This window comes from Globicephala melas, chromosome 2 (genome assembly GCF_963455315.2).
Source record: "Globicephala melas chromosome 2, mGloMel1.2, whole genome shotgun sequence".
NCBI classification, from domain to species: domain Eukaryota; kingdom Metazoa; phylum Chordata; class Mammalia; order Artiodactyla; family Delphinidae; genus Globicephala; species Globicephala melas.
In genome coordinates this window covers 64,866,616-65,154,973 of record NC_083315.2, presented here as the reverse complement: position 1 = coordinate 65,154,973, position 288,358 = coordinate 64,866,616, and the positions used below count along the sequence as shown (strand labels likewise).

The window sequence follows — 288,358 nt, the reverse complement described above, 5'->3', positions numbered from 1 at the left end:
CTTCTTCTTCCTCTTTAGGCCTAGCTCTCTGCTCCTCTAACCATCTTGCTCACTGAGCCTCAGTCTGGGAGGGGCAAACTCCCTTCCTTTAGGAGTGGCATTGAGAAAAGTCTCAATGGCTAGAACTGTTGAGGGATAGCATTGCTCAAATGGGTTGCCCTGAAGCAGATAGAGAGGCATGAATTTGTAGCAAGCCATTTATTAAGCTCTTAGGGGACATAGGTAAGGGGATGGGGAAGCAGGACAAAGCCTGGGGCCCCTCAGACAAAGGCCTATGAGGGCAGCTTCTGCCCATCCCGCAGGGAAGTCTGGAGTGGGAAGAACACCTCAGATGTCCCAAGCTGAGCTGGGCTTGCATGCTGTGGCCCACAACCCGCTGGGAGAGGAGAAGGATGCCTACTTCCAGGCACGCCCTGCATTCTTCACTCCAGCAGCCGAGGGCAGCTCCCCCAGAAGAGGTGGGAGTGCTGCTGTGGGAGGTGAACAGGGGCCCAGAAATGATGAAAGGTGCTCTGGATGCAGCACCAACACTGTCCATGACAAGCCAGTGTCTCCTTCAAGTCCCAGCAAGTCCAGGGCTTGGCCGACAGAGGTAATGGAAAGGCAGCCTTGTTTGGAGGAAGGTGAGCCTTGGCGTCCAGAGACCCCAGACTTAATTATCACATGATTCTTTTACTTGGCTGTGTGCTTTCAGCCTGTAGGACAAACCAGGCTTAGTTACACACATCTGACACATTCTTCCACTGCTCACGTCAGAGGTATGCAGAAAGATCAGTTTTCAAAAAGTGCTGCACCTTCGATTTTAGTTTGACTACTCATTTTGTCACACTGCTATTATATTCTGCTGGAGACGTGGGGTATCCGCCTATGGGGCCTGTGGGTTGGGAGGGAGAGCAGGGAGAGTGTGAGGAGTCAGTGCTCAGAGAGTCAGCTGACTGGTTTCACAGGCAGGACCACATGCCACTGCACAGAACAGAACGTGGGGACTGGAAATGTGAAGACTGTTTAGTCCACAGGCCTCATTGTACAGATGGGGAAACTGAGGCCCAGAAAGGAGAGACTCTCCACTCCCTTAGCTTATATTTACCCAGCACCTCTCTGTGCCAGGGCTTGCACCAGAGCCTGGGAACAGAATACCAGGATGCCATCTGATTACATCTGTAATCAGATGTCATGTGTACATACACAAACAAACACCACTAATGGTATCACCTGTGGAAAGTGAGACCAGCAGCTGAGGAGGGAGGGATACTCGTCTCCTTGTCTACTCTCTTGTGCTATTTCAGTTTTCACTGCGTGCGTGACTTGCTTTTATTAAAAGGAAATGGAATCATTTTGGATGCTCCTTAAGCAAGAAGGAACGTATCCTGTATATTTGTATCCTCATATCGCCATATCCTTGCTTTCTCCTCTCCCTTGGGTTTGCAAAAGGCCCTCTAGGGACTTAGCAGTCTAAAAAGGGGGTTGTGCAGCCTCTAGTTGCCATGGTAGCTGTTGCTCCTGGTGACACAAGATGCAGGCCTGGCCCTCCCAGCCCTGTGAGCAGGGGGCTTGGAACCCGCACACCACCCTGGGTACCAGATGTTAAAAAAGACGTCTCTATCAGTGCTAGCATGGGATGAGTCAGCTGTGTGATTTCAGGAAGACACTGCGTTCAGTGGTCTGCACTGCATGGTGTACGCTTTCTAAAGACAAATGTTCTTTACCTAAAAACATCTTAACCTCTACCTCGGAGCACCAAGCCCCATTCTCCTCCCTGCTGGGATAATCTGGTTTAACTGCCTCTACTGGTTTCTAAACACAGAGTCTGGTTTAGCGGTTGTCTTGGGGGCAGCCCATTCTCACACCAGGGTCCCCTCCCAGCCCATTCATCTTCCTCTCTCAGACCCAGAAACAGGGAGAATTGTTTAGTGCTTCTTAAGGGGCTGGAGAACCCTTATTGACCACAAGAGGAAAATCGAGCTACCGTCCAGTGTGTGGGGCTCATGTCAAGACAGCTTTTGTTCTTTTCTGGTGAGTCAACAAGGGCAATAAATGATATAAATTAATTTCTTAATAAACTATTGTGATACATTAAATTCCCAATAGGTTCTTCTGCTTCAACTCAAGTGTGTGTTGATAGAATAAAAGTAAAATGCAGTGAGAACTAGAGGAGAGAACTAAATTAGCTCTCTTGGGGAGGAGTGGGCTGGGGAAGGGAATTTTTGTGGTGGTCCTTGAAGGTTGGGTAGGAGTTCACCAGGTGAAGAAATGAGAAGGCGAGCTATCCTATGCTTGGTGCTAAAACCAGGGACCTGACTCTGACCAGAGATTTTCCGAACTATTACATGCTGCCATGGCCCCGACCCCTCTCTGTCTCCAGGACTGAAGGCATATGTTCAGGTGAACTTAGAGCCTGGAGAGAGGCGATGCTGTCTTGTCAGCTGGCCAGGACATGTTCAGTCCAGATGGAGCCTGTAGTACGCCGATGTGGACCGAATTGCCAGATACTCCACTTCTCTTGTGGAACCAGTGTCCTGGGAACAGGCCGGGACTGCTGCCCTAAAGTAAGGCCTTACCATTCATGCTGTGATTTCTGTGGGTGCAAACTAGACAGGGTTAAAAGACTGGGGAGAAAAGAAAGGCAAGGCACGGTGGAGAAAGCAGGAAAGGCCAGGCAAGTTTGCTTTGGGGAAGGTCTCAGGCCACGACTGACAGTGGGAACATGATTCACAGACATCCTCCGAGGCCTGATTATTCGAGGCTCACGTTTCCTTCCTCTGGGACTCCCAAAGCCTGATGGTTCTTGGCACTTCTCAAAAGCTAAAGGCAAAAATAATATTTTAATTTTCTCCAACAGAAAGTCTGCGTTATAGCTACTAGCCTTATTCCAAGAACCAATTCTTAGGAAATTGGATTAGGACATAAATTTACAGAGTTCCTGGATCGGCCCAGGATTCTTTTTCCACTTACGCCACATGTGCTCCACCCTGCCTTCTTCTTTGCGTCTGAGATGCAGAGCCCAGCCTCGGGTTTTGCAGTCACCACCTCAGGATGGAGGCTGGTGGAAAGAGCCGCATTAGGGGACCAGGGCTCTAGTCCCAACTCCACCAACTCCTGAGATACCACCAGGAGACCACATCCACTCCATGGGCCTCAGTTTCCCCATCTAGAAAGGAAGGTTGCACTAGATGTTTCATAGAAAAAAATCTGCATACCCATTTTTTAGGGAGGGGAGTCAGTTAAAATTTTACCCACATAACTGAAAATTAATTTAAAGTGTTTGGAAGCCACTGGAATAAATCATCTTCAAGGCTGTACCCAGACCTAATTTCTGTAAGTCTCTAGACTTCTCCATGCTCAAAAGTGGAGGCAGAGTGGGGAGGAGGGAGGTGGTTTGGCTTCAGCCAGGTGCCCGCAGCAACCCTCCCACCGTTGCCCTCTTTTAATAAAGGAGTGTGTCTCACACATGTCACCTGTCTCCTGGGCTGAATGGTGGTGGCACTGGCAGCTGGCTCTTGCTGCACATGTTTCTGATGGCTGGAGCAGTGAGAGGGTCTCCTGTGCTAAGGATGCAGAAGCGGGTGGGAGGGAAGTGGGGTGGCTGAGGAGGAGAGGTTCTTGCCCAGGCTCCAAGCCCTGCCCCACACTTTCTGGAGAACAGACCACTCCAGGAAGGAGAAGGCAAGGGGCACAAGATCACGTATCCAGTGCGACCCACTGGAGTGTGTACTTGCGGTATCTCAGTGGAGTCACACAGCCTCATGGGGCTAAGTCTGAGTGTTACTGAGTCCGAGCTCATACTGCTCGCTGCACGACAGGCCAGTCAATTGAGAGGCGAGGTGTTGGGGCAAGGAACAGCGATTTTATTCAGAAAGCCAGCAGATGAGAAGATGGTGGACTCGTGTCCCAAAGAACCATCTGCCCAGGTTTGGACGCTAGTTCCTTTTATAGAACAAAGAGGGGGAGGTGAGGAGGTAAAGTAAAAAGAAGGCGATCGGTTGTTGGAAATATTTCCTGGTTCCGGCCAGACTCCAGAGGGGATGTGATAATTTCTTCCTTCCTGCAGCCATTCACAGGTGGGCCTGGTGTGTGTGTGTTGGGGGGTTCCTGTGAGCTAAACAAAGGTATTTTAACTTAACAGTCAGGCATGGGAGGCAGGGTTCCTGGAGAATGGGCCATTATGTATACTTTAAGCTCTAGGCAATATCCCTTGAGTGATTAACTTGTAGCAGAAGGAATACAATACAAAGGTTAAAGTGAAGCGCCATCCCAACATGGAGTCAGATTTGTTCTTCCCTGTTTCAGGAGCAGTCCCTTTCTACAGGTAAGAAAGGTGGGGAACAGGGAGAGGAAGCACACTGGCCTCAGGCAACAAGTGGTGAGCCCAAGTGCTGATTCTGGGGGCGGTGGGGTGAGCGGGAGTATCGGGACCATGACCCCTGGGTAGGCAGTTGGGGCCACATGAACTCACCTATTTCTGCTTCAAGAAGACTAGTCAGGATTCTTTTTCTGGGACTTGGGAAACAAAGCAGGTGGTTGAGAATAATCAAAACGGCCTTCTGAATGAGTGAAAATGAACTGAGTGTCTCTTCTGGGTCAGGTGCTTCCTTGTGGTGTTTCATTGAATCCTCACAACCATGTGCTTTGGTATTCGGGGAAGACCCCCCTCACCCCCCACAGAGAACTCAGAGAGGGAGAGGGGGCTGCCAGGGAGGGCAGAGCTCCAGCCAAGGCCAGCCCCTCTCACTCACAGGTCTTGTTCCCATCAGGGGGCCCGCTGGCCACACTTGCCAAACAGCTGATTGTCCCACGTGAGTTCCATGAGTACAGTCAGCCCCTCCCTCCTGTCCCTGACCCAGTGCTGGGTACGGAGGAGATGCTCAGAACCAGAGCATGAGTGTCTTCCAGCCTATTTTAAAGTATTTGAAGCCACTGTTGTGAACTGCTCTCCCCCACCCCTCTTTCCACCTGTGTGCTCCTGTGTGCCAGAAAGCCTTCCAACAGCTAAAGGGAAAACAAGTCTTTCCCTTTAGCAGAAAACTATACCTCAGTGGGCTCCTAGGAAAGGAGCGCTGTGCTGGGAGTCTAGTACTGGAGCAAGCACAAGCCCACTGCAAGCTTCAGTTTCCCCATCTATGCCATGAGGGTGCCTTTGGTGAGCCTTAAGCCCTCTTCAGGGCCCATGGCCCCTGACCCTTTATGGGTGGAGCTTCCAATCTCTCCCAGGAGCAGGGCCCAAAAGGAATCCCTTTCTAGGTTTGCCATCCAGAGGCAGCCACACAGAGACCCCACCTCTGTGGTCCTTGCTGCTTTTCTACTTAAAAATAGTCCTCACTCAGCTTTGACTAGATCAAAGGGACACACTGCTGGAACTTCCTGGCCAGAGGCTGTCACTGTTAACTCTTGCCCGCTGGTTACAGGTGGATTATAGCAAGTCCTGTGGGGACATAAGGAAGAAATAAGGCATATAAGTTCTGTGAGGGCAGGAACCGTTGGTCATCTATTTATCTCTTGGATGGCATAGAATATTTCTTGAAGGAATGTTTGAATGAAATAGGGAATGAGCAGAGGTGATTCCTACCTAGAGCTGATAGGCTCATTGCGGAGGGAAGAGATATATACACAAAAAGTTAAATAATGATCCAAGGACCAAGTTACCATGCAAAGCAACGGTATGACATGTTGCAAGACAGCATTTGTGGTGCAGGAACACAGTGCAACTAATTCTGGGCTGAGGAGAGCAGGAAGAGCCTCTAGAAGAAGTTGGACTTTGGGCTGGACCTTGAGGGGTGAGTCCGGTTTGAGGGGTGTGGAGCCCCCAGATGCTTGCTCTGAAGAGGCAGTTCCTGCAAAGTTTCCATTTTGGAAACAAGCAAAACACGCTCAAGCTCTCCAACAGAGGATGTGTCTCTGCTCTGGAGAGAAGGGAGACTGGACATGACTGGCGGGGCTCAGAGTGTTCTGGCCCAGGCTCTGCCCCTCAGTTTGTCTGCCTGACAGATGGAGGTCAGAATGTCTACCCCACTGGGATCTTGTTGGGATTTCCTGGGATGTGTTTGCACAAGCATTTTGCGGTCTGCGAAATGTTTTGCAAATATTCACTGTAATCCCAAGATGAAACCTGTTGCTCAAGGCAGGCACAGTGTTTGTTCTCTCTGTGTTTTCCTCAAGCTGAGGGATGGCGACTCAAGGCCCAGGAAACAAACACTGACCAAATCAGTAACCGTTTATGGAGCTGCTACTGTGGGTGGAGCCCCACAGGGGATACAAGAGGAGGAAGACGGGTCCCAGCCATCCAGGGCTTAAAAAGGAGATAAGAAAAGTGGGTGAAAACTTAATATCCCCTGAGATTTTGTATATCAGCTGAAAATGATAATAGAACTTGCTGGAATGATATTAGGTCAACTTAACTGCCCTGTTTTCCATGAGAAGGTCATTTCAACCCCAAAGGTGTGAGACTGGGGTGGGGTGATAGGCCATATTCCATCTCATTAGCATGAACCCTAGTGACATCAGCAGGAAAATAGAGCCTCTGCTTACTGTTCTTGGCCCCAGGGAACAGTTTCTTGTGAGCCTCTCTCCCAGACACAAGGTGCATAATGTGGGTGAGGTCAACTTTGATGGTTCTAAAAATGTATACCCCTGTGTCTGCTCTTACACTGTGTGCCAAGGCAGGGAGAACAGGAGAAAATCTCCATTGAGCAGAGGAGGGACTGGATCCTGAACAGGGGAGGTGACTTTCCCAGGCCAGACAGTGAGTTAGCCTGGGCATAGAAGCCCCCTCTCCTGATTAATGCCTGGAGCTGTTTCGGTTCCTGCTGACCCTGCTTAGAACTGGAGTTGGGCATCGGGAACGGTTGACTGGAGTGGGGAGATTCCTCTGCGGGTTGCTGATGTGGCTGGTCTACTACAGTCATTCACTAAATATCAATTGAGTAACTATTATAATCCAGGCACTGCTCTAGTGTTGAGATTCATTCGAGAATAAAACAGACTCAAGTCCCCGCCCTTATGGAGCTTACTTTCTAGTGGGGGAGGAGGCAGACAAAAAACAATAAGGAAGCACATTATATAGCACATTAGAAGATGGAACGTGCTGTGGAAAGAAAGGAGTAGAGCAGGATAATGGGGATCAGTAGTTTGGGGTGGATGAGAACCACCTTTAAGACAGGGTGCTCAGGGTAGACTTCATTAAGAAGGTGTGAGATGAGCAAAAGCTTGAAGGAGGGGAGGGAGTTAGCCAGGTAGATCTCTGGAAGAAGAATGTTCCAGGCAGAGGGAATGGTCAGTGCAAAGGCCCTGGGGCAGAAGTGTGCCTGGTATGTTCAAGAAGTACTGAGGAGGCCAGTGTGGCTGGAGCTGAGTGAGCAAGGGGAGAGCCCAAGATGAGGGCACAGAGGTCATGGGGCCATGTCATGGGGGGAATACGGAGGGCTTTGTGGTTATTCTAAGTGGGATGAGAAACCATCTAAAGGTTTTAAGCTGGGGAGTGGCTCATTAATTTACATTTGAAAAGGATCTCCAGGGCCCTGAATAGAGAACAGACTATAAAGGGATGAGGGTGGAACAGAGGGTGAGTTAGGAGGCTGTCCAGGTGAGCAGTGATGGTCCCTCTGGCTAGGGTGGGACCTAAGGAGGGGCAGTCAGATTCTATATCTATTTGTAATGTAGAAGTAGAAGCAGCAAGATTTGCTTGTGGATTGGATGTCAGACATGTGGGAAAGAAAGGAATAGATGAGTACTCCATAGTTCTGAGGTGAATGGGGAAGGGGTCGTTTACTGAGATGGGAACAGTGGATGACTCAGAGTTAGGGATACCGTGAGTCCAGTTTTGGACGTGTTAAGTTTGAGATGCATATTGACATCCAAGTGGAGATGTTAACTGGCCATTGGAATTACTGGACCACAGTTCAGGGCCAAGGTTGGGAATGGAGACATGCACTTGTTGATGAGCTAGTTGACAAGGAATTTAGTTTAGATAGAAAAGATAGGCTGAGCCCAACTTATAAAGGCCAGATAAAAGAACAGGATCTATCCATAAGTCAGGACACTGAGAAGGAGACAGTGAGTTAGAAGGAAACCAGGAAAGGGTGGGATTCTCGAAGTCAAGAGAAGACAGAGGTTCAAGAAGGAAAAAGAATTCACCTTTGTCAAACTGCTAAGGGCTGAGAATGACCCCTTGGCTTGGCCATGAGGACATTGTTGTTCATCTTATTAAGAAAGGTTTCCTTGGGCAATAGAAATCTGATTGGAGTGGGTTCCAAAAATAAAAGGGAAATGACGAAGTGGAGACTGAATATAAGCAACTCTTTCAGGAGGTTTTGCTATTAAGGAGAAACTGGGCAATAGCTAGAGGAAAACGAAGAGGAAAATGATGCAGAAAGCAAGGAGATAATTGCAGGTCACAATCCTCAAGTGGGTGAGAGGATGAGGACTTCAGGGCACAGGGGGCGAGGCAGCTGCAGAGAGGAGCACATGCAGGTGAGCCATCATTTTCCCTATGGCTTGTCCACATCTCAGCTGCCTTTCTGGACTCATCCTGGCAGAGGAAAGCGGCCGTAGCAGTGTTCCCACCCTACAGCAAGCAGAGCAAATCCATGGGCTACAGACTCAGGTCTTAAAATCAGCCCAAAGAATCAACAAATAATATGTTGTAGGGCTGGAGTGAAGATACCATGCTTTTGACAAAAAAAAAATGTACAAGAAAAGTGTTCTAAGCCAAAAAACAACCAGTTGAGAGTATGTCATGTAACGAAGCTCTGTGTCCCCTCTACAGTAAAATATGTCCTACTTTACCCAAGAAATGAGGAAAAGAGGTTTTCACTATTTTTCCTTCCATGATGATGTTTCACTTTGTTACTAATCAGACTAAGGCAAATAAAAATTGAAAATATTGGGCTTCCCTGGTGGCACAGTGGTTGAGAGTCCGCCTGCCGATGCAGGGGACACGGGTTCATGCCCCGGTCCGGGAAGATCCCATGTGGAGCGGAGTGGCTGGGCCCGTGAGCCATGGTCACTGAGCCTGCGCGTCCGGAGCCTGTGCTCTGCAACGGGAGAGACCACAACAGTGAGAGGCCACAACAATGAGACGCCCGTGTACCACAAAAAAAAAAATCGAAAATATCATTTTTTGCCAAATGGACAAATATTTTTTTTGTCTTGTTATCTCATTTTTTTTAACATCTTTATTGGAGTATAATTGCTTTACAATGCTATGTTAGTTTCTGCTTTATAACAAAGTGAATCAGTTATACATATACATATGTTCCCATATCTCTTCCCTCTTGCATCTCGGTGCTTTGTGACCACCTAGAGGGGTGGGATAGGGAGGGTGGGAGGGAGGGAAACGCAAGTGGACAAATATTTTAAGGGATAATTCTTAGTATTCAAAAATGTTCTGTTAAACAGGCATTTCTTAAAACATGGGTGGGAGTGAAAAATTGGTTCAAGATCTTTGAGAAGCAGTTTGGCTATTGGCTGTAACCAAAAGACTTAGGAAATTTCATACTTCTTGGGCGCAGTAATTCCTCTTTTGGGAATCCAGCCTAGAGAAACCATTGGAAACTTGGACAAAGATTTAATAACAAGATTTCTTAAAAACTTGTTTATGGTAATGGAATAAATATAAGAAAGTTAACTGTCCAAACATAGAAGACTAGTTTACAACATTTTTGACACATTCATATTTAATAATATGGAGAAATGTTTAACATATGTTGGTAAGTGAAAAAAAGTTACAAAATTATTCCAAGTGAATTATTCAATTCCATCTTAGGGATTGTACATCCACTCTTCAATTAGGTCTAGACTAAAAATTATGTATTGAATTATTTAAAATTTTAATAACCATATGTGTCTCCATATTTCTAGTTGCATTTTCTTCATACCAGCTGGGCTGGTTTCATTTCTGCCCATTTTTATTTAAGTTCTTATTCTTTTTTTTATGAATGTTTTTCTTTCCTTTCCTTCTTTGAGAATTCTAAATATGCTTAATGTCTATTATTTTCACTTCTTACAAAATGAATTCCCCCTATTATTGGTTTGATTGGCTGTCTTCTTTGCAGTCATTCTTTTGAGGTCTTTTGGAATACCAGCTTGTTGACTCATCTTGAATGGTGTGGTGTGTGTGTGTGTGTGTGTGTGTGTGTGTGTGTGTGTTGTGTTGTGTTGTGTTTGTGTTCAGCCCTTCTCTAGAAGTTCTGCATTGCTTCCACCCAGCTTCCTGGTCCCCTCAGTTCAACATTAGCCTTACCTTGGTGGCCTCGGGCTCCCATCCAGGGAGAGCTGAGGATACCATGGGTCCAGTCACCAAGCAGCAGTTGTTGTGGTCCAGCTCTTGGCTAGGAGGCTAAGTACAAAATATAAATCACAGTCCCAGGCAATGGTCAGACACAGCTTTTTCCAGCCCTCTCCCATAAGCAGGGGCATGGCATGTTTCTGCTTCATCTCTGGTCAACAGAGATGTTTATCTTATTTGAGATCAGTTGGTCTTTTAAACTAAAAAAAAATTTTTTTATCTATCATTGCTTTGTATGTGGTACAGATGAGGGGGCCTCAAAGAGTGAATGTAATACCATCTTAACCAGAAGTCCCAAGTCTCAGCTTCTTACTTTTCTGACTCTGGCTTGTGGCTATGAAGAAGTGTCATTAGCATTTATGCCCACCTTTTGCTAACTGCTTTGCTTACTCCACTCCCAATTTTCCCCAGGTACTTGAGTGTCTCACATGTGCTCACGAGCCAGCCTGCTCAAATCCCACCAATCTCGTGCTCCTGGAGCTGTCTACTACCTGGCAGCCCTCCTACTGGCTGTACTGTCCTAGCACCTCCCAGTAGAGGGGTGATCTCCTGGACTTCCAAACATTCAAGACCCCCGAGTCCAAACAGTACCGGAGTCTCCTGCAGTCCCTGCAAAGAACTCCCTGCCTTCCCTATCTCTTCAGAGAACTCAGACCAGAGTTCAAGGGCAGAGCTGAAGAACAGACCCGTGCTTCCCTCTCCTTCTTCCCAGGTTTCACCCCCAAGCCCTCCACTTACAGTGTTCTCCTCAGTGGCCCCTTTCACACAGGTGACACTGATTTCTAGGAGACAGCAGTGAGCAGTCCTGAGACAGATCTTAGTTCCCCTGTATAGGAATTGAACCTGGGTAGCCTGGATGAAAACCAGGAATCCAAGCCGTTAGTCCACCAGGGGCTAGAGGCTAGAAGCAAAGTGCCTCTAGCTCTTTCCCCCATTGAAAGCAAGAATGTTTCAAGGAGGCAAAAACTGCAAAATAGGTACAAAGTTTATTACTAGAGACACAGCCCAATGTATGGGAGAGCACACAGAGAAAGAGTGTATTTATTTAAGTCAGAAGCAAGGCAGAAATACACACCCAGGGAGAAAGGGTATAGCCATCCTTCCTAATGAGGAGGAGTGCAGGAAAGAGGTGATTTAAATCACTTACATAGGACACTTCTTCCTGGTCTTTGTTTACCTTTGGCCAAATATCTGGTTTCTTTTTCCACACCTGACCTGCCCTAGGACCCTCCCCAACATGCCTGCCAACTTTTTGCTAAGATGGTTCCTACTGCAGAGGCCTGTGGCGGTATGTCCCACACCTATTATGGGATGGCGCCCCCTCCCTTTTTGACCCCCAAGGAGCCTTCCCGCCCATGTGCAGACAGGGAAGTTTTCCTTGACCTCCGGAGCGGTCATCTTATCTCTTTACTTCAGCAGAGCTCATCTTCTGCCACTAGCTTTGTCCTTGGAGCATCTGGGTGAGAGCAAAGCTTCAGTTTTCCTCCACTTGACACATACCAGCTGTCCAGCCCAGGGGCCCATTTATCTCCTACCTCAAAACCAGTTCATGTGAATGAGTCCATCACACACAACCCCCCTCTGAATCCCAGGCTGGGCTACCTTCTGCATGTGACTAGAAATAGATGCTCAACATTAGCAGTGATTTTATTTGGGTAGGTAGATTATAGTGATTTTTTAAAAAATCTTTTTTAAAGTGTGTGTGTGCTTTTAGGTATTTTTCTAATTCTCTACAGTTAATGTTTATAATTTTGTAATCATGCAACAATATTATTGGGGACATTTCGGTTTCTTCCATGTCCTGGCGATTGTAAATAGTGCTGCAATGAATATTGTGGTATGTGTATCTTTTTGAATTATGGTTTTCTCAGGGTATATGCCCGATAGTGGGATTGCTGGGTCATATGGTAGTTCTATTTTTAGTTTTTTAAGGAATCTCCATATTGTTCTCCATAGTGGCTGTATCAATTTACATTCCCACCAACAGTGCAGGAGGGTTCCCTTTTCTCCACATCCTCTCCAGCAAGTATTGTTTGTAGATTTTTTGATGATGGCCACTCTGACCTGTGTGAGGTGATATCTCATTGTAGTTTTGATTTGCACTTCTCTAATAATTAGTGATGTTGAGCAGCTTTTCATGTGCTTCTTGGCCATCTGTATGTCTTCTATGGAGAAATGTCTATTTAGGTCTTCTGCCCATTTTTGGATTGGGTGGTTTGTTTTTTAAATATTGAGCTGCATGAGCTGTTTATATATTTTGGAGATTAATCCTTTGTCCGATTATTCATTTGCAAATATATTCTCCCATTCTGAGGGTTGTCTTTTCCTCTCGTTTAGGGTTTCCTTTGCTGTGCAAAAGCTTTGAAGTTTCATTAGGTCCCATTTGTTTATTTTTATTTCCATTACTCTAGGAGGTGGATCAAAAAAGATCTTGCTGTGAGTTATGTCAAAGAGTGTTCATCCTATGTTTTCCTCTAAGAGTTTTATAGTGTCCAGTCTTACATTTAGGTCTCTAATCCATTTTGAGTTAATTTTTGTGTATGGTGTTAGCAAGTGTTCTAATTTCATTCTTTTACATGTAGCTGTCCAGTTTTTCCAGCACCACTTATTGAAGAGACTGTCTTTTCTCCATTGTATATCTTTGCCTCCTTTGTCATAGATTAGTTGACCATAAGTGCGTGGGTTTATCTCTGGGCCTTCTATCCTGTTCAATTGATCTATATTTCTGTTTTTGTGCCAGTACCATATTGTCTTGATGACTGTAGCTTTGTAGTATAGTCTGAAGTCAGGGAATCTGATTCCTCCAGCTCAGTTTTTTTCCCTCAAGACTGCTTTGGCTATTCGGGGTCTTTTATGTCTCCATACAAATTTTAAGATTTTTTGTTCTAGTTCTGTAAAAAATGCCATTGGTAATTTGATAGGGATTGCATTGAATCTGTAGATTGCTTTGGGTAGTATAGTCACTTTCACAATATTGATTCTTCCAATCCAAGAACATGGTATATCTCTCCATCTGTTGGTATCATCTTTAATTTCTTTCATCAGTGTCTTATAGTTTAATGCATACAGGTCTCTTGTCTCCCTAGGTAGGTTTATTCCTAGGTATTTTTTTTCTTTTTGTTGCGATGATAAATGGGAGTGTTTCCTTAATTTCTCTTTCAGATTTTTCATCATTAGTGTGTAGGAATGCAAGAGATTTCTGTGCATTAATTTTGTATCCTGCAACTTTACCAAATTCATTGATTAGCTCTAGTAGTTTTCTGGTGGCATCTTTAGGATTTTCTATGTATAGTATCATGTCATCTGTGAACAGTAAGAGTTTTACTTCTTCTTTTCCAATTTGTATTTCTTTTCCTTCTCTGATTGCAATGGCTAGGACTTCCAAAACTATGTTGAATAATAGTGACGAGAGTGGACATCCTTGTCTTGTTCCTGATCTTAGAGAAAATGCTGTCAGTTTTTCACCATGGAGAATGATGTTTGCTGTGGGTTTGTCATATGGCCTTTATTATGTTGAAGTAGGTTCCCTCTATGCCCACTTTCTGGAGAGCTTTTATCATAAATGGGTGTTGAATTTTGTCAAAAGCTTTTTCTGCATCTATTGAGATGATCATATGGTTTTTATTCTTCAATTTGTTAATATGGTGTATCACATTGATTGATTTGTGTATATTGATGAATCCTTGCATCTCTGGGATAAATCCCACTTGATCATGGTGTATGATCCTTTTAATATGTTGTTGGATTCTGTTTGCTAGTATTTTGTTGAGGATTTTTGCATCTATATTCACCAGTGATATTGGTCTGTAATTTCCTTTTTTTGTGGTATCTTTGTCTGGTTTTTGTATCAGGGTGATGGTGGCCTCATAGTATGAGTTTGGGAGTTTTCCTTCCTCTGCAATTTTTGGAAGAGTTTGAGAAGGATGGATGTTAGCTCTTCTCTAAATGTTTGATAGAATTCACCTGTGAAGCCATCTAGTCCTGGACTTTTGTTTGTTGGAAGATTTTTAATCACAGTTTCAATTTCATTACTTGTGATTGGTCTGTTCATATTTTCTATTTCTTCCTGGTTCAGTCTTGGAAGCTTATACCTTTCTTAGAATTTGTCCATTTCTTCCAGGTTGTCCATTTTATTGGCATAGAGTGGCTTGTAGTAGTCTCTTAGGATGCTTTGTATTTCTGCGGTGTCTGTTGTAACTTCTTTTTCATTTCGAATTTTATTGATTTGAGTCCTCTCCCTCTTTTTCTTGATGAGTCTGGCTAATGGTTTATCAATTTTGTTTATCTTCTCAAAGAACCATCTTTTAGTTTTATTGATCTTTGCTATTGTTTTCTTTGTTTCTATTTCATTTATTTCTGCTCTGATCTTTAGATTTCTTTCCTTCTGCTAACTTTGGGGTTTGTTTGTTCTTCTCCTTTAGGTGTAACGTTAGATTGTTTATTTGAGATTTTTCTTCTTTCTTGAGGTAGGCTTGTATAGCTATAAACTTCCCTCTTAGAACTGCTTTTGATGCATCCCATAGGTTTTGGATCATCGTGTTTTTCATTGTCATTTATCTCTAGGTATTTTTTATTTCCTCTTTGATTTCTTTAGTGATCTCTTGGTTATTTAATAACGTATTGTTTAGCCTCCATGTGTTTGTTTTTTCCTTTTTTCCCCTGTAATTGATTTCTAATTTCATAGCGTTGTGGTCAGAAAAGATGCTTGGTATGATTTCAATTTTCTTAAATTTACTGAGGCTTGATTTGTGACCCAAGATGTGATCTATCCTGTAGAATGTTCCGTGCACACTTGAGAAGAAAGTGTAATCTGCTGTTTTTGGATGGAATGTCCTATAAATATCAATTAAATCTATCTGGTCTATTGTGTCATTTAAAGCTTGTGTTTCCTTATTAATTTTCTGTCTGGATGATCTATACATTGGTGTAAGTGAGGTGTTAAAGTCCCCCACTATTACTGTGTTACTGTCAATTTCCTCTTTTAGAGCTGTTAGCAGTTGCCTTATATATTGAGGTGCTCCTATGTTGGGTGCATATATATTTATAATTGTTATATCTTCTTCTCAGATTGATCCCTTGATCATTATGTAGTGTCCTTCCTTGTCTCTTGTAACATTCTTTATTTTTTATTTATTTATTTTTTTTGCGGTATGCAGGCCTTTCACTGTTGTGGTCTCTCCAGTTGCAGAGCACAGTCATCCAGACGCGCAGGCTCAGCGGCCATGGCTCAGGGGCCCAGCCATTCCACGGCATGTGGGATCTTCCCAGACCGGGGCACGAACCCGTGTCCCCTGCATCAGCAGGCGGACTCCCAACCACTGCGCCACCAGGGAAGCCCTACTGCTGCTTCTCATGTCCGCCTGCTCCAGCTCCTGTGTCCGCAGGAGCGGCCACTTTGAGGCGCCCCAGCCCTTGCCCCTTTGCCTGTCCCATCCTGGGCTCCCAACTTCATTTCATGCTGCGTTCCCTCTAAATTACTCCAGAGCCCAGGAAGCTCCAGGCGGTCTGCGTACTATGGACGTGTGATTTGGGGTTCTGCCATTGGGCAGTAGTTTTATGTCTGCTGAGTGAAAATGTTCTGCTCTAGAAGATTCTTCTGGCTTTTTTGCTGGCCTATCCCCTTGCTCTAATTGGATTAAACTGAGCACAGGGAGGGGAAGGAACACAGGCTTTCGGGATTCTAATCCCCACCCCACTACTTACGGGTCACTCATTGTCGTCATCTGTAAAACGGAGCTATAATTCTCTACCTTTGGAGTTATTAATATTTTAGGAATTAAACGAGATAATACATGTGAAGCCAATAACTACACACACCTGGCACATGGTCAGTCCAAAAGTATTAGGTCTAGTTTTGCTTTCCTCTCTCTAGCCTCCTCGAGATACAAGAGGTCACAGAGGATTTGGTTGGGAGACAGGAACTGTCCCTTGGACTGATCTGGTCACATCAGAAGTAGACATATATATGTATACATATACACAGCACCTACTTGGGGCCAGCAATGATCCTTTGAAGTCAGAATCAGCATCCTCATTTGACCCATGAGGAATCTGACTCTCAGAAAAGTAACTTACCAGGCCAAGGTCCCACAGCTAGTAGCAGAGCAGGTATTAAAACTCAGGGCTGGCTTCCCTGGTGGCGCAGTGGTTGAGAGTCCACCTGCCGATGCAGGGGACGCGGGTTCGTGCCCCGGTCTGGGAAGATCCCACATGCCGCAGAGCAGCTGGGCCTGTGAGCCATGGCCGCTGAGCCTGTGAGTCCGGAGCCTGTGCTCCGCAACAGGAGAGGCCACAACTGTGAGAGGCTCGCGTACTGCAAAAAAAAAAACAACCAAAAAAAAACCTCAGGGCTTTGCTCTTTCTCCTCCACTCCCAGGACACCATTGCTGTCTTTCCTTCCTTCCTGCTGAGAAAGGGTCAGTGGGCTGAGACACTGATGCTCATGAGCCCATCAGAGGGGGCAGTTCACTCTGCCCAGAGCACCCCCAGGCAGATGTTCCAGATGTTTGCCACTAGCACCAAGAATCTTCCCTTACAGACTTTCTGGACCAAGCCCCCAGAACAGAGAGGCAACGAAGCTTCCCACCCCCAACCTCCTACCCAAGCCTGTTCCCAGGAGAGGGTGTGTGTGGCCAAGGCTCTGGGCACAGTCCTGGCTTTAAGGATGGCCGTGAACCTTGGCTCTGTTCCACCCCCAGGCCCTGACTCTGGCAACTTACTCCCCACTCCAACAGGTGTTCTATTGGACCCACCTGTCCTACCTCCCATGTCTGCACGGGCCCAACTTCTGGAAGTAGCTGCTGGTCCCCGGCATCTTGTTCTTCCTGGAGAAGGCCGTTGGCCTGGCCGCATCCCTCATGGAGGCCCTGTGCATCGTGGAAGTCATCTCCTCCCTTCCAAGGTGCAAAGGGGGCCTGACGAGCCAAGGGGAGTCACAGGTGGTGGGGTGCAGAAGCTGAGTACTCTGTTAGACCCCCACTCCCAAGGAAATGGGGCACCCCATCACAGTGGAGAAGATAAGCAAAGTGCAAGACTCGATCTAGCCCTCCAGGAGTGACACTTCTGGAAGGGGAATAACAGGTAAGCAGGGTACCACTAAAGGCCAGTGTGCACAGAATACCTTCAGTAAGTATATATTAGTGTGTACAAGGTGGCAGGCCCTGCACTAGGTGACAGAGATGCAGAGAAGGCTCAGGCACTGTCCCGCTCTCCATGGGCACCCAGGCTAGTAGGAGAGCAGCCCTGCCGTTACAGTGCAGGGCTGTGTTGTAAGAGAAGAAGAATCCCAGGAGGTGTTAAAACTCTTTGTCTTTGAGAGATCAGAGAAGCTTCAGAATGAGAGGGGAGCTGCCTTTTCAGGGTTTTGAAAGATGAATAGGAGTTTGTTGGATAGACAAGACAGGGAAGGGTTTGCTTGGATAAGGAACAGCATGGGCAAAGGCACAGAGTTATGAAAGGGCATACTGTGCTTGGGGGACTACAGGTAGTTTGGCACAGCTGGAGCCAAGGTGCCAGGGAGAAGCTGGAGGGGTGGGAAGGGCCTAAGGGTGAGTGGCCTCACTCTGCAGGCCACGGGGAACCCTTGAGCAGGGTGAGGGATGGGTGGGCGGTGGTATTGAGGTGCTTTATACTCCAGCTGCATTTCTTTACTCGCTCTATAGAAGATGGCTTGGAGGGGACCACTGGGGAGGCTGTTGCATACATGTAGATGAGAGCTCACGAGAGCCTTGACCTTGAACTGGGTGGGGAGGGGGCATGTCACAGAAAGACTCAAGAGGTAACTGGTTGCATTTGCGGTTGAGGTGGGGAAGGCGTCTAGGCTGTCTTGCAGGTGCCTGAGTAACTGGGGCCATTTTTGGAGAAAGGGAAGGCAGTTCTGGGTGGGTTTGACTCTGGACAGCTTGAGAGTGAGGACACAGAAGTTGACTAAGAGGCTGAGGTTTCTGTCTAGACCCTGGCATCAGACAGAGTGGTTGGATTCAAATCCCGTGGTTTCTTAGCTGGTGGCCTTGAGCAAGTCATTTAACCTCTCTGAGCCTCAGCCTCTCCTGCGTAAAGTGGAGAAAGAATGACATTCATCTCAGAGAGTCGCTCTGAGGACTAGAGATAGCACTAGAAGAGCTCCACACAGCTCTGGCACCCAGTAAGTGCTCAATAAACGGAAGCTACTAGCCGGGAGGCAGTTGTATCCTGGGGAGATGCCCGTTCACGGTTGGAATACCACCCAGGTGCCACAGAAGTTCCAAGAAAGGGGCTGGACCAGTCAGGGGCTTCACAGAGTGGGAGGGCCACTGAGAAGCAGTATTTACACCACAAGAAGTGGGATCACACCATGAGCCCCACTTCAGACACAGCCTGACTTCCCTTCTCTGATCACTGCCCACCCCCTGGTTGGCAGATGTGCTGCAGGGGCGAGACCCCACTCACAGGCACAGAAGAGTCTCATGTCTGGGGCCGGCCTGGCTTATGGTGGAGAAAGACGGCCCAGCCTCCATCCTCTGGCCTTGGGGCCCCTGGCAGCTCTGGGCCTGCACAGATGACCCTGGTCTCTTTCTTCTCTCCCCAGGTCACTCATCTCGTCATCAAGAAGCCCCCTCCTTTCCACTACAGGCCTGGCGACTACTTGTAACTGAACATCCCCACCGTCGCACACCACAAGTGGCACCCCTTCACCATCCGCAGCGCTCCCGAGCAGAAAGGTAGGCCTGCGCCAGCCCCACTGGTCACTCAGCAGGTATTACTGAGTCCTTGCCGTGTGCCAAGCAAGGCTGGGAACCAGGAACACAGAGGTGAACAAGACCAGACACACAAAGTCGACCTCCCAAAGCTCCCTCTGGAACACAGAGGCAGCCGTGCAGATGCTGACCGAATGGGGTGTTTGGCGCTGTACTGGCTGCCGTGAGGGTCACAGGGGAGGGCCTGGCCTGGTGGGGGAAGTGGGCAGGGTGGCATTTCAGCTGAACTTTGAAAGGTTCGTAGGAGTTTCCTAGGTAGGGAAGGACGAGGAGGTGGAGGCGGAGGGAGAAGCATGAAAACATGGAAACGTAGGAGGGTCTGATGTAGTTTGGGCTGAGAGTTGGGTGGAGTAGGGAGGAAGGAAGTAGGGGCAGTGGGGGCGGGAAAGAGGGTCAGAGAAGGGACCAAAGGCAGACAAGAGTGGCTGGCAAAGTCGATGAGAACCAGGGTGGGACTGTGAAAGACTTCGAACGCAGAGTGGAACGCAGGATGGCGCAGGCCATCCTGGGAGCCCGCAGGGGTCTTAAGCGGAGGAACAGCGGCTCAGAGGAGAGGGGACCATGTCGTTTCCAAAGGGGCTGTGACAGGAAGCCAGGCTTCCGCACTCCATGTGGGCATGAGCCCTGTGGGGCGTCAAGGCAGCAGAAGCCCTCGCACCCTTCTCCCCCATCCCTGGACCACCCCTATTCCCTCTGGATACCCAGCGCCCATAGAACCGCTCAGCGGACCCTCCCTTTGCCCAGCTGTCCTCTGACTCGCAGCCATGCGTGGGCCTGCCTTCTGGTCCTGAGCTGTTGGTCGGGCCACAAGCTGGACCTCTGACCTCCTGGCCAGGCATTGGCCCTCCCACCTCAAGCGGTGCTTCTGACAGAGGAGGCCTTGCGTGGCCTGTTACAGCGAGACCCTTGCTCGGCTTCATGAGGAGTAAAGGCTTCTGGTTGCCAGGGTTCTCTGACCCACCCCCATTAAAAGCTGTAGCTTCACTCAGGATGCCTCCCACCCCCTGGCCCAGCTCCCTCAGCTCAGGGCGCAGACCCAAGTCCAGGGTTCCCCACCCGGAGCTGCACAACACCCACCCTGGAATCATGTGAGTGGTGGCCTGGAGGTACAATGGGGTGAGGGTGTGGGTTAGAGAGGGTGGGTTACCTTCTTCCTATTTTTCTTTCCTTTGCTGTTTTGTAAAGAACAGATATGCTTCCAGAAAATTCAGACAGTATAGAAACATGTCCTGAAGAAAATTAAAATCCCTCAAGTAATTCCACCCAAAGAAATCCATTGTCCGAAGCGGGAAAGGGACGATGGGATGAATTGGGAGATTGGGATTGACATATATACACTCTTGATACTATGTATAAAATAGATTCCATAATGAGAACCTACTGTATAGCACAGGGAACTCAATGCTCTGTGGTGACCTAAATGGGAAGGAAATCCAAAAAAGAGGGGATATATGTATACATATAGTGATTCACTTTGCTGTACGGTAGAAGCTAACACAGCATTGTAAAGCAACTATACTCCAATAAAATTTTTAAAAGAAAAAAAAATAAAACCATTGCCTTCCAGATCTCGATACATCTCCATGGATAATCAGAAGCAGAGATAATTCTGCATGCAAGGGATCACTGTTCACACTGTGAAGCCCACTTTTTCTCCATGAATAGTATGTCATGAAAGTCTTTGCATGTCAGTTCTTTTAAAAGAAGAACTTTTCCTTTTTATGGCTGCATACTATTCCAGTGCATCAATACTAATATGATTATAATGACCATGTTTATTTTATGGATGTATTATTTATTTGACCAATTCTTGAAGGGGTTTCTTAGGGTCTCAGCTTGGAATCTGCCCATATCTTGGGCCCGGGTCCCCTGCAGTGAGCTGAGTGAGTCTATATGGGGACTGGTAAATCCTCCAACTTTGTTTGCAGAGGTGGCTTACAGAATCAGGAGTGGAACTCAGGCTCGCAGGTGCGGCTGATTGAATTCAGCTGACATTTAAGAGTCCTTCTCCGTATGAGTCACTGTGTGAGGCAGTTCAGGGTGCATCTGTGCGACAGGGCATAGCCCAGCCCTCCTGCCTCTTTGCACCCTGCAGGGTGAGGAAGCGCCAGGAAGGCGCATGGGAGTAGGGATCCAAGCACGTGACTTTTCAGTCCCCTCCTCACAAAGCTGTGAGAGCATGCCTCACCTCTCTGTAAACACAGGGTCCAACCAGTCCATTCAGGAACTTAGGTGGACAAAAAAGTGTGACATCTTGGTTTCACTAACAGCTAACTAAAATTTAGCATTTTCTTCAGGTATGAATGCAGGTAACAATGCATAGTAGCATTACCAACCCGTGTGCCTTTTTCGAAATGAAAACCATGGGTTCTTCTTCATATCACATTACGGTTGCTGTCCATACTTTCGGATATCATTCATGCTTATTGCTAATTCACGTTTCCAGTGGCCATGTGACTCCTGCTGCATCTCAGTATTTCATGTATTAACAAAAACGCACATGTATTCTTAAATCAAAATTTTAAAAAATATATTTTGATAACTGTCTCATTATAATTGGTTTCATTTCTACATATGTTATTCAATGTATTTAAAAACATTCTGAGAAGGAGTCTATCCATTTCCTTCATACGACTGCTAAAAAGAGTCCGTGGTTTAAAATAAAAGAAAAAGGATGAGAACTCTAGACCAGGAGATCTCTTAGGGGCCTCCTTACTCTCATGTGGGTTCTTTCTGGTACCCCTCAACAGAGGGATAGCCCCCCCCAGGCTTTTCCATCAGTCATCCACTCAACAAGGAACCTTAGTAAGCAACCCCTGCATCCCAGACACTGGGGGCAGTGCAAGCTGTGGTTCCCACCATTGACTGAGCACCTACTGTGTGCAGAGCCGTTGTCAGGCACCCGGTTGAATGTGGGAGGGAGAGGGTCCCCACCTTAGTGAGACCCTGGCTTGATGGAGGAGGCCTGGCCCCCACCCCTAGGGAGCTCCCAGTGTGCTTAGGGGCACTCTGACCCCTGCCTTGGCAAAGGAGACTGAACCCTTAGGCTGACCTCACCGAGCAAGATTGCCAGATCTGCACAGAGAGCTCGGCTCTCCAAGTCCCATGACTGTGGCTGCTAGTTTGGGCCTGAGGAAGGACATTCAAAGGAGGACTTAAGGACATTCAAAGGAGGACTTAAGGACAAAGGAGGACTCCCAATCCCTCCAAGTGAGACGGGCCTGTCCCTGCTGGAGAACAGTGCTGAACCCTTTCCTCCCTCCCTGTCTCTTGCTCAGACACCATCTGGCTACACACCCGGTCCCAGGGCCAGTGGATAAACAGGCTGTATGAGTCCTTCAAGAAATCAGACCCAGTGGGCTATGGTTCCGAGAGGCTCTCAAGGAGTTTGAAGATGAGAAGGAGTCAGAGGAAGCTGCAGGGAAGTGACTGCAGGGAAGTAAGGCTCCACCATGGTGACAAACCCATGGGGACCAAGTTGCCTTCTTAGCTGGCAACCACTGAGCAGCTGTCGTGTACACCGGCTGGACGGTGGCACACAGGGCGAGGCAACTACAGACTGTGGGGTCCAAGAGCCTCCTCGAAGCCTGACCACGCCAGATCCTCCCCGCTCCAGTGTGCTCCATTAGAAAGAAGGGGACAATGCAAAGAGGGGGAAATTGAGTTGAGAAAAACCCACCCCCACCTCTCTGCTCTAACGCTTTCTAACTGTATGGCCTTGGGCACATCTTTTAGCCTTGCTGAGCCTCAAAGTTGTTCATCTACAAACTGGACGTGCTTCCCACCGTTGGCTTTCCTTTTACACATGATTCTTTTAAGGACCAATGGAATGAATGCATGTCAAGTATTGAGTGAACTGAGCAACATGGTCCAGAGGGATCATTCATCATCACCATCACCATCATCACCGCCACCATCACCATCACCATCAGCATTGTTATCTTTTGAGCCCTGATGAACTGCACAAGATTGACAATCTGCCAGTGCCTGGAGTGAATACAGGTTCTGGGAGGTTTGTGAGGAATACAGAGAGATCAGAGCAGCACCTGAGGAAGCAGGGATAGATGTAGGAGGCTGAGGGTGCCTGAACACTTAGTAGGCTGTACCACTGAGCCGGGAGACAGGTTAATATGTGGAAACCTGTTGAAGGTCAAAGGAAGAAAGCCCCCAGGCCTGGCCCAGCCCTGCCTTGCCCCTGTGGAATTTAAAGTCCAGGGGAGAAAACCATGTGGAATCCTGCCTGGTCAGACCAGAGGGACCTTCTAGGACAGTGCCAAGAGCAAAGCTCCGGGAAAGGGAGAGGTAGGTAGAAACAAGCAGAATGTTCTCTCCTGTTAATCAGGGGAAACCTCCCGAAGGAGAAAGCTGATTTTCAAACCCGGGCGAGTCTTGGCACACTGAGATTGGTGGCTAGATACACTAAAAGCAGTGTTTCCTTGGGGTCTTAAGCACCGCTGCCAAAGAATAAACTGGCACAATCTTTCTGGTGGGCAGTCTGGCTATATGTGTCAGCGTTTTAATATCTATACCCAATGGCCCAGCAATGCCATTTTTAGGGATTTAGCCTAACAAGCTGATTGGACACATACACAAGAAGTACATTAACCACCTTGTTCATTCATTCATTTAGCAAATATTTATTGAGCACAGGATCTACTGTTTTCCAGGTACTGTTTTAGATGCTGGAGATATGTCAATAAGCAAAATAGCCATTGGCACTGCTTCCCTTCCGGAGGGGAAGATAGACAGTAAATGCCCAAATAGATATAAAATGTGTCACGTGGTAATAAATGCTATGAAGAAAATCAGTTAGGGTAAAGGGAAAGAGCTAATTTATATAATATACCGTGGTTGTTAACAAGAATGAGAAAATGAGATCAACCAAAATGCCCAACGGTAGGGAAGCAGTTAAAGAAATTACTGATCGCCCGTCTAATAGAATAGTAAGTTGCCTAAAAAAGACTATGTGAATGTATATGCATTAGCACGTAAGCTGGTCAAGATGTAGTAAGTGAAAAAGGCAAATTACAAAACAGTACGTTCCATTTATGTGAAACTGTGTGTGTGTGTGAAAAAGATCTGGAAGGACAGAGAAAATGTTTAGAGAAGTTGTGTCTTCCAATTCAGGGTACTTTTTTACATTATTCTTTAAAGTTCTGTAGTTTCTGAATCTTTTAAAAAAAACTAACACGTACTGATCTTGAGGTTTAAATCATAAAGCACTGGGTTTTTTGAAACCAAACAGGGTTTGCAGCCCCAGCCCATCCACTCTGGAGCCTCGGCACAAGGTGCAATGGACTCCAAAAAGGATGTCTCTGTGGAGGTGATGCCCTACAGACCCAAGGGAACTCCACAGCAGGGGGATGAAGGCCTGGTGTACGTGGGGACAAAGGACGGGGTTCAGGCACAGTGGGAAGCTGCAGCTGAAGACCTGGGCCAGGTAGGGCTGAGGAAGCTGGGGCTGGAGCATGGAGAGCCAATGATTTTTCTTCCCAGGAACGGTGGGTGGGTCCTTGGAACTTGGAAGAGAAGGCCTCAAGGGCAGGCCACATTCAGGAAGGACCACACGCCATGTGGTGTTTCTGTAGCCAGTCACCTGCATGGCACCTTCATAACTTTTGCCGTATTTACTTCCCACAGGTGATATTTCCTACTGAATCTTTCTCCTTACATCCCAACATTACTTTCAACTTAATCGTATTTTAAAAGGACTCTTTAGATTGCCATGTTAAATGAAGAACCAGTTATCACGTGCCGTAAACAGAAGATAACTCTGAAAGCAAAAACGATGTAATTAAATGCTTGCCAGATGTTGCTGCCTGCTAAATGAGGCTCTGAGCCTGAGCTGCATCCACTGCTTGTTCCCTCTCTCTCTCTCTCTCTCTCTGTCATGCTCTCCATCTCTTTCTTTCTCAGATTGTTAAAAGAAAAAAAAAGGAGGAGGGATTAGTAAGTGTTAGAGAGATGTTAAAGATATAATAACCATGGTGTAAGGCTTTCTCCTTGCAATCAGAAGGATTTTAAAACATTGTAAGAGAAGTATCCCTCTCACAGTGTACTTCCTAAAATAATCCTCACAAGTAGTTCACATCCAGCACTGTGGAGGACACAGAATTCGGTTGCCGCCAAAGAAGCAACGTGGTGTGACGTGGTGAGTGCAGGATGGGCAGCTGGAGACCCAGGCTCCACCCCGAGCTCTGTGGGAACTTGGGCGAGTCATTTCCACACTCTCGGGTTTGGCTTCTCTCTGTGAAATAAGGGATTTGCTTGGATGATTATGAAGGTCACTCCTCACCAGAGAGAAACTGTCACAGGCCCCTGCAGCCCTTTGAGTGGGGGGAGGTTCTGTTTCCTTCATCTTCAGGAAGGAAGCACTTTGACCTCAGGGAATCTGGTCTGCCTGTCCTCGGGGCTGGAGGAGTTAGGCAGAGCAGAGGAGGCCTTTTCCCTGCCCTCAGGCAGCTCCCTGTCAGCAAGCCCAGAGCAGGGTCCCAAGGGCAGGGGCGAACTCTGAACCAGGCCCATTCGTGGCTTTTCTGCCTGGAGCAGCTGGGCAAAGCTTCCAGGAGGAGCAGCCACTCCAAGTGAGCTGCACACTGAAGGATGCACAGGAATTTGCCAGCTGGGCAAGAGGAGAGCGTGCTCTAGGCACAGGGAAAGAACGTTCAAGACCGGGGCTGTGTCTAGAAACATGAAAGCTATCGGGGAGTGGCTGAGCCCAAGAGGCGGCTGGGGTGAGTCTTCTCCCATCACACCCTGAAGCTGACTTGTGTTGGACCTCTAGAGCGATTGTTACATTTTCAGGAATTTTGAGAGCCAGTTATTAAGCACAGTCATTGGTGGGAGCCGTGATGGCAGTGTTTACACCGGAAATCTAGACACTAAAAATCAGGAGTTTGTCGTTGCCGGTGGTGGTGCTTTCTTATTCTGAGGAGTCCGTGTACCAGCACACCACTGATGTTCTCCCTCAAAAGTGCCCCATGCTCCCTGGAATGGTTGGGGCAGAAAAGGCAATTCCCTTTCTGTAAGGTTGCTCAGACTGGCAAGGGTGAGGAAGCCTCTGAGAAATGCCTGGCCCGCCCACTCCCAGAGACCCACCTTCTCTGCTCTACTCCCTGCAGGTCTCCGAGGTGTCCTCTGAGAACCACCAGTTCTGTAACATCAAGGTGAGAGGCTCAAGGGGGTGACCCCAAGCAGAGGAATCGAAGCCTCTGCCCATGGGGAGGGCTTGCTGTGGCTCTTGGTACCCGGGTTCCACAGTCCCCACGGTCTGACTCCCAGGTCTCCAGATAACGGAACCAAACCCCTGCCCTCCCAGGGCACACGGGGAGTGCTAGCTGGGCCCTGCTCTCACCAGCTCTGCATGTGAACATTCTAGGGCTCTCCCAGACTCTGGCTCAGACCACAGCGTGTAGAATGTGCTCTGAGTGGGAGCCACTTACTCCTGGGTTCCAGCCCAGGAGATGACTGCCTGTATATAAAGGGAGGTCCTGAAGCGTCGCGGTCCGCTTCTCCCTCACCCACCCATCCTGTCTTTCCTCTAACCCCTCCTGCATGCAGTGCTACATCGATGGCCCTTACAGGACCCCCAACCGCAGGATATTCACCTCCGAGCATGCTGTGCTCATCGGGGCAGGCGTCGGCATCACCCCCTTTGCTTCCATCCTGCAGAGCATCTTGTACAGGTAGGTGGACAGGCTGTGGCCCTGCCTGCATCCCAGGGCAGAGTCCTGAGAGACGGCCTCCCCTCCCCGCCCTGCCTTCTCCCTCCTTTCACCTGGCTCCCTCTCCCCTTTTCTCTCTTTCCTCTCCTGCTCTTTTTCGGGTCTCACCCCTCCCTCTCCTCATGGGGTGGGCCCTGCCACTCCACCTCCCTCCCTGTGCCCTGCACTGTTCTCTGGGGTCCTGAGAAATCTCATACTCACCCCAAACTCAAGAGCCCCTCCTCTCTTCTCCCCTCAGGCACCAGAAGAGAACGCACATCTGCCCCACTGCCAGCACTCCGGGAGGGAGGGTGTGTGTGCAGGATGCTGACGTGAAGCTCCACAAGGTGAGTGAGCACCGCCTCCTGCAGGAAGGACTGGGGAGCTCCCCAGACACCAGAGCTACATGCCCCCTGTGCAGAGGCAGGGGAGGGAGAGATGACCCCTCCCCGGCTTGGATCCATTGGTCTCTGTGTTCAGGGCTCCCCCAGAGAGACATTCTGGGCCCTAAAGGCAGGCATCTCGTTAAAGAACACGGAGCCTGAAAGTCAGGCAGCCGGGATTCAGTTACAGCCACGATGCTTGCTAGCCGTGACCTGACGGTGGTTTTAAAAATGAAAACGTTTGCCGTTTGAAAATTTATTATTCTGTGTAGGCCACTTCAAAGAGTTTCTAAAAAAAAAACAATGAAGTAATGTTTTTCTGGCTGTCCTAAACTTAAGATCTCAGAATACTGCTTGCTGTAAACAATAGATTATTAGAGAAAATCCTGACCTGGTTGTCAGGACCCCGAATTCTGATCCCATGCTGCTCTGTGGCCTGGGCAATGTTCCTCACCTCTGCGAGCCTCGGTCTCCCCCTCCCTTAAATGGGGGCGATACTGTGTGCCCTGCTCACAGCAGGGTGGTTACACCAGGGCCCTGGGGATCACAGATATGAGTGAATGAGGTAGGCCCCCTCTGAACTGGACCCTTCTCCGTAGGTGGACTCCATCTGGATCAACCGAGACTAGCGGTCTTTCGAGTGGTTTGTGAGTCTGACCAGAATGGAGATGGACCAGGCCGAGGAGACTCAGGAGGGTAGGAGAGGGGCGGGGCCTGAGGATGATGGAGGTGGGGCAGCGGGTTTCGGGGTCTTTTTAAGAAAGTGTTTAGATTATTCTATCAAAAATGTGGGGGAGGGGATTCCCTGGTGGCGCAGTGGTTGAGAGTCCGCCTGCCGATGCAGGGGACACGGGTTCGTGCCCCGGTCTGGGAAGATCCCACATGCCGCGGAGCGGCTAGGCCCGTGAGCCATTGGCCGCTGAGCCTGCGCGTCCGGAGCCTGTGCTCCACAACGAGAGAGGCCACAACAGTGAGAGGCCCACGTACCGAAAAAAAAAAAAATGTGGGGGAGAGGGGCCTGCTTTTTTCCCCCAATAAAATGTAATATTTTGTGAAACTTAAAAGAGAGAAGAGAAAAAAAATTCATAATCCCATCTAGGTATCCAGGCATTTTAAAGGATTTCCTTCTGATATTTTTTCTTATTCACATTTTATAAAAATGTATAGCCTCCCCCACCCCATTTCTCTTTTTTATGGCATTTCTTTTTATTCAAAATGAGCACTTATTAAAAAGTTAGATAACCAGGCCTCATTCCAGACCTTCCAAGTCGGATTGTCTGGGAATAGGGCCCGGGAAGGTACATTTTAACACGATTCTCAGACGATTTGTATTCACACTTTTTTTTTTTAAGTTTCCTTGAGGGATAATTTGCATACAATAAAATTCGTCAATTTAAGTGTCCAGTAAAGACAATGGGATTTTGACAAGTGTGTCCAGTTTTATAACCATCACCATAATCAAAACATGGGACATTTCTATTACCCCCGAAAGCTCCCTCATCTCACTTTGCATCAATGCCCTCTCTCCACTTGCAGCTCCTGGCAACCTCTGATCTGCTTTCGATCACTATCGTTTTTCCTTTTCTAGAATTTCATAAAAATGGAATCATATAATATGTATGTAGTCTTTTCTAACATCTTTCACTAAACATAATACCTTTGAGATTTATCCATGCTGTTGCATGTTAAATTAAAGTAAGTAGTTAATTCCTTTTTGTAGCTGAGAAGTGTTCCATTTTCTGGATATACCACAATCTTTTTCCACTCAGTTGCTGATGGATGTTAGAGTTATTTCCACTTTTTAGCCATTTTTGACTATGAAAGTCTCTGTGTGGGCATATGTTTCCTCTTCTCTTGGGTAAATACTTAGAATTGGGATTGCTGGGTAGTATGGTATGTGCTAAGTTTTATAAACTGCCAAATTATTTTTCCCAAATGACTGTACCACTTTGTATTTCCATCAGCAGTGGAGTTCCAGTTGCTCCACAACCTCATCAACATTTTTTTCTTTACATCTTTATTGGAGTATAATTGCTTTACAATGTTGTATTAGTTTCTGCTGTACAACAAAGTGAATCAGCTATACATATACATATATCCCCATATTCCCTCCCTCTTGAGCCTCCCTCCCATCTTCCCTATCCCACCCCTCTAGGTGGTCACAAAGCACCAAGTCATCAACACTTGATGTTGGCAGTCTTTTTAATTTTAACTATTCTAGCGGTGTATAGGGATATCTCAATATGCTCTTAATTTGCAGTTCCCTAATTAATTATGATGCTGAAGATATTTTTATGGTCTTATTTGCTGTTTGTATGCCTTCTTTGTAAAGTGTCTGTTCAAATATTTTGTCTGCTCTTTAAATCCAGATATTTTTCTTCTTTTTATTAAATTGTAAGAGTTCTTCATATATTATGGAAACAGGTCCATTACCAGGTGTACATTTTATAAATATATTCTCCCAGTCTGTGGTTTGTCTTTTCATTTACTTAAACTGTCTTTTGAAGAACAAAATTTTGAAATTTTAATGATGTCCCATTTATCAGATTTCTTTCCCTTATTCTTCATGCTTTTTGTGTCCTAACTAAAACCTTTGCCTCACTCAAAGTCATGAGTATTTACTCTTAGGTTTTCTCCCAGAAGTTTTATAGTTTTAGCTCTTTATTTAGATCAGTCTCATAGTGAGTTCAACAAGGTCCAGGTTATAAGGTGAATATGCAAAAGTCAATTCTATTTCTATTTACAAACAACAAATAATTAGTATTTGAAAATCTTTAAATAGAATTTTAAGAACCATGAAATACTTAAGGATAAATTTAGCAAAATATGGGCAAGATCTGTATACTAAAAACTACAAAACATTTCTGAGAAACAGTTTTTTTATATTTCTTGTACTTGAAGTTCATTGAACTTCTTGGACATCTGGGCTTATAGTTTCCATCAAATTTGGATAAATTTCAGCCATTCTTTCTTTACATGTTTTTTTTCTGTCTCCCCTTCTCCTTACTGTCACTTCAATTACACAGATCTTAGACTGTTTGATATCTCACAGGTTATTGTGAGTATGGTTGTTGTTGTTTTTTCCTCTCAATCTGTGCCTCATATCAGATAGTTTCTATTGCTATGTCTTCAAGTTCACTCATCTTTTCTTCTGCAGCAACTTATCTATCCTTCCCATCCTAATAAATGTCCCAGCAGGTTTTGAAAAATAGATATCAAGAAGCTTATTCTAAAATTTATAGGGAAAAACCAAAGCACCTAGAATAGCTATTAATCCTATCCATTGTATTTTTCATTTCTCTTATTGTGTTGTTCTTCTCTAGAAGTTCCATTTGGGTATCTTTTATGTCTTCCATTCCTCTTCTCATCGTAGCTGCTTTGTTTTGTTTTTACATTCTCAAGGACATTTATAATATTTGCTCTAACATCTTTGTCTAAGTCCATCATCTCTGTCATTTCTGGGTCTGTTTCTAATGACTAATTTTCTCCTAGTTACGAATCATATGTTCCTGTTTCTTTACATGCTTGGTAATTGTTTACTGGATGGCAGGTACTGTGAATTGCATGTTGTGTTCTGGATTTTGTGGTATTTCTTTAAATAGCACTGTACTTTGCTCTGTTGCACAGTGACATTGTTTAGGATGGTTTGGATACTTTCAAGACTTGCTTTTAACTTTTGTTAGGGAGAGTCCAGAGCAGGCCTTATTGTGGGGCTAATTCAGCCTCAGGGCTAAGGTGCTGCACCTCTGAGGACTCATCCTACTGCCTTATATATTAGAAGGTCTCTGCACTCTTGATGGTGGAAGACAAACTATTGCCAGCTCTGTTTGAGCTCCAGGTACTGTGAAGCCTCATGTTTTCTGGTAATTTTCACAAGTGTACAGATTAACACTGAGCCAAAGACTGAGGGGGAACTTTATGCAGATTTCCAGAGCTAGTGAGCCCTCATCCTCCCTTCCTCTTTCTCTTCTTCCTTCGGTCTCTCTTCCTCTTTGCAGTTGCCCTTATTCTAGTTTTGTGCCTGGCACGTTCTAGCTGTCCTGGCTCCCTGATCTCCAATTTCTGTCTCCTCAATTCAGTGAGGCCAACACCAGGTAATTGTAAGGCTCACTTCAGTGTTTCCTCCCTCAGTAATGACAGTCCTACATGACCTGTTGACCAATGTCTGGAAACCACTGTTTTATATATCTTGCTTATTTTTCTAGTTGTTCAAGGTGAGAGAGTAATATGGTTCCTTTTACTCAAGCATAAATTTTTAATAGACGTAATCTGTAAGTAGAATTGAGCATGTGAACAAACATATATATTTATTGGGGGTGTGTGCTCAATGTTTCCTGATGAGGTAGCAATCAAAAAGTTTAGAAAATGGTCTAAGATAAAAATTATACAGCTTGGCATGTACGAATTCTTTTGCTGATTTGTATGAATTCTTTTGGTCCCTTCTTTTATGCGTTCATTAAATTGGAATGTTTAAATGTCCTCTCCCCAGTCCCTGCAGTCTCCCCTCCCCGCCCAGCAAGTGTTGTATCCTACATTTTTTACTAAGCATTGCATGATAACATGTTTCTCTGGGTTATTTAATAGTCCTCATGGGACATCTTTGTGGAATACTGAGGTTTTGTATTATGTTTAAAGTTAATCTGTTAGTCATTATTTTGTTTTGTTATGTTTTACTTACGGAAGATCTTAGATAAGGAGGAATATCTCTAGATATGTTTCTAACTTCAAGAGAATTGGTGAGGTTTTTTTTACAGTGTTGAGTCCACTGGAACTAGATCTTATTTGGCTGGTTAATTATCACAAGGTTGCCATGAATAAATTCAAATTCCTATGCTAAACATAGTTTATAAGTTCAAGTAATCAGACACAGTTTTCTACAAAAAACATTCAAACACATATAGTTTACTGTAAGAAACATCCAAAGCCTTAAAGCACCAGTCAACAGTCTTTGGAAGAGAACAAATAAACCCTAGAATATTGTAGTAAAGCTTCTTGCCCTTTCTTGTAAATAACAATTAAAGCAAATATTTATATAGCATTGACTTTGTTCTAAATGCTTTTAAGTATATTAATTCATAAGAAACTTGCTTTTATGATGACAGCCTAAGGGAGAAGTTTAGATTTAATTAAAATTTTCTAGTTACTGGTGTATAAATATTTGCTGTTTGCTTCTTCCTAATCTGTGTAAGCAAAGGGTAACAGTTAACCCACTGCTTTGCATTCTCAAAGCCACTTGAGTCAACAACTTTGTTACCTCAAATTTCTTCCAAGGTTTCTCATTGCAGCTGAAGCACATGGCCTCTGATTTCAACTTTAATCATATACCGAGGTCTGAGTCAAAGAATTTGTGGTTTATAATTTTTAATTTCTATAGCTTAAGCTTCAATTGTACTGTTTGAGTTGAGTCTTTTACTCTATCCCATAATAGCTATAGAACCTTGGGCACATTGCTTTGCCTCTATCTCCTCATCTGAAAAATATGGATACTACTAAGTACCTACCTCATGGGATTGTAGTGAGGATTGGGTGAGAGATCATCTGTACAGCACTTAGAATAAGGGCTGGAGTTTAATAACTGCTCAGTCAATTTACCATTAGTAGAAGTCCTAATAGTAGTAGAGGTGGTAGTAATGGTAGTAGTAGTAATTGCTCCATAAATTTAGTAGTAATAGTAGTACCAGTACTCGTAGTATTTAATGGCTATGTAATGAAGGATACGGTGGTTTGCCGTACATTATTTAACCATGCCCCTACTACTGGACATTTTATTTATTCCTAATTCTCCGCTATCATAAATAAAGCTGCAATTAATATGCATGAGCACATAGTTTTGTTTTCCCCTTCCTTTGGATGATTTCCTTAAGAGAGTGTCCCAGAAATGGGAGGACTGTCTGGAACACGCTGTCTTGGAGAGAGCGAAAACCTCCACAGCGCCTCCTTCTCCCTCCCGCTCTGATGTCTCATTCTCTCCTTTCTTACCCCTGTGTGGGTGAATGGGGGCGGGCAGTGACTCTGAGGAAGAAGGGCCAGGGCTGTCTCAGGTGGGCATCCCTTACGGTACGTCTTCTTCCCTCCTGCACCACCACACTACTCAAGTTCAGTGATGTGTGAAATGAAATGTGGTGTCCCTCCTAGGGCCATTTGCATTTTAACAATGGCTGAGATCTTGAGCCAAAGGAAAAGTGGGCTAATCGTGGCGTGGCGTATGAAACAATAGAGAACAAGCTGGGCTGGCCTGAATCCTTTAGGGAGAGAGAATCCTTTAAGGATAAAGGATTGTCAGCTCGTGAATCCAACGTGGTAGATCAGGCCCCGCCCTTTCTGGCCTGCATTGTGGCAGGGGTGTGGGGCAGCCCTGGCCAGTCTTCTCCCCATCATGGAACACTGGGAAAATGACAACATGTGTTTGCCACCTCTGGGAGAATGGAGGAAACTGCCTGAGCACAGAGGTGCCCACCTGGATGTACCGATTGCCCTAGAGCTGGCGGGATCAGTATCTCACAAACCTGTCCCATTGCAGACACAGAGCTGTGGACGCTCAGGCCTAATGGGTCTCCTAGATGCCAGTCTCTGCCCTGTCCCTTCAGTCCTCTGACTTCCTTCCCTGAAATGCTCTTTTCATCTCATCATGCCCTGCTCCAGTACCCTCTCCCTGCCCCCATTCCCTAGCTGGGTATTCCAGATTCTTCACATTCTGGCCTCACTGTGTATCCAGTCCTACCCGCTGTTGCACCCATTCAAGGATGCTCTGCTCCAGCCGGGCAGTCACATCATGCCCCACAAACTCCAGCCTCCCACCTTTGTCTCATGCTACTCCCTTCTTAGGGTGCTTCCTTCACCTCCCCTTTGAGTCTCAGCCCTCTTCCAAGACCTCGCCCAGTCCCCACCGTCCCAGAAAGCGGCTGCGTGTGCTTCAGCCTGCCCTGTATGTCAGTAGCATTTGCCATCTGATCCACTCACTCAACCCTTGACTCTCTGGTCTCAGCGGTCTTTCCATGTGTGCATAGCTTGTGTCCCCAGCTAGGCTGAGCAGACACCATGAGGCACAGAAGGGCATGAGTTCAGAGACCAAGGACAGCCACGCTGCCCTGGGATTCATTTACCTTCTGCAAATATAAGGTCCAGCTCCTGGGGTGGTTGTGAGACTTACATTAGACAATGGCTATATGATAACTCATCTGTGCCGTGCACAGGGCCTACCCAGCTCGAGCAGCTCAAGAGAGCCATCTTTCCTCTCTACAGCACTGGTCAAATGGAGGTACTGGGTGAATATGGTTGGCCGACAGTGTGAGTCCTCCTTCAAGCCCCAGGACAAGGTGGCTGGCATCCTGCCCTATCCCCATCATGGGTGCTGGCCCCTCAATCCTGCCCTCTCCTCCCCCACGTAGGCCGTTTCCTGGAGCTGCGCATGTATATGACCTCCGCGCTGGGCAAGAATGACATGAAGGCCATTGGTTTGCAGATGGTCCTCGATCTCCAGGCCAAGAAGGAGAAGAAGGATTCCATCACGGGCCTCCAGACACGCAGCCAGCCTGGGCGGCCAGATTGGAACGAGGTAAAGGCCACCTGGAGCCCTGAAGCCTGCAGGGACTAGTGGGTCTGAGAGTCTGAGGCAGTGACTGGGGAGATTAGGGCCAAGCAAGCAGGGGCAAAGATCGAGGCCAGCATCCGAGTCCAGCCAGGATCTCAGGGCTGGAACGGGAGGCAGGGGACCTACATCCTGGCTCCATCACTAGCACCGTTTGTTCCACCCCTAGCCTCCGTTTCCCCATCTGATCACAGAGGAAGTTAGCCCATATAACCTCCAAGGTCTCTCCCAGCCCTGACCCTCTGCAAACCAGAGTCTGAAGGCCCCAGTGGACAGAGTCCCGGGGAGGCGTCGTCTTATCCCTTCCTGGTACAAAGAGGGAAACTGAGGCCCAGAGCCACAGAATAGTTTGCAGTCTTTCTATTTTATTCCTCAGATTGGTTTTATTATTATTTTTCCTCCCTGAGCACTTACCAGTTGGGGTGCAGAGTTTGCCTGAAGTGACTAGAAGGTATTTCTTTTCAAACTGCTATAGATGATCCATGTTTAGATAGTGAGAGCCTGGGGAGAACGGGATGCCGGCGGGACTTCAGCACCAAGAGAACTTTAGGCAAAGGCAATTCTTAAGCAGAACTTGGGGTGGAAAAGGGTCCTCGCCGGAGGAGAAAGCCTGACTTCAAGAAAGCGGCATTTTGATGGAGGCCCGTGGGCTAGCATGAGGTTGGGGCTTTGGAGGTCAGTGTACCCTCTGGGCTCTGCCATCGGCCTACAGCACTGCAGCTGGTTTAGTGCACGTCTCCCCCATGGATGCAGCTCCTTGAACTGAGCTGGATCTTATTTCTTTCTGGTCCAGCCCCTCCCTGGGGTCGGAGTCAGGTTACTCACTGAGCAAATGGCTCCTAAACTAATGGCTGAAGCCAAGCAGCTGTGCCCTGGGGCTCCTCATGGGGAGGACAGCCATCCTGGCCCATTACGTCTTCGGCTCCACTGGGTGTGTCACTGGGCGGGTCCACGGTCCCCCCTCTTCTCCCTCTGCTCTCCCCCAGCCCTGTGCAGTCCAGGTGTTCCAGAAGTTAGCCACTGAGGAGAAGGGCAAGGTGCAGGTCTTCTTCTGTGGCTTCCCAGCTCTGGCCAAGATGCTCAAGGACCATTGTAAGCAGTTCGGCTTCAAGTTTTTCCAAGGGAACTTCTAGCCCTGCCTCTCCAAGCTCTGCCCAAACCCGCACTGCCCGCCAGCCGGATCGGATTGCTACCAGGGCCCTGCAGAGACCAGCCTCAGACGACTCAGAAAATCCTGCTCACCGTGCAGAACAGGAGGCCCTAGGGGACCGATGGACTTCCTTCAGAGCCCAGGGAGAAGGGCAGGGCCTTGTGCGGTGCTGCTGTGAGTTCCGGGATTGCTGTGGGACTGGTCAGACTGGGGGCGGGGGATGGAGGTGACATGGCTGGGGAGTGCAGGGGGCCTTCTCAGGGCAACAGCTTCTCTAGAAGTCCTCTGAGGATGCCTTCCCTCCTGCTACAGTGGTCCTAGACCTGCCTAATCATCAGGGTCATTCAGGAACTTCCACACACTCAGCATGTTATTATGAAAGTTTTCAAACATACAGAAAGTTAAAACAATTGTGCAGTGGACAGTGTTACCCACTTTCTAGATTCCTCGGTTAACATTTTGCTGTATTTGCTTTACTGGGAATTTTCCATCTATCCCTCCCTCTAGCCGTCCACAAATCTATCCCATTTATCTGATGCATTTCAAAGCACACTTTGCTACTCCGAGGAGCTTTCTTTAAATGTAGATTCCTGGGTCCCACTCCCAGAAATTCTGATTCTGAAGATCAGGGGGTGAGACGCGGAATGTGTATTTTATCCCAAATCCATTCCCATAGGGAGAGAGAAGCAGCTACTTTTCCCTTCTCCTTATGTCATTGTCTTCCCGTCTCCCTATTTATCTGTGTCCCTTTTCTCTTTCTCCCTGTGTCTCCCCACTGTGTGTGTCCCTCCCTTGCTCTGCATGACGGTTTTCCCTCCTCTGCACACACTGAGTCATTAGAGAAGCAGTATGGAGACAGCGTCTCTGTGTGTGTCTCTCCATGGTGGTCACAGAAAGGCCTTGTGCCCAGGAATCTAGCAGGTTGTGACTTGACGCTCAGTGCAGCCATGCCCCAGTGACGTGGCCCTGGCAACCTCTCTGAGCCTGTTTCTTCATCTGGAGTATGGGCCCGGTGCCCCGTCCTCCCTGATCACAGTTGCTGAGGGTGAGATGATATACCACCATTCGTGCCCAGGACGTTCATCCTCCGTCCCTGGGTGGCTCTTTATTGCTCCAGGTATCTGAGTCTCTGCATCTTCTCTCTGCACCCTAGCTCCCTCTGGTCTGTGTTCCAGCCTCTGTCTGCATCTGTCACTGTCCGGGTAGGAGTGGATGGCAAGGACAGAAAATACAAAAGCCCCCCTAGGAGACTCTTGGGGGAGGAGAGGTCCTAGGTGGCAGGCAGGCGCAGGAGGGCTAGCCTCACCTGTCGGATCCGAGCTGGGCATCTTCTCTCTGCCCCACACTGCAAGCCCCTGGTGACCCCACTGTTCCCGGGCATCCTCTGCCTTGCAGCTGCTTTAGGCCTTGCAGCCTAAACTCTCCTCCCCAAAGCTGCCTTCAGCGGGTTGGAATCAGGCACTTTTCAATGGGATTGTAGATTGTACCTTTCTTTTCTGTGGGTAGGAAGTACTTGGCGTAGAACAGGTAAAGAAGCTGGTGACAACCATGATGGTGACACCCGTTATAAAGTGCTGGGCATCAAAGGGGGAGGGCGGCTGGATGCAGCCGGTGAGGGGAGTGCAGAGGACGAGCAGAGAGGACCCTTGGAGTCATCTTGCGGATGACAATGAAACGAAGTCGGTGGGAGAAGTTCTTTTCAAAAAGCAGCAGCAAGAAAAGGGGATGGTGGATGAGGACGTTGATGTGCATCTTGGGGCAGAGGGTGCAACGCAGAGTGAGGACTGAGACAGAGAAAAGACGGGACACAGGACATCATATTCAAGATGTGGGAGGAGCTGGAGGAAGAATACAAGAGGAAGAGTGGGACCCAGCCGTCAGCTCTGTGGTGAAGGAGGCAACCACGTGCCGTATGGAGGGCAGGAAGACGGGGGACTGGGCTCAAGGAGCCTCTCCTGGGGCTGGGAGCCAGCATATCTGGGAGGCCTCGTGTTGGGGCACTTGTGCATGATCGTGTTTAATTTCCAACAAGCCTGGGATAGGCGCCCAACTCACGTGGAGAAACTCAGACCAAGAGAAGTTGTTACCAGCTTAACTGGCAACACTCTTGGAACCCATTTCCTCCTGCTGAGTCTGTGTTTTCCCCTTGTAATCAGACTTGGGAAGGCTTGGAAAAGCAAAAACAAAAACAAGAACAAGAACAAAAAACAACTGTCGGGCTTCCCTGGTGGCGCAGTGGTTGAGAGCCTGCCTGCTGATGTAGGGGACACGGGTTCGTGCCCCAGTCCGGGAAGATCCCACATGCCGCGGAGCGGCTGGGCCCGTGAGCCATGGCCGCTGAGCCTGCGCGTCCGGAGCCTGTGCTCCGCAACGGGAGAGGCCACAACAGTGAGAGGCCCGCGTACCGCAAAAAAAAACAAAAACAAGAAACAACTGTCACTCTACGGAGGGTAGAGAGAGGTAAGCTAGGAGGTCCTGATGCGCTGGGGTATCTAAAGAGGATATAGCAAGTCACGGGGGGAGTTGGCAGGGCAGAGTCTGTTTAGCACAGGACTTCACACACACACACACACACACACACACACACACACACACACACACACACACACACACACACACACACACACACACACACACACACACACACACACACACACACACACACACACACACACACACACACACACGTCACCATTGTTTTACATTTCACCCAGTCTCTGTCCACAATGCCCTAAAACACTGGTGCCCCAGTCCTCAGTCCCTTGCTCTCTCTTTACAGACTTCTACCGGTCTCCCACTCCTCTATACAAACAGCCAACTGTTCATTTAGAACCTTATCTTCCAAAGGGCATGGAAGCAGGTGGAGGAACTTGAACCTCGATTCTAAAATGCCTGAAGGATCCACACGTGTGACTTGTGACCACGTGTGGCGAAGGCGTTCTCTCCAGACATATTCTGCTTGCCCACTGGAGGGCACTGTGGAACCAGCGATCTCGGGAGGTTTTGTTTTGCTGGGAGGGACACTGGTTGCTGAATGGTAGTGAATCAGGAAGAGCCAGGGAAGACCGTGCCCCACCCCAAAGCTCCCGGCCCTGGCCCACACCTGCAGCGCCAGACTCGAGCAGAACCGTGAAGTCCAGAGACTTCATTTTCTAGATCAGAGTTTCTCTAGCTGCCAGCCCCTTACCGCAACACATAAATGCATGCACAACCCTCCCCTCCCAACCCCCTGCCCCCATACACACACACACACACACACACAGACACACACACACACACACACACACACACCCCTCCCATCCCTGTACCAGTGTCCGGGTTCTGGGCTTCCCTCTTTTCTGTCTGCAAGGTCAGAACAGGCTGGAGGGTTGGAGTTCGTTGGTCCAGGCTCTGCCACCTCACATTGTCATAGGTGGCAGGATCAAATATGTGGGTATACAGATTACTCGGGCTGTCCGTCTAGATGTTTCCTAGATGCCCAGATGGGGGCCATCCTGCCATCAACCAGAAACAAATACATCCCGATGGCTGGCTGACTTTTCTCCTTCCACCCAGATGTTGGCAATGCTGTAGGCACATCTGGGGCCAAGATGGCCAAGGTCGACACACACACACACACAACAGAGAGGGAACACAGGCGACCTGCAGATCAGCGGTGGGTGTATCAGGGTGTGTGCTGCCCTCCTCCACCAAGCTGTGAGCTCCTGGGGGGCAGGCCTGTGGCCCCATAGCCTCCTGTAGAGGGAGGGGCAAGAGCCCTAACCGGATACCAGCTCCCACCAGGGCAAGGGATTACTTAAATGGAATCATCCTCGGGAAGGGTCTTCTGCCTGTAACTGTCACTTGTAATCTGGGGAACAAAAGCGCAGGCACAAGCTCACTGAACGAATTGCTTTGCCAGGAGGCTCCACGACGCTATTCTGCCGTGACGACAGCTCTGGCAGAGACAGCAGTGTTAGTGAAACAAACCGTCAGGCCCCCGCCCCGAGCAAGCCGCACAAGTGCATTCCGTTAATACACTGCGAGGCAGCAGTGTTGGGGGAACGGGGCGGGGGGACGTGGGCCGTATGGAGAAGTGTCACCGCCTGGCAGACGAGGTGGAGGTTAGGATTAGCCACACCAGCTGAGACTGGCTCTGGGCAAACTCCCTGGAGATGTGCCGCGGAAAGGCCTTTGCCCTCTGAAGTTGGGGCGCCCGGCTCTGCATTTGCTTCTGCCCCAGTCAGCTGTGTGACCTTGGATCTGCCCTGTGACCTCTCCGAGCTCTCACTTCCTCAGTGAACAGATGGAGGATGTGAGTGTTTAAATGCCTGTACGTGCATAGTCATTTCCAAAAAGATACACAAAAATATATTTTATCTGTTTGCTCTGGGGAGTGGGAATGAAGAGAAAGGAAGGAAAAGATTTTGTTTTTGGGGTTTTAGGGTTCTTTCTTACTTTGCATTTTCTACCCCTCTATCGATTTTGAAGTTTCTGTGATAAACATGTATTCGTTTTATAGCTTTATTTTTAAAAAGAAACCCAAAGTAGAATGTTAATTAAAAAAAAATTCCAGTACCAAGTTTTGATGTTTCTATTCCATCTCACAAAAACCAAACGGTGTATGTGTATCATGCAGGAGACAGATAGAAATGTATGGGAAGACGTTGAGAAAGATGCACACCAAACAGTCCACAGTGGTCAACTGTGCAAAAGGCAAACGCACTTTTGTGGTTTTCTCTGTTCTGTTTCGTGTGTTTATGTGTTACCCATGTAATGTTTCACAGCATAGAATTTTTATACCATGTACTTCATATACTACTCGTTTTTTATCTACATACTTATGTGATGGCCTATGTCATTTTTTCAAGAATGAAACAAAATGGAGAGATTGTCTGAGGTGTCTTCTAAAGATCCCTCATATCGATTAGTTCTCGAATGGAAGGGTTTGGGGCATGGCTGGGACTGAGGGAGCCGTCCCTCCAGCTGGGGGGCCTCTCCCGGCCTCTTCTGCAGAGTGTGGCTGCTACAGTGCCCGTATTCAGAATGCAAAGCTGCCAGCCCTAGATGCTCTAAGTATGCAAATGAAAGGCCCCTTCCAGGCCCAGGGCTGGTCCAGAAAGGCTGCCTCGGGTGCACTGTCTCTGCTAAACAAATATTCATATTAACCAGTCTTCCTGACAGACTGACGCGTCTTTTTATGATCTGTCTTTACAATATGATGACTTTCTCCTTTTAAAAATCAGATTAATTCAGACAAGACATTTATTTTATGGGGAAATCCATCCCAGGGGGAAGGAGACTCCAGCTGAAAGGCAGAGATGGCTAGAGAAAGACTCGACTCTCAAGGAAGCTTCCCGCTCCCAACCTCAGCCACGTGGCAGTGGCCCCCGATGAGCTGCCCTGATCCTACCCCGGGACAAGTGGGGCCACCTGGAATCGTCCCAGCTGTGTGAGTGTCACCTCCTGGAGGAAACAAAATAAAATAGGAAGGGGGTTTCAGTGTGGTGGAGGGGAAAGGGTGCATTATTTTTCTGGTAAAAGGAAAAAGTTCTGAGATTCCCCCAAACTTGGTTGGATGTCTGTGTATACAGATTAAGCTTGTCTTAAAGAAACCGTGAAGTACGTCCAAGGGACATGAATTATTTGTCTCTGTGCCGGGAATAGCGCTACCATCTAATAGGTGCCTGGCAGTTGTTCGTGAATGTTTCTGTGCTATGATCCCTGTTTCAGCTGGTGGCCCATGAGGTACCCTTGACTCTTCTATGTCCCCATCCTCAGCCTTCAGCCAACCACCAAGCATGTCAACACGTTTGTCAAATCCATTCCCTCCTGCATCGGCCTGGCCTTGGTTCAGTCCTTCAATCGCCTCTTGCCTGGACTAATTACATCCACCTCCTGGCTGTCTTCCTTTCTCTAGTCTCTCCGGGTCTGATCCATCCTCCACACTGTTGCAGATCTGATTACACCCCTTCCTGTTGGATAACTGTCCTATCGCAGTCATCGAACTCCTGAGACCAGCACACAGGCCTCCCCACATGAGCACTCGATTAAGATCTGCAGCCGGTATCATTACTGGCCCTTCCTCCTGTGTCTTGCCAACATCAATCTCACCTTCATACTCTAAAAACACCATATAACTCAGAGTTTCCCCGACCACCATGAAATTTCACACCTTCCAGCCTTTGCTTCTGCGGTGCCTAACATTTGGAGCACGCTTCCCCGCCTTCAGATTGAGATCTCAGAACACCTTATCAGCTCATCTATGAAGACTTCCTTGCTGGTCCCTCTCAGCGCAGAAGAACAGCCTCCTTGGTGTGATTGTGTGGGACCTACTTCCACGAGAGCATCTGTCGCAGGCACTGGCTTTACCTATGCATGTCTGTGAACTCCTTGAGAGCAGGAACAGGGTTTATGCATCTTTGTCTCCCCCGTGCCTAGCACATAGTAGGTGATCAAGTGTTGGTGTTGATGAGCTGACATAACTCACTTGAACGAACCCCCGTGTCTCCTTCCTTTCCCTACCTGCTCTGCCTGTGACCCCTCAAGGATGAGCAAACTGCAATATCCCTGCAGGCAGACTGGACCAGCCTTACATGTGGATTGAGTGGGCAGCTGCCTTCAAGGTGCAACTTCAGGGGCCCTAGAAAGATCCCTGCCTCCCCCACCTCCCATCCCTCCCACACTTGCTTCTCTTCTACAAGCGGAGGTCAGGATTAATATAGAAATCCTAACGGCAGAGGTGGGCTCCACCTCCAGCTCCCCCTGTAGAATAAGGAGGTGGGGCTCAGGGTCCCTTGTACCTCTGGGACACGTCCTTCTCCTCTTCCTCATTCTTCTTTCTTCCTCTAACTCAAAAGAGATGAATGACTTAGAGCCAATGAATCAGAAAATAGGGAAAGAAAAAAAAAAGAGAGAGTAATTTTGCCAAGTTATTATTCAAAGGAGCTCTCTGGGACCAGGAACAGAGTAGCCCCATCAATCACCCCGCAGAGCTCTGGGGGCCGGCGGGGGGAGATGGCCGCTCTCTGTGCGGATGGCTCAGTGCGTGAGTGAGTGGCTCAGCCGGGAGCCCGAGGCCCTCTGCCAGGCACCACAGGGAGGGAGGGAGGGAGGGAGGCCAGAGGGACACTGAAAGAGGACAGTCAGCCCAAAGCCTGGGGACAAGTCTTACTGACCTGCTTTTCTCGACAGGCCATAGCCCTGGAGCCTGCACTCTGGGCTGGGTCAGCTCTGGGGAAAGCGCCCCTTGGAGCAGAGCAGAGATAGATGGAGGGGGCAGACCTCAAGCATGGAGCCTGCTCTCCCCAAGCCTTTGCTTCCCTGAGGGAGGCAGCCACGGCCTCACCCACCAGAAGGGGGACCTACATCCCATTCATCCCTGCATCCCAGGGCTTAGCTCAATGCATGCTCCTTGGATGAGTGAATGGATGGATGGATGGCAAACTTGTTACAGCACATGGTTTGCTTCTCTTTGTGTTTTTTATTACTTTACTGGAATTTTTCTGCATAGGTTACTGCTGCTTATTACACTGTAATTATAACCCACTTGGGGGCAGAAGGGAAATCTGATTCCTCTCTGTGCACAAGTTCTACATATAGGAAGCCCTTGAAAAATAAGTATGGAAGGAAAGAGGGCAGGAGGGAGGGGCAGAGCCTCTTGAATGGCATCAGAGCCTCTGTGCATCTCCAAGGTCCCACTACATCATCATCTGGGAGATTGTTGGCCCCCAGGCTCCACATTAGAGCAATTTTGGTGCTGTTCAGTGGATGAGTTTGTTGAATTCCTGCCATTTTGGGTGCTGGAGTTGAACAGTGGACAAAAGAGTCAAAGTCCCTGCTCTCAGTTTCCTCATCTGTAAAATGGGGACAACAAGAATAATGGTACCTATTAGAGAAATGGTAAAATGATTAAATAAATAAATGTGCATGAGGTGCTTAAGACAGTGCTCGGCAGGTAGTAAGTTTTGACAGGTGCTGGTTATTTCTGTCTTAGTCCGTTGGGACTACTATAGCATGATACCATAGAACGGGGGCTCATAATCAACAGGATTCATTTCTCACAGTTCAGGAGGCTGCAGTCTGAGATCAGGGGGCCAGTGTGGTCGGGTTCTGGTGAGGAATCTCTTCCAAGTTGCCCCTCTGCCATCAGAAGGGGTCTGCAGCCTTCTGTCTTCAGGTCCTTTGTGACCAGACATATTTGGGGGCCTGATAAATGCCCTCCCCTCCCAGGAAGGACCACCTGGCTCCCAGGAGTCCCCAGACATCGCCCTCACACGTCCCCGGGGAAGCCCTGGCTAGCTGTGTGGGCATCACTGCGTCCTTTCCCAAACTGGCTAATCCTGGGCTGCAGGAGACACGGGAAGATGGGAAGATCCAATCACAGGCGCTCCAGCTTGTGAGGGCTGCATTGTGAATTCGGGGGATAATGTAGGTTCTTTTCTCCCCTGATTGCTTCTGGAATCTCCTGCCTGTTTCTCAAATCTGAGTGCTTCGTTGCCCTCCGCTCTGGCTCTGTCTGTGTGCCTCTTGTCCAGAAGAGGAAAACAGAGAAGTGCTCCTGGGGAATTTCTGTTCAGTGTTGAGGACAAGAAGGCCAGTTTCAGTGAGGCTGTCCCCACGTCACCAGGGGAGCAGGCAGGTGGGATGGTCTTTAAGGGCAGGAGGCAGGAGGGCCTCAAAAAACAACCTGACTCCCCCGTCCAAGCTAGACCGAGGCTGATCTCCCAGGAAGGAAAGCCCCCTCCTCACACCCAAATCTCCCAACAAAATCCTATCAAGTCAGCTGAGGTTTATTATTAGAGAATCACTCATTCATTCATTCATTCATCCACCCCACAAGCACAGTGCCAGGTGACAAGGACACAAAGCGTGGTGCTAACACAATGAAGTAGATGCCAGCACAGGGCCTCATGAACTGCTGTCATGGCCAAAGGAGAGGGGAACCAAGGTCAGGGTGGGGGTGAGATGTCCCCTGACCTTGATCTTGGAGGAGACTTGGGGAGCAGGGGTGGAGGGTGTATTTGTACGCACAAGTCTGGACATGTGCAAAGGCACAGAGGTGTGACTGTCTACTCTCAGGGTGGCTGGAGGGCAGGTCAGGAACCTAGCCAGGGAGGGAGTGCACGGTGGAGACAGGCCTGGAGGCTGAGCTATGAGGAGCCACAGACCTAAAGCAAGGGCGTGGCAGGGTCATGTTGGAAAGACCACTGTCCACAGTGTGGACAATGAAATGAAGGGGAGAGCAAATGCAGGGGGAGCAGCTGGTGGAAGAGCACCTGGATTAAGGCAGAGGCGGGGGATGGATTGGGGAATGGGTAAGAGGGGGATGCAGGGATGAGGGGTGAGGACAAAGCCTTCCCACACCGTACCATTCAAGCCGAGACACAAAACCTGTTCAAAGCAGCCCTGGTAAAAGGAATGTTGATGGTCAGGATGGAATGGGCAACACCAACTCCAGTTCAGGATGGACCCAAGTCAGGAGTGAGGCTGCCCTTTCCTGTTTTTTTTTTAACTTTTTTTGACGTGAAGCATTTTTTAAAAGTCTTTATTGAATTTGTTACAATATTGCTTCTGTTTTATGTTTTGGTCACGAGGCATGTGGGATCTTAGCCCCCCGACCAGGGATCAAACCCACACCCACTGCATTGGAAGGTGAAGTCTTAACCACTGGACCGCCAGGGAAGTCCCTGCCCTTCCCTTCTTGAGGTCCTTTGTGTTCTCTTGACATGTCCTGCAGGGTGTCAGGACTTCTCACCCTGGGCAGTAGTCTCTGCATCTCTTACTTCAGATTCTCAAGAGGGAACATCTGAGTGACTCAGCTCACGTGTCCCTGCTTCCAGGCAGTGGATTGGCTGCCTTGGGCTCAGGGTCCACGTCTGGTCCCATTAGCCATGGCTGGGATTGGGGAGGGGCCTGGACGTCATAGGACTACACGGTTAGGAGCTGTGACAGGTTCCCCAGAAGGGGTGTGGGCAGGGCAGGCAGTGATCCTGCTTCCTACCATGACGGCATTTACTTGTGCCTCTATTCGATACTGTGCATCCAGACCCAACCAAAGCCTTTTCACTCTCTCGCGGTCCCAGGTTGTTTCGTCTGTGTGGCTGTCATCTTCAGCTAGCCTGAAAGCTCCCTGAGGCTGGATCCTTTCTCTCCCACCCCTCACATTTCCTACAGAGCACTTGGAAAAGAGCTTAGTAAACAGCAGTAAGTAAAGACTTTTTGCCTGATCTTGGATTCCATCCAATGTCATTTTTAATTCTTTTACTATTTACTTAAGATTTGCAATAGGATATTTGTCCCTTTGTCAGGGCCTCGCCCTGTGAACAGCGAGGCCAGTGAACAACCTGACCGCGACATCCTTCCCTCGTCTCTGCAAACTGACCCCTGATGGTGTTCTGGGCAACCCCAGGTGAAAATAATGACCAGATTAATTAGTCCTGAGAATTCATGTAGCCATGTGCCTGTTCTCCCCAGTGATGGTGAGAATCTGCTGGGGGTTTTGGGAGAGTTTTCATTTTCCTGACAAAAGGAACAGGAGAGGCTGGTGCCCCCTCTATCTCCTGCTTCCTGTCTTGGCCGAGATTCCTGGACATCCGAGGGATCCTATGACCAGGAGGCAGAAACCAATACACAGGGTGAATGGAGGGCAAAGGTAGAGAGCCCTGGGCACTCCAGGCAGTGTCAAGCCTCTGCCCTCACCCGGTACCTTCTTGCTCTAGGACAGGAAGTTTGCTTTTCTCTGCTGTGTCCCCAACTCCTAGAACAGTGCTGGGCATGAGGTCACCTCTCAATAGTTCTCTGTGGATTGAGGGAATGCCTTTATTTTTAAGGCCACTGTTAGGGGTTGTGTTACTTACAACTAAACATATTCCTAACTGATTCAGTATCTATAAAAATCTGTGTATGCTAAGATTAATGGAGTAGGCTGGGTGGACCCACAATCTCAGGTGGCACCCTAAAATTTGAAAAAAGATGCTGTGATGAGCCAGCTGGCTCCCTGGCCCTCAACCTTTCTCTGCCTAGAGTGGGGACCACTTACCCCTCTCCCCCCTCCAACCTGCACTTGCACCCCTCCTTTTCTTCAAGGGAAGGGCAGTCACTCATTTTTTTGTGGGTCAGTGTTTTGGTGCTACACATCACCTTCTGGCCTTGTCCTGACCCCCAGAGCCGAGGAGGCAAACAGGACCCAGCCCTTCCCAGGTAGGAGACCCCAAAGCCCCACCAAACGTTAGAAGGGAGGGGAGCAAAGCCGGGGCTGGGGGGAGACTTTAAAGTCATTTCCTGCCCCATGGCTCTAGCCTTGCATTATCCCCCACGTGAGCCATTAACCTGCTAATTACCAACCAATTAGCTCTGGTGAGGTTGCTGCTTCCACAGTCTTTTAAGCCTTGCTCCTCCTCAGTACACAAAGGGCCCTGACAACCTCAATTCCCACCCCCCATAAGCTGTCCTTGGGGGGCACCTAAAAGTGCCCTCGGCGGACAGGTTCTGAACATCCTCCTGCACCCACTCCAATGGGTGCTGAAGAGAACTTCCCCCAGGAGACTCCACAATCACGAGCATTTATAAGTCAGCAGGTAAGCGAGTTGTATTTCTACCAAATGGGTAGGAAAAAGTAAAGATCATGAGATGACCAGCTTTTCTGAGGTCCTCACTGCAGACCTAAAACCTGACTTTGTAATAGCCCCATTATTTTTATACCCAGCTGAAACAGGAGGGAAGGGGGCAGGGCACAACCTTTAAAGGACTGACACAGGCATAGGACACAACAAAAACTGGTTCGAGCCAACTAGGTCGAAGATGGCAGAATATTCGACTTCCAGTAGACCTTGAGCCTCATTATACCCTCATTGTAATACATCAGCATATGCTAAACAACACACCCACCAGCGCCGTGACAGTTCTGAGGCCAACCATAAAAGGTCAAAAGGTGGGCAGTGGCCCAATTCTTGGAAATCCACCCCCCCCCAAAAAAAATAGTTGGAATAATCCTCCCACTCGTTAGCCTAAGAAATTACCCCGCCCATAAATACTAACCACCCCTTATTTCAGGGCATCTTGCCACACTCTGTCGGTGGAGTGTGTTTCTCTCTAAATAAATCCACTTCTTACCTTTTGCTTTGTCTCTCACTGAATTCTTTCTGAGATGAGACATCAGGAAGCTGAGCTTCATTAAGTCCTGAGACCAGGTGTGTGATCTCAATTAAAAGACGGTGGGTTCAAGTCGCAATCTGAGTCATGCAGTTTCACAGCTAATATCAAACTTTAAGCTTCTCTACTTCTCCTCCTGGGGCTCCCAATTTATTTTCTTGCCACGTTGCTATCAATGCCCCGCTCTCCCCCCATTCTCTGTAATGTCATCTAATGTCATCTGCCCTTTCTTGCAAAATCCAGCTCAAATATTTTTCTCTCAGAAATATTACCTTCCTCGGCCTCCCAACCCTATCACCAAATAGTCTGCATCATGTTTCTAAGCACACATTTGAGTGTGGATTAGTAAATGCTTCAAATCTTTATACTCGCCTATGCACCATCTTCTTGCCCAAACGAAGTTCCTGAGGGTGATTTCTCTGTATCTCTCATAGTGAGACACCATGGCGTAGTACATAGTGAAAGTTCAAAAATATCGCTGATTGCTTCAATTATCTATTGCTGTGTAATTCGCCGCTCCAGAAGTTAATGGCTTAGACAACCATTTTATTGTCTCATGAGTTTGTAGGCTGATTGGGATGGCAGGGTAGTTCTGTTGCATATGATATCGGCTGGGACTGCAGCCATCTGGGGGCTGGACTGGGCTGGGGCATCCAAGATGGGTCACTCACGTGGCTGGTGCCTTGGAGGTCAGAAATGGAATATTGCCTGCCGCATCAGTAAAAAAAGGATGTCACAGTCATCAGAGATTGCATGAGCTTGTGAGCCCTGAGGGAACTCAGGAAGGAAACAAAGGATACCTGCCCTCTCGCAGCCATCAAACTGCAGTCACTCCCCATGGGGAGCCTTGAGGAAACTCAGGATATGAAAACACAGGACACTGGCCCCAGAGAGCTGAGGTGCATATCAAAGGAATGATTTCAGTGAGCCCAGACTCTTGCATTTTCCCATGCATAGAAAAGTGCTGAATTTCTTAACTTGAGATATCTGGTTTTCTTTAATTAACAATAATCTTTTGATATTCAGACTACCTGCCTTTTGTTGCAAAACTCCTATATAACTTTGTTCCCCCCTCACCTCAGTTCTCTCAGGGTTACTGCAGATGCTGCCTACGTGGCTCGAAGGCCTAAGGATTTCCTCCAAGTAAAACATAACTCTCAACTTTTAGGTTGTGCCTGTGTTTTAAGTCGACAGAGGGGTGGCTGGAAGGCTGGCCTCAGTTGGGACAGCTGGGCCCCTCTCTCTCTCTCTCTCTCTCTCTCTCTCTCTCTTCCTCTCTTTCTTTCTCTCCTCCCATAGATTCTCAGGGTCTCTCCTTTTCCACCAGCTCTCTATACTCTCTCTGTAATGGAGCAGGACCCTATGGGGCCTTCCCGGGACCGGCCTTCCCGCATATCCTCTGCTTTAGCTCCTCTCCAGGTACTTCTGTACCTAGATAACAGTGTTTAATGTACATTTCCTGAGTGGTTTTACAGATGTGAAAAACGCCCACTAAATGGAAGATGTTAACTACTTGATGGCCCAGACCTCCTGGAACCTAAGGATTGATGATGTTAACCCCTGTGACAGCGCCCTGTTACCTCACCATCAACCAATCAGAGAACTGTGCATGAGCTGATCGCATACCTTGCAACGCCCCTCCCTCACCTGGCCTTTAAAAATGCTTTGCCCCTTAGGGGAGCCTCTTTGGGGAGCTCGGGGGTTTTGGGGGGCCTGAGCTGCCCAGAGCATGAGCCACCCATCTCCTTGCGTGGCCCTACAATAAACCTTTCTCTGCTCCAAACTGCCATATTTCGGTTTGTTTGGCCTAACATCTCTACAGTGCAGAGAGACCAAATTTCTTATACATTGGCTCAAGGCCTCCCCCAGAGCACAAAGGCGGAAGCTCCCAGTGCTTCTTAAGGCTTAGGCCCAGTGTCACTTCCACCATATTTTATTGTTCAAAGCAAGTCACAGACCAGCCCAGACCCAATGTGGAAGGACACCATGCAGGGCGTGACCATGGGGAGGTGTCTTGGACACTCTGCCTGCTGACGGAATGCCCAATGGCATTTCATCGAGGCGGGGGTCTGGTTTTCTAAAGCACCAAGATTGCTACAAAAGACTCAGCTCTCTCTCCCTCAGACTGTCTTTTTATCAAGAATAAGAAACATACGCACACGCACAGAGCTCTGGGAACATTGCCACCCTAACCTGAAAAAATAAAAATCTCGAAGAGGATGAAGTTGTATGTTATGAGGAGAGATTAAACACTATCATTTTTAGCTGCCTATTTATGAGGTGTCTTAAATATTATTTCATTCAATCCTGATCTTCATCCCCATTTTAGAGATGAAGAAACTGAGGCTCAGAAGTGTTAGGTCATCTGCTCACAGTGGTGGAGCTATGTCTGTCTAACCCCAAGACCCTTCCATCATGCCAAACAGGATCATTAGAGAATGATGTAATGTTTCTAGTCTGCAGAAACAAGACCCTGAAAGCTGAAATTGGCCAGGGTCCCTCAACCAGGATCCTAATCCTCCCTTGGAAGAAAACAGATGCAAAAGCAAGCACAGGGCCTGGTACGTAGTAGGTGTCCAGTAAACACAGGGCCTGGCACACGGTAGGTTTTCAGTAACATATGAGCACCACCTCTCCACCCCAAACCTATTTCTTCCACAGCTCGCTGTCATGGGTCTCCAGCAGCAGCCATGATGCTGAGTTGTTGGCATAATTGCAGGCATAACTGATTCACTCTCTGATTAGATGTGAAGTCGGATGGCCAGCTTGGAAGGGCTCTGTCCACTCCACCTCACTCCTTTCCCCACTCGCATTTCACCCAACAGTCCTGTGCTTTTTGAGCAGTCTGTTCCTGGAAAGCAGAGAAAAGTAACAGATTGACTGAGTGTGGCCAAGTGATTTATTTTTAATGTGACTAAACAAGACACACACCTGCCTATGGAAACGCAATCACGCTGAATCATCAGAGACTCAGATGGCCATTTAGGCAAGAAAAAGACAGGAGACAGGGGAGAGAAGGAGAGAGGGGAGCAGAAGAGAGAGGAGGAGAGGAGAGGAGAGAGAGGAGGTCGGGGCCATCTCCTAAAAGTTATGATTTCAACAGCATCAGTGAAGCACCTCCAATTGGGCCAGGTGTCCCCATTTAGCTTGACTGATGCCAAAAATTTCATAATTAGACTTTCATTCCTCTGGTTTAATCAAACACAGGATGTCCCCCACTGAAGTGTAAATGTAACAGGATCCGTGCATCAAACCACACCAACTATTTCTCAGTGAGAAAGATCTTTTACGGAAGCAGGGTTGTTGTGTTTTTTCTTTTTCCTAGGCGGGGATGGGCATTAATGCAAAGTTTACGGGAGTCACCTGTGAGGGAACGAAAGGTCACAGAGAGGAAATTTGGGGGTCCTGGAGACTTCATGGAAGGGTTCTCTCCTTCATGGCTTTAAAAAAAAATTGAAGTATAGTTGATTTACAATGTTGTGTTAGCTTCAGGTGTACAGCAAAGTGATTCAGACATATATCTATCCATATATATGTATAGATATATATCCTTTTGCAGATTCTTTTCCCTTATAGGTTACTACAAAATATTGAGTATAGTTCCCTGTGCTATACAGTAGGTCCTTGCTGGTTATCTATTTTATGTATAATAGTGTGTATATATTAATCCCAAACTCCTAATTTATCCCTCCCCCTGCTTCCCCCTTTGGTAAGCATAAGTTTGTTTTCTATGTCTGTGAGTCTATTTCTGTTTTGTAAATAAGTTCATTTGTATAATTTTTTTAGATTCAACATATAAGTGATATCATGATATTTCACGGCTTTTCTTAATTATAGCAGCTGCCCGTACTGAGCCTTTGCTACGCAGGTGCTGTGGGCACAATCTCACACACGTGTTCTTTCATTCAGTCTTCCCAGCAGCCCTCTCACTCTGCAGGTGAGGGAGCCTTGGCGCAGCCTGGCTTGTCCGTCTCAGCACTCTAAAGGTAAGCTCTGGATACGGCAGTGTTTCTCATGGGACTCCCAGCACCGCCAACAGTGCCTGGGTCTCAGGAGGCACTCAGGGCATCCCTGTCCACAGAGTGAAGGGCCAGGCATGGGACGTGATGCAGGCGCTCTAAATCCAGAGCCCGTGCTCTTCGCCATTTGCCATAACTTTCCCCCAGGTAACCCACTCCCTCCTCCCCTCTTCTGGCCAGAGTAGCATGAGAAATTCGTGAACCACGGCCCGGGGGGGAGGCTAATGTCCTCCATCATAGCTCCCTCCCCGAGGTCCCTGGGTCAGCCCCGATAACTGGACAGCCAGACCCTTCCACTTTGCACAGCTAGTTGTCTCTTTCCAGGTGCTTCCTCTCCCCAGTACGGCTGTAATGCCTTTGAGGGCAGGCACAGCATCTCCGCGGAGACATTTTTGGGTGATGAATGTGTACTTTTAGAGTTGTACGAGGATCATTTTCGAGAGCAACATTGTATCTTTGTGTTTTCTATTAGTCCAGATTGTGGTGGGCTTTCTGATCAGTATCCCTCCTCCTGTTCCTAGTATTTGGTCCAGCAGCAAAGGAGGGAGCTGATAAAGTCGTAAGAAAAGGGGGGAGTCCATCAGATTGGTAAAATTTTAAAGATTGATAATACTGTGTGTGGGCAAGGATGGTGGAATGGATACTCATATACTGTTGGTGAGGCCTTTTTAGAAGGCAAATCATCAGTAAACAACAGTGGCTTAAACAAGACAGAAGTTTTATTTTTCTCTCAAAAAGCTAAGCTGGTAGGAAGTCCTGAGAAGAAGCGTGGCTTGGCTGCATGGGGTTATCCAGACGCCCAGGTTCTTTCTATACATCACCCCACCATCCCCAAAAGTACTGTCTTCATCACCTGGTGGAAGCTCGTTCTCACTGCCACCACATCTGATCTCCAAACAGCCTTCTCCATGGAGAAAGAGGAAGTAGGCCGACAGCGTCTTTTACGAGCATGACCCAGAAATTTCACACAATACTTCCCATTGGCCAGAACTTAGTTACCTGTCCCCATGCAACAAGGGAGCCTGGGAAATCCATTCTCAAGCTGTGCCCAGCTAAAACTCAGGAGATTCGTTGCTAAAGGAAAAAGCGAGAAAATATTTACTGGGGGAAAATAAGCAGTTTTGACACATACAGGAATTACCCAAATTAAAAGTCTACATATCACCTGATCTGGCAATTCTAGTTCAAAAAAATCTATTCTAAGGAAATATTCACACAAGTACATAAAGATTATGTATAAGGATAGTACTGAGGGCTTTCAAATATGTTTGCAAACTCTGATACTCCTCCCTTCAAAGGGGCTGGACTTGGTGACTCACTTCTGATGAACAGAATGTGGCAGAGGTAACAGTGTGTGACTTCTGAGGCTAGGTCATAACGGGCATTTCTGCTTCTGCTTGCTCTCTCTTGAATAACTCACTCTGGGGGAATCCTGCCACCATGTTGTGAGGACACTCAATCAGCCTCATGGAGAGGGCTACATGGGGAACTAGGAACGAGGGCTCTGCACCATCAGCTATCATCCACTTGCCAGCCCTGGAGCAAGTACACCCTCCAGCCTAGTCAAACCTCAGTGATTGTAGCCCTAGCCAACCTTCTGACTGCAACCCAATGAAAAACACTGAGCTGGAAGCCATCTAGCCAAGCAGCTCCCAAATTCCTGTCTGGCAAAAACTGTGAGCCATATTAAATATTTATTATAGTTTTAACCCACAAAGTTTTGGGATAATGTGTTAGGCAGCAGTAAATAACTAATACAATAGACATTGTTTCCTTGCTTGTAATAGCAAAAAAAGTTAGAAATACCAGAAATGTCTATGACGAGAGGTCAGGGAGGGTGCTTGGAGGCCCCACACGCACTCCCTGTGGTACAGAGTTGTGTATATGTATTGTGTACCCAAAGTGCCTTTTGTGGACACTTAGTATATACACAGTTGTATATATGCATTGAGTACCCAAAGTTCCTTTGTGGACACATATTATACACACAGTTGTGTACATAGGTGCTGTCCTCCTTGGGAGGGTGCTTGGACTGATTCAATCAGCCCCTTGGATCATGTGACTCCTATTGTTAAATCAGTCCCCATAAATCAGGTGACTCCCATTGATTCAATCAGCATGCTTGTATCACATGACACCCATATATTAAACCGGCCCCCTAAATCACATGACTCCCCTTGATTAAATCAGCCCTGTTAAATATCCTGACTCCCATTAAATCAACCATCCTTCTTAAATCTCCTGACACCCATTATACCAATCAAACCCCTTACTTTTCCTGACCCCCATTAAATCAATCTGCCTTCTTAACTCTCCAGACACCCATTAAGTCATTCTACCTTCTTTTTTTTTTTGGCTGCATTGGGTCTTTGTTGCTGCACGCAGGCTTTCTTCTGGTTGCAGCTGTGGGGGGGCGGGGGCTACTCTTCCTCGCGGTGCACAGGCTTCTCATTGCAGTGGCTTCTCTTATTGTGGAGCATGGGCTCTAGGCTCGTGGGCTTCAGTAGTTGTGGCATGCGGGCTCAGTAGTTGTGGCTCGTGGGCTTAGTTGCTCTGCGGCATGTGGGATCTTCCCAGACCAGAGCTCCAACCCGTGTCCCCTGCATTGGCAGGGAGATTCTTAACCACTGAGCCACCAGGGAAGTCCCCATTCTGCCTTCTTAATTCTCCTGTACCCCATTAAATCAATGGGCCTTCTTAATCTCCTGACCACCCTTAAAACAATAAGCCCCCTTAAATCACATGATTGCCTTTGATTCAATCAGTCCCCTTAAATCAGCCCAGGAAGGGTGCTGTCCGGGGTGCTTCGGTGGAGTATAGTTGATTAACAATGTCGTGTTAGTTTCAGCTGTACAGCAAAGTGATTCAGTGAGACATATACATGTATCTATTCTTTTTCAAATTCTTTTTCCATTTAGGTTATTACAGAATAGTGAGCAGAGTTCCCTGTGCTGTACAGTAGGTCCTTGTTGGTTATCTGTTTTAAATATTGTAGTGTGTATATGTCAATCCCAAACTCCCAATTTATCTTTCCCTTTGGTTAACCTTTGGTAACCATAAGTTTGTTTTTGGAGTCTGTGGGTCTGAGTCTGTTTCTGTTTTGTAAGTAAGTTCACTTGTATCATTTTTTTTTGATTCCCCATGTAAGCGCTATCATATGATATTTGTCTTTCTCTGTCTGACTTACTTCATTTAGTATGCTAATTTCCAAGTCCATCCATGTTGCTGCAAATGGCATTATTTCATTCTTTTTAATGGCTGAGTAATATTACATTTTATGTATGTACCACATCTTCTTTATCCATTCACCTGTCAATGGACATTTAGGTTGCTTCCATGTCTTGGCTATTGTAAACAGCACTGCAATGAACATTGGGGTGCATGTATCCTATCAAACCATGGTATTCTCTGGATATATGCCCAGGCATGGGATTGCTGCATCCTATGGTAGCTCTATTTTTAGTTTTTTAAGGAACCTCCATACTGTTTTCCATAGTGGCTGTACCAATTAACATTCCCACCAACAGTGTAGGAGGGTTCCCTTTTCTCCACACCCTCTCCAGCATTTATTGTTTGTAGACTGTTTGATGAGGGCTATTCTGACCAGTGCAAAGTTATATCTCATTGTAATTTTGATTTGCATTTCTCTAATAACTAACAATGTTAAGAATCTTTTCATGTGCCTCTTGGCCATTTGTATGCCTTCTTTGGAGACGTATTTATGCCTTCTGCCCATGTTTTTTTTTTTAAATAAATTTATTTTATTTATTTATTTTTGGCTGCACTGGGTCTTCATTGCTGCTCGCAGGCTGTCTCTAGTTGCAGCAAGTGGGGGCCACTCTTTGTTATGGTGCGGGGGCTTCTCTTGTTGCGGAGCACGGGCTCTAGGCACACGGGCTTCCATAGTTGTGGCATGTGGGCTCAGTAGTTGTGGCTCGCAGGCTCCAGAGCGCAGGCTCAGCAGCTGTGGCGCACGGGCCCAGCTTCTCCACGGCATGTGGGATCTTCCCGGACCAGGGCTCGAACCCACGTCCCCTGCATTGGCAGGCGGGCTCTCAATCACTGTGCCACCAGGGAAGCCCCTGCCCATTTTTTGATTGGGTTGTTTTTTGTTGTTGAGTTGTATGAGCTGTTTTTATATTTTGGAAATTAAGCCCTTGTTGGTCACATCATTTGCAAATATTTCCCCCCATTCTGTGGGTTGTCTTTTCATTTTGTTTATGGTTTCCTTTGATGTGCAAAAGCTTTTCAGTTTAATTAGGTCCCATTTGTTTATCTTTATTGTTTTTTCCGTTACTATAGGAGAGTAAAGATATTGCTGCAATTTATGTCAAAGAGTGCTCTGCTTATGTTTTCCTCTAAGAGTTTTATAGTATCAGGTCTTACATGTAGGTCTTTAATCCATTTTGAGTTTGTTTTTGTGAGTGGTGTAAGATAGGAGTCCAATTTCATTCCTCTACATGTGTTTATCCAGTTTTTCCCAACACCATTTATTGAAGAAACTATCTTTTCCACATTGAGTGCTCTTGGCTCTCTTGTTGAATATAAGTTGACAGTATAAGCTGGGGTTAATTCTGGGCTCTTTATTCTGTTCTTGGTCTATGCGTCTATTTTTGTGCCAGTACCGTACTGTTTTTATTACTGTAGGTTTGTAGTACAGTTTGAAATCAGGAAGTGTGTGACACCTCCAGCTTTGTTCTTTTTCCTCAGGATTACTTTGGCTATTTGGGAGTCTTCTGTGATTCCTTATAAACTTTAGGATTTTTTTTTCTATTTCTGTGAAGAATACTATTGATATTTTGATGGTGATCGCATTGAATCTATAGATGGTCTTGAGTATTACAGACATTTTAGCAATATTAATTCTTCTGATCCATGAGCACAGATGTTTTTCCATTTGTTTTGTCTTGTTTGATTTCTTTCAGAAGTCTTATAGTTTTTGTTGTACAGATCTTTCACTTCCTTGGTTAAATTTATTCCTAAGCATTTTATTGTTTTGATGCTGTTGTGAATGGGATATTTATATTTCTTTTTCATATGCTTTATCCTTAGTGTATAGATACGCAACTAATTTCTGTATGTTCATATTGTACTGACATCCCTGATTAGTTTCAACAGTTTTTTGGTAGAGTCTTTGGGGTGTTCTATATACAGGATCATATCACCTGCATTTCTATATACAGGAAGAATAAGTTTTACTTTTCCCCAATTTGGATGCCTTTTATTTCTTTGTCTTGCCTAATTACTCTAACTAGGGCTTCCAATACTATATTGAATACAAATGGTGAGAGTGGAAATCCTTGTCTTATTTCTGATCTTAGAAGAAAAGCTTTCAATCTTTCTCCATTGAGTATAATGTTAGCTGTGCCTTTGTTATACATGATGTTTATCATGTTTAGGTGTGTTCCTTCTATACCCAATCTGCTAAGGGTTTTTATCATGAAAGGATGTTGTATTTTGTCAAATTGTTTTTCTGTATCTATTGAGATGATCATGTGATTTTTATCTTTCATTTTATTAATATGTACTGCATTTATTGATTTGCATATGTTGAACCATCCTTGCATACAAGGTATAAATTCCACTTGGTCGTGGTGTATAATCCTTCTTAAGAGTTCTTGAATTCAGTTTGCTGCTACCTTGTTGAGACTTTTTGTTCCTATATTCACGGGGCTATTGATCTATAGTTTTCATTTCTTGTGGTGTCCTTACGTGGCTTTGGTTTCAGGGTAACGCTGGCCTCCTAGAATGAGTTTGGAAGTATTCCCTTCTCAAATTTTTGTAAGAGTTTGAGGAGGAGTGATGTTGAGACATCAGAGAACTCTCTCTCTTGCACACATTGAGGAAAGGCCATATGAGGACATAGCGACAAGGCAGCCGTCTGCAAGCCAGGAAGAGAATGCTCACTAGAAACCAAACTGGCTGAACCTTGATCTTAGACTTTCAGCTTCCATAACTACAGGAAAACAAATGTCTGTTGTTCAAGTTGCCTAGTCTATGGTATTTTGTTATGGCAGCCCCAGAAGACTAATATAGGTAATACTCCCATTTCTTCTCTGTCACCCTCTCTGCACTGAGAGGTCTCAGAAGGCAGAGAGACTTGGTTTTGCTTATAGTTATGTCCCCAGAACCTAGAGCAGGGCCCGACACACCACTGTGCCCAAATAAATATATAAACATTTGAAATTAGCCATTCATACCTAGCAAAACATACAGCACAAAGTAAAACTGCATAGTTTTTTCTGGCATGTGCAATTAATTCATTTATTGCTTCACATTCTTCAGCTTGTCAGTGTTTACTGAACTCCTCCCATGTGCCAGACAGATAACGGTCAATATATGTTGTTTCCTCATGCCAAAATGGACTTGGTGTCCACCTAACTTTGTTGGGACCCTAAAGGAAACCAATTATCCTGCCCTCTCCCCAGGTGTCTGACTGAACTCAGCGTGTCCATCATAGCCATAGAAATATCACTAGCAGGCAATGCCAGTGGGATTGGATCTGCAAAGTGTTTAAAGTTTAGCAAGAAAGCTTTCCGCAAATGTCAACAGTACCACTCTGTTCCCGGCAAACCAACATCCCAGTCAGCAGGGCTGCCATTTCCGGCTCATTGAGCAATGCTGTAGAAAAGTCCCAACACAATCAAGTTCTCGAGACAAGAAAGCAGAAGGGAGGGAATAGCCATCACAGCGCCTACTACGTGCAATGTGCGGGACGTGTGGCTTCAGTTATGTCGCCTCTGATCCTCACGAAATCACTGACGGATGGAGAGCGGAGGCTCACAGGGGTCACACAGCTCCAGCTGAGGCAGGTGGGGGTCTTCCCTTCAACTTGTTTGAGCAGGAGGGGCTTCAGAGGCCAGTCACAGGAAAAGAGGAGAGCTGTGCTCCTCATGCCCGGGTGTCCTTGGACCCTAATCTTTCCTTCTCCCTCTTCAATTCTCCTGAGTCCACATATAGGGATGTAACGATTTTGGAAATTTTGAGCTGAAGGAGGACAATCTTTGCTTTTAAAGGGGGAGCTGTTAGGGTGTTTGCCTATTGGGATGCTGGGATAGCACCTGGTAACTTGATGGGATTTCAAAATGAAGCTACTAATAGAAATTACACACTGGGAATTACACAGTTTCCAGAGAAATTGCTAATAGAGAGTGGCTTGTGCTGGGAGGTTGGAAATGTTGCTCCAGGCTCTCACAGCTGTGCGCAGAAGGTATTGAGGCCAGGCACGGCGGAAATGGTATAGGAGGGGTCCCCTTGCAGACTTGGCTCTGCACAGGAAGTAGAGCAAGCAGGAGCCAATGTAAAAGTATAAAACCAGATGCAAAAGACACCGTCCCGGGGCTTCCCTGGTGGCGCAGTGGTTGAGAGTCCGCCTGCCGATGCAGGGGACACGGGTTCGTGCCCCGGTCCGGGAAGATCCCACATGCCGCGGAGCGGCTGGGCCCGTGAGCCATGGCTGCTGGGCCTGTGCGTCCGGAGCCTGTGCTCCGCAACGGGAGAGGCCACAGCAGGGAGAGGCCCGCGTACCGCAAAAAAAAAAAAAAAAAAAAAAAGACACCGTCCCCACGCTAGCTATCAGTCTGTCCCTGGGTGGAGATCTGAAGACATTTCATCTTGGACACAGGCAGGCAGCCGTAGGCTAGAGCCCAATTCCTGATTCCTGGGCAGGGGAGGATAGCCTGAGGGCAGCAAGTTCCTAACTTTGATCTCCACACATCCCTCCCTGAGAGAGTGTGGAGGAATGCAGGAGAGACACTACCGCAGAGGGAGCAGCATGTGCGGGGAGGTCAGGAGTATGGCTGGGGTGAGAGCCCATGAGCTGGAAAGTGGGAGGTGAGGCTAGAGCAGGCAGCAAGCACCACGTTGCGATCCGCCGCATAAGTGACCTTAGTCTCGGGTTACATCTGTCTCACCTCCTTTCAACCTCAGAAGTGCCCTGTTGGGCAGTAGGTTCTATTGTCGCCCTACTAATAAGCCATTTTGAGACGCTCTTTATCCTGACAGTGTTGAGAAAGATTGCAGGGTTTTAAATGAGGAGAGCCACACAATCAGGTTTGTGAATGTGTGTGTGTGTGTGTGTGTGTGTGTGTGTGTGTGTGTGTGTGTCGGGGGGTTGTGAGGATTGCTTAATGATAATTTTTTTGAAGAGCTAACATGTTCATACAGGTCAAAATGTTAAAAGACTGAGAATTCTCCCTTCCACCCCTGTCCTCCTCCCATCCACCCACCCACTGGCCCCTATGACCTAATTTCCCTCCCTAAAAGCAAACCATGTTACCAATTTCTTGTGTGTCTTTGCAGAGATATTTAACGCACATACAAACAGATTTTCTTTGTCTTTTGTTTCTATCATTTTCTCTCTAATCCTTTTTTAATTTTCATTTAATTTTCTGACTTCCCTTATTTCTCTTGCTTTCTCCCTCTGAATTTCTATTTCTTCTCCTTCAGATTTTAGACTTCATTTTAAGAATGAAGGTTAAACAGTTCTCTTTTTTTCTTCCACGTCTTCCCTGAGCCCTGCTGGCTCAGGATTCATTTCCTCCTATTATTTCATGACCTCTTCCCTGAGGTCTCTTCACTATGTTTTCTTAATTTTCTGGTTAGAATTTTCATGTGTTCCGTGGCAACATTTTTTTGGTGCGCCTTTGCCTGCTGTTGCTTTTTTTTTTTTCCCTCCTTTTTTCTTGTCAAATCTCTGTATAGATGATTCATCATTGAAGCTGGTGATTTATTTTTTTCCTTGCCCGTGGACCTCCTGTATGAGAGTGGCCGAGGTTGCCTTCCAGGTGGTCTAAATTTTCCTTATGACCCAGGGTTAATATAAGTGCACTTAGCCTTGATTTATCTCCAGCCAACGGTGATGCTTTTTCCAGTGTAAAGCCTCTCCTCCCCTGTTGCCACAGAGACAGACCACTTCCTACAAATATGGCTTGTCTGGGTGATGCCTCATTTAGTCCTGGTCCAGCAGAGCTCATGCCACCAGCATCTGTGCCTGCTTCCTGCTGTTGTAAACAAGGGCTTTCTGTATTGCACCTCCAGGTGTGCCCCTCACCCTGTGGTGAGCGTTTTGCAGGTTGTCCCCGAGACTCTGCAGTGAACTGTCCTCACTCCACCTTCCTCCTGTGAGTGCCTCTGCTGCTTTTTTTTTTTTCTCCCTGCTTTCAGGATCCGAGTTCCCCAACCAGAGATTGAATCCACTGAAAGCATAGAGTCCTAACCGCTGGGATGCCAGGGAATTCCCTGAGTGCCTCTGCTTTGGAGGCAACTCTTCTACCTATTTTGTGTTTTAAGCATCTCCTACTTTCCCTAAAAATGGAGTTTGTAATTACTCAATTCCTTTTCAGTTTTAGATTATTTCCAGTAAAAGAAAAGGGGATTGCTAACTTTACATCATCTTCAAATGAGAAGTTCTCAGCTTAGAAAGACTATGTTGGCTGTGGCAGTGAGAGACTGAGGCAGAAAGATGGCAGGCTGTTAGACCAGAGAGGAGCTTGCTCCTGCATTGGGAGTTGATGTTGGGGAGGAAGAGAAGTGGACCCAAGACAGACTTAGGAGGTGCGTTGATAACTTTGGCTGATTAGATGTTTGAGTGAGGGTAGGGGGTGTGGACCAGAAGGGGGTGGACAATTTTAGGGCAGGCTACTGGAAGCTGCTTGTGATGTGACATGGAGCTGGGCTTCCTCTTCTGCAGCTTCCTGCCAAGTTCCAAGCCAACTCTGTTTAGGCTGGGCCCTCTGGGAAGAGTGTAGGAGAGTCCTAATGGGACAGTGAGCTTCCCACCCGTTCCTTGGGAGGTCCCCTGCAGATATCTGTATGAAACTCTGATGGAGACCTCCGAGAAGACCTGAGGCAATCAGAGTTCCTTGCCATTCCAAAATTTCTGTCCTATTAACCCAGTCTCCCTGATGATGAGACCTGAAAATAGGGTTTGCAAGATTAAAAAAAAAAAACTGGGCATAAAATGCTCTGTAAAATGATTGATATCCCAGTGTTTCCTGCCAAGCTCTGACTAAGGAACATAGATTCCTAACTTCCGGTGGGTGAGGGTGGGAGCCAATTAGAGGTCCTATAGCCCACCCCATCTCCTGCCTCCAGAAATGCTTTCTCGGTTATCGAACCTGGAAAAATGAACAGAGAGCATTGTCTTTCTCTAGGATTCTCCAGAGCAAAAAGATCAGATTTTTTTCTTTAATCAGAATGTGATAAGTCCTGGGAATTTCCTTTGTTTTTTTCCCTTAATGTGGTCAGGGTTGAGAACCAAGGGCTACACAGTCTCAGAGATGGTCAGAGTTCATTCAAAGTTAGGAATTTGCTGGCCTCAGGCCTGTGCACTCCTATCCAGTAACACAGCTGTCTGCCTGCGTCCAAGATGAAATGTCTCCAGTTCTACTCCCTGGGGACAGATTGATGGCTGTTGACACAATCACCCAGGTAATGTGTCTTTTGTATCTGTTTTGGTTTTTGTGTTTTACACTTTTACCTTGGCTGTACCTATGGTATGTTTCTTGACCTGGCTCACGTGTTACAGCAGGGCTGGCATCAACACCTTCTGCACACAGTTCAATAACTTACGGCCTCATTCCCAACCTAAAAAGGCTGTTGCCTGTTAGCAATTTCTTTGGCAAGTCTTCAGCAGTTCCTAAGCTAGTTATTAAGCCTCATAAGGATTTACTTTAGCAAGAATAATCCTGGAACATTGACTTTCTGCCCCTAAAAATCCCAGACTGTGCTCTGCTCTACAATGGAATGTTATACAATCATTTAAAATGGGGCTTATATAAGACACGGTGTTTAGGGAGGGTTTTAAAACTTGAGAGAATGCTTACCATATTGCGAAAAAAGCAGGCTACAAAATTGTATAATTTCAAGTATGTTAAAAACTATGTGTGGGGCTTCCCTGGTGGTGCAGTGGTCGAGAGTCCGCCTGCCGATGCAGGGGACACGGGTTCGTGCCCCGGTCCGGGAAGATCCCACGTGCCGCGGAGCGTCTGGGCCCGTGAGCCATGGCCGCTGAGTCTGCGCGTCCGGAGCCTGTGCTCCGCAAGCAACGGGAGAGGTCACAACAGTGAGAGGCCCACGTACTGCAAAAACAAACAAACAAACAAAACTATGTGTGATAGAGTGAAAAGAGGCTTCTCACCCTGCCCTCCCTGCTACCCCACACCCACCCCTATTTCCCTTCCAAGCAATTAAAGCCATATGCTTTTTTGTCAAGTTAATGGAGGATATCTTGGCATCTAACCTTGGCAGAGAGGAGGTAAATGTTCTTTCCACCAATAAAGTCAGGGTGTTTGCTCACAGGAAATAGAGTTACAAGTACAGTAGTAGGAAGAATATTAATTTCTTATGCAGGTCAAATATTATTTGTATGGTTGTGGGGTTTTTTTTTTCCCCTGGAAGAAATTAATCTTGGGGTAGCAAGGTAGGTTCTGTTTTAGATGCACTGTTGGGTGAAACAGCTGCCATTTACGTGGCAGACACCCCCCATTCTCTGCCTCCCACATTTGTACCCCAGAGCACCATGCTTCCCCTTCCTCCCCTGCACCCTACCTCCCCAGCAAACCTGCTTCTCCTCTGCTGTAGCAGCAGCAGCTGGCGGCATAGGAAAAAGACATGGCCGTTCAAAGCCAGAGGCTGGGAATGCGGGAGGCATAGGAGTCGTTTCAAGAATTCCTCATTTGTTTGAGGGAGAGAGGTCGTTCCCAGAAGGGGATGAGCTGGATTTCTGAGCAGAAAGAGGTGAAGAGTCAGAGGGACAACTGGAAGAGAGGAGAGGGGGCAAGAGATCCCAGTAGGAGACCTTGGGGAGGTTCATGCAGCAACCTACTCCACCTTCCCTCCCATCCCCGCCAAATAGGACCCCAGATCTGTTCTCATTCAGTGCAGAACTGAAATCTTTCTTAAGGTCCCAGGGGCACCTCAGAGAAAGGCTGGGCTTGGACAAAGCCCTGGGCCGAAGCAGCATGGGTCATGCCCAGTATGCGCCCACGGGGGACACGCAGAGGTAGCAAGTTGATCTCTTGACACCCTCTCCCCAGAAGACCCCAGAAAGAAGGCTTTCACAGGAGTCACAATTACACAAATGGAAATAGGCTTAAACGCTAACCATGGTTCCCTCTGAATATCTGGATTATGGCTATCATATCTTCCTGTTTATTTAAGCTTTTCTGAACTTGTCTTTTTTGGGGGGGGGGTAATAAGAGATAAGTGCTATTTTTACAATCAGGAGGGAAAAAATGTCATGGCCACTTGCCCAGGGAGGTCTCAAGGATGGAGGTTTCAGAGTAAGTGGCCTGAGGCAGCTTTGCAGGGATGGGGATGTGGCGGTTATGACCATGTCAGGCTGGAAAGAATATTGAGAAGTCATCCAGTCCATTCCCCTGCCTCTGAGATGAAGTACCTGAACAAGACACAATAGCTGAACCTCTTCCCCATGTCAGAAGCTGCCCCTTGTCCCCTTCATCCTTCCGCTCCAGCAGAACCCACAAAGAGGTTCAACTTCCTGGTAAATGTCTTTATCACGCTCATGTCTCCAGCGTTCTCCTAAATAGAAAATAGGGCATGATCTTCCTGCAGAGTCTTTGCTCCCAGGTGGCTCTAGGACCTGCCTGTGGGCAGTGTCCTCTGCGAAGACCCAGTCACCCGAGGGGCAAGTGGAGTCAAGCTGGGCCCCAGGGCAGGGGGAGCCCAGGTGAGGAGGGAGGGAGCACGGTTTGCCCAGGACTCAGCCAGGAGAGTTGCTTCCCTCGCTTCCTTTTTTCCTTCCTTCCTTTTCTCTGCAATCGCATGAGGTGCCGTGCCAGGCATGTTGTGGACTACAACAACAATGGAAGCCGAGGTCTTGGCCCCTGGCTTCCAGGAGGTTATAACCTGGTGAGGAGGGAAGACCCACGCGGGAGTGTTAATTTCCTAGCACAGGTGCCTGGTTTCCATAAGCTGTTCCTGTGCCCCATGGCGGGGAGGCGAATACGAGACACACACGGCGATGTGACAGGCCTTGAAGAACAAGGATGTTGCCTTTTAGGTGGGGTTGCAAGAAGAGGTCTGTGATGAGGCTTAGGTCACACGAAGCGTAGAGCGTTCCAGAGTTCCAGAGATGGAGGGATGGCTATGCTTTTCCTTTGGAGCCATACTATTGCCCCTCCCTCCCACCCCTTCCTCCGATTCTTCCCTGAATAATGCCCCCCCCCACACACACACACACAGATTCCCTGTCCTAATGCCTGGAATTTGTGAATATGTGATTAAATTAAAGATTTTGAGGTGGAGAGATTATCCTGGGTGATCCGGATAGGCCCAATGCAAGGATAGGGATCCTTATAAGAGGGAATCGGGAGGCTCAGACAGAGAGAAAAGATGTGAGGGTGGAAGCAGAGGCCAGAGAGGGAAGAAGATGCTGCACTGTTGGGTTTGAAGGTGGAGGAAGGGACCATGAGCCAAGGTGATCCCTGGAAGCTGGAAGAGGTGAGGGAATGGATTCTCTGCACCACCCCCAAAGCCTCAGGGAGGAATGCAGCCCCGCCAACCCGCCTTAGACGGCCAACCTCCTGAACTGTAAGATAGTACGTTTGATTTGTTTTAAGCCACTAAGTTTGTGGAAGTTTGTTACTGCAGCAATAGAAAACCAATACAGCCCCTGCAGTCCCTGTGAGGCAATCGTTTGACCTCTAGAAACAAGAAATGCCAACATGTATTTGAAATTAAACAGTAAAAAACAAGGAAAACATATTTGGAACCCATAAAGTTGACCAAGAACTGATGAATATATAAAGAGTTTGATAAGAAAAAGATCCTACGGCAGATTTCTCAATGAGCAAAGAATATGATGAATGCTATGTGTTCAAGGAAAAGAAAGGTAGATGGCTTTGTGCTGAAATGGAAAGATTCTCTCAAATGGGTTATTGGGTGAAAAGGAATAAGCTGCAGGAGTATCACACGATCCCATTTGTGTGAAAAACAAAACTGAGTCATCCATATCGTATTACATATGTTCTTTTTTACTGGAAGGAATCCCAAGAAAATGTTAGAAAGATTGCCTTTAGGAGAGGAATAGAGGGGAGTGGCATTGAATTTTTTAAATTTCCTGCTGTTTGAATTTTCTAAATTTAAATTATTTTCCAGTTTTATTGAGATATAATTGACATGTAACATTGTATTAGTTTTAGGTATATAACATAATGATTTGATACATGTATAGATTATAAAATGATGAAATAAGTATAGTTAATAATTTTTTTAATGTCAACAAAGGCTAATTTGACTAAGGAGGTTATAACTCATGTTTGGTTTGTTTCTTGGTATCTCTTTGCATTAAAAAAAAAAAATAAAACCCAGCATAGGAGAGGGTGTGGAGAAAATGGAACCCTCTTGCACTGTTGGTGGGAATGTAAATTGATACAGCCACTATGGACAACAGTATGGAGGTTCCTTAAAAAACTAAAAATAGAACTACCATACGACCCAGCAATCCCACTAGTGGGCATATACCCTGAGAAAACCATAATTCAAAAAGTGTCATGTACCAAAATGTTCATTGAAGCACTATTTACAATAGCCAGGACATGGAAGCAACCGAAGTGTCCATCGACAGATGAATGGATAAAGAAGACATGGCACATATATACAGTGGAATATTACTCAGCCAGAAAAAGAAATGAAATTGAATTATTTGTAGTGAGGTGGACCTAGAGTCTGTCATACAGAGTGAAGTAAGTCAGAAAGAGAAAAACAAATACCGCATGCTAATACTGCATATATATGGAATCTAAAAAAATAAAATGGTTCTGAAGAACCTAGGGGCAGGATAGGAATAAAGATGCAGACATAGAGAATGGACTTGAGGACATGGGGCAGGGGAGGGTAAACTGGGACAACGTGAGAGAGTGGCATTGACTTATATACACTACCAAATGTAAAATAGATAGCTAGTGGGAAGCAGCCGCATAGCACAGGGAGATCAGCTCGGTGCTTTGTGACCACCTAGAGGGGGGGGATAGGGACGGTGGGAGGGAGACGCAAGAGGGAGGGGATATGGTGATATATGTATAAGTATAGTTGCTTCACTTTGTTATACAGCAGAAACTAACACAACATTGTAAAGCAATTATACCCCAGTAAAGATGTTAAAAAAAAAAAAAAAACCCAACGCAATAAAAGGTGGACCACATAGGGAGAAATCTGACAGAGAATCTAGTATGGTATATACTGGGTTGTCCAAAATGTTTGTTCGAGTTTTTCCATAACAGCTTACAGAAAAACCCGAACGAACTTTTTGGCCAACCCAATATGTATTATTTTCTTGCAAACAGGAAGCACTGGGCTGTTCTATAAGGTTTGCTACTCAGGCTTTTCCTTGGGCAACAGTCAAAAGAAGTGTGATAAATCCCCAGGACATGGGTTACCAAGGCCCTCAGATCTAAACATGATTGTGTTGTCAGCCTGGTGCCTCTAGAGCTGTGGGGAAAACAGATTTGCATTCAGGTCCCAGTGTTGCCATTCCTTAGTCGTTCAACCTCTGGGTAACTCAGAGGACTTCTCTGGACCTTTGTCTCTTCATCTGTAAAATCAGGATGACGAGGATGTTCGTTTTCGGGGTTTCTATGAGGCTTAAATAAGACAATGTTTGGGAGAGCCCAGTGCAGCGACCAGCTCAGGCAGGAACAGAAGAAAACCAAGTTTTCTTCTCCTTCCTTACCTTTCTTTCCAAGCCTGTCGAGGGCTGAAGGATGCCTTGTTTAACAAGAGAGGTAAGAGCAAGTCTCTGCCTATAAAAGTACAGCAACCTCATAGAGAAAACCGTCACGAAGCCACATACCTATTTCCACATTTGTGTGTCTGCCACCAGCTTGCCGTCTTTGCCAAGTCACAGAAGGTTAATAAACTCTGTGAGTTGTTTAGAGCCAAGCAGGCACGTTTTGCCTTCTCCCTGACACAACTTTAATGTTGCTGCAGCAGCTGACATCCTAGGTGTCATTGGCCCACGTGCCCACCACCCGTGACTAGGGTGGGACAGAAACAAGCACACTTGGTTCCCAGGGCCCCTGTAGAGATGGTAGTTTTCTGGTGAATTTGAACAAGAAATGGAGAAATTCAGCTTACAGCTGCTCCAAGAGGTAACTGGGACCAACTGTACTGAGCTGACGGGAGAAGCTGAACTCTTGGAATCCCAGAATCTGGAGATTTGAAGGGTCTTCAGGAATCCTCTGCTTGGGTGGCCACCTCTCACCAGAAGCCTCTCTGCAACACCCTGCCCATGGTGAGCAGCCCTTAGCATGATGAGCATGGGTAAGGGGGTGTCCAAACACTGGAGACTGCACAGGTGGTCGGTCAGAGTCCCCTCCTGTTGTCCAGGCCTACAGGGAGGTTGACTCTTTTTCCTAAGAAGAGTTCCCTCACCTTTTTCTCTATCATTCACCCATTTATTTGTTCTCTCCACACATTTTGGTGGAAATCTTTTAAGTCCTGGGCTCTGGTCAGTGCAGCAGGGACCATGACACAGACCCTGCCCTCACGACAAAGTCACAAGGTGTCAACTGAAAAAAAATGCACAACCTAAGAGTTGCGAGTTATCTTTTATTCAGTAGACAAAACTGAGGACTTAAGCCTGGGACATGGCATCTCAGATAATTCTGAGGGACGGCTCTGAAGAGGCAAGCGGGGAGCCAGGATACATAGGAGGTATTGCAACAGGGACCAAGTAGTCAGAACATCAAAAAATTACTGTTAATTAAGAGAAACCAGACATCTCAAGTTAAGGAATTTAGCGCTTTTCTATGTATGGGAAGATGCAAGAGTCTGGGCTCACTGACGTCATCCCTTTGATATGCATCTCAGCTCTCTGGGGCCAGTGTCCTGTGCTTTCTCATCCTGAGTCTCCTCAGGGTGCACCATCAGGGCAGCTGTAATGTGATGGCCTGATGGCTGCAACATCCTTTGTTTACTGATATGATAGACAATATTTTTCATTCACAAAGAGGACGGAGGGAGCAGTGAGAAGGTCCTGCAGCATGGGGGATGGCACCTTGGCTAAAATAGAGACCAGTGGTCACCCAGGACTTCCTGAGCACCTAGCACGAGCAAGGCGGTAGGGCCGGAAGGAAGGAGATGGAGTCCAGAGAGGTTTATGGCCTGGGGCTTGATTAAATTTGGGGCGTGAGGGAGGGAAGGAGTCAGGGATGATCCAGCTCAGTGGAGATGTTGAGAATGAGGCAGGAGATAGATGGGCCCCAGGCTGAACAGCTGGAGTCTGTCCCCTGTGGGCAGATACTCCAAGACAAAGAGGAGGAAGGGCTAAGCTCTGCCTGGATAAGAGACCGCATATTTTTTATTCTCAAGGTCAAGGAGACCCTCCCGACTACAGAAAGGCTCCTTGGAGGTCAAAAGGGAGGGGGCATCACCGCCTAGTAAGTGATGTCAACCTACCCATAGGCCTCTTCGCTGGAATCCATCTTGGCTAAGATTTGCGTGCGCACACATGGGAGGACCCCGAGATATACCAAATACAGACTCAGAACCAGGCAAAGCAAGATGATTGGCCAAAGGAAACCCAGAAGAAATGCCCCATATACATGATTCAAACTACCATGAGGCCGAGACTCTCTGAGCCTGCCCGTGTTTCTATCCACATGTACTCTTTTTCCTCCTAATGAACACTTCGCTTGTTTCACTACTTTCCATCTTTGTGGGAATTCATTTCTACAGAGCTGACGGGCCAGGGCCTTGTCACTGGCCACTGGTCTAGTGACTAGGACTCAGTGCTCTCATTGCTGCAGCCTGACTTCAATCCCTGGCTGGGAACCGAAATCCTGCTTCAAGCCACTGCAGGCAGAGGCCACCCGAGATGAAGAATACAAACAAGGAATCAGGTTGGGGGCCGCGGGGCTGGGGGAAGTGAGAATGAGTTGGGTTTTAGACATGTGGGGCTCTGGGCCACCTCCAAGTGGACAGGCCCAGAAGCAGCTGGAGCTACGGTTTCATGGCACAGGAGTGACATCTGGACTGGCCATGGGGATTCAGTAGTCATCAATAAATGGTTGGTCAGGGAAGGCGGAAGAGACAGCTTGGAGACAGGATACCTAAGACAGCACTCTGAGGCCCCTATACTTAAAGGATGGGAGCCCCAGAGTCTGAGAGGAGGGGGCGTGGAAAGTAAGGAGGACACACGGAGGAGGTGATATCATGGTGGCCCCATGTCCATACCCCACTTCTTGAGGACAGTTTCCTTTGAGAAGCCACCCTTCCTCCTTTGTCTTTCATGTGGTTTGAGTGATTGGGGAGGGAGGGGCTCGGTCCTTAGGCAACTTTGTATCCCAGCCCCCCCCTCCTTTGATTGGTTTAGGGACGGTGTATAAGCTCTCAGTGCCAACAGCAAGGAGGCATGGGGGAAAGGCAGGCTTTGGGGGAAAGAGGAATTCTTCTACCAGAAGAGAGACTCCTCCTTGGCTTGGAAAGAGTAGGATAAGGATGTGAAGTCAGGCCCCAATGCAGCCATTTAAAATTGTGAGGGGAAAGCCTGGAGCTGCTGGAGGTCCTCTAAGTGAGGCCTGAGTTTGAAGCCTAAATGGTAGGTGGCAGGACAGAGAGAGACCAGGTCTTAGATGACATTGTTTGAGCCACTAGATCAAGCTTCACCTGAAGCTAGCCTACTTCTAGGTTTTCCAGTTATGCAAGTCAGTCACTTCCCTTTACTGTTTAAGTCAGTTTGAGCAGAGTTTTATTTGTTTTGCTGCTTGCAAAAAAGAGTCCTAATTAACACACAGGCTGAGGAATAGACCTCGTCAGGTCAGCGGGTGGAGCGTGGGATGGGAGGGGAGGTGTCAGGATTTCAGAAACTTTGACACTTCTGTGTCCTTGAATCAGTATCACCTACAGAGCCACATCAGTGGAGTTTCTATTTTGCAATCCCTTTACAGTTTTTCTCCCCCTCTCCTGCTGTATCACCTCCCTGACAGTACAACTAACATGATTCTAAAGTTGCTTACTCACTAAAAATGAGGTGTTGTTGGAAAATAGGTTAGACTCCCCTCCTCTTTATGTTGCCTGCCCAGATACTGAAGTACCATCCTCATCAACCAGGGTCAGTGGTGTGCAATGGCACGTCCTTGAGTCTCTCCCCAGTCACATCCATCCTCCACACTGTGGCCAAGTGGGCCCTCTAAAATACACATCCCTGCCTAAAAGACACCAGTACCTCCCACGGCCTGCTGGAATAAATTGCAAACCCCTTAGCATGGTGCATGTGGTCGCGTACGTGGTCTAGACGGTAGGTCCCTTCCGTCTTTGGCTACCTTCACGTGAGTCCAGCACTGCACCCACTGTATGTCATAAAACTGTTTGAACATGCCATGCCTTTCCACGCCTGTGCGCCTGCATGCCCGTTTCCCTCTGCCTGGAGAGATCGTTAATAACAATAGTTCATGTTTTGGGGGCACTTTCTGTGGACCAGGCACAGCACGAAATGCTGCACATGGACTGTCTCATTGAATCCTCACAACCTCCCAACGTGTAGTGCTATTTTCACACCCGCATCGCTCCCAGAGTGTCACCCCTGTCTCCGTGATTCAGACATGGGGGGAAGATGCTGGAAAAGCAGACATGGATTCTGGACTGAGGTCAACCCTGGAGTTAGGGAATGGGTGGAGGATCAATGACGACAAAATATGACTGTCCAGAGGCCAGGTAAGAGTTTGAACATGAAGTGGGGAGAACCAGGTGAGGAGCCGGGGGTGATCTCGGGTGCGAGAAGCTCCATCTCATTGGACACTGGGGCTCCTCCCCGCTCCAGCAAGCGTCTCAAGGGACCTAGAGAATCCACATTGGTCAGGCTAGGTCCTCTGGTCTATGTTCTACCCTGGAAGCCACAGGTAATGGCTGTGTCCAGATTTCCTAGACCCTGAAGACTGGAATCTCTAGGATGTCCCTGCCAAGCATTTGTGTGTGTGTGTGTGTGTGTGTGTGTGTGTGTGTGTGTGTGTGTGTGTAGGGGACTATTTGCATCTTTGCGAAGCTTGGGAGCCTTCGTGACAAGTAGGGTGCCCGAAGGCCACTCCTGTCCAAGGTCTCCCCAGGGCACAGTACCCACCTCCCAAACCTGCGCCCTTTTCTGGTTGGGAGAAGCTCCCCAATTCTCTACTCCAGCTGCTTCCATCTTGCCCCCTCCCAGCCCTCCCTCTCTCAGACAGTGCAGCATAATTCCTCCCAAGAAAATGTGTTTTCACAAAACAAAAGCCAGGAAGGGGAGGGGTGTCTTCTGGGTGCTTGGCAACAGCAGCCTGCAGCTCAGGCTCACCCAGCAACACAAAGGCCTCTGGGAACAGAACTCGCCAACGCTGGGCTTCCTCCTGTGCTGGGGGCAGTGTCTGCCGCAGGGAGAGCAAGCTCGTTTGAATATCTCCACCATCCCTTCTATTCCTGATTACGTAGTCGCTTAATGAATGACTGTCTCCTGTGTTCACCACTTGAGCCTAACCTGCGTGAAGGCAGGATTTTTGTGTCTACTGTGTTCACTTTGGTCCTAGCACAGGGTCTGGCACACAGTAGGTGCTCAGTAAGTGTGGCAGAAAGGAAGGGAGGGAGGGAGGAAAGTGCTGATGTAGAGCCTGAGGGAGGTTATAGGCAGGATAAGAGGAATAGTGCCTGTGACTTCACCTTTATCCCCCGCTTTACTCAGAGGCCCTCTGATTTGGTGTCTGTAATCCCTCACCTGGAAGGGAGAGCGTGGGTTTCCTGCTTGTGGAAGACCTTGGACAGCTGCCCTCTCTGGCTCCCCTAATGAGAAGCTGCCTGGCTTAGGGGGAAAGTGCACTGGGCGGTCAGGCAGGCTGGGTGTGGATTCCAGCTTAGTGACCTTTGGGCAAGTTAAGTAAACTGAAACTACTTAGTGTATTCAATGAGCTGCTAGTATGTAGATGTGCCTGACTCCTGCTAGAGGCTCAAGAAACGGAGCTATTATTATTTACATGGCATTTTGAACTTCATTCATTCAACTCATTCTAATGAGCACCTACAGGCCCTCCTCTCACAGAGCTTACTTTCAGGAAGTTCTACATGTCTCTTACTTTCTGCTGGGCAAATCTGGGGCACTTACTTTGCTAAGGGCCAGGGATGTGGGAATGAAGAAGATGGAGTCCTGTCCACTGAGGGGACATCGTCCCCCAAGACATTCTGGCCCCTGGTTTTTCCTTCTCATATCCTTCTCCAGTGCCCCCCTGGGCGAGGTACACTGTCTCTCTGGAAAGAAAAGGTGCTTCAGTCTCCTACAGTCTCCTGCCAGGTGTCCTGAGCCTGGAAGCTCCTGCTGTCCTCCCACATCTCCTCACTCAGAGGCAGACAGTAGATGCTTACCACTTTTGTTGTTTGTTTTGTTTGTTTGTTTGGCCGTGTGTGGCAAGCGATGCCCCCTGCTGTGCCCCCTGCTGTGGAAGCGCAGAGTCTTAACCACTGGACCTCTAGGGAAGTCCCTTTTTTGTTTGTTTGGTTTTTGTTTTTTGATGCTCACCACGTATTAGTGCCCAGAAGGTGGAGGGTGAGGTCAAACTCTTCCCCGGGGTTCCTCTCCCCTGCTGTGAAAACTCCAGTCTTTGCTCCTGGCTCCTCTCTGTGTACCCTCTTTTGTATTCCAGTTTCTCCCAGCTGAGAGAAGGCTGAGAAGAACAAGGGAAGTGCAGCCTCACTGAGGAGGCCTCTTTCTGGAAGGGCTTCCCAAGCCCAGACAGGAGAAAACAATTTGGTACCACACAGGTATTGGTGATGCTGGGCCCCACCCCTCCTCACCCCCACCTTTCCCCCTCCCCTCCTTTGGGGGTATTTGAATCTCAAAAAAAAAAAAAAAAAAGAAAGAAAAAAAAGGAACAATGGGATCTGACAAAAGACTTGTATACAGAATATATAAAGAGCTCCTACAAATCAATAAGGCAAAAAAACCCAGTAAATATATAGGTAAAAAACTTAGAGTAGCCACTTCACAAAGGAGGATCTCCAAATGGTTAATAAGCATGAAAAGACACTCAGCCTCATTAGCCATCAGGGAAATTCCAATTAGAACTGCACCCAAATGGCAAAAATTAAAAAGAATGACAATGTCAGGTGTTGGTAAGGATGTGGAGCAACTGGAACTCTCCTATGCTGCTGGTGAAAGGGTAAATTAGTACAGCCCCTTTGGAAAACAGTCCAGAAGTGTCCCTAAAGATGGACGTATTCATATGTTACCCAGAAATCCAGAGCCTAGATATGTATCTAACAGAAATTTGTTTATAAAGCACCAAAAGTCATGCACAAGAATGTTTATTGTAGAGCTATTTGTAACAGTCGCAAACTTGAAACTACCCAAACTACCCTTAGCGGTGAATGGATAAATTAAATGTAGTAATGTAGACAGTGGACGTGTATGGAACAATGAGAATGAATGAACTCCTGTTACATGTAACAACGTGTGTGAATGTCACAAACACAAGGTTGAGTGAAAGAAGCCAGACACATAAGAGTATGTACTATATGATTCCATTAATTTAAAGTCCAGAAACAAGCAAGCCTTAAGTTTATGGCGTCAGAAGTCAGGACAGTGGTTCCCTTTGGGAAGGAGTGCAGCACAAAGGGAGTCTGGGGGTGCTGGGAAAATTGTTTCCTGATCTGGGTGACAGTTATAAGCTAGGTGCACTTTGCAAAGATTTGAGCTGTACATACTTCATCAAGTTTTGCACCTTTTGGCAAAAGAGTTTACTCGAAAAAGAGGTGGGAGTGAGGAAGAGTATGGAAGTATGGAAGGAAAACATGCTGCCCAAAGTGGCGAGCAGTGGACTCTGAGATGGAGTTGAGTGGTGTTGGTGAGCAGAGCCTTCCTTGGGGAGGTCCTTGGGATCCACACCAGTGGGAGGGAGTGAAGGAAGGGGACGGGGCAGAGGGAAAGTTTAGGCTGAGGTTCAGCCCATGACGGCCTCGGCCGACCCCTCGGAGAAGCCCTGGAGCTTTGATCCACCCCTCAGCGTTTTCCTAACTTGGACTGCAATGGCCAGATCTTTACACTCTGTCAGTAGCTGGATGTGGGCCATGGGGGAAAAGGAGGAATCTTGGGCAGGGTTTCCCTCTGCAGCTGAGGCTCCCGTGAAGGGGCTGAGCGCTGGGCCTGCTACAACCCTCCCGGCAGGTCCCTCACTGAAGGGGCATCTGGGCAGCCTCCACAGGCAACCTGCCCCCTGGATCGAAAGGATCTTTCGGCCTAGAAAGATTTTCTGGGGCTCTTCAGCTCCAGCACGCCCAGTTTGGTTGAATTCTTCCAGGGCTGTTGCTCACTCACAGGACCTGCCTGGCTCTGCAGCCCGAAGCAGGCTTCCCACACAAGCCCTGAGGCCTGGAGGCACTGCAGGGTCTTTGCAGTTCCCCTCTCACACCTCAGCAAAATCCTCTCCTTGGCCTGGATGCCCTCACCCTGGACTCACTTGGTGAAATTCAGCTGTCCTTTAAGATGCAGGAGTCACCTCTTCCAGGAAGCTCTCTGGGATCCCACCCTTTTTCTAGGAAGAGTGGGCCCTTGCCCTTCTGAGCCCCCTCCAAGCATCCTGCCTTTTGTAAACCTCTGATGTGGAGGAAGGCATTTGAGATGCGGAGATGCCTTATTGACGGCTGAACAGCAATGACAGTAGCTCTGATGGCTGCCATTGGCCAGTTCCTCTGAGGGGCCTGGCACGGCGCTGTGCGCTCACACAGCTGGATTTACTTCATCCAAACAACCCTGTGAGGGAAGAGTAGCTGCCCTGTAAAACAGAGGCCACCATGCCCACAATCCCATAATTGCTAAAAATCAGAGTTGGTACACAGATGGGAGTCAAGCCTTTCAAGCCTTGGAGTCCTCTGGAAATGGCAGTTAGGGAAGGAGAAGGGAAGGGAAGGGTGGAGGAAGGAGAGAGGAGGAGAGAGAGGAAGGGAGGGAGGGAAGGAAGGAAAGGAGGGGGTCCTCTGTCTATGCCCCTGGGCGCAGGCCCACTGGCTGCCTGTTTCCCCGAGCTGTGGAGTCCCCACCGCCTCCCGCAAGCCCTTCCCAGAAGCCCCTCAGCCCCCAGGATCCCGGCCTGGGGAAAATGCAGTCGGCGGAGTTCGCTGGGCCAGGGCTATAGCAGGAGTGGAGTGAGTGCACAGGTTTAATCCTGATGTTTACTTTCTTGCTGTCCATGCCCAGTCGCTCCCTTTGAAGAACTGCCTTGGGGTTCGTGTTGCAGCATCAAACAGGGACGGAAGAGGCAGCTCGCATTAGCAGTTGGGAGCCTCTAAAGCAGCTTAAGTCCCTGGGGGTGCCTGGCACACAGAATCCTGCCCTGAGCCTGGAGCACAACAAGGGAGGGACTCACAGCCGGACTGGGAGCAGCAGACAGACACACAGACCACAGGCACAGACACACAGGCCACAGGCGCAGACACACAGGCCACAGGCGCAGACACACAGGCCATAGGCGCAGACACACAGGCCATAGGTGCAGACACACAGATACGGCCGTGCAGATGTGCCTGAGCGCAAACCACTGCTCATGCACACGGGAGCATACATGGCCCCCAAAGCGCACCCAGACAGCATCCTCACATGCAGGTGCGCATGTATGTGACAGACATGTCGATAGACACACACCTGCACACGCAATCACTACAGAGACACACCCCGAGGTTTCTGGTAAGGGACGTAATTTTGTCCTTAGCCTCCTGCCAACGACAGTCTACTGATTCCATCTCTGAAATGCCTCTCCTAATTGTCCCTCTTTCCCACCCTGCCACAGCCCTAGTCCTTTTAACCCCATCCTGGCTGGATCCCTGCCCCCATTCTGGTCCAGCCTTCAGTCCATCCTACACACAAGGGCAGGGGTGGCCTGGGTATCAGGCAAATCTATCCACATCACTCCCTGCTTAAAACCCTTCAGAGGGCTCCCCTTTCCTACCAGATATAATTCAAATCATTTGGCATCTCCTATAAGGCCCTTTGCGTTCTAGCTTCAGCTCCTGGCTTGGAGTCCCAGGCACTCAGGCTCCAGCCGGGGAACTCCAGCGAGAAGCTGCCCCTGCCGGCTCTCCACGTGAAATCCCCTCCTCCACCTCCACCTCCATCCTTTCCTTTGCTAAACCATCACCAGCCATCCTTCACGAAGGCGCAGCTCAGCCACCATCTCCCCACTTCACCCTGACACTCAAAGCATTGCCGGTTGTCCCATCCCACTGCTTCCCCTGTGCTTTCTCTGGGCCTCACCAGTACCATCGTCACCTGTGTACACACGAGCTGCTTCCACTGGACTCCAAGCATACCCAGTACAGAGCCCAAAACATACTAGTACTCAACTAACTCCTGGGAGTGAGTGAATAAACGAATTGGTCTGTACGATGGTCAGATCGTACCAGGTGAGCTTTCCTGGCTGGGGACTACTCGGGTATGCACTGTAGCTTCTCTGAGCTCAGCCTCCATGGGGGTGAAAGGACCCACAAATGCCTCTGGGCAGAGTCGACAGTATTGGCTACAGAGATGCATGGAGAGAACTTTGCAGAGTGGCTAATACGTGGTGGGTACTCCACAAATGATAACTGCGGCTGCCATTCTTAATTTCTATTTTCACTGACGTCCTTCCACTAGTGTTTTCTGATCTTCCATCCCTCTCACTGCCTACCCGGTTTGGTGCTGGGCTCCCAGAAGCGACTCACTGAAGATTTGTTGTTGGACTGATTGACTACATGGCTTCTGAAGGCTTGTCTCCAGTCTGAGAATTCAGAGCTGAGGGCTGATCTTCCTCCCTGCCAGCCTCTCCTGAGCCCGGAAGCCAAGAGCTATACAAAGTATGTTCCTCTGCCTGTCTTCCCAAGCTGCACAGATGCTCTGTTTGCAGGTCTGTGAATTGAGCTGAGTCGGGACCTGGTGGGAGGGGAAGAGCCGGGCCTTTCTGCTCCAAAAGGCAGAATCATTGCAGCCAACCCCTTAGCATCTGCAGGCACCCCCAGGATACTGTACAAGTAGTGGGGTTCCCATAGCAACCTCTGTGGGGGCCTGCTGTCCCTGCTTCACCACAGGTCCTCCTGGACTTGTGCGAGAGGTTAGGAAGAGGATGGGGGATGAGGGCCAGACTGCCAGGAAGGTGATATCACTTCGACATGCAAACACTTCAAGTCTTTTAATCCTCAAAATAACCCTGAGAGGAACATGCTATTACTGTTCTCATTTTACTGACGTGGAAGTAGAGGTCCAGGTTCACCCACCAACAAACAAGGAGAGAACTGGTCTGCAGTTGTATCAGTTTGTACCGATGCACTCAGCGTGGGTCAGCAGAAGTCAGGATCTCTGGCTGCAAAGCAACAAAAGCTTTTGTAAACAGGAAAGAATGTATGGAGGGACTGTGGTGCAGTGTCAGAAAAAAGGAAAAGTGAGACACGTGATTGGAAAGAACAGGACGCAGGGCAGCTTCAAGGGTCAGGGTGGGAGGAATGAACAGTCATTTCATCAGAATGAATAAACTTCGGTTTTTAAATCTTTTTGTCTCTCCATTTAGGACTCAGGTTCAGAAGGCCCTGGGTCCAGTGCCACCTGTTGGCTGGGAGAGGGCAGGGGCTGAGGACAGGCCTACCAAGCCTATATCCAGTGGGATAGGGAGAGGTCCCCCCAAAAAACTTGGGATGCTGTTTCCAGAAGAAAGGGGAATGAACGCCAGGCAGGCCAAAATGCAAACTCACCTGACTGTACTACACCATGATGGGGCAAACGATGTTATCCGTGCTAAGTGACCTTCCACACCCAATACACACACACACACTCCACACACTCCTATTCTCTTTAGCTTTTAGCCTTGGTTGTTAGAAAGAGCCCTAGTAAACTTCTAACATTCTATATGATTTCCTTATTATGTTTTTATGTTAGTTGTTTATTGCCTGCCTCTCCTGTCCCCTCTACTGTATAAAACCCAGGAGAGCAGCAGTTTTCTCCTATTTGTTCACTGCTGTGTCCTCAGTGCATAAAAGAGTGCCTGGCACATAGTAGGTGCTCAGTAAATGCTGAACGAGTGTGGAAGTACCAAGCATTCCAATAGGCACTCGGGATGCAGTAGTGAACTGAAAGCAGGATCCTGACCTCACAGAGCTTTAGTCTAGTAACACAGAAACAACAATGCAAATATATAGCAAAAGAATAAAACTAAACTTATGAAAAATTGTAATACATGCTTTAGAGTAAACACATAAGTGTTAAAAAAAAAAAGAAGGTGGAAAATTACTTAAGATATGGCAGTCATGGAAGGACAGAAGGCCTCTCTCAAGCGACATTTAAACAGAAGGCTTCCCTGGTGGCACAGTGCTTGAGAATCTTCCTGTCAATACAGGGGACATGGGTTCGAGACCTGGTCCAGGAAGACCCCACATGCCATGGAGCAACTAAGCCCATGTGCCATGTCTACTGAACCTGATCTCCAGAGCCTGCGAGCCACAACTACTGAGCCCACATACCACAACTACTGGAGCCCGTGCACCTGGAGCCCGTGCTTCGCAACAGGAGAAGCCACCGCAATGAGAAGCCCGCACACCACAGGGAAGAGTAGCCGCCGCTCACCGCAACTAGAGAAAGCCCAAATGCAGCAATGAAGAGCCAATGCAACCAAAAAAAACAAACAAAAAACCCATTTAAACAGAGACCTGAAGGGTGAGAAGGGGCTGGTGGTGAAAAGTGTGAAGGCAAATTCTTCCAAGTAATGGAAAGAGCACATGCAAAGACCCTGAGGCTGGAAAGAATTTGGCATGTTTGGGGCACTGGAATGATAAGACCAGTGTGGCTGGAGCTTAGTAAGCAAGGGCTAGGGGGGATACAGTTTGATGCTGGGGTATGTGCCAGGCACCAGGCCCCCTGGGGCCTCGTAGGACATGACAAGGATTACCCATTGCATTCTGGGTAAACAGTGCTTGACCCCCATTTATGATTCAGAGTGATCCCTCTGGCTGCAGGGTGAAGAACACACTAAATCAGGGCACAACGGACCTGTTAATAGGCGATGTGGGGGTCCAGACTGGGGCTGAATACGGGTGGCCAAGAACAGAGGATGGTGGGACAGCTGTAGGCCGCCTCGCAGTTAAATCAGGTGCTACAGTCAGTCTAGATGTCGCCCTCCGGGACCCATGAAGGCACCACCCACCCACAGTTCACTCCCAGTCTGTGGGCGATGGATGGTTCCACTGACATCCGGCTGGGCCCCATGCCTAAGTGAGGGTGACGGATGGGGTTGGAACTGAGTGTTCTGAGCCATGCGGCCAAAGCACTGTGCCGAGGAGGGCTTCGGAGCCAGGAGTTAATTTAAAGAAAGGAGTGGGGGAGCTCAATAACACTTCCTCCACTGCTCAATTAGTGGAGAGGGCTGTAGGGAACTGCAGTTTTCAAGTTCCCCTTAATCATCTTCTGTCTGCCTGGCAGTGTGCAGGAGTGTGGCAGGGATAATTGCACCTACCCATTAACAAATGCAATTAAGGCTCTGGGGACTCTAGCACCCCCTTCTCCAATTAAACAGCGGATGAGGGGTCCATGGGGGTGGCCTTTGAGATGAATCACTTGAAGGTGAAAACTTAGAGGCTGGAAGTCTGGACAGAGAGGTGATTAGAGTCGATAAAATGATGATGGGGAAGGAGAGACCCTTGTCCAGTCCCTGCCTGCTACCGTTTGAAGCCCTCTCTGCAGTTGGATGGAAAGACTTTAGGACAAATTAGAAGTTCTGCCTTACCCATGGGAGAGTCAATATTTGGAACCCACCGACCACCACCTCCAGCCAGCTGCTTCCTCTTTGCCAAAGACATACCCACAGAGTGTTTAGATTCTGGTGAATTCCTGGATAAGTAATTTTGTGGGAAACAAGGCTGTCTGGCGTGTCATTGGCTGTGGAGGCGAGGGGTCGGGGAGGGGGTGGAGAGCGGGGTGCTGGGAGGGTGGGGTGCTGGGAGGGCATGCTGCTATCCTGTGAAGGAGGTGGGGTGGAGGAAAGGGAACTTCCTTTCCCGGCCTCTCCAATATACCAGGCCTTGTGCTCCCTCCCGTCCTATAGGCCATCTCCTTTAATTTAATCCAAATCCCACAGCCTCAGAGGAAGGCCATGTTCTCTCTGTTACAGGAGATGGAACAGAAGCTCGGGGAGTTCAAGTGCTTTGTCTAAGATCACAGAACTCGTAGGTGGTGGAGCTGGGATTTGAACCCTGACCTATCTGACTTCCAAGTCTTTGCTCCCAACATTATGCCGGGCCATTTTGAAACCTCCGCCGCCAAGATCTTGCCCCTGTGTCCCTTCGTGCCCCATGGGATGGACTCAGGGGGACATTTCAGATGTTATTCCCAACTCTCTCCCCCTTCCCCCCACCTCCCCCCCCCCCCCCCCCGCTGAATCCGCTGAGCCTCTGTGGTTTCTGACGGGGCCGAGGTAGGACTTGACAGGTGATGAGTGCTGAGGTGCTGACCACCCAGCTCATTTCAAGCTGAAAAAAAAAAAGAAATCCCCCACCTGAACTGCCTCTCCCACTTCTCTTTATGTGCCTCACCAGTCACAGCTGCTCTGCATCGTTAAGCAAGTGCCGATGGTCATTTTCGTTTAGCATCTCCACTGAAGCTCTGGGGCCGAGGGTGTAATTGGAAAGCTCCGCATCTGAGTTTGCACAGAGGAAGCTCTGCTCCGCTTGCCCATCCTGGTGTAAGGGTCCCCGCTGCGGGGGCCCAGGTGAAAGCCAGGAGGGGACAGCCTGCATCTGCCCAGGGACCCGGCCGCCCCAGGTGAGTGCTGCCATAGCTCTGCTTCTGCCCAACGGAGCTCAGGGGGTGAGTAATGTTTCCTAATCCCCAACTCCCACATCTTATTTCCCTGGGAACTTTCCTTTAGTTTCTGGTTTGCTTTGGATTTTCTCTGCGGCTTCGGTGAGGAGCTGGTTCTAGAGAGCAACCGAAGTCACTGGGTTGAAATCGTGACCAGGCTGTGTCAACAGGGAAGCCACCTGCCAGTCACCCTTCCTTTGAGAACGTCCTGAATAACGCCAAGACACCTGCTGCTTTCTGGGGCCTAGAGTCTTCCTGAGCTTAGGACTCTCCCAGGTCTGCCTCATTCACTCCTGACTCCCTAGAAGACAAGGGCAGGGGCCCCAGCTGCAGCCTGGCCCAGGTGAGACGCCCGCCGCCTTTTTCAGCAGCAACCGGGCATGGGCTGACTGCTCTGCAGAGGGAGGGCTTCTGCAGCCCTCGCCACCCCTAGGACATTGCTGCTGGTTTAGAGCGGCAAGCGATCCTCTCCCCTCCCCTCCCTTTACCTTCCCAAACATCTACCAAATGTCCACCATGAGTCTGGCCGAGTTCCAGGAGCTGAGGACCAAGTGATAAATAAGCCAGTTCTTTGTCCCATTGGAGGGACACGCAGGTAAGCAACATATAATAAGAAGTAGAGTGTAAGCAGAAGCAGGGGGCAAAGGCATCCCTCCGGGAGCGGAGGCGGGGATAATTGATTCCGCTGGGGGAGGCTGGCATTTGCATTTAGTCTTTTTTTTTTTAACATCTTTATTGGAGTATAATTGCTTTACAATGGTGTGTTAGTTTCTGCTTTAGAACAAAGTGAATCAGTTATACATATACATATGTTCCCATATCTCTTCCCTCTTGCATCTCCCTCCCTCCCACCCTGCCTATCCCACCCCTCTAGGTGGTCACAACACACCGAGCTGATCTCCCTGTGCTATGCCGCTGCTTCCCACTAGCTATCTATTTTACATTTGCTAGTGTATATATGTGCATACCACTCTCTCAGTTTGTCACAAGGCTGACTAGGGCAGGGTAGCACAGGTTTTCCAGAAAGAGGGAAAGCCTGCGTCAAGGCAAGAAAGGCACAAAAGATGGCCTGTTGCTGCCATTCTGACTCCTGCCGCCTCCAAGGCCCCGGAATCATCAGGGTTTCACAGAGCCAGCTCCAAAGTGGAGGAATGGCCAGGCCTCTCAGACGGCAGCCCCCGAGCTAGGTGGGCCCGACGTGCCGTGCCCCCATCTCCTCTCCATAAATTGGAGCTGGGTGGGGAGGCCACAGACGCCTGCTCTGGGGCCAGACTCCAGATTCAGGGAGAGCCCTCAGTCCACACACTTTGGGTAGGAATAGTCTGGCCAAGATTTCTCTAAGCCAGAGTGAAACACACACACACACACACACACACACAAACACACACACACACACACACACACACACACACACACACACGGCTGCGTGGGCCTGGCTCCCCGGATCCTCTCACTGCTAACCCTCCTCCCCTTCCATGAGCAGATTCCCCTTCACACCAAGCTGAGCATCACCAATCGCCAAACAGATGGCGGGAAAGAGCGCTTGTTTCCAGGGGGGATGGGCAGCAAGGTCACTGCTGACAGCGAGGGCTGGGCTGCAGGGCAGTGGAAAGATAACGAATGGCTTCCCTGTCATCCTGGTGGCTCAGGGCCCTCCTGCCCTGCCACATATGTTCAAGCTGGGAAGCGGAACCCACACGGTTTAGTCTCCCCACACCCACCTTCACAGTTTCCTTCTCTTTCCTCTTTTCATTTTCTTAAATTTGAACCTTCTGCATGCTTCCTTCTCCCCTCTACTCTGTCTTCTTTTTCCTTTGTGGGTGGTGGAGGAGGATGGGGGATGGGGAGTGGCAAGAAGACACCGGGAGTGAGAAAGAAAAAAGCCGGCAGCCCTGACATTTAGAAGTTGGCCTGATGCTCACAGCTAAGCCGGGTTATACTCCTGTTAGGTTTAAATGATTTCACAGAACACCAACCTCAGACAAGCTTACTCTGAGACCAGGATAAAATGACATGAAGCAAGGCCACTTCACAATTTTGTCTAAGACAAAAACAGTTACCCAGCCACCCACCAAATACCTCCTCTCTTGGCCAAAACGAGTGACTGCTACTTCTTTACCAATTTCAACTTTCTTTATTCTAGTCTCCCCTCCCCATAGATGAGATTTACTGAAATAGTCAGAAGCACCCCACTTTCTGAAGCCATCCAATCTAGAGCAACCTCATTTCCTGAGACCCTCCGCCAAACTACCCCATCAAAGCTCAGTGCTATGATGGGTTCTTTCTAAGACCCTCTAGTCGGCAGAACACCCCCAAGATTCCCCACGGTGACGCTCTCCCTCTCCACAGTGAAGAACGATTTCAGCTGGTTTAACTATAGATGTCTTCCTGGTGGTCTTTGGCTGAAGGGCATCGACAGAACTGGAGGTTCCACCAAGATCCAGTTGAGACCCTCACCACCTTAGACCAGGACCCTCACTCAATGCAGTAACAGTGAATAAATCTTTCGGGGGGGTGGGAGGGCCTCCAGGTCCTGGTAATTTTTAAAGCTCCCCAGGTGATTATAATGTGCGTCCCGGATTTTGAGCAACTGGGTGACAAATCACTTCAGGGGGCCATAGTGGGCTCGGAAAAGCAATGCCTGGAAAGCACTGAGGTCAGGCCTTGCACTTGGTACTCGGTTCCCATGAGCTTCATGTGTTTGCTTCTGTGCCTTATTCATCTTGCTGTCCCTCTCAATAAACGGCTGTCGGGGGAACATGAATGCTGCTGGTGAAAGACTGCGAATCATGTCAAATGTAATACATCTCCAAGCCACCGTTTTTCTCCCCAAACTATCCCTCCCTCCATCTCAGTGTTCTCCCAGTCACCGAGGTTGGAGGCCGGAGTTGGAGGCTCTGACTCATCCCACCGCTCTGCCCACCCCGCTACCCACACCGCAGGATCTTGTGACCCCCGCTTCCTTTCTGACTCTCAGACCCCATGGTGGCTTGGGGCTCTCAGCCTTCCCTCTGGCCTTCCCTATGCAGTTCATAATCTTCAAGACGGCTCTTTCTAGAGCTTGGCCTGACCATGACACACCTCCAGCTCAGACATCCTCCGTGGATCCTCATCACCTCCTAATGAAGTTCAAACCCTTATCTTGACTTTTTTTTTTTTTTTTGGTACGCGGGCCTCTCACTGCTGCGGCCTCTCCCGTTGCGGAGCACAGGCTCCGGAAGCGCAGGCTCAGCGGCCATGGCTCACGGGCCCAGCCGCTCCGCAGCATGTGGGATCTTCCTGGACCGGGGCACGAACCCATGTCCCCTGCATCGGCAGGCGGACTCTCAACCACTGCACCACCAGGGAAGCCCCCTTATCTTGACTTTTAAGGCTTTCCATAATCCAGCCCCACCTCACACACATATACTTAAATGAAGTGTTCTACTCCTTAGCTCCACAGACATCCTTCATGTCTTCAAACCATTGGACTTTGCTAATGCTGATCCAGCTGCCTGGAATGCCCTTCCCACCATTTTTTCCTAAATAAATCCAATTTATCATTCAAATTCCAGATTAAATGCTACTTCCTCCAGCCCTGATCACCTCAACCAAATGGGACCACTGCCCCTTTATCATCTCTTAAAACTCTCCATTATAAACTCACTAGTGACCTTTTATCATACACTGAACTGAACTGTGTATCTTTAATCACCCTCCCTCTATGTGTGACAGGAGGCATTCCAGACCAGGGGCTAAGTAAGAAGACAGGTTTTGCTATCAAGAAACCCTGAAATTACAATTCTACTTCCTCCTCCTACTACTCCAGTGAACTTGGGCAAGTTTTTTAACTTCCCTGAGCCTCAATTTCTTCACGTGCATAATGGGGATAATCTCATAGAGTTATGGTGAGGATGAAATGAGATAGTCACACGTGTAGAATGCCTCACACAGGACCTGGCAGAAACAATAGATATTATCTTTGTAATAACAACTGTTTTTATTACTAGGTTGGAATCTCCCGGAGCAGGCGTCTCAATTTCAGTGTGCACACAGATCACCTGGGCATCTTGTTAAAATCCAGGTATGATTCAGGAGGTCTGGGGTGGGCCTGAGAGCCTGCATTTCTGGCAAGCTCCCAGGTGGTACCGATGCTGCTGGTCCGGGGACCACACTTGGAATAGCAAAGTTCTAGAGGGCAGGGCTTATGTCTTGGATAACAATATCTCTCTCACAAAATCTGGCATGGTTTCCTGCACAGCATAGGGGCCTCATCATTTTTTAAAATGAATGCATCCTCAAGGTGGTGGTAGAAACGATATTGCACATAACAGCCTTCCTTACTCAGAAGATTACACACACACACACACACACACCCCACGCCAGTGAATCTAACCTGGCGTAGGACTGAGATTTCCCAAGGGCCCAACTGCTGTGTTTCAGAAATCAGTGCTCTGAGATGGAACGGTTGTGTGCTAACCTTATAGCCCTGATTAATTCCCTCCCTTTGTTTGCCTCATTATCGTGATTAGGTTCTGCCTGTAGCATAGCAACGGCTAATTGTAGGCTGGTTGCAGAGTGCATAATTCCCCGCTATTAAAATTTTATCGAGGCTTAATTGTGCTCCTTTTTACAGCAGAGAAGCTTCAAAATTTCAGAAAAGAGGGGATGTGGTTAGTGGGAGCTGATGATTTTTTAATCTTAGCAAGCTCTGTGAAGCCCTGCTCTGCAATAGCATTGACCTTGAGATGGTTTCCCGTGGCCAGAAAGAAGCCCATCATTTATTTATTAACCCTCCAGAAGGTCTGCAAACAATCCCCTGTGGCCAGGCAGAAAGCATATTATGGGTCAAATGCCGTTACAGAAAGCCCCAAAGGGTGGGCCGACCGAATGGTTTGGCCACGTGGGCAGTTGGGCTGGAGAGCAGAAGTTTGCATGTGCAAGTGGTACGAAGCGTCGCTCCACAAATGCCGCGCGGCCACCCAGCAGCCTTGCAAAGCCAGCGGCAGAACCGAGAGGCTCTGAAAGCAGTTTTTCCAGGAATTCAAGTGCCAAACTGCCCCAGCCTGTGTGTAGTGGGAGGTGGAAAGAGGTGACCCCATTAGCAGGTACTTTCTACAAAGGTTTTTCAAAACCACGTGGTCACCAGCATCGCCGGGAGCTCCGTGGAGCTGTACTCTTCTGGGCTCCAGCCCAGACTTACTGATTGGGAACGGGGAGGCAGGCTGGAAATCACTCCTCAGGTAGTGCCCATGCTGAGTCACTGTGGGAATCACTTACCTGCAGCTACAAGGCACTTCGGAAAATGTAAAAAAAGGCAGCAGATCAAGCTGCCGCTTGCGTGGGGGGTGGGTCCACTTACTCTACTTAGCTCAGACCGGAGCCATGAAGTCTAACGGTGTGGGATGGCTCTAAGTCAGTGGTTCTGCAACTACCGCATGTATCAGAGCTACCTGGAAGGCTGTTTAAAACACAGATTGCTGGACCCTACATCCTAGAGTGTATGATCAGTTAGGTCAGGGGTGGGACCGAGCCTTTGCGTTTTTAACAAGATTAGTGATGATGCTGCTCTAAGGACTGCACTTTGAGAACCACTAGCCTCAGTGATTCTCCAAATTTGGACCCTATGTGTCTCTGAAAAGGACTCAGTTGTGTTTCTTGGTCCTAATGTTATAGACTGTAGCTTTACATGCTGACTGTGCTTGTGTCTTGGACATCTATCTATAACCCAGAAATAGTGGTATTTGTAGTCAAGCTTTGGCCTGAGGCATTATGAAGGAGGAGTTGAATCCAGGGTTCTGGATTTAAACATAAGGAATCCAGATGAATCCATACTTTTTCTACCATTATTAAGTCAAGCAAGGCTTTTAAAAGGAGGTGAGATTTTTGACGCTGCTTAAACGGGAGGCGAGGAATTATTTGATGAGCTGACTTCAGTCTGGGAAAGGCTTTCCATAGGGTACAAGAATGGAATTGTGGTGAATGAGTGAAAAATAACAATGTGCACGTTTTACCGAGGGGAGATAAATGGGGGGAGGGGCGGCGGTAATGGTAAAAAAGAGTAGGTTTAAAGCAGGGGTTGCGGGACTTCCCTGGTGGTCCAGTGGTAAAGAATCCGCCTTCCAGTGCAGGGGATGCGGGTTCGATCCCTGGTCAGGGAACTAAGATCCCACGTGTCATGGGGCAACTAAGCCCGTGTGCCACAACTACTAAGCTCGTGCGCCTCAACGAGAGAGCCCGCGTGCTGCAATGAAAGATCCCGCATGCCGCAACTAAGACACGATGCAGCCAAAAATAAATAAAATAAATAAATAATAAAGCAGGGGTTGCAACTCAAAAACCTTCAGAGGCCAGACGGATAACAGAAATGAGTGAGGCAGACAAGTCAAATTAGAATCTGTGATTCCGATTTGAATAAGAACATGGAGTGGCAGGGGGACACGGTGAACTGGAAAGACCTGGCCCTTCTAGAAGGGGAGCCCGTTGTTCCCCTTCAACTCTGCTCTTGCTGTTGTTGCCAGGAAAGAATGTAGCCCCAGGAATGGTTTGCTGTTTTGAATTTCAAGAGAAGCTGGGAGTCTGAATTCTAATATGAAATTTCCCAACTTTTAAAAACTGAGCCCCAGTCAAAACACGCCTGTGGGCTATTAATTTATAACACTAGTTTAAAGAGTTCAGCTTCCACTTCCTAGATCCCAATTCATTGGAATGCTTCTGCAGAAACTTGGCACATTTTTTGCTTTTTTAGGGTGAGGGTTAGCTATAAGGAGAGGAAAAGGAAAAGAGTAAGAAGGGGAAGAAAGATGAACATCAGGGAAAACATTGTAAAAAGAAGGAATCTACTATTAGAAGTGACCTGAGGGTTTATATGGTCCTATCCCTACAGAAAGACTATATCACTTCTACAACATCCCTGGTGTGGTAGACTGTTAATTTGGTGGCCCTTGTGGAGTCCCCTCCCGTAGTGACTCTGGGCTTGTCCAGTGGGTCATTAGCGAGCATGATGACAGCAAAGCCTTGATAAGTCCTTGCACAGTGGAATGCTTATTCTTGGGATCCAGCTGCCATGTAAAGGCTAGCCGTATGGAAAGACCATGTAGAGAGAAAAAGAGGTCCCCACCCCTCAGCCGTCCCTGCCAAGGTGCCAGGCATGGGAATGAAGCCATCTTGGACTGTCTGACTGCAACCACATGAGACCCCAAGACAGACCAACAGATGGGCTCAACCATCCGGCTGAGCCCCAGGCAACCCAGAGTCATGAGAAATAATAAAATGGTGGTTGTTCTAAGCCACTAAGTTTTGGAGTAAAGATCTTCCTCGACTCATGATGGATTAATCATCCTGATAAACCCATCATACATTGAGAAGATCATAAATTGAAAATGTGTTTTCAATGTATCTAACCTACAAACATCATCGCTTAACCTAGCCTACCTTAAAATTGCTCAGAACACTCACATTAGCCAACTGTTGGGCAAAATCATCTAACACAAAGCCTATGTATAAGGGTGTTGAATAGCTCATGTAGTTCGTTGACTACTGTTCTGAGAGTGAAAACCAGAATGGTTGTCTGGGTACAGAATGGCTGTAAGTGTACTGGTTGCTTACCCTCGGGATCTCGGGGCTGACTGGGAGCTGTGGCTCACTGCCACTGCCCAGCTTCACCAGAGAATATCCTACCGTATATCACTAGCCCTGAAAATGATCAGAATTCAAAATGCTAATTAGGTTTCTACTGAATGCATATCACTCTCCCACCAAGGTAAAAGTCGAACCATCATACGTCAGGGACCATCTGTACTTTTTTATTCAGTGAAAATTAACGGAGACACCTTGTGAGTAGTTGGCCTATGAATCAGATAATTCTGTGGTAGAATAAAAAATAAATATTTAGTCTCTGTCCCTGGTTCATAGCATAGAACTCCTAAGACCCTTGGAATCTCCTGAATGATAATGTCTTTTGTATGCTAATGAGATGACGGGTGGCTGGGGTCTCAGCATAGCTTCAGGATGGAGGCTGCTCACCAGAAAGACCAAGGCATGATTAGAAGGTTGGAACTTAGAACCCTAACCCACCCAGCCTCCAAGGAAGGGAGAGGGGCTGGAGACGGAGTTCAATCACCAATGGCCAGTGATTTTAGTCAGTTGTGTCTACACACACACCCATACCTAACCCCACGTATCTCTTCCACTCGGCAGTTCCTGAATTCTGTCATTTCTAATAAACCGGTAAACATTAAGTAAAGTATTTTCCTGAGTTCTGTGAGCCGTTCTAGCAACTCATCAAACCTGAGGAGGGGGTCATGAGAACCCCTGATTGGTCAGAAGTACAGGTGGGCCAGGACTCCTGATTGGTATCTAACGTGGGCAGAGTCATGTGGGACTGAGCCCGTAGCTTGTGGGGTCTGACGCTAACTCCAAGTAAGAGTGTCAGACTTGAACTGTTGGACACCCAGTTGAGGATTTGAGAATTGTGCAGATTCTGTTTGGCAGGAAGTAGCAGAACATCTGGGAAACAGTGGCCTAAGCAAGTAAGAGATTTATCATGCTCATGTCAGGAGAAATAAACTTTTAATCATTGGTCAGAATCAGCTGCACCAAGGGGGACTAGGGAAGTGCAATTAGCTAGGCGCATTCACATCCCCAATGAAATGGGGTTTCGACTAGTAAGGAAGAAGGAGGAAGGGGTATATATTTTGCAGTGTTGGCCACAGCCAGCTCCTGCTGGAAAAAGAAATGTGTATTTCACGATTTTCCCCTTCTCTACCAAATGTGGCCATTAGACCAGCCCAGCAGCCTGTACACCCAGCACACAACTATCCCATGCTCCGAGGATGAGGTCTCTGTTAATTTAATGGCTCAGCATTTCATCTTTGTCTGTCTGTGTTTTGTTTGGGGAGTGGCAAATTAAGCTCAGAGACTGGTTCACTGTGGGAATTATAATAATTTCACAAGCCAATAGCATCCAAGATAGTGTCTCTTAATAAGCCAACAAAGAAATAACACATTCCAAACAAATGATAGATTAATCACACTATTGTTCCAGGCAAGGGGAGATGACAGAAAGAAAGTCCAAATTTAGTTCAAGGTGTACCTTTTCTACGAGCTGTGGTTTCTAGGGAGAGCTGGCTTTGTCAGCTGAGAGCTGACATCCAGCTACCAGGGCAAAAATAAAAGTGTCTTGCTGCTAGAGCACGTTACTAGGGAACGGAGGTGCACCAGTGTTGACAGGAAGGCTAGGCCGCTCCAAGGTTTATCACTCCAGGGACTGTGGCAGGGTTTGCGCCACTGCTTAGAAGGAGTACCTCCCTGAGGCAGGAACGGATGTCCCTTCTCTTGCTGAGGCTGCCACACGGTTTAACACCTCTGCCAACCAAGAGCAGCCTCGTCACGCAGGAATGAGTGTCTCAAGATCTTTGCAGAGCTAGGTCAGCAAATGGTGGCTTTGCCCAGACTTAAACTCCCCAATACAACACTTGTTATTTATATGTTAAATGTCCCCTTGCCATAGGGGCTTCTCCACTTGTTCTTACTGATAAGCCCCCAGCAGGGCCCCTCAGCAGCTGAGCTGCTAAGTGCTTTATCTCACTGACAACAGATGAGATGATGACATCCTGATACAGCATACTTCATTCTTACATCAAAACCATTTTACTTCTAAAGCCAACTTTTTTTTTGTCTTTGTCATAAATGGATTAAAACAATTTCACTTAAGTCGTAAACAAGTGGCTTGGAAATGATATCAAACCAATACACAACAGTCTGGTTCCAGGCCCATTTGGTAAGAAGATGATTGATCTTGAACTTGATTCAGTCCATTGATAACATCATTACTGATAAAAGATCTCGGGGCAGTCAACTTTAGATTTGAAGCAATGGCGATGAGCAGACATTTTCAAATGGGCATACCTTCTGCAAACCTTAGCTGACTTTCAGGATGTGTGGCACAAAAGAAGAGGCCATAGAAGGAGCTAAAAATAAAGTCTGTAGTTCACAAAGTTAGCCTGTGGCCATTTCGTGAGTTAGAAGTGGCTTGGTAGGAGTGGGAGAAAAGCAATAAAAGAAAATGAGATTGGAACTCACTCATTTTCTTTCTTTTCAGCAACTTCTTGGAGGGAGGAAATGGAGATGAATAAGACATAAAAATCACAGAACTTGGACTTGGCAATGCTCTTAGAAATAAATGATCTAACCTTTCACCCAATTGCAAATAATAATAGCTAACATTTATTTACTACATGCCACATGTTATACAAAATAATTTACTTGATTTGTATTTATTACTTTAGTTTTACCCTCACCACGTCTCTAAAAGGTGGCATGATTTTAATGTCTGTATTCCAGGCATCGAGTTAAGCAACTTATTCAAGGCCACAGTGAATAAATGGCTGGACCAGAATTCCTGAACATGTACTGCCTTCTCCTCATTTCTTTCTATGCCATCCCCTGACAACTCCAGGCTCTTCTAGCTCTCCACTCCTCCAGAGACTGGTTTGTCTTTGCCGGTACTTCTCCTCATTCCTACTTGGAAAGCTTGGTTTCTCAAACTTTCCTCCACATATTAAGCTGACATCTGCTTTTCTGGAACTTGCGTCATCTGTCTGCCCACCAAAGTAACACATAAGTCAGTCCCTCTGTCCTCTGACAGTCCTTCCAGTATCTGCAGTTCCAGAATCATGCATCCCCTGAGCCTTTTCTTCCCCAGGCTAAATATCTACAGCTACTGTAACCCTGCCCCGTAAGACCTTCCTACATGCTGTGCTTCTTCCTCTATGTATACTGCACTCAGACTGCAAATTCAGACTTCTACAGAGACCAGACTAGTAATGAAAATAAATAGAGCAGGCCAGGTACAGTAAACTCACATGGGCTTCTCCTTCTTTTATTTTCCCACTTTTCATAGAGACACGGATCCTGAAAAGTTTGTCTCTGCAAATTCAACCATCAAAAGCAACTAACCCTCAGTCTCGCTATTTGGGGACGACACGGGGTGGTGAGTACTGTGGCAAACTGCGAAGCGAGTGCGTGACCGAAAGCAAGCGGACAGTGTACACACAGCCGGTGCCACCATAAAGGTGGTGGCAGAGTTTCTGAACTCTTCAAATGCGGCCGGAAACCTGGGTTTCTACTGGAAAACTTTCGATTTTTATCAGATCAATTTTCTCTTTCTTTTTTGTTTTTCCTGCAGCATGATGTAGGTCAAACAAAGTGTGTCTGCAGGCTGGATCCAGCCCCTGGGCTGCTGGTCTACAACTGCCCTTGAGGACAGTGGGACCCTCACTTCGCTTGACCTAAACACCATGCTTCTAGGAATGCAGACTAAATTTGTAGGACCTTTCCTAGCAGCTGTATCACATTATACTTTAAGTTCGCATGGAACTTGTGGCTAAGTGAGTAACTTCAAGTCTTCATGTACAGGGTTGTCCAGGCTGCCTCTCCAGCCATCTTGTGCAGTGATATTTTGAACCTCACTGTCTGACTTTGCGTTCCTCCCTGTTGGTCCCCGTTCTGTCTTGGAGAGTTTTGTCTATTTCTCCCTGCCTTTGTGTGCAGCTCTGACCAATGCTCCTTCCATGAAATCACCAGCTGGACCCAATACCCGGATGAATTCTGACCCATCTTGAGGGCATTACTTAAAATGTCAGCTAGAAATATGGAGCTCCAAGTCACCCCAAATGTCACCAGTGCACTAATAACACCCCTTAGCTTCAGAATGGAAGGAAACTAGCCTGCGTTTGACACCTATTCTGAGCTCAAGCCGGCCAGCTCCCTCATCCTCGCTTCCCACCCACTGTAGAGACCCCTTCTGCAGCTCTGCCCCTGTGGCCAAGGAAGAACCCTCAGGCTTCACCCCATATCACTAAGTCTGAACTCTCAGCTCTGGTCTGCGATTCCCAGATTGGTTCCTGATCGAACTGTGTATTTCGCTCTGGGTCTCAGTCTCAGCTCTGGATGTCAGCCCTCGCCCGGCAGCCCAAGGATCAGTGTGGCCCCTGCTCAGCACCCATCCCAGGCACCCAGCCCTTTGCCCGTGCCTGAGACTGAACTCCTGCTTGGCCAGGGGGACACACACTGAGCCAAGCACTGTCCTTGGCGCAGCAGAATCCATGATCTCACCTAATGGTGAATCCGCACGCTCCCACTGCCATCTGGCCCACAGTTTTCAGTTGGCCCTTTTTGATTATCAGGGAATTTGTATTATTCATGCCCTTCCTGCCTCCTCATTATCGTGAGTAATTGCGAGCAGGGCGCCGAGCTGTTCACCAGCCTCCACAAAGCCAGCAGCACATGCTCCCTCAGATTCCTTCTCTTTTTGTGAAATAGCTCACTCTTCTCATCTACAAAATGGGGGTGTTTTTGAGGGACCTATTAACTGATGTTAAGCATTTATAACAGAGCCAGGCATGTCGTGGGCACTCATGAATGTTAGCTTGAGGTAGCAGCAGTTGGAGAACTCATGCTGGTCACCTCCTGATCTAGCCCGCAGGCGCTAAAGAGGGGGCACCCCCTTCCCTAAGGAAATGTCAGTAATTCCCTTCCGCCACCAAGCTCTGCGGCAGGCGCCCCGAGTTGGTTTTCTGATGAAAGGAAAGGATTGGTTCAAGCCATCCACGTGGCCCAGGGGACGGCCTCTGGAAGGCCCAGGCCTGACTCCTGCCTCTGCCAGTTACTCGTTGGGTAACTCGGGACCAGTTGTTTACTCTCTCGGAGCACAGGTACTCTATCTGTAAAAAGCGGGCACTAATATGTAGCTTACAGCACTATGGTGGGCGATCAAATGAGATTTGTAGTGAATACTAGGCACTTGATATGGTGATGATGACACAAATACTGAGGCAGACATTGTCTTTGGCCCTTCCCAGCAAGAAAGAGCAGCCTTCCTTGTTTCCTGTCAGGTTTGCAAAAGTGAATTACAAACTTATTGCTTGGTTGTGGTAAAAAAAAACAAAACAAAATCAAACTAACAACACGGGCATTTATAAAATAAAAAGTTGGCGTCTTCTGCACTCCAATTCTACTCTCCTGAGAGAGCCACTGTTAACTGTTTAGGGTATGCCCCTGCTGACGTTTCTCTATACACACACACACACACACACACACAATTATTTTTAAAGCAACATCAGGATGATACCATACATACTCTTCTGCAACCTACTTCTTTCTCTAAGCAGAATTTCATGGCCATTTTTCCAAGTCAGAGTATATGGAGCTAGTCCAGTGTTCCAGACTTAATTATGTCTCCCAAAATTCATATATGGAAGCCTTAGCCCTCAGTGCCTCAAGACGTGACTGTATTTGGAGATAAGGCCTTTAAAGATGTAGTTAAGTTAAAATGGGTCATTAGTGTGGGCCCTAATCCAATATGACTAGTGTCCTTTTAGGAAGAGGAGGTTAGGACACAGACAGAGGCATCAGGCACGTGTACACGTAGAGAGAAGGCAGCTATCTGCAAGCCAAGGAGAGAAGCTTCAGAAGAAGCCACCCTGCTGACACCTTAATCTTGGACTGCTAGTCTCCAGAACTTTGAGAAAATAAATTTCTGTGGTTTAGGCCACCCATTCTGTGGCATCTGTTATGGCAGACGCTAGCAAATTTATGCGTCCAGGCTTTCATAAAATACATAGTATTCCATTTTATAGATGGTACAAAAAATGTGTTTGTTGATGGACTGTCAGGGTGTTTACAGTTTTATGGTGTCACTAAGAGTGCTTCAGGTAATATCCTAGCAATACGCTTTGTGCACATACGTGAGAATATTTGTAGGCTCTGTGCCCATATGAGGAATGACCAGGTTGGAGAATATGCACATCTCAAGCAACGTACGAATCAGTGGTACCAACTGAAACTCCAATACGGTAGGCAAATTACTGCCTTCCTTTTTACCCCCAAAGCATAACTTCAAGGACTTACACTCTGTGGCCATAAAACATAACTAAACTGACAGTCAATAAAATAGGACACCTTTGACCTTGGCTTTGCTCGTGCTGACCACTTCCGCCTATGCCAGGACCCTGGCCCCGTCAACCACCTGTAGAAACACACAGTTTTCCTGAATGGACAGGGTTCTCACCAGACTTTATAGTCTCTTCATTGTGAAGTCAAACTCGCTAAGAACAAATACTAAAAACAGAAGCATTGATTTTCATTTTTTAAGAGTATAATTAGATTTGAATCACACATGGTATATTGGATTTAGGGAGAAAATATTTCATGACAAGCTGCCAATGTATTTGTTTCTCATCTTTTACCAAATAGAACTGGGGGTTGAAGGCTGCAGAAATGGACACAGGTTGGCAATGGCATTCCGATAGGCAGTAATTTCTATCTGAGTTGATGTGTCTGACTGGCCTTTTGTTTGGAAAAAAATTTAAAAATGGGAACCATCTTCTGTAGTGAAGATGAACTTGGAGGTGTGACGGTCCTGGTCCTTTTTGGAGAGTGTATTGGAATTTAACCAAACTGCAAGGGGGGGTTGCCTTCCCTCTGTTTGCTCTTACTTTTCCATACAAGCGGATGTGCAAAAGAACTGAGCATTAAAAGAACATTTGTTTTGTGAATGAGTAAATAAATAGCTGTTAGTACACTTTTTCTATTTCTAATTATTATTAGTTTTCTCAATATGTCGTACATACATATCGTTCAAAATTCTGGGCTGGCCATCTCATTGTCCGTGCTCCCTGCTTCTTTTGGTCTTGTTCTGGGCAGGGCTTGTGTTCAGAGCTAAGAGTAACAGCTGCACTTCATTGGATGCTTACTGGGCACTAGGCATTATATCTAGTACCTAATCCCACTTAATCCTCTTTGGGGGAGGGATTAATAGTACATTTACAGTTGAAGAAACTGAGGTCAGAGTGGTTAAGTAATTTACTTGCCCAAGGTTACCCAGTAAGAATCAAAAGCAAGATTCTTTTCCTGGTCTGTTACCAGAATCCGGACTTGTAATCACTGTACACTTAACCTCTCTGTGCCTCAGTTTCCTCAATCATAAGAATAGGGATTATTTCATAAAGTTGTCTTGAGGGTGGGAGAGGAGGCAGTAAGGAGTAGAATGGATCCAAAACAGTTGAGAAAAGAATTGGAGGCGGGTCACGGTGAATGTTTAGGGATGAATAGCGTTTCTCAAAGTGTCATCAGGAGCCGCCCAGAGTAGCATCACCTTAGGTGTTTATTTCACATGCAGATTTTAGGACCCCTTCCTAGATGTCTTCAAGAGTGGAGTCTGGGAATCTACATTTTAAACTAGCATCAAGATGATTCTGATGCTCATTGAGATTTGAGAATTTCAGGCCCTAGGATGTGTGTGTGTGTGTGTGTGTGTGTGTGTGTGTGTGTGTGTGTGTGTGTGTGTGTGTGTGTGTGTTGTTACTTGTAGCTCCATCCAGATAGCACTATCGTGGCTCTATACTAAACCCCTCCTCACCTTTCCTCTGTACTCCCCATGTACAAGTCATGTTTTTCTCATCACCAGCATAGCCAGTAATCCATCCAAAAGAGATTCTGAGATTCCAAACCCAGAAATCTGTGTGTGTTTCTGATTTCTTTTTGCTGGAAAAAAAAAAATAGTGATAGATGGCCTACGAATGATGTGAATCTGTGGTCGGGTGTCTTAAATGTATAGGAAGCCATCTAGCCCTTGGTGTGAAGATCTCTCCAATGCCCTGTGTTCCTACAGTCATTCTGGTCCCCTGAATTTTGGGGCTAGCTCTGATGAGCCGATACCTTCAACAGACTAAGTAGGTGATGAAAATTTAAGTAAACAATACTCATTAACGTTATGATCATGTGTGGCATCTTCTATTACTAAATGATCCCGGTACACAGATATTATTCACTTAAATAATCAATCACTGTCAACAAATTACAAGCTGCAGAGAATGAAATTAGCAAAATGAAATATGGATGTAAAGTTCATTTGAAATTCAATTTAGTGACAACATTAGCTTTCAACAAGTCTGCCCAACTGTTTGAACACCTTCCTTTCGCACAAAGTTTTTTAGAAATAAATGCAATTAACCTTTTTACTGTTCAATTGCTGTTGGACGCAACAATATTATTACATGGCACCTACGGTCTGGGAGTGAAATAATTAAACGATGATGTGGGATGAGGACATCAGGGCAGTCCTAGGGCTTTTTCTGGAGCTTCTACTCATGACTTAGGGGTGGGGCAACAAGAGGGGTCCAGGAGGTGGGGATGGGTGTGCGTTTGCACTGAGCCTTCCCCAGGGAGCATCTGATATTGTTGCATTGTGTCTGGAGTCGAAGAGAAACCTTCTCAAGACCCATCTCACACTCCAGATTCCTCATTCCCTATTCCGCACACAGCCGTGTGCATTCTGCATTTCCAGCCAATTGCCCTGAAAAGCCAGCCCCTCCCCCACTACCTCATCGCCTTTCATGATTCTATGACTCCTTTTATCCAGTCACTCTAGCTGGAGAGTAGGAGTCACCTCAGACTCCTGTCTCCCCCTCCACTCCCACAGGGCAGTGAGTCACGTCACCCCTTCAAGCCTTCTTCCCTTGGAAGCTGCCTCTCTCTCCCGCTGTCTGTGCCTGCGGCTGCCACAAGCAATCTCAGTCCCCATCTCCACTCGGCTCTCACCTCTGCATGGCTACATCCCGGCCCCCACCCCAGAGTCCGCCCTGCATGCCTGTCTCTGCCAAGGTGAACAGACAAGCCCCGACTCAATATCCTGCAACCACTCCCCACTGCTCCCACGATCAAGCCCGAGCCTCCCGTCCATCAGTCCTCGGCCACCCTCACCACCCGCGATGGCCTGGTGGGCACGGCTTCCCCTACCTCCCCTGCGTCTGCTCCCCGGCCCCCGTACCCAGATTGCCCTTCAAATTGCCTCTTCCTCACCTCCAAACATGCTCTGCGCTTTCCTGCCCTCACACCTCGCTCCTACCAGCCACTCCATCCGAAAGAAAACAAAAACCTTTTCCATTTCTCTCTCTCAGTAAAATCCTTCTTTCCCAAGGCCCAGCCCAAACCCCACATCTGCCATTAAGCCTTCCCAACTGCACCCCAGCCTCCAGAGATCAGCCTCCTTCAAACAGCTCAAGTGCTTGTTGTATGGGGCGCTCCTTCAGATCCTTAATAACTTTGTGATATCTCTCCACGCTCTCAGCTGTGTAGTACATTCCCTTGAAAGCAAGGACATGCCTTTTGGTCCTTGCTTCTTGCTTAATGAATGAAGCCATTTCTAAGCCTTCCCTGAAAGAGGATGACACCAGTTTCTTTTGTGTCCTGTTTTCAGGGCTGTCTTGAGGTGAACAATTCAGATGTGCTGAGAGCAGGAAGCCCTGCCTTGGAGCGGCGTGTGGCAGGCGGGCTGATGGGATTTCGGGGATGCAGGCAGAGGACGTGCCCATCGGTGGGCACGGTGCTTGGCCTGGAAAGCTGTCTCTTGTCGACTGTGCCCGAGATATTCTTGGCTCTGAACCACATCCCTGGCTGTTCCAGATCACCTCGTTATTACTACAGAGCTGCCCCGCTGCTGGGGTAGGTGGGGAGTGGGCAGTGGCTCCTCCCTTCACAACGAGCTGCGGGGAACTAAGTCACATTTAGACATTAGGAAACCTCTGTCCTCTAGCAACTGACAGCAAAATTCTTCAGGAATCTATGTGAATCTCCATGGATTCTTGGGATTCTTCTCCAAGAATCCTGAAGGGGGTGGCCCAGATGCTGAGCTTGTCCTTTCTCAGGTCTGAGGGTAGAAAGAAACAGTCTCGCTTATCTCTGAGCTATGGCTTTCCTCCCCTTGCTTCCAAAAGCCAAACCGATTCTCTCTATATTAGCTGGCTGCCACTCATGAAGTTACCATTGATGTGCCCAGTGCTCCACAGTTTACCCCACCTAACACTCAAGGCAAATCGCTGAAGAAAGTTTGTTCCCATTTTAGAGATGGTAAGTCTGAGGCTGGGAGAAGTTAGCCAACACAGCTGGTAAGCAGAGCCAGGTTAGAAACCAAGCTGAGTCCAAATCCCCCTTTCCAAGCACTACCCTGACCTGACTCCCAACCCAGCATTTCTGAAACCCCTTTTCCTCTGGGAAGCTCCCCCTGCCCGCAGCCAAGCTGCCTAAATCATGAGGTTGCCCCAATTATCCCTCACTTGTCTCTTTACAGCCTGTTTGAAATGATGGCACCTGGTGCTCCTCCTGACGTGTATGGCTATGAATTGTGTGGATGTGGTAATCACAGTGCCATGCTCCCTGTGAGCTGGCCCAGCATCTGGGCTGGAGTCAGGTTGTTTACCTCCAAAGGATGAGGCACGAAATGGCATCTAAGTGGGTTTCAGGTCACTTTGGCCACTGAGCTACCTTCTCCCCCAGCCCACAAATTTTGGGGGATACTCTTTGAGATAAAGCCAGCAAGGCAGGTTCCTCCCGGGCCCTTTCTTGGTTTGAAGTTTTGGCTTTAACATGTGCTGGGTGCCTCGTTCAAGGAGTTTAATCTCTTATGCTTGGTTTCCTCCTCTGTAAAATGAAGACATCCTTCCCTACGACATTGTTTGGTGTGTAAATGAAATCAAGTATGTTCAACACTTAGCAAAGTATCTAGGATATTCCAGGGTTTCTGCAAATGTTGATTTCCTTCAGATCCCGAATACATAACCTGGGAGCCTCCGACTTCCCATGTTTAAAATGGGAACACACTTTCTTCAGTGATTTGCTGTGGGAGTTAGTTGAGTTATAACCGTGCTTGGGAGAATATGGTCTGAATAATGACCACATCACAGGCAGCTCTGGCCTGACCTCTGATGAGCAGGATCTCGGCTCTGATCTCAGCTCTTAGCGTCCGTTCCCTACTGCCCCCACCCTGTCTGACCATCGGCACCCCTCATCTGCCCCAGCCTCGACACAGCCCTTCCTGGGAGGCAGAGAGAGAAATGGGAAAAGGAAGACAGGATTAGCCTCCCCACCAGCACCTTAAAGGACACAAAGCCCCCCAGTCCAGAGGATGCCCCCAAACCTCCCTTCCCAGCTCATCTCGCACACGTCTGCTCACACTGATGCAAACAACTTTGTGCTTTGCAGAGAGGCCTTTAGAATGCCTCTGCTTGAAACTCCAGACTCACCAGGGGCCCACTTTAGTTTTCCTCGAACCCTGGCTCATTTGCTGGGCAACAAGAACAAGCAATGGGTGGACGCCTGCAAATGGAGCAGTAATTGGGGAGGCGGGGGCAGTGGGGTCAAGGGAGGGCTTTTTACAAGATGGGAGGTACGATTTTACATTTACTGATGGAAATGGTCAAATAGAGAAAAATTGATGGAGGAGAGTCTTCCACTGAGTCTGGTTTTGCAGTATTATCTGGTTTCCTTTACTCCCCTTAAAATTTAGATTAAAGTTCCCTTTTTCATGTCAGTGACTCCCTTATACTCAGTAGAGATGACATGGTCCAGTGGGAAGAGCTTTGGAATTTGGGTTTGAATCTCACTTCTACCACTTATTGGCTGGGTGGCCTCTCTAGGCCTCCATTTCCTCCTTTCTAAAATGGGAAGAAGAATAATACTTACCTCTCGAATTTGGTGTAAGGATCAAAGGAATAGTGTTTGGCCTGGAGCAGTGTTTATTAAGAACTCAAAAGTGGTCATTGCTGTTGTTACCATTCTCTTACCAAAAAGGTTCTTCCATGTCTTCCTGAGATGCACTGAGTCCCTTGCTATGAGGTAGCCATTTCTTTGGCATCAGTCATGGGTCAAAGTACCAGATCCCGAGATCTGACTGTGTAACTGGAGAGAGAGCTAAAGATAAATCTAGATCTGGAGTTACATTCTCTATGTATTTATCCAGCGGTTCCCTCCTCACAACCACTTTTCTGAAGTTTCAACCTTCAGCTGGAAGAAGTCACAAAAGCATAACTGGTGTACCCAGGCCTTTAGAACGCCTCTGCTTGAAACTCCAGACTCACCAGGGTTCCACTTTAGTTTTCCTCGAACCCTGGCTCATTTGCTGGGCAACAGGAGCAAGCAATGGGTGAACGCCTGCAATGCTCTATCGGATGCCCATGGTCCATCTAGAACAGTGGCTCTCAAACTCTGCTACATACTGGTACCACCTGGGGAATCCCGACCCCAGAATTCTGATTGGCTGGCAGGGCCAGGGCATAGGGACTTTTAGAACCTCTCCTGATGATTCCATTGTGCAACAGAGTTGAGAACCAGTGGACTAGGAAGTTCGCAAGCCTCCCAAATGGGATGGTCTGCTGTCACCTGTGCCACGTCCAGACTAAGCCAGCCCTTCGCTGGGGGTCAGGAGACTGCCTCCTTCATTCATTTATTCAAGTATTACCACCTCTGACGATGCATCCAGGGCCCTGTCCCTGCCCACGTGGGTGAGCTGCCCTCATCTAACACCCCTAATCCTTGCACCCTTGTACTTGCCCTTCATGGCATTTATCCCTCTGTGAATCCCTTGTTTTTCTTCTCCACATCTGTGAATTTCTTGAGTGTAAAGACTAGGTCTTCCTTTCTTACTCCCAGTGCCTAAAACGTTTAAAGGAGGGAATGCATGTATGAATGAATGAACGAGTGAATGAATAAGTGAACTAGATATGGGAATCCAACCTTAGAAGGGAGGCATTATAAGAGAGAGCATGACATCTGGAGAAGATAGATTTCAACTCAGATCCCGGCTCTGCTTAGTAGCTGCGCTGCTTTAGGCAGTTTCCTCAATCTCTCTGAACCCCACTTTCCTTACCAGGAAAATGAGGACAGTAAATTTTGGATGGCGCTGTCGTAAGGAGTAAATTATGTAATCCATCTAATGTGCTTTGCCTGGGACATAGTAGGAGCCCGAAAAATGTGAGCTCCTATTAGAATGGGGGGCGCTATTTGCACCTTCATGGCCTTTATTTTTTTATTTTTATTTATTTTTATTTTTTAATTTTTTTAAACATCTTTATTGGGGTATAATTGCTTTACAATGGTGTGTTAGTCTCTGCTTTATAACAAAGTGAATCAGTTATACATATACATATGTTCCCATATGTCTTCCCTCTTGCGTCTCCCTCCCTCCCACCCTCCCTATCCCACCCCTCCAGGCGGTCACAAAGCACCGAGCTGATCTCCCTGTGCAGTGCGGCTGCTTCCCACTAGCTATCTAGTTTACGTTTGGTAGTGTATATATGTCCATGCCTCTCTCTCGCCCTGTCACAGCTCACCCTTCCCCCTCCCCATATCCTCAAGTCTGTTCTCCAGTAGGTCTGCGTCTTTATTCCTGTCTTACCCCTAGGTTCTTCATGACATTTTTTTTGTTTCTTAAATAGACTCTGCCCTCATTACCTAATTCCTCTTGATCCTGGGTTTCCTACCCCATTAAGGAGAGTGTTTCTGGGACAGCCTGGGTGAGCAGGAAGCTCCTCCCTCCGCCCTCTGTGCGTCAGCTCCCCCAGCCTCGGGTGCAGAGCCCCGAGGGGAGCAGTTGCTCTGCCTTTTAACCTCCTTGCCGCTTTGTGCTGATTACAGGGCAGGTGGAAGCAGCTGCTGTGACTGGGCGGCATCTGCTGTGGGCTGTCAGCCCCCGTCAGACTCACCCTGAGGGCAAATAGGGCTCCAGCTGATGAAAAGCTTAGTTGCAGCCTCCGAAGCAGCCCCGCAGCTGCGGTCCTGGCCTTTCCTCTTGTTTCCCGTGTGCTTCGGCAGTTCCAGCCCTCCGCACGACCAGGGCTAGAGTCCCGGCACTGAGGTGCCCTTCTCCAAAGATCAAGTGCCTGGGCGCACGCTATGACTCCACGTTGAAGCACATCAAAGGCTTGAGCAAAAGCAGGCTGCCCGGGGATGTGGAGGCAGCTGTCTACTTGATATGATTCCAGGGTCGCTGGAAAAATCCCTGGAGCCCCACATATTTTCCTGCTAGAAAGTTGAAACTCCACCGTTAGGTACCCAATCTTAGGATTTAAAACAGCGGTTCTCAAAGTGTGGTTCCCCCTCTACCCCAGCAGCAGCAGCACCTGAGAGGTCATTAGAAATGCAAATTCTGGGACTTCCCTGATAGTCCAGTGGGTAAGACTCTTTACTCCCAGTGCAGGGGGCCCGGGGTTCGATCCCTGTTCAGGGAACTAGATCCCACATGCTGCAACTAAAAGATCCTGCATGCCACAACTAAGACCTGGCATGGCCAAATAAATAAATATTTTAAAAATGCTAATTCTTAGGTTCCACCCCAGACTCCGACATCAGGATCTGGGGGAGGGACTTATCTGTGTTTAGACTCGGGACAGACTCTTAGCACTGCCTTCTAGCTCTGTGGGCAAATTACTTAATCTCTTCAGCTTTCGTCTGCACCATTAAAAAATTCAGATTGTACAGCCAGTTCAAAGGGCCAAAGACGAAATAAGATACATGAAGCACTTGCACATACTAAGTGCTTAATGAGGGCTCATATCCTCTCCCCACCCCACCTCACCTCATGTCTCATAGAGGAGTCTAGGTCAAGTGCCGCGGTAGGGGAGAGGATCACACAGATGGGGATTGGTGAATCGCAGCAGCGTGGACCAGGAGAGAAAGACTATAGAGGCGGATGGGATGCTGAGACAGAGAAGGAGCAGAAGGGAGAATAAGGAGCTCCCCTCAGACTTCACCCTTCTGGTGCCCTCTGTTTTGCAGGGGCTGGCCCTTCGGGGCAGGGTCCACCTCCAGTGGCCCAGTCTCACCACCATCCTTCCCAGATGCTGGGTGGGGCGGATTCTTTGCTCACCTTTTCCCGGTTAAGAAGAGAGCCAGCAGTTGATACAGAGGCCACCCTGGGGACCTGACTCTTGCACAGACACTGCCAGGGTCTCCCAAGGAGCCAAAAGGCAGGCAGCTGAGAGCATCTGAAGAGAGGCAGATGTGGCCCTGGAGAAACAGATGCATGTGTCTCAGAGCAGCCTGCTTCCCTTTCTTTTAAAGTCTTCCCATTGCCTCTTGAGCCTTTGATGGGAGGACAAATTAAGATCTCAGTCTCACTAGGCAGGCTCACGTGACGTGGTTCTGGGGTAACGACACCCCAATTTCCCTAGCTTCCCATTGCCAGGAACTCCAGAGCCAACGTTTCATCATTAATTTAAGGCATCCCTATTAGAACTTGCATCTCCATTAAGCTATGTTCTGGCTTGGGTGAGTCAGCCTCTATCCAAACCCCAGCTCTACCATTTGTTAGTAATTACGTTCTGGGTTAAATATTTAACCCCTTCAAGCCTCACTTTCTGCCTTTGTGAAATGAGAACAGTGATTTTATATATATATATATATATAAGTGTATGCATATACTTATAATAATTTCAAGGGTTAAAAATATGCAGTGCTGTTTGGGTTTCTCATGCATGTATTTCTTTAAAGTTTCAAAAAGAGTGTAGGGAGTAAGGACTGAAGAGAATGGTTGAGATTGGGAATGGCTAGCAGGTCTCACATGGGTGGACTTGCAGGCACCAGAGGAACACTGTTCTATCAGGGCTGTGAAGGATTCCAAGGAGACCCCAGTCTCTGCAGACAGAGTGCGTGACTGAGTGGAAGTATCTACTCCAATCTGGGCAAGGGACCCAGTCACACGTGTAGCCCACATTTGCCGTCTCTGCTCTGGTTGCCCCCTCCCTGAAGGCAAAAAGACAGGCTGTTACCTGCAGTAGACAGTTACCTGCAGACAGTTACCTGCAGTAGAATTATAGAAGCCGTTACCTGGGATCTTCAAAGGCTCACACAGAAAGAGTAACTCAGCCTCTTAATTGAACACCGTCCCGCGGTATCATTCTGGAATGGTGGAGCTGTCCCCAGTCACAGCGCACCTCCTCTTGATCTTTGTGATAAAAGTCCTTGATGTCGACTCGCCAGGAAATAAAGAGGAGTGCTCTCTCTGTAGTGGCGTTAGACAGATGTTTGGTGAAGCTGGTTTTGTCAGGGTGGGATGGGGAGGTGGAGACTAAGAGGTGAGTGAGCATCCCAGGGGAACCCGAACTCCAGCCCCCTGGCTATTTGTCAGATCAACTGCGGCTTTTGTGTGTTTCACAGCTGGTGGTCTGTAAGGTGCACAGGTGTTTTACATTATTAATCAGCTAGATCCTTTTTTTTTTCCTTCCTAATAATCTCATCTCCCTCCAAAGCTGTGGAAGCACTTTGAAAAGTGGGCTGCGGTGTATCAGTGCAGAGTGTTTAAGGCAAGGCAGTGGGGTGGGCCCACGGCCCCTTGGGACAGCAGGCACTGTCCCTGGGGCCCATGGGAATTTGAGGGGCCATAAAACAATTTTGATTTTAAAATCAGAAGAAAAAATGAATATAATAATAATGAATATAGAATAATGAATCCCACCAGGAGTCTATCTTTATACCAATGCAATCATAAAGTACCATTTTTAATATTTTTTATGGGAGAAGAAGTCCACAAAAACTTAAGTGCCTAAGGTCCAGGGGGATCATAAAACGCAGCCCCGAGTGTGGGGTATGGAAGAGATTTGAATGGGGTCTGGAGACAAAGCTGTGGTCCCACCTCAGACCTGCTGACCCCATGACCTTGAGCAAATCATTCACCTGGGGTGGCAGTTTTCTCCTGGTTCAGTGCCTACAAGCGCAGGAGAGGACTGAGGGCCCCTCTCCTCCCCTTCCTTTCAGTCCCAGCTCTAGGAGATAACCGTGAACTCTGTGAACATGTGTAAACAGGCACCGGGTATATAAAAGGTCAGCATTCTCATTACCTAGAAGGAAGGTGGGCATCCCCTGCATGCTCCGGGGATGAACAGCTCCAGAGGACAGCTGAGTGTTTTCACGACACCCTGACATCCTAAAATCCACCAGGCAGTCACCATCTGTCCCGTTCCTGAGAAAAAACAAGTTAGGGAGACGCTGGAGGACTAAGCTGGGTCTTGCAGTGGTCGTGGGGACTCCGGGAGACAGAAGCCTTCAGGGAACCACACAACTCTGGGCGGACTGCTGAGCTGGCTTCTGGAATAACCCGGGGGGGGGGGGAATGGAGAGGGAGGCAGGAGGGTCTCCAGGTGTGAGGGGCTCAGCCAACCTTCAGACCAGGGGTCGTCCTGCTCGTGCTCTGCGGGGTACCTAAGCTGAGATGAAGATCCGAAGCATCTGGAAATCGAAGGGATTTTTCCAGAAATAGACTTTGGGAGAGTTAGGGGAGAGGAAAATGGGAAAGTTTGATTAGGGTCTGCTGTTCTGAGGTGTGACATAACCCGTTGCTTCTCCCCAAGGAATCACCATAAAATCCGAATTGCTCACCCCAGTGCTGGGGGTCGAGTGGTGTGTTTTGACGATATCACTGACTGCCAGACAGACCCCGCCTGGGCTCCCATAATCCGTCTGCCTCATTGCTTTTGCTCTTTTCTCCTTCCTTCCTCTCTCCCCCATATCTTTCTTCGCTTTTTCTCCCCTCCCCCTTTCCCTCCCTCTCTCCCTCCCTCCCCTCTGGCCCGATGCTCCTCCCCCTTCTCCCCTTTCCCTTTGCTTTCTCCTCACACTCCAGAAAGTGGAGAGAAGCATGCCCACTGGAGAGCTCCCAGCTGTGGGAACCCCAAGCAGGAGGGTCAGGAAGCCTCCCTGAGGACAGTGGGATCCATCTTCTTTCTGACGAGTGGAGCTCTAAATGCCTTGGTCTGACTGCAAAGTTAACCTGACTCCTGCTGGTGGCATTACTAATTTAAATACCGTTTCTTTCCTTCTCCTTACCGATGAGTGTTTTTCCTTATCTGTGAGAACAGGCATCTCCCCACTTAACGGTGGAGAGGACAGACAGCTGGACGCTAGCCCGCCAGCCTGCAGGACGGGGTCGGCAGGCTGGGGGGCCTAGCAATGCCAGAGCTTTAATCCGCAGGGGCAAACCAAGCCTGGCCTCAAGAATGAAACCCCTTATTCCTCCTCTGCCCACGCCCTGGGGAGAGAAAAAGAAGGAGATGGCTTAGAAACAGAGGAAGTCCAGGCCTTCCCCAGGGCTGCGTGGGGAGGGATGGTGGGCTGGGCAAAGGAGTGGGCTGGCAGAGCCCTCTCCGTCTCCGAGACCTCCTCACCCAGGGCTGCTCATATACATAGTTTCAAAGCTGCTGTAATTAAGAATCAAAGAGATGAATGTTCAAATCATCAAAGGTCATTTTGAAAACCTATCTGATGGGCAAAATAGTAAAAGCTTTTTGAAGAGTTTGCCTACTACACAGGTGCTCTCAGATCCTTCTGGAAGGAAACGTGCAAGCTTTCTGGAGACACAATTTGGAAATGTGTCTCCCAAAATATAGCCTTTGACCCAGGCATTTCACTTCTAAATATATCCTAAGAAACCCATAAATGTCATCAAGAATTACTCACAAAAATGGCCATTGCAATTTTTATTATAGTAGTGAAAAATTTGAGACTTAGAAGAGCGATTAGCTAATTTGTGGTACATTTATTTATTCAATGAAATTCTGAATATCTATTAAAAATGATTATAGATATGGATTTAATGACATGGAAGATATTCACGATATACTATTTAAATGAAAAAGTTGTTTTCTAAGCAGTATGTATATTATGATCTTATCTTTTAATGAAAAAATATAGCATTTACAAGTGTATTAATTATCTATTGATGCATAGCAAATTACTCCCAGAACTTTGTGCCTTAAAATAATAAGCATGTGTTGCCTCACAGTTTCTGTGAGTCTGGAATTCAGAAGTGGCTTCTGGTTCATAGTCCCTCATGAGGTTATAGTCAAAATGTCAGCTGGGGCTACGGTCACCTGAAGTCTTTATGCAGATAGAGGATGCTTCCAGGATGGCTCATTCACATGGCTGTTGCCAGGAGGCCTCAGTTTCTCACCCCACGGATCTCTCCATAGGACAGCTTGAGTATCCTCATGGCATGGGAGCTGGCTTGCCCCAGAGCAGGGGATCCTAGAGAATAGGACAAAGATCACAATGTCTTTCATACGTACCTCAGTAGTCCCACCTTGTCACTTCTGCAACATTCTATTGATTATCAGATTAGCCCTATGCAGTGTGGGAAGGGACTACACAATAGCATGAATAGTAGGAGGCAGGGATCATTGGGTCATCTTGGAGGGCTGTCTACTGCAATGTTTGTACTCATTCAATAAATAGTTTTTCCAGGACATGGAAGCAACCTAAGTGTCCATCGACAGATGAATGGATAAAGAAGATGTGGCACATATATACAATGGAATATTACTCAGCCATAAAAAGAAAAGAAATTGAGTTATTTTGAGTGAGGTGGATGGACCTAGAGTCTGTCATACAGAGTGAAGTAAGAAAGAGAAAAACAAATACCGTATGCTAACACATATATATGGAATCTTAAAAAAAAGACAAAAAAGGTCATGAAAAATCTAGGGGCAAGATGGGAATAAAGATGCAGACCTACTAGAGAATGGACTTGAGGATACGGGGAGGGGAAAGGGTAAGCTGGGACAAAGTGAGAGAGTGGCATGGACATATATACACTACCAAATGTAAAATAGCAAGTGGGAAGCAGCCGCATAGCACAGGGAGATCAGCTCAGTGTTTTGTGACCACCTAGAAGGGTGGGATAGGGAGGGTGGGAGGGAGGGAGACACAAGAGGGAGGGAATATGGGGATATATGTATATGTATAACTGATTCACTTTGTTGTGAAGCAGAAACGAACACACCATTGTAAAGCAATTATACTCCAATAAAGATGTTAAAAAAATAAAATAAAATAACACCTACCAAAATAAATAAATAGTTTTTGAGTACCTGCTGAACATCAGAACCTACTGTCTCTGCACTGAGGGTGCACACACAAAAAGAGAGACAAGGTGTCTGTTCTCCTGGAGGTCACATTCTAGGGGAGGGGGAGGGAAGAGATCGTAAAGAAGTAAGCAAGGTCATTATAAACAGTGATGAGTGAGCAAAGATGAGTGTGGAGGAGGGGATGTCAGAGAAGCAGGCAGGGGCAGATAAAGAAGAACCTTGTAGGTCATGTACAAATTTAGCTTTCATTCTAAGTGTGATGTAAAGGATGGTTTTAAGTAGAGCAATGACAGGATCTGATTTATATTTAAGAATATCCCTCTGGCTTAGTGCAGAGAATGAATTGAGGGGCAAAAGTGGAAGCAGAGAGACCAGTTAGGAGTCTGTAAGAGTACTCTGGTGATGGTTGCCTGGATGATGACACAAGTAATCTCCATGGTACAGTGGGCTTGTGGAGGGTTGGAGAGTAAGACCGGGAGCTACAGAGATAAAGATAGTGAGATGGGACTGCTTTGGAGAAGTATCATGGGGGAGGGAAATGGAGATGGAGTAGACGCAGGCGGGCCGCAGAGGTTGTGTGGGTTGAACTGAACCCCTCTGGAAGTTATGTTGAAGTCCTAACCCCTAGTACCTGTGACTGTTATTTTGAAATTTATATCCTGAGGTGTAAATTAAGATGAGGTCATGCTGAAATAGGGTGGGCCCTTAATAGAAAACGATTGGTGTCCTTATAAGAGAGGAGAAGAGACTCAGAAACACCCAGGGAGAATGCCACATGAGGACAGAGGTAGAAACTGGAGAGGCAGCTGCAAGTCAAGGAACGTAAAAGATTGCTAGCCACCACCAGGAGCTAGGAAGAGGCAAGGAAGGATTCTCACCTACAGATTTCGGAGGGAACGTGGCCCTGCCAACACCTTGATTCTGGACTTCTAGGCTCCAAAATTATGAGACAATACATTTCTATTGTTTTAAGCCACCCAGTCTCTGGTACTTTGTTACAGCGGCCATAGGAAATGAATACAGTGGTCTGGGAGGAGATATTTATCTATTTATTTATTATTGAAGTAGAGTTGATTTACAATGTTATATTAGTTTCTGGTGTACAGCAAAGTGATTCAGTCTATAGATATACATATATATATATTCTTTTTCAGATTCTTTCTGTTATGGTTTATTACAAGATATTGAATATAGTTACCTGTGCTGTACAGTAGGACCTTGTTTTTTATCTGTTTTATATATAGTAGTTTGTACCTGCTAATCTCAAACTCCTAACTTATCACTTCCCCTTTCCCCTTTGGTAACCATAAGTTTGTTTTCTATGTCTGTGAGTATGTTTCTGTTCTGTAAATGACTTCATTTGTATCATTTTTTAGATTTCACATAGAAGTGGTATCATATGATATTTGTCTTCGTCTGACTTCACTTAGTATGATAATCTCTAGGTCCATCCATGTTGCTGCAAGTGGCATTATTTTGTTCTTTTTTAAGGCTGAGTAGTACTCCATTGTATAATATATATGTACCACATCTTCTTTATCCATTCATCTGTCAATGGACACTTAGATTGCTTCCCTATCCTGGCTATTGTGAATAGTGCTGCTGTGAACATTGGGGCGCATGTATCTTTTTGAATTAGAGTTTTCTCCAGATATATGCCCAAGAGTGGGATTGCTGGATCATATAGTAGTTCTATTTTTAGTTTTTTAAGGAATCTCCATATTGTTTTCCATAGTGGCCATGCCAATTTACATTCCATGAGGGGATTTTTAAACAGGGGAGAGTTTGTATTCTACTGGGAATGATGGAGAGAATGAGACCCTGAGGATGCAGGAGTGCTGGGTAATGGCCAGAGTGGAGTCACCAGGAGGAGAGAGAGGATGGCATCCAGTGCCTCAGTGGCTGGAGGGATTGGTTTTTGACAAGAGCAAGTCCACTTGCACTGAAATAGGAGGGAAGGTGAGGGTGTGTGTACAGATGGAGATGAAGTTCACAGGCCTGGTGGTGAGAGGATAAGAGAGTTTATGTCTGAGGGAGGGCTTCTATTTGCTCAAAGAAACATGAGGTGAGAAATGTGGGAAGGTGAATTTACTAAAGAAATAAGGTAGGATTTCATTTGGATAGAAAAATGTTTGGAAGAATATCTCATTAAAATGAGATTTGGGGCGATTTTTCCTCTTTCTTTATTTCTAATATATAATTCTTAATTTTCTTCCAGTGAGCCTAGATTAAATATCCAGTAAAAATAATTTTTTCAGTTTGCAAAAATCAATGTCCTGGAGCTGAGGTTAAAGCATCAGTCGGCTGCTAATGGGTACATATGCACCTTGGAGGTGGGAGATGGGGTGAAAGGGACAAGCTGTCTCCTCACTGGCTGTGTGACTTGACACCAGTGGAAGGCCTCTCAGCTGACCTCTCACACCTGCTAATGCTACACACGCCAAGTGTTTCCTAAATACTCATGATCGGCCAGTTGGTTTGACTTCTGCCAGCCTTTCCTGCAGCCACGTTGAAATGTTCTGTTCCATGGCTCTCAGCCCGGAAATATCTGGACATTCCATTCTATTCTGTTCCTTGCACACAGGGCTGCCCAGCTGAGCAGCTGGAACGCTGCACTGTCCCTCGCGGGGTGGGAGGCCTCAGCGTCTGGGCACGGCTGCTGAGCTTTCATCATATTTACCATGAGACTCGGGGCTCCCTGGGGAGGAAGAAGTTGCCTTGAGATCCCCCCTTGTAAGCTCTTCGATGAGTAGCTGCTTTTCTCTAAGCTCCTCGGATGAGAACTGTCAGGGGAGATTTCCTAGCTCGAATCTTTTACTCTCTCTGAAGCACAGCGCAGACACTCCCACACCCGCTTAGCAACTCTGACATCCTTTCCTTCCCAGCCAAGCACTTCACTTACTAGCCATCGGCCCTCGGGGAAATCTCCTCACCACTTGAGCCTGGGCATCCTCATCTATGAAACTGGGGTAGCAACATCTGAGTTGCAATTCAGCTGGTACCCACCAGTGGAGGTGTTCTGCTTATTAGAACATTCAGATGCATCTGTAGCAGTTGGTGAAAAACCACTGCCCTAAGCCCCTGGATTTCCCTCGCTCCCAAACACTCCAGCCACCCGCTTCTGAGACCCTCAGATGTCCATAGCATCAGCAGCCTGAAGGCCATGTCCGACACAACAGGAGCTTCGGACCCGGTTCCAGAGCTGTGGGCAGGGTCAGTTCTGAGAGTTTGGTGTCTGCGCCTTGCTGGCTGTTAAATATTTTAGTTATACTCTTGGCTGTGGTGATGCAAGGTAATGTACGGGTAGCACCCAGCACATTGTTTCCTGGGGCACCAGAGAAATGGTTATTTTTATAATCCTCATACTTTGCAACACTGGGCCTCCCAAGTTTGTGTTCTCAGTCAAATCCCAGCCAAAATGTATCCTCTTTCATGCTTTTTCAAGACACCTTTTTGTCTTCTGTTTCTTTCCCCCATTGCCTTAAAAAAAAAAAAAAAAGTATCTGAAAGAGAGAAACTTCCACTCTGTCCTTTTCCACAAATGTCAGCAAACTAGAAATTAAAGATCCAAGGGGAAGGTGACTTAAGTTGTGGGGTTCCTTGGGTCTTCCAGTCATTGGAATTTCCTCTACCTATCCAACTGCAGAAAGTCCTCGACTGACTCTAATCCCAAATAACCCTGCTTTGGGTTCCAGGAAGTTCGTGCCATCTGTCTACCTTAGCCATGGCTCTGTCACTAACTCATTGCATAACCTTGGACTGGTCACCTAACCCCACTCATCCTTACCTTCCCCAATTGTTAAATGGGGAAGTTCATTCTGTGTTTCTTAGCACTGACGATGGAAACTCCAGACATTTGGATAGCAGGCCACAAAGGGGCATCAGTGACCTGCTACCTGGCGACAGCATACCTAGATTACAGATATATTACCCAGGAAGGATGAAATAGGCTGACAAACCCAATCCACAAATACGAGTGAGGAACCCCAATTAAAAGAAAACAGAATTATCAGGAGGGTTTGGTTAGCATTTAATTTGTCCTAATGATTTCAGGAAACCAGGTGAAAAAAAGGCAAGGCTTGGCCAACAAGTTCAAGGGCCATATGCTTAGATAGCTGTGGCCCACTCATCCATCTGTTTATTGTATATCTCATCTTCTTCCAAAAATTATTTGAGGCAGATGTAACAAAACTATAAGCTATTACTCTGTTACCGTAAGATATACAATACCTTTTACTGTGTTGGAGAGAGGGGAGGGCAGAGGAGGGTAAAAAGAAGAGAAAAGAGAAGCTAAAATGACTGACAAGTAGCTAAGAGGAAAAAAAAAAAAAATACCATCCCCATCCAGCAAAGGTCCACTTACTAAGCAAACAACCCTTTCTATTTCTCTTTGGTTCTGTTCTGAAAAGGCCTCTGCTGAGCAGTATCGATTGGGCAACTAGGCCCCAGTCCCCCTGCCAGGCAGAGTCCGTCAAGGCTGCACCAGTACTCACGGGAGCAGAGTACTGCCCTGATAGAACAGGAGCCCAGCAGGATCTTTGCAGGAGCCAGTCTGAGCCTAAGTGTGTCCCCGAGGAGAAGGGAAACCGAAGTAAGATCAAAGGAACTAGGGTGGAGTTGACATTCGCTTCCTTTGGGCGCTGTGGCCCAGGACCAGGCCCCCCTCCCTTGTGAGCTGGCCCCGGGGCTTTGCGCCAGGCTCACTGGAAGGACTGTCAGTCACCTGACCAATAGCTCTGTCTGTGTTGAGCACTTCTCAAGGTGCTCTGGGGGACACAATCCAGCTGAGGTGCTTGATCACTGCCTTGAAGCCTCTGTTAGTGACAAAATGTTGTCACATGTTCTAAAAAGTGAGCCACTCTTGAAAGCTGCCCGGTGACTTTAAATATTAAAGGAAGGAAAGAGGAACAGGGTATGAGTGTCTCCACTGACAGACCTTGTTAGCAGAGCTGACTTAGTGGTAGGAAGTAGAATTCAAGGGTCCTGAAATAAAAATGTTGGAAAGCAAACTCTTCTTCTTCATGAAAAACAGAAGGAAACCAACAGTGCAAGGCCATGCCCCAGAGTGGCCCCTGAGGAAGGCAGAATTGGTATGCTTAAGATTTCTGAGAATGGAAAGCCCTCTCTCAACAGGGGTCAACAGGGGCCACTCACAGGGGAGGTGGGATGGAGAAGACGACGGAGGCTCTGGCACATGCGAGGGCAGAGCCGGAAGTATAAAGCATGCTTGGGGCACAGAGTTGTGGCCCACTCTGACTGGAGCCAAGCCTGCTCCACGTTTTGGGCCTGGGAAGAGTTAAGAGTGGTGGCTGTAGGCATGGAATGCTATTAGCTCACGTTTGTATTGTGCTGAATATGTGTATGTAGTGTATTAACTGGTGAATTCTCACAACAGTCCTATAAGGGAAGTACCATTCTTCTTCCCTTTTTACAGATAGGGAAGCCAAGGTACAGAGAGGCTAACTAGCTAGCCCAAGGTCACCTGGCAAATAAATGGTAGAGCTGACATGTGAACCCAGCATCCTGGGTCCCAGACCCTGAGTTCTTAGCCACTATGTGATCCTGCCTCCATCAGTATGATCGAGAAAGGGAGCCAGTGTATGAGAAGGTTGATGCTTCCAGGTTGGGACCTGTTGCTTTGAGGTGGAAGCATCCACCTGGAAATTGATGATGTCTCTTGGGGCTTCTGAGAGTGAGGGCTACTGCAGAGAGCGGGGCACCTGAGAAGGCGTTCTGGGCTATCTGCTCACCCTCTCCCTATTCTTAGGGAGGGAAGAGTAGACAGTGGAAAGTGACTGTTTTGTTTGATTGGTTGGTTTCTAAGCAGGTCTCCAGGACAAGGTTAAATATATGTATATATGAAAACAAGATGGGAGATAGAGATAGAAGACAGATATGGATGGAGGATGGAGATATATACATACAGTCAGCAGCATATCATCCCTCCTCTCTTGGCTAATACAAAGGCAGAAGTCTTTATGCTGAGCCGATCAATGACCAGTTAGGCCATTCTTTTCATCCACGAAAAAAATCAATTAGTCAGACTGAACCAACAAAGAGGAGTAACAGGACAGCCCAGGTGATGAAATCCAGTTCTGGGAAAGCTTATACTGTGTAGTGAGTCGTTTAACCTTCAAAACAACCCCGTGATGTAGCTACTACTGTCATATCCATTTCGATAGGCTGACACATTTCCCACTGTCAAAAGCCTTTTAGGTAAGAGAAGAGTCAGGACAGCGGGCTTATACATTCCACATTGCTGCTGATGAGCGTGTGATGTCAAGTCTCAGTCTTTTCCCCTGTAAAATGGGAGCAGGGGTTGAAGTGCAGCATTGCTAAAGCTCTTTGTGCGAAGGCTCTGTGATTCCGGTACTGCCCTCAGGGCCTTATCTTTCCACTGGCTTCCTGGGCCCAGGCTGGCTGCACAGCTCCTGCCCTCAGCTGCCCTTCTCTCAGCAGGCACAGGGTTGTGTCTTCTACCCGAGCTGTGCCCTCTCACCCCACACCAGGGCCTTCGGTGTGCATCTGTCATTGCTTTCTGCTTCTTGGGGTGAAGTTGGGAGGGGCTGGCACCCTGCGGTGCCTGGCCAAAAGGCAGGGCTCTTCCCGAGCTGGCTGAGGAGCTGGAAGGAGCATGGCAGATGGCGAGCAGAGCTGCCCCTGCCCCCAGGCCCTGGGTGGCTGTCATCTGCCACCCTCACTCTGGCTGCGGTCTGGGCTGGCAACACCCACCCTGCAGCCTGGCGAGTGGGCCAAGAGCACTGAGACTTGGTTTTCTACTTCGCATCGCTTTTGATTTTTGAGTTGGCATTTTTCATCTTGTTGAATGAGGAAATTCAGATTCTCTTCTGCTTCCGACACTCCCTGGCACTGAATCAGGATCCAAAGAGGCTCACTGGCTCTCTGCCCTGCTCCCAGGTGTTGGAAGGCCTGTGTGGCAGGGCGGAGTCCCCTCCAGGGAGGAGGGGAGACTTGCCACCCGACACGGGTATTGACAGGGCCAGAGGCCTGCCCTTTGGACCTGGGTCAGCCTTTTCCTGCCCCCCTCGGAGATCAGAATGTGAAATGGGGGTGAAACGAAGTAGGTGACCTCAGGAGCTCTTTCCAGGTCTCAAACCTGTTCCTCTACATCCGAGTTGGCATATCACAGCTCATGGGCCAAACCCAACCAGCTGTCTGTTTTTTGCAAATAAAGTTTTATTGGAACAAACCATGCCCATTCGTGGTAGCTGCTTTCATGCTACAGAGTTGAACAGTTACAACAGAGACCATATGTGCCCTACCAGGACTAAAATATTCACTCTCTGGCCCTTGACAGAAAAACGTCTGCCGAGCCTTGCTCTACATAACAACTGTCGCAGTCCTAGGGGTTAGTCGCTGGAAATGCCTGTGCTCTCCCTTTAGACAAGGCTGTATAATAATACAGGTGTAATAATAGAGGTCTCTTGTGGCCAGAGGTGTTTCAGACCTCAGAACTGTTCAGAGTTTGGTATATGAATACATACTCCGTAGTGTATTCTATATCACGCTGTGGGGCCTGAGGCAGCATGCCGTAATCAAACACATGAATGTTTTTCTGTCGTGAAATATATGACTATTCTCACTATGTGGGATAAATAAGATTATCCACAGGTTCCCATCAATTCAGGCCAGGTTCTACCACTCAATACAGCAAGTCAGGTCAGATGTGGCTGCCAAATGAGTTACAAAAATCACTTTGGGTTCTCAGAGCCTTAGGGATATCGGAATCGCTGCTAAGGGATTATGTTGTAATTCTGACACTTTACTGGACACTTGTTGGGGGACAGGGGGTGGCCAGGACCACCGTCCTAGGAGGGAATATGATTATCCTGTTTGGTAGATTAGGAGACTGAGACACAGAGAAGGCATGTGGTCAAGGTTACCCAGATAGTGAGGAACAGAGCCCAGCCCCCCAGCCCAGATTTGTCTCTGAATTCTAATCCTAGCTCTTTTAAGACCCAGATTTAATCCTCCCACACCCTGCCACCTTTCATGAGGCCTCCCCTGACAAGGCAGGTTTACATTTACCTCTGACTTTACAAATCTTTTTTTCTTTTTCTCTTTTTTTTTTGCTGTACGCAGGCCTCTCACTGTTGTGGCCTCTCCCATTGCGGAGCAAAGGCCCTGGACACACAGGCTCAGCGGCCATGGCTCACGGGCCCAGCCACTCTGTGGCATGAGGGATCTTCCCGGACCGGGGTACGAACCCATGTCCCCTGCATCAGCAGGCGGACTCTCAACCACTGCACCATGAGGGAAGCCCCCAAATCTTTTTTTTTTAAATTAATTAATTTATTTTTTGTCTGTGTTGGGTCTTCGTTTCTGTGCTAGGGCTTTCTCTAGTTGCGGCAAGCGGGGGCCACTCTTCATTGCGGTGCGCGGGCCTCTCACTGTTGTGGCCTCTCTCGTTGCGGAGCACAGGCTCCAGACGCGCAGGCTCAGTAGTTGTGGCTCACGAGCCTAGTTGCTCCGTGGCATGTGGGATCTTCCCAGACCAGGGCTAGAACCCGTGTCCCCTGCATCGGTAGGCAGATTCTCAACCACTGCGCCACCAGGGAAACCCTCTTTTTTTTGTTTGTTTGCCTCAAAATCCAGCACGTTATTCTCTGCTGCGTGGTGTGGTTGTGCCTGGTTGTTGCCTCATATCTCGAAGGGCAGAGACTGTGAATTCTGTCTTTTCTTGTGTTCTCCACGGTGACCAGCACTGGGCTGAGTGTTCAGTATATCTGTGATGATCCACTGTTGTTGAAGAAAGTAGCCGACCTGGGCTGTAACTCCACTTCCTGCCCCCAGAGCGGCGTGGAATAGGGGAAGGGGGAATTTGTTGCTGTGTGTCATGGAGCAGGGCAAACTTGAGAGCGTACTCTAATACCTCTCGTGGAACCTTAACACTCCTTAACTGAAGTGGCTGGACTTGGAGATACATAAATGTCGAATCGAAGCATGTGTGTGCTGTGCTGTGTTAAACTGGAAATCTTTGCCACAGGAAAGCTTTAGGCATAAAATACAGCTACTGCACACAGACACCTTCATGGTCAAGAACAGCAGGGAGTCAAAGGTGACTGGCCACAGGGGTCGGAGTCAGCAAGGAGGACAAAGAGAGTCTGCATTTAGGAAAAGCATTTGGGTGAATCTCCTGGCAGACTGCTCCTGTGGGGCTTCGATAATGCTGATGGATACGTGCATTTTGAAATGATCAGGAGTTAGTCTGGTAATCTATCACATATAAAGATGCCTTTGGGGGCAACTAACCCTTTCTCTACTGCTGTGAAGTCCATCCCTTTATGAGGAGGGGGACCTGGTCCATATCCCCACAGTCTTTATCATTACCAGCCATCATCGTTGCCAGGGTAAGTTACTGAAATGCCTGCTGACGTGTGGAGCTTGGATAAAGCTCTGTCTGGGATAAGACCCAAATCCTCATCACTGCCTTCAATGGTCTTGTGGTCCATCCCATTTCAACCTAAGCACTAAGAGACATGGTGGACAAAGCATGGCTTCTGGTGTCGAGTAAACCTGTGCATGGATCCTGCCTATGCCCTTGGTAGCGGTCTGGCTTTAAACAAATCATTTACCTTTTCTGAGTTTTAGATTCTCATCTGTAAAAGGGATTATTAGTAGTATCTCTTTCTCAGGGTTGTTGTGAGATATAATGAGATATTCACTGTGAAAATATTTTGTATAATCAAATCTCAAGTCCCTTCCCTTCCTGTCCACTCATTACCCTCCTAAGGCAAACAGTAACTTAGATCAGGGAGGGCCTACACTTGGCACATGTGATGCCCCTGCCCTTCCAGTGCATGTGGCAGGCATCAATAATCAATCACTGCATTGGGCTCTGTAGGCCTTGATCCTCAACCCACCATTCCAGTCTGCATAACGAGTTAGGACCTAGACCACTTCCTGTACAACTAATATGGTTCATTCCTTGATGGTGGGGCAGTCCCAGTTTTGTAGCTATTGGGAGACCCACTAGGGCTCTATTTACATGAGGAACCAAGGAGTCTCCTGGAAAAGAGTTTATCCTAAGAGAAGAGAGAAGGGAGACACAGAAGTTAGATTTAAGAATAACGGCCCAGGGTGTGGGGAGTGGGGATGTGGATTCTGCCACTCAGAATGACTTATACCCAGGTCCACTGGTCTAATGTCTGAGCCCTTTTCTGTAGGAAGAGCTACCAAAAAATTATAAAAGAACAGCCTTATAATGACAGTCATAGGTGCTAATGATCTCAGATAGCTGCTGCTTTGGGGCCAGCAACTGCTGCTGCAGTGGGAAGAGAAGCAGTGTCTGCAGCCTGGTCACCTATGCTGGGTGTTGGATATAGGCAAGTGTGGAGCATGGGCAGGTTTGGGACATGAGTGGCTTCAATACCAGTACCAGAGAGCAGCAGCAGTAGCAGGGCCCTTGGTGGTGCCCCCGGTGCACCAGGTTTTGACAGGCACCCTCTGTGGCTGCTGCAGAAGGTGACTGAAGGTTTCAGCTCATCAAGGCAGGGCCGATGAGCAGGCTGGTGTCAGGGGCCCTGAGACACCCATAAACACACTGTTTACCCTCAGAACTACATGGGAAGAAATTTGAGGTGCCTGAGAATATGGAGGCAGCCAGACAAACATTTTTAAAATAGTATTCCTGGAGCTTGCCTCCAATCCGGCCCCTGGTGATTCAGGAAACTACAGAGCTGGTGTGTGATCTTGAGGCATCACGCATCTTATATTATTTTCTAGCAGCATTCTTTTTATGAGCCTCTGGTATAGACACTAGAAACAGTAGCTGGATTTTATGCCTCGTGGTGTCTCAGGTAGTCTCAGGAACAAGCTGGAGTGATAGTAGGCTCTTTAAGAAGGCTGCTCAAGGGAATGAATAAAGGAATCATGCAAAGAATTGATGGATGGATAGATGGATGGATGGATGGAGCGCCTGGAAGCCAGTATTGGTGGTCCCCTATTACTGATCTTTATTTGCAATTTTTTCCTCCCCGCCTCTCTCTCCTTTCCTTCTGCCAATATGTTTCTTACTTCCTTAGTTTTCATCTCCTCCATCTTTGTTTCCATTGTGAGCTTCCTTTCTTATAGTTTCACCTTCCTGAGAGCAGAATGAAAGGCCGGGTCAATTTCCCATCAATTAATTAATTAATTAATTGAGTCAATAGCTGTTTATTGACCTCCAGCTGTTCCTTCGTCCATTCATGCAGGCACTTGACAAGATGTTTATTGAGCACCAGTGGTGTGTGTGAAGTGGAGCCAGGAGCTAATCGGTGCGGGAGCAGAAAGATCTAAATAAGATCCCTGCTCTCTGGGGATCAACAAACTAAAGACAAAACCAACAGAAACCGGAAGCCACTGAGCTCTGCTGTCCCATCACTCCCACCCTAACTAGCTCCCCACACTCAGGTTGTGAGGGGCAGTCCGCTGGTCATGCTGCTTTGCTTCTTGCCCACTTGCTAGTTGGTCTAACAGCGCTGCCTGCAGTGGCCATGGGATGAATGAGGCATTTACAGAGAGGCAGCCAGGCCCTCTCTGCTCATTACCCCCCTTCAGCCTGCTCCTCTCATTTTCCCAGTGGTCTTGTCTTCAGTCCCTCCTGCTCCTTCCTTGATTTGAATCCTCAGATCTCAGAATTAAAAGAGATCTTGGATGCATGTGTTTTCCCCTTGCGCCTCCCGAGGCCATTCCCAGGGTGCAGGACGGCACCTCCAGCAGCAGCCTTCTCCCTCTGAGTGATGGGCCTCCTGTCCCAGCTGCTCTGTGGCAGATTCATATGTTGAGTGCAAGCGGACCCACTTTGTCTAGACTGCAGAAGTTAGAGCTCAGGGTAATCCTGATTCACCTTTCGAGCTGCAGCCCATCAGATATTGGAATTATAGCTATTCCGTGCCTTTTCAGGGTTTTCTTCCTGAGAGTAAATATTTCCAGTTTTCTCAACTTTTCCAAATTCAAATATGAGCTCTCACAATCCTGAAGAGCTTTCTCTGGGAAGACTCTAGCTTTCCTATACATCCCTCAAAATGTGCCCTTTCCCCTCAAATTGACTGCTATAAAGAGGTCTGCCCAGCAACTGAGGTCAGCTGGGCTACCGCCTTGTCTTAAGTGACCACTATATTCCTGCTGTCAACTACTATTTGCATCCTACTGGCTCTTATTGAACTTACAGCCAACTAAAACTACCATCTTCTTTTAAAAAAAAAAATTATTTATTTATGTATGGCTGCATTGGGTCTTCGTTGCTGCGCGCAGGTTTTCTCTAGCTGTGGCGAGCGGGGGCTACTCTTCGTTGTGGTGCGTGGGCTTCTCATTGCAGTGGCTTCTCTTGTTGCAGAGCATGGGCTCTAGTCGGGTGGGCTCAGTAGTTGTGGCTCACGGGCTCTAGAGCGCAGGCCCAGTAGTTGCGGTACATGGGCTTAGTTGCTCCACGGCATGTGGGATCTTCCCGGACCAGGGCTCGAACCCATGTCCCCTGCATTGGCAGGCAGATTCTTAACCACTGCGCCACCAGGGAAGCCCTAGCAAGTCTTCTTGACTTGATAAAATGCGAGAGTTATATGTTAAAGTTAATATAAACCATAAGAATTATCTAGTAGTCCAAGCCACTAATTTTATAGGAAAGGAAACTGAGGTCCAGAGAGGTTAAGTGACTCACAGCTTATGTAGAGTGAGGACAGAATAGGGACTCCTACTGGTCAGGTACCCTTTCTCTTACGTGAGGCTGCCTTCTGATCGCTTGACATTTCAAAAAGGAAGTGGAAAGCATCTTCTGCTTTTAAGTCAGTTTTTCTAATTCAATATTTTGTGCCCTTGGGTTTTTGAACTCAGTGCATGACCTCGTGTTTAGTTCTTTTGGATTTCATCCTACTCATTTCATTCGATCTGTCAAGATAATTTCCGGCCTTGATTTCGTGTTGCATTGCTGTGGCAGGTCTTCCCAGCCTGGTGCTGGAACTTGCCGTAGGTCTGGATGCCCTTCGTTCTGTACCTTCTGCCAGCCTGTTCTATTGGAAGCTTGGCAGAAAGATGCCTTGCCTGAAGCCAGACTCACCATGAGCTTCCTTCTCCCCTCACCCATCTGCTTGGCTGTTGCCTTCCACAGTGAGTCTCTCTCCTCCTACTTGCCTGTCATTCTCCTATTAGGAGCCCCACAAACCCATTTCAGATTCTACTTCCAGTATGGAATTTGGGGGGAAAGCCACAAGCAGCATTTGTTGTATTTTGGGAACTAGCCTTTCCTGAGAGTCTATATGCTGTAGTGAGAAAAATCCCTGGGCCAGGCACTTGTTCCAACACGTTACGGGCTCAAATTATTTCTCTCTCCTCAGTTGGCACATCTATATAGTGAGAGGCAAAGGAAACTCACAGCTAGTGAGCATCTGCTCTGTGCCATCAGCTACGCTAGGGATTTTGTTTACAGTTTGCATTTCATTTAATTGTTACCACAAGCCGGCACAGCAGGCAATATCCCCACTTCAAAGAAGAGAAAGCTGAGTTCAGAGAAGTTAATCTGACCAGGCACATCCAGTTAGTCAGCGGCAGAACTTCTTCACCTCTGTTCTGTCTCTGGCTCAGTAATTGTAAAAATCAAATAATTTAGTAATGAATGTAAAGCTGCTTTGAAAAGTATAAAGCAGCCCCCAGGAGCTGTTAAATGTAAATGTTAGGAGTATTGTTAAAATGCTACTTTTCCTCACTTGCTCTCTCTCCTTCCCCTTTTCTGTCACTTCCCTAAAGTATAAGCAGCTGCCTTTGGTCCAGACCTATCAAAGAAATGTCATAAAACCATTTTTCAAAATGTCAAAGGCTTGTGTACTTTAGCCCAAAGTAATTAAGCCTTTTTATTTTCTCCAAGTCACGATGTAGAACCCTGGGAGCTTCTAGAATGTGCCCTTTCTCCTCCATCCTGAGCTGATGGAAATCAGGGCTGAAGGCCGAGCTTGCAGGGGTGTCCATGAGAGCCCTTCAGTGCCACAGAGGCCTGGCCTGACTTTGGCGGGTCTCCAGCCTTGACTACACAATGCTAAATAACAACAAGGTTGAATTATTTATCCAGGGGCCAAAGTGATATTAACCCAGCTCACGCTCCATCTATAAGGATCTTGACCATCACGGCGTCTAGGAATGGCCCTCTCATCTGTACTCCATGAACCTTTGGCCCTTAGCTGTCAAATATATTAGGATGTGAGTTTAGTCCACTGCTAGCAGAGTGCTAGGGGCCCAAGGTCACAGGTGAGTGGATGCCAGAGGCAGGACTGCAATCCTGGTCTCTAGACCACCAGCCCCACCCTCACCCCCACCTCCACCCGTACATACCTCCTAATCAACCCACCTCGCGCACAGCAGGCAAAGCAAGAGCTCAGTGCCCGGAGGGCAAGTAACATGTCAATGACATTACAGGGTGTTTACACTGAGCTAGATATTTGTGCGTACATTTTCCCATTTCATCTCCACAGCAATGCTTATTTTCTCTATTTTTCCTAATAAAGACATTGACGCTCATTCTCCAGGTCACACAGTTGACGAGGGGTAGAGCCAGAATGAGAGCCCAGGTCTGATATTTCTAGGATACCATGTGGACTTCCTCTTAGAATTCCTCTTACCTGACAATTAGCTTTATTTTTTTTTATTTTTTTAATTTTTAATTTTTTGGCTGGGCCAGGCAGCATGCGAGATTTTAGTTCCCCGGCCAGGGATCAAACCCACACCCCCTGCAGTGGAGGCGTGGAGTCCCAATCACTGGACCACCAGGGAAGTCCTGACAATTCGTTTTAAAAGCACAGTCTAAGATGCTCGGGTGGTTGCAAGCACAGTCTTGGAGAGCAATAGATTTTTAGCATGGATTTTAAAGTCCTCCATGACCTAGTCTCATTCTAGCTGCTTCTTATTGTAGACACAGTGCTTTCCATCATCAGAATCACCTGAAAGCTTTAAAGTACAGATTCTTGGATCCCATGTCTGGTTTACTGTTGTCATAATATTTGTTGCTGGGACCCAGGAATCTGTTGTTAAGCCTCCCAATTGATTATGATGATAAGTTGGGAATCATCATCTTACAAAAGACTTCTCTTTCGTCCCTTTCCAAATTACCATCTATACTCCCATTTCTGTGACTTGGCTCATTGCCATGAACCTCACTTAGGCAGGCTATTCTCTATTTCTACCAATCATTCTTTTAACCCAGCTCACGCTCCATCTATAAGGATCTTGACCATCACGGCTTCCAGGAATGGCCCTCTCATCTGTATTCCATGAACACCTTTGGCCCTCAGCTGGCAAATATATTAGGATGTGAGTTTAGAAGCTGTAACAGAGACCCGAAATATCAGTTTTGCCTCATTTAACACCTAGAAATATGCTTGTATTCTGTAACAGTGCAAGAATAATCAGTCCAGTGGTGTCTCCAGGGCACCAGGACCCAGACTTCTGCTATCTTCTTGCTCATCCCTAGGATAGCGCCTTTGTTCACGTGGTCCAAGATGGCTCAGTACCACATCCACATCCCAGTCAGTGGGAAAATGAGATAAGGGAGAGCAGTGACCTAGGAGTTGCACACAACAGTACTGAGAATATTGCCCTGTCCAGAACTTGATCCCATGGCCACACTTAACTGCAACAAAGGTTGAGAGATTCAACTTCATTCTGCCTGAATACATGTTCAGTTAAAACTGGGGATTCTACGAATTGTGTGAGTGAAAGGGGAGAATAGATGCTGGGGAAGAACCTAGCTGGTTGGTAATTTTCTGTTTGTGTCTGTGTTCCCAGCTAGACTATGAACTCCATAAAAACTGGACCCCTGACTTATCCCTGCTTGTGATCCTTCTGGTTGTCTAGCATATGGAAGGCACTAGATGAGTGTCTGTGATTGGCAAGTTAGACTAGAGGGACAGGCAAAGAGCTGGAATTTAAGTCAGATTTTTATTCTAGTCTGTATTCTCCATAATTTAGGGCAAGTTTCTTAACCTTTCTGGGCTTTAGTTTCATAGAATCATAAAATTTAGTTGGAAGGCACTTAAGATATTATCTAGTCCAACTGTCTCATTTTATAGATGAAAAAGCTGAAAACCAGAAATGGTAGTGACTTGTCAAGGACACAAAGATTTGTAAATAGAAGAACCAGAGCTCAGGTCTCCTAGCACTCAACCCAGGCACAGCACTAAGGTATCTCCCCATATTTGGAAAATGGGTGCAAGTGACAAGGAGACCTCTAAGTGTCCTTCCAACTCAGAAACTCTGATGCACGTACGCACTCACATTTCTACTCCTCAATTGAATTAAATACAAAACTAGCCCTGAACCACTGCATCCTGCTGAATCTTGCTATGTGCTCCAGCAGCATATATGGTCATTTAAGAGGCAGAAAAGTTCAGAGCTTTGGGTTCTGAGGTCATCTAAGAAGCAAAACTAACTGAGGAAAGCAAGGGAGAGGGACTTGGATGACCCTACCACTTGGGCAATATTCCCTGTGAACTTCTTCCGAGAGGACACTGCTGTGGGTGCCAGGGAGCAGCTGTACTCAGGGAATTTGGAATCTAGGTTACACACAGTTAAATAGCAGTGGAAGAGGATGTATGTAACATTCCACAGGAGAAATGTCACAAGGCCAACTGGCCATAATAACAATAACAGCTTCCATTTATTGCTCAACTGCAGCATGTGCCCCACTCTGTGATAGGTATTTATTTTATAGGCTTGATCTCATTAAATTCTCATGACAAGTTTCTGGGATTACTGAAGGTCACGCAGCTGTTAAGTGGTGATTATCAGGGGAGTGGTATGAAGACAATAAAAAATGGAGCAGTTCAGGAGAGAAGCCTGTGGATAGAGTGTACTGGGAAGGCTCTGTGAGGGAGGAGAGAGTTAAACTGGACCCTGAAGATGGGTATGATTTGTGGAAGAAGAGAAAAGGGGGAAAGTGAGGGTGCGTGGCAAGGCAACATAAGCACAAAGAACACTGAGTAAACAAGTTCCTAGGGAAGGTGTGGGAATAAGTAAACACAAGGGCAAACAATTGAACCGTGGAACCTTGGGGCTAGGAGCCATGGGGCAGAATGACACACCCAGTGATCATTCTTGGAGAAGGGGTACAAAGTCAGGCTGAAGTCCCATAGCTCACACATGGCCCACTGCATAAGAAAACAGAAAATAAGGTGACTGGAAGAGTGTAAAGGCAATCTGTGTTGAGTGCCTTATAAAACATTTTAGATCTTTTCCTCCACAAATCTCACTTCTAGGATTTAACATAAAGAAAATTTCAGAGACAGTGTGAAAGCTGAAAACAACTAGATGTCTAATAATAGGGGAACTGTTGAATATACTATGGTACACGTATATGACTAAATGTGATATGGCTTCTACAAAACATACTTTTGAAGGATGTGAAATGATCTTACATAATGTCAAATAAAAAAGTAGAATGCAAAGGTGTAATGCAAAACTCTTAATTTTAAATTATATATATATATATACCTATAACATAAAATCGTGTGTGTGTGTGTGTGTATGTGTGTGTACACATACTCACAGAAAAAAAGACTGGACGGAAAGACACCCAGTATGTTTACTGTGATTATCATTGCTGAGTGAGAGTATGGGTGATTTCATTTTTATTTAGACTTTCTATATTTACTGAGTTTTATTCAGTGAACATGCACTTTTATAGTAATAAAAATGCTTGTTTCTAATCTTTTTAAAATTTAAAATCCCAGTACTCTGCCATGAAACATTATAATAAACATCTTGCTTTGTCTTGAAAGATAATACATTATCTCTTCTTTGAGTATGCTGACACTAATATTCCAACCAAATGATTGTTCAGTAATTACTACATCCATAGATTTTTTGAAAGTTCATTGAAACCTGATATTCCCTGGTTCCCATGTAAAGCTTCCAGCTCCATGGCTCCCACTGGATCAGAAACACTAAAGTTTCCCATTAATGTTCTCTGTAGTCATTTAGATAAATAGCCTTCCCCGGAGCCATAAATCCTAAATGAATGACACTCTTATTTCAGGGGACAGGCACAAAAGCCTTTTTCGGACTCAATGATTTATGAATCTGTGGCTTTCAGAATGTCAGGGGTCCTTCATCAATACCTCTAGGGCCTTCCCAGGTAGAGGAACACATCACATCAGATGGAAAGACATTATTGTACTTGGGTCAATAGTTTTCACCTTTATCCTTTCTGCTTGGTTTGGTTTGGGTTTTTTTTTTTTTTCCCTTCTGTTGAAATAGTTGGGATATTTGCTGAGTAAGAGACGCAGTGCATTAAGTATAACTTGATCAGAATCCCAGCCTGCCTTTGCCCTCTCGGCTACTGGGGCAACATAAAGGTTAATAACCGAGAGAGGCTCCCACGCACTTAACCACAGAGCAGCACCTCATCACCAAGTCACAATTAGGAACTCTCCCTGAATGCCAATGACGGGTGATCAGAGCTTCACCCAAACCAGGCAGACCTCTGCATGAGCTCAGATCTCCATTCATCACAGGCTGACAGCCTGCAGAGCTCTGCGTGGAACATGAAGCTTGGTCTTTCTGTTTTACCCAACAGAATGATCTATGCTACCAGGACTGAGTGGGAGAGGAGCATGGAGGGGATGAGGGGGATAAAGTACGCTTGTCTTTGGCATGTTTGGGCAACAGCTCAAAGTGTCTGTTGGAGACTTGTAAAGAAATATCACACAATGATCTTGCTTGTCCCTTCTTGAAACTTTCTGGCTCTCAGACAAGGATGGTCCTACCTGAAATAGTTCTCTTTTTGGAGGCGGCGTGACAAATTGGAGCAAGCACATAGCCAGTGTGTGACTTTGGATGAGTCACTCTAGGCCTGTTTTCTCATCCATAGAATGAATGGGTTGGATGAGAAGGGTGGTTTTCAAACTGGGTTCCTCAAGGTCTTACCGTTCCGTAGTGGTGCCTCTGAACCTACAAGGGCAGGGAGATGGGGAGGTTAGTGAAGCCAGGCACAGCTGCTTCACATCAGGTTATTGAATTTTATTTTATTTTATTTTTAAATTTTATTTATTTTTGGCTGCGTTGGGTCTTCTTTGCTGCACGCGGGCTTTCTCTAGTTGAGCGGGGTCTACTCTTCCTTGTGGTGCGCGGGCTTCTCACTGCGGTGGCTTCTCTTGTTGTGGAGCACGGGCTCTAGGCGCATGGGCTTCAGTAGTTGTGGCACATGGGCTCTAGAGCACAGGCTGAGTAGTTGTGCAGCACGGTCTTAGTTGCTCCGCAGCATGTGGGATCTTCCTGGACCAGGGATCGAACCCACGCCCCCTGCATCCGCAGGCGGGTTCTTAACCACTGCGCCACCAGGGTAGTCCCACTTATTGAATTTTTTTTTTTTTTTTTTTTTTGCGGTACACGGGCTTCTCACTGCTGTGGCCTCTCCCATTGCGCAGCACAGGCTCCGGACGCACAGGCTCAGTGGCCATGGCTCACGGGCCCAGCCGCTCCGCGGCATGTGGGATGTTCCCAAACTGGGACACGAACCCGTGTCCCCTGCATTGGCAGGCAGACTCTCAACCACTGCGCCACCAGGGAAGCCCCCCACTTATTGAATTTTATTGTAGGCTATTTTTAACTGTGCAGAGCATGGTCTTACATACTAACCTCACTTGATCTTCGCAACGTTGTAAGGTAGTCAGGAGAGACATTACCATCTCTTCCAGTTCCTATTGTTGTATAACAAGCCACGCCAAAATTGGATGGCATAAGACAACCATTTTATTATGTTCAGGGATTCTTTGGGTCAGAATTTCAGACAGGCACAGCAGGAAATGCTTACTCAATTCCATGAGGTCCAGGACCTCAGCTGGGAAGACTCAAAGGCTGGAGATGACTGAATGGCCAAGGGCTAGACTCCCCTGGATGTGTCTCCACTCACAGGTCTGTCTGTTGACTGGGACACCTATATATGGCCTTTCTCTGTGGTCTTGTCACATGGTCTAGTTTGTGCTTCCTCATATAATGGCAGCTGAGTTCAAAGAGCTGGTGTTCCACAAGCAAGGCAGAACTGCATGGCTTTTTTATAATCCAGACTCAGAAGTCACACAGTGTTGCTTCTGCTATATTCTATTGGTTGAAGCAGTCCCATGATCAAGGGAAAGAACAAGATGGGACAAGAGTCATTATCACACTGTAAGAAGAGATTGTGGGATGAGAGCTGGTGTTGTGGCCATGATTAGAGAATATAGTCTGTCAAGCCTTTTTCATTTGAGAGATGAAGAGATAGACAAAGAATTGGCACCCTTCTGCTAAGGGCAGAGCTGGGACTAGAACCAAGTCCTTCAGATTTGAGCTCCTTCTACTTTCCCATGCTGCTTTTGGATCTGGGTTTTATCTTTCTGAATTACCAGGTCATTCATTTAGTGAATAGACTGATTCAAACATGAATCCTCATCATGATGGTGCATGACCAGCCAAGGAGAACAATATATTTTAGTGGACGGAATATTTTGGTCTTGTCTCTTCTCAGAAAATTGAAGTGTTATTGTGGTGATCATTCTGCAATATATAGAAATATGGACTCATTATGTTGTACACCTGAGACTAATATAATGTCATCAATTACACCTCAAAAAAAACAGAAAATTGGAATGGAAAATGTATATAAATTCCATTAAAATTGAGGTAAAAGGGGCTTCCCTGGTGGCGCAGCAGTTGAGAGTCCGCCTGCCGATGCAGGGGACACGGGTTCGTGCCCCGGTCCGGGAAGATCCCACATGCTGTGGAGCGGCTGGGCCCGTGAGGCATGGCCACTGAGCCTGTGCGTCTGGAGCCTGTGCTCCGCAACGGGAGAGGCCACAACAGTGAGAGGCCCGCGTACCGCAAAAAAACCACCAAAAAAACAAACCAAAAACAACAACAAAAAAAACTCTTTGATGAGTGTCTAAGTAACAGGCGATTGTCCAGTGCCTGCAGTTAGAGTGATAATTCCACCTCCTACCAGCTGAATGAGATGAGTGCTGATTCTTTGTGTGAGAACATGTGGGTTATAGTGATGTTCGGGAAAAGCCAGACCTTACCAGCGCATTGACACAGTTCGTTCACAGTGCTGCAAGGGAGGAATGAGGATGCTTCCTCGCGGTGACTGGTTTCCTTTCCTTGTTGATTGGTGTCAGGTACAGCCTGACTTCCTGGCTCATCAGTGCCCCTTCTCATCGCCCACCTGTTGCCATCCTTGAAGTCTACTTGACCTGGCATTAGAAGGCAACTGACTGATCATTAAACTCCATGCCTGCTGCTTTTTCTCAGATTACTCTTTTAACCTCGTATTGTCACCACCTCTCAGCTCCTGACGCCATAGATGGTCTCCTGACTCTTGTCTCACTTCCTGAGCTCTGATTTCCTGACTGCCCACTGTGTGATGGGTTTTTCTCCATGCTCTGCTGTCCTCTGTTGTTGCCAAGGCCACTTTGTACCCTCCTATAAGTACAACTCGACCAGATCGCTCCCTGAGTATTATTACCCCAGGAGACTGACATTGAGTCAGCCATGCTGTAGCTGCCACTTTGTTCCTCTGACATGTGCCTGGGCCTGGGAAGCAGTTCTTACCTTGTTCTCCCGCGTTCAAGCCTCTGCGCTGTGCTGCAATCCCAGTCACCAGGTCTGTGTCTTATCCTTTTGCTCAACCCCCTGCCCTGCCTGATTCCTTCCTAAATGCTTCACTTCATTCCTTTGAAATGCAGGCCCTGTCTTACCCTTACTGTGCAAACTGTGCCCTCAAGGGCTGAAGTCCAGTGGGAGCCCCAGTCCTTGGATCCCAAGACTCTCTCTTGTCATGCTCAGCTAATGTCAAGCTATGGCTGCTAATACCACCTTGAAGACCCTGATCTGGACTCTGACCATTTTCCTGTCCATTTCACCTCTGGTCACTGCACTCTGTTTCCCTACACAGAGTTCCTGCTGCCATCTGTTGCTGGTTCTGCCCAGAAACCTGCCATATTTCATCCATTAGGCCAGCTGCTGTGACAACCCCAAATGTCAGTAGCTTAACACATAACAGGTGTATTCCTCACTCACATCAGTTCAAGTGTATGACAGTTTACCACACAGTGATTCAGGACCCTCTCCTTCCATCCAGTGGTCCCTCCATCTTCTAGGACCTTGGAATCCTTCACTGGTTCCTCCGTATCCAGCCAGCCTGTGGATGAGGGCGGAGAGATAGCAAAGGATGTCTCAGGACATTTTAGGGCCCGGCCAAGAAGTAGTGTTCATTGCTTCTGCTCTGATGAGGCAGCAATGATGAATTCATTGCTTCTGCTAGAACTAGTACGTGGCCGTACCTAGAAAATGAAATCTTCCTGTGTGCTGGGAGAAAATAGAATTGTTTGGTGTACAAGTTGCATTGTCTCTGCTATACAGTAGAGGCATCTGTTTTCTAAGAGCCCATCTCTCCCACCCCACCCCCAGTTTATCATTCTGTCCAAAGCCTAGAAAGGACTGGACTCCTGAGAAGGCATCTTGGAAGTGACAGATATGTAGACCAGGGCTTTTGCCTTCTCATCACCTGAGCAGAAGGTGGATCCCAGTGGGAGGCGATGGGGCAGTCTACAGAGAACCTCAGGCCCTACATAATCTCACAAACTGGGCTCTTCTAGACAAGTGTCAGCCTTTCATTGCTTCCAAGAAATATTCTCTTTTCCCTCCTGGGGACTTGTTCAGAGAAGAGATACTCAAGTGATAGGTGCTTTACAAATACCTAGATGGAGAGAAAAAAATGGCATGAAGAATAACTTAGACAAAACAATGTAGATTGCATGGAAACAATCTTTAGAACACACTAGGGAGAAGGAATCATTGTTAACATGGTTCATATTTTACAGAGATACCCAATCACCAAACTCAATTCCAGACCCTTCAATCATGCTACTTTCAAAATGCTGGGGTTGTTATAACCACAGAGCACACGCTGGTTTTCAGGGAGCCCTTTTCCTATTTATCTAATAATCTTTAATGAAGATAATGCTTTACTTAAGGCAACTTACTGTTTCCCTGTTGGTTAATTTAAAAGCAGTGAAAGGTCAAGTTACCAAGTAACACAGTGAGTTTACTGAGCTATTCCAGAAATATTTTTATTCTGACAGCAGAGGCTTATATGGCGAAAATACATATTTAATTGAAATGTGTACAAGGAAAATGGGATGTGTATCTTTTGTATTGCATGGAAAGAAAAAGAGAAACCATCCTTAACTACTCAAAAGCAGTTTTTCTTAGATTTTTCTGTCCCAACTAAAGCCCATAGGTGTGGATGACTCTTGGTCAGTAATAATGATTCAATATGGCTGCTTAAACAAAACCTCTGGGGCTTGCTAATGAACAGTTTGTTCCAGGGGCTACTAAAGAAATGTCAGAAGAAGGGCAGTGGTTTTTGAGAACGAGGCCTCAGAGATGTAGCGTCCCACAGGCCAGATGCTGGGCCTCAACCTTGCAGGCACAGAAATGCAGTGTCTGCCATGGTTTTCTGCCTACTATTCTCACAGGGCTCCATCCCTGTCCATTTCCCAGGCTCCTCACCTTCCTGGGGAAAATTTGGATGTCTTCCTCATTGGAAGACAAACCCATTGTCTTACCCTGTGGTCCCAGGAAGCAACTGAATCACAATTCATGTTCCATGTACCCTGAGGACTTCCGGAGGATGTATTTGTGCTCTCTCCTCTCCTTTCCTTGTCCCTGGTCTTCCTAATACATGACATGTGTGGGATCAGGGAGAAAAGAGCCAATTTGCTTGCCCAAAAGAGATGCCAAGTCTTGATAAAACTATGAGATTTCTTTCTTACTTTCTTCCATTTCTTCCTACAAGTATTTGTTGAGCATGTCCTACGTGCTCCAGTGTTTCTTTCATGTATCCCTTTCCCCTCTCTGTGACTGCTTTCTGTACCAGATTTCCTCCTTTCCTCCACCTCTCAGTGACCTCAAAACCTGTTCTCAGGGTTTGACATTTGATTTTCCATTTGTTGTATCAAATATTCCATGTTCAATGAATTTTAGACATCAGTTTGCAAGCAGGAGAGATAGTTTCAAAGTAGAGGAACTTCTCCAAAACCTTAGGTCCCACCAACTGGTGACCACCCACTTAGAATATGCACGAGGTTGGTGCCTTCATTGGCTCCTTTTTTGTTGTTGTTTTGTTTTGTTTTGCAGTACGCGGGCCTCTCACTGTTGTGGCCTCTCCCGTTGCGGAGCACAGGCTCAGCGGCCATGGCTCACGGGCCCAGCTGCTCCGCGGCATGTGGGATCCTCCCAGACTAGGGCACGAACCCGTGTCCCCTGCATCGGCAGGCAGACTCTTAACCACTGCGCCACCAGGGAAGCCCCATTGGCTCTTTCTTGTGATCACATCAGAGAATGGAATTGACCAATCTCAGAAAAACATGCTAACATTGCTCTTAGGATAAAGCTCCAAATCCTTTTCCTAGCGCATAAGACCTTGCATAATCCAGCCTCCTACTTAACTCTTTAGACTCTTTCTGCACCATTGGAGGAAAGCCAGATTGGAATTTTGTCAGATCTTCGTTAGAAATACCATCTAATCTTAGCATGCTTCTGCTTGGAGTGTACTGCTCATCAACCTCTTTCACCATAATAACTCCTATTCCTGCTTCAGGTCTCATTTTTTCAAAATAAATTTATTTATTATTTTGGGCTGCATTGGGTCTTTGTTGCTGTGCATGAGCTTTCTCTAGTTGCAGTGAGCGGGGGCTACTCTTCGTTGCGGTGCACGGGCTTCTCATTGCAGTGGCTTCTCTTGTTGCGGAGCACGGGCTCTAGACGTGCAGGCTTCCGTAGTTGTGGCATGCGGGCTCAGGAGTTGTGGCTCACAGGCTCTAGGGTGCAGGCTCAGTAGTTGTGGCGCACAGGCTTAGTTGCTCCGCGTCATGTGAGATCTTCTCAGACCAGGGATCGAACCCGTGTCCCCGGCATTGGCAGGCAGATTCTTAACCACTGCGCCACCAGGGAAGTCCCCAGGTCTCATTTTAAATGTTACTTCTTCTGGGGGGCCTTCCCTGACTCCTAGTGAGGCCGGGATTAGGTTCCCTGATACATGATCTCATAGTACCCAATAATTTTCAGAGCATGGTTGTGTTCAGTTATTTGTTTCATGGATGTATACCTCATCAACTGGTCTTCACAGCTGTCGTGTTTATTATTATGTACCAAGCATCTGGCAGAGTGCTGGGCTCATAGTAAATATCTGTAGAACATATCCATGACCAATCATAAGTACTGTATAGGTACTAATCGTAAGTACCTACGTACTTACTAAGTACGTAGGTACTTACTAATCTTAAGTACCATGTCTCTAAGTCAAAACTTCATCAAGAGTTCCCTTACTATTTGGCAATTTAAAAGCTGGTTAGGGACTTCCCTGTTGGTTTAGTGGTAAAGAATCCACCTTCCAATGCAAAGGACGCAGGTTGGATCCCTGGTTGGGAACTAAGATTCCATGTGCTGCAGGGCAACTAGGCCCTTGCGCCACAAATACTGAGCTCGTGGGCCTCAACTAGAGAGAGAAAACCCACACGCCACAACTAGAGAGAAGCCTGGCACCACAACGAAGAGCCCGCGTGCCACAACTAAGACACGACACAGCCAAAAAAAAAATCCCCCAAAACAAAACAAAACAAAAAAACTGATTAGCTCTGCCCTGCTGAGTGGTTACCTACTGTTTAGGTCCTCTTGTCTTGGGCAGACTCTGTACTTGGATTCTGCCCTCATTGTCTCACACTTGAGCTTTCCCCATTTCAGTCCAACCTGTGAGATCCTACTGGATTAATCTTCCCCAAACACTGATTTGACCAGGTGACTCCTCTGCTTAAAAGAGTTGGCTACTGAATAAACTCAGACTTCACCTGACTTTCAAGTCCATCTTTAATCTGATTCTGACCTAAATTTCTGTATTTACTTACTCTCTAAGGTAAATTGTTTGTTCCACCAGACATTTTTATCCACTGACTTTATGCTTTTGTTTTTATTATTTACTCCCCCCAGAAGCGCCACCTTCTCTTCTGTTACCAAACTTCTATCCGACCTAAGAGTACAGCTTATATCCCATTTTCTCTGTATAACAGTCCCTAGCCACCTTTCAGTTGTAAATGATGAGGCCAATCTCAAATTGGTTTAGATAAAAAATAGAATTTATTGGTTCATGTAATTGATAAGTCCAGAGATAGAGTTTAAATAAGACTTTAGGTAAAATATTATCAGTAATCCTTCTCTCTCTTCTGATTCTGCTGATTCTTTTGATTTGCTGATTTCATTCTGAGTTAGTTTTATCAGGGAGTGGGTGACAATATATTTCACGTGGTAGCCCCATACACTCAAGGCTAAAATCCAACCTCAGGAAAAGTGAACTTCTCTTTCTTTAAAGTTCCAGCAAAAAGTCATAGAGAAGGATGGGTCACATGCCCATCCTGAACCCATTGCTATGGTGCTCTGATTAACCAGGTCTGGGTCATATGTCCACTCCTGGAACCTAGGGGTGGAGTAAACCTCTCAAAACTGCTTTAATGGACAGTGGGAGTTGGGTGGCTCCCCAAAGGAAAAGTTAGATTCCTTTACCAGAAGGGGAACTGGATGGACACCAGGCAGGCAAAAACAACATATATCCATTCTACCACTCCAGGTGTAATTGGGCTCTCCTGGCTCTGAATTCCTGTTGCTCTTTTTTGTCTACCCTATTTATTTATCACTTAACATCATGGCCTTATTTCCCCATAGTCACTACACCGTAACCACAGCCTCAAACACCAGTATTCCAAGCAGAAAGAAGAAGGGAGCAGGTGGAGAGAGGACTTTCCTACAAAAAAGGAAAGCTTCCCTAGAGACCATCCAGGAAACTAGGATCACCTGGTAAGGAGGCAAGGAAAACGAGTATCTGGCAAAGGGGAATGGAAGAGCTGAGCCTGGATTAGCTCAAACGAGGTTCATTCCTGGAGCTGAGAGCTTTGCTGAACAAAAGCAGGGCTCTGTTAGAAAAACGGAAGGGGTGGTATTCTTGCTGTTGCCTAGGTAGCCAAGAGTAACTGCCCAGGATGCTTTTTCATCAACTTACCTGCTAGCAATTGAGTACTACATGCAAAGCACAGCATGTTTTAGATTCTCATCTTGTTCATATGATTTTGTTTTTTAATGACAGGAACAGTGGCTTATACTCTGCATCAACACAATGCCTTGCGCTTAGTAGCTATTCAACAAGTATTTGCTGATTTAAAAAATTTGATGGTGAGGGATCGAGAGAAAGGTATAGAATTCAGAGTCTTTCTAGGGCCTTGTTGTTCAAAGACTTAATTTTTGCCCTCACTGCTGCAGGAAATGAAAGATCCCACAACTGTGTTGTGGTCGTTTGAATCATGGACCTGCAAATGAATCTCAAGTATATCTTCTTAGTTCTAAGTTATCTTCTGGTTAACGTGTAAAGTATTTGACTCTTTGTATATATGGCCCATCTAGATGGTTCTTACAGATGTAAGATGAATTTAGACAGGCAATGTATGTAACTCAGTTAACTGGTCTCCTTTTTATGTCTTTTCCTCATTTTTTACTTAATAGGGAAATTGCTCTCCCACTGAATCTTAATTCACAATGTTAAGACTTCAGAAATACAGTTTTATATGCAAGAAAGAATTTCAATATTCTTGCTGTCAAACATACTCTGCTCTCACATGGGCACTAATGGTGTCAGGATGTCAATTTCATTTTGACAGGATCCCTATAGATGGAATCTTCAACTTCTTATTCTTGGTTAATATGGATGGATGAGAGGATGTTTGAGGTTTCTTCCACCTCTGTTTTCATGGAAATATATACTTTCCCATAAACTTGGATGACAGTAGTATGTTTGTGAAGCACTCTAAGCTTTTGAGGGTGAAAAGTTTCCTACTGCTCAAGACCTCCTATTGACTGCCTCCAAATGGCTCCACGATTGTTGCAATCTCCAATTTGCTCTGATGCTCTTAATAGTCTGAAGGCCTTGGAATCTTTGTTCCCACCAAGAAATGATTTCTTCCACATTCTTCTGGTGCAGCATCGCTTGAATTTTAGATGTAGCCATTATAGCTACAAATCTATTGTTCCTTGGTCTTTAGGTAATGTTAGTGCCTGATGTGAGTTTTTAGATATTTGCCCAGGAGTAGGAGTAGACTCAACTACTCTCAACACTTTTGTATTAGCTATCTATTGCTGGATAACAAGTGATGCCGAAAGGAAATGGCTTCAAACAATAGACGAGTAACCTTAAACTAACACAACATTGTATATCAACTATACTTCAATAAAAGGAAAAAAAAAAACCAGACAGGTATTATCTCACACAGTTTCTGTGTGGAACTTGAGAGAGGCTTAGCTGGGTGGTCCCGGCTCATGAGGTTATGTCAAGGTGTTGGCCTGGGGCTGTAGGCATCTGAAGGCTTAACCGGAGCTGGACTGAGGTTTCCAAGATGGCTCACTCACATAGGTGTTAGCTGGAGGCCTAAGTTTCTTGCCATGTGGGCCTCTGCTTGAATGTCCTTATGGCATGGCAGCTGGCTTCGTCCAGAGTAAGTGATCAAAGAGAGAAACTAAGGAGGAAGCAGCAATGTCTCTTACGACCCAGTCTTAGAAGTCATACACTGTCACTTCTGCCATATTCTCTTTGCTAGAAGTGAATCACTCACTAGGTCAATCCCATACTCAAGGGGAAGAGAATTAAGCTCCACCTCTTGAAGGGAGATGTATCAAAAGTTTTGTGGACATATTTGGGCTTCCCTGGTGGCGCAGTGGTTGAGAGTCCGCCTGCTGATGCAGGGGACGCAGGTTCGTGCCCTGGTTCGGGAGGATCCCACATGCCGTGGAGCGGCTGGGCCCGTGAGCCATGGCTGCTGAGCTTGCGCGTCCGGAGCCTGTGCTCCGCAACGGGAGAGGCCACAACAGTGAGAGGCCCGCGTACCGCAAAAAATAAATAAATAAATAAATAAAAAGTTTTGTGGACATATTTATAAACCACTACAACCCTCTTGATTTCCCCCTTTTGTAACTGGGTATCTTCAAAATAAACCAAACTCAGAGGTTTAGCATGTGGTCAGCAAATGGACAGATGAATACTGTTCCCTTAATCTTGGGGTAATTCATGCAGAATTTCAGCCTTCTAACCTAACCAAATAGGTGCTCCTACAAAACTTGAAAAGGGTGGAGTGGAGGTTGGGTCTGAGAGAGCCAGATTTCTTCTTCCAGATTCTCCGACGATACAGTTTTTTATGCCCCTCATGAATACGCAGCGGCCAGGAGGAAGCTTTCCCCAGCACATGCTCAGAGAGGGGAACACCAGTAAGGATGGAAGGGCTAGAAAGGAACAGGGATAGAAGCGTTGGATTGTACTTACCTGGACTAACAGGTTAGACACAGGCAGCAGATGGTAAGACCTGAATAAGAAGTTAGCTGGTTCTGTTCTGCTGCTGATTGGTGAAGACCAGCCACAGATGGTGAGTGAGAGTGTGGCTATGAGTAGATGTCGGTCCTGGGATTAAGGAAGCATCAGAGCCTCCTGCTGAAATCATCTGCAGCACCACTGAGAGATGTACAGGATCCATGAGCAGAATTCTAGGCTTGGATCCTGAAAACAGAAACCTTGGTAGTTCTGGCTCCTTGGCAGCTCTCAACATACAATGTGCTGAAGGGTGTACTTGGTACCAGATGGAGAGGTTGTGAGGACAGAGCATGACTGTCAGGCCACAGAGTGAAGCATCGTGACATAAAGACAGATGGTAAGAGGGGTGCCCCCGTCTGTGGTGGCTTACTGCCTGTTTGGTACTCTTCCTGCCTGTGTACTCTTCACATTGGGCCTCTTCAGGAGCTTCTATTTCCAAAGCATTTTAATTTAGAAGTCAAATGTGAGTGTTCCAAGCTCCAGTCCAGGCTAAGAGTGCTTCATAGCTTTTCTGTTTTCTCACATTTAGAGACACCCAGGTTTCTAATACACTGATTAATAAGGGAGTCATAGAATAGTATAATTTGTGAAACCAGGCATTGGAGAGGAGTTGCCACATAAGGAGAGAGTGGAGTCAAGAATAGAGTTTTCTTTCCAGTACATTCCTGCCATTAAGATACCAGTGCAAGAGGAGAGGAGGTGGGAAACAGAAAATACACAGATTTATATGTCAAGCTATAGATCTACTATATATGTCATTACCCTACTAAAGACATTCAGGGGCTCTGCTGCTACCTGCTACCACCTTAGATGCACGTGAGAGGGGCCTACGTTTAAGGGGCTCTGCTCTGGCCCTTCTCCAGCTGCACTCCTACGTGGGATGGGAATCCATCAAACCAAAGGAATATGCCCACCTGAAGCTGACTTCACCCCTTCAGACCTCGCTCCAGGTATTGGAAGCCAAAATTCTTTACCCCAATGACCCTGAGCCCACTCTCAGGGCCTTTGTGGTCTTCCCCACTAGAGCCTGAAACATAAACTCCCGGACTTGTGGAGTGGCTAAGAAATTATAGTTTTGTAGAGGGAAAAGTGGGAATGGAGCTTGGACATGTGGGCTGGGGTACCCATGGAGTGGGGGGTGAACTGGGTGTGGGAAGAAAAGGGGGGAAGACTGCTCTGTGTGTGGGCCAGCTCTCTCTGTTCCAAGCAGGGAACTCTGAAAAGTCCCAGAACCCTAAGCTCGAACCTGGCCTTCCAAGTTGTTAGGAAAATTTGTCAAAGCAAAAGGATATATTTTTTAACTTCACAGTTTGTTAGCTTGTTTTATAACTTTTACATAATATTTAGACATTTGATATGTGGAACTCCATGTGTAGCCCTTTGTGGGCCCTACAAATGCTAGGGTTGGCTCTGGCTTCCCATTTGATACAGAATCAAGTTGAATCAACTTGGCCTGGTTTTTAAGGCCTTTTACTATTGGTTCTTCCCTAAACTTACCTTTTACTGCTCTTCTGCAGGAATCCTCTGTAGACCAATCTGGTGCACCGATAGCCAGGCTCGGCCTACATCCTTTCCTCTGTGCTCAGGTTCACTCAATTTTTTTTCTCTGAAAAGCCTCTGTGTCTGCTCGGCATTTGTATGGGCCAACTACTGTTTTAAGACCCAGCCTCATAGTCGTGTCTCCTCCCTCTGGATTCTTCCAACAGCTTTTGTCTGAGCTACCTATTGACACTCAAAGTGTGGAACCATGTGTGGAAACCATTTTTCTTATTACGCACAAGGCATGGCTATAAGATAAGGAGATGCCAATATGCAATAGTTTCCGAATGAGGAAAGAGGATTAAAAAAAAAAAAAATCAGAAGAGTAGCTAGAGAATCTGGAGAAAGCAGTTAGGCAGGTACCAAAGGAGGAGATGGCTGGCATTGTCCAAAGGCTGCAATAGGGTCATTGGGAAAGATCTCCCAAAATAGAAAGAGGAAAGAGGTCTTTTGTGATCACTGAGAGATCAGCCCATTGTGTGGGTGTAAGCAGCATTGCAGTGGGGAAAACAAGAGATGAGAAAGTAAAGACAGCAAATACAGTTTCATGTCCCTTAAGCACTGAGTCTGAGAAGAAAGGTGGTAGAGTAGTTTGAAAGGGTGGAGGAGGTTAGTTTTGTTCTGTTCAAAGCATGGAGGAGACTGTGTTTGTGGGAGAAAAGAGCTAGATTAGAGGGGAAAATTGGTAACAAGGAAAGGACAGTTGATTCATCAAAATCTGGGAATGGCTGTGATCCAGTGCACAGGTGCAGGGACTAACCTTGATGAGGAGAAAGGACACTTCTTGCTGTGGGACAGGGAACGAATGAAGGCTATAGGATAGGCATAATAATGAAGAGACTGGGCTTAAGGGTGAAAAAGGTTGGCTGTCATTGTAGAGGAAAGGCTAGGAAAGCCCAAATTTTCTGGAGTGGGTTCAGATTTCATACATAGTTGGCCACCATATCTGTGGATTCAACCAATCATGGTATTCAGGAAAAAAAATTCCAGAAAGTTCTAAAAAGTTGCACCGGCAACTATTTACATAGTATTTACATTGTATTAGGTATTATAAATAATCCAGAGATGATTTAAAGAATATGGGAGGTAGGTTATATGCAAATACTACAGCCATTTTACATGAGGGAATTGAGTATCCACTATTTTAGTATCTGCAGGGGTCCTGGAACCAATACCCCAGGATACTGAGAGAGGACTGTATTTAAATATCACATTCTTCAGTCATTCCTTTTACATTTATTCAGTGTCCTGCGTGTGTCAGACACTGGGGTCCACAGAAATACAACTTTTCATTTAATTTCGGAATTTGTTATAATGGTGACTGAGATTTACTTTTTACTCTTCTAGAAGGCTTTCAGTAGAAATAAACACGAATCAGAAGGGTGTCCTTTGTCAGACCAGACGTCCCTAGTAGGGGTTGGGAAAACACTGGCATCTCAACAATGGCGCCCTGTTCGAGGTGGAGAGGGAGGAGAGGCCCCGATGGGGGGAAAACAGGTTTAGACCTGGGTAACCCGAGGAGGGTGCGCCTTCAACCAGGAAGAGGCGAACCTCTTGAGGACTTCAGGCCGCGCGGTAACCGAGGGTAACAGCGCCCCAGTCCACGGCGGTGTGAAAACCACCTTCTTCCGTAACCAGGTATATCTACGGAGGCTGACTAGGACCAGACACGAGCCAAACCTCTCCATCCAAGATACCGTCCCTCTGCCCGTGACTACTTAAGGTCACTGCTCCTTTTGCCTAGTTTATTGATGAGGGGCGAGGGAGAAGAAAAGCGGTAGGCGAATCACCTTTCCTATTTTACGATTGGTAGTATTAGGCTCCAAGTCCCGCCTCCTGCCCCGCCGCAGACAGGCTCTCGGGGTTGTCACTCGATCCTCTGCAGCCGCCCCTCGCCGGGGCCCCGCCCCTCGCTGTGGCGGGGATCTCGCGGGAAGAGCGGTGGGCACGGCTGTGGCTCCGTCTCCCGGCTGCGCGCGGAGCGGGAGGGCTCTCCTCACACAAGCGCTTCCTCGCGGAGGACTTGGAGCTGCGGCAGACGCAGGCCTGGGCAGCCCCTTCTCTGCCGCCTCTTTCTCTTCCTGAGGGCTCCCCGGTCCTCTTGCCCTCCGACGCTACCCAGGTGAGGAAGCCCGGAGCTCGTCTTCGCTGAGGAGCGGTCGGGGAGCGGGGACACGGAGCAGCCGGGGCAGGGGGGCTCCCGACGGGGGCGGCTCCGTGGGCAGCGCGGCGCTGCCTGGTGGGCGCGAGGCTTGGAGGGGTTCGTGAGTGCGGGGGTCGAGGAGGCAGTGGGGTGGGATCCGGGTGCGGGCGCCAAGGGCGGTGTAGCGGGTGCCAGGGCTCCTCGGGGTGAGGAGGCGGTTTAATGGGGGTCCGGGTTTTTTTCCGGCTTGGGGTGGTGGTGGCTGGCAGCAGATTGGGTCCCGGGTCTTCGGGGTCGAAGGAGATTTATCAGGACCCTTCGGTTCCTTGAGGTGGTATAGCGCGGTTCCGGGACAAGGGGTCCTTTTATCGCGATCTCAGGCTCTTTGGGGGCAGAGGATTCAGTTTAGGAAGGTCCTAGGTCTCTGAAGAGGCAGATCCATGAGGTTTTGGGGGTCCTTTGAGCGAGAGTGGGCGTCTCGTTTCGCATTCCTGGGATAAAGAAGCAGTGTATTGGGGTTCCGTCTGTTTATCGGGGTCTCCGGGCGAGAGGGCGATGTATCTGCGTCCTGCAGGGGCCGGGACCGCCTTGGTGGGCTGCTGGGGACGGAAGGGTTTACAGCGGAGACCAGCGTCTTTATTGGGGTTTCTGCTTTGCCCAGAGGGGGGCGGTAACTTGGCACGGCCTCCAGTCTTTTCGGGGGAGACTGGGCGAGTTAGCGGGTCCCCGGGAGATCTCGAAGGGAGGGCGCGGCTCTGCAGGCGCTGGGTCGGCTCGGGGCGGGAAGGGGACTCTGGTGACATCCCGAGCCAGCCTAGTACACAGTCTGTGGCTGGTCAGCATCCTGGAACAAATCTCTTTCTAGATGAGATTTACTCAGTGCTTAGTTGAAGGATTGATCCGTGTTGTTGCCTAGTTGGAGAAATAGTGGGTTTGTTCTGCAGTTTCCTTCTCTCTGTCCCGGGATCCCTGTGGAGGCGTGCTGGTCTCCCTGCTCTGGGAGCGGGAGAGTGGCAGGCAACACCTTAAAGTGGGCATGTAGACTGTAGATTCTTAAGGGGGCGAGTGTCCTCCGGGTCAGCGTGGAAGCCGCTGAGGATAGGGAAGGCTGTGAAGTTTTGGCTTCCTTTCCTAGGTGGTCTGCTTTGCTGATCCTGCATTATTAGGTCTGTCCTGAAGTCTTGCTCGAGTGTTAGGCAGTCAGGCAGTGCTGGGAAGTGTGTTCTGGCTTCTCCCTGTCCTTTGAAAAGCATTTGTGGAGAGGGGGAACTTCAAGTTCAGCTTCCAAATAACGCATTGGAATTCGAAGTTCCAAAGCTAGAGCTCTGCAGAAGCGTCATTTGAGACTCGTAAGCATGGCTAACAGCTCTTTTAGAGAATCCTGCTTAACAGTTTTATTGTGAAGGTACAGTTAGTCTTGACTCCTATGCAGAGTCCTTGGTAACTAGCCCAGACTTAGGTGGAATTCAAATAAAATGACCTGTATATATGTGTATGTGGGGGTTTTTTTTGTTTTTTTTTTTTTTATGTTTAAGTCAGACAGTCTGTTCCTTTGCTTGACAGTTCTTCTGGTTAGATAGCTCCTTTATCATAGAGGCCCGTAAGTGAAGTCTGTCTGTGGCAGGCAGTGGAAACTGTACTCACAGTAATTCTGTAATTTGGGATAAACAGACAAATTTGAGTACGCCAAAGCAGAGAACTTTGCCTGCCTCACTCTTTTTCTTAGTGACAGTTTTTTTTTTAATGACATTTCTTTTGATCTTAGAACCAGAAACATTAGTGATAATCTACTTAATACTTGACTTCTGTAATCATTTTAAAAAAACAAGGGAATTCTGCATAGCAATGAATAACTCTCTGAAAGTTTTTGTTTTGGTTTTTGTTTTGGTTACAAATTCCTGATCGAACCAAAATGCCTGATTGAATTTTATAAGATAGTTTTGACTATCAAAACTGATCAGTTGAGCAGATGTTTGATTGGAACCACAGCCAAAAAAACTCTAAGCAGATCTTTTTTTCCTCATTATGTTTGAAAGCCAATGAAAAATTAAGCAGATGTCAGTAACTTTTTAAAAAGCAACTTTCATAATTTCTAAGTAAACATACTGATCAGTCAAAAAATATTTGATTGTCTGCTAAGTGTCACAGCATGGAAGAACAATGATTCCAGCTCTCATGAAACCTATATCAAGAGAAAGAAAGACAACAAATAAATAAAATAAATACATAAAATAATTGAGATGCTGATAAGGAAGAAATAAACAGGATAGTTGGGGTTTTGCTCACTTAAAAAAAAATAACCTCTGAATGATAATATAATTGATGTCTGTCATGTTAACCAGAAACCAGGCAAGATAACAATCTACCTTCTGAATTAATAGAGATTAAATTATGATCAGTAGAGTTTGAGTGTTAAATATATTTTGACCCTGAGGATTAGCACCTTCTGTTATATAAGCATAAAAAAAGTCTGTAAGGATAAACATCAGACTTTTAAGTGTTCGGGGGATTCTTCAGGAGAGAGTTGCAAAGGTATGGAAGAGAGTTATTAATATATGCTTTTATACTATTTGAATTTATTTCAGTGAGCAGACATTACTCAAGGGTAAATTAGAGAAGTCTAAAAATTAAAATTTTGGTCACTATGCAAATTTGTGAAACGTACTGTATTTATAAGGCATTTTGTCAGTGTTGCCACTTCTACTATGCGTACTAGTGAAGGAAAAATGTATTTCAGGTATGTAAAATTATAGGAATGGGGTGGGGAGGGGAGCACAACAGAATAAGTAAAAGACTGAGGCTCAAGTTAAATCTTAAAACATGGTAAAGATGTTGGATCTTTAATTATACAAAGATAAATTAATCTTAGGCCTTTCTTATTTCAAATTTGTTTCCCGAGTTTGAAAAAGGAAGTTTTTAGACTCCCTAGAGAAGAATAGGTTGTGTTTTTGTGGCGGGGCAGGAGGTGTTTTTATTGTGGCACAGATTTCAGGATGGGATTTCTTTTTGTCAGACATATGGACACTTAATAGATGTTTTTCTTGTGAGGCATATGAAACAAAAATAGTTTTATAGTTCATTATTACACTGCTGAAAATGACAATACCAGTGTCTTTTGGATTATCATTCAAGATTCTGAAATTATAAATATGACGTACTAAGCCAATTTCTAGAAAGGAAATCATAAGACATGAATTCCAGTCTTAACTGTGCTGCTAACCATCTGACCTTGGATGATTCCTTAGTTTCTCAGGGCCTCAGTTTCCGTATATATAAAATTAAAGAAAGAGAAGTCCCTGTCAGTAATCAATATAAATTCCAATTCCAAGGTTTTTATTACATAGGTTTTTATGTTGCGGATCTACAGTATTATATTTACAAAAAGGGATAGATGCTACAAGAGTAGCTAGTTCTCAGGGTACAACTAGTTCCATGTAATTTTTATATATCATACCTAATTTTAGAGCCTCTTCTATTTTAAGATATATAGGAAATATTTAATTCAAGAATATACATTCATGAAGGTAAATGATTTCCTTTTGGTAATTTAGCTTTATCTGTTAAAGCATTATTATTTTTGCTTCTGACCCCTGGTTCTGTAATAGAGTATCTATATGATAATGTAATGTCCTTATTGAACTCTGTGTGTAGAATGAGGTCTCTAGTGGTTGACCCCGTTTAATCTATCCTTTACACCGCTGCCAATGTGATTTTTCTGAAATGCAAATATGTTCAGTGCTTTTTTCTTAAAACCCATACTTCTCCCTTACTTACAGTATTTAGTTCTATGGTTACAAGGCCCTTCATCATCGGGCTCATCTCCTGCATTTCTCCCACCATACATCTCAAGCTCCAACTGTACTAATAACATCAGTTTACTGAAAGAGCCATACTTTTTCCTGACTCAGAGCCTTCTTATATATTCTCCCTGCTGCTTAGAATGCCTTTCCTTCTCCTGTCTTACTGACAGAGTCTAGTGATTTTTCAAGATACAACTTAAGCGCTGTCTGCTTTTTGAGTCTTCTGTGTGCTCTGGTCCTCACTCTTCCAGCCCCACTAGGTATTCACTCTCTGTATCTTGTTCTTTCATTCTCTTATGTTCATTAGTATGCTGTAATTATGTATGTCTCTCTCTTCCTGGACTCAAAAGCCAATGTATATTTGTCTTATTACTTATTGAGTTATCTATTGCTTAGTTTACACAGTTGGCTCTCATTACAGATTTGAACTCTCAGTGCCAAGATTAATATCTTCATAATGTCTGAGTTAAGCCCAAATCTCAGTCTTGTCCTATTTTTCTAAAACGTTGGGCTTTCTACATTATCTTATTCTCTGCCCCTATGACCGCAAACTGACATTAGATCTGTAGTTCTTATCCTCATGTTTAAGAAAAGAGACTGTCAGCACTGTAGGAGTTAGGGATTACTCTGATAAACTTGCAGAAAAGTCATGCAGAATTTTGAGGCAACCACTAATCCCTGTATCCAAAATTATGAGCTAGTTTGAGTATTTCAGATCTTAGACATCAGTGATTTAGTAGATATTTTACCTTGGCTGCTTTCTGTATGGGAAATGATTGTTGCCAGTGTGTATGGGATTTTATAGTGGCTTAATAGTTGCTTTACATACATTACCTTTAATTCTCAAAACAAATCCTGCAAATTTAGTAACTTTCTCAGGGTTATTATCTACTAAGAAGCAGGCTATGTAGATCCAGGTCTGTCTTACTCCAGATTGTATGCTTTTTCAAAATACTACACTGCTTTCTGAATATGAGTTCTTATTCAGTGTATTTAAAGTTATTAATAGATATTTTATTCATTTTATAAATTGAAGAAGTAGGTTGTGAGGTTTATCTATTCAGCTTTTTCAAAAAAAGCTAAAGTAGAGGATTTGAGATTGATTGGACTTTAGAGACCACTTAATCCAACTCCTACATTTACCATATGAGGGAACTGACATACACAAGAATAGTTAAATGACTTGCTCAAGATCACACAGCTTTGTAGTTGGTTAAGATTTGTTGTTGTTGTTAAGCTAGTTATGACCATTGGTGTTGTAAAACCATTATTTGAAAGGAAACCAGGTGCCTGATGTTCCCCCCAGGAAAAAAGCCTAGAGTGGCTTTTAGAAAAGTGATGTTGAGGATCTCAGAGTCTTAAGGACATGGCTCAGAGAAAATCCAGACTTTGGATCATGACACATGGAGACGCCTCAGTGCCTCTTCACTCACGTAGCTCCCTAGTCTTGGTTTCTTTCCTTCCTCTTTTTTCTTTTTAAAAATCTATTCACAGTTTACTAATCTTCTGCCTACTAAAGTTATTAGCAACATTCTGACCAGTAACCATTTACATGCCAACCATGGGCTAACTAACAGGGATACAAAAAAGCATAAAATGTAGTCACTGCCCTGAAGAGGCTCAGTTTATTGGGAGTGGGAGGCAGTAAGTATTTAATTGCAAGGCAGTATATAAAGATGCCATGAGTGATGCAGCTCCAGGAGCTCAGAAGATAAAGGTAAATGTGGACTGGGCTAGTGGCTGCAGAAGTTTCTATGTAGAAAAGGTTTGATTTAAGTTAGTCTTTAAACGAGGAGTTGGAGGGAAAGACTGGAGAAAAGAATATCTGGCCGTGTGTGTGTGTGTGTGTGTGTGTGTGTGTGTGTGTGTGTATTTTTTTTTAATCTAACCCTTGTTCACTTCCCTTTAGCCACAGTGGCCTCCTTGCTGTTTTGGAAGGCCTGGAACTTGTTCTTCCAGATATCTGTTATGTCTCGCTCCCTTCCTTCTTTCAGGTCTGAATTAAAGTATCACCCCTTCTGAAAGGCCTTTACTGATACCTTGTTTAAAATTACAGCATCCCTCCCATACATACTCTTCCTATCCCTCTTCCCTGCATTCTTTCTTTCTTTGTGCTTTTCTGCAGTCCAACACACTGCTTTTATTATCTTTCTAACCCTACTATAATGTAAGATCCATTAGAGCAGGGATTTTTACCCATTTTGTTCAGTGCTATATCCCCAGCACTCAGGGGATACAAAGTAGGTGCTCACATTTTACCTTTTACAAAGTAGGTGCTCACATTTTTGTTAAATGAATAAGACAATCGAACTTTAAAACAGAAACTTGAAGATTGTTTGATCTAACCTCTCTCCTTCCTTCCTTCCTTGCTGGCTGGCATGGAGGGCGAGGAACTTTCTCTTCTATTTAAAAAAAAAATTTTTTTCTAGGACTTAAATTGTATACAGTGCAGAAATCATAAACAGCTCAATGAATTTCTACATATGTAAGCATGTAATCACCAACCACACCAAGAATAGAACACTTCTAGGACCTCTGCATGCTTCCTTACTCTCTGCTAGTTAGTACTTCCCAAAGGTAACCACTATTCTGACCGCCATCACAGTAGATTAGTTTTGCTTTTTCTTAAACTTCATACATTGGGTTGGCCAAAAGTTTCATTCAATTTTTTTCCATAAGATGGCTCTAGTAGCACTTAGCTGTCTTTAACTTCATTTGAAACAATTTTGTTAGATTTTATGGGACAGCTGTATATCAGCATGCCTTTAAAAAAAGACATCAAGATTGGTGAATTTTTGTGTAGCCATTTTAATATTGAAGATGGAAGAAAAAAAAGCCAACATTTTCGGCCTATTATGCTTTATTATTTCAAGAAGGGTAAAAACACAACTGAAACAAAAGATTTGTGCAGTGTATGGAAAAGGTGCTGTGACTGATCGAACATGTCAGAAGTGGTTTCGTGCTGGAGTTTTCTCACTGGACGATGCTCCACTATCAGGTAGACCAGTTGAAGTTGATAGCAATCAAATCGAGACATTAATTGAGAACAGTCAACGTTATCCCACGCGGGAGATAGCCGACGTACTCAAAATATCCAAATCAGGTGTTGGAAATCACTGCACCAGCTTGGTATGTTCTTCGCTTTGATGTTTGGGTTCCACATAAGTTAAGCAAAGAAAACCTTCTTGACCGTATTTCCACATACGATTCTCTACTTAATGAAAACGTTCCGTTTTTAAAACAAATTGTGACGGGCAATGAAAAGTGGATACTGTACAATAGTGTGGAATGGAAGAGATCGTGGGGCAAGCGAAATGAACCACCACCAACCACACCAAAGGCCGGTTTTCATCCAAAGAAGGTGATGTTGTATATTTGGTGGGATTGGAAGGGCTCTATTATGAGCTCCTTCCGGAAAACCAAACAATTAATTCCAACAAGTACTGCTCCCAGTTAGACCAACTGAAAGCAGCACTCGATGAAAAGCATCCAGAATTAGTCAACAGAAAAGGCATAATCTTCCATCAGGATAATAGAAGACTGCATGTTTCTTTGATGACCAGGCAAAAACTGTTACAGCTTGGCTGGGAAGTTCTCATTTATCCGCCATATTCACCAGACATTGCACCTTCGGATTTCCATTTATTTAGATCTTTACAAAATTCTCTTAATGGAAAAAATTTCAATTCCCTGGAAGACTGTAAAAGGCACCTGGAACAGTTCTTTGCTCAAAAAGCTGAAAAGTTTTGGGAAGATAGAATTATGAAGTTGCCTGAAAAATGGCAGAAGGTAGTGGAACAAAAGGGTGAATAGGTTGTTCTATAAAGTTCTTGGTGAAAATGAAAAATGTGTCTTTTAGTTTTACTTAAAAACTGAAGGCACTTTTTGGCCAACGCAATAAATGGAATCAAATCAATTTTTAAGTTAGCAGAAGTTCATTCTTTTTCATTGCTGTATAGTATTCCATTGTGTGAGTATATATTTTTTATTGTACTATTTATAGACATTTGGGCCATTTCCAGGTTTTAGCTCTTAGGAACAAAGCTGCTAAGAACAATCTTGTACCTGTCTTTTTGTGGGCATAAAGATTCATTTCTTGGCTAAAAAACTAGAAGTTAACCTCATCTTCATATAGATATAGATATATAGATACATACACATAATTCTTAATTCCATGTGGTCCTTAGCACATGATAGATGATCATTAAATGACTGAAGATAAATTATTAACTCATCATGTACTGTGAGATTATCTCAAACTTATTAAAAATATTGGAGAACAGCTTCTGGTCCATGCTTTTGTTCTTATATCTGACTTAAAACATGTAGCACTTAACTTTATCCAGGCTGTACACATTTCTCTTTCCTCTTGATTAGCCTCTTTTTAAAAATCATGTTCTTTATTAGTTGATGCCCCTTCTCCAGAAGATGGGAGAAATATGTCCAGAAAAGAGGAAATTCAAATTAATTAATTTTAAGGTGTGAATTTCAGAACTGGTTGGCTATTTTTCTATATTTTCCTAACTTAAAAAAGTCATTTCTTTTTGACAGTTTGGTTCTACTGTACGTTATATATATTTTTTACTATTCTGTACAGTTTGAAATCATTTATACCAATGCATAAGTTATGTTTTGGGATATGTCAAGCAAAGGCTTTCTTTGATGGTCTTAAGAAATTTTAGAAATGGCTTTAGTTGGTGAAGAATGCAAATGAGAACCCCTACAATAATAGAAGAAATCATGAGAAATATTTTTCTAATTCTGGAAAAGTTTTCAGTTCCCTTTTGAAGTGATTTCTAAGCTAAGACTTGAAAGATGAGTAGGAAACAAGGTGGATGAGATGCCCGGTAGGGAATGGGGTAAAAGCACTGTAGGTAGGGAGCTGTCTTTGCAGAGAGAGAGCAGGGCAGATTTGGGTATCTGCAGGCAATTCAGGAGGCCTAGAGCAGTGGTTTTCAAGCTATAGTGTGAATATGAATCTCCCGGTAGGAGTGGGGCTCATGAGTTTGGAGTTCTAAGATGTTCACAGGTGGTAGAGATGTCGCTGGTTCAAGGATCACACTTTGCAAACCACTGGGCCAGAGCATAGGAAGCAAGTGAGAAGGAAGGAGTGGGGAGTGAAAGCAAGGACCATATCATGGAGGATCTTACAACTAATGTAAAGAATTTGGATTTAAGGCAGCCGTAACCCACTGAAGGGTGCTAAGCAGAATAGTGACCTTGTGAGATTTGTGATTTTCGAGGGGGCAGTAGTGGTGGAAATCATCTTTAGAGGTAAACTCCATCTACATTTGAAACTGTACAGATTAATGTCTGAGCAATGATAGTTTACCCATTCATTAATAATTATTGTTTTTCCCAGTGGCAGATTCAGTTCATTTAAAGGAAAAGTTTGGTTATGTTTATTAATTTAGATGTTATATGTTAGTTTAATCTTTTTTTTCTTCCAGGGACCTTATTACTTATTATATATATAATAAGTATTATTACAATTTAACTCATAATTACATTTTTAACCCTGTTTGATGGGATTTAATTTTTGTCCATGTTGTACCATATGATAGTTCAAAGTCTTCTTTTTTATTGTATTGATTAAAAAATGAGCTAGCTGGTAGTGCTTATTATATGGTAGGAATGATCTTAATGATACATAGTAATTTGAGTTAGTCACCAGCTTTTGTAAATGTTAGTAATTAGAAGGCTTTAATTTATTTCAGCTGTTTAAATGTCAATCAGTCTTCCAAAATTATAAACTTAGGAATGTGTGTGTAGCTTGTTTTTCCCCCTTATTTTATAAGTTCTAGGAACTCATTTTAAATATGTGGAGAAATACTAAAGACAAAGATCTAATGCCTCAGCTCAAATATAAGCATTGCTAACATTATGGTACACATTCTTCCTTCTTCCGTGAATATATTTATTCATTTGTATACTGTTTATTCTCCCACCATGAATTTATATCATAAAAATTTTCGTACTTTGTCAAAATTGTTTCAAAACCGAATTTTTTATTTTTTTAATTTTTGCGGTACGTGGGCCTCTCACTGTTGTGGCCTCTCCCATTGCGGAGCACAGGCTCCGGACGCGCAGGCTCAGCGGCCATGGCTCACGGGCCCAGCTGCTCCGCGGCACATGGGATCCTCCCGGACCGGGGCACGAAGCCGTGTCCCCTGCATCGGCAGGCAGACTCTCAGCCACTGCGCCACCAGGGAAGCCCAAAACCGAATTTTTAATAGCAGCATAATATTCTGTTTAATGGATGTGTAATGATTTAACCATTCCCAATTACTGAATATATTTTTCCTCTGCAGATAACACTTGAAGAAAGTCTTTGTGCATAAATATTTCTCCATACTTGATTATTTTCTTAGGATAGGAATAAAAATGTTGAGTCAAAAGGCAAGAAGATCTTTAAAAAATTAGGTATTGCCACATTACTTTCTAGAAAGTTTATGCCACTTTACATGCCAATATCAGTATTAGTTTTAAAAACCTTTTCTAGGGAATTCCCTGGTTATCCAGTGGTTAAGGCTCCACGCTTCCACTGCAGTGGGTACGGGTTTGATCCTTGGTCGGGGAACTAAGATCCTGCATGCTGTGCAGCACAACCAAAAAAATTAATTAAAAAATTTAAAAAAGATCCCTTTTCTAATTTAATAAGCAAAAATGATCTGACTTTAATTTGTATTTCTTTGATTATAACTGAAGAGCATTGCAAAAATTTTTTTTGAAGTTACATATTAAAAGAATACCACATGCATTATGTTATAAGGTAAAATGTTTTAACTGGAATTAATGTTTTATTATTTTAGTTTTTTCTTTTAATAGATAAATTAATTTCTTGAATAGTTATTAAAAAAAACTTACAAAAAAAAAAAAAAAACTTACAAAATTCAAAGACCCAAACAGTTGCCCTAGAGGCAACTACTGTTACCAGTTTCTTATATGTACTTCCAAAGGTATTGTAAATCATATGTGTGTGTGCCAAAACATAAGACGAATTATGGAGAACATTCATTAAAATACTGTCTAGTTCAGATGTGGTATTGTGTACTAAACTGTGTACTAAAAATTAGAAAGGGTCTAAAAATGATTAGTATCTGGCTACTGGCCCAGAAGGAAGAAAAGCAGGGTCTGGCAGCATTTGGCAGTAATTTTCTATAAGACAAGTGGCCTTAGCTCTTTTTATTATTGGATCGATTCTTTGACAATAGCACTTCTGTTTATAGTACCTATTCTGTAGTTCTATTCCAAAAAGGAAAGCCAAGTTTTTGAAAATTAGTTGATGCCTGAAAGAAACTCTTTAAAGTACAAAAGCTATTTGGAGGTATTTAGGAACAAGATACTTTCTTCTTAGATATTTTAGGATTTCTTTGGCAAGTACAGTTGTATCAGAATTTTCATGACTTTGTTGCTTAACAGTGAAAGTTTGAGCTTGAATAATTATAAATGAAATTCATCATTTCCCTAAACTCTTATTTACCTAATTCAAAAACCAATCAGCCATGATATAAAATATTTTAAAACATATTTTTAAAAGATTTTCATGCTAATAATATAGTAGTAATTTGTCTCATACAATCAAAGGTCTTTTTGAGCTTGACTTGGAGGCCACTGCTAAATAAGTAATTTGAACAATAAGAGAGGTTTTAATTGGATTCTACAGAGCTTTAATGCTTTAGGGAAAAGATATTTGCTTTGGGGATAGATTTTTTTTTTTTTAAGCCCATGTTTCCAAAGATAAAATTTGGGGATGACTATTGTTTACTGAATACTAACTCTGTGTGGGCCAGGATATGTTAGGGGTATTATGAGAGTTCCTATTTGCTGGAATTCATGTCTCCTATTCCAGATTAATTATAGGGCTGTAAAGCCTGCTAAAGAATTTGCACCTAATAGTGGTTGGTAATATATGAGTAGTTTTAAGAAAGGATTTACCAGAGGTGGGAAAAGATCCTCTTGACTTTAAAAAAAAGCATTTAATTTTGAAATAGTTATATGTTTATAGGAGAATTGCAAAGTACAAAGAATTCCCATACGCCTTTCACCCAGCTTCCCCTAATGTTAACATCTTATATAACCATGGCAAATTTATCAAAACTAAGAAATTAATCCTGATTTTTTTAAAGGGGAATTCAGCAAACTTTTTTTTTTTGAACACGTATTATGTGTAACAGTGTTTTAGCTGCTGATACACAATTTGGAAAAGAAGTAAAGGTTGCAGATAATAATAATAAAATGGTGAGCTTGGTGTTATTCCTGAACAAACTGTCAGATTATTGAACACATATATTTTTGGCACCCCAAAAAGAAGACACTAATCACTAGGAGCCAGCATGCGTTCACAGAGGACAAGTCATGCCACACTAGCCTCACTTTTTTTCTTATAGGGTATGTAAACTGGTAGGTACATCAGGAGATGCTCTGGCCATAATATATCTAGAATTATAGCTACATTTATTGGATTTTAAATCTTGTGCTGGGTACTGGGTTAAACACTTTACATAGATTGCCTCATTTAGTCCTGTTTTACAAATGAGGAAAGGGACCCCAAAGGTTATACAGGTAGCATTTGATAGCCTTTTATTACATCTTTTTAGAAAAGATGCAGAAATGTAGTTGATAATTGCATAGGCAGGTGGATTTGTAATTGATTAATGAATGGGCTAATGTTAAAATTAAACTGCAGTTCATTCTTAGTGGTGAGCCTCAAGATGCTATCTTCCTGCATGTCCTGTTAAGATGTTTATCATAAGTTATTCTCAGAATTGTGAGGAAGTGCTAGTATGTTATGTGACAGAATCAGGATCCTCCCCAGCCCACTTTATTTTTAATAATTAGAACGGTGGACTGTATCTAAGAAAATATTTGTTATAATAATTTTATTTATTTATTTATTTTTACACTTAAAAAAATTATTTTATTTATTTATTTATTTTTGGCTGCGTTGGGTCTTCGTTGCTATGCGCGGGCTTTCTCTAGTTGCAGTGAGCGGGGGCTGCTCTTTGTTGCTGTGCGCAGGTTTCTTATTGCAGTGGCTTCTCTTGTTGCCGAGCACGGGCTCTAGGCACACGGGCTTCAGTAGTTGGAGCATGCAGGCTCACTAGTTGTGGTTCGCGGGCTCTAGAGCGCAGGCTCAGTAGTTGTGGTGCACGGGCTTAGTTGCTCCGTGGCATGTGGGATCTTCCCGGACCAGGGCTTGAACCCGTGTCCCCTGCATTGGCAGGTGAATTCTTAACCACTGCACCACCAGGGAAGTCCCTATGATAATTTTATTTTTGGTGTGTTAATATTTGATAGGGACAAACAAAGCCCTATAATTGAATATTTTTTTTAAAAAATCTGCCCAAATACAGGGTTGGAGACTAGGAGGGTTAACAGCAGTAGGTGTAGGTGTGGTTTTTTTTCAAAGCAGGTGTGTGCCTGGGTGTGTCTTCTTATTTGTCTGAAGTTGGTGAGTCCATGGTTTATTATAACTGCCCTAAAGGCTAACACCCGTTTAACAGTGTTATTTTGAGGCATGTTGTCCAAAACACAGTTGATTTTCCTTTTCTACTTTGCATTTAGCTTAGTGCTGTCAGTTCTGTTTGCCACATTTTAAGGAGGACATTGATAGACAGTGTGTTCAGAGGAGAGTAATTGGAATGAAGCAGTGTCTTGAAACAGATGCTTGCACGATAATTGACATATTTGAGGTTTTCAGCCTGGAAGAAAGAAGACTTTAGTGTGGTATATGGTAATGCTTTTCAAATTGGGTAATTGAATGATCTTTAATATTCTTCCTGACTCAAATATGTGATTCTGTGAAACACATGAAGGAATGGCATGTGGAAGAGGGATTAAACGTATCTTTTGCATCCCCAGAGGGTAGAACTACGAACAATGAGTGAAAGTTAGAGGAAGGGAAGTACTGGTTTGTAATGAGGATGTTTTTAACAATTGAACTGAAAATAGTGTGGACATTCTGTCCTTGAGGCATTAAAGCATGTATTGAGTACAGTTTAATCAAGCTATCCTGTAAGGACTTTTCCAACTCCAACCTTTAAAAAAAATTTTATTGGTTATAATTCCCCATAGCAAAACTTTCTGTTGGGTACCTCACTTATTCTCAACACCTTATGGTTTCATATAGTATCAAACGTTAGTATATAATAATAATATTATTATAATGCAAATTTAAACAACAGTAGAGCATGTTTTCACCTTCCAGATTAACAAAGATTAAAATGTTCAATAATGGCAAGGATGCATAGAATCACTGTCTCTCGTACACTGTAGGCAGGAATGTAAATGTGTGCAGTTTCTTTGCAGGGCAAGTTGTCTTTACTTATTAATAAAATGATAAGACATATTACTGGGTGAAAAAAATAAGTGGCAGGACAATGTTTATGGTATGCTGACATTACTGCAAAACAGTTGTGTATGTGTGGGTTTAAATAACATACATATTCACACATTAATAAACACAGTTATGTTTCTGTGTGCATAGACTTTTCTGGAAAAGAGTTAGGATATTGGAAGTCTGAGATCTCAGTAAGACTGGTTTGGTTTAATTGTGTACACTTTTATACCTCTTGATTTTTTTTTTCTTTTTTTTTTGAAGAGTGTATTGTGAAAAGGTGTTTTTATTTCGAAGTAATTATAGATTCGCAGGAACTTCCAAAATTAGTACAGAGAGGTCCCATGTGTCTTTCATCCAGTTCCCCTCAGTAGTAACACTTAATTTTTTTTAATTAATTAATTTTATTCATTTAGTTTTGGCTGTGTTGGGTCTTCGTTGCTGCGCACAGGCCCTCTCTAGTTGCGGCGAGTGGGGGCTACTCTTTGTTGCAGTGCACAGACATCTCATTGCGGTGGACTCTCTTGTTGCAGAGCATGGGCTCTAGGCGTGCAGGCTCTAGAGCGCAGGCTCAATAGTTGTGGCGCATAGGCTTAGTTGCTCCGCGGCATGTGGGGTCTTCCAGGACCAGGGCTTGAACCCGTGTCCCCTGCATTGGCAGGCAGATTCCTAACCACTGCACCACCAGGGAACCCCCAGTGGTAACATTTTAAATAACTATAGTACAGTGTCAAAACCAGGGAATCGACTTTAGTACAATCCACAGATCTTATTACTTTTTCACCAGTTTTACATGTGTTCCTTTGTGTGTGTAATTCTTCGCAGTTTTATCAAGTGTAGATTTGTGTAATCACCATCACAATTGAGATACAGTACTATTCCATCACCAGAAAGATCCCCTAACCTCTGGCAACCACTAATCTGTTCTCCATTACTGTTTTGTCATTTCCAGATATTATGTAAATGGAATCATACAGTATGTAACCTTTGAGACTGGCTTTTTAAAAACTCTGCATAATTCCCTTGAAATCCATCCAAGTTGTTACATGTATCAATAGTTCCTTTTTATTGCTGAACAGTATCCCATGGTATAAATGTATGAGAGTTTGTTTAATCTTCACCCGCTCATGGACAGTTGAGCAGTTTCATTTTTGGCTATTACAAATACAGCTGCTATCAACATTTGTATACAAGTTTTTGTGTGCACATGAGTTTTCATTTCTCTGGAATGAGTGTCTAGGAGTGTAAATTCCAGGGTAGTATGGTAAATATATTTAAGAAAGTGTTAAGTGTATTTTAAGAAACTACCAAACCATATTCCAGAGTGGTGTACCAATTTATGTTCCCGTCAGCATTGTATTAGAGCTCTAGTTTTTCTATCTTTGTTATTAGCATTTGGTATTGTCACTGTTTTTTATTTTAGGTGTTCTAATAGATATGTAGTGGTATCTCATTATGTTTTTAATTTTCATTTCCTGATGACTAATGATGTTGAACTTATTATATTTGCCATCTGTATATCCATTCTGGTGAAATGTCTCTTCATGTTTTCTGCTCATTTTTACTTGAATCTTTGGTGTTTTACTCTTGAATTTTGAGAGTTATTTATATATTCTAGATATGAGTTCTTTGTCATATAAGTGGTTTGCAAATATTTGTCTATTTTATCTAAGTTGTCAAATTTATTGGCATGAAGTTGTTTATCATGGTTTGTTATCCTTTTAGTATCTGTAGAATCTGTAATGGTGTCTCTTCTTTCATTCCTGATATTGGTTATTTGTGTATTTCTCTTTTTCCTGATCATTCTGGTTAGAGGCTTACTAATTTTATTACTCTTCTCAAGAACCAGCTTTCGAGTTCATTGATTTTCTCTATTATTTCTATTTTCTGTTTTGTTGATTTCAGCTCTGATCTTTATTATTTCCTTTCTTCTGTTTACTTTGGGTTTACTTTGCTATTCTTTTTCTAGTTTCTAAAAGGTAGAAGCAAGCATTCATTGCTGTCAATTTCTCCTTAAATACCTCTTTAGCACAATCCCACAAATTCTGATGTGTTTTGCTTTTCTTTTCATTCACTTAATAATTCCTTTTAGTTTACCCCCCTTTTTTAATCCATGAATTATTTAGAAGGGTATTCTTTAATTTCCAGATATTTGAGGATTTGCCTATAATCTTCTTGCTATTGATTTCTAATTGATTACATTGTGGTCAGAGAACATACTTTGCACGACTTGAATCATTTTTAATTTATTTAGACTTGTTTTATTTCTTAGAATATGGTCTCTCTTCATAAAGTCTCTGTGTACTCTTGAGAAATATGTGTATTCTTCTGCTATTGGGTAGTAGTGTGTTTTAGAAATGTCAGTCAGATAAAGTTCATTGATAGTGTTGTCAAATCTACTATATCCATGCTTTCATTTCTAGTTTTTGTCTTTTTGCCTATTTGTTACATAAGTTTGTTTGTTTTGTTTTTGTTTTTGTTTTTGTTTTGCGGTACGTGGGCCTCTCACTGTTGTGGCCTCTCCCGTTGCGGAACACAGGCTCCGGACGCACAGGCTCAGCGGCCATGGCTCACGGGCCCAGCCGCTCCGCGGCATGTGGGATCTTCCCAGACCAGGGCACGAACCCGTGTCCCCTGCATCGGCAGGCGGACTCTCAACCACTGTGCCACCGGGGAAGCCCTGTTACATACGTTTTTGAGAGAGAAGTATTGGATAATTGTGGATTTGTCTATTTTCTTATGCAGTTCTGTCAGTTTTTGCTTCATGTATTTTGAAGCTCTGTTATTAGGGGCATAAACATTTAGGATTATTATGTTTTTATGATGAAATTACGCACCTATCATTATGAAATGACTGTCTTTATTCCTGGTTGTAGTCCTTAAGAATTTGTCTTACATTAATATAGCCATTATAGCTTTTTTTTTTTTTTCCTGGTATATCTTTTCCCATCCTTTTATTTTTAACCTACTTGTGTCTTTATATTTAAAGAATTTCTTGTAGGCACCTTCTAGTTGGGTCATGCTTTTAATCCAGTCTGATAATATCTATATTTTAAATGGAGTGTATAGACCATTTACATTTAATATGATCATTGATGTGATTATATTTGAGTCTGTCATCTTGCTATTTGTTTTTTATTTGTCCTATTTGTTCTTTGTTCCTTCATTCCTCTTTTTCCTGTTCTCTTTTGTATTAGTTGAGTATTTTCTATGATTCTTCTTGATCACATCAGTTACCTTATTAGCTATAACTACTTATTTGGTTATTTTAGTGTTTGCTTAGGGTTTATAGTACATAAATGTTCATAGTATACATCTTTATCTGCTTTCAAAGAATATTATACCACTTCATACATAGTATTGAACCTTAGAAAAGTATACTTCCATTTCTCTTGTTAGTCTTTATGCTATTGTTATGATAAATTTTACTTTTAAATATGTTATAAACCCTCAGTACATTGTTATTTAAGCAGTCAGTTATTTTTAAATAGACTTAAATATTAATATATATTTATCTTTGAAATCACCATATCTAGTGTTCTTCATTCCTTTATGTAGATCCATATTTGTATCAAGATTTTTCTTCTGTCTGAAGGATTTCATTTAACATTTTTGGTAATGTGGGTCTGCTTGTGATGAATTCTTTTCACTTTTGAATGTCTGAAAATATCTTTATTTTGCCTTCATTTTTGTTTGTTTTTCTCTGTTTTAAAAATTATTATTGGTGTATGGTTGCTTTACTTTTGCCTTCATTTTTGAAAGATAATTTTTCTGGGTATAGAATTCTATGTTGATTTTTTTTTTCTTTTAGTACTTTAAAGATGTTGCTCCAGTGTCTTCTCACTTACGTTGTTTCTGTGAATCTGGTGCTGTCCTTATTCTTATGCCTCTGTACATAACATGTCTTCTTTCCTCTAGCTACTTTTAAGATTTTCTCTTTATCAGTAGTTTTGGGCAATTTGATTATGATGTATGTTGATGCAGTTTTGTGTGTGTGTGTGTGTGTGTGTGTGTGTGTGGTAGGGTTTTGTTGAGCTAGTTTATAAGGCCCTGCTTGGCCTTTATGCTATTTTTATCATCAATTTTACTTTTATATATGCTATAAAACCCTAGCTAGCTTTATAATTTTCATTAAGTTTGAGAAGTTTTGCCATTATTTCTGCAAATTTAAAATATATTTTCCTCCTCCCTTTTGGGGACTCCAGTTACCCATATATTTGGCCACTTGAAGTTCAGTGGTTTACCTATGTTTTTTTTTTTAATTCCTTTTTTCTCTTTCTTTCTCTTAGGTAGTTTCTGTTCCTGTGCCTTCAGGTTCACTAATCTTTTCTTCTGTATTGTCTATTCTGTGCTAATCTCATCTAGTGTATTATCATCTTAATCACTGTACTTTTCATTTCTAAAATTTCTATCTAAAAAATATCTTCCATGTCTCTGCTAAACTTTTTGTATACGTGGAATGTGGTTATAACGACGATTTTAATGTCCTTCTATCTTTTTTTTTTTTTTTGTCCTTCGATCTTAATTCTAATATCTGTGGCAGTTCTGGGTCATTCAAAACATCATTGTGGTAAAATACACATAACGTAAAATTTACAATTTTAATAATTTTAAACGTGCAAATCAGTGAAAGTTAATACACTAACAGTGCTGTGCAGCCATCACCCTTATCTAGTCACAGTCATTTTATAACTTCAAAAAGAAGCTTTGTACCCTTTAAACAATCATTCCCCATTCCCCCTATCCCCTCAGCCCCTGACAACCATTAATCTACTTTCTGTCTCCATGGATTTGCCAATTCTGGATATTTCATATAATAGAATAATGCAACATGTGTCCTTTTATGTCTTCTTTCGCTTATCACATTGTTTTCGAGTTTTATCCATTTTATACCATGTATCACCATGTCATTCCTTTATATGGCTGAACAATACTTCCATGTATGGATATAACACATTTTGTTTATCTGTTTGTTCATTGATGGATATTTTAGTTATTTCCACCTTTTGGGAATGGTGTATACTGCTGCTATAAACTTTTTGTAAATTTTTTTGTTTAAACACCTATTTTCAATTTTTGGATGTATTTAGTTAGGAATGAAACTGCTGTGTAATATGAAATTATGATTACCTTATTGAGGAATTACTATATCATTTTCCATAGCAACTATGACATTTTATTTTCTCACCAGTAATGTGTGAAGGTTTCACTTTCTCTACATCCTAGCTGTGCTTTTTGGTTTTGAAATTATAGCCATCCTAGTGGGTATAAAGTGCTGGCTTACTGGTGGGCGGAAGCAGGGTCCTGAAGACTCCGGAGCTGTTGCCAACCCACTGGCAGGTGAAGCCAGGTCCTGGGGTTAGTGCTGGAGTCTGGCTGCAGAGCCCAGGGATCCCAGAGTTCATTTCAGATTGTTGGGGCAGGGGTCCTGACACAGTTGAATTTGGGGTCTGCGGTGTCCCGAAGCTTGAGTTGGCCTGCAAGTGGACAGGGCCCAACTCGTTCCAGGGTAGAGTCTGGGCTGCTGTGGGTGGGCTGGGTCCACAGGCTGTGGGATCTTAGTTTTCTTGCATCTGTTGTCTGCCCCTGGTAGGTGAGGTGGGTCTAGAGGTTGGTGCAGGCTTCCTGGAGGGAAGGGACAGTGTCTGCCCACTGATGGGTAGAGCTGGGTCTTGGTCCTCTGGTGGGCAGGGCTGTGTCTAGGGGCATTTCTAGAGGTGGCTGTGAGCTCAGGAAGTCTTTAGGCAGCCTGTCTGCTGATGGGTGGGGCTGTGTCCCTGCCCAGTTACTTGTTTGGCCTGAAGCATCCCAGCACTGGCACCTATAGTCTGTTGGGTGGGGCGAGGTCTTAGCAGTAATGAGCCAGGATGGCAGCGTTCATGTGGTAGAATGTTCCAAAATATGACTGCCACCAGTGTCTGTGTCCCCAGGGTGAGCCACAACCATCTCCCACTTCTCCAGGAGATTCGCCAAGACCAGGAGGTAGGTCTGGCTCAGGCTCCTGTTAAATAACTGCTTTTGCCCTGCATCCTGGTGCATATGAGATTTTGTGTAGGCCCTTTAAAAGTGAAGTCTCTTATTTCCCCTAGTCCTGTGGGGCTCCTGAAATTAAAGCCCTGCTGGCCTTCAAAGCCAAATATTCTGGGGGCTTGTCTTCCCATTGCAGGACCCCTGGGCTGGGGAGCCTGTTGTGGGGCTCAGAACTCTCCTGTGGGAGAACCTCTGCAATAACATTATCCTCCAGTTTGTGTGTTGCCCACCTGGGGGTATGGGAATTGATTATATTGTGAGTTCACCCCTCCTACCCACCTGTCTTATTGTGGTTCCTTCTTTATGTCTGAAGTTGTAGAAGACCTTTTCTGGTAGGTTCCATTCTTTTTCATCAATGGTTGTTTTGCAGATGGTTGTAATTTTGGTGTGCTTGTGAGAGGAGGTGAACTCAGGGTCTTTCTACTCAGCCATCTTTGCCACTCTCCCGTTGGGAGGTCTTTGATTACTGATTCAATCTCTTGTTATAGTTCTGTTCAGATTTTCTATTTCTTTTTGAGTAAATTTTGGTAGATCATGTCTTTCTAGGAATCCATCCATTTCATCTAGGTTGTCTGATTTGTTCACAATCAGTTGTTCACAGTATTCTCTTATAATACTGTTTATTTCTTTAAGGTCAGTAGTAATGCTGCATAATAATTTCTAATTTTCATAGTTTGAGTCTTCTCTCTTATTTTCTTAGTTAGTCTAGCTAAATGTTTGTCGATTTTGTTGATCTTTTCAGAAACCAGCTTTTGGTTTTGTTGGTTCTCTCTATTGTGTTTCTGTCCTGGAAAATGTTCCACATGGATTTGAGAAGAGTACTCCAGAATGCACTATTCTGCTGTTGTTGAGTTGAGTGTTCTGTATGTGTCTGTTAGGTCTAGTTGGTTTATTGTGTTGTTCAACAAGTCTTCTTTTTTTTTTTTTTTTTGGCAGTATGTGGGCCTCTCACTGCAGTATGTGGGATCTTCCCAGACCAGGGCACGAACCCGTGTCCCCTGCATTGGCAGGCGGACTCTCAACCACTGCGCCACCAGGGAAGCCCAAGTCCTCTATTTTGTTATTGGTTATCTGCCTGGTTTTTCTTTATGAAAGTGAGATATTTTTGAAAGTTTCCAGCTATTATTACAGAACATTTCTCTCATCTATTTTGTCAATTTTTGCTTCATATATTTTGGAGATATATTGTTAGGTTCATATGTTTACGTTTGACATATTTTCATGTTGGATTTACCCATTTATCAATGTATGATGTCCTTATTTGTCTCATAACTATTTTTGACTTAAAGTTTATTTTGTCAGATATGAGTGTAGCTACCCCAGCTCTCTTCTGGTTACTGTTTGCATGGAATGTGTTTTTCCATCTTTTCACTATCAACCTATTTGTGTCTTTAGATCCAGAGTGAGTCCCTTGTAGACAATATATAATTGGATCACTTTTTAAAATCTATTCTACCAATCTCTGCTTTTTGATTGAAGAATTAAACCATTTACATTTAAAATAACTATTCATAGGTAAGGTTTTCTTTTTCATAAAAAAAATCATATCTTTTTTGTTCTTCATTTCCTCCATTACTGCCCTCTTCTGTGTTTAGTTTATTTTTTCTAGTGTCCTATTTTGATCCCCTCTCGTTTTATTTTTTGTATATTTTTTAGTTCTTTTCCTTAACCCTGAAGATTAAGGCTATATTGATCTCAAACTTATAAGAAACTAGTTTGGATTCATAACAACATAGCTTCAGTAGTATTCAAAAACTATTCCTATATAGCTGCAACCTCCCTCTTATTGCTATTGTCAAAAATTACTTATTTATACATTGTGTGTCCATTGACCTAGAGTTATAATTTATTTTTTTTACATCTTTATTGGCGTATAATTGCTTCACAATGGTGTGTCAGTTTCTGCCCTTCAACAAAGTGAACCAGTTATACATATACATATGTTCCCATATCTCTTCCCTCTTGCGTCTCCCTCCCTCCCACCCTCCCTATCCCACCCCTCTAGGTGGTCACAAAGCACCGAGCTGATCTCTCTGTGCTATGCGGCTGCTTCCCACTAGCTATCTACCTTACGTTTGGTAGTGTATATATGTCCATGCCACTCTTTCGCTTTGTCACAGCTTACCCTTCCCCCTCCCCATATCCTCAAGTCCATTCTCTAGTAGGTCTGTGTCTTTATTCCTGTCTTACCCCTAGGTTCTTCATGACATTTTATTTTTCTTAAATTCCATATATATGTGTTAGCATACATTATTTGTCTTTCTCTTTCTGACTTACTTCACTCTGTATGACAGACTCTAGGTCCATCCACCTCATTACAAATAGTTCAATTTCATTTCTTTTTATGGCTGAGTAATATTCCATTGTATATATATGCCACATCTTCTTTATCCATTCATCCGATGATGGACACTTAGGTTGTTTCCATCTCCTGGCTATTGTAAATAGAGCTGCAATGAACATTTTGGTACATGACTCTTTTGGAATTATGGTTTTCTCAGAGTATATGCTCAGTAGTGGGATTGCTGGGTCATATGGTAGTTCTATTTTTAATTTTTTAAGGAACCTCCATACTCTTCTCCATAGTGGCTGTACCAATTCACATTCCCACCAGCAGTGCAAGAGTGTTGCCTTTTCTCCACACCCTCTCCAGCATTTATTGTTTCTAGATTTTTTGATGATGGCCATTCTGACTGGTGTGAGATGATATCTCATTGTAGTTTTGATTTGCATTTCTCTAATGATTAATGATGTTGAGCATTCTTTCATGTGTTTGTTGGCAGTCTATATATCTTCTTTGGAGAAATGTCTGTTTAGGTCTTCTGCCCATTTTTGGATTGGGTTGTTTGTTTTTTTGTTATTGAGCTGCATGAGCTGCTTATAAATTTTGGAGATTAATCCTTTGTCAGTTGCTTCATTTGCAAATATTTTCTCCCATTCTGAGGGTTGTCTTTTCGTCTTGTTTATGGTTTCCTTTGCTGTGCAAAAGCTTTGAAGTTTCATTCGGTCCCATTTGTTTATTTTTGTTTTTATTTCCATTTCTCTAGGAGGTGGGTCAAAAAGGATCTTGCTGTGATTTATGTCATAGAGTGTTCTGCCTATGTTTTCCTCTAAGAGTTTGATAGTTTCTGGCCTTACATTTAGGTCTTTAAAACATTTTGAGCTTATTTTTGTGTATGGTGTTAGGGAGTGATCTAATCTCATACTTCTACATGTGCCTGTCCAGTTTTCCCAGCACCACTTATTAAAGAGGCTGTCCTTTCTCCACTGTACATTCCTGCCTCCTTTATCAAAGATAAGGTGACCATATGTGCGTGGGTTTATCTCTGGGCTTTCTATCCTGTTCCATTGATCTATCTTTCTGTTTTTGTGCCAGTACCATACTGTCTTGATTACTGTAGCTTTGTAGTATAGTCTGAAGTCAGGGAGCCTGATTCCTCCAGCTCCTTTTTTTCGTTCTCAAGATTGCTTTGGCTATTCAGGGTCTTTTGTGTTTCCATACAATTTGTGAAATTTTTTGTTCTAGTTCTGTGAAAAATGCCAGTGGTAGTTTGATAGGGATTGCATTGAATCTGTAGATTGCTTTGGGTAGTAGAGTCATTTTCACAATGATGATTCTTCCAATCCAAGAACATGGTATATCTCTCCATCTATTTGTATCATCTTTAATTTCTTTCATCAGTGTCTTATAATTTTCTGCATACAGGTCTTTTGTCTCATTAGGTAGGTTTATTCCTAGATATTTTATTCTTTTTGTTGCAGTGGTAAATGGGAGTGTTTTCTTGATTTCACTTTCAGATTTGTCATCATTAGTATATAGGAATGCCAGAGATTTCTGTGCATTAATTTTGTATCCTGCTACTTTACCAAATTCACTGATTAGCTCTAGTAGTTTTCTGGTAGCATCTTTAGGATTCTCTATGTATAGTATCACGTCATCTGCAGACAGTGGCAGCTTTACTTCTTCTTTTCCGATTTGGATTCCTTTTATTTCCTTTTCTTCTCTGATTGCTGTGGCTAAAACTTCCAAAACTATGTTGCATAAGAGTGGTGAGAGTGGGCAACCTTATCTCGTTCCTGATCTTAGTGGAAATGGTTTCAGTTTTTCACCATTGAGGACGATGTTGGCTGTGGGTTTGTCATATATGGCCTTTATTATGTTGAGGAACGTTCCCTCTATTCCTACTTTCTGCAGGGTTTTTATCATAAATGGGTGTTGAATTTTGTCGAAAGCTTTCTCTGCATCTATTGAGATGATCATATGGTTTTTCTCCTTCAATTTGTTAATATGGTGTATCACGTTGATTGATGTGCGTATATTGAAGAATTCTTGCATTCCTGGAATAAACCCCACTTAATCATGGTGTATGATCCTTTTAATGTGCTGTTGGATTCTGTTTGCTAGTATTTTGTTGAGGATTTTTGCATCTATGTTCATCAGTGATATTGGCCTGTAGTTTTCTTTCTTTGTGACATCCTTGTCTGGTTTTGGTATCAAGGTGATGGTGGCCTCATAGAATGAGTTTGGGAGTGTTCCTCCCTGTGCTGTATTTTGGAAGAGTTTGAGAAGGATAGGTGTTAGCTTTTCTCTAAATGTTTGATAGAATTCGCCTGTGAAGCCATCTGGTCCTGGGCTTTTGCTTGTTGGAAGATTTTTAATCACAGTTTCAATTTCATTGCTTGTGATTGGTCAGTTCATATTTTCTTTTTCTTCCTGATTCAGACTTGGCAGGTTGTGCCTTTCTAAGAATTTGTCCATTTCTTTCAGGTTGTCCATTTTATTGGCATAGAGTTGCTTGTAGTAATCTCTCATGATCTTTTGTGTTTCTGCAGTGTCAATTGTTACTTCTCCTTTTTCATTTCTAATTCTATTGATTTGAGTCTTCTCCCTTTTTTTCTTCATGAGTCTGGCTAATGGTTTATCAATTTTGTTTATCTTCTCAAAGAACCAGCTTTTACTTTTATTGATCTTTGCTATCGTTTCCTTCATTTCCTTTTCATTTATTTCTGATCTGATTTTTATGATTTCTTTCCTTCTGCTAACTTTGGGGTTTTTTGGTTCTTCTTTCTCTAATTGCTTTAGGTGCAAGGTTAGGTTGTTTATTCGAGATGTTTTCTGTTTCTTAAGGTAGGATTGTCTTGCTATAAACTTCCCTCTTAGAACTGCTTTTGCCGCATCCCATAGGTTTTGGGTCATTGTATCTCCATTATCATTTGTTTCTAGGTATTTTTTAATTTCCTCTTTGATCTCTTCAGTGATCACTTCGTTATTAAGTAGTGTATTGTTTAGCCTCCATGTGTTTGTATTTTTTACAGGTCTTTTCCTGTAATTGATATCTAGTCTCATAGCGTTGTGGTTGGAAAAGATATTTGATACAATTTCAGTTTTCTTAAATTTACCAAGGCTTGATTTGTGACCCAAGATATGATCTATCCTGGAGAATGTTCCATGAGCACTAGAGAAAAATGTGTATTCTGTTGTTTTTGGATGGAATGTCCTATAAATATCAATTAAGTCCATCTTGTTTAATGTATCATTTAAAGCTTGTGTTTCCTTATTTATTTTCATTTTGGATGATCTGTCCATGGGTGAAAGTGGGGTGTTAAAGTCCCCTACTATGAATGTGTAACTGTCTATTTCCCCTTTTATGGCAGTTAGTATTTGCCTTATGTATTGAGATGCTCCTATGTTGGGTGCATAAATATTTACAATTGTTGTATCTTCTTGGATCGATCCCTTGATCATTATGTAGTGTCCTTCTTTGTCTCTTCTAATAGTCTTTATTTTAAAGTCTATTTTGTCTGATATGAGAATTGCTACTCAGCTTTCTTTTGGTTTCCATTTGCATGGAATATCTTTTTCCATCCCCTTACTTTCAGTCTATATGTGTCTCTAGGTCTGAAATGTGTCTCTTGTAGACAGCATATATATGGGTCTTGTTTTTGTATCCATTCAGGCAATCTGTGTCTTTTGGTGGGAGCATTTAGTCCATTTACATTTAAGGTAATTATCAATATATATGTTCCTATTCCCATTTTGTTAATTGTTTTGGGTTCGTTATTGTAGGTCTTTTCCTTCTCTTGTGTTTCTTGCCTAGAGAAGTTCCTTTAGCATTTGTTGTAAAGCTGGTTTGTTAGTGCTGAACTCTCTCAGCTTTTACTTGTCTGTAAAGGTTTTAATTTCTCCATCAAATCTGAATGAGATCCTTGCTGGGTAGAGTAATCTTGGTTGCAGGTTTTTCTCCTTCATCACTTTAAATACGTCCTGCCACTCCCTTCTGGCTTGCAGAGTTTCTGCTGAAAGATCAGCTGTTAACCTTATGGGGATTCCCTTGTGTGTTATTTGTTGTTTTTCCCTTGCTGCTTTTAATATGTTTTCTTTGTATTTAATTTTTGACAGTTTGATTAATATGTGTCTTGGCGTATTTCTCCTTGGATTTATCCTGTATGGGACTCTCTGTGCTTCCTGGACTTGATTAACTATTTCCTTTCCCATATTAGGGAAGTTTTCAACTATAATCTCTTCAAATATTTTCTCAGTCCCTTTGTTTTTCTCTTCTTCTTCTGGAACCCCTATAATTCAAAAGTTAGTGCATTTGGGCTTCCCTGGTTGCGCAGTGGTTGAGAGTCCGCCTGCCGATGCAGGGGACAGGGGTTCGTGCCCCGGTTCGCGAAGATCCCACATGCCGCAGAGCGGCTGGGCCCGTGAGCCATGACCGCTGAGCCTGCGCGTCCGGAGCCTGTGCTCCGCGACGGGAGAGGCCACAACAGTGAGAGGCCTGTGTACCACAAAAAAAAAAAAAAAAAAGTTGGTGCATTTAATGTTGTCCCAGAGGTCTCTGAGACTGGGACAACATTCTGGGACAACAACTGGGACAACATTCAACATTTCATTCTCTTTTCTTTATTCTGCTCTGCAGTAGTTATTTCCACTATTTTATCTTCCAGGTCACTTATCCGTTTTCTGCCTCAGTTATTCTGCTATTGATCCCATCTAGAGTATTTTTCATTTCATTTATTGTGTTGTTCATCATTGCTTGTTTCATCTTTAGTTCTTCTAGGTCCTTGTTAATGTTTCTTGCATTTTGCCTATACTATTTCCAAGATTTTGGATCACCTTTACTATCATTATTCTGAATTCTTGTTCAGGTAGACTGCCTATTTCCTCTTCATTTGTTAGGTCTGGTGGGTTTTTATCCTGCTCCTTCATCTGCTGTGTATTTTTCTGTCTTCTCATTTTGCTTATCTTACTGTGTTTGGGGTCTCCTTTTTGCAGGGTGCAGGTTTGTAGTTCCCGTTGTTTTTGGTGTCTGTCCCCAGTGGCTAAAGTTGGTTCAGTGGGTTGTGTAGGCTTCCTGGTGGAGGGGACTAGTGCCTGTGTTCTGGTGGATGAGGCTGGATCTTGTCTTTTTGGTGGGCAGGTCCACGTCTGGTGGTGTGTTTTGGGGTGTCTGTGGACTTACTATGATTTTAGGCAGCCTCTCTGTTAATGGGTGGGGTCGTGTTCCTGTCTTGCAAGTTGTTTGGCATAGGATGTCCAGCACTGTAGCTTGCTGGTCATTGAGTGAAGCTGGGTGCTGGTGTTGAGATGGAGATCTCTGGGAGATTTTTGCCGTTTGATATTATGTGGAGCTGGGAGGTCTCTTGTGGACCAGTGTCCTGAAGTTGGCTCTCCCACCTCAGAGGCACAGCACTGACTCCTGGCTGCAGCACCAAGAGCCTTTCATCCACATGGCACAGAATAAAAGGGAGAAAAAGTAGAAAGAACGAATTAGTAGAAGAAAGAGAGAGAGAGAAAGAGAAAGAGAGAAAGAAAGAAAGAAAGGAGGGAAGGAGGGAGGGAGGAAGGAAGGAGGGAAGGAAAGAAAAATAAAGAAGATAAAGTAAAATAAAATAAAGTATGATAAAATATAATAAAGTTATTAAAATAAAAAATTAATTATTAAGAAAAAAAAAACGGACGGATAGAACCCTAGGGCAAATGGTGGAAGCAAAGCTATACAGACAAAATCTCACACAGAAGCATACACATACACACTCACAAAAAGAGGAAAAGGGGAAAAAATCATAAATCTTGCTCTCAAAGTCCACCTCCTCAATTTGGGATGATTCGTTGTCTATTCATGTATTCCACAGATGCAGGGTACATCAAGTTGATTGTGAAGCTTTAATCCGCTGCTTCTGAGGCTGCTGGGAGGGATTTCCCTTTCTCTTCTTTGTTCTCACAGCTCCTGGGGTTCAGCTTTGGATTTGGCCCCGCCTCTGCGTGTAGGTCGCCAGAGGGCGTCTACTCAGGCTGGACGGGGTTAAAGGAGCAGCTGCTTTGGGGACTCTGGCTCACTCAGGCCAGGGGGAGGGAGGGGTACGGAGTGCGGGGCAAGCCTGCGGCGGCAGAGCCCGTTGTGACGTTGCACCAGCCTGAGGCGCACGGTGCGTTCTCCCGGGGAAGTTGTCCCTGGATCCTGGGACCCTGGCAGTGGCGGGCTGCACAGGCTCCCCGGAAGGGGGGTGTGGATAGTGACCTGTGCTCGCACACAGGCTTCTTGGTGGCGGCAGCAGCAGCCTTAGCATCTCACGCCCGTCTCTAGGGTCCGTGCTTTAGCCGCGGCTTGCGCCTGTCTCTGGAGCTCCTTTAAGCAGCGCTCTTAATCCCCTCTCCTCGAGAGGGAAGAAAAAGTCTCTTGCCTCTTCGGCAGGTCCAGACTTTTCCTGGGACTCCCTCCCGGCTAGCCGTGGTGCACTAACCCCCTGCAGGCTGTATTCATGCCGCCAACCCCAGTCCTCTCCCTGCGCTCCGACCCTCAGCTCCCAGCCCTGCCCGCCCCGGCGGGTGAGCAGACAAGCCTCTGGGGCTGGTGAGTGCCGGTCGGCACCGATCCTCTGTGCAGGAAACTCTCCGCTTTCCCCTCCGTACCCCTGTTGCTGTGCTGTCCTCCGCGGCGCCGAAGCTTTCCCGCTCCGCCACCCACGGTCTCCACCCGCGAAGGGGCTTCCTAGTGTGTGGAAACCTTCCTCCTTCACAGCTCCTTCCCACTGGTGCAGGTCCCGTCCCTATCCTTTTGTTTCTGTTTATTCTTTTTTCTTTTGCCCTACCCAGGTACGTGGGGACTTTCTTGCCTTTTGGGAGGTCTGAGGTCTTCTGCCAGCGTTGAGTAGGTGTTCTGTAGGAGTTGTTCCACGTGTAGATGTATTTCTGGTGTATCTGTGGGGAGGAAGGTGATCTCTGCGTCTTACTCTTCCGCCATCTTCCCCTCGTCCTGTAATTATTTTATACATTTGTCTTTTAAATTATATAGGGAAAAAAGGAGTTAAAAATCACAGATACAACAATGCTGGCTTTTTTATTTATCTATGTAGTTATTTTTACTAGAGTTTTTTTTTGTATAGCTTTGAGTTACTGTCTAGTGTCCTTATATTTCAGCCCGAAGGACTCTGTTTAACATTTCTCGTAAGGCAGGTCTAATGGTGATGCTTTTTACCTGAGTATGTGTTAGTTTCTTCTTCTTTTTTTTTTTTTTTGGGCTGCACCACGTGGCTTGTGGAATTTAAGTTCCCCAACCAGGGATCGAACCTGGGCCCCAGCAGTGAAAGTGCTGAGTCGTAACCACTGGACTGCCAGGGAGTTCCCAGTTCCTTCATTTTTTGAAGGAGAACTTTGCTGAATATAAAATTTTTCATTTATAGAGTTTTTTGAAAAGCACTTTATAAGTATATCATCCCACTGTGGGTTCTGATGAGAAATTAACTGTTATATTATTGAGGATCCCTTGTATGTGACATGTTGCATCTCTCTTACTGCTTTCAAGATTGTCTCTTTGTCTTTATCTTTGGACAGATTATATTGGGTTGGCAGTATGAGGATCTCTTTGAGTTTATCCTGCTTGGAGTTCTTTAAGCTTCTTGAATATGTAGATTTACAGCTTTTATAAAATTTGGTAAGTTTTTGGCTAGTATTTTTTCCTGTATTCTTTCTGACCCTTTCTCTTTTTTTTCCCCCCCAGAACTCCCTTTATGTATACATTAGTATGTAAGATGATATCCCACTGGTTCTGTTCATTTTTCTTCAAAGTTATTGTACTTTTCAGCTCCAGAATTTTTATTTGGTTCTTTTTTATAATTTATATCTTGTTATTAGTGTTCTCTAGTTGATGAGATCTCATTCTCTTGGTTTCCTTTAGTTCCTTGTCTGTGATTTCCTTTCGTTCTTTGAGCATATTTGAGACAGTTGATTTAAAGTCAGTTAGTCTTAAGGCAGTGTACAGATTCAAGGCAATCCCTATCAGAATACCAATGGCATTTTTCACAGAACTAGAACAAAAAATTTTGAAATTTGTATGGAAGCACAAAACACCTTGAATAGCTAAAACAATCTGGAGAAAGAAGAACAGAGCTGGAGGAATCATGCTCCCTGACTTCAGGCTATACTCCAAAGCTACAGTAAGTGTGGTACTGGCATAAAATCAGACACATAGATCAGTGTAACAGGATAGAGAGCCCAGAAATAAACCCACACACTTATGGATAATTAATCCACACCAAAGGAGGCAAGAATATACAATGGAGAAAAGACAGTCTCTTCAGTAAGTGGTGCTGGGAAAACTGGACAGCTACATGTAAAAGAATGAAATTAGAACATTTTCTAACACTATATACAAAAATGAATTCAAAATGGATTAAAGACCTAAATGTAAGACCAGATACTATAAAACTCCTTAAGGAAAATATAGGTAGAACACTCTTTGATGTAAATCCCAGCAATATTTTTTTGGATCTGTCTCCTAAAGTAAATGAAATAACAGGAAAAATAAACAAATGGGACCTAATTAAACTTAGAAGCTTTTGCAAAGAAAAGGAAACCATTGACAAAACAAAAAGACAACCTACTGAATGGGGAAAAAAATTTACAAATTATATGACTGATAAGGGATTAATATCCAACATATATAAACAGCTCAATACAACTCAACATAAAAAAACAAACAACCCGATTAAAAATGGGCAGAAGAACTGAATGGACATTTTTCCAAAGAGGAAATGTAGATGGGCGACAGGCATTTGAAGACTCTCAACATTGCTAATCATCAGGGAAATGCAAATCAAAACTACAATGATATATCACCACACACCTGTCAGAATGGCTGTCATCCAAAAGAACACAAGTAACAAATGTTGGCAAGGATGTGGAGAAAAGGGAATCCTCATACACTGTTGGTGGGAATGTCAATTGGTGCAACCACTGTGGGAAAACAGTATGGAGGATGCTCGAAAAACTAAAAATAGAACTACCAATATGACTCAGCAATTCCACTCCTGGGTTTATATCTGAAAAAAACAGCAACAGTAGTTCAAAAAGATACATGCACCCCATTGTTCATAGCAGCATTATTTACAGTTGCCAAGATATGGCAACAGCCTAAGTGTCTATCAACTGATGAATGGATAAAGAAGATGTGGTGTATATGTACAGTGGAATACTACTCAGCCATAAGAAAGAACGAAGTTTTGCCATTTGCAGCAACATGGATGGACTGGGAGGGCATTATGTGAAGTGAAATTAAGTCAGACAGAGAAAGATAAATACTGTATGATACCACTTTTATGTGGAATCTAAAAAATGCAACAAACTAGTGAATATAACAAAAAAGAAGCATACTCACAAATATAGAGAACAAACTAATGGTTACCAGGGAAAGAGGGAGAGGTAATATAGGGATGGGGGAGTGGGAGGTAGAAACTACTGGGTGTAATACAGGCTCAAGGATGTATTGCACAAGATGGGGAATATAGCCAATATTTTGTAATAACTGTAAATGGAAAGTAACCTTTAAAAAATTAAAAATTAAAAAAAAGTCAGTTAGTCTAATATGTCTGTCTAATGTTAGCCTTCCTTAAGGACAGTTTCTACTTCTTCCTTTCTTGTGAGTAGACCATACTTTCTTGTTACTTTGCATGCCTCATAATTTTTTGTTGAAAACTGGACATTTTTAATGATGTGGTAATTTTAGAGAACAAAGTCTCCCACCATCCCAGTATTTATTGTTGCTGCTTGTTATGGATTGTAGTTTTTTGTCTTTTAGTTATTTTTCTAAACTATTTTTGCAAAGAGTATTCTTTGTCATGTATGTCAATGACTTGACATTCTGTTCCATTAGCTTAGTGGTCAGCTAGTGATTTGACAGATTTCTCTAAACACCTGGAGCCAAAAAGAAAACAAAAACAATATGCAAACAAACAACAAATTTTCTTCTGGACTTTGTAGACTGACTTTGAGTTGGGGGTGCTTCTTCAGTGCTTAGTGAGGCTGTTTACTGTTCCTCACTTTTTGCTTACATGGAACCTAAAAGTGAGCGAGAGGTGAAAGCTTAGGATCTTTTTAGCTATATTCTGACATGCATCTAGCCCTGGACATGTGTGTGGCCTTCTAGATTCCCCAGTTCATAGGAGAGCTTTTCACAGCTCTGTCTCCTTCCCTACCGTCCTCCTAGGCTTCTTGCTCTGTTGGCTATTTAACCCCTCTGTTGCCCCAGGTAGCCACGGATATGCCTTTAAATGTTTTCAACAGATGCTGTATGGGAGGCCACCTCAGCTCTGAGAGAGTTCCAAGGGTGTGCAAAACACAGACAAGCCCCTGAGCCATTCCTTCAGGAAGCCTCCAGACAGGTTAAAACCCACAACTATACTTTTTGAGAACAAGGTTTTATTGCTCCATCTGGCACCAGCAAGTCACACCAGTAATGTGGGCTGCTATCCACAAGTCTACCTCTGAGCTGGAGAATGGGGGATGGTAGGCTGCTAAACCAAAATGCCACAATGCTTTTGAACTTTTGAATGTCTTATTGAACTATGTAAACTTTTTCCTTCATAAGCACTCCTGTGGTTGTTGTACATCTTAGATTATTTTCCAGAGTTTAAAAAAGTTGATACTAACAGTTTTTGCCAGTTTACTTGTTGCCTTAGGGGAGGGATGGATCCTTGAGCTGTCTGCTCTTCCATTTTCAGTAATACCACTCCTTCTGGGTCAGTTTTGATTATTCTTCAAATGACAGATCATCTTTTTCTATCTTATTTTATGCCTGCTAGTCTTTGGATGGCAGAAAGTGTGAATTTTTCTTTTTTGATGCTGGATAGTTTCATGTTAACATATTTTTGTTAGGTTACTTTCCGTCAAGTTACTTGAAAACAGTTTGAGCCTTTCAGTTCTTGCCTTTGTGATTTGTTAGATGGGCCTGGAGCAGTGCTCAGACAAGAGGCAGCATTCTCCACTGCTGAGTCAAGACTTTCATGAGTAGTATACCCAATCCATGACTTACAAGTTTTTCCAGTCTGGGTGGTGGGTACAGACACTGTTCCTGACCCCATGTGTGTGTTGGGACTGTTTTGTATAATCCTTTCAGATGGTTCTTTCCTCATCTTCGAGTAGTTACCTCACATGCAAGCACTGCTTAGTACTCTGCTGAATGCTTGAGAAGAATCCTTTGCAGATACCTGATGTTCTCTCTGTACTCGCTGTGTACTTCTCTAGTACTCTATTCTGTTAACTCTAGTTGCCTTGGTCTTTGAGACTTTCAGCTCCATCTTAACTCAGAGAGTGTGTTGTGCTCTGCCTCAGTTCTCCCTCCCTGCACCATGGGTTGGAAACTCTCTCAAGGCAAGAAGGGAAAATGGGGCTAATAATAGAGCTCATCCTTAATTGTTTCTCATTTCAGGGATCACTGCCCTACATAGCCTGATAGCCAATGTCTTGAAACTATTTAATGTTATTTTTTTTTCTATTTTCAGACTAGAGAGTAAATTTGGTCCCTGTTACTCTATTTTGGTTAGAAATGGTAGATTTTAGTTGTTATTTTTTTAACTGTGTCAGAACATTTTGACAAGGCAATGAGCCTGAGCCCATGTGACCTGAAAATGTGTTTGTACATATATGTTGTTTACTAGTTTGCTTAGGTAATGAATTCTATTTCAGGGGATATACATGGACCTGGATTAAATAAAACAGTAGTTCAGAGTTGCAGTCTTGCTAAATAATGACACATTTACAAAAAGTTCTGAAATTTGCTCAAAATGAGTTACTCTGCTATGTTTATAATATGTTAATTGTATCCCTTGGGTGTAACACATTTGAGTATGTTTTTAAAATTATAGCTAAAATAAAGAAGTGAGGGGCTTCCCTGGTGGCGCAGTGGTTGAGAGTCCGCCTGCCGATGCAGGGGACACGGGTTTGTGCCCCGATCCGGGAGGATCCCACATGCCACGGAGTGGCTGGGTGCGTGAGCCATGGCTGCTGAGCCTGTGCGTCGGGAGCCTGTGCTCCGCAACGGGAGAGGCCACAACAGTGAGAGTCCCGCGTACCGCAAAAAAAATAAAATAAAATAAAGAAGTGAAATTCAAAGTAGATCTTTGCAAAGCACCTGAAGTACTTCCATAGAATAGTTTAGAAACCACTGATAGTCTAGTTTGAACTTTTTATTTTGCATGTGGAGAAAACAATACCTAGGGAGACTGTTGAGTTGCACAAAGTCATACAACTGTAACAAGAACCCAGTGTTCCCAAATTCTTTGTTACTGTTTTTCTGATAAACTATAAGAAAGTTCAGTAACAGTTTTCAGTAATCAATGTCCTGATCAAAGGAGTGGGTATGCTAAATTATTCTATCTTAAAAATCCAACATGTTTCAACAGTGATTAAAATCTAACAGTTTATCTTTTATTTTTGAAAAACCTCAGTGAAAATTCCTTTTATTAAAAAAAACATTATTTTTTGCCTATGAATTTTGGAGATCGAAAAGACTGAACTTTACAACCTATGTAATGATATATCTGCAGTAAATGTGAATGAAGTTAAAAGTGCTCCTTTTGAGGAACTTGTTAGGACCGATTTTGAGATCAGTGTGTTTTACTTTATTGAGGAGCCCTAAATTTCTTAATTGAATAAATCTATGCAGCTAAAGTAAATTGGTTTGATTCATGAGAGAATGCTACTATATCACTGCTCTATTTTTAAAATCTGTCTTTAGATCTTTGAATAACATTGGTCTTGCAGAAGCTTTGAATCTTTTTCCTGCTGTTGGTTCTTCTGCTCCTACCTTTCATAAATACACCTCTGTAATAAAAGGATAACTTCAAAACATTTTATACCTGTATTCGTTCTTACTTTATAGTACTGATTAATAAGTCTATTACATTGAATAGTCGCTAGATGCATTGATATACTCATGCCATGAAATTTTTTTAGGTGTATTAGGAAGCATGAAATTCTCTTAAGAATGTTGTAATAGAATATGTATGTATATGCTCCTCTTATGAATGGGAGTGTTATCATTTATTAGTGATAAGAGGCAGAAGATACCAAGAAAAGACTAGGAACAAAATGAAAACAGAAGAAAAGAATTTTGTCATTTAACAGGAAGGAAAAGATTTTTTTTTTCAAAATTAGTTTTTAGAATGTAGAAGCATTTGTGTGAATACTAACTATATAACATTTAAATAACCACACAACATCTGCGTGCAATTGAATTAAAGTATTTACATTTTGCCACTATAACCTCACTTGGTTTTTGCAGTGTTAATCTTATTATCAGTTTACTGGAATATATTTGTAGGACACAAAAATCAGCTATATTTCCTGCCTCCAAAACCAACCACTGTTTACTGTTGGGTTTGTTTTCTTCTATTATTTTTCCTGTGCACTGTTTTTTATCTGTGCATTTAAACAAACAAAAGGTATTATTATGCATGTATAATTTTTTATCCTGCTTTTTACCAATATTCATAAACATTTTTCCATGTGATAAAACATTTTTGAGAACAAGTTTTTTTCGATGTTTGTTCAATATTCCGTTGTCTAAGTTTATAGTAAATAAGCCATTTCCCTGCTGTTGAACGAGCAATCTCACCAGTGACCAAGGACTGAAAATAAAATATAGCTGTGCTTCCATGGAGGACATTCAACTAAAGTGAACGACTGTAACGTCTTTCTTTTCTCCTGGTGCCATATGCTCTCTGTCTTTGCTTCTTTCTGCATGCCTGCTCCATTCTTCTTTTTTTCTGCAGTGAAGGTCCCTCTGTATACTCATAGTATCTGTTACCTCATAACTTTGGGTTGTACATAACTTTGGGTTGATTTGCCATGGCACTAACTCCAACTCTGAATATATTTCCTCTTACTTCCAAGATCACTGTATTTAACTTAGTCATTCTCTTTGTGTCGTTTTCCAAATTATAGGGAGAAAGACTGTAGCTCATTTGGTTTAGGTGAACCAGGTGACTTGGTACATAGGGCTCTACCATCCAGGGGTTGAGCAGGGTGGGTTCTCTAATACGGGAGTGTAAGCTAAGAGGCAATTATTGGTATATTGACTATAGTCTTTTAAGAAAGGCTGACTATATGCTCCTTGAGGGTACATTTAGTACCTTGCACTTAGTAAGATCTCTATAAAGAGATTTAAGGGGGCATTTTTGCTTTGTATCTGGTGGTATAGGGATTTTGCATAGTACTTTATTAATATGAGACTTCAGGTGTATAAGAAGTTACTCTTTAAACTTGATTATTAAGTTTGTTTCATATAGCTATCTGTGAAAGTTGTGACAGGTATATTAGTTATTACTGTTATGGCCATATAGTTCTGCTTGCTGTTGTGACCTTTGGTGTCTGTGTCAATTGACAAGTAAAGTGAACAATGGGAAATGGCTTATTTACTATAACTTTAGCAATGGAATAAGCAGAACCACCAGGAGATATATTTAAGTACATAGTATATTAACATGTGTGTATATAGTATATGTAGTAGATATACCAGATTGTGTGTCTGTAGTGTAGTGTATAGTGTATGTATTGTATATGCTTATTTTATGAATTTTTTGTGTCAGAGATATATGTACTAGGTATCATTTTATGTTGTGGACACCTATGGTACTTTATATTCCTCTTACTGCATGCTATAGACTGAATGTTTGTGTCTCCCCAAAATTCATATGTTGAAACCTAATCCCCAGGGTGAGGATATTTGGAGGTGGGGCATTTCGGAGGTGATTGGGTCATGAGGGCAGAACCCTCATGAATGGCATTAGTGTCCTTATAGAAGAGACCCCTGAGAGATCCCTGCCCCTGTCTGTCATGTGATGGCAAAAGACCATCAGTGAACCAGGAAGCAGGCCCTCACCAGACATAGAATCTGCTGGTGGCTTAATCTTGGTCTTCCACCCTCCTGAACTGTGAGAAACAAATATTTGCTGTTTAAGCTACCCAGCCTGTGGTAGTTTGTTATAGCAACCCGAACAGACCAAGACACTGAATTTAACATATGATTTGTATTTTAAGATGTATGAAACCACTAATTGTTATCCCTCCATTTCAACTTCATCATGGCAGGGACTATGATTTATTCATTAAAAAAAATACTCCCATTTCTTTAGGTACGTTTAGGAATTTGTCAGATGAATATTCAAAGATTATTTTGTTGGGTCGTTGGTATCCTTTGTATTTAAATCAAAACAAAACAAATTTTAAAACCTTTATTTTCCCTTTTAGGAAACTTAAAGCTTATAATCTGTTTTGTAAAGTCTTTTAAAAAGGTAAAATGCAAACTTCATTTTGCTTTTATTTCTGTTGTTAAATTGCCTTGAATGCATTTTACTAAACATTTACTGTTCTCAGTCCAAACTACCTTCCTGGGAGCAAATCTTTTCTTAAAGAAAAATGTCAGGCTAGGGTCAGATAATGATTGTCTTTCCTTTTCTAAACAGCATTAATATCTGTGATGCCATATGTTGTAGTCTGGAAAATGTGGTATTGATGTTGAACTACGATTTTAAATGATATAATTATATATTATAGAATTTACTATTTTAGAAACAAGGTAAATCACTGTGGCAGTTCTTAGGTGGAGTGCTATAGTTAGCCATCTGATTAGTCATGGGATTATGAAGAATTATAAAATTTAAATTGTAGTGAAATGTGTTCTGGAGTCATTCATTAAATTTTTAAAAAGTGCTGATTCAGTCAGTACCACATTAGAAAAGAGTAGAAAGTGCAACTTTAGAATGGTTTCCTTAAACAGTTTGTTTGCAATCACTTTCTTCATAGACTTCTTTGAGAAAATTTTAAAAGTTGCAACCCAGAAGGAAATTTTATGTTTAATATCAGGGAGTTCACATATTCTCCAAATCCTTTACTTGGACCCCAAGTTAAATACTCATATTGTAGGTTTTAGGTCTATAACTTGTCTATGAATATAATCTGCTAAATCAGTCACGGTCTCTGGTTCTTGGGCCTCAGTATTGTCATAAGCAAAACAGAATACTTTGCTTCCTAGCACTTGTTTCTGTTTGACTTTCTTACATATTCATTTCAACAAATATTTTGAGACTCTACTGAGAATAAATTACTGTGCTAAATGCTAAAGATATTAAGATGGAGAAGATGGAGTCCTTGGATGTAAAGAGTATATAGGCTTATGGGGAGATAATAGAGATATACAAACAATCCTGAACAAAGAACAGAACTTGGCAAGTACCAAAAGGGCAGAACATATTTATTGCTTTGAGAGCTCAGGGTGATCAAAGATTAGAAAAGAGGGATCAGAAAAATCTTTATGGAAACAGCATTAGTATAGTTATTAGTTGAACTAGCTCTACTTCTAATCCTGCATAAACCAGCTGCTAACTAACTAGATATGTTTAAAATAAGGAGGTTGGGAGAGAGATTTTCATTGGCCCCTTTAAATATAATCTTGATACTGTGGATAATTCGATATCATCCTTGAAGGAGGGAAATGATTTCATTCACTTAGCAAATGTTTGTATGACCACTTTATGCCAGGCACTCCTGTAGGCCCTGGAAATATATCAGTGAATGAAACAGATAAAATTACCTACCCTCATAAAACTTACATTTTAGATGGGATGATAAAAAAGATAAGTAAATATACAGCATGTCAGATGATAAATAATAAAGAGAAAAAATAAAGCTGGGAAGGTGGAGTAGAGCATGGGAGGAGTTGAACTTGAAAGTATAGCTAGGAAAATTCACTGCTGAAGGTGACTTTTTTTTTTTTGGCGGTACGTGGGCCTCTCACTGTTGTGGGCTCTCCCGTTGTGGAGCACAGGCTCCGGACGCGCAGGCTCAGCGGCCATGGCTCACGGGCGCAGCCGCTCCGCGGCATGTGGGATCTTCCCTGACCGGGGCACGAACCCGTGTCCTCTGCATCGGCAGGCGGACCCCCAACCACTGCGCCACCAGGGAAGCCCTGAAGGTGACATTTAAATGACAACATGAAGGCAGTCTGTGAATGAGGTATGCAGACCAATGCAAAGATTCTAGGTCCAGGGAAATAGCAAATGCCAAGTCCTTGAGGCTGGGGCATGCCTGAGGTATTTACATTCCAAGAAGTCTGTTTGGCTCGGAGTAAAGGAGTAAATGGAGGATGAAGTCAGAGGGTGGTGGTGGTGGGTGGATGGTGGTTAGATCAAGCAGGGTCTTATATGATGTTTTAAGGACCTATGCTTTTAGTCTAAGTGGTATGTGATGTAGAAGGACAGTGGGTGGATTTGAACAGAATAGTGATGTTGTTAGACTTTCCTTTTAAAGAATCATTCTGGCTACTGTCTTGAGAATAGACTGAAGAAGGACAAGGGCAGAAACTGTAAAGCCACTTAGGAGGCTGTTGCAATAATCTAGGTGAGAGATGGCAACTTAGACCAAAATGGTAGCAGTGGAAATGGTAAGTAATTGGCGTTTTGAAGGTAGAGTCAACAGGAGCTGTCGCGAGGGGGAGAAAGAGGGAGACAGAGTGAAGGAAGGAAGGAGGTTAAGGATGGTACAGAGTGCTTGGCTTGAGCACCTAAAAGAGCAGAATTACCCATTTGCTGTGATGGGTAAAACTGTGGAGAAAAAGATTTGGGGGGAGAAAAGTTTGATTTTGGACAAGGTAAATGTGAGATATGCAATAGGTGTCTAAGTGGAGAGATTGCTGAATGTATGAGTCTAGAGTTCAAGGGCTAAAGATTTAAGTTTGGGCATTATGTCTAGATGGTGTTTAAAGAAATCAGACCAGATGGCTTCACCAAGGGAGTAAGGGTAAACAGGCAAAGGTCCCAGGACAGATATTTGGGGCACTACAACGTTTAGCTGGTTGAGCTGGTGAAGATCATCCCAAATAGAGGCATAGAAGGTACTAATTTTGGAGAACAGCAAAAATTACAGTGCAGTGTTGGAATTTGAGTTTTACCCCTGTTTGATGTCTTTGTAGCATTATCCCTTTTCATAGTACTTAGAATTTACAAGCATTCTCTGTATTTCAGCATCCAGAAAATTTCAGCCCCAAGACTGAAATCAGCAGGGCCTTGGTTTATTATTTCCTAGGACTCATCCTGAACCATTAACAACGATTTTTGTTGAAGCTTCCCAACCACCTCCTCAATTTAGTCGTAGCTCTGGGCATACAGTGCAGAATAATGACACCTCCCTGGTGAACCCTGCATCCCTCCAAGTTTTTCAGGACTATCCAAATCAGAGAAAAATTATAATTATAAAAAATAAGCATAGAGTTTCCACTTCTTTTCCAGTTCTATAATTTGTTTTATCTATTTTATATTACTACATCTAAATTACCTACTAATAAGTGTTCTTAAAATCTTTTTAAAAATTCAAGAGCTCATCTTGGTTCTTAGGTACCTTTTGTAGTCCATCAGCTAGGTGTTTTAATTTCAATGTTTGTTTCAGTTAGGCTTCTTTCAGCTCTAAGTATCAGAAAGCCCAGTTCAAACAGCTTCACACAATAAGGAAATTTAAAGGTTAACGTAAAGTGGAAGTCCAGAAGCACAGTAGGCTTAAGAATTAGTTGGTCAGTACCTTAATGAAGACACCAAGGATTCAGATTCTTTCTATTGTTCCACTCTGCACTCCTTAATGCTGGCTTTATACCAAGCAGGATTCTCTTTGTAGTTGTCTTATGGTTGCCAGGAAGGAACCGTATGTTCTACAAATAAGAAACAATCTGGCCTCCTTTTATCAGAAAGGACAAACTTAACCAGAAGCTGCCAGAAAACTTCTTTTCATATCTCATTGGCACAATTTCTCTTCACGTCTGAATCAGTTTCTGGCAGTGAGATAGGCCCATCTTTGAGCTGAAGTCATTTCTCCAGGTTGCCGCCACTTAGAGTCGAATGGCATTGGAATGGATGTTGGAGCAGTCACAGTGTCTGCTTTGGTTGTGTCCTAGTGCTCTGAGATTTTTTAATCCATTCTTTTTCTGTTGTACTCCTATAATGAGTCAAAATATGCTAAGTCATCTTTATGGGTATAATTGCCCGTGTTCAGAGCTTTCTATCACATAAAGCAATACAGCAATATTAAGCATTTCTCTTTAAAAAGAGAAAAAAAGAGTAGTGAAAAGACTGAAGATAGTTGGCAAATTTGAATCTTTATCTCCTTGTAACCCATAATATTTAAACTCTTTTACCTCCACATAATTGATTTAGTTACCATTTACATAGAGACTTTAGTGATTTGATTTGTATCTCCTTCCTCTCTTCAAAAGTCACCTGGAGCATTGTGTTAAAGTAGAAAGTGAACTGGGTTATGATTAAGGTTCTGTTTAATTCTAGCTTCACAACTTTCCAGTTATGTGATTATGGACAAATCACTTCATCTCTCAGACCTTCAACTGCTTTCTCTATAAGCTGAGATAATAGTACCTATCTTCTCACCAAGTTATTCTTATGGGAGTTAAATAAAGTGATGTGATTTTCAGTTCAAGGAATTGAAAAGTATAGAGTAGCATACAATTTTAAAGGTCTTAATTATTACATTAATGAAAAAGAGTTAAGGGGAGGAGAACTAAATAACACAGGAGATTCTGGTCCTAAAAAGGAAATAATTGATCTTAGATTCTGCGTATTCAGGACGTATCAGTAGATGATAAGGGATGTGTGTAGCTTTTTTCACATTAGATGCTTAGTGAATAAAATAGGTTTATCATAGAACAGCTATTTGGATACTTGATTCTAGCTAGTGTATCCTACCAGCTACTTTTCAGGTAAGTATTCCCCAGAATTTGTTTACTTCAAATTTTTGCTGTGGTTTTTTTATTGGTTAAAGATGTTTTTGAAGATAACAACTATGGAGTAAATTGTAAACTAAAGTGCTTTATGTGGCTTCGAGGGTATGATGGATACATTTATTTATTCCAGTTATCGACTGTTTTCTCATATGCACTTTGTTGTCTTCCTTTTTGGAACATTATTCTTTATAAGAACCCTGAGGTTTCACACAGAAATGTAGGTGGAGTTTTGCTGTTATTACTAAACTGAGAACTCTAAAAAGCAAAACTTTGTATTTAGAGTTGAATGAAGTTAAGATGATGATAAGGAATTTGACTTTTAAAATACTATTTATTTATCATGTCTTAGGTTAATGTACATAATGAACCTGAATGTGTTAATAAACTATAGAGTATTAAATAGTTTCTCTTTGTATCTTATTGCTATTGGTGAAACAGCATTTGTGCTTCTTCAATTGATATCATTCAACTTTTTGTTTTGAGGTAGTTGCTGTTATCATATTAAATTTGGGGCAGTACCCTTTTCTAAATGAGAAGACCAGCCTTACAGTATGTCTTCTTTTACATGGGAGATAATATGTATTGGCTTACACACATAAGAAGGGAACTAACAAATGTTGACTTTGTTACTATGCACAAGCATACCAAGTAAATAACATTTATGTCTCCCAATTTTGTGGATGTTTTTTAGAATTGGTATTATTTTGTCCTGAAATTTATGGTAGAATTCACCAATGAAGCCAGTTGGGCCTAGATTTCCTTTATGGGAAGATTTTAAACTATAATTTCAAATTCTTTAATAGATAAAGCATTATTTACTTATCTTTTTCTTCCTAAGTGAGCTTTGGTAGTTTGTCTTCAAGGAATTTGTCTATTTCATCCGAGTTATTAAATTTATTGACATAAAGTTGTTTATGACAGTCCCTTCCTTTTATGTCTGTGATTTCTCTCTCTCATTTCTGATATTGATATTTTGTCCTGCCTGCCCACACCCCACCCACTCCTCCCCAGCTGAAGGTTTATCAATTTTACTGATCTTAAAGAACCAGCTTTTGGTTTCACTGACTTCTTTTTTTTTTTAATTAATTTAATTAATTTTTTTATACAGCAGGTTCTTATTAGTCATCCATTTTATACACATTAGTGTATACATGTCAATCCCAATCTCCCAATTCATCACACCACCACCCCCAAGCCCCTGCCACTTTCCCCCCTTGGTGTCCATATGTTTTTTCTCTGCTTCTTTGTCTCAATTTCTGCCCTACAAACCGGTTCATCTCTACCATTTTCTAGGTTCCACATATATGCGTTAATATACGATATTTGTTTTTCTCTTTCTGACTTACTTCACTCTGTATGACAGTCTCTAGATGCATCCACGTCTCTACAAATGACCCAATTTCATTCCTTTTTATGGCTGAATAATATTCCATTGTATATATGTACCACATCTTCTTTATCCATTCATCTGTCGATGGGCATTTAGGTTGCTTCCATGACCTGGCTATTGTAAATAGTGCTGCAGTGAACATTGCGGTGCATGTGTCTTTTTGAATTATGGTCTTCTCTGGGTATATGCCCAGTAGTGGGATTGCTGGGTCGTATGGTAGTTCTATTTTTAGTTTTTTAAGGAACCTCCATACTGTTCTCCGTAGTGGCTGTATCAGTTTACATTCCCACCAACAGTGCAAGAGAGTGCACCCACCCTCTCCAGCATTTATTGTTGGTAGATTTTCTGATGATGCCCATTCTAACTGTTGTGAGGTGATACCTCATTGTAGTTTTTTTTTTTTTTTCCGGTATGCGGGCCTCTCACTGTTGTGGCCTCTCCCGTTGCGGAGCACAGGCTCCGGACGCGCAGGCTCAGAGGCCATGGCTCACGGGCCTAGCCACTCCGCGGCATGTGGGATCTTCCCGGACTGGGGCATGAACCCGTGTCCCCTGCATCGGCAGGCGGACTCTCAACCACTGCGCCATCAGGGAAGCCAAGCCCCTCATTGTAGTTTTGATTTGCATTTCTCTAATAATCAGTGATGTTCAGCAGCTTTTCATGTGCTTCTTGGCCATCTGTATGTCTTCTTTGGAGAAATGTCTATTTAGGTCTTCTGCCCAATTTTGGATTGGGTTGTTTGTTTTTTTAATATGAGCTGCATGAGTTGTTTATATATTTTGGAGATTAATCCTTTGTCCGTTGATTCGTTTGCAAATATTTTCTTCAATTCTGAGGGTTGTCTTTTCGTCTTGTTTATGGTTTCCTTTGCTGTGCAAAAGCTTTTAAGTTTCATTAGGTCCCATTTGTTTATTTTTGGGTTTATTTCCATTACTCTAGGAGGTGGATCAAAAAAGATCTTGCTGTGATTTTTGTCAAAGAGTGTTCTTCCTATGTGTTCCTCTAAGAGTTTTGTAGTGTCTGGCCTTACATTTAGGTCTCTAATACATTTTGAGTTAATTTTTGTATATGGTATTAGGGAGTGTTCTAATTTCATTCTTTTACATGTAGCTGTCCAGTTTTCCCAGCACCACTTATTGAAGAGGCTGTCTTTGCTCCATTGTATATTCTTGCCTCCTAGGTCATAGGTTGGTTGACCGTAGGTGCATGGGTTTATCTCTGGGCTTTCTATCTTGTTCCATTGATCTATATTTCTGTTTTTGTGCCAGTACCATATTGTCTTGATGACTGTAGCTTTGTAGTATAGTCTGAAGTCAGGGAGTCTGATTCCTCCAGCTCTGTTTTTTTCCCTCAAGACTGCTTTGGCTATTCATGGTCTTTTGTGTCTCCATACAAATTTTAAGATTTTTTTTTCTAGTTCTGTAAAAAATGCCACTGGTAATTTGCTAGGGATTGCATTGAATCTGTAGATTGCTTTGGAGAGTATAGTCATTTTCACAATATTGATTCTTCCAATCCAAGAACATGGTATATCTCTCCATCTGTTGGTATCATCTTTAATTTCTTTCACCAGTGTCTTATAGTTTTCTGCATACAGGTCTTTTGTCTCCCTCAGTAGGTTTATTCCTAGGTATTTTATTCTTTTTGTTGCAATGGTAAATGAGAGTGTTTCCTTAATTTCTCTTTCAGATTTTTCATCATTAGTGTATAAGAATGCAAGAGATTTCTATGCATTAATTTTGTATCCTACAACTTTACCAAATTCATTGATTAGCTCTAGTAGTTTTCTGATGGCATATTTAGGATTCTCTATTTATACTATCATGTCATCTGCAAACAGTGACAGTTTTACTTCTTCTTTTCCAATTTGGATTCCTTTTATTTCTTTTTCTTCTCTGATTGCCGTGGCTAGCACTTCCAAAACTGTGTTGAATAATGGTGGTGAGAGTGGACATCCTTGTCTTGTTCCTGGTCTTAGAGGAAATGCTTTCAGTTTTTCACCATTGAGAATGAAGTTTGCTGTGGTTTTGTCATATGTGGCCTTTATTATGTTGAGGTAGGTTCCCTGTATGCCCACTTTCTGGAGAGTTTTTGTTATAAATCGGTGTTGAATTTTGTCAAAAGCTTTTTCTGCATCTGTTGAGATGATCATATGGTTTTTATTCTTCAATTTGTTAATATGGTGTATCACATTGATTGATTTGCATATATTGAAGAATCCTTGCATCTCTGGGATAAATCCCACTTGATCATGGTGTATGATCCTTTTAATATGTTCTTGGATTCTGTTTGCTAGTATTTTGTTGAGGATTTTTGCCTCTATATTCATCAGTGATATTGGCTTGTAATTTTCTTTTTTTGTAGTATCTTTGTCTGGTTTTGGTATCAGGGTGATGGTGGCCTCATAGAATGAGTTTGAGAGTGTTCCTTCCTCTGCAGTTTTTTGGAAGGGTTTGAGAAGGGTGGGTGTTAGCTCTTCTCTAAATGTTTGGTAGAATTCACCTGTGAAGCCAGATGGTCCTGGACTTTTGTTTGTTGGAAGATTTTTAATCAGTTTCAATTTCATTACTTGTGATTAGTCTGTTCATATTTTCTATTTCTTCCTGATTCAGTCTTGGAAGGTTATACCTTTCTAAGAATTTGTCCATTTCTTGCAGGTCGTCCATTTTATTGGCATAGAGTTACTTGTAGTAGTCTCTTAGGATGCTTTGTATTTCTGTGGTGTCTGTTGTAACTTCTCCTTTTTCATTTCTAATTTTATTGATTTGAGTCCTCGCCCTCTTTTTCTTGATGAGTCTGGCTAAAGGTTTATCTATTTTGTTTTTCTCAAAGAACCATCTTTTAGTTTTATTGATCTTTGCTATTGTTTTCTTTGTTTCTATTTCATTTATTTCTGCTCTGATCTTTATGATTTCTTTCCTTCTGCTAACTTTGGGTTTTGTTTGTTCTTCTTTCTCTACTTCCTTTAGGTGGAAGTTTAGATTGTTTATTTGAGATTTTTCTTGTTTCTTGAGGTAGGCTTGTGTAGCTATAAACTTCCCTCTTAGAACTGCTTTTGCTGCATCCCATAGGTTTTGGATCGTCGTGTTTTCATTGTCATTTGTCTCTAGGTATTTTTTGATTTCCTCAGTGATCTCTTGGTTATTTAGTAACGTATTGTTTAGCCTCCATGTGTTTGTGTTTTTTACGTTTCTTTTTTCCCTGTATTTGATTCTAATCTCATAGTGTTGTGATCAGAAAAGATGCTTGATATGATTTCAGTTTTCTTTAATTTACTGAGGCTTGATTTGTGACCCAAGATGTAATCTATCCTGGAGAATGTTCTGTGTGCACTTGAGAATAAAGTGTAATCTGCTGTTTGGGATGGAATGTCCTATAAATATCAATTAAATCTATCTGGTCTATTGTGTCATTTAAAGCTGTGTTTCCTTATTAATTTTCTGTTTGGATGATCTGTCCATTGGTGTAAGTGAGGTGTTAAAGTCCCCCACTATTATTGTGTTACTGTCGATTTTCTCTTTTATAGCTGTTAGCAGTTGCTGTATGTATTGAGGTGCTCCTATGTTGGGTGCATATATATTTATAATTGTTATATCTTCTTCTTGGATTGATCCCTTGATCATTATGTAGTGTCCTTCCTTGTCTCTTGTAACATTCTTTATTTTAAAGTCTATTTTATCTGATATGAGTATTGCTACTCCAGCTTTCTTTTGATTTCCATTTGCATGGAATATCTTTTTCCATCCCCTCACTTTCAGTCTGTATTTGTCCCTAGCTTTGAAGTGGGTCTCTTGTAGACATGTGGGTCTTGTTTTTGTATCCATTCAGCAAGCCTGTGTCTTTTGGTTGGAGCATTTAATCTATTCAAGTTTAAGGTAATTATTGATATATACGTTCCTATTACCATCTATTTAATTGTTTGGGGGTTTGTTTTTGTAGGTCCTTTTCTTCTCTTGTGTTTCCCACTTAGCATTTGTTCCTTTAGCATTTGTTGTAGAGCTGGTTTGGTGGTGCTGAATTCCTTAGCTTTTGCTTGTCTGTAAAGCTTTTGATTTCTCCATCGAATCTGAATGAGATCCTTGCTGGGTAGAGTAATCTTGGTTGTAGGTTCTTCCCTTTCATCACTTTACATATATCATGCCACGCCCTTCTGGTTTGTAGAGTTTCTGCTGAGAAATCTGCTGTTAACCTTATGGGAGTTCCCTTGTATGTTATTTGTCGTTTTTCCCTTGCTGCTTTCAATAATTTTTGTTTGTCTTTAATTTTTTCCAATTTGATTACTATGTGTCTGGCATGTTTCTCCTTGGGTTTATCCTGTATGGCACTTTCTACACTTCCTGGACTTGGGTGGCTATTTCCTTTCCCATGTTAGGGAAGTTTTTGACTATAATCTCTTCAAATATTTTCTTGGGTCCTTTCTCTCTCTCTTCTCCTTCTGGGACCCCTATAATGCAAATGTTATTGCGTTTAGTGTTGTCCCAGAGGTCTCTTAGGACATCTTCATTTCTTTTCATTCTTTTTTCTTTATTCTGTTCCACAGCAGTGAATTTCACCATTCTGTCTTCCAGGTCACTGATCCGTTCTTCTGCCTCAGTTATTCTGCTATTGATCCTTCTAGTGTAGTTTTCATTTCAGTTATTGTATTGTTCATCTCTGTTTGTTTGTTCTTTAATCAATCTAGATCTTTCTTAAGCATTTCTTGCATCTTCTCATTCTTTGCCTCCATTCTTTTTCCGAGGTCCTGTATCATCTTCACTATCATTATTCTGAATTCTTTTTCTGGAAGATTGGCTATCTCCACTTTATTTAGTTGTTTTTCTGGGGTTTTATCTTGTTCCTTCATCTGGTACATAGCCCTCTGCCTTTTCATCTTGTCTGTCTTTCTGTGAATGTGGTTTTTGTTCCACAGGCTGCAGGATTGTAGTTCTTCTTGCTTCTACTGTGTGCCCTCTGGTGGATGAGGCTATCTAAGAGGCTTGTGGAAGTTTCCTGATGGGAGGGACTGGTGGTCTCATTGACTTCTTAAAACTTTTTATAAATAGACTTTATTTTTTTAGAGCTTTTTTAGTTTTAAGTTCACAGCAAAGTTGAATGTATAGAGTTCCCATATACATACCTCCTGCTCCCACACATGCACAGCTTCCCCCACTACCAGCAGTCCTCACCAGAGTGCTCTGTTACAATCAATGAAACTACATAATGTGACACATCATGATAAAACTACAGTGGCATATCATTATCACTCAAAGTTCATAGTTTACAGTAGGGTTCACTCTTGGTGTTGTACATTCTGTGGGTTTAGACAAATGTTTAATGACATGTACTTACCATCGTACAGAGTAGCTTCACTGCCTTAAAAATCCTGTGCTCTGCCTATTCATCTCTCCCTCCCCCCTAAGCCCCGGCAACCACTGATCTTTACTGTTTTCATAGTTTTGCCTTTTCCACAATGTCGTAGAGCTGGATTCACGATATGTAGCCTTTGCACTTTGACTTCCTTTACTTAGTAATATGCATTTAAGGTTCCTCCATGTCTTTTCATAGCTTGATAGCTCATTTCTTTTTAGTGATGGATAATATTCCGTTGTGTGGGTGTACCACAGCTTATCCATTCACCTACTGAAGGACATCTTGGTTGCTTTCAAGTTTTGACAATTAATGGATAAAGCTGTTATAAACATCTATGTGCAGGTTTTTGTGTAGAGATAAATTTTCAACTCATTTGGGTCGATACCAGGTAGCATGATTGCTGGATTACATGGTAAGATTATGTTTAATTTTATAAAGAAACTGCGAAACTGTCTTCTCGAATGTCTTTACCATTTTGCATTTTACTGATCTCGAAGGACTAGCTTTGGGTCCTTTTTTTGGTGACTTTTTTCTATTTTCTAGTTTGTTGTCCTTATATATGTATTTTTCCTCCTCCTCCCCCACTCTTTTCTTTTTTCCTCTTTTCTTCTTCTGCTTACTTTTCTTACAGAAAAGGAGGGAACACTTTACTTACTTCTTAGGTTTAATTTGTTCTCCTCTTTCTAATTTCTGAAGGTAGAAGCTTAGGTCATTGATTTCAGACTTTTTCTTCTTATCTAAGATTTAGAAGTGTATTATTTAGTTTCCAGATGTTTGGGGATTTTTTTAGATGTTGTTCTTATTTTAATTTCTAATTTAATTCCATTGTGGTCAGAGAATATACTTTGTATGACTTGAAATCTTTAAAATGTATTGAGAATGGTTTTATGGCTCAGAATATAGTCTATCTTGAGTAATAGTTCGTTGTATAGTTGAAAAGAATGTGTATTCTGCTGTTGTTGGGTGAAATGTTCTATAAATGTCAGATAGATCAAGTTGGTTGGTAGTATTATTCAAGTCTGCTATATCCTTACTAATTTTCTGTTCTGTCAGTTATTGAGAGAGGAATGTTGAAATCTCTGACAATAATTGTGGATTTGTCTATTCTTCCTTGCAATTCTGTCAGTTTTTGCTTTATGTATTTTGAAACTGTTATTAGTTTCAGATTCTTTTATCCACTTGATGAATTGATTCCTTTATCATGAAATGACCCTATTTATGCTTGGTAATAGACTTTGCTGTGAAATATGCTTTATCAGATATTAATATAATTACCCTGCTCTCTTTTATTTTAAAAACAATTTTTTTTGATGTGAACTATTTTTAAAGTCTTTTTTGAATTTGTTACAATATTGCTTCTGTTTTGGTTTTTTGGCTGCGAGGCATGTGAGATCTTTGCTCCCTGACCAGGGATCGAACCCACACCCCCTGTATTGGAAGGCGAAGTCTTAACCACTCAACCACCTGGGAAGTCCCACTCTGCTCTCTTTTGATTAGTATTAGCCTAAAGGATTAGTTACAATCCTTTAATTTTAACCTTTTTATATTTAAGGTGGGTTTCTTGTAGACAGCATTTTATCCAATCCGACAATCTCTCCCTTTCAAACAGGAGTTAAGACCACTTACATTTAATGTGATTACTGATGTGATTGGGCTTATGTCTGCTATATTGCTATTTGTTTTCTATTTGTCCCATCTGTTCTTTGCATTTTTTTCTCTTTTCCTGCCTTCTTTTGGATTCAGTACATTTTGGTATTCCATTTTACCTCCATTATTGCCTTATTGACTATTCCTTTTTTTCTTTTCTTTCTTTTTTTAGTGATTGCTGTAGGGTTATAATATGCATCTTTAATTCATCGTAGTGTTCCCACAAATAATATTATACCACTTCATGTGTAATGTGTGAGTTTAAGCACAGTATATTTTCATTTCCCTTATCCCATCCTTTGTCCAAATGTTGTCATACATTTTACTTCTGTATATGTTACAAACTCATCATAGATTATTATTATTTTTACTTTAGTTTTCTATTAAAAGCCTTTAAAAATAAGAAAATGTACATTATTCCACAAATTTTCTCATTTAAGTGTTCTTCATTCTTTTGTATAGATTCACATTTTTGTCTAGTATCATTTTTCTTCTGCAAAAATTCTTCCACAACATTTTTTATTGTGTAGGTCTGCTGGTGATACATCCTCTCAGCTTTTTTTGTCTGAAAAAGTATTTCATCAACATTTCAGAAAGATGTTTTTGCTAGGTACTGAATTTTAGCATGTCAAGAGTCTCCAGGACTGCCTTCAGATTTGGTCGTTCACTAGGAGGACTCTCAGAACTGAGCATATAGTTGTACTCAAGATTTATTACAGCGAAAGGATGCAAAGCCAAATTAGCAAAGGAAAAAAGTGCATGGTTAAAGTCTGGAGGAAACAAAGCACAAGCTTCCAGGAGAGTTCTCCCAGTAGAGTCACAAGGAACATGTTTAATTCCTCCAGCAATGAATTGTGACAGCACTTGTGAAATGTTGTCTAACAGGGAAACTCATTAGAGACTCAGTGCCCAAGGTTTTTATTGAGGACTAGTCACACATGCATCCTCTCCCTTGCAAGTACCAAAATTCCACACTCCAGAAGCAAAACTGGTATTTAGCATAAATCATATTGTTATTGTTTGCACAAATACTTCAGGCACAGAAAACGACCCTTATTATTTAGAGAATGTTAGGAATCTTCCCGAAATCCCAGTTCACAGGCACCAGCCAGGGGCTAACCTTGCAGGCAGTCTTGAGACTGCTATGTTGACTCTTTTCTGCATCCTAGGTTGCCTTTTTGTTGTTTGTTTGTTTGCCCTTTAAAGATTTTATTTTGTTGTCTTCTGGCTTGCAGACCTTCTGGGGGAAATCTGTGATGATTCTTATCTTTATTCCTATGTGAAGTACTTTTTTCCTCTGACTGCTTTTAAGATTTCTCTTTATCACTGTTTTCAGTAATTTGTTTATGATGTGCCTTACCTGCATGTATGAATGTGTGTTTGTGTTTATCCTGCTTTGGATTCCTTGAACTTCTTGGAAATGTGAGTTTGTGGTTTTCACAAATTGAAATTTTCTCAGCCATTATTTTTTCCAGCACTGCCCCACCTCTTTTGTTTTCATGCTTCAGTTAAACATGTTAGATTGCTTACTGTTACACAGGTTACTGAGACTGTTCATTTGGGGGAAGGGGACATCTTTTTTTACCCTTTATTTACTCTTTTGAATAGTTTTTTTTCCTGAGTCTTTGGGTTTACTAATCTTTTGCAGTAGCTAATCTGCTATAAATCCTATTCAGTGATATTTTTATTTCAGATAGTGTATTTTTCATCTCTAGAAGTTCCATTTAATTCATTTTTTAATATGGTTCCTTGTCTCATTATGTTCAAGTTTTCTGTTATGTCACTGAGCAAACATTTATTATAGCTGTTTTAACATCTTCATCTTCTAATTTGATCATCTCTTTCATTTCTGGTTCTGTTAATGTTGACTGTTTTTCTAGTTCCTGGGTCACATTTCATTACTTATTCATAGGTCTAATAATTTTTGATTGTATGCTCATGACTGTGAATTTTGTGGTGTTTGCTGGATTTTGTTGTATTATCTTTAAAGAAAGTTGGATTTTTTTCTGGTAAGCTGCTTAGTTACTGGCAGGTAAATTTGATCCTTTTGTGGTTTATTTTTAAGAGTTGTAGGGCAAACCTATAGTAGTCTTTAGGGCTAATTTAACCTCACTTCTAAGGCATGGCCCTTCTGGGGTCACTGTTGGCTTCTGTATTCAGCAAGATTTTTCTGCTTTGGATAGTGGGAACTTTAACAGTTCCTGGCCTTTTGTGAGCTCTGACAATTGTTTATCTTATAGTCTCCTGGTACAGTTGTCCCTTGGTATTTGTGTGGGATTGGTTTCTTGACCCCCACCAATGCCAATACCACGGATGCTCAAGTTCCTTGTATAAAATAGCATAGAGTTTGCATATAACCTACGCATATCTTCCCATATACTTTAAATAATCTCGAGATTACTTATAATACCTAATACAATATAAATAGTAGTAAATACAATAGAAATGCTATGTAAATAGTTACCAGTGCAGGAAATTCAAGTTTTGCTTTTTGGAACTTTCTAGAATTTTTTCCCCCACATATTTTTGATCTGCAGTTCATTGAATTCATGGATGCAGGACCCACAGATACAGAGGGCCGACGGTAATTTTCTGTCCCTAGAGGTTGATTTTGATTTTGCCCTGCTTCTTGGGGTTTCATTCTCCATGTGCGAGAGTTGTTTTGAATCTCTTTCTTTGTGTAGATCTCTCCTCTCAGCTATTCTGCCCTCCCCAGTTCTACTCACCTTGGCCTCCCCAAACTCTGATATGTGTCTTTTCAACTGAGAAAGGTTAGTGGGTTCTTTGGAGGTTACCCTTCTCTGTACTGTTGTCTGGAAATTACCTCTAGGCATAAAGCTGGAGGGCTGTCTCATTTATTGCACTTTTAGGGCAGTAATCTGGGATCACAGTATTGTGCTACCTTTGTTCAGCATTAGAAAATAGTTGTTTCCTATATTTTTTCTAATTTTTAGTTTACACAGAAGGGTAATTCCAGACCCTCTTTGTTCTTCGCATTCAAAGTGGAAATCTCCCTATAAGCACTAAACTTCCATTTTCACTATAAACTTCCTTTTTCTAAGGCAACTTTATTTCAGAATATATGCAAAAATGTCAAGCCTCTCTTGAAAAAGAAATGTCAAGCCTATTCTTTTCTTAACTGTGTCCAGAAGATAGCCATGATGAATGTGATCAGGATCTTAGACTTCAAATTCTGCTCAGGTTCTTGCTGTAGCCATAAAATCTGCTATGCCTTTAAGGAATATATATATCTCATAGTGGATCAGGGCTCTAAATCTGGTGAGGCAAGTGGGGCATTTAGGGTACAAAATTTAAGGAGGTGCTCACTCTCAGGTGCCAGTCCTGCACTTGCACAGCCTTTGGAGTCAATGCCTCCTTAAATTCTTTTCTCCTACCTACTACCTTGCTTGCCTCACTTTATTTTAGGCTTTGCAGGGGATATTCTAGACAAAGATCATTTTCATTACCTAGGACATTGGTTCCAAATCACTATTAACACTAGATCATGTATTTCCTTTAGCATAGGTTTAAGTCTTTTTTTTTTTTTTTACCTTCATAGTTAAATTACTTTAACTTCTCTCCAACCACTTATTTTCTTAAAGGAACTGTAATAAAATCTGATGTAACATGTCAGTCCCTTGGTATTGGCTGAGAAATGGAAGAAAGAAAAGAGTATCTGAGGTGGCAAATACTGTTCCACAGAGCCAAACCATGTGTACTGAAGCCTTATCTATTTTTAGGTTAGTCTGTCCTGGACCTAGAAATGAATGGCTCTCCCCACCTGGGCTAGATTCTATTAATTCCATGTGTGCTATTACCCACTGGGCTTGCACCCTTATTTGCAGTTTGAGAGTCCCAAGTAAGGCTGACTTGGCTTCAGAAATGAGTCTTGATTTCTACTAGGAGAAATTTTAATATGGGTCAGAGACACAGTTATGCTCTGATGATGAGAAAATTGAAGCTTTTGATCTCACGTGGAATGTACTCTTTTTGAGTTCTTTTGACTCTTGACCCACAGTTGGATTGCTTTAGGGTGCAGCTGGAATGAAAAAGAAATTCCTCTTTCTTCATCTTAGAATATTAGAGAAGACCAGGAAGAAATACAGATGAAATGAGTCATGGAGCCATTTGTTTATCTGAAACTGAGCTAAGCCTTGGAGAGAAGTGCAGAAAACATTCATTCTTATATTTTCAGTCCAGATTTCCAGGGTTATTCAGATAGGAATCTAGTGTGAGTTCTAGTGGTAATAAGTGATTTTACCTGGAATGCTTCTGTTAAATGTCTTCCTCTGTCTGGGTGCAGTGGTATTAGGCATCTGTTTGACAGTTCAGAGGTTCTGAAACATTGATCTTGTATGCAGAGAATAAACATTAATCTCATGTTACTACTGCTTTGGATCCTAAATTTTCTTTACTTGATTTTTTTTTTGACTTCTTGGGCTTTTTTCCCCTTTTTTTTCTCTAAGAATATTAGCACATTTGTACCATCTTCAAAGCATTTTTATAATAGATTGGAATATAAAAATCCCCAATGTTGAAGGAAGATGCTTTTACAGTCAAGTCTTTGTAGACTTATGCAGTGGTACCTTTCTTTAATCACTGAGTGAGATAATAGGTCATTATGATAGAAAACAGTGGACTTAGGTTTGAAAGAACTCAGTGATAGTCAAGGTTGAACCACTTACAGCTTTTTGACTTTAAGCAAGTCAGTTAATCTCTTCGAGACTGAAAATTTTTTCCATCTGTAAAGTGTAAGTATGTGGGAGGTAGGGGAGGTTGTGATAATATCTGTCTGCTTATTGTACTTGTCAGTATGAAGATCATAAATAAAGATGTGAAAGCACTTTGGAAAATGTGTAAAACTATGAATAAAAATGTAAAACTATATTTATAAAAATTCTTTATCTCAGTTCAATTAAGTCCTCTTCTTTGAGAGACTGTGTAAATATAGTTTCATCTAAATAGTTTATTTCTTTTATCACTGATAGTTTAGAAAAAGGAAAATGAAGATGTAGGTTAAAAAATGGATGGAAATATATGATGGTGTCTTAGGCAAAGGTTATAAGTTACCTATGAGAAAATTTATAAAATCTCCTTAAAAGGTTTTTGGTTTTCTTGGTACTAGTAAAATTTGATTGAAATTTTTACTTATCCTCTTTTCTAGTCCCATGTTTTGTAAATCCTTAACAGTTAGATTCTGTGGAATGTTGCGTGTGGATTTTCCCACTTTGGATTATCTATGGAAAGTTATTTTTTTAAATCAGTCTAATTGTTCCTTTTGTCTAGGATGATTCTGGACTACTCTTTCCTTCCTAATTAATATGTAGTGAGGGCAATTCAAACTAATTTAATATAACCCCAGTGTGAGTATAATTAGAGAGTTAAATTCTGTCAGAATGTAATCACAATCAACGTAATATTTTGGTACCTTTGAAATTATTCAAATTACTCCCCTGTATTAGAATGGATCAGCGAGAGAATCACCTTGGTTTGTTGTCTTTCATTAAACAAATACGAATACAGTGCCTGTTATTGCCAGATACTGTTCTACAACACTATCCAACAGTAAACAAAATAGACAGAAATTCCTGCCCTTATAGAGCTTACATTCTAGTGAAGGGAGACAGATAATAGTAGATTAAATACATAGTATGTCAGATAGCAATAAGTACTGTAGAGAAAAATAAAGCAGGGGTAGGGAATAGGGAGTGTTGGGAGGCTTGGGGATCAGAGGAGCACAGGCCATAGAAAGATGATAACATTTGACCCTAGGCCTGAAGGAGCAATCTATACAGATGAATATCTCAAGGAGGAGCATTCCTGTTTTGAGGTGAAGCAAGTATGTGGCGCTAAGTGTGTGCCTAGTGTGCTCATGGGCCAAGGAGGAGGCCAGTGTGACTAAAGTGGAGTGAGCTTAGGGGGGAGTAATAGATGAAGTCAGAGGGGTAATGGCATCTAGTTAATGGAACTTTATGAGAACTTTGCCTTTTAATCTGAAAAGGGAAGCCATTGGAGACTTTTGAGCAGAGTGATCACATAGCCTGTCTTATTTATTTATTTTTTTAAAGATTACCATTGGTGGGCAAATGGGGGTTTGAGGCAGAAATAGATCATTTAGGAGACTAAATGTGAGCTTGGTAGCAGTGGAGATGGTAATAAATGGTTGGATTCTATATTAAAAGTAAAGCCAACAGGTGTTGCTGACAGATGAGAGATAAGAGGGAGAAGGAGAGAGGAAATAGGGCTAACAGATGATTTTTGGTCTGAGCGACTAGCAGCTTAGAGTTGTCATTCGCTAAGATGGGAAAGACTGTGGGAGAGGAGCAGGTTTGTGGGTGGGGTTGTGGTGAGGTTAATTGGGAGTTTGGTTTTGAAAAGAAACGTTAAGAAATGTCCAAGTAAAAAATGTTGAGTAGGTAGTTGGTTGTACTAGAGGACAATTATGGAGCGAGGAACTATTTATCTATCTATAAATAATTTTGGGAGTCATCAGTTTGTAGGTGGTATTTAAAGACCTCAGACTGGAGGAGACCACACAGGGAGGTGTAAATGGAAGTACTTTCTGCACCCAGTTTCATACTGTGGCTTTTTCCCCACACCAAGCAATTCTTGGACACGAGTTGAGGGTCCTACAGTTCAGCTGAGGTTTTACTGTCTATCTGGAGACAGTATCAGATTCCGCAGGTTAAGGGCTCAGTTCTACAGGACTACCCTTGCTCCCACTTTAGATGCCAGTCGCAAGCCCAGGTAGTCACCTGTGTTTCTGACCCACCAGCTATAGATCAGGGGTTCCAACACCCTCCTCCTTGGGTTTGGTTAATTTGCTAGAGTGGCTCTCACAGAATTCAGAGAAACATTTTACTTACTAGATGACTGGTTTATTACAAAAGGATAGAACTCAGGAACAGCCAGATGGAAGTGATGCATAGAGCAAGGTACAGGGAAAGGGCACGGAGCTTCCATGTCCCCTCAGAGCATGCCAGTTTCCCCAAATCAACACATGTTCACCAATCCGGAAGCTCTCTGAAACACTTCCTGTTGGGTTTTTATAGAGGCTTCATTACATAGGCACAATCGATTAAATTATTGATAGCTGGCGATTGGTTCAACCTCCAGTGCCTCTTCCCTCCCTGGAGGTCAGGGGATAGGACTGAAAATTCTAACCCTCTAACCACATGGTTTGTTCTCCTGGCAACTAGCCCCCATCTTTAGTGCTTTCCAAGTCACTTTACCTCATTAACATAACAAAAGACACCTTTTATAGCTCTCCATCTGTTAGGAAATTCCAAAATTCCGAGAGTTTTAGGAATTGTGTGTCAGAAACAGGGACCAATACCAAATAAAAATATATATAATATTATTATAAGTCAGAGTATCACAGAAGAGACAGGAGGTCCAAGGACTGAGATCTAGAACACTATATTTAGAGGGTAGAGAAATGAGGAATCAGCAAAAGAAAATGAATGAAAAAGATGAACACCAGGACAATGCGGTGTTCTGGGAGCCGTGTATTTCAAGGCAGGAGTTATTGTTCGTGTCAGCTGCTGGTCATAGGTAAAGTAAGAGGAAGACCGAGAATCGGTCATTGTATTTAGCAATGTGGAAGTCAATTGGTGACTTTAATAAGGGCGAGTTTGGCAGATAGGTAGAGGGAAAAAGCCAGGTTGTTGTGGATACAAGAGAAAATGGGAGGAGATGTGGACACGGTGAGTACTGACAACACTTCTGAGTTTTATTATAAAGGGGGAGCTATGCATACATGGCATGTAGAGTTAAGGGAGGGGCTTTTTTGTTTGTTTAAAATATGGGATGGGAATGATCCAGTAGAGAGGGGATATTTGACAGTGCAGTAGAGAGAAGAGATAATTGCTGGAGCAATTTCCTTGAATAGGTGGGAGAGAATCGGGATCTAGTATACGGGTGAAAGGGTTGGCCCTGGTCAGATCCTATGTTGGAGTATGGACCAGTTTATTCATAATCAGGGATGGAATTCCATAATAAAATGATGATCTGTAATCTAGTGTAGGTTAGGAATCTACTATACTGATATAACTAAAATTATACTATACACAGTGCTAGAGACCTCTTATGCTACCTGTAAATGTTTGTACACTTTTGAAGTTGGAAGATGAATAATCATCTCTTCCCTCTATGTTCCAGTCTTACTGGATTACCTATAGTTTCCCAAGCTGACCATTATATTTCCTATTTTTATGCTTATAACTCACATTCCTCTCTTTTAAAGAACTTCAGTGCCTGTGCCCTTCCCGACACAAACCCTTTCTTATGTCCCCACATACCCTCACGTGTGTACTTCTGTCAAACAGACTAAAACACTTTATTACATTTATTTACATGTCTCTCACCCATTACTAGATTATTGTTACCTTGAACCAACTTATTACTCAACTCTTGGTTTCTTCAGTACAGTGTTTTTATTCATTGCTACATGCCTATCTTAGTTACCTATTGCTGCATAATAAATTACATCAAAACTTAGCACAAAATGACATTTATTATCTCACAGTGGGCCAGGAATGCAGGAATGGCCTAGGTGGGTCTCTTACAAGGCAAAAATCAATGTGTTGGCTGAGCTTGCATTATTCTAAAAGCTTGCTGTGGAAGGATCCACTTCCCTGCTCACTACATGGTTGTTGGCAGAATTCATTTCCCCGATGGGCTGTTGGCCAGAGGCTTCCTGTGGTTCCTTGCCGCATGGACATCTCCATAGAGCATCTCCCTCCAAGCAAGTACACAAGAGGGCAAAAAACAGTTCCAGTAAAAAAGAATGCTAGCAAGAAGGACATCACAATTTTATAACCTAATCGCAGACATGACATTCCATCACTTTTGCCATATTCTATTCTTTAGAAGGAAATCACTAGACTGATCCCACACTCAAAGGAATAGGGAATTACACAAGTGTGTGAATAGCAGGACTCAGGGGTCACTGGAGGTGCATCTTAGAAGTCTGCCACTCAGTCCTCAGATCCTGGTACTATAAAATGCTTAATGTGTTGAGTGAATTAACCTTTTCCCAAGCACCCTCATAACAGGTAGCATACATTTGTAAGAGGGCTGGCCAAGGGTGAGAATTCAGTTTGAGACTATCAAACAATAACTTGCTACTCAGGGATTCTTTTATCCCATGTTCCTGGTGTCATTAATGATGTGCTTTTATGAAATAAATTAATATTTAGTGAAAAGGTAAAATCGTTTTATATTTATGAAACTAGAAATTCTATTTAAGAAAATCAGAATATGTGCAGTATATAATTTAATGGGAATTCAAGAAATAGTCTAATAGCAAGTTACATTTGGAGATAATTCAAGCTTCCCAGTCATTGCCAACGCACATGTCATTTTATGACCTGGATAGACATAATGATATATCAAAATCTGTGGGATTAAAGAATAGTTAAATTTGAAATCTACTGTAAAATAATCTTTCCTTACAAAAATAAGCTCCTAATAGATTGGAATAAATATCAGATCATGGATTTTGATTTTTTTTTTTTGCATAGTTTAAATGTTGAAGCAATTTAATCTTTAGAAGAGAACTAAGGAACCTCATCCGAGACTCATAACATGTTAGATATTAGAAATGAATTTTCCTATCTTAACTTTTTACAGATGAAGAAATGGGTACCCAGTGATGTGCCCAAGTTTGCTGGTAGCAGAGCCAATGCCAGATCCCAGGCCTACTGATTCCATTCAGTGCATTGTACCATGCCACATTGCCAGTAATAAATCATACTGGAACCACTTAGGGAATCTTTAAAAATACTTATGCCTGTCCCATCCCCAGACATTTTGAGTTAATTGGTATGAGGTGGAACCTGATCCACCTCATTTTTTAAAAGCTCCAAGTTTGGGAATTGTTCCATAGGGAATTAGTGTGCTTAAGCACTTGAAACCAGAGTGAAATCAATAGTATAGACTTCCATCCATTCTGATTCCTTAATTATATATTTGGCTAGGTTTTATCTGGGCAGTAAGAGAAGTCTTTACATTGAGAAATAGCCAAGAGTTCTGCTAAACAAAGGCTTTCTTAATAAAGCTGTTTCTTTTCACTCACTAGTATATATTTTGTAAATGAGATAGCCTGTGATAAAATTCTTCTAAATCATGAATAGGAGAACAGTTTTTCGACACTGATCAGGCAAGGAGAAAGTCTTCTGCCATCTGTGTTGTGGCATGCTCTGCTGTTGTTTTAACTAGATAAAATTCTAATTACCGTTAAACAGATTGTTTATGAGGTTGTCTTTAATATTTTAGAGCAAGTGTATAAATATCAAGAGGCAAAGAAACGGTTCTAGATTTAAAACACAGAAGACTTCATTTGAAGTAAGTTAGTCAGGATTTGACACACTGCGTAGTTTAATACATTTCTGTGTATGTCCTTCGTATTGCATGTTGTAAGGAATGTGAAATTTGCAGTCTGGTTATAATCATTCTGTGGGGCTATCGTACTCTTTGGTACAATGCTGATCAAACGTAACTAGAAAATACTAATTCATGCTGGATAAATGACATTTGTTTCAAAATATCACTTTTTTTACACAAGATCTTTCCTTCATAATGACAGGTATGAGAATATGGAGTAGAAGAGTTAAGAATAGGAGATTGTGATCAGATTGAAACATTTAAGAATTTTAGATCTTTTATTGAAGTTGTGTCAGGGTGATGGCAAGAAGCTGTATATTTGGATTGCTAGAGTAGAGGTTAAAGGAGATATATTAGCTTTCTATTGCTACCATAGTGAATCACTACAAATTTAGTGGTTTAAACAACAGAAATGTATTATCTTACAGTTCTGTAGGTCGGTAGGACAACACGGGGATCCCACTGGGCTAAAATCAAGATTTCAGCAGAGCGGTGCTCCTTTCTGGAGGCTGTAGGGCAGGTTTCTTTTCCTTGCAGTGGGGGTTTACATGCTAGTTGCCTTGCTGGCTGTCAGATGAGCACCCTTCCCAGCTCCTAGAGACCACCCTCATTCCTCGGCTTGTGGCCTTCCTTTCTCCACTTTCAAATCCAGCAACAGCAGGTCAGGTCTCTTTCACACTTCTACTATCTCCTCCTCTTTCTTCAGTCTCATTTCTCTGACCCACCTTCTGTCTTCCACTTCAGCTTCAAAGGACTCATGTGATTAGATTAGACCCACTTGGATAATTCAGGATAATCTCTCCATCTCAATGTCCTTAACCTTAATTATAACTGGAAGTCCTTTTTGCCAAGTAAGGAAAGTTTGGCTGGGGTTGGGAGAGGAAAGGGCAAAGACATCTTTGGAGGACCACTATTCTGCCTGTCAGAAGGGACCAGGTCACTGAAATCAAGGAAGCCAAGTAACAGTATTGACATAGCTGTTGAAAGTGTTCATTTATCAAAAAAAAAAATTTTGAATTATTTGTGCTAGGCATCACAGTAGGCACTGGGCTTATTGTGGTGAATGGACAAGACATGACACAGTCCCTGCCCTTATGTATATAGCAGTATACTTACAAAAACAAGCAAAACAGATATAGCGGTGTTTTATAAAGGATTCTTCACATATTTCATAGTTACATAAAGTCTTTGAAAGCAGGTACTAGTGTTCTTTGTTTTGGCCCTTTCCTCACCCTACCACTACAATAGTGTTTTACATGTGCAACAGGTATTGTTCACAGAGGCTTTCTTTGTTTTTCCTTTGCATTGTTAGGAACTTGATTTGTCTCTCTTTTCTACTATTTTCTACTCCAAAAGAAGAGGGGAGTTTTGAGTTCAGCAAACCAGACTCAGATGGTAATGTAAGATTTAATCAGATACTTACTGAAGAATTTTTAAAAAGGCATTAAGTATTATCTTGTACTCCATTTTCCTTTTCTTAGTAAAAACACAAAAGTGCTAAAGGCAGCTTTAGAAATGTTATCATTGTATTAAGTGGCAAACTTTTGCTTCCGGCCCCCCCTCCCGGATTCAACAGCCAGAAAGTAGTTATTTACCCAATTTCTTAAAACACCAGCAGTTGCTCTAAACCAGTATTCATCAATATATAGTGAAGAATTGACAACCCAGAAGCACATTAAAGTAAACTTTTCAATATGGCTTTTTTGTGGATGGATAGACTTTTAAAATAACAAAAAAAGATGTACTATCTGTTATTTACTACTCTTAGAGCTCTCTTCCTCATATACAGTGCCCTGTTATGCTCCCACTATGTGCTGGGTATCAGTTTACTCTTTATGGAAAACCACAGGATTCTTATCAGTTGTTCAAAGACTTCTGACGACAGTTATTTTTAATTTTTTCAGTGATGGTCAAGGTTACAATTCTGTGTAATATAGTTTACGAAAGCAGCAGAGGGGAGCTTTAGTAATAGTGACAGCTTTGAGTAAGTGTATGTGAGATTTATGGATAATATACCCAGGCAGTAATTTCAAAGGAGACCATCACAGAACTTTTTATCAGAACTATTGGTAAGTAGCTAAATATATTTGTTACACAAGTCTGAGCTACAGAGTGTAAATATCACATGGGGTCTTAGGATACTTTCTAAATTGCAATACACACCAAGCTCTCTATCCAAAATTCCTTCATGATTCTTTGGCAGTTTAACATTATTTATGGATAATTTCTTATCACCATGACTCTCCAAATAAATAGCCTAAATATATTTATGTAAGATTTCATTCCTGGTCAAAGAAATTTTGGAGTGGTGGATGGAAAATTCATTTGACTTGCCTATGTAAAGATGGCTATTATATTACATTTGGGTGATATTAACTTGAGTAAAGGAAGATGATAGCTAGTTTTATTTTATTGAGGTGATTTATTGAGATAATGTTGATTTCTGTGGACTTTTTTTTTGATGCCTCAGTGTCTAGGAATGCGTATCCTGTTGGATTTAGTTCATATGTAAAAATTTTTATCAAATAGAAACTTTTGAAGAAAGATGGAAATTTAACAGTGAATCGTGCAATAATAAAAATGACTGGGGTTCTCTTGATTATTTTACAAAGAGAGGGAAAAAATCCTCCATGGTTTTCGACATTAAAATATAAGAGTGACTTAAATGTATGCAATGCCATGATAGACAGATGAAATTTACTGGCTTTCTGAAAGCTTTTGACAGGTCCATTGCATCTTTAGAAGTCAGGTTTGAATGATTAAAGTAGCCTTTGTTTAGTACATTGAACATCTACTGAGAAGATTACAGGGAGGAATAAGCATACAGATTTACAGTAGGCATTGTTTTAATGGATGTCAAAACTTAACTGGCTGTACTGAACCATCATAGTGACTGCACACAAATGGCTTCAGTTAGCAAGGGTATGATTCTAGGTGTAAGTCATATATTTTTCCAAATGTGTTTCTGGGGAAAATAAAGCTAAATTCTTAAAGCAGGTCATTTCACTTCTAGTTAAATGTAATATTAGAAAAACAAAGGCCTTAAGGCAAAAACTGTTCCTCATAGAGGTTTTTGTTTTCAATTTGAAATTAGCGTGATTGCAGATGGGCTTTTTTAAAAAATCCCTGTTTCTTTTCAATAAAGTATAACAATGTGAAATTGTTGCAGATTTACTAGCACAACTGAGAACAATTATATCCTTAAAGACAAGTAATCATTGTTTCATTTAAATACAAGTAGTTGGCTAAATATGATTTTTTAAAATAACACCTAAGACAAACTTAGGAATCAAACAGGTAATATGATAAAGATGTTCAAGAGAGGCAGTACCTTTGTACTTAGATTTTTTAAATTCCTGTATTAGGTAGGTTTGAATGTTTTGTGCCATCTGTATGTATAATATAATGGAAGTTTATAGTACTACTATATTAGTTGATATCAGACAAACTCTTGCAGAAGAGTAGAATTAATTCTGAAATATTATGTTATCTGATTTATATCCTTGCTTCACTTTATCCTACTTATTCAAATAAAACAATTTTTTCCCTGATAATAAAGGTGGAAACAAATGATTGACCTTTTCATTTTCAAGAATGCTGTCTATGCAATTGAAGTGGAACTAATCACATTTTTTCTCTCCCTGGAATTCTCTGAGTATAAATCAGTATTCTTAAAAAAAAAACTTTAATGAAAGTTTTTTATGATGCCATTAAGTAAATGTTAGGATTTACTCTTCAATTAGGTGGGATTATGACTGTTAGCTGATTAGACTCCTTTGCAGGTGATGCACTGCCTAGAGTAACTGACATTTAGGCTATTGCTTCCCCAGTGATTCTACATGTCAGGACTGAGCCGAGAAATTTGTCACTTGCTATCTTAAAAGTAGCCAAAATAAACAAGAGGATTTTACAGACTATAAAAATCCAAACTAAATATCCTGGAAAAACTTTGATGACTTAAAGTTTCTTTAAGTATCAGAAATTTATGTTTTTAAATAAACATGCAGTAAAATCGACTTTTTCTGTGTACAGTTAATGAATTTTAACATGTGTGTGGATTCATGTAACCATCATCACAGTCAGTATCCAGACACTTCCATTAGTTCGTAAAACTCCCTTGTGCTATCCCTTTGTAGTTGTACCATCCCACACACATTACCCGTGGCAACCACCCTGTCATTTTAGTTTTGTCTTCTGAAAAATAGCTATTAAATGGAATCATACATTGTAGCACAGTTTGCTTATCCATTCATTTATTGAGGACTTTGAGTTGTTTCAAGTTTTCAGCTATTTTGCATAGAGATGTTATAAACATTGGTGTACAGGCTTTTCTGTGAATGTGAGTTTTCATTTCTCTTGGGTAAATATATAGTGGTGGGACTGTTGTATCATATGGTAAGTATATAATTTAACTTTATAAGAAATTGCCAAACTTTTCTAAGGTGGCTGTACCACTTTGTATTTTCATCAGCAATGTATGACATTTCTAGTTGTTCTGTCTACTTGTCAGCACTTGGTATGGTCAGTCTTTTTAATTTTAGCCATTCTAATAGGTTTAGAATGATATCTGATAGTAGTTTTAATGTACATTTTCCTAATAGCAAATGATTTTGAATATCCTGCCATGTGCTTTTTTGCTATACACAGATCCTCTTTGGTTCAAGTCTTTTGTCCATTTTTTAAAATAATAGAAACTTTATTTTGGAATAATTTTAGATTTACAGAAAAGTTGCAAAGATAATACAGATAGTTCCTGTATATCTCTCATCCAGCTTCCCATGATAACATTTTACAAAACCAAAACCAAGTGCATTTATCAAAACCAAGAAACCAGCATTGGTACATTAGTCAAATTCTAAATTCTAAGCTCATATCTGGCAGATTTTCCACTAGTCTCCTTTTTCTGTTCAGGATCCAGTCCAGAATTCCACATTGCAACTTTCATGTCTGTTTAGTCTCCTATGGTCTGTGGCAGTTTCTCAGACCTTGTTTTTCATGACCTTGATAGTTTTGAGTACTAGTACTAGGCAGGTATTTTGTAGGATGTTCCTCAATTTGTGTTTGTCTGACTTTTTTCTTATGATTAGACTGAAGTTAAGGGTTTTAGGGAAGAATATCAGAGGTGACAGTGACGTGAAATGCCCTTCCCATCACATTATATCAGGGAGTACATGACTGTATAGTGTTTGCTAGGTTTCTCCACTGTAAAGTTATATTTTTCCTTTCCATCTTCTGTTCTTTGGAAGTGAGTCACTAATTCCAGCCTGCATTCAAGGGGTTGGGGTGATTAAGCTTCACGTTATGGATGGGAGTGTATTTACATGTATTATTAGGAATTCTTCTGTAAGGAAGTTTGTCCTTTCTCTTCCATTCATTCAGTCATTCATTGAATCATTTATTTCAGTATGTGTACTTACTTTATACATTGACTTATAATCCAATACCATGTTATTTATTTTGTTGCTAAAATTATTCCAGAGTTAACCCTCATGTCTCTTAAACTGCCCCCATCCTTTTTCTTTTTTGAGTACTTTCTTGATTTCTGGTACTGCAAGATGTTCCAGGCTCATCCTGTATTTTCTGTGCCCTGCTCCTAGAATCAGTCATCTCTCTGAGCTCTGGTTTCTTCTACTAGAGAACTCTGTTTAGAGACCGATGTTTGGGTTATGAGTTTACTCCTTGCTGTTGGGTCAGCACTGTTTCTAGGGCTTCTTGGAGGAAAGAGCTAGGAATTATTCATCTGTATACTAATCCATGTATCTGTACATATCTGTAGTTGTTTCTGTATTTATCCATCTGTATTACATAATAAGCAGTATATATGTTTAAGTTCATAACAATGTCTGTGACTAACCCACTACCACAGTGTTTACTCTAGCCTTCTCTCCTTTGTTTATATGTAACTTCTCTGACAGTGAGAAACCTGATTTCAGTCATCCATTTACTTATTTGTTCGACCCCAGTATACGTGTGGAGCAAGTTCAGAATTGTTGATCAGTACCCGCATGAGAAATAAATTTACCAACTAGAGTACAGTGTTAATATACAGGTTCTTTTGTAGTTAGCCTTAAAGTTTCCATTCAAAACACTGTTTCCCGAGGTTACTTAACGTCAGCTCAATTTTCCCCTACCTTAGAAGCATTTATGGGAACCGAGGACAAGAGCCCAAATATTATAACAAAGGATGCGCCCATTGCTCTTATTGCTCAGGAAATTCCAAGAGTTTTACCACAGATGAAGACCGAATATATATGAGAAATATATTTTAGTCATCTGAATAACCAAATGTGTATATTTCTTATCAATCACAGTATTGCACATGTGCCTCCACTTTGTAGTCAGCCATTCCCGAATTCCCCAATCCCTGACAATCCCTAATCTCTTTTCACATAGTTTTGCCTTTTCCAGTGTGTCATATGAATGCAGGCATATAATATGTAGCATTTGGATCTGACTTCTTTCAATTAGCAAAATGCATTAAGATTTATCCATGTCACTGCATGAATCAAATAGTTTATTCATGCAGAGTATTCCATTGTATGGGTGTACCCAGTTGGTTTATCCATTCACCTTGTTGAAATAACTTTCTAGGCCCAAGATGGAGCTGCTCCTGCCCTGGGTGCCACATCAACAAACTGAAACTTCTCAAGTCCTCTATAAGTGCTCCACTTGACCAGAAAGGGTATATCCAGTCAGCCAATCCCCAAACACCAAGCCAACTCTGGGCCTTCTCACCCCAAACAAACTTGACTTTGTGGCCCAAGCCAGTCAGGTATTTTCTACTTTTCTCTTCCTTGTCTTTATTCATTATCCTATAAAAGCTTCCTGCCTTCCACCCCATTTTGCAGTTCTAGGAGTAGAGACTGTCTACCTCATGAAGTGTTAAATGTTTGTTTGTATCACCTAAATTGTTTTCTTTAATCATTTTTTCTAACAACCTTTGGATTTCATTAGTGAAACCATCTGGGCCTGGAGAATTCCTTTTTTTGAAACTCTTTCACTACAGATTCAATTTATTTGATAGTTATGGGACTATGTGGCTTATCCATATCGCTGTAGGTAAGTGTTGGCCGTTTGTGGTTTCAAGGAATTGGTCCATTTAATCTAAGTTGTTGAATTTATGTGCATAGAGTTGTTCACAGTATTTCCTTATTATTCTTTAAATGCATGTAGGGTCTATTTTGAAATCTCATTTATACTGTTATTGAGAATTTGTATCTTGTTCCTTTTTGGCTTTGTCAGTTGCTTGTATTGCTCTTGTCAAAGAACCAATTTTGGGTTTATTGCTTTTCTGTATTATTTTGTTCTTTTCAATTTCATTGACTTTCTGCTCTCTATTATTTCCTTTCTCCTACTTGCTTTTTAATTTGCTCTTCTTTTTCTAGTCTTTTAAAATGAAAGCTTAGATTATTAATTTTAGACTTTTTTCTAATATAAGCATTTTAGTGCTATAACTTATCCTCTAAGTACTGCTTTAGCTGCATCCCACAAATTTTGCTAAGTTGTCTTACTTCTTTTGTTCAGTTCAAAATATTTTCTGTTTCCCCCTGAGACTTCCTCTTTGACCCATGGATTACTTTTAAGTGTGTTTTAAATTTTCATGCTGCTTAGAGATTATCCTTTCTGTTATCAATATCAAGTCTAATTTTATTATGGTCCAATAACATCCTTTGTATGATTTAAGTTTGTGAAGGTTTGTTTTATGATCCAGTGTATTTGTTTTCTATCACTGCTGTAATGAATTACCATGAACAGTGGCTTAAACAAATGTATTATCTTATTGTTTGGAGGTCAGAAGTTTGAGTCCAGTTTCACTGAGCTAGATTGCAGGTGTCAGCAAGGCCACATTCCTTTCTGGATGCTCTATGGGAGAATTTGTTTCCTTGTTCTTCCCACTTTTTAGAGGTACTCATTTTCCTTTGTTCATGGTTCCTTTCAGCAATGGCCTCACTACCTATGGTATTATATTTAAAGAATGTTTCTTTCTACTATTCTTTTTTGACTTTTAATTGGTGTGTTTAGATCTTTTACATTGAATGTAATTATTGATATATTTGGATGTATGTCATCATTTTCTTTTTTTTTTTTCCATTTGTTGCCTGTTTTTTTGTTTCTCTGTTTTCCCTTTCCTGCCTTCTTTTGGATTATTTGAATTTGTTTGTTTTTTGGTTCAGTATTTCATTATAATTTATTGATTGTGTTTTTTACTGTATCTTTGTATAGTTTTGTGTGTGTGTGTGTGTGTGTGGGTGTTTGTTGTTTTGTGGGGTTTTTTTTAGTGGTTGCTCTAGGGATTACAGTGTACTTAACTTTTCACAGTCTACTTCTAATCACTATTTTATTACTTCAGGTGGCACATAGAAACTGTGCCACCATACAAGTCCCTTTACTCCCTCCTCCTTTATGTAGTAGTTATTTTATATATATTGTATATAAATTACATATATATTACAATATACATATTCTATATGTATAAAGCTCCATCAGATAGTGGTTATACATTTTGCTTTCAATTATCAAAAGTTTTCAAAGAACTCAAGAGGATAAGAATAGTCTATTATATTTTCTCAGATGTTTAACAGTTGTGTTGCTCTCTCTTCATTTCTGATGTTTCAGAGTTTCCTAAATGGTGTCTTTACCATCTTTTGGAAGAACTTCCTTTAGCAGTGCTTTCAAAGCACTTATACTGTCAACACAGTTCTCTTAGTTTTCCTTTATGTCTTTATTTCGTCTTCATCTCTGAAGAATATTTTTGCTGGATATAGAATTCTGGGTTGATGGGTTTTTTTCTTTCAGAACTTAAAAAATGTTTCACTTAAGAGAAATCTATAGTCATTTGAGCACTTTTATAGGGGTATAGGTAATGTTAAATTTTTCTGGTTGCTTTCAGAATTTTATCTTCAGTTTTCAGTTTTTTTTATTAGTGTGTATCTGGTCATGGATTTCTTTGTATTTATTCTGTTTGGGGGTTTGCTTCTAGAATCTGTAAGTTTATGTCTAAAATTTGGAAACTATTTTCTTAAAATGTTTTATTACACCAAATTCTTCTCTCATTGGGATTCTAGTGTCACAAATGCTGGACCTGAGGTACTCTTCATTTTTTGTTTTCAATGTTTTTCTCTCTGCTGTTCACATTGGATAATTTCTATTCATGTATATTAAGTTCACTTTTTCTTTTGTCTTCTCCAATCTACTATTGAGCTCATCTAGTGAGCTTTTAATTTTGGTTGTTATTTTTTTCACTTCTGAGATTTACATTTGGTTCTTTTTTTATATCTTCTATTTCTTTTCCAAGGCTTCTATTTTTCCATTTGCTTCAAGAATGTTTGCTCTTACTTGGTGAAGCATTCTATAATAGTTGCTTTAATATTTTCCTCAGATAATTCCAGCATCCGTGTTTTCTTGGTGTAGGCATCTTTTCCCATTCAAGTTGAGATTTTCCTCGGTCTTCAGGTGCCAAGCAGTTTTCAATTATACCCTGAACATTTTGACTATTATGTTATGAGACTTTAGGTCTTGTTTAAATCCTATGCAGAATGTTGATATATTTGTTTTAGTAAGCAATCAACCCAGTTAGGTTCAGATTGCAAGTTCCTGTGGGTCATGATTACAACACTGGTTCAATTTTCAAAGCCTTTGCTGTGCTATTTGATCATGTCCCAAATGTGCACCATTGGCCGGTCGGAACTAGGGTAGTGGTCTGTCCCATAGTTCAAGTCTCAAAGTCTGTGTATGCTTGTTTGGGTCAAATCTACACATGTGCTGCTGAAGGGTGAGCCCAGGAGTTCATAAACAACTTTGAAGCATTGCTTTCCCAAGCTTCTCCTTCTCTGGGATCTGCCAGTAATTTCGGATTCCCTGGGGCTCCCCTTTACATTCTCTGACCAGAAAGGTAGGGCTTTATTTATCCCTCTCTAATGTGCAGTCACTGCAGCTGTGCCCAGAAAAGAAAAATAGCATCAGGGATTCACCACATCCTCTTGGGAACACAGCTCCTCTTATCAAAGAGGAAGGTGTTCCCCTGCCTCAGACGTTTAGGTTTCTGATGGCCTCCATTGCCACAGGAGGGTAAGCTTAAGAGAATCGAGAAAAAAGGGGGGGAGGGATTTCCACACTTTCTTATGAGTGTTGGAAGATCCCTTTCCTTCTACTAGTACCAGAACTAGAGGGCTTCTCCTGAATAAGAATTCTTTTTTAAATAATGGATGATATAAGTGGGTATTGCTAAAACTTTTTACCTCTAGCAAGACCATATCTTAAGACATTTTTTTTTTAAAGCTTCCCTAATTTATGTTTCAGTGTGGTACTTAAAAGTAGAAGAAGGAGAAATAAGCTTATAGAAAAGTTCACATTTTGATAATTTTCTTCATATAATTTTCTATACAAACTTAGATTATTTAGATTTTTCTAGGTCAACGTAAAATATTTCATTTTAAAAATCAAATACTGAGTCATTGCCAGTTTGACAGTATCATTGAAATTAGATATGTGTGTGTTGAAGACAGGGGCAGAATTTCTTCAAGTTGAATATGCATGTCTTTTAGAGTATGTATGGCTGGATAAGAAAGGGCTTAGATGGTTTTGTTTTGGATTTTTTTCTGTTCATATCTTCAGAGGTATTCAGACTAAAAAAGAATGTTGATGTCTTATTCCATCTGGGCTGCTATAACAAAATAACATAAACTGGGTAGCTTATAAACAATAGAAATTTAGTTCTCACAGTTCTGGAGGCTGGGAAGTTTAAGATGAAGGTGCTGGCAGATTTAGGGTCTAGTGAGGACTTGCTTTCTGGTTCATAGATGACTGTCTTTTTGCTGTGTTCTTACATGAAGGGGTAGGGGAGCTCTCTAGGACCTCTTTTATAAGGGCACTAATCCCATTCATGAGGGCTCTGCGTGATGACCTAATCACCTCCCAAAGGCCTTACCTTCAGATACCATCACATTGGCAGTTAGGATGTCAACATGAATTTTGAGGTGACGCAAACAGTCTATAGCAATCAACTTTTTAATTTTGTAGACCCTGATCAATGTTATTATATAGGCTTTAGGGCAATAAAGAAACTAGTTTGGAAATGAACCTCCAAGGTTTATCCTCATAAGAGATAATCTAAAAATATCTTATTTTAATTGACCATTATGGGATTTTTCTTAAAGGAACTTTAAGTAATGTATTTTATAAGGCTTTTTTTCAACACAAGTCATTTTATTTTCTACCAAATATGTTTTAGAGGGAAAAAACAATTTTATTCATAGAATTTACTGTCAAGAAAGGTATATACACATTTGAAAGAGAGGAATCAAGGCTATTTTTCTTTTATTTTCTTTTAAATCTTCCTTTTTTTTAACAACTTGTTATTTTGGAATAATTTTAATAATGCAGATAAGTTCTAAAGATAACACAGAGTTTTTGTAAATTCTTCACTCAGCTTTCCCTAGTATTAACATCTTATATAACCTTGGTATAATGATTAAAACTAAAGAATCAGCATTGACTACTAAACTATAGACTATTAGAATTTCACTGATATTTTTTCTACCAATGTCCTTTTCTAGGATCCCACATTACATTTCTATCCTTCGTCTCCTCTAATTTCTGACAGTTCCCCAGTCTTTCCTTGTCTTTCATCACCTTCACACTTTGGAAAGACAGTTGGTCAGGTATTTTGTAGAATATCATTCGATTTGGTCTTCTCCGAGGTAGACTGAACTTACAGCTTTTGAGAAAGAATACCAGAGAGGTAATGTGTCCTCAGTGCGTCGTATCAGGGGCTATATGATGTCAATGTCTCGTTACTGGTGATGTTATTAACCATGATCACTTGATTATGGTGGTGTCTGCCAGATTTCTCCACTGTAAAGTTACTATTTTTCCCTTAATTATTTTTCCCTTAATTTTAGGGAAAATACTTGGAGGTTACACACATACCCTATTTCTCCTTAAATTTTTGGCCACTAATTTTAGCATTGATTGGTGGATCTTGCCTGCAGCAATTAATACTCTGATGTTCTGATGGTGATTTTCTGTTCCAGTCCTTCCTTCTACATTTATTAATTATAATTTTTCTTTAAGAAAGAGTTTTCCCTCTTCATATTCATTTATTTAATCATTTATATTAGTGTGCATTCATGGAGTTTTATTTCATTCTGTGGATTGGAATCAGTACTGTTGTTATTTATTTTGTTGCTCAAATTGGTCCCCTGGGAGCCTTTGAAGTTTGCTTCTGTGTCCTTTCAACACGTCTTCTCTCTCTTTTTTTTTTTTTTCTAAAGCAATTTCTTACTTTCTGGCTCCACAAGATACTCCAGGCTCATCTTGTGTTTTCCCTGACCCAGGCCTGGAATCACCCACTTCTCCAAGGAGTCCGGGTCCATCTTATTGGAGAAAAGTATTTAGAGACTAACATCTGGGTGCTAGATTGCTACTGAAGGGTCACTACTTCTACGCCTTTCAGAGGTCAGAGCTAGGAAGTGTATGCATGTATACACACATCTATGTTTATTTCTGTATATACTATCTATCTGTATATACATAAAATAAATTAGTTCATATTGATACCTCCAACTCCAGTCTAGCATTGTAGGGACTATTCTAGCATTCCGCTTTTGCTTATTTGTAATCTTTCCCTCACAGCGAGAAACCTGACTCTTATTATCCACAACATATTTATGTATTTGCTATACATGTATAGTAGTTTCAGAATTGCTAACCCATGCTCCTGTGAGAAACAAATTTACCAAATAGAATACAGTATTTGTATACATATCTTTTAATCTTTATTCTCACACTACCTAGCTCTTTTCCAAAGTTAGTTAAGTCAGGTCTTTCCTTCCATATCTCCTTCAGTCTGCTATGTCATTCATTTGTAATGCAGCTAGATTCATTTGTCACAGTTTGTATTCCATCTTTGGTTCCCTGGCACCCTTGTTCTTTTGGTTTTTTTTTTAATGTATATCCAGTAAAATGCACTCTTTGTGTTATACAGTCCTCTGGGTTTTGAGAAATGCATAGAGTCATGTATCTACCAACAACAGTTCATCACTCCACAGATTCCCTTGTGTTGTGAGTCCCTTTGTAGTCAACTCCTCTTACCACCCCAAACCCTGGCAACCACTGATGTGTTTCCTGTGCCTTCAGTTAACCTTAATATGTAGCTTCTTAGGACTGGCTTTTTTCACTTACAAATGCATTTAATATTCATCCATCTGTTGCATAAATCATTGGTTTGTTCTCTTTTTATTGCCAAGTAGCATTCTTTTATATTACCACAATTTGCTTATCCATTTACCTATTGAGGGACATCTGGTTGTTTTCAGCTTTGGGCAGTTGTGAATAAAGGTACTACAGACATTTACAGAAAGGTTTTTTTGTGTGTGATTTTTTTTGTCATTGTTTTTTCACTTGGGTAAATATCTAGGAGTGGGCTTATGGACCTTATTTTAAATATGTATTTAACTTTATAAGAAACTGCCAACCTCTTTTCCAAGTGGCTGTACAGTTTTGCATTCTACCACCAGTGTATGAAAGTTTCTACTCCTCTGCATCCTTGTCATCACTTTGGTATTGTCAGTTTGTTTTTGTCTGTTCTAATATTGTGTTGTGGTATCTTGTGGTTTTAATTTTCATTTCCCCAGTGACTAATGATGTTGATATGCCATCCATATGTTTGTGGATGGGCAGCTGGTCTCTCTTATTTCTTTTGATTTTCTCCTTTTATGATCAACTGGGTGGATAGTATCTTTTCCAATATATTTTTTATTGTACTGGTTGCCATCATCTCTGAATATTTGGCTATATTTTATAATAAAATGCACATTTCCATATACGAGTTTTAGGTTTCTGTACTTATTACAATGGAATGGATGTATAGTTTTTGTATAGCTGAATATTTGAATGATAATTTCATTGTTGTCCAAAGCTAGATTACTTTATAAGAATGCATTCATAGATTACATCTGTGGCTAAAAAGACTTGTAGGGCAAGGTAAAGTGCAATAAACTCTGCTAGTGCTAATGGTTGGCTTTGGATTGACAAATGTCACTTTAGAAAAAGAAATATTAGAGTCTTAGGTGAGATCTTTTCCCCTTTGACTATCAAATAAGCAAACAAACCTGATATTTTCTTGGAATGTCTGTCAACATATGAAACTTCTGGTATATTCGCAAAACTAATCAGTTAGTGTTAGGTGAAAGAGATTAGAAATGCAGGTTTTACAGAAATACAGATCAATGGAACAGGATAGAAAGCCCAGAGAACCCACGCACCTCTGGTCAACTAATCTATGACAAAGGAGGCAAAAATATACAATGGAGAAAAGACAGTCTCTTCAGTAAGTGGTGCTGGGGAAACTGGTCAGCTACATGTAGAAGAATGAAGTTGGAACACTCCCTAACACCATACACAAAAATAAACTCAAAATGTATTAAAGACCTAAATGTAAGGCCAGACACTATAAAACCCTTAGAGGAAAACACAGAATACTCTTTGACATAAATCATAGCAACATCTTTTTTGACCTACCTCCTAGGGTAATGAAAATAAAAACAAAAATAAACAAATGGGACCTAATTAAACTTAAAAGCTTTTGCACAGCAAGGGAAACCATAAATAAGACCAAAAGACAACCCTCAGAATGGGAGAAAATATTTCCAAACGAAGCAACTGACAAAGGATTAATTTCCAGAATATACAAGCAGCTCATACAGCTCAATATCAGAAAAACAAACAACCCAATCAAAAAATGGGCAGAAGATCTAAATAGACATTTCTCCAAAGAAGACATACACATAGCCAACAAACACATGAAAAGATGCTCAACATCACTAATTATTAGAGAATTGCAAATCAAAACTACAATGAGGTATCACCTCACACCAGTTAGAATGGGTATCATCAGAAAATCTACAAACAACAAATGCTAGAGAGGGTGTGGAGAAAAGGGAACCCTATACTGTTGATGGGAATGTAAATTGATTCAGCCACTATGGAAAACAGTATGGAGGTTCTTTAAAAAACTAAAAATAGAACTACCATATGACCCAACAATCCCACTACTGGGCATATACCCAGAGAAAACCATAATTCAAAAAAACCGTGGACCCCAATGTTCATAGCAGCACTGTTTACAATAGCCAGGACATGGAAGCAACCTAAATGTCCATTAACAGAGGAATGGATAAAGAAGATGTGGTATATGTATACAGTGGAATATTACTCAGCCATAAAAATGAATGAAACTGGGTCATTTGTAGAGACGTGGATGGACCTAGAGAGTGTCATACAGAGTGATATAAGTCAGAAAGAGAAAAGCAAATATTGTATAATAATGCATTTATGTGGAATCTGGAAAAATGATATAGATGATCTTATTTGCAAAGCAGAAATAGAGACACAGACATAGAGAACAAATGTTTGGATACCAAGGGGGAATGAGGTGGGATTGGAGGAACTGGGAGACTGGGATTGACACATATACATTATTGATACTATTTATAAAGTAGACAACTGATGGAAACATACTGTATAGCACAGGGACCTCTACCTAATGCACTGTGGTAACCTAAATGAGAGGGAAGTCCAAAAGAGAGGGGATATCTGTATGTGTACGGCTGATTCATTTTGTTGAGCAGTGGAGGCTAACACAACATTGTAAAGCAACCACACTCCAATAAAAATTAATTTTTAAAAAATGAATGTTTTAAACTTGGGCCACTTTACATAAACATTTATATTGACAGCTTAAAATATATTAATATATTGCTTCATTGATCTGAATTAATAAAAATGTATGGAATACTCATAACCTACTTTCTGTCATTTCAAAGACTACTGCTAAAAAACCTGAACCAGTAACTGAGTTCTTGGCTTACATTTAGCTTTTATCAGAATGGAATAAAGTCATATCAAGTTTTAATTTTTAAACTTGAGTGAGTTTTTTAGCTTTAGTGAGTGATTTTTACCCTATTTGAGTTTTATATTTACTCTTTCTGTTTTGTAAAGACCTATACTTGATCTTTTAGAATATGTGCAGGGACACCATATTGTTTAAATAGATTTTTCTGTTTACTGTTTAAACTCCTCTTAAGAACTTAATATATTGCATAAAATAGATGCTTAAATTTGGAAAATGCTATATGCCTTAAAGGATAGCATTTCTGTCACATTGTTTAGGTAATTATGATTGATTCTCTTGATACAGATTCTAGTTAACTGAGTAAGTTATCCCGTATTTCAGTAGGAGAAAGCCAGCTAAGCAGTATTTTATTTACATAGATTCTGAAAATGATGTTAGGATTAGAAGTTATTACAAATGAGAGGATGACTTTCTTGTATGCTTTAGAATGAGCACATCTCTTTAAATATGGTATTTGACAGTATGATTACATCACTGATATTTCTTGTGGTTAAACCAGGGTGGTTGTTGTTCTTACGATGATGACAGTCTTTGAATTTAAACCTGCAAGTTTTAAATTGGAAAGTGCAGATCTTTCTATGGTGGCTGCTCTGATCACTGTACATAACTTATATTCTTGTATCTTCAAGGCTGTCTTTGTAAATAAGATACAAATAAGACAAACAGTGTTTTCCTAGCCCTGTGAAAGGGGAAAAAAGTACTATTGTGATTTACAGGAAAATTTCTCACCACAATTCCTGTCTCACAGCTCCCCAAACCCTTGGAATTTCGTGAGCAATAAGAGTGGGATAATATTTGGTCTCCTGTCCTCAGTTCCTGAAAACGCTTCAGGGAAGGTGACTTTTGGTTCTCACCCAAGGATGGAGACTGGTTGCCAGTAGAACCAACCATGTGATTAGAGGGTTGAAACTTTCAGTCTCACCCCTGACCTCCAGGGAGAGGGGCTGGAGGTTGAATCAGTCACCAATGGCCAATGATTTAATCAAGCATGCCTATGTAATGAAGCCTCCATAAAAACCCAAAAGGAGAGAGTTCAGAGAGCTTCCAAATTGGTGAACATGTGGAAGTTTAGAGGGAGTGGTGAGCTCAGAGAGAGCATGGAAGCTCTACTCCCTTTCCCCATACCTTGCGCTACTCATCCTTTCCATCTGAATATTTATCTGTATCCTTCATCATATCCTTTTATAATAAACTGGCAATCCAGTAAGTAAAGTGTTTCTTTGAGTTCAGTGAGCCATCCTAGCAAATTAATCAAACCTGAGGAAGGGGTTGTGTGAACCTGTGATTTATAGCCAGTCAGTCAGAAGTACAGGTAACAACCTGGACTTGATTGGCCTCTGAAGTAGAGGGCCATCTTGTGGGACTGAGCCCACCTGTGGAATTTTATTCTGTCTCCAGGTAGATAGTCAGAATTGAGTTGAATTCTTGGATGCCCTGCTGGTCCTGAGAATTGGTCTCAGAACACCAGAAGAGTTTATATATATGTGTTTTCTTTTTTAATTTCCTTCTTCCCTTTTCCTGAACAGGAAAAAAAGAGTGTGGGGTTTTGTTTGTTTTTTAGGGTTTTGATGGCAACCTACTTCCTTATTATATTTAGAAGGCTAGGAAGGTGAACTTTGTGATTTCAGTTGAGTATACTTTAGAATCTGAGACTATTAAGTAGCAACTACAAGTAGTTGTGCTTGTGTGTCAGTTGATAATATCAGTTTTACCTTCCAGTGTTGAAATCAGCATTCCAAAATTGCAAAATTGAGGAAGGATGGAGTTTAGCTTCTTCTGAGCAGCTGTTCTTTGGTTGACTCCAAGTCAGGCACTTTGTTTTCCATATTATTTAATTTAATCCTCACAGTTAGCCTACATGGCATGTCCACATTTCACAAATAGAGAAAATTTATCCAGGGTAACACAGCTAATAGTGGCACAGTTAGAATTTGAACTTTTGTTTTCTGGCCTAAAAATCTACACGCTTGTCCACTAGACTACACTGCTTCTCCTAAGATTAGAAAAGTAATGCAAATTATTAGAAAATCTTTCTAAACTTTTAAACCTCTGGGAGGGAAACTAATAATTAGATAAGACTGAGATTATCTCAACCTTATATAGTGTTTTCTTCAACCTCAAGGGGCTTCCCTTTTGGAAAACCTATTTTACACATGTTATATGAAAGAACCGCCAGCATAATATTCACTAATGCTAATCATATGACTGGGTCTCCAGTTGATGTCTCAGGAAGGATTCTCTAATGATATTAATGATAATAGCTTTCTTGAAAATAAAAATCATCTATAAATCAAACAACACATGCCTGCAGTGGTGTTAGCAGCAAAAATATTCATCTCAAAAATTCAAGACATTTGCAGTAACTTTTTAATAGTCTAATTAAACTCTTAGAAAAATGATTCATAGTATAACATTTGCAGACAAAGTGTTGTATAGCTGCAAATAATGCTTTAAACTATTTTGTCAATAAGCTCATTTTATGGTAGATCAGTAAATTCCATTTGCACAATGATTAAACCGTCTTTATCTTAATGGTATTTTACCCTTGTAGTAATGTCATACTGTCAGAATTAACAACTATATGTAGAATTGCTGTAAGTGTTTTCCTTAACATTTTCGTTACGTTAGTGGTCTTATTGTACACTTAATGTAAATTTATATATAGGCAAGTTGCTAGTTATTTAGTATTTATTTCTAGCATATTAAAATTCTCAATAAATATAGAAAACATTTCAAGTATGATAAAACTGCATGGAAAATTGTTTCAATATATATATTCTCAGCTCTAGGATTCTTACATCAGAAATTATGTCAGTACTAAACCTAACTTAAAAGGTATAGTTGGTCTACTTTTCTTTTCTGGCTCTTAACTAATAAATAGTGATTTTCATTTTGTATTTTGTTTTTAGAATGGGCAGCCCAACACAACTATGCTGGTGAAGTTAGGTGCTGAAAGTACTATATATACCTATAGTAGTACACCATACGTAAAAAGTATGATTCTTACCACTAGAAGTAAAAGACTACAACATTAGCCAAATATATTTTAAGCTTTTTTTTTTGCAGGATGGTAGGGAATGGTTAGACTATTTAGTTCTCTTGAGGACTTGGCATAATGCAGAGTAAACCCTGAGTTATGGGAATGCCTGCAGTACACTAGGCATCCCTACATCAGCTCTCATGGAATTCCCTGTCTTCTTAGTTAGGATTTATGTTCTTTACCACAGAGTTTAGCACTTAATTATTTATGGTCTTATATTCTAAATAATTTGTTTGTTAATGATGATTATAAGGTTTTAAGGGGCAGTTGTTATGTCTCTTGTTTTTACATCCCAGTGCCTAATAAATGTTCAATAAATACTTATTGATCAGGTCATCATATATAAAGCATAGTATTATTTTGTGGAGTAGTGAAGGTTTTGAAACTTGGGTAGACATTAGGTTGAAAGTGTGTATGGCTTCCTGTGAAGTATGTTTAAATTTTGAACTTTGACTTACATTTTTAATTATTAAAGACTCTTTCTCTCTCTTTTAAAAAATTTAGTATGATTATTTTGTATGTGCCTGGCATTGATCGAAACACTTTACATACATGAACTCATTTAATCCTACCCTATGAAGTAGTTATTCTTTAAACCCATATGGTATATTAGGAAACTGAGATGTAAGCAAGTTAAATAACTTTCTTAGAGACACAGTTAATAATAAGTGAGAGAGCCAAGAGTCAAACTGAGAAGGAACAGTTAAAAGCCTACATCCTTAACTATGCTGTACAGCTTCCCAGTATTATATATGTGAATTTTCAGATTTTGTCTAACTTAAGGCTCTAAATTCATCAAACTTCAGCCTCCTACACACACACACACACACACACACACACACACACCCTATTTCAATTCCTCCTTATTAGGGAGAGTAATTAGACTATCTTGTGGTCATGGCATTTTCTATCACTAACATGCTTATCGTTAGGTGAGTTGGATAAGGATGTGTCTTTTGTTCCAAACTATTGACATTTTAGAACCATTCCATGAGTAATAAACATGATTTTGGCAAAGTTCCAAACACTGCTATTGTTAGAAGTGTCGTGCTAGATAGAATTCTGAGTACTGTATTAACGTAAACATTGCAAATAGAGTATTTTTGCAAATATCTCATAAACCTCCTGGTCTGTATAAGCCTTGTCTTTCTCACAAATGTACAGATGGCAGAAGATGGGAAAATCTGAGGCAGTAATATAGTCAATCGGTCACCGTTTAAATGTAGCATTTTTACTTTTTTGTCCATAGTGTTTATTGCAAAACAGCATAGGAACAATGGGTCTTCAGAGTAAAGCTAAATTGCCGGCAGGAAAGTTTATACTAAAATAAATCCCAACTCCTTAGTGAAAATCAAAATATGGTTATAGGGCTTCCCTAGTGGCGCAGTGGTTGAGGGTCCGCCTGCCGATGCAGGGGACACAGGTTCGCGCCCCGGTCCGGGAAGATCCCACATGCCACGGAATGGCTGGGCCCGTGAGCCATGGCCACTGAGCCTGCGCGTCCGGAGCCTGTGCTCCGCAACGGGAGAGGCCACAGCAGTGAGAGGCCCAAGTACGGCAAAAAAAAAAAAAAAAAAAAAAAATTATGGCTATATAGGAAACATTATAAGGACTTCATGTTCATGTATATTCCTAATCTGTAAATCAGGACTCTTAATATAGATTTCTGTCTATGGCCAGAGTAAGCCTGCTAACTAGTATATTCTTGAGTAGATTTCAGCAGACAAATATGTATATATAATTTTTATTTTATAAATATATACATAAATATATATACATAAATATCAATACATACATACACATACATGTATAAAATTATTGCCTACTTAAGTCAATGGTGACTAATTGTTTAAATATAATTTGAGTCATTGGACCCTGTGTGAGCAAGAAATAAATTTGTTTTGCTAAGTCACTAAGAGTATAGGGAATATTTGTTACTGTCCCAGGCCTTGAATATCCTGACTAAGCTAATTCATATGCTCTATACTAAGGGTATCCAATTAATCATTAGAGACCTCTATTTATATAAAATGATACTTTGGAGAAAGAACACAGAATTAGTGAAGCCCTGTAACACACCAAGTCAGTAGTCATTGACTGCTCATTGTAGAATTGATGCTAGAGTAAGTATGTCAGTGGAAGCTTTTGAAGACACAGCATTCACTAGAATGAACTCTTAGATAATCAAATCAGGGGAGTCATCAATTTATTTTTTACATGACAGTAAAAAAAAAACCAGGGTAATCTTTTTTAAGCAAAAGCTTTGGGCCAAACGTAAGCCCTGCAAGAAGCATTCTTCTACAAAGAATGTAGAAGGCAGAAAATAAAAGAGACAAAATTAATAAAGTAAAAACAAAAGTACAAAATCAGTACTTCTAATAAAAGTGATAACCCTCTGTAGGACTAATGAAGAAAAAGAGAAAAAGGCATAAATTTCCAATTTCAAGAATGAGAAGGGGACATCTTAGCAGGTCCTACAGACATTAAAAAAGATAATAAGAGGGCTTCCCTGGTGGCGCAGTGGTTGAGAATCTGCCTGCTAATGCAGGGGACACGGGTTAGAGCCCTGGTCTGGGAGGATCCCACATGCCTCGGAGCAACTAGGCCTGTGAGCCACAACTACTGAGCCTGCGCTTCTGGAGCCTGTGCTCCGCAAAAAGAGAGGCCACGATAGTGAGAGGCCTGCGCACCGTGATGAAGAGTGGCTCCCGCTTGCCACAACTAGAGAAAGCCCTCGCACAGAAACGAAGACCCAACACAGCAAAAATAAATAAATTAATTAATAAACTCCTATCCCCAACATCTTCTAAAAAAATAATAATAATAAGAGAATTTTAAAAGTAACTTTATGCTAGAAGATGTGAAAATTTAGATGAAATGGACAAATTCCTAGAAAAAAGTTTGCTAAAACTTTACAGAAAATTAAAAATTTGAATAGTTCCATATTTATTAGTGAAATTGAGTCTGTAATTTGGAACTTTTCCACAAAGAAATTTTTAGGTCCAGGTGGCATCACAAATACATTTTTCCAAGAAATGTTCAGAAAAAAATAACATCAATATTACTAAAACTCTTTCAGAGAATAAGAAGAAAATATTTCCCAACCTGTTTTGAGGCTTGCATAACCTTGATATCAACACCTGATAAAGACATCATAAGAAAGGAAAATTTCAAGTCCACTTCTCTTGGGAACATGGGTGAACAAATTCTAAAAATATTAGCAAATCAAATCTACATAGATAGATAAAGAAATAGATGTCATGACCAAGTTGAATTTACTATGGGAGCGTAAGTTTGTTATAACATTCAGAACTCAATGAATGTAACTGACTAAATTAATAGAAAAAAGAGAGAGAGAATTACATCATCTCAATTGGTTTTTTCAAATAGTATTTGATAAAATTTACCCACTTATGATTTTTTTTAAATGCTTATAGCAAACTATTCCTTCCTTAATCTGATAGGGTGTTTTATTCACCTCCCCTGCAAACCTCCAGCAAGTATCACATATAGTGGCAAAACGTTGAAGGCATTTATCTTGCAATCAGGAATATAACAAAGATCCCTGCCATAACCATGTGTATCGCCATTATATTGGAGATCCTAGACCTGAGCTATCCAGTACCATATTTGGCAATTTAAATTTTAATTAGTTAAAATTATAGATCATCAGTCACACTGGCCACCTGTCAGGTTCTCAGTAGGCACATGTGACTAGTGGCTACTATATACCACAAATATAGAACACTTCCATTATCACAGAAAGTTCTGTTGGATAGTGTTGACCTAGACAGTGCAGTAAGGGAGGAAGCATAATGACTAGAAAGAGAAATAAAACTGCAATTATTTACAGATGACATGATTGTTACAAAGAAAATTGGAAAGAATCTATAAACTGATAGAATTAAAAAGTGAATTTTAATATTGCAAGGTCGCCAGATATGTGATTGGTATACAAAATCAATTTTAGGTCTGTATACTAACAATAAATGAAAAGTAAAAAAATTTAAATAATACCATATTAGTACACAAAAATATCAAATACACAAAATTAATCGAACAAAAGCCCTCTATACTGAAAAATTTAAGACATTATTAGGAAAAATTAAGACAAAAAAATAGAAGAAGATATCAGTTCATGGATCCAAAGAGTGTTGCGTGATTTCAGTTTTCCTCACATAGATTCAGTGTGGTCTCAAGCAAAATCCCTGAAGATTTGTTTGTTAGGTTTTGAAATTGGCAAGCTGATTCTTAAATTATAAAAATGCAAAGGGCCAAGAATAGCCAAGATAGTCTTGAAGAATAACAAAACTGGAGGATTTTTACTACAAGATATCAAGACCTTTCATAAAGCCACAATAGTAAAGACAGCATGGGTCTGGCACAAGAAAAGACAAATAAGCCAATGAAACAAAATGGAGCCAACGGATGCACACATATATAGTGACTTGATTTATATCAAAGATAACATTGCAGTGCAGAGAGAACGGGACATTCTTTTCAATAAATTGTACTAGGTCAATTAGATACCCATGTGGGGGGAGAAAAGATGACTCTTGACCTCAAAACATATAAGAAATCAAAAGATAAATTATAGATATGCAAAGTAAAACAATAAAGCTTCTGGAAGAAAACATTATCTTTGTGACCCTGAAGTAGGCAAAGAGTCTTAAAACTGAATGCATATAGCATTAACAATAAAAGGAAAAAATGATACATTGAACTGCATTAAAATTAAGAAAGTCTGTTCATTAAAAGACGCCATTAAGAATGAAAAGGCAAGCCACAGAGTGGGAAAGGGTATTTGCAATTTGCATTACATATACCTGATTAAAAGACTGACGATACCAAATATTGGTGAGATTATGTTGCATCTGCAACACATTTTCCATAGTTGGTGGGAATATAAATTGCTTTAACCACTCTGGTTAATACCTTTAAAAATTGTTTTTTACTAAAGCTTAACTTATACTCAAAACCACATGACTGTACAATTTCACTTGTAGGTGTATACCCAATAGAAATGCTAATATATGTTCACTAAAACACATGTATAAGAGTGTTCATAGAGCAGTATTCACGTAGCCAAAAACTGGAAACAGTCTAGGTGTTCAGCAACAACAAACTGGATAACTAAATAGTGGTATATTTGTACAATGGAATACTATACAACAATGAGAAGAAAGGAAGTATTGCAGTACACAACTATGTGGATGAATCTCAGGGACATAATGATCTGTGAAAAAATCCAGTCACAAGAGTATACATTTTATATCATTCCAGTTATATAAAGTTTAAAAACAGGAAAAAATGATTTATTGTGTTAGAAGACAGGAGAGTTGTTACTTTAGGAAGAAGCGTTTTGACAGGGGAATGACATGAGGCAATCTTCTCTGTAGCTGGTTAAGGAAGTTCTGTTCTACTGATAGTTTGCTATAAACATTTAATAAATTCATGACTGGGTAAATCTTATTAAATGCTTCTATTTGATAAAATCTATTGAGATGATATGGTTTTTCTCTCTTTTTTCTGTTAATTTGAATTCTGAGTATTAAACCAACCTTGTGTTCTTATAGTATATTTCTTGATCTGGATATGGTTACATGGGTGCATTCACTTTATGAAAATTAATCAATGTGTATTACATTGTGTGTATTACATTGTGATTAAAAACTTATTTTAAAAGTTTAATATTTAAAAAATTAAGAGTATATTTGGAGTGATGGCCAAAGTTTTCATGTTGTTTATAGCACTAGAAGAGACAAAGAAAAATTTACATTTCCACGGAAGATTATCCTTTTCAGTCGTGCTTGAGTTAAATGTACTCTTTAGAAGAACTATATTTTATGAGGTAGTTTAGTAATTAACACTTGCCCCTGTGAAGTCAGCTACAAATGAAGTGAAACTTTTTAAGTTGCAGCAAAACAATGGCATAATAATTAAATGAAACTTATTAGTGGTAAGAACTGACTTCTCAATTTTACTTCACCTTTCCTAGTTGTCCTTTTTTCAGATATTAGGTAAAAGTCAATCCAGGATAATGATCTCTCAGCGAAGAGAAATGAGGTGATCCTACAGTGTTTCCAAGCCACAGTGCAGAGAGAGGGAACCTTAACAGCCCAGGAGTCTCATAGGATTGAGTTTGGGGTTCAGCTATGTGGCAAGGAAGCTAAAATTTTGAGGGTAAAGTATTGGAAAGGAGAGGCCTGCAGAAATGTAGAGTTCCAGAGACCTATAGAGGGCCCCTTCAAGTCTTTGGCTAAATATCAATCTGTGCATACATGTGAAATAACTAGGAAACACCAGGAAAAGAACCACTGGAAAGAGTAGGAAGAAGAATCCTCAGAGATTACAGAGGGTAAGGTGGCCCTACGAGCCAGAGTGGAAAGACCTCTAACAGACAGGCATTGGGTAAAGTTGTAAGGGTATTGCCCTAGACTAGAAGCTACTCTGGCCCTACCTAACAAAGTTTAAAAGTAAGCCTTGAAATGACCAAACCATATCCAAGTAACTTAACTACACACAGAACAAAGCTCAAAAACACTTAAAAGAATGCAAAAAAATCCATACCATGTAATGCAGCAGTCCCATTTCTGGATATTTATCCAAAATCATTGAAATCAGGATCTTGAAGAGATATTTACACTTCTATGTTAATTGAAGCATTATTTAATAGCCAAGAGGTGGAAGCAACCCAAATGTTCATCAGTAGATGAATGAATAAAGAAAATGGTGGTATATACATACAGTGGGATATTACTCAGCCTTAAAAAAGAAGGAATTCTGTCATGCAACATGGGAGAACCTTGAGGACGTTATGCTAAGTGAGATAAGCCGTCACAGAAGGACAAATACTGCATGATTCCACTTGTGTGAGGTATCTAAAATAGTCAGACTCATCGAAGCAGAAAGTAGAATAGAGGTTGCCAGGGGCAGGAGAGAAGAGGAAATGGGGAGTTACTGTTCAATGGGTATAAATTTCAGTTATGAAAGATGAAAAAGTTCTAGAGATCACCTGTACAACATTGAGCTTGTAGTTAACAGTACTGTACACTTAAAAATTTGTTGAGGGTAAATAAATAAATTGCACAAATTCATTTGTTCATTCATTTTTGCTATAAATACTGTTTTCTGCTTTTTAAAAATCTGCTACATATCCATATAGTGAAGCACAAAAGATAAATATATCCATAACAAATCTGAAAAAAAAATATCCAATACCCAACAATACAAGATAGTGTCTTGTATCCTAAAAAATTTACCAGACATGCAAAGAAGCAGGAAAGTATGACCCATAACTAGGACAAAATCAACCAATAAGAAGAGAGAAAGAAATGACACATATGATTGAATTAGCAGGCAAGGATATTAAAACAGCAATTATAAGTATACTCCATATGTTCAGGAAGGTAGAGGGAAACATGAACATGCCAAGAAGAGACATGGAAGTTATTTTTTAAAAGAGAAACCCAAATAGAACTTCTAGAGATGAAAAATACAATATCTGAAATGAAAAATACAGCAGATTGCAGGAGAACAGAATTAGTTAAAACCCAGAGACATAGCAATGGCAATTATGGAAAATGAAGCACCAAGAGAAAAAAATACTTGGCGGGGGGGGAGAGAAGAAAAATGACAGTACCAATGAGCTATGGCACAATATCAAGCAGTTTAACGTAAGCGTAACAAGTTTCAGAAGGAGATAGGGAGACAGAAAGACTATTTCAAGAAATAATGGGCAAATATTTACCAAGTTTGTTGAAAACTATAAACCCAAAGATTGTAGAAGTTCACAAATCTCTAAGCAGAAGAACCAGGCACAAAAATTGTTGAAACTAATGACAAAAATCATGAAAAAAGTCCTTAAAAACGGCCGGGGGTTGGAGGTGGGGAATCACCTTAAATAACAGACAAGCAAATATATAAAAATTACTGCAGGCTTCTTGTCAGAAACAAAACATGCCAGAAGTGGCATCCTTAACGTGCTGGAAATAAAAATCTTAAAAACACAAAAAACCCCACTCAACCTAGAACTCTGTACCTGACAAAAAAGATTTTCCCAAAATGAAGGCAAAATAAAGACTTTTGGGGATAAACAAAGCTTAGAGGATTTGTCACCAACACACCTGCACTGTAAGAAATGTTAAAAGTAGTTCTTCAGGAAGAAAGAAAATGATATCAAATGGAAATTTACATCTATGAAAAGAAATGAGGGGCACTGTAAAGAGTAAACATGTAGGTGGATATAAAAGCCTTTTCCCCCTCATTTAAGAAATTTTTTTCTTAAAGATAATTGTTTAAGTCAAGAATAACAATATATTGTGGTATTTACAATGTAAGTGGAAGAAAAAAAGAGGTATGGCTGATAAGTCAGTGGTAGAGAAAATGGAATCATAAAAAATAGTCAGAAAATGGCAGAAAAAAAAGAAAAGCAAGACCCACTGGCCTTCAAAGCCAAATGGTCTGAGGGCTCATCTTCCTGGTACAGGACCCCAGGCCTGGGGATCCCAACATGGGCCTCTCAGGAGACCAGAGGGCTGTGGGAAGTAGAGTCTCCACTCTTAAAGAGTGTACACAAAAATCTCACACACTCCGGGACCCAAGGCAGAAGTAATTTTAAAGGAGCCGGGTCAGACCCACGTGCTGATCTTGGAGAGATTCCCACAGAGGCAGGAGGCAGCTGGAGCCCACCCTAAGGACATAGACACTGGTGGCTGCCATTTTTGGAAGCTTGTTCTACCACAGGGACACTGGTGCTAATGAGCACCATTTTGTAATCCTCTCTCTAGCTTATTAGGCTCAAGACCTAGCCCCATCCCTGCTCACCAGCCTGTAGGTACCAGTACTGGGACACCTCAAGCCAAGCAACTAGCTGAGCACAGCCACACCCACTAGCAGGCAGGCTGCCTTAAAATCCCCTGAGCCCAGAGCTGCCCCTGACATGGCCCTGTACACCACAGGGCCCAGGACCTGGCCCCACAGACCAGCGCACAGGCAGTAGACCCAGGACCCCCAAAGCCCTGCAGCCAGAGATCCCAGGACCCAGCTCTGCCCACCAGTGGGCAGGCATAGCCCCAGAACCCCCTTGGCCCTGGCCCTGCCCACCAGTGGGTAGATACCAGCCCCAGGACCACTGTAGCCTGCTGTGTCAGGACCCAGCCTATCTACCAGTAGGCCAACACCAGCTCTGAGATACTTTGGCCCCCTCAGCCAGCTGCCCCAGGATCCAGCCGCCCTCACTAGCAGGCCAACACAAGCTTCAGGACACCCTGGACCCCATAGCCAGCTGTGTCAGGACCTGGCCCTATCCACCAGCAGTCAACACCAGCTTTGGGACCCCTGGGCCCTGCAGCCAGAGACCCTAGGACGCAGCTCTGCTGGCCAGTGGGCTGGCACTATCCCCAAGACCCAGATTCACCCACTGGTGGGCAGGCACCAGCCCTGGGATCTCCTGGACCCCAACTCTGCCCACCAGCAGGCTGACACTGGCCCCAGGACCACTGCCCTATAGTCTGCCTTGTCAGAACCCTGCCAGCACATCAGGAGGCCGGCACCAACTCTGAGAGACCTCCTAGGTCCAAGCCCTGCCCACCAGCAGGCCAACTCCAGTTTTGGGACACCTTGGGCCCCTTAGCCAGCAGCTCAAGTATACAGCTCCACCCACAAGCAAACTGACACCAGTGTTGGGAACCCTAGGGCCCTGCTCCACTCACCAATGAGCTGACACTAGCCCAGGGACACCCAGAACCCAGCCCAGTAGTCAGACACCAACTCTGAGATACCTTGGACCAACCGGCCCAAGATCCAGCCTCACTCACCAGCAGGCCAGCATGAGCTTTGAGACACCCTGGAATCTGCAACCACCCTCCCAGGAACCTGGCTCTGCCTACCAGTGAGCCAGCACTGACCCTCAGGCACCCTGGAAAACAGCCTCCTTGTGACCCAGCCCTGCCAACCAGCAGCCTCTGTTCAAGGCAGGACCTGGCAGCCAACCAGACCAGGGGCCAGCCATGCATACCAGACTGCTCACAGTAGTCAGCCCATTACGACAGAAGGACCCATGTAGCCCACAAAGGGGGCACGCCTAGAGCATATAGCCCTGGTGACCAGAGGGGAGTATGCTGCTGGGGTGCATAGGACATCTCCTAAAAAGACCACTTCTCCAAGATCAGGAAACATAACCAACCTACCAGATACATAGAAATAAAAACAGAAAGTTAGGCAAAATGAGGCAACAGAGGAACATGTTCCAAATGAAGGAACAAGATAAAACCCCAGAAGAAGAACTAAGTGAAGTGGAGATAGGCAGTGTGAAGAATTCAAATAATCATAAAGATGACCAATAAACTCAGGAGAAGAATGTACGAACAGAGTGAGGAGTTAGAAGTTTTTAACAAACAGAAGATATAAAGAGGAGGATGAAGAACACAATAACTGAAATAAAAAGTACATTAGAAGGAATCAACAGTAGATTAAATGATGCAGAGGAACAGGTCAGCAAACTGGAAGGAGTAGTGGAAATCACTGAAGCTGAACAGAAAAAGAATAAAAAGAAATGAGGAGGGTTTAAGAGACCTCTGAAATAACATCAAATGTACTAGCATTTGCATTATAGGGGTCCCACAAGAAAAGAGGGCTTCCCTGGTGGTGCAGGGGACACAGGTTCGTGCCCCGGTCTGGGAAGATCCCACATGCCACGGAGCGGCTGGGCCTGTGAGCCATGGCTGCTAAGACTGCACGTCCGGAGCCTGTGCTCCGCAACAGGAGAGGCCACAGCAATGAAAGGCCCGCGTACCGCAAAAAAAAAAAAAAAAAAAAAAGAGAGAGAAAAAGGGGCAGAGAATATAAAGACATAATAGCTGAAAACTTCCTGGGAAAGGAAACAGACATCCATGCCTAGGAAGCACAGAGTTGATCCAAACAGGATCAACCTAAAGAGGACCACACCAAGACACATTATAATTTAAATGGTAAAAATTAAAGAAAGAATATTAAAAGCAGCAAGGAAAAAACAAGTCTTGTACAAGGGAACTCCTATAAGGCTATGAGCTGAGTTTTCAGCAGAAACTCTACATACCAGAAGGAGTGGCACAATATATTTAAAGTGATGAAAGGGAAAAACCTACAGCCAAGAATACTCTACCCAAGAAGGCTTTCATTCAGATTTAATGGAGAGATCAGAAATTTTACAGACAAAGCAAAAGCTAAAAGAGTTCAGCACCACCAAACCAACTTTACAAGAAATGTTAAAGGGGCTTCTCTAAGCAAAAAGAAAAGGCCACAACTAGAAAGTTGAAAGGTAAAAGCTCATCAGTAAAAGCAAATACATGGTGAAGATAATAAATCAACCACATACAAAGCTAGTAGGAAGGTTAAAAGACAAAAGTAGTAAATGTATATCTGCAATAAGTTGTTAAGGATACACAAAACAGAGATGTAAAATATGTCAAAAATAATAATTGTGCAGGGAGGGGAGTAAAAAATGCAGAGTTGTCTAAATACCTTTGAATTTAAGAGAGTAGCAACTAAAATAATCACACAGATAGCTATATATAAACCTCATGGTAACCAAACACCAAACATCTATGATAGATACACACACACAAAAAAAAAATAGAAAAGAATCCAAATGTAACACTAAAGAGAGTCATCAAATAACAAGGGAAGAGAACAAAAGAAGAAGAAAAGAACAAAAAGAACTACAGAAACAACCCCCAAACAATTTACAAAATGGCAATAAGTACATATATATCTATCAATTACTTTAAATGTAAATGAACTAAATGCTCCAATCAAAAGACCTAGACTGGCTGAATGGATTCAAAAACAAGGTCCAACTAGATGCTGCCTCCAGGAGACTCATCTCAGTTCTAAATACAAACACAGGTTCACAGTGAAGGGATGGAAGGTGATACTGTAAGTAAATGGCAGGCAAAAGAAAGGGAATGTAGCCATACTCATATCAGACACCATAGACTTCAAGCCATAAAAGGTAACAGGAGACAAAGATGGGCATAATATAATGATAAAGGGAACAATCCATAAAGAAGACACCTAACATAGGAGCACCAAAATATATAAAGCAATTATTAACAAACCAAAAGGGAGAAATTGACAGTAAGGCAATAGTAGGGGACTATAACACCCCACTTACATCAATAGATAGCTCAACCAGACAGAACGTCAATAAGGAAACACTGGCCTAAATGACACATTAACAAAATAGAGTACAAAAATCATATGACCATCTCAGTAGATGCAGAAAAAGCATTTGACAGGATTCAACACCGATTTATGATATATATCTTTATATATGCTTATGAGCTTTTCCCATTTAGGATATATATGTTTCATTTTTTCATATACACCTTTGGATGGAGTAAAACAGAATATTGTCTGAGTGATCATAGTTCCCTTTTATTTGCAGGAAAATAACGTATTTCTAATTATTTAAGCTAGAGAACAACTTCCTGTATGTAGCTAGTATGTTGATGAGTCCAGACAATAGTATCAGTCTGGTAGAATATGGTTGAATATAGTCATTAGCAGCTCTGGACTGATCCAGCTGTAATATTCTATTCTAAATAATCAGTGATACTTCTAAGTAACAGCACCTTAAATGAAATACATAATATTATGTTATATTACAAAATGTTTTTCCAGGAAAACATTTTGATTTGTCACTTGGTACAATGGGGTTTGTGTAACTACATGAATCCTCTTTGTGTGTGCGTGTGTGTGTGTATATGTGTACATTCGTGCCCATTTTCCTTCCTTCCTCCTAGGTTTATTTGTAGTGAAAATAGAAATTACTGTACTTGTATCTTATTCTGCCATTTGTCTTAAAGATTTCAAATGCTTAAAAAAAAAAAATTGAAGCATTGCTCTCTAAATGTTTTTAATTGTTGCAGAGCTTGGGATCCTTTGCACTTCCCAAACTAGCTACTTCTCCTTACAGGGAAAAAATAACTCCATGTTTAGGCTAGCAAAGTAGAATTTGGGGTGGGAATTATATCCATAGAAATGTATTCAAATGTATTCCAAGAATAATTAGACCATCATATGGAAAGAAAACGAAACAAAACAAAAACCCAGTATTGTCCTAGGCACTTCAGGAGGGGGAAAAAATCCATTTACACATGGTTTCTCTCCTTAAGGAGTTTATTTTCTGATATAAATGCAACAGCGAGGGCATATAAAATTCATCCCGAGAGAGTTAAAAGCTTTAGGTTAGTCTAAAATCATAGACTAATTGTTAGCATTTCTGTTTGAGTAGAGTATGTACTATTTGGGGAGGCGGAGCAGACAGTAAGGAATGAGGCAGAGAATATACAAATGAGTAATAATTTCCTAATAATGTAAAGAAATAATTTATTTGGCATTATTAAATATTGTAGAATATCCATATTTAGGTATTTTAGGGTAATTTCTCATTTTCCTGGAAGGGCTGAAGGAAGTTATACTGGCTTAGAATTTGATGAGTCACCTTAAGGGGTTCCTTACAGAAAAGGAGTTCCTTATGTTCAAGTTGGGCATATTTAACTTTAGGGTACTCTCTAACTTCCAAGAGTTTTAATTTCTAAAATATATGAAAAACATGTAAAAGATTCCATATGACCCCCCAAAATCTTGAAACCACCAAATTCCTATGACCTCTGTAGTTACTCCTTATGACTAAAGTGGAGAATGAGAAATAAAAGTTTCATGGACTTAACGTTTGTTTTTAGCTTATAAACAAAGTCCCTTTGTTTGATTTTTGCATTCAGACTGTAAATTTACACCAAGAAACTGCTAGAAGAATTTAGTTTTCAGTCAAGAAATAGACGTCAATAACTTGCTTGAACACCCTTCCCCTTCCTTTCTCCAGGCGATAGTAAAGAGGTGGAAAACATTGGTGCCATGTCTTCAAATTCAGTGTATAATGTTAAGCTTCTTTTTAAATTCATTCTGCTTCCCAGAGATGGAGTTTTAGCACTAACAAAAAAGAATGCTCTCTATCCTTATTATAAATGTGCATCACAGAGAAGCTCGATTTATAACCCAGATTCCTATTGGATTGTTTGGAGGCCATAGCTGCTTTGTTTTCGGCTTTATAGAGACGGGAAGATTTGTGTGTCATCTTAATTTCTTATTCCTTAATCCATACTTGCTGCATTTTGAAACCTAAAGCTTATGAGATGTGGGATAATACTTTAAATTCTGTTTTAAAGGAGCAATTTTTTAAAAACATGAAGCAGTGTATGGGCTATATGATGGGGCTTGTTGCAAGAACAATGTGTGTATATATATATGAAGTATACACGATATACACCTACATATGTGGAGGAAAAGATTTTCATTTGGGAAGAAAAACAGAAGATATAATTTTATCTTTGCCAAATATTTGTAATTCAAGTTTCACCATTGTAAATAATTCTAGTGCCAAGATCTGAGACTGTTTATTTAAATGTCACTGAAAATTTAGTTTCAACCCTTAGTAAATGTATAGAAATGTATTTCTACACATTAAAAAACTCTATTTTGTATACATTTTATTTCTACTTCAGTCACCTTATTTATTTAGGTAAGTGGAATTTCTGTGTAATTTACATTCATCTCAAATTTTAAAACCCACAGTGTATCTATACCCCTTGCTTAGCATGCAGAAGGGTCTTAAGTACGAGTTAAATGAAAGTTCCTACAGTGCTGAAGTTAATTTAATTTGGTAACCTTCCTATTTGCTTAGAAAATTGTATATCTGGGAAATCTTAGCTTAAATCTTATTTAATTCACATTTATTGCTGATAAAATTTATGTTCCTTACCCATATATTATTCTGTGGAAAGGCAGATTGTATTGTTTCATTCATTCATTCATTCATTTATAGCTGCACTGGGTCTTCGTTGCTGCGCGTGTGGGCCTTCTCCAGTTTTGGAGAACAGGGGCCACTCCTCGTTGCAGTGCGTGGGTTTCTCGTTGCGGTGGCTTCTCTAGTTGCAGAGCACGGGCTCTAGGTGCGTGGGCTTCAGTAGTTGTGGCACGCGGGCTTCAGTAGTTGTGGCACGCAGGCTTCAGTAGTTGTGGCTCGCGGGCTCTAGAGCGCAGGCTCAGTAGTTGTGGCGCACGGGCTTAGTTGCTCTGCGGCATGTGGGATCTTCCTGGACCAGGGCTTGAACCCATGTCCCCTGCATTGGCAGGCGGATTCACAGCCACCTCACCACCAGGGAAGCCCTGTACTGTTTCTTGATTGCTGTTCTTATCAACTTTTCTGAGATGATAAAAATTACAGAAGCTTAGAGGAAGGTGTTCTTTTCAGGGGACACATATACTTCTCTTTTTTTGAGATTGCTTATTTGAGAAAATGTTACTATACCATATAATAGATATTTAACAAATATGTGGTGATTAAATGGACTGATACAGGTAGAGAGATGAAGATTACTCTTTATTGACCTAAAAAGAGAAACACCACTTCATCCATAGACATTTTCCTTTGTTTGCCTACTATGTGGTAGGAACCAAATTGTTCAATTAATCTTATGACTACTTTATGAAGTAGAAGGTATTATCTCAGCTTTACAGATGAGAAAATTGAGATTTGGAAAGCTTACCTAACTACTCCAGCATTGTCTAGCTTACCAGTATTCAAATTTAGGCCTATCCCATATATGACAAACCCAGAGCAAATATCCTCCTCAATGGTGAAAAACTGAAAGCATTTCCACTAAGATCAGGAACAAGACAAGGTTGCCCACTCTCACCACTCTTATTCAACATAGTTTTGGAAATTTTAGCCACAGCAATCAGAGAAGAAAAGGAAATAAAAGGAATCCAAATTGGAAAAGAAGAAGTAAAGCTGTCACTGTTTGCAGATGACATGATACTATACATAGAGAATCCTAAAGATGCTACTACAAAACTACTAGAGCTAATCAATGAATTTGGTAAAGTAGCAGGATACAAAATTAATGCACAGAAATCTCTGGCATTCCTATATACTAATGATGACAAATCTGAAAGTGAAATCAAGAAAACACTCCCATTTACCTTGCAAGAAAAAGAATAAAATATCTAGGAATAAACCTACCTAAGGAGACAAAAGACCTATATGCAGAAAATTATAAGACACTGATAAAAGAAATTAAAGATGATACAAATAGATGGAGAGATATACCATGTTCTTGGATTGGAAGAATCAACATTGTGAACATGACTCTACTACCCAAAGCAATCTATAGATTCAACACAATCCCTATCAAACTACCACTGGCATTTTTCACAGAACTAGAACAAAAAAATTCGCAATTTGTATGGAAACACAAAAGACCCCGAATAGCCAAAGCAATCTTGAGAACGAAAAACAGAGCTGGAGGAATCAGGTTCCCTGATTTCAGACTATACTACAAAGCTACAGTAATCAAGACAGTATGGTACTGGCACAAAAACAGAACGATAGATCAATGGAACAGGATAGAAAGCCCAGAGATAAACCCACACACATATGGACACCTTATCTTTGATAAGGTGGCAGGAATGTACAGTGGAGAAAGGACAGCCTCTTCAATAAGTGGTGCTCGGAAAACTGGACAGGTACATGTAAAAGTATGAGATTAGATCACTCCCTAACACCATACACAAAAATAAGCTCAAAATGGATTAAAGACCTAAATGTAAGGCCAGAAACTATCAAACTCTTAGAGGAAAACAGGCAGGACACTCTATGACATAAATCACAGCAAGATCCTTTCTGACCCACCTCCTAGAGTAATGGAAATAAAAACAAAAATAAAGAAATGGGACCTAATGAAACTTCAAAGCTTTTGCACAGCAAAGGAAACCATAAACAAGACCAAAAGACAACCCTCAGAATGGGAGAAAATATTTGCAAATGAAGCAACTGACAAAGGATTAATATCCAAAATTTACAAGCAGCTCATGCAGCTCAATAACAAAAAAACAAACAACCCAATCCAAAAATGGGCAGAAGACCTAAATAGACATTTCTCCAAAGAAGATATACAGACTGCCAACAAACACATGAAAGAATGCTCAACATCATTAATCATTAGAGAAATGCAAATCAAAACTACAATGAGATATCATCTCACACCAGTCAGAATGGCCATCATCAAAAAATCTAGAAACAATAAATGCTGGAGAGGGTGTGGAGAAAAGGGCACACTCTTGCACTGCTGGTGGGAATGTGAATTGGTTCAGGCACTATGGAGAACAGTATGGAGGTTCCTTAAAAAACTACAAATAGAACTACCATATGACCCAGCAATCCCACTACTGGGCATATACCCTGAGAAAACCATAATTCAAAAAGAGTCATGTACCAAAATGTTCATTGCAGCTCTATTTACAATAGCCTGGAGATGGAAACAACCTAAGTGCCCATCATCGGATGAATGGATAAAGAAGATGTGACACATATATACAATGGAATATTACTCAGCCATAAAAAGAAACGAAATTGAGCTATTTGTAATGAGGTGGATAGACCTAGAGTCTGTCATACAGAGTGAAGTAAGTCAGAAAGAAAAAGACAAATACCGTATGCTAACACATATATATGGAATTTAAGAAAAAAAAAATGTCATGAAGAACCTAGGGGTAAGACAGGAATAAAGACGCAGACCTACTGGAGAACGGACTTGAGGATATGGGGAGGGGGAAGGGTGAGCTGTGACAGGGCGAGAGAGAGTCATGGACATATATACACTACCAAACGTAAAATAGATAGCTAGTGGGAAGCAGCCGCATAGCACAGGGAGATCAGCTCGGTGCTTTGTGACCACCTAGAGGGGTGGGATAGGGAGGGTGGGAGGGAGGGAGACGCAAGAGGGAAGAGATAGGGGAACATATGTATATGTATAACTGATTCACTTTGTTATAAAGCAGAAACTAACACACCATTGTAAAGCAATTATACCCCAATAAAGATGTTAAAAAAAAAATTAGGCCTATCAGGCTCAAAATTTCAGAATTTTTCTAAAATATACTATCTCTTTTTGCTCATTTGACCTATTTTATTAGTTTCTTCTATATTTTCATAACATTTATTGCTCAAAAAACCAATGGCAATGCATTTATTCTTGACTAATTTTACAAGTTGTTTTAAAAGTCAGATTTATTGAGATATAATTTACATACAATAAAATGCACCCCTTTTGAATATTTATTTATTTATTTATTTATTTATCTGTGGCTGCTCCGCATGCTTCTTAGTTGCAGCATGCAGTGTGCGGACTCTTAGTTGCAGCATGCATGTGGGATCTCGTTCCCTGACCAGGGGTCGAACCCGGGCCCCCTGCATTGGGAGCGCAGAGTCTTACCCACTGAACCACCAGGGAAGTCCCTAAAATGCACCCCTTTTAAAGTGTACAGTTAGATGAGTTGACAGATGTATATACTCATGTATATATAACAATCAAAATCTAGAACATTTCCATTACTCCCCAAAAGTCCCTCATGCCCCTTTATAGTCATTCCCTTTCTGCCACTACTGATCTTTTATCCCTATAACTTTTTTTTTCCAGAATGTCATATAAATTGAATCATAAGTGGATAAGTAACCTTTTGTGTCTGGCTTCTTACTCTTAGCAAATGCTTTTAAGGTTCATCCACGTTGCTGCCGATATCAGGTATCAGTTTATTGCTGAGTTGTATTCCATTGTATAGATGAACCACAGTTTATTTGCCCAGTCATCAGTTGATGAACATTTGGTTTGTTTCCAGTTTGGGATTATTGTGAATAAACTGCTATACATTCATGTATATAACCTTTTTAGTTTTAGAATATCTGGGTTAATATGGCATTATCTTGAGGACATGGCATTCTGTTGAGTGACTAGTTCATGGATTCCTTAGTCTTAAATAATCTAAAATATGAGCCCTCTATTAGCAATTGAGAATGAAGAAACTTGTTGACTATTTTCAATGAAAATTTGGAGGGTAGTATGTGACATTTGGGACATACTTTTTTTGTTGTTTAATTTAGCATGCTGTAGTAGTAGAAAGATAAATAATACAAAGTGGAGTACAATGAAAATGTAGTGTAATGGCAAACACTGGACTAAGAGTTTAAAAATTGGGTTCTAGTCATTTAATCTGGTTTCAATCTCCAGTTTTATCTCTTATTAAACTTCTAATTTGTGACTTTGAGCAAATTAGTAACATCTCTGCAAGAAAAATGGGGCTAACATTTCCACATTTTTAAGTATATACATTATCTCATTTAGTCCTAAAGATCACCATATGAGGTACCTATGAGGTATATAGTACTAGTCGTATTTTACTGGTGAGTAAACTGTGATTCACAGAAGTGAAGCAACTGGCAATGGTGGTTGAGTCAACATTTGACTCCTTACAGTTTCCTTCTGGAAAATGGAGATAATACTCACTTTGTAGTTAATGAGAATCAAATGTGATTATATTAATAAGACACAAAACTGCTAGTCTCTTGCTTTCCCTGCCCCCCCCACTTTTAAATTGAAGTATAGTTGATTTACAGTGTTGTGTTTCTGGTGTACAGCAAGGTGATTCACTTATACATATGTATAGATTCTTTTCCATTATGGTTTATTACATGATATTGAATATATTTCCCTGTGATATACAGTAGGACTTTGTTGTTTATTTATTTTATATATAGTAGTTTGTATGTTCTCCTTCCCTTTTTATAAAGGTCTCCCTTTCCTTGTCTCCTGCCCAGCTATTCTGTTATTTATTAAGAGAATTTAAAATGTGGGCGCTAACCTTACCATGTTTTTTCTTTTAATTGCAAAAGATTATACAATGTCAGCAGGCTGGTATATTAGATTTTTCTTTTTATCGTAAACATTAGAAAAACACCAAGTTGACTAGCAAATAGAATTTCACCATATAGTCTAACAACCTGACAGATTGTTCTCACGTGATTCCTGTTAGCACGTTCTCCAATCATTTTTTCCAATATGATGCTTTCTGCATTGCTTTATGCAGTAGCTCAAAACTGGATTCTACTACTTCTGTGTCAACAGTCAGCGCAGTAATTACTCATATTTGAAAATCAGCTTGGGCACTGATTTCTTCCACATACAGCTTCTTCTGCATGGCCAAGACTCTTATCTTTATGCCCTATGATTGTTTAAAATTACTGTAAGCAAGCAACTTGATGAACCTTTCCCCTTCTGTCATTCCTGTTTTGCAGGATTGCACCAATCTTGATAAAAACTTTTTATCAGCAGCTATTCTGTAGAACCTCTTAGGATAGTTCTACCAATTTGTGCTGTAAAGTCCTCCTGTGCATGAGCCATGAAGAGTAAACACATCATTAGGTTTTCTTTCTCTTGGCTTTCTTAATGGGGGGAGAAATCTTACACAGCTGAAGAAGCCTGGAATTCCTTTCTGAACTGATATATTTACATAGCATATGCTTAGTTTGACACTTGCTTAGAAGAAGCAGAGAGCTTTTTTAGTTAAGTACTGTATAATACTTCAAAGAACATTTTAGCTACACTGTAGCTGTTCAGCTTTTCTGGATGCAAAGCTGCTCTCTGCTCTTTAAAAAACATTCCTATCCTAGTTCTTTATATTATTGCTTTCAGTGCTAGAGAGAATTAAGCTGAATACAGTTGGAAGCTCTTTTCAGAAACAAATTTTAGTTTCAGAAGCTGCTGCATAATGCTAGTAGTTTAAAATGTCTGCAGAAACCAAGGGCAACTCATTCTGCTCTTACCTAGTTGGTGAGAAAACAAATAGTGATTTGGAGCCAGATAATATGCTGTTGTGGTCTGATATAAAGAACCTACACTTGGAAGCCAGAGAAATCTAGGTTTAAATCCCATTATGTGGTTGCTATCAATTTTTCTTCAGCAGAGTTAAATTTTCTTCAGCACTGTTTCCTCAACTGTATGGCAGTGATAACAAGAGCTCCTTCTGAGGGTTTGATTTCAGTAACTCAGTGTATGTATAGCACCTGGCAGATGGTAAGACATTCTAAATATTTCCTTTGCCTGTAATCTTTCCCCTACACCCTCAAAAAAAGAATAACTTCCTTTATCACTCAAATGTGACTTCTTGTTGTTGTTGCTAACCTAAATATGTCTCCTGAAGGTTTGAGATAGATGAAGATAGCAGAGTTGACCTACTCATGGAGTGCTGGTAATGATTTTCAGCACAAACTCTGGACTATGGGAAGACTAGGTTAGTTTGAAAATGTACATGGCTATAAACTGACTAGATACAGACCTCCTGCGTGACTAACGCACATTCCAATTTAATATTTATGGAGTACCTACTACAGTGGTTATGGATAAGACATTCGACTGAGAGATGTGCCCGTTTGCCCTCTGTCTTTCCTCTTCTTTCTGGACTACAGCACAGACATGATGGCTGAAGCTTCAGTAACTTTCTGGGCCGTAGTGTGATGTAGAAAGATAGAAAGTGCCCAGGTCCTTGACCATGTAGCTGTATAATAGCTCTAGACTGCCTAATTCTGGGTTTCTTTTGCATAAGTGAAAAATATCAATGGGTGGAACATATAAGGGTTTGTTTCTGGTGTCTGTTACTAGCAGCAGAACCTAATCCAAACTGATTCAGATAGCAGTCTGGATACAGGCATCTGACTCCTTCTCAACCCACCTCTAGTCACCACTAAAATATCTAAAAATAGTACCCCAGCACTTAAACATAAAAAGAGGCATGTTCATATACCTGAAATATAGAAATGTCAAGAAATTTCTATTAGAAATAACCTAGATATTCCCACTGAAAGCAACTAGAGCTCTTTGAAGAATGGCTGTTTCAGGTCTTTGGTAGAAACTGTACGTGATGAACCTGGGATACCTTTTCTTAGAAGAAAACTCTCAGAAACTACTTGGGTTGTGTCAAAAGGACTTAGGAATCAACTTGAAGAGATTTGCACTGGCTAAAGATGGGATAATTTGAGCATCAAGAAGTAGTAACTCAGGGTATATGCCCAGTAGTGGGATTGCTGGATCGTATGGTAGTTCTATTTTTAGTTTTTTAAGGAACCTCCATACTGTTCTCCATAGTGGCTGTATCAATTTACATTCCCAGCAACAGTGCCAGAGTGTTCCCTTTTCTCCACACCCTCTCCAGCATTTATTGCTTCTAGATTTTTTGATGATGGCCATTCTGACTGGTGTGAGATGATATCTCATTGTAGTTTTGATTTGCATTTCTCTAATGATTAATGATGTTGAGCATTCTTTCATGTGTTTGTTGGCAATCTGTATATCTTCTTTGGAGAAATGTCTATTTAGGTCTTCTGCCCATTTTTGGATTGGGTTGTTTGTTTTTTTGTTATTGAGCTGCATGAGCTGCTTGTACCAAAATGTTCATTGCAACTCTATTTACAATAGCCAGGACATGGAAGCAACCTAAGTGTCCATCATCGGATGAATGGATAAAGAAGATGTGGCACATATATACAATGGAATATTACTCATCCATAAAAAGAAACGAAATTGAGATAGTTGTAGTGAGGTGGATGGACCTAGAGTCTGTCATACAGAGTGAAGTAAGTCAGAAATAGAAAAACAAATACCGTATGCTAACACATATATATGGAATCTAAGAAAAAAAAAAGGTCATGAAGAACCTAGGGGTAAGATGGGAATAAAGACACAGACCTACTAGAGAATGGACTTGAGGATATGGGGAAGGGGAAGGGGAAGCTGTGACAAAGTGAGAGAGTGGCATGGACATATATACACTACCAAACGAAAAATAGATAGCTAGTGGGAAGCAGCCACATAGCACAGGGAGATCAGCTCGGTGCTTTGTGACCACCTAGAGGGGTGGGATAGGGAGGGTGGGAGGGAGGGAGACGCAAGAGGGAAGAGATAGGGGAACATATGTATAACTGATTCACTTTGTTATAAAGCAGAAACTAACACACCATTGTAAAGCAATTATACTCCAATAAAGATGTTAAAAAAAAAAAAGAAAAAGTAGTAACTGTGGTGGATTGAAACACATCAAGTATGTTTAAAATTAATGAATTCAGATGTTACTTTTAAAAAGTCATTGTTTATTTTTGGAGTTTATTAGGGAGTCAATTCATTATTTCAAAAATTGGTAAAGGAAAGATTCAAGCATTAATTCTGGCTTTCCTGTACAAACTGTATAGGGATAACCAAATAGCTGCTATGGGCAAGATTTTCTTTAACAGAAATATTTCAGCTACTACATTAAGAAAGGCTGATAGAATTATAATATCACCATTTTGCAGCCCCCCTCATGAAAGAATTATCAGTGGTTTCTAAAACCATTTGATGGATAGCTAATGCAGAACTTTATAATGACTAGATCAGGCTGACAACACCTGAACATACAGATTAATCCTAACAGGAAAAAAAAAAAAAAGAGACTACCAGACATATATTTCCTGATGAAAGTTCACACCTCTACCATAAAGTATTCTTGCTGAAAAATCAAACCCTACTTTTGTCAAGCTGTGGAATCAGCTACTGGTTTATAGGAAGTACGCAGGGATGGAATCAGAGTTAATACATTGCAGCCACTAAAAGAGAGGAAGGTAGCACTCAATACGAGGCAAAAGCATACTCTTGGTATAACAGGTTACTTCAATAACAAGGAAATTTTAGAAATTGGTTTTTATGCTTGGAAATTTAAAAAATTGTGGAGTCTTTGGATTAAGACATGGAAAATGAGTTTACAAGACAGTAGACTGAGGTGAATAGGAGAAAATATTTGCAAATCATATATCTGATAAGGGATTAAAATCCAGAATATATAGAGAACTCCTAAAACTCAACAATAAAAAAAAAAATTGGAAAATGGGGGACTTCCTGGTGGTCCCTTGTGGCTAAGGCTCTGCGCTGGCTTCCACTGCAGGGGGTGTGGGTCTGATCCCTGGTTGGGTAATTAGAATCCTGCATGCCAGCACAGCCCAGCTTAAAAAAAAAAAAGAAGCCAAAGATGGGCAAGGGACTTGAATAAACATTTCTTCAAAGAAGATATACAAATAGCCAATAAGCACATGAAAAGATGCCCAACATCACTAATCATTAGGGAAATGCAAATCAAAACTACAATGAGATGCTCACACACATTAGGATGGTTTTATTTTAAAAAACAAAATAAAAAATCACAAGTGTTGGCGAGGATGTGGAGAAATTAGAACCCTGTGCACTTTTGGTGAGGTTGTTAATATGTTACAATCTCTGTGGAAAACAGTATGGAGATTCCTGAAAAACTTAAAAATGGACTTTCCGTATGATCCAGCAATTCCATTTTGGGATTTATGTCCAAAAGAAATGAAAACAGGGTCTCAAAAAGATATTTGTACACCCATGTTCATAGTAGCATTATTCACAGCAGCAACCAAAGTGCCCATCAACTGATGAATGAATAAGCAAAATGTGGTATATACCTATAATGAAATATTATTCGGCCTTAAAAAGGAAGGAAATTTGACATATGCTACAACATGGATGAAACTTGGGTTCATTATGCTAAGTGAAATAGGTCAGTCACAAAAAGACAAATACTATATGATTCCACTTATATGAGATACTTAGACTAGTCAAAATCATAGATGCAGAAAGTGTGGTTGCCAAGGGCTGGTGGGGAGAGAGGAATAGGGAAATGTTATTGTTTAATGGGTATGAGTTTCAGTTTTACAAGATGGGAAGAGTTATGGTGATGAATGGTAGTGATGGCCACACAACATTGTGAATGTATGTAATACCACATAACTGTACACTTAAAAATGGCTAAGATAGTAAATTTTATGTTACCTGCATTTTACCACCCAAGAAAAAAAATTGGAAAAAAAAATGTGCACTTCCACACTCTGGGCTAATAGAAGACACCAGATGGTCTCAGGTTTCCTTGCAAATAGAGCACAGACAGAACCACAAGTATACCTTCCCCTAACTCCTGAGTTCTAATTTGAGTTTTTATTTATACAATTAACATATTCTTCATTAGATGGTTCTTCTTTTAAAAAATTTTTTTATTGAAGTATAGTTGATTTATAATGTGTTAATTGCTGCTGTATACATGGTTCTCCTTTATCTCTATAGTTTGAAGTTTTTCGTTTTTGTTTTGTTTTTTCCTTTCATGATGATGGAAATGTTTATAAGAGAATGGAAGGCAGAAGTATTGGTTTAAGTTGCTTCTAAGCAGATTTGTGTTGAGTAACCGAGCAGATAAATTTGAGCTTTGATGTCTTGGGTAATTTTCATTCTGAGAGTTATTACAAATAATCTATATCAAAGATTCTGTGTTCTTATCAGAAATTAAGCTAAGTAGAAAAAAAAAGGTAAAGCATTTATATTCTGGGTTTTTCTTTGTTTCTCTTTTCTTCCCCCCCCACACAGCTAATAAAAATGCAATCATGGAATAAAAAAATTTTATCTTAAGATTTCTACTTTCTTATACCTGAACTAATGTTAGTTACTAATTTTAGTTTAGTAATTAGTCCTTATACTAATGTTAGTTACTCTTATAAATACTGCCACTGTGGAGTTTTTAGAACACCAGTACATTATTTTCAAAGCCTCAAATTAACATGGACTGATGAAACTGTTATTAAGCTCCATTTTTATCTCTGGAGAAAGGTTTTGCTTCAACAAGCTATCCCAGAACATCATTATAATTATTGGCAGAATGAAGCGTTGTAATGAATTTGTAAGCTGTTGCTAGATTTGTAGGGCCAATGGGAATCCTATTTTCAAGAGCTTAATTATTCTAATCCACCTGCAGACCAGGTACTGGGCTATGTATACATAAATATCATAATTATGACTTCCCTTTCTATTCTTTTCTAATAGTAACATGGTTTGTAATTATACTGTTAGATTTGAAGAAGATTCAAAAATAACAGCAGCTTCATTTAGAAATGCTAATAAGATTTTAAAATAACTAGATAACTCTTTCTAAAATTGTACTCTACCTATGTAAACTGTTGATTCAAGGTCAAAATTCAGCTTTATCTAGAATAAGATCTGTTAATGTCTGAGTTCAATTCACAATCTGGTAACCTGCTATAAATTAGAGTATCACTTGGGAAAGGGTGGTATTCAGCTTCTGAAATAAAATATATATCAGCTCAAAGATACCTTGTGAATGTTAGAGCACAGGGTTTGGAATTCAAATCTCTAGTGAACCATCAAATAATCACATGACCAAGGGTAAATTACTTAACATCACAGAGCCTCAGTTTCATCATCTGTAAAATAGAAATATAATTTTTAATCTTAAATTCTCAGCTATCTTGGCTTTGTCCTTGTCCTCTGTTTTAATGAATCTCTTGTGGGCTATTATACTTTGGTCTCTTCATCCTTAAAATGTGAATAATATAATATACTATAAACCCCCTGCTCATTTCTTTGAGATGTTTGCCTAGAAATATAATCTTATTTGAAGCATTGTGAGCCACTTGTATCAAAGATTATTTTAACTTTGTTTTTTTTTTTTAATGGACTAGCAGAATTACCTTTTCATTTTGTCCTTTATTTTCAGTAGTTGCTAGGGAATACTACTTGTTTGCATTACTGGAAGAGGCCTGACCACCAAAAGTATAGGCAGTTCTCCTTTGAGTTGGAGCTATCACAGAATACTTAAACATTTGACTGTGTAATTTAAATCTTGGTCTATCAAGCAGTAAACAGATGGAACTTTACTAACAGCAGTTCTTAAATTATAGATCCATTTTAAAGAGTTGGCCGATATACAGCATCACAATCCGTATTCAATTATGTCAGTTATGTTCATTTTTATTTGGATTATGCTTTCAGAATACCCAAATATGGGAAAGGAAACAAAATTGTCTCTTTCAAATGTCTGTTATTTTTTAAAATTGCATGTTTAACAGTGTTCATTCAATAAATATTTATTGAATGCCTACTTGAACCAGGCACATTTCTAGGCATTGGGGATGCAGCAATGACCAGGAGAAGCAAAATCTCAACCCTTGTGGAACTTACATTCTAGTGGATTGGAGAGGGCTTATAATCTGAATATGTATAATACCAAGTAGTGATAAATGCTATGAAGAAAAATAAAGCCAAGTAAGGACCTAGAGAATGATGGGGTGAGAACTGCTATTTAGGATAGGGTGGTCAGAGAGGACCTCTCTAATAAACTGACCCTTAAGCAGTGACCTGAAGAAGTAAGGGAGCAAGCCAAGTGGATATCTGGGGAAACAGGTTGCCAAGCAGAGGGAATGGCAAATGCAAACACCCTGATTTTGGAGCATGCTTGACTGTAAGTCTACTCATTCCACCTGGAAGCTTTCACTTAAAATGTTACTGTGTTTCATAACACATTCTACATAACTTTTTTTTTTTTTTTTTTTTACAGTTTGTGTATCATTGCGTTATTGTTTCTTATGCCCATGTTTCCTGCCAATCTGGCCTTTAGGGACAGGGATTGTGCCTTACCTGCCACATGTTAGCTGCCGAATAGATACTGATTGAACCAGTCAGTTTGATTTTCTATTGAGCAACTACTATTCCTTCTATTTACTTGCTACCAAATGATTATAAGAATATAAATTGTTAGATATATAAATAAAAAAGAGAAAATAATGGGCAAGCAGGCATTGGTCTACATTATTCAGAGGAAGGAAAAAGCCAATAATTTCTTTCACTGAAACTATTACAAATTTATTTGAAGGTTGTTCTTAACTGAAATATGACCTTCATATTTTAAAAACTCATGGTGATATCCACAGTTTTAATGTTTACTGAATTACTCAGGAAAATGAATTTGAAAACTAAGGTATCAGGAAAATTTCTTTGAATTGCACATCATTTTAGAAGAGAACAGTTTGCTCTCCCAAAGGAAAACTAAGTTATATTTTGCTTTACTTAATTTTTAACTGTTTGTGCAAAGAACTTATTCCACAGTTTCTTTATGATGTTTACTGAATGTTATTTCCTGTTGTAGATCTCTAAAGTTACTAAAACTAAATTTTATTGGATTATGTTTCTAATGAAATAAATCTTTAGGATCAGCAACACATGAGCTTTCAAGGTTTTTGAATTTATTTATTTACTTTTTTTTTTTTTTACTTTAACTTGAAAGGTTAATCTAGTTCATGGATGTAGCAAAAGCTTTAAAATAAGTAGGAAGCTTATCACCACTCAGCAGAAAACCCTGGTTTTAGCTTTTAAAGTTACTATCATTTGCACTTAGCAAAATGTCAATGCAATTTACTTTTCGAAATTTGAAAGTTTCTATAGTCAATTTTCTATAATATGAGAAACATAATAAAATTATTGTACTTACCTTTAGATAAGCCTGTTTGGTAGTTAGTACTGCATGTCAATACTCAGAGTTTTCTTTCTTTCTATCCTCCCCTCCAAAAAATGTCAGTGCCTATTTTGAAAACTAAGAATTTTAACTAAAAATTTATAATTCTTTCTTTAAATATTTTAACAAGTGACTTTGACCTTCTTAATTTTCTTTTTTTATGGTTTAAAAACATGTTAAACATATTCATGGAAAATTAGAAAATCATACTATATGTGCTGTTCTGTAACCTCCTTTTTTTCAGTTAACAACCTCCATATGTCCTTCCATCTTTCCTTCTTACCAAGCCCATAGTCAGATTTCCCAGCTTAGGACCAAGTCTCACATCTGGTTGTTATATTTCTTAAGTCTCTTTTCAAAAAGTCTAACCCAGTCTCCTTTTTCGTTTCATACCACTAATTTATTGAGGAGATGGGGCCAACTCTCCTGCAGGATGTCTCACCTTCTTGATGTACTGGTTGCATCTGCGCTTAACTTGTTCCTCTTTCTCTTGTATTTCCTGTTAATTAGAAATTAAATCATAGGGTCAGAGAGATCCAAGTTAAACATTTTTGGCTGGGATATACAATAGGTTATGTACTTTTTATTTTAACTCATCAAGAGACACAACATCTGCATGAGTCATCGTTAATGAGACTGAATTTGACCACTGAATTAGGGTGCTGACTGATCCCTTCATTGTAGAGTTTCACCTTTTTCTCCTTGTGACTAGGAAATAATGTATTTGGTGTTACTTTGCACAGTATGAATCACTAAATCCCTGTCAAACATATGCCTGAATATAACACTTGGCTAAATTAGTAATTTCATGAGGAATTGCATAATAATTTTCAGATTTTAATTTTTTTCTTCTACATTATTAGCCACCCTTTTTCTGTAAAATAGAATTCTTTGTCATCTGAGGCTATTGGTGTGTTCTCCTGCAAAGATAGATAAATAAATTCTTTGATTTAGTTACCAGTTTTCGTCAGAAGATGATTTAAGTATTTTTTCTGGCTATCTCCTTTTTTGAATATCATTATAGACTCATAGATCTTTATTGATTTAGTGTGTTTCAGTCAACATCAGTCATAATTCTCACAGCTTTGACTTAATCGGGAAAGGGACCTTTCAGATTGATGTCTCTAAGAAGCCCTGATTGCTTTTATAATTTTTTTATCCTGATTGCTTTTAGTAAGGAATGGTATCAGATACAAAATCTGGACATAAAGGTTATTGAAAGTTTTTAATTTTGACTTTTCTTTATTTTCCCATCACATGCCTCATCATAATGGTAGCCTACTAGTTCCATAGCAGGTTTACTCTCTTTTGGGTCATGGAGGAAGGGCACGTCTCAATGGTGGGACAAAAGCTTTATATTTCTGTTTTAACTGCTCTAAATGTTAGTATAGCTGACGGATGATTCAAATGTTGGCACATAAATGTTTTTAATGGAGGGCTTTTTTTGTTTGTTTGTTTAAACATCACTTAGGGGCTTCCTTGGTGGTGCAGTGGTTAAGAATCCGCCTGCCAATGCAGGGGACACGGGTTCGAGCCCTGCTCCGGGAAGATCCCACATGCCACGGAGCAACTAAGCCCGTGTGCCACAACTACTGAGCCTACGCTCTAGAGCCCGCGAGCCACAACTACTGAGCCCAAGCACCACAACTACTGAAGCCTGCGTGCCTAGAGCCCATGCTCTGCAACAAGAGAAGCCACCCAATGAGAAGCCCATGCACCACAATGAAGAGTAGCCTCTGCTCACCACAACTAGAGAAAAACCTGCGCGCAGCAGCAAAGACCCAACACAGTCAAAAATAAAAATAAATAAATAAAATTAAAACAAAGAACATCACTTAGTATTATCCGTTTGCCCATGCTACTATATAAGGAAATCCTCAATTTATAAATATGTGACTTCTGAAGGTTTGCTTGTACCACACTTCTTTTTTTAGCGTTCAACACATTTTTTCATAGTAATAATGCAGATGATGAAATATATTATTGGATTCCAGCTCTTACAATCTGTGTATGATTTCCAAGATGTACCAGACCCATATCTTTGCCTCCCTTCCCTCCTGATGCCCCACTGAAATAAAATATATAGAAATAAGAAATGAAGATGCCAATAACAGTAAATAGGAAGATTACCATAGGGTGATAATTAAACAGATTTCCGGATCTCTGTTCCAGTACTAGAAGGCACAGCTGTACCCTCTCCTTCCTTCCCCTTATCTCTCTCACCCCTGCACTTGAACTATAGATAGCTGGCGTGAACCCCAGCCAAAACACCAGCCAGATTTTCTTTAGAGAAATTGGGAAAAGCTAAGGCTTCTAGAGTACGAGTTATGTCCCCAGGACAAAAGAAAAAGTCATCTTCATTCTGGTATTTAGAGGGCCTGCTGGCTACCCACCCACACACCCTAAAGAAACACTGTCACTCCGCCTGTACCCAACCCACACAGAGCCCCTCTCAGAACAATCTAGCCCAAAAGCAGACCATCTTCACAATAACAGAGGAAATCTGTGTTAGCTAATGAGTCATTCAAGCCTAAAGATGAATGAGTAAACAAAGATCACAGGCGTATGAGGAAAGCTAACACCATGAAAGAGACTAAAATAACCAGAAAAATGACCACCAAAGAAAACAGAGATAATCAGAGAGAACTTTACAAAAACAGAACCCTAACATACTCAGAGCTGCAAGAAGATACTACATCCATTAAACAAGAATAAGAGAACACAAGGTTTCAGGTTGAAAGGGCACACCAAGTGCTGAAATAGTGAATCAAATATCATACTGTTAACACATTCTCACAAAACTGCAGAATTCCTAGGGTAAACACAAGACTCAGAGGGAAGTCATGTACAAAATGGCAAGTATCAGACTGAAGTCAAACCTCTCATCAGTAGCCCGTAATGCTTTAAGAAAGTAAAACATTGCCTACAGCATTTAGAAAGAAAATAATATGCAGCCCAAGGATTCTATATCCTGCCAAACTATTCATCAAAGGTGAGAGCAGAATAAAGTTGCTTTCAGACATGCAAGGACTCAGGGTTTACCTCCTCTTGGAATTAAAAGAAATGAGCTTTTAATTGAAAAACACCATCAGCTTTCTTGAAAAACAGAAAATCATTGTGTAATTTTTCATTAAACGTTTTCATTTTACGGTTTGATTTTTTTAAATCTCATTGCTGCCAGAAGGGTTTATTGAGAGGAAAAGGGGGAAGAAGGATTACAACCATAAAATAAGTAGTTTTGGATTTACACCATAAAATAAATTACAGAGCTACTGTAGCAAGCAGCAGTAAGTCTACTCTCTTTACTCTCAGTGGGCAGAGATATTCCATATGTTGCACATGTAACTAACCCATAATTTTCCATGTTTCCCAGTGACCCCAGCAACAGGCATTCCAGGACTACCTACAGTACAATCACGACTGGTTGGTACACCACATGGCCAGTAGGGGCAACAGCATCAAATTCTTCTCCCATCATGACTGGAAAGACAGGATCTGGCTTGTATTTAAAAGCGTCATTCTGACTGCTATGTTGAGAATAGACTTTGGGGTAGAATAGTAGAGCAAGGGTAAAAGCAGGGAGAGCAGGTTAGACATCACTGTAGTATTCCAAGTGAAATATGGCAGTGGCTCTGATGTGTTGGTAACTTGTGTAGTTGGTGAAAAGTGATTAGATTCTGGGTATAATTTGAAGGTAGGGACAGCAGGATTTCCTGACTGGTTGGATATGGGGTGAACAAGAAAGGAGTCAGTATTTCTGGTCTGAGCAGTAAAGGAAGAGCAGATTGAAGGGAAAGATCAGGGATTAAATTTTGTATGTTATGTTTTAGAAGCCCATTTGACCTTCAAATAAAGATGTCAGTTATTGCTACTTGGATTGGCACATAGGTATATGTGCCTGCAGTTCTGAAGGAAGGTCTGGCCTGGAGATAGAATTTTGGGAAAAGTCAACATATAAATTGTATTTAAAGCCATGAGATTGGGTGAGATCACCTGGGAGTGAATAGAGATAAAGAAGAGGTCTGAGGACTGGGGCCCTAAGGCATTTCAACATTCAGGTTCAGAGAGATGAGAAGGAATGATCAGAGATGACTAGGAGGAGCATCCAGCTGGGGTATAAGGAGAACCAAGAACGCATGGTGCCCCGGGAGTCCTGGGAAGAAAGTGTTTCAGGAAGGAAAGAGTCGTTTACTATTTCATGCTGCTGAGAAGCAACATAGGGTGAGCACTAAAAATTCATTGTTGGATTTGGCAACATGGATGTCAGTGTTTACCTTGACATGCATGACCTGTTATATTTTTTTCAAACAGCTACTCAGTCGTTAGGACAAAAATATGTATTAAGTTGTTTGAGCCCAACTACTTCACAAATGGAAGTAATAGGTGTTTGTTTGTTTGTTTGTTTGCGGTACGCGGGCCTGTCACTGTTGCGGCCTCTCCCGTTGCGGAGCACAGGCTCCGGACGTGCAGGCTCAGCGGCCATGGCCCACGGGCCCAGCCGCTCCGCGGCATGTGGTATCTTCTTGGACCGGGGCATGAACTTGTGTCCCCTGCATCGGCAGGTGGACTCTCAACCACTGCGCCACTAGGGAAGCCCAACAGGTTTTTTTTTTTTTTGACCTAGGGGCTTCATGAAGAAATTATTAAGAATCCAAGGGAGTCACAAACAGAGAAAGATTGGGAATCTTTGCTTTAGAGGATCATGCTAACTGAGCATTTTAAGAGGGGGGAAGCAACTCTTGCCTTTTCTTTGTCTCTGCTGAAAAGTTTGAGTTAGTAATTTTAAATCTGATCAGATTACATGCAGTTAATAAAATTGCCCTAATGTGGTGGTTCAGTATCTTAAAAGTAAATCTTATCCTATGAAATGTCAGTAAGTACATCTTTGTGTGAATTTTTCTTCTTGCCTCCATAGGTATGGTCTGAATATGCGTTGCTTGGCAGCTCGGGTCAACTATAAGACTTTGATTGTCATCTGCGCACTCTTCACTTTGGTCACAGTACTTTTGTGGAATAAGTGTTCCAGCGACAAAGCGATCCAGTTTCCACGGCACTCGAGTAGTGGCTTCAGAGTGGATGCGTTAGAAAAAAGAGCAGCAGCATCTGAGAGCAACAACTATGTGAACCACATGGCCAAGCACTCTGAGGAGGCATTCCCTCAGGAACAGCAGAAAGCGCCCCCTGTTGTTGGAGGCTTCAATAGCAATGGGGGAAGCAAGGTGTTAGGGCTCAAGTATGAAGAAATTGACTGTCTCATAAATGATGAACACACAATTAAAGGGAGACGAGAGGGGAATGAAGTCTTTCTTCCATTTACCTGGGTAGAGAAATATTTTGACGTTTACGGAAAGGTGGTTCAGTACGATGGCTATGATCGGTTTGAATTCTCTCATAGTTATTCCAAAGTCTATGCACAGAGAGCCCCTTATCACCCTGATGGTGTATTTATGTCCTTTGAAGGCTACAATGTGGAAGTCCGAGACAGAGTCAAGTGCATAAGTGGGGTTGAAGGTTGGTATCCATCTACTCCACTGCATTTTTCTGTCCTGATTGTGTTGAGGAATAAGAGACTGTGTTAATTATATAGCAAGTACTTGCATAGCTTACTATCAAGGACCTTTCATCACTCTGACTTAGCAGGGAGGAACAGGTTAAACCTGAACTTTCTAGATGGTGTGATTTAAGGGCTACAATAAGATCATACCTGATTGAATAGGATTATGCCATTAACCTACCCCAGAAACTAAAATTATCATCAGTAAAGTCAAGGCACAGCATCTCCAGAAATTTTGCATTAAAATATACAGTTATTATCCTAATAACCTATCGTAATAGGTTATTATCATATCCTATGAGAGGAGATGGGAAAGGGAGACAGACCATCCAGTGGACCCATCAATGTACCAAGTCTTATTACCAGATTAGCCAGGTATCATCCCTGGATGGAGGTTTACAGTTCTCAGAACAAGATAATACATAGTATCATTTTCTCTGAACTTCATGAACTCCTATGATCTATTACATAATGTCTTTCATTGGCTTTAAAACATGGGGGTTCCTTATGGGTATAATTAATACATTTTGGAATTTGTATTTCAAACCTAGGATTGATCAGAAAGCCATATTGAATTTGACTTTAAAGTATATCATTTAATCAGAGGAAAGAACTTAGTGTGTTTTAAGATTGCTTAGTTTGGGTTTTATTTCATTTTTCTCATTTTGTTATAGAAAGTGCTTTTAGGGCTTCCCTGGTGGCGCAGTGGTTGAGAGTCCGCCTGCCGACGCAGGGGACACGGGTTCATACCCCGGTCCAGGAAGGTCCCACATGCCGCGGAGCAGCTGGGCCCGTGAGCCATGGCCACTGAGCCTGCGCATCCGGAGCCTGTGCTCCGCCACAGGAGAGGCCACAGCAGTGAGAGGCCCACGTACCGCAAAAAATAAAAAAATAATAAAAAATAGAGAGTGATTTTAATCTTAATATTTTAATTTTTGTAATATCTTTACTGAATGTTTAGAAGAAGGAAGGGGGTAAATTCACTTATATTCTTACCATTCAAGATAATTATTACCATTTTTGTATATTCTCAGAAGGTCTTTATACCTAGGTATATGTTTTAACATAGTTATAATGATATTTATTGTGCAGTGTTCAGGAGGGTAGTCGTTTTTTAGAGGCTTGAAAGATATCCATCGCCAAACCTTTTTTTTTTTCCAGTAATTTTTAAAAGTGTATAAGCTTAATAGGTGCTTAGATGCTAAAGAAAAAGTAAAAAGCAACCATAACCACTGTTAATGTTTTGATGTCTTCTCCAATCTTTTTGTTGTTTTTGTAGATATACATTTTTAAACAAATTAGAATCATGCTGTATAGTCAATTTTGTATTCTTTTTTCGTTCAACATGTTATGATTATTTCCTCTTGTTATTGAATATTTTAATCACTAATATTCGTAATAAGGACATGCCATAATAATGTATGGAACCTTTCTCTTTAGTTGGACATTTAGGTCATTTCCACTTTTTTGCCATTATACATAATGGTATAGATATTCATAGTTAATCATTTGCTGTTTTAATTGTATTCTCAGTTCCGTAGGAAATAAATTACCATGTCAAATAGTATCAGTTAATCTATTTTACCAAACTACTTTCCAAGACGGTTGACCCTCTTCATGCTTCCAATAGCAGAGTATAAGGGTGCTCCTGTCACCCAATTCCTGCCATCATGAAAGTTCATTTTTTAATCTGTTGTTTACAAAGGGATCTCATAATTTGCTTTCTGTAGCAATTAGTGAGGTCAGATATGTTTTTCATATGCTTTTAACCATTATAGAATGGGCTTGATGTTCTTTCCCCCTTTTTCAATGTGATTAATGTTGTTTTTTAGAAAAATATATTTGTGAGATCTTTTATATATATAGCAAGGGTGGTAGCACCTTGTTGCATTTGTTAAAGATATTTTCTTTAATTTGGCTGTCTTTGCATTTTATTTATGCTTTGTTTAGAAATTTTTAGTTCTATTTACTAAACTTAGGGTTTTTTTTTTTTTAATTCTTCCTTTTATGCTTAGAAAATCATTTGCCATGCCACGATCAGCTGTTCATCTGTATTTTCTCTAATAGTTTTATGGGGTTTTTTTTTACATTTAACTTTTTAGTCAAGCTAGACTGATTTATATTTTGACAAATGGTACAAGGTCAGGGCCTAATTTTAGATTTTTTTTCCCTTAACGTTTATTGAATAATCTCCTCTTTTCCCCGCTGATCAATGATTCAATCTTTATCGTTATACTAAAATATTTTGAAACTAGAATATGTTTCTAAATCTTTACTAGAGTATGTTTCTGGCCTACTATTCGGTTCCATTGATCAGTCTATCACTTCTTAGGCCAATTACACATTATTGTAGTTATTACCCATCAAATGAGATAGTATAAACCTTGCTTTTATTAAGTGAAAATAATTGTTTGAATTTTGAAAAAAAAAATCTACCCTTGGAGAAAGAATATTGAAGTTAAAAAGCTTATCTGTAGCCTAGGTTTCTTAGCCTGTATGGTCTGTAATTCCTTAAACTATTTTGAAACTACATCAAAACACATATAGTTTTATAGGTTCCCAGTTTCTGCCATGCCCATCTGTTGCTTGTTAATTTATTTTAGGACTACAAATAGTTTATCTCTCAACACATACACCATGATGCAATAATACAGTATTCTGTACAGTGTGGTATTATTGTATTTCCCATGTAGAAAATTACTAAAATAAACACTAATGCCAAACATTTAAAAGTTTTGCTTAGAACTTTACAAGAGGTAATCCACTAATGAATTTATCAAGAATCTATGGTTTAAATATACAACTTTAATTCATTCTTTAAAAAAAGCACTCTTCTCAAGAATTACATTTTGATCTGAAGGATATGAAAAAGAATTGCAAACGTGTTTATACTTTAAGTTGCCTAGTCATAGCTGACTTCTTTTTATTTTATTTTTTTTATAAATTTATTTATTTATTTATTTATGGCTATGTTGGGTCTTTGTTTCTGTGTGAGGGCTTTCTCCAGTTGCAGCGAGCGGGGGCCACTCTTCATCGCGGTGCGCGGACCTCTCACTATCGCAGCCTCTCTTGTTGCGGAGCACAGGCTCCAGACACGCAGGCTCAGTAGTTGTGGCTCACGGGCCCAGTTGCTCTGCGGCATGTGGGATCCTCCCAGACCAGGGCTCGAACCCGTGTCCCCTGCATTGGCAGGCAGACTCTCAACCACTACGCCACCAGGGAAGCCCCCCATAGCTGGCTTCTTAAGCAAATACTTTTAACCATCAGATGATAAAGTTACTAGACCACATCTTGACACCGGAGGGAAAGATTAGTATGTAATTAACTTGACTGTTAAGTACAGATGTTAAGAAAATTTCAGGTTTAATATTCTAGAATAAAGCTGTTAACATTAACTATATGTATTTAAATTGTGTAAAACTTGAATGTATGAAACAGAATTATGAAATATGACATCTGTAGCTATGAGCAAAAGTAGCACACATTAAAAATTAGTCCTTAAAAAGATGATCCACAACATTGCATTGCTATCTGTCAACAAATAATGAATGAGAGTGAATGAGCATTTAGTTCTGTGTTTCATTTCTGGTTAATTTGGTACTTGTTTTTAGTAACTATGAAAACAGTGTAATAAGGAAGCTTAAAAGTTGCTGATAACCCTATAACTCCCCCAGAAGTAAAACAGTGAAGAGTGGTATTCAGAATAGGATCATGAATATCTGGAGATATTTATTTTGTTTCTCTGTTTTATAGGTGTACCTCTATCTACACAATGGGGACCTCAAGGCTATTTCTACCCAATCCAGATTGCACAGTATGGGTTAAGTCATTACAGCAAGAATCTAACTGAGAAACCCCCTCACATAGAGGTATATGAAACAGCAGAAGACAGGGACAAAAATAGCAAGCCCAATGACTGGACCGTGCCAAAGGGCTGCTTTATGGCTAGTGTAGCTGATAAGTCTAGATTCACCAATGTTAAACAGTTCACTGCTCCGGGTAAGTGATGTTTTGTTTTGTTTTGTTTTGTTTAAGTGATGTGTTTTTATATGTGTTTGCTAATTTTATGTTGATTTATAGCACCTGATACTCCCTTAAAATTGTTTTTATGGTTTTTAAAAAACACATCAGCAGATGCTTGATATTACATATATGAAGAAACAAATAGTGTCACCCAAGTGAAATCTAAAGGATCAGCTAAAATATTTAAGGTTGTATAAGGAACATTTACTGCATGAAGAGCCAAGCCACAAGAACCAGGTTACTGCATGATGTCTTTCTCCTTCCAGGGAACCAGATCCCACAGGAATAAAGTTTCTCAGTTTATTTTAATGTTTCAGCACAGTACTCATCCTTTAATTTTTTAACTATTTTGCATTAAGGCAGAAATTTTTCTTTGTAGCGAGAGCCAGCCTTTCCTTTGCCTATTTTTTACCAGTAGCTTTTTATTTTTTCAAAGTAATATAGCATTACCAACCAGGCCTGCTTTCTATATTGACTTTTGTTAATGTACTAGATAGATTGTTTCAAACTTCATATAAAGCCATTTCATTAATAAAATCTTTTATAAAATCAAATTAACTTTATGCAACATTTCCCCTTTTTCTAAGACGGTCCCATTAATAGGGATGTAATGTATTTCTCTCCACTAATCAATATCCATGAGAATTAATGAGTTCATTACTTAAAAAGACAATGGAATAATTTTAGTTAGCACCTCAGGCTTAATTTTCTGTAGGGGGGGAATGTTGTCAAGAACAGAACTCATCCTCCCTCCCACCAACCTTGCCAGTTGGTAAATAAAAAGAGAGAAAAGGTTATAAGACCTTTTCTGTATTCTGTCCTTGTCCTTTACTGATGACTGTGTAATTCACAGACCTTGAAAACAGCAGTACAAATCTACTCATTCTAGATGGCCTTAAGTAATGGATTTATGAGTGCTTAATGCAATGCAAATAATGGGTGACCTTTACTTTTTATTCTGTGAGTAAAACTTCTTTTATCCTATGGCATTCTGTGATATTCCAGTACATAGAGCATCTTTGCTTATTGTAAAGCAACAGGCTTGGCTGGGTGAGAAAGTACATGGAGATGTTTAAGAATATTTAGCTTATGATTTATAGCAGGAAATTATTAGATTAAAAAGGACATTTGATTTTGGTTGCATCTAGAGGGCTTATTTTTACACTGATTCATAATGTAGTCTGGATTAGGGTAGAAAACAGCAGCCCTCATCTCTGTCTCCTCAAGTGCTGGGAAGTTTTCTAGAACCATCTCTTGAACTCTGCCCTATTCAGAGCAATAGATTTCATTGTGCACTTTTGGGTACCCTGGTTAATACAAACAATAGGTCTCCTCATACTAAGTGAAGGGCCTTCACTTCAGCCCTTCATTCTGCAGCCAGCAACCAGAGATGAAACTACTTCCCAAGGTGGGTTTAAGCATATGGAGGAGAGAACTGTCTGTGACAGATATTCTGCCAGTGGCACACTAGCTACTCACAATTGGAACTCTCTGTTGGTAGGAGTGTGCTACCTCAGAAGGTGGTGCTTGTTTTGATATCTTGGATGTGTCTGGAGTTGCGTTTGATACAAGTATATGAGGGAGAGTTAGTTGGAGTTGTTGCTCAGAGCAGAAGAAGGAAATCAAAAAGGTGAGGCGTTTATTGAAACGTAGGAATGGGAAATGAGGCTTTTTAGATGATGTAGTCTTCTTGGGAGATAAATTCAGAGAATCACTGATGAGAAGAAATTGGAACTTGTGCATAAAAGCGTAGGCCTAAGTGAAGTAAGGCTCTGGAAGACCAGAGGCTACATGCTGTTGGTCTTTTTCCTTTTTGGCCTTGAATTTTTTTCCCTGAAAGGAAATAAGATTATCTAGAGGGAAAAACCATAACATGGATCTGCAGCGTATTTTTTATTGTTTTGTTTGTTGAAGAATGTTTGTTTTCCTTCTACCTAATTTTAAAATTGAATGAATTAAAACTTTATACCTGTCCTGCTTTATTAAATTAGCTTTCCCTTTCCCAAGCACTCTCTTCACTTCATTTCCATGACCTCACTTTCTCCTCTCTGTGTAGCCATTCCTTCTGAGGCTTCTTATGAACTTCTCTTCTGCCTGACCCTTGTCTCTCTGTTCCTTGAGGTTCTGATTAAGGCCTCTTCTCACTCCACATAGTAAACCTGTTGATTAATAACAGTTCATGTTATGTGTGAAAACATTGATTTAAAGACTATTCTTAAATGTTTATCACCCTTTGTTGCCTAAAGTACATTTGTATGTACCACATATACCAAAAATAGACACTTATAGTGACTCCTGGGAATAACCGGTCAGAGAGAGGAGTCATGGATTTCAAGCGACAGGAAGCTCGAAACTTTCTATTAGTAGCTTTTTTTTTTTTACAGCTTTTTTGGAGTATAATTGCTTTACAATGATGTGTTAGTTTCTGCTTTATAACAAAGTGAATCAGTTATACATATACATATGTTCCCCTATCTCTTCCCTCTTGCGTCTCCCTCCCTCCCACCCTCCCTATCCCACCCCTCTAGGTGGTCACAAAGCACCGAGCTGATCTCCCTGTGCTATGCGGCTGCTTCCCACTAGCTATCTATTTTACGTTTGGTAGTGTATATATGTCCATGCCACTCTCTCACTTTGTCACAGCTTACTCTTCCCCCTCCCTATATCCTCAAGTCCCTTCTCTAGTAGGTCTGTGTCTTTATTCCTGTCTTACCCCTGTCTATTAGTAGATTTAAAGCACAGGTCTCCAGATAGCTTAGGACTCTCCAGTAGAGCTCAAAATCTTGCCTGGTATATTTCCAAAGTGGTTGCCATAACCACAGTCATGTCCCAGTTGCTACCATTCAGACCCTTCTGAGTGACGTAGACAGGATATTTAACCTCTCTGTACATCTGTAAGATAGGAATTAAAAGACTTGTCTCATATGATTGTGGATTGATTTAAATTGGGGATTGTGACTTCTTTGTCACTTCTCCTCTGTGGCTCAATAACCCCCTCTGGTGGTGTTAAATGACATCATTCATTACTGAGTTCTTTGAACTACATAATCTGTTATATTGAAACATAAGGTGATTGATCGAACTATATCATTTCATTAGATTTGTATACATAAAGTGAACATTAGAATGGAATTCTGAGAAGAAAATATAATTCTTCAACTTTCTCCCATTTGGACTTCTGAAGATGGTGGTGAGAATGGATGCCATAGTTAACAGTGTTGTCTGATTAATAAGGCATTACCATAAGAATAAAAAAATAAGTAGCACTCAAGATAGCCTCTGCTGAGTATAATTTAATTTAATCTTGAGTAATTCATAAGTCAATTCAGAATCCTGCGAAACATCCTGAAACATCAAGTATGTTGTTCTGAGCATCAGATTCCATTTACTATCGATACAGGAAAATGCCAACTAAGAGAGAGGTTGCATGTTGACATTTCCCCAGATAAAATGGATTTTTACTGTGTTAGAAATATACTTCTGACATCACTTTTTAAAAAGTCAAAGCATCATACATCTAGCAAGATGTTCTCATTCTCAGTACAACTTCCATAATTGTTTATTCCATCAAATGAAGTAATTAAGAGCCTTGGGTCAATTATATCCACACTGGTAGAGTCCAGTGTTGGAAGAGTTAAATGATCAGCTCAACATGGTGATAATACTGTCCAAGCTACTCATACTGTATACACTATCATCAGTTCACATTTCCAATCATTGCTCCAATAAGGAGCACCCAAGATTTCCTCAAGGATGCCTTAAAGTAGATCTGATTCTATAGCTATGTTTAAGAGAAATAATTCTTCCACTGGTTATTCTCATGAGGATGGTATTTCCAATATCATTTCTTTTTCACAATCTTTGAGCTTAGACCCAGGAACCCTGGTTTCTAGTCCCTGCTCTACCACTAGTTAGCATTTGACTTTGGGCAAACCTTTTACCCTTGCAAAGCCTCCATATCTTCATCTCTAAAATGGAAGCAGTAATTCCTGCTCTACCAACGTCAGAAGATTATTGTAAGGATCAAATGAGATAATACATGTGAATGTGTTTTTAAGATTTAAGCTCTGGGGACTTCCCTGGTGACGCAGTGGTTAAGAAACCGCCTGCCAATGCAGGGGACACAGGTTCGAGCCCTGTTCCGGGAAGATCCCACATACCACTGAGCAACTAAGCCCATGCGCCACAACTACTGAGCCCACGTGCCGCAATTACTGAAGCCCACGCGCCTAGAGTCCGTGCTCCACAACAAGAGAAGGCACTGCAGTGAAAAAAAAAAGCCCACGCACCGCAATGAAGAGTAGCCCCCGCTCACCGCAACTAGAGAAAGCCCACGTGCAGCAACGAAGGCCAACGCAGCCAAAGTTAATTTCTTAATTAATTAAATTTTAAAAAGATTTAAGCTCTGTATAGACCAAGATATTCACATTTACCTTTAATGGTATAAAATTTGTACTACATATATTTTTGTTGTTTTTCTTCCTCTTTTTCTTCTTCTTCCTCTTCCTCTTCTTCCTGCTGCTGCTACTGTTTGGTTTTAATATGCTCAGTTTCTTTTCTTGGTAGAAGTCAACTTTCTGAGAGTCAGGCATCATCGTACTGTAGACATGCAAGAGAAATTTCCTATTTGACGATTTGCCAAATAAAACAGCTCTGCTATTTTATCAGCCTCTGAAACCATTGGCTTCAAAATCATCATTATCATCATTTTATACTATGTTCCAAGCCACTATCCTTTTTTTTAATCCTCACAGTTACCTTACAAAGTAATATTATTTCTACTTAACACGTGAAGAAACTGAGGCTCAAATAGGTGTATCTTCTTTTTTTTTGCGGTACGCGGGCCTCTCCCATTGCGGAGCACAGGCTCCGGACACGCAGGCTCAGCGGCCATGGCTCACGGGCCCAGCCGCTCCGCGGCATGTGGGATCTTCCCGGACCGGGGCACGAACCCGTGTCCCCTGCATCGGCAGGAGGACTCTCAACCACTGCGCCACCAGGGAAGCCCTCAAATAGGTGTACCTTGTTGACCATCTCAAAGCTAGTAACTGGTGAAGTGAGAATCCACACAAAGTTTGTTTGTTTTAACTCCAGAGCCTCCCCCGTATTCCTCACTTTTTGTTGACTACGTGAGCCGATTGCTTAATTTCCAGAATTTATTCACAATTCCAATGAATATCTGAAAACAAACCTATCATTTTCAACATCAATTGGTGATTCAGAGCATGTATTCTACAGCCAGACTAGACAACCTGTGTTCAACTCTTTGTACCTTAGGCAAGTTACTTAACTTCTGTGTCTGTGTTCATCATTCATAAAGTAAGAGTAATAATAGCACTACTCTTAGGTGTTATACTGACTAAATGAGTTAATATGTGTAAAGCACTTAGAACATAGTAAATACTCACTAAATATTAAGTAAATAAAAATTTTTTAGGGAATTCCCTGGTGGTCCAGTGGTTAGGACTCCATGCTTCCACAGCGGGTGGCCCAGATTCTATTCCTGGTTGGTGAGCTAAGATCGCACAAGCTGCGCAGCACAGCCAAAAAAAAAAAAAAATTTGTTTTTTTAATTCACGTCTAACCATTCTTTTCTTCTAGGCTCTTTCTTGTAATATTATGTGCTGAGCCAGCTTTTGGTTATACTTTTTCTTTTTGTAGAATGGGTATACTAGACAGTCATTGATTATTGGTCAGCCAGTATTTGATCTAGAAAAGGCAGTTTGACCACAGTACCTTAGCTATCTGCTAAGGCCATTAACCCCTCTAATGTAAACTAGACAGGCCAGAAGGTAAGAGCTTTGCCCTGGTGCTCACAAGCCATCACGGACTCTACAATTGTCATCTGTTTATGGTTAACTTAGTAAAAATTAAAATATTTTTTAAAATCTGACATATAAAATATTGAAGGATTAATTTTGTATGGTCAGTGATTGTCAAGGATGAATTGCAAGTAACTTTTAAATACAAAGAGCTTCTATTCTAACCAGTCTTTTTTGGTATATTTTCCCCCTACAGAAACCAGTGATGGTGTATCCTTGCAACTGGGGAACACAAAAGATTTTATTATTTCATTTGACCTCAAGTTCTTAACAAACGGAAGTGTGTCTGTGGTTCTGGAGACCACAGAAAAGAATCAGCTCTTCACTGTACATTATGTCTCAAATACCCAGCTAATTGCTTTTAAAGAAAGAGACATATACTATGGCATTGGGCCCAGAACTTCATGGAGCACGGTTACCAGGGACCTGGTCACTGACCTCCGGAAAGGAGTGGGTCTTTCCAACACAAAAGCTGTCAAGCCAACCAAAATAATGCCCAAGAAAGTAGTTAGGCTGATTGCAAAAGGGAAAGGCTTCCTCGACAACATTACCATCTCTACCACAGCCCACATGGCCGCATTCTTTGCTGCCAGTGATTGGTTGGTGAGGAACCAGGATGAGAAAGGTGGCTGGCCAATTATGGTGACCCGTAAGTTAGGGGAAGGGTTCAAGTCTTTAGAGCCAGGGTGGTACTCTGCCATGGCCCAAGGGCAAGCCATTTCTACATTAGTCAGGGCCTATCTCTTAACAAAAGACCGTATATTCCTCAATTCAGCTTTAAGGGCAACAGCCCCTTACAAATTTCTATCAGAGCAGCATGGAGTTAAAGCTGTGTTTATGAATAAACATGACTGGTATGAAGAATATCCAACCACACCTAGCTCTTTTGTTTTAAATGGCTTTATGTATTCTTTAATTGGGCTGTATGACTTAAAAGAAACTGCAGGGGAAAAACTCGGGAAAGAAGCGAGGTCCTTGTATGAGCGTGGCATGGAATCCCTTAAAGCCATGCTCCCCTTGTACGACACTGGCTCAGGAACCATCTATGACCTCCGGCACTTCATGCTTGGCATTGCCCCCAACCTGGCCCGCTGGGACTATCACACCACCCACATCAATCAACTGCAGCTACTCAGCACCATTGATGAGTCCCCAATCTTCAAAGAATTTGTCAAGAGGTGGAAAAGCTACCTTAAAGGCAGCAGGGCAAAGCACAACTAGAGCTCAGAACCAAAATCATATTTCAGCCTCTGCTGTACACAAAAACTACGGGCTCTCTGTCAGCAGAGCATAGGCACATTTTAAAAGGTTGTATACTAGGTTTTTGTGGATTACATCAAAGTGATAAATGATGCTTAAAACCAGTCTTCTGAGATAATTGCATACCATGAGTTGGGTGTTTAGAAATGTAGGTGGCATTTAGAGCAGAAAAGTGTTTAGTCAATGGGTGAATGAAAATGTTTAACTTGGCCTTGCTTATCACCCTATACAGATAGTTCCACAGATAGTCCAGTCCTCTCGGTTTGGGAAAGACAATGGTAAGTAGCTCTTACTGGCCAACTGTCCAGCACTTGCCTGCAAACTTAGTATGGGGCTCTTTTAAAATATGGTTATTTATGTTTATGTTGAAAGCAGACTTTAAAAAAATAATGTGCTGTAATACAGTAAATATGTACTTGTAGCCTGAATAGTGGACTGTGTGCAACTTTAAAAATGGTGTTTCTTTTCTATATATTAATTTCTTGGGAGTGAATGAGCATTTGTTGCATTTGTTCAATTTGTTATATATAGAGAATATTTTGAATTTATGGTTTTCTTGAAACGTGTAAATTAAAAACACAACCAGTGTTCAGGCTTCACAGTTATATAATGTAAGCACAACTAAGATGAAACTTGTTGACTGCACAAGAAATTACAGAAATGTTATCTGTTTTATGAAACTTGATCTACAATCAGTAAAGGTTTGATAATCATTCTATCCCTCCTTTACCCCCATTGTGGTGGTTTCTTTTTGTCACTATCTAGAATTTTGTATTTCATTTCAGACTATGCTAGAGAGTTTTTTCTATGTTGGCAGGGGGGGCATTTGGGAATTTTTATTATAAACCTAAATTTGGGGAGGAGGTAGTAATTTTGATAAGTCCACTACCACTGTCTTTTTAAGATTTTTTTTCCCCTTTAAAGAAAATTACTAGGTCAGATATTATAAGGTTTATAGCAGTTTTTTTTTTTTCTACTTAGATCATCCTTGGTCGACAACTTTCCAAACTATTGCCTTTTGTGCATCAGTGTTTTTCCTTTGCAATTTTAACTTTAAATTATTTCAGCTATTGGGTAAAAGTGATGCTACTGCATTAGCTGTACGTGTGTAATCAGACCTTTATTTTGGTTTTATACCTCACATAAATAGGTATCATAGCCCTCATACCCTGGGTAGTGTCTGCTATAAGACTTCAGGCAGTAGGTCAGAACTGAGGGAGGCTGATTTTGCTGTCTTTGTTTTAGTGTGTGACAATACACTAAATCAACACAATAACTTATACAGAATGGAAATATGAGACCCCATATTTTCAGGGGACTGAGTCTGACACGCACCGTGCAGTGTGTGTGTGACCTGCATGAAATGCACCTCAAGAGCCAGGTGGGCACCTGCCTGCACACTACACCTTGATTGAACTCAGCCTACCAACACCACTTAGAAACCAGACAATACATACGTACCTATGTACAAAATATATGTTTCAGTGGCAAGGGGGCCAGGAACGAAGATCTACAACTGAAGACAATATTAAACTGGCCATGGAAAAGTAAGTTTAAACTCCCAATTTATGTGACCACAAGTCGATTTTGCCCACAACAAAACAGTTGTGGGTCATTAGGTTTCCCCCTAGATGTTGACCTTTGTAGTTCTTATACATTAGATGTCTCAACAAGAATATCTGGACTCCTTCTTTTTTTTTTATTTCAGGGCTCAAAAGTAAACCTTCTCCAATCTGGAAATCGTTTTTACTCCATCGTATGTGTTATTATTTAGAGCAGTCCAGACTTCTGCCTTGTGTTTGCATACTGGTACTTCAGATTGAGGGAATCAATGAAAACAGTATGGTACTGCTTCTGTGACAAATATCAGTGCCTTAACAATGTGGCTGTCTTTTTCCACTGAAAAAAGAAAGACATTTTGATCTAGAAATGGCATTGCTATTTCATTGCTGTTGGTTTCACACTGCCTTCCACGTTGCGACAGCAACTCGATTTTTCCTGTGATCCCAGAATTTTCGAAGAGGGTGAGTTGACCCTGTAGCAGCACTGACCGTACAAACCGGTGCATCTCAGACTAATGCCTCAGAATCACCTGGGAGCTTACTGAAATACAGATTCCAGATATTCAATAAATCTGCCTGTGAAGCATGATAATCTGCATTTTTAAAAAGTGTTCAGGTAATTCTGATGCAAGTGGACCGGGGGATATATGTGGAGAAACACTGCCCAAGACCATCCATCACATTTTTCTTCCTAAGCACCTGTGGAGTTTTCTAGGATTTTAAATCATGCAAAATGTTTATTTAGTCTGAGCTTTGCGAGAATGGGGAAGGTATTTTAAAGTTTTGTTTTATTTCTTTAAATTTTTCTTCGCTCCAAGAATGTGGATATTAGTTGTCTACACTTACCTTGAGTTAGCTTTGATATTAAATTAAACCTATTGCCACTTCAGTTATAAAACCAGCCAAAAGTTTCCAGATGAAGGTCAGGTTTGACCCTTTCAGAGTTATTGTACATAAAGGCTTCATCCAAAAACCATCCAGTGTATGTGAGGAAATACAAAAATGACACACAAGCACAACTCTACAGATGTGGCAGACCTTTTTCTTTGTCGGTGTGCAAACTTTCACTGAAAGCTGCTATTTTCATCCTCCTTTTAATTGTTTTTCTTGTTTCTCCTCCATTGTACATGTGGGTTATAGACCATGTGTTAAATATGCAATAAAGTGTTTACTGGATGCCCTTCTGAAGGGTAGTCCTTTGTAAAGCTGTACAGACTTTGCAGTTTAAGCACAATGTGCACATGTTAGTTTTATATACAGCAAAACTTGATTTTTTGCAGATGAAAAGGTATTTTGTTTCTATACAAAGTAAATGGATTGTTTGTGCTTAATGTAAAGCAGCTTTATATAATTGTAAAATAAAGTTTTTATCTTAAAAGGAACATACCTGGATGTTTCTCTTTCTTCTGTGATTATTCTAAGATTACTTGAGCCCAGCAAGCATATTTCTGACCATTTTCTTTTCAGCTGGTGACAACTAGTCAGGCAACAAATGTTCATTAAAGGTGTGTCAGGCCCTTTAAGACAAAGTGGGGAATATCGTATAGGCCTTCATCCTAAGGAGGTTTAGTCTATAGGGGGAACACAATGTCCACAAAACAGTTTCAGAAAAATAAAATGCCAAATTGTGTGGTCAGTCAGGGTAGGTGTTACAGAGGAGATAGCCTAAGCAGGGGCTTCAGGCCTGGGTACTAGGTGGAAGAAAAAGAAGGGGTAACGTGAGCAAAAGCAAGGTGCTGTGACAGTTGTGAGGATGCCCTTTCCCATACTAATTCAGGCTGGTAATCACTTTTGTCTGATTCCGACTTATTTGAAAGTTTGTTCTTGCTGTTTTTCCCATACATGACCTCTTCTCCAGAACAAAAAGCATTATTTAATCTCCTCCCCCTTCCTCTCAGAAAGTAATGATTTAGGCTCCCTAATATGTATGAAACCAGAGACTAGTCTGACTTCCTGTTATGTTTCATTGCACATTATTTTTTAGATTATAAACATTCTGCACCATTTCTATAATGGAATTCCAGTTGATCACCAATCAACTTTTTCTACCTGATGGGTGCACATACGTTGACAGGCTGCTAATCAACATTGTCGTCATCTCTTCTTTCTCTCATCCTCACTTGGGAAACAGCCATAAGATTGCAAGCAGTCCTTGGTCTGAATGAGGCCTTGCACTGCTCTTGCCTTAATTTTGCTCTCTGTAGCCAAACTTAATACATCGGCCATTCTGCTTTAGCACACTGAGCATCACATATTTGCCTCCCCATTGCCCTTGAGAGGAGACAGACCCTCCATGCTGCACAGGACTTATTCCATAGTCTGGTGAGCTCTCCTTTCCTGAGAACGCCTCCTTTGTCTCCACAGGGCTTTTTTATTTTTTAATTTATTTTATTTTTATTTATTTTTGGCTGTGTTGGGTCTTTGTTGCTGCACACGGGCTTTCTCTAGTTGTGGCGAGCGGGGGCTACTCTTCGTTGTAGTGCATGGGCTTCTCGTTGCAGTGGCTTCTCTTGTTGTGGAACACGGGCTCTAGGCGTGCAGGCTTCAGCAGTTGTGGCTCGCGGGCTCTAGAGCGCAGGCTCAGTAGTTGTGGCGCATGGGCTTAGTTGCTCCGCGGCATGTAGCATCTTCCCGGACCAGGGTTCGAACCCGTGTGCCCTGCATTGGCAGGTGGATTCTTAACTGCTGTGCCACCAGGGAAGCCCTTCACAGGGCTATGATGGCCACCGTGTGCCATGTGACTCTGCCTCCCTCTAACAGTCGTTTCTAACATGACTCTTAGACCAGGGGTGAGTCCCTCACTCAAGCTGGGCCAATCAGTCTCTTCCCCAGGAATTGGAAATTGGGATGGATTTAAAAAACAAAACAAAACAAAACTGAAGCAGATACACAATGAAAAGCAGAGATGAACACAGAATCTTTTTTTTTTTTTTGCAGTACACGGGCCTCTCACTGTTGTGGCCTCTCCCATTGCGTAGCACAGGCTCCGGACGCACAGGCTCAGCAGCCATGGCTCACGGGCCCAGCTGCTCTGCGGCATGTGAGATCTTCCCAGACCGGGGCACAAATCCGCATCCCCTGCATCGGCAGGCGGACTCTCAACCACTGCGCCACCAGGGAAGCCCGAACACAGAATCTTGACAATGCTCCAGGCCCTGGGTCCAATGCATTTTTTTTTTTTTAAATAAATTTATTTATTTATTTTTGGCTGCATTGGGTCTTTGTTGCAGTGCACGGGCTTCTCATTGTGCTGACTCTGTTGTTGCAGAGCATGGGCTCTAGGTGCACAGGCTTCAGTAGTTGTGGCACGTGGGCTCAGTAGTTGTGGCTTGTGGGCTCTAGAGCACAGGCTCGGTAGTTGTGCCTCACGGGCTTAGTTACTCCGCGGCATGTGAGATCTTCCAGGACCAGGGCTCGAACCCGTGTTCCCTGCGTTGGCAGGTGGATTCTTAACCACTGCGCCACCAGGGGAGTCCCTCCAATGCATTTCTGAGGCCATCGGCATTCCACTCTGGTTCCATGAGATTCCACTGTATCCTTAGGATAAATGAGCCCTACTTAATAACATAGTGTCTCTATTATAAAGAAAAGTATAATGTGAGTTCTACATTTTCTTTCAGTCTGGACCACTGTATTTGCTAGGGTTGCCATTAAAAAAAAAAAAAAGCCACAGACTGTGTGCCTTAAATAGTGGAAATTTATTTTCTCGCAATTCTGGAGGGTAGAAGTCCAAAATCAAGGTGTCACCAGGGTTGGTTTCTTCTGTGGCCTCTTTCCTTGGCATGCAGATGCTGCCTTCTTGCTGTGTTCTCACACATGGTCATCCCTCTGTGTGTTGTCTGTGTCCTAACCAAGTCGTATTGAATCAGGGCCCATTAATTCAGAAACCTCATTTTACCTTAATTACCTCTTTAAAGGTCTTCTCTCCGAATACAGTCACAAGCTGAGGTCTTAGTGGTTAGGACTTCAACACGGATTTTGGGTGGGACACAATTCAGCCCATTAGCAACCATTCTTCACTCATTAAGTACACAGAAACCAAACTAGCCAGGGTTGCCATTTAATTTATTGACAACCAGCTAAAGCCAAAACTCAGAGTTCTTTCGGGAGTGTTAGGTGGCCTGGAATCTAGACCGGGGACTCGGGAGGCAAGGCTCTCTGGCTCTGCTGTTATCACATCAGAAACTTACTCCACCCGCATGGGCTTCAGTTGCCTCCTAACACAAGTCCAATAAGAGAGAACTAGTTGATCTTAAAGTTTTTTTAGGGAGATAGTTGATCAAAAAGTAACCACTAAGCTTAAGCAGTGGTGCTAAAAAAGTATATAGACACCATCATCAGCTGCAAGATTTTTATTCTTCCTGCCATGTGCCATTTCCATTAGCCCATTCTGAATATAAAACTCTGAAGTACTGAAAAAATATATTTAGATACAGAGTATATCAGAATTGTAGGTTGTGAGATTTTGTTTCATGACTATTTTAAAAATATCAAGTCTGCATTATTGTAGCATTATTGTTACAAATAGTTAACGATATAGGGATAAAATACTGATTTTCATTATACCAACTCATTAAGGATGTCAAATTGAAAATGGATGTGAATTTAAATGTGTTGGTGATGAGTTTCAATGTTTGCAGCTCCCTTTCTGGTGAAAAGATACAGTTACCATCTGGTAAGTATGATTGGTAACTTGTGTGTGGATGCTGCATTTCCTGAATGTTAAGTAGCAGCAACACTGTGTAATTTTGCTAATCCTTTTCCAGAAGTAGGATTTTGTGAAATGACAGGACTGCAAAGCAAACCATCGAGCAGTAGCCAAGAGAACAGCGAAAGAGGAAGAAAAAAGTCCTGGAAAGGATCAGAAATAGAGCTGCCCACGGACTGCTGGTAAACACGCGGTTTAGGGAGGATATTATTAGGCAGCCCCGCGCACATTGCCTCTAGTGCACCTGGAAGAGCCAGTGCCTTCCTGGGATTTTGCTCTGTGCTCATCAGCACCTAGTGAAATCCCCGAGATAAGAATGGCTGTTCCATTTCAGTTTAGAAAATCTAGTAGAGTGGTAATCTCTTTGGGCACTAGAGAAGGAAGTAAATCCCTGAGGTCTGGTGGGGGTGGAGTGGTCTTGGCAAAAGCGCACGAGCTTAATTTAATGCCTGTTACTCTGTCTTTCCTTTTTTAACACTGGTGAAGTTAAATCTCTGCAATTCAATCGAATACAGAGTAGGAGGCCCCAAACTAATTCCCAAATCCCATCATTGGTGTGGCAAGGTAATCAGGAGGAGGAGAGTGCATCTTCTCAACTCCTGCAAGCAACGAAGAGGGTACTGTCTCCATCTGGAAATACCCACCAGGTGGTGTCACCCAGGCAGCTTCTTGTCAGTAAATATTCAGAGCTCTGAGTATCAGGGTACAGCAAAGTACAGCCCCCAATGGCTCTGGATTGGTGTTTCTTTTTCTTTTTTTTAAAGTAGAATGATAGAAAGTTTTGTGTTTTTTTAAGATTTATTTAATTTATTTTTGGCTGCGTCGGGTCTTAGTTGCAGCATGCGGGACCTTTCATTGGGGCACGTGGGCTCTTCATTGCAGAGCGCAGGCTTCTCCCCAGTTGTGGCGCGCAGGCTCCAGGGTGCGTGGGCTCTATAGTTTGTGGCACGCGGGCTCTAGTTTAGGTGCTCGAGCTCAGTAGTTATGGCGCGCGGGCTTATTTGCCCTGCGGCATATGGGATCTCAATTCCCCAGCCAGGGATTGAACCCGCATCCCTTGCGCTGCAAGGTGGATTCTTTACCACTGGACCACCAGGGAAGTCCCTGGATTGGTGTTTCTTGATCTTTGTTTAGGAATAAGGAGAGGGAATAAGCACCATTGTAGGTGCCCCCCAAGCTCAAACTCATTTACCACTCAGCCTGACTCGGGTGGTAGATGAGAAAACAAACCACTGTTTAAGCAGCTTGCTCCAGGTCATGCAGTTCGTTTCACGTTCTAGCTGCCAGGACGGCAAAGGTAAGAAGATGCTGTGCCTGCCCTGAGCCACAGCCGGGAGCGCTTTTCCTCTGGTAGGCTTTGGGTATCCTCCCCCACCCAAATCAAAGCCAAGTAGTAGTGGGAATATGGGCAGTTCAAGTGTCTGCGTGCCCACAGTCAGGCTCTGGCAAAACGACTCCACATGTACTCCTAATTCTTTTGACAGTCTTGGGAGGAAGTACTATGTGAACTTCACAGATGAAAAAACAAACTTGGAGAAGTCAAACGACTCGCCAGAAGTCATTCAGTAATTTGACAGCCAAGATCTGGAAGCCAGGTATGTCTGCCCCCAGATTCCATGTTCCAAGCCATCATCCCCAAGCAATAGCCATGACCCACTAGCTCCTGACTCCACCCCGGGGGGCTCAAGTAGGGATGCAGATCTCAGCCCCGTTGCTGGCCCACAGATGGGAAAATGAGCCCATTTCCTCTATAGACTCTATGAGATCTGCTGAAATTGATACTTGCTCCACTAAATGATTAGAAGAGCCGGGAAACAGGAGGTTGTTTCAGCGATCAAGTCTCCTTGGTATGTGCCCCGTTGCTTCTGCATCCCTGGACCATCTGTATACATTAGATCTTGGATGACCCAGCATCACAGCCCCTCCGGCACCCTCCTGTTTACTGTCTTCCGTAATGGACTTTCAAAAGCTCTGTATGTTACAGAGTAAGATGTAAGTAGAGTGTGTTTGTGTGTGCAAATGCACACACACGTATGTAAATGCACAAGAAACATCTGGAAGGATTCAGCGAGCGGTTACCAGGCAGCCTGCCAGCAGCTGGAGAGTCAGTGACCAGTAAGAATGGGTCCCTGCCCTCTATAATCTGCGAAAGTAACAGATTCAGGAGGCACACGTTTTTTATTCTTTGCTATGAAAACAAAACATTTAAAAATATTACAAATTCCAAATTAGAGTTTGAATTAATGAGATTCTCAAGAACTTTCCTACATTAAACTTTTTAGCATCCTTCCATTAGTTTAGTTTATCCTCAGGGTGGTCCTAGGGGACCAATGGAGTGGGCATCCCCTTTAATGGCAGAGTGCAGGCCTCCCTACAGCTGCTCATTTTCTCCATCCTCCAGAACAAACCAGTTCCCCAGAGTTCTCAGCACAGAGTTTTCTGGGAGATGGGTCAGAGTCACGGTAAGCCCCAGACCCATGTGTGTGAGCACACACACACACACACACACACATACACACACACAGTGCAGCCTGCCCACCCCCTTGGGAAATTCAGAAGTCAGCCCAGGCCTGGTGGGCCCAGCAGATCCTGAGAGCAAAAACTACAGAGAGGTAGGATTAACAGAAAACCCAGAGAAGTCAGGGAAATCACACACAGCTGCTGTCTTTTCAGTGGGAAGGAGAGTCTTTGCCCACACTAGAACCACCCAGAAGAAATGCCCCAGCTGTCCTTGCAACTCAAAGAACAATTCCAATTCTCAGTTGAGGAAAAGGGCTTTGAGTCTGAGGACAGGACCCCTGCCCCTTCCCCCAAAATCCCCACCTCACGAACCCCTCCCCAAAGTTATCCTCCACCCTTTTCTCGCCCCCAGCCAGCTACCCGTGAAATCAGAGACTCTTGGGCCAAAACATGATTACAGTCAAAATGCGAACCTAATTGTATGCTGCTTCATCATGTACACCTTGGTGTAAATGGAGTGACCAGATCCTTTGTGAGAGTGGTTTGCTGGGAGGTGGCACAGCCAGTGGGCCCTGGGGCCAGGGGGCTGAGGAGGGTGAGGGAGAGCACTTGTGGACCACATCACCGTCGCCTGTGTCCTCCCTGGCTGACCGGCACCTCCAAGCTGCGATTCTTGTCTTGCCTCTGGCTCTGTGTCCTTCAAAGTGGCAGTGGCCTCTTAATTGGTGGAAGAAATCTTTAACTGAAGGCTTTCTCTCTGGTTCACAAAGTTTGCCCAGACATCTTAAATCAATGCTCCCGGCCCTCTGGTGACCGCTGCAACGCCTGCCCGTGCTCTAAGCAGATCCCACAGTGCATTCATATTTTTAATTACTAACTGAATTAACCTAGGCTAAGAGGAAAAGGTGAACAGAAGTCAGCCCTGAGTCTCTCCTTTGCTGATTGCACAAAATGTCTCCAGGGACCTGCAAAGACCTCTGCCCCACCTAGCTAGGCCTTTTTCAGGAGAGAAGGGCAGACCCTTTGGAGAACTCTATGAAAGCCAGAGACTCTCTCACCAGAAAAATGCCCAGAAAATTTTAGATACATTTTTGGGCCCCATGGTCTCAGCCGATTATTGAGCCTCCTGATGTCCTGAATTTTACCCAAAGATCTGGAAAGTGTCTATGAACCCCCAAGTGAAAAGTCACTATATTGTTTATATTTAAAGATGTAAACTTACAAGCCTTCAGAAACCTGGCAAGTGAAATAATTGTAAAAGAATAATTGGGTCAGTGAGTGATAAAGAATAGTGGGGACTGTGGCTAAAACAAAGCATTTAAAATCATGTCAAAAATTAAATTATTAGTAGATGAACCAAACAAAATGCATCTTGAGACTATATTTAACTCATGGGTAACTTAAGTATTGTCTAAGGATTTCCTAGGTATTTACACATGCCCCGCCCTCCAGTTGATAATGAGATCTACCCATTATCTAACCCCCATCATTCCTACTGGAGCATAAGCGTTTCTCCTCAATCTTACGTCATAAGAGTTCTCTCAGTTCTTCTCTTCCATGTTGTTGACAGTTCTTCCAAGGCTTTGCTCAGCTCCAAGACCCGAATTAAAACAGCACTTCAGCCATGAAGCATCCCTGACAGCCAGACCTGCATCCCTGCATCTCTCTCCCCTCCAGCTCCTATGGGCATTCTGGGGTGCCCACGATGAGCTACATTGTGACCCCTGAGCCCTTTGACTCCATTGTCAACACCCATTGCCTAAACCAGTGGTTCTCACTAGGGCAACGTCTGCCGCCTAGGAGACATTTGGCAGTGTCTGGAGAAATGTTTATGGTTATGATCTGGGGGAGGCACCTGGTGAGTGGAGGCCAGGGGTGTTGCTGAACATCCTACAATGCACAGGACAGGTGCCCACACAAAAAATTATCTAGCCCAAATGTCAATAGTGCTGAGGTTGAGAAACCCTGTCCTGAGCTGGCCCTGAATGAGTTCCTTGAGGGCAGGGCTGTGTCTTGTTTAATGCTGTGCCCCAGGCTCTATGACCCAGGAGCTGGCACACAGGAGGTACTCAAATGTTGATGAGGTGGAATGGTTAGGGGGTGGGTCTAAAGAGAAAGCCAATCATGGCCCCAGTAGTGCACAGCTGAGTCAGGGAGGGGACCACATGCACAAGGCTCTCCTCCACACAAACAACTCAACTCAACCGAGACAGGACAACCCTGACGTGGATTGCTGAGAGGGGCTTCACGAGTGTGGGTAGAGGGCCTTAGAATTGTTTGTTTACTTGGGCTGTTAAGGTAGCAAGAACAGAAACCCAGGGCTCCTTGAGAGATGGAACGTTCACTGTAAAGAGATGTGTGAATAGAAACCAGGCCTTAGGAAAAGCAGAGCAGCTGCAGGAAGGCTGGACTGGGAACTGTCACCCTGGCAACTTCCATTAAGAAGATGAAGGTAAAGCCCTGTCTCTTCCTTCCATCTGGCCCCACCCTACCCCCAGGTTCATTCAGACTTTCCTGCTTACCCTTGACCTGGGCCCCTACCAGGGCCAACTTATCCATTAGTCACAGCGCCTAAGGCCCTCGATGCTTTTTAGGAGCCCACAGAAGTGTTTTAATTTTAATTTCTTTTAAAATCCGAAGAAAAAGACGAATATAATAATGGCCAGGGCTTCCCTGGTGGCGCAGTGGTTGAGAATCTGCCTGCCAATGCAGGGGACACGAGTTCGAGCCCTAGTCTGGGAAGATCCCACATGCCGCGGAGCAGCTAGGCCCATGAGCCACAACTACTGAGCCTGCGCGTCCAGAGCCTGTGCTCCGCAACAAGAGAGGCCGCGATAGTGAGAGGCCTGCGCGCTGCGATGAAGAGTGGCCCCCGCTTGCCGCAACTAGAGAAAGCCCTCGCACAGAAACGAAGACCTAACACAGCCAAAAATAATTAATTAATTAAAATAATAATAATGGCGAATAGAAAACAATGAATCCAGCCTGGATTATATTTGTCGTAATACCAATGCAGTCATATAATTCTAGTACATTTTTAGGGAGAGAGGAACCCACCTACAAAGACCCTGCCCACACCTTCCCCAGCCCCTCTACACCGTGACCTTTCAGGTGCAACCACCATGAACCACCTCTCCTTGTTTCTTACTGAAAATTCCACAGAGAATCCACTGGAGACATTTTGAGTATAAAGATGTAACTAGGAAGTACGCTGACTCTGATGAATTTTCCTTGGGAAAGGGCTTTCCGGAATGGACTCCATTAAGTCAATTGAATTCCTTGATCAATTTTCTATAAAGCCCAGTTAAGCCATTTCCAATTTTTTCACTTTTTCATTTCGAGTTGCCTAAAACTATTTTCATGGGGACCAATTCTTTTTCACTTAAGTTTTAGGTTAGAAATTTGGTTCATAGATCACATTTTGGTCAGTACCAGATTTCACTGATGATAGTTTCTGTCATGGCAAGTTTTCTTTTGTGAGCTTTATTTCTACCAAGTCCATTTTCTAGGGTCAAATTTTGTTCTAACTTTGGTCCGGATCGTTTGATTCTTTCATAATTGTAGTAGGTAACAACCCGTCTAATTTAGCCATCTCAGTTTTTCTCTGCATTAGATAAAAGACGAGTCTCTAACAATTTCTTAGCTCATACCACAAAAAAATTGAGACTACATTTATGAGCTAGAGAGATGGGGTGGGGCAGGAGGGCAGGCAGAGTAGACAGAAGTTTAGCAGCACTCCTGAGTTGCTGAGTACACACAGGATGTCCTGGGGAAGCGGGTGGGGTCGATGGGAAGGTGGAAATATTCTCCATTCCAGCTCACCTTTGTCTACTCTTATGTCATAGTTCACTTGACTACCCTTTGGTCAACCAGGGGTAAGAGGACAGCTGTGGTATAAAATATGATGGCCTAGAACTGCCAGTGAGTCAACAGCTGGGGCAAGCCAGTGTCCCTTACGAAGGAGGTAAGGCATGAAACCAGGGGTCTTGGGCCAGACAACCTGGAGAGTTGTCTCCGTGTCAGGAAGCACTTCCACATGTACTACGTCCTGGGAATTCTAAATGGTGCTGGGAGGCAGGCCGTGTCACCTCGGATTCATGGACAAGGAAGAAAAATAAGTCCAGTAAGGTGAGTCTTCTTGTTCCATACTCAGTGATTCTCCATTATGCCTCACAGCCTCTCTGAAGAAGGGTCTTTAGGTGGTCTCCTAACATTTCTGGGGCCTGGAACAAGAGTACAAATGGAGGGCTTCCCTGGTGGCGCAGTGGTTGAGAGTCCGCCTGCCAATGCAGGGGACACGGGTTTGTGCCCCGGTCCAGGAAGATCCCACATGCTGCAGAGTGGCTAGGCCCGTGAGCCATGGCCGCTGAGCCTGTGCGTCCGGAGCCTGTGCTCCGCAACGGGAGAGGCCACAACAGTGAGAGGCCCGCATACCGCAAAAAAAAAAAAAAAAAAAGAGTACAAATGGAGGCCCACCAACCACATGACTAAATATTTCAAAGTCCTTAATCAGGCTCACAAGCCCTTTAAAGAAAGTTTTCTCCTCCTACCTTAACAGATATACCTTAATAATGACAAAATTGAAAATAGTGTTTTTCATGTGACTGAAAACTGGCTTTTATATGGCTGAAAGTTAGTAAAATATCAAAGATAGCTGAATTTAATCATTACTATGTATGTCTGAGTGTTCTGTTGATGGGCTCATGATGTTTGAAAGATTAATAAAATAAAAACAGGTAAGTTATACATTATCCATTCAGTGCATCTCTTCCTTTGTTTCAACAAAATCACAATGTTGTTAAATAATTGGTAACAAAATTTTGTTCTACTGCCAGAAATGCCAAGTTAGACAACCTTTCTTGAGTTCTTAGTTTTTCTTTAAATTCTGTATGGAGAAAGTTCCATATTCTGAGACAGTAGCAACTGGAATTAGTCATATATTCCTTAAAGTGGTCCTTAGGTTCGGAAGTGAATCATAAATTTTGCATGTTCAAATAGTGTAATAAGCTTATGTAGAATAACTCATCATTATCACAGGAAATGTTACATAATATTCTAATTGTCCCCTAGGAATTTCTCTCATTATAGATTTCAACATCTCTTGAAGCGGTATCTAGCTTGGTGGTACCCCAAATGCCAAACCATAAAATATTTGTTGCAGGTCTGTGATGAGGCAGGGAGGCTGTGATAGACTGTACGTCGCAAGCACACTCTTTCATTCAGCTGGTATTTGTTCATAGCAGGACTTTCCAGATAAAGGAAGCAGTGTGTTAATTTATATTCCTTGATTAGCATGAAGAATCCATGTAGCATTTCTTAAGTTCTTTCACATTTTTCAACATTGGGACATTATAAAGAAAACCCAAAATACCAGTATTTTGCTCATTTGTTCAAATCTCTCAATTGAGATTCTGCCTTAATCTAGGCGGAAATGGCTAGAAAATAGTCTCTATAAACTGGACTATGTGAATGTGAATCTTCTCCTTTACGGTCATAAGAGCGTTTTATTACTGCTTTCTAGTTTCCTTACATTTTATTGGAATATTACTTTTACTGCATATTATATATGAAGGTTCTCTCTACTTATAAAAACTTTTTTCTCTAAACATTTAAAAATATTTTTAGTCTTTTAAAAAATGACACAGCCAATTTAGATTTGTTGGTTTTTTAAAAATAACCCTTTGCTAACATTATGAGTGACAAGCAAATAATTAACAAACTTTTAAAGATACTTTCATTTTGTGCCAAAGTCCATGGTTTGCTCTTTGAGGATCATCTGCTGTTTCATTGAACTCTTCTAGTGCTACTGTATCTTGTCCAAATTACCTCTGATCCCTTTAAGACCATTTTGTTGGGGACTTCCCTGGTGGTCCAGTGGGTAAGACTCCGCGCTCCCAATGCAGGGGGCCCGGGTTCGATCCCTGGTCGGATCCGGCATGCGTGCTGCAACTAAGAAGCCTGCCTGCTGCAACTAAAAAGTCCCCCATGCCACAGTGAAGATCCGCTTGCCACAACTAAGACCTGGCTTGGCCAAAATAAATAAATAAATAAAAATAAAATCTTAAAAAAAAAAAGAACATCTCATCAACGTTCCCTATTACCTTTATTGAAGACTATCCACCGTTGGCGGTTTATTCAGCTCCTTTCTCGTTTCTAGGAATCATATAAGTGGGGTTTTTGACGGGGAGGGGTACAGTGAAAGCTGCTCACTTGTTGTTGGCAATTTTAAAAATTTTAAGCAGACTGTCTCTTTCAAGATTTTCTGTTTCTTTGTGCCTTTTTTTGTCTGAGTTCCACTTCCACAATTGCTCTTTCTATCATCATGTCTATTTGCACTCATTCTCAATGATCCAAGGGATTAAAAATAAAATGAATTACATCCAGAGTATAAAATTTGAATACATTTTCATCATAGAAATGTAAATTAAATCAGTTGTAAAAATTAACTTTTTTGAAAAGTTATGTATGTGAAAAAAATTTATTCTTTCTAAAATATTAAAACATATCTATTAAACTTTAAAGGCCAAATACAAATGATAAGTAATGGATATCAAAATGTAAAATCAAAATTTTACTTAAACCTGGAATTCTCAATTTAATTTTTTGAAATTATAATTAAATCTTCTTAAATACTTTCTAAAAATAAAACCCCTTGTGATTCTAGCGTTCAATATCCATCTAGTTGGCAATATAATCTTTCGTGACGCGTTGACACATCGCGTTTGCTGAATAACAATAATTGCTAACATTTATTAAGTGCTTATTAGGTGTTCTGACGGCCCTATGAAGGAGGACGGATAATTCACTTTTTTGGGTGGGAAAACAGAGAAACTATGGACATGCCCGGGTGTCCTCAGGCAGTGAGGGGAAGAACTAAGATCTGTACCAGGTTTTTCTGAGTCACCACACACTGAGCGCCACCCTTGGAAAGGCCCACAGGGCGGGGCCCCTGAACTGTTTTGGGCAGGTGGGCGGCCCCCAAACCCAGGGTTTTCTCCGTCTTCACATTGATGCTACAGCAGCTACTTCTGGCTCACTCAGGCCTGAGGCCTGGGGTCCTGCAACCCCTAGCCTGAGGCCCTGTGGGCACAGGGTGGGGACCAGAATCCGGCCGCCAGTTCGAGCTGCTGCAGAGCTGAGTGCAGACCGAGCCACCTCCCGGGCCGGCTCAAGGGCGCCACCTGCAGGGAAGCGAGGCCCTTCTCCGGTAAATTGCCTGCATCAGAGCCAGACCCCAGCCTGGAGAGGCCCAGCTGGGTCCATCAGGGAAGGAAGGAAGTCTGGACAGGCACAACCAGGAAAGACCCACGCTACTCCCTGCACCATGAACTCAGTTATCCCTTTTCACTTCTTCCTCTGTCAGAGGGAAAGTTATTCCCAACGTCTAACCTCAGTCCCTCAGACTGCAATGGAAGCCCTTTTCACTGCAGGGAAACAGAGAATAGGACAAACCCCAGGCAGTCTCTGTAGCTGCTTCCCAGGGTTTGCAGAGATACAGCTCCCTGGAAATCCATCAAGAATTCCTGTCCCACACAGTTGGTGGGAATGTAAATTGGTGCAGCCACTATGGAAAACAGTATGGAGGTTCCTTAAAAAACTAAAAATAGAGCTACCACATGCTCTAGCAATCCCACTTCTGAACATATATCTAGAGAAAACTCTAATTTGAAAAGAGACATGCACCCCACTGTTCATAGCAGCACTATTTAAACAATAGCAAGATATGGAAGCAACCTAAATGTCCATTGACGGATGGATAAAGAAGATGTGGCACATATATACAATGGAATATTACTCAGCCATAAAAAAGAATGAAATAATGCCATTTGCAGCAACATGGATGGGCCTAGAGATTATCATACTAAGTGAAGTAAGTCAGAGAAAGACAAAGATCATATGATATCATTTATATGTGAAACTTCAAAAAATGATACAAATGAACTTACTTACAAAACAGAAATAGACTCATAGACAGAAAACAAACTGTGTTACCAAAGGGGATGGGGTGAGGGGAGAGATAAATTAGGAGTTTAGGATTAACATACATGCACTACTATCGATATATATAAAATAGGTAAACAACAAGGACCTATTGTATAGCACAGGGAACTATGCTCAATATCTTGTAAACTAACACATGTAAATTACCTATACTTCAATTTTTAAATACATAAAAAATGCATTAAAAAAAGAATTCCTCTCCCATTCAAGCCGACCCCATCCCTCCACCCAAAACTGTCGCTCAGACCCATCTCCTTGCCTTACAGAACTCCTCAGTTTGTTCGTGTGTGTGTCTAGAATCCTGCTACCAAGTTACACCTCCGAAGCCTCACAACAACCCAGTGAGGTCAGGATTGTTGTTGCCATTTTCAGATGTTGAAACTGAGGCCCAGGGAGATGGTGTAACTTCTTCCTGAGAGTCAGGGGCAGGCTGGAAACAGGGTAGAGATCTGATCCCAAGCCTAGGGCGCTCCTTGCCAAGCATGGTCTCCCCTTGTGTGGGAGTGTGGTGCAAAGGCAAACTCCTGTGTCCATGCTGTGTGTAAATGGGGATGTGCCAGCCCCAGGGTGCACACTCATGTGCTTTGTACAAGTGCACGAATGATTAGGACAATTCAACATGTATTTGCAAGACAAAAAAAAAGCAAAAAGACCATGTACTCCACATCTTATACAAAATTTACTCCACATCTTATATAAAAATTAACTCCAAAAAGGATCATAGTTCTAAATGTAAAATGCAAACCTACAGAACTTCTAGAAGATACAAGAGAAAATATTCATGACTTTGGGTTAGGCAAAGAGCTCTTAGATATCCAAAGCATAATCTTTAAAAGAAAAAAATTAATAATAAATTGGACTTCATCGATATTAAAAACTTTTGCTCTGCAAAGGACACTGAAAATGTCCCGGGACATTGGGAGAAAATATTTACAAATCACATCTCTGACAAAGGACTTATACTCAGAATATATAAAGGACTCAAAAATAGGAAAAGAAATAACCCAATCCAAAAATAAGCAAAAGATTTCAACAGACACTTTGCAAAAGAAGAAATAAGGCAAATAAACACGTGAAAGATGCTGAGCATCATGTGCCTTAAGGTCATTCGGATTAAAACCACAATGAAACGGCTTAAATACTCAAAAACAAGGGTATGGTTAAATTACAGTGCATTTGTGCAAAAGTGTATTATCTACCCTTCAAAATTATGTTTTGCTCTTCAAAATAACAAGAAAAATACTTATGTAACAACGTATTCAGTAAAAGAAACAGGATATAAACATATAAACAGTCTTACCCCGATCTGAAGGAAAATTTTATTTATTACATACATGTATTCAATAAAGACGGAAATATGCATAAAAATGTAAATAGGGGTCATTTCTGGGTATGACAATGATAAAAGATTTCAGTTTTCTTATTTATACTTTTCAGAATTCTCCAAAATATTTCCCAACATACACATATTGCTTTTACAAATTGTCTAAGTCAAGAGAGAAAAAAATGGATGCATAGTAGCTGAGCCCTGAAGTCCTCCCTAATCATTCAGTCCTTCACCTAGGAGATGCCGCCCCAGCTCCCAATAGCAGGAGGTATATGCTGAAGTTTTCCCTCCCTATAGCCTCATCCAGAAGCCCCTTCTGGCTCTCTGCGCTCTTGGCACTGCAGCCCTCTCCTATGATGGAGTCCTCCAGGACCCCTTCCACCCCCTTTTCCTTCCTGATCTTCATTCTGTCCCCCTGGGATTTCATTCACTCTGTGGCATCAGCAAGGGCACCCGGGACACCCACATTACGACGCCTGGCCTAAACTGTTCCTGCAAGTTCCAAACCCTTGCCCATTCACCCGTGCTAACAGCAGATGTTTGTCGAGTATGTATTGCCAGGCCCTGTTCTAACAGCAACGGCAGAGGTGCTGCTTTCACAGACCTGACATTCTAAAGAGGGTTCAGGCAATTAACATGGCAACAAACAAATGAACAAATTAACTTCAGAACCAGCATGTTAACAAGGTCCCCAGGACAGTTGAATGCACATTAAAACTTGAGAACCGCTGTTGTACGTCAGCGGCAAAGTGTGGTTCCCCAGCCGGCGCCTCAGCATCTCCTGGGAGCTTGTCAGAGTGCAAACTCTCACCACGCCCCAGGTCTACTCAAACAGGAACTCTGTGGGTAGGGCCCAGAATCTGTGTTTAACAAACCCTCAGGGGATTCTGCATGGGCCTCATAAAGGGCTCCTCAATGTTAGGAATCACATGTCATTTATCTTCACATCTGTATTAGTTTCCTAGTACAGCTATAACAAATTGTCACAAACACAGTGGCTTAAAACAATATAAATTTATTATCTTATGGTTCTGGAGATCTGAAGTCCAAAATCAGTTTCCCTGGGCTAAAATCAAGGTGTTAGTACAGATGTGCTCCTTCTGGAGACTCTAGGGGAGAATCCATTTCCTTGCCTTTTCTAGCTTCCAGAGGCTGCTCACATCCCCTGGCTCGTGGCTGCATTCCTCTGACCTCTAGTTCCATCATTACACTCTTCCTCTGACCTCTGACCCTCCAGCCTCCCTCTTGTAAGAACCCTCGTGATTACAAAGGACCCACTCTGATAATCCAGGACAATCTTCCCATCTTGAGCTCCTTTACTTAATCACATCTGCAAAATCCTTTTCACCATGTATGGTAACATATTCACAGGATCTGGGGTCAAGACGTGAACATCTTTGAGGGGCCATTATTCAGCGTCTGTCACAGAGCAGATTCTCAGCAAGGAGCTGAAGAAAGAATGAATGAGTGAATGAAGAAAGAAATCAGAGACAGAGGAAGCTTCACCCTCCCTACCCTGTGAGCCCTAGCCCACCTGTGAGCATCTGACCTGGTCCCCGGGGTGATGGGATCCTGCAATGCTTCTCAGCACATCGATCCTTCAATGCAAGTGACTAGGTGCAGCGTATGTTGGGCAGGTGAGGCTCAAAACTGAGGCTCTACCAGCCAGGATGGAGCCCGGCAGGCTGCCCTCACCAAGCGCTGGGGCAGGTAGACCCGCTATCGGAAGGTGGGCTGTGAGGGGAAGACTGGGGTGCCAGACGGAGAGCTCGGTGTCTGGAGAACACACATTTTGGGGTCAAGTCCTTACTCAGCCATTTGCCAAGTGCACAAGCTTGCACAAGCCACCTCACCACTCTGCACCTCCCCAGTGACTTCATCTGCAATGTAGGATGGCAACGCCAGCCTCACCAGGTTGTCAGGTTGTCGTGAGAACCAGAGATAAGGCATGAAGTACCTGGCCCTGGACGGATGAATGAGGGCAGGGATTCAGGGTGCAAAATGGGGAGCTGCAGCCAGGGCCTGGGCAGCGGTGGTGGGGCGGGTGCTGACTCTGCCTGGTTGCCTGGCAATTACCCAGAGGCCCCTGGCCCCCAGCCCTGGCAGTCCTGGGCGAGAGTGAGGCAGTCCATGGCCCTTTCTCTCTGTGCAATTTGCTTTACTCATTCATTACAGAGAACTGAACTCAGAGGCGGGAGGAGCCATAGGGGCCCCAATGGTCCAGAGGGCCTCCCTGTGGGCCCCAAGGTGGGGCAGAAAATACTCAGGATCTGGGTGAGGACACCTGGGCTTGGTCAGCTTTGCTGACCCTTTAAGCCTCAGTTTCCCCATCTGTAAGTAGAGATGATGCAATCCATCCCACCCCTCCCTTGGCCCTGGGTGGTGAGGACGTGCCAGGGAGGTGAAGGGTAACACAGGAGCGGACTGGGAGGACAGAGGGAACAGAGCGTGCAAGTAATAGAAAGAGGCTCTGCCTGGAGTCTTCTGACTCAAGTGAGCTTGGGAAAGGGCTGTTTGTCATTAGTTAGACTGGAGAATATTATGATAAAGACATCAGTGTTCTGTAATTAAGGATACTAGCTTGGGGCTAAATTAAATATTTACACAGCCCTCAATTATCTTCTCCCTCTCTTTAGCAGCTCCCTCCCCACGCTAAAATATTTAGCAGGGATTTCAGGAGTATTCTCAAACCCAGCTGTGGTGCAGAAAGTTACTTGAGAGTGAGGGCGATGGTGACCACTTGCTTTTAGCAGATTCCCAGATCTGTGTGTTAGAAGAAAGACATCGCACTTGAATCTTCAGAGGGCAAAAAACCCCACAAATCATGTAGGCTAGGTCTGACACAGGCTGAACCCAAAGGGACTTTCTGGTATTCAT

The 288,358-nt window shown here is 42.7% G+C and overlaps 2 protein-coding genes across 7 annotated transcripts; both read left to right on the top strand.

Moving 5' to 3' along the window:
• The first annotated feature begins 4,414 nt into the window (after positions 1-4,414).
• Positions 4,415-35,821, top strand: NOX5 (NADPH oxidase 5). Its single transcript, XM_030875286.2, is given in 12 exon segments — positions 4,415-4,425; positions 15,610-15,679; positions 17,014-17,161; positions 17,164-17,180; positions 18,846-18,978; positions 22,293-22,453; positions 26,136-26,180; positions 26,575-26,699; positions 26,977-27,064; positions 27,700-27,796; positions 34,489-34,655; positions 35,690-35,821. Coding segments are annotated over 12 exon segments (1,194 nt in total).
• A 106,500-nt stretch (positions 35,822-142,321) lies between these two features.
• GLCE (glucuronic acid epimerase) lies at positions 142,322-282,502 on the top strand. Of its 6 annotated transcripts, XR_009562964.1 has the most exons (7): positions 142,322-142,516; positions 255,680-256,275; positions 260,072-260,317; positions 273,752-273,875; positions 275,178-275,288; positions 278,452-280,281; positions 281,315-282,502. XR_009562964.1 is itself a non-coding variant. In XM_060294054.1 (6 exons), the coding sequence occupies exons 2-5, from the start codon at positions 255,693-255,695 to the stop codon at positions 275,260-275,262; spliced, it is 1,038 nt and encodes a 345-aa protein (XP_060150037.1). In that variant the 5' UTR covers positions 142,322-142,516; positions 255,680-255,692; the 3' UTR covers positions 275,263-275,288; positions 278,452-282,502. The 6 variants fall into 6 exon arrangements, 5 of the variants coding, with proteins under 5 accessions (XP_060150037.1, XP_060150038.1, XP_030730991.1 ...); XM_060294054.1 differs by having other exon boundaries at positions 278,452-282,502; XM_060294055.1 differs by lacking the exons at positions 278,452-280,281; positions 281,315-282,502 and adding an exon at positions 275,448-277,114.
• The last annotated feature ends 5,856 nt before the right edge of the window (positions 282,503-288,358 follow it).

Bases quoted from the DNA above. Each gene is read 5' to 3' on its own strand.
- GLCE (XM_030875131.2), top strand. From the start codon at position 255,693: ATGCGTTGCTTGGCAGCTCGGGTCAACTATAAGACTTTGATTGTCATC. The intron at 256,276-260,071 runs GTTGGTATCCAT...TCTGTTTTATAG, and splicing joins GTGCATAAGTGGGGTTGAAG to GTGTACCTCTATCTACACAA. The intron at 260,318-266,359 runs GTAAGTGATGTT...TTCCCCCTACAG, and splicing joins TAAACAGTTCACTGCTCCGG to AAACCAGTGATGGTGTATCC.